The 288,358-nt window shown below is 38.0% G+C and overlaps 2 protein-coding genes, 1 long non-coding RNA gene and 1 pseudogene across 4 annotated transcripts in view; 3 read left to right on the forward strand and 1 right to left on the reverse strand.

Moving 5' to 3' along the window:
* The window catches only part of LOC110915468 (oligopeptide transporter 5), a 3,748-nt gene extending 1,606 nt beyond the window's left edge, over positions 1–2,142 (reverse strand). Inside the window, exons 1-5 of one of the 2 annotated variants that reach the window (XM_035985162.1) lie at positions 2,008–2,142; positions 1,818–1,932; positions 1,283–1,722; positions 1,010–1,107; positions 1–443 (exon numbers count right to left, since the gene is read on the reverse strand). The exon at positions 1–443 is cut by the window's left edge and continues 130 nt beyond it. In XM_035985162.1, coding sequence (XP_035841055.1) covers positions 1–443; positions 1,010–1,107; positions 1,283–1,722; positions 1,818–1,836 — 1,000 coding nt within the window. In that variant the 5' untranslated portion in view covers positions 1,837–1,932; positions 2,008–2,142. Of the gene's footprint in view, positions 444–1,009; positions 1,108–1,282; positions 1,726–1,817; positions 1,933–2,007 lie in introns of both variants that reach the window. The other variant, XM_022160173.2, reaches the window with a different exon arrangement.
* Positions 2,143–215,885: 213,743 nt separating this feature from the next.
* On the forward strand, positions 215,886–216,329 carry LOC110919612. The gene has a single exon (XM_022163882.1). The coding sequence runs from the start codon at positions 215,886–215,888 to the stop codon at positions 216,327–216,329; it is 444 nt and encodes a 147-aa protein (XP_022019574.1).
* A 2,922-nt stretch (positions 216,330–219,251) lies between these two features.
* LOC110917787 lies at positions 219,252–220,130 on the forward strand. The gene is made up of 3 exons (XR_002580855.2): positions 219,252–219,291; positions 219,570–219,630; positions 219,963–220,130. It is a non-coding gene; the product is annotated as an uncharacterized LOC110917787 (long non-coding RNA).
* A 622-nt stretch (positions 220,131–220,752) lies between these two features.
* Positions 220,753–225,212, forward strand: LOC110919613 (annotated as a pseudogene).
* Positions 225,213–288,358: the final 63,146 nt, after the last annotated feature.

The following is a 288,358-nucleotide window of genomic DNA, read 5'->3' on the forward strand; positions in this document are numbered from 1 at the left end:
AGGTTGCAGAGTCTAAGACTCTTGAAACGTTGTACCGTCCTCCAAATTCATCAAACACGTGAGAAGAGTAAATTGGGAAACGCTTGGCTTCATACCAATTATTCCAATAAGCAATGGGGATAACTATGTAGACGACGATTATATAACCAGCCAAAATGTTCATAATGGCGAATCCAGGGGTGGCCAAAGGACTTCCAAGAAAAGCCGAAACAGTCGCCCAATCAAGCCCAATTGCTCCAACTCCAAGGCCGCGGAGACCCGAACCTATTTGCTGAGCTGTCACCGAGTCCTTCCATATCCAACAAACAAAGGAGATGGCTGTTATGGATTGAAAGAGATAATTGGGAATGATGTAGTATGAGAAGCTTGATATGAGAACTATGAGGAAAAATTGTAGCCTTGAGAGGCCTCTTTTTGGCCTCTTCTCTTCCTCATGCAATGCCCTGGAAACCATTAAAAGATGTATAACAACTTTACAGCAAAACATGGTAGCAAAATACACCCACAGTGATACCATAGTTAGCAAACTCTTACTTGGACTAGCTAGAATGCTAGATAGGGGGAAACACGTAGAAAAAAACGCAAATTTAAAAAGAGTGTAACTTAGGCTCTAGGTGGAATCATGGGCCCATAACCAACGGATGGAAAGGTCTCGACGAGCAGGACCATGTGGCAAATGGCATAGGCGGTTTGGTCCGGCCGCTGGACCCAAATTCCATCGATTAGGGATCCGATTTCATCACTCAAGACTCTCCCTTAATTTTAGATAAATTCAGTTCTTTCCTTTTTTTTTTTTTCCTAAAAATGTGCAAGTCCCGGATTGCCTTAAGTGACGCGTTTATATATGGTCTTAATTTCCAATTGTAACTTCGAAATTTTGGTGATACCTCTTAAATTTAAATATCTGTTTCCCTCATGTAATGCTTTTTAGTATTGAATAATATATCACTTTTTCTTTGAGAATTCTATCTATGTTATTTTCTTGCATGTGAGAAAGGGAGAGGGGAACCTGAAAAGGGAAACTTGAACCAGGTTGGCAGGCCACCACATATATGGTGAATCAACTAAAAACTTTCTGAAAAGGCCAGCCCATCCATATCCAAGCATCTACACAATACCATCATTATCATCATCATATAATATATATATTTATATATATATATATAATTAACCAAGAGATCAATGAAGAACTCTGATATTTCCCTTTTACACACAAACACATATATAAAAGGCATTTAAGTATAGACTAGACTAGAAGATGGAAGGTGGCTAGAGAAGAAACCTGGGTAGTTTGTGCTAGCAACATGGCTGCAATGGGGTTAAGTTTACGATGATAAAACGCCTTGACTATGGTGATGATGCTAACCGCGTAAACAGAATTCGAACCCGAATTTGCAAATATTGTGATGAGAACATGCTCCTTCAAGTTAAAGGGTCCAGGGTTAAGTGAAAAGGTCCATCTTGTTAAAGGAACACGTATTGGTTCTGTGGGTAGAGTTGCAGCCATCAGCCTCCCCAATGGAAGAACAACAATCTGAGCCGAAACCGACGATATGTATAGTGGATTTTGGCGATAACCGAAGAACTGGTTTAAGAAAGCCAGAACACTACATGATATTATCCCTAGAAACCATGTCCTGAATGTCAAGCAAGGCAGCGTTGGATCATCCGTGATTGGGACCGTTAGTCTCACTTGTTCAATTGGTGAATCATTCAACTCTTCTGCTGAATTATCATCACTACTAAATTAGATCTTTAAACAAATTAACCATGTTAAACATTAAACATTAAACATGAACATACATATATAAACCTACCAATAGTTTGATTCTCCATGGTTGTGTAATGAATTCAAGAATATTCTTTTCTGTGTAGACTTGCTAAAGGTATGTCACAAAATGTGCAGTTGCTTTACCTATTGGTTTCTGCATCCTGACAAAAAGAAGATCTGAAATGGATCATGAGTTAAGTAAGAGGGTGGTGAGAGTTAGGAACATATAAACTCACACTAAGTTAAGGTTAGTTTGATATAATTCTTCTGTGAACTGCAGCCTCACCCTTGTTATGGTGTACTAAACAATGCAAATTGAGTGCATGTGGGTGTACCTATCTATTGTCTTGTAGTCTAAATAGACAGTGGCACGTTACAAACACCATTATCTTTTCTATAATTGTTTATATGAACCTACCACCATATTACATACCAGATACAATACAGTAACGTATATTTTGTTATTTATGTCAACTTGGAAAAAAAGTCTATCTTATCATGTGAAAGCAATAACATGGCATTAAGGAGTATAAAATCATCATAAATGGAAAAAATTAATTGTAATTATGTGTATGTAAGGATATTATTATTGTTAGTTATAACCGATTTAATGTTGTAAAATTAATTTACTATATTACTATATTTAAGATTAGACAACTGGATTGTTCATAGTCATGTTGGGCCGGTTTTGACGAAGTTTTTGGGTAGAATCGCCAAATACTGTTCATAGTTCACGCATCTAAGTAAGCAGTGGCGGACCCAGGAATTTTTCCATGGGGGTGCGGACCATATTTAAAAATTTTAGGCCCCAAGGTATATAAGTAAAAAATCGGTTCGTATCGGGTCGGGTCGGGTCATGTAAAACAAAAGAACATCGAACTAAATTTATATAATCATCAAAAATATGTCAAACCATGTTACAAACATAACTAAAACGTCACCCTACGGGTTTTCATTTTTTGAAATCTATCCAAAACATGGCTCCATAACATATTACATAATATATCAACTATTCAAGCCCTAGAAATCATAATGTAAATAACCCTAAAAATCATCTAAACAACATATACACCATAAAAAGAAAAATCCAAACATTCTTCTCTAACAAATATAACCCACCAGATCTACTGTATGGTGTATGCGGCTATAAAAAAAAGGCAAAATATCATCACTAACAAAATATAACCCACCATATAACATAATGAAAAACAAAACGAAGCACGTGTCTACTGTCATGGTTAGTATGCGGCTAATATCAACCAAAAAATCAACCAAAATTCATCAAAAATAACAAAGAAATTTACCCGTGTTCGATCGTCGGTGGTATGGTGGCTGATTACGGTGGTACAGAGAGAGCGGGAGAGAATATGTAAGGGTTTTGGGCTTGTTTATTTTATTTTAGTTTGAAATATTGTTGATTTGTTGGGTTTGTTTATTGGGCTAAGACTTAGTAGTGGCCTAGATAAAAGTATTGGGTATTTGGGTTTAGTTATTTAGGTATTAAAAGTCATATAATTTAGGTAGTATTTAAAAAAAATAAGAGTTTACTAAAAAAATTTAAAATATAAATTGATAACACTTTTTACCTAAGGGGTGCAGACGAAAAATTCCAAGAGGTGCGGACGGAAAATTCCAAGGGGTGCGGACGGAAAATTCCAAGGGATGCGAACGGGATTTTCGACGGAACTTAACACTAAATTTTTTTTTCCCGGGGGTGCGCCCGCCCACCCTACCTTTGTCTTAAGTCCGCCCTTGTAAGTAAGAAAGCTAAGACTCTCATTCAAGGATTGGTGCTTATCTCGTGTTGGTGTATTTGGAAGGTATAAATGAATTGGTATTCAAAAAGATTAGAGAAAGTCCACATGATATTTCAGGGGAGGTAAAATCGAGGGGTTTTGGGTGGGTTAAGAATAAACTGTCATGTAAATATATTAGGTGGGTGGATTGGTGTAAATACCTGTTGTATATGTTGTAATTGTTTGCCATTTACCCGTTTGGGTTGGGGTTGGTTGTTGTTTGGCCTTTTGCCCGTTTGGTCGGAGATGTATTTTTAATGAAGTTTACTTAAAAAAAAAAAATGGGTTGGGTGGGTCGGCCGGATAAGTCGTGTTGGCGGTTTAATGGTTTGAGCCAATTATTTATTTCTCTTTTTCAAATTTAATTACGAGCTAGTTTGTGATCTATATTCTATTCTATAATCTATATCTATAATATAACAAAAGTTGAAGCTTCTTAGGAACAGTAAAACTATTGGACAATAATTGGATGCTAATACAATTCTACCCTCTTTTATATTGTTTGTGCTCTGTCTCCTCATATTTACCAAACTAAATTAAGTGAAGTGAAGATGTACTACACTTTATTTTATCTAAATCTCAAAGTTACTAATATTTTTTTTTATTTAAATCCAGATAAAGCCAATGATTTCTACATCAAGTAGTGGAAGACTTGAATTTTTTTTGGGAGATACGTGTTCAACTCTCACTTGGTGCATAACAAGGCAATGGTGGGCAATGATAGGGGACCCGGGGAAACTTGGGTTCGATCCTTGAGTCAAACGGGTTTTACCGGTAATTTCACCGTTGTGCCTACGGGGTATGGGTTACCGGGTTTTTCTCGAAATTGGTGGTGGACACGGGTTACTCTCGGAGTACTCCGCTTGGTCCAGTGGGTAGCCCGAGAGTGCTTGAAATTAATTTTGTTGGCTATTCAAAAAAAAATCTAGAAAAATTTTATTAGGAAAGATTTATATTTAGTTATATGAATTTGTGTTTGATTTATATGTTAATTTTTTTTAGTCTTTTGATTTAAAAATACCCTAGCTTTAGGTTTTTTTCAGATTGTTATACTGAGTGCCGGTACCTTAAAAGAAGCGAAAGGTTACCAATCAACTTTCCGCCGCGAAGCGCGGAGTACCCCAACTAGTTTTAAGATAATTAAAAGTAGAACGTTATTGGATTTTATCACTTCTAACTATTGGGTATTGGCCGTTGTCACTTCCAACTATCACTTTGACTCTCACCATTCCCAACTTAACACTTTGTGTGTTATGTCACTCCGGTTGAGTGGATTTTGGCTCCCCTTTTGTCTTTTAGGAGCAGATTCACAAGGTGTTAGCCTAAGACCACCAATAACACAAGTCAAACACTAAGAAATGTTCACCTATGGAGTGACACAACACACAAAGTGTTAAGTTGGGAGTGGTGGGAGTCAAAGTAATAGTTGAAAGTGGCAACGGCCAATATTCAATAGTTCGGAGTGATAAAATCCAATAACCTAAAAGTAAAACATATCTTCCTATACTAATAAATGAAAAAAAAATTAGACACGTGTCACACTCTCTAGTGGATCCTCACCCTTAAATAATAATAATAATAATAATAATAATAATAATAATAATAATAATAATAATAATAATAATAATAATAATAATAATAATAATAATAATAATAATAATAATATTAACACTTCCAAATAATAACTTTTTCTCCAAACGTTTGTTATTAAGATAGTAAAAAAATAACCGGAGCAAAAAAGTATGGACAATTACTAATAAATTGTACAAGTTCTTTAAACACATAAGGGTAGAGAGTATAATCGTCAGGGACTTGTGCGGGGAGGGTATGTGAAAGAAATGGATCAGGCTTCAATCATAACAGAAAATGAAAGGTTAGTTACAATAACAACAAGCTCCTCTATATATAGAGGCTAACCGACTCAACTAACTCTAGCCAACTCAACTAACTCTAACCAACACAACTAACTTTAACAAACACAACTAACTCATAACCAATACATATAGACTCAAATATATCTCTAATATGCCCCCTCAAGCTAAACGGGGAGAATCCACGTGAAGCTTGGACCGAAGAAAACTAAACCGATCTGCTGAAAGACCCTTGGTCAAAATATCAGCAATCTGTGAAACAGTAGGCACATAACAAATCCGTAATATCTGAGACAAAACCATATCTCTAATAAAATGCAAATCAATCTCAAGATGTTTGGTCCGCTGATGAAATACCGGATTTGCTGCAAGATAAGTGGCCCCAATGTTGTCACACCAAACTGTTGGTGAACAACTCAAAACAACATGTAACTCCCGTAATATAGACATAACCCATCTCAACTCAGCAGCTGTATGTGCAAGAGCACGATACTCAGCCTCAGTACTCGACCGAGCAACAACATGTTGTTTCTTGGAACTCCAACTAATCAAGTTGGAACCAAGAAACACACAATAACCAGTAGTAGACCGTCGATCATCAGGGCATCCAGCCCAGTCTGCATCAGAATAAGCATGAATATCCATACTAGAAGATCGTCTAATACTCAAGCCACAAGTCAAGGTACCTTTAAGGTACCGTAAAATCCTCTTGACTGCCTCCCAATGTATGTCAGTAGGAGTCTGAAGAAACTGAGACACCTTACTAACAGCATATGCAATCTCAGGACGAGTCAAGACCAAATACTGAAGAGCACCAACAGTACTACGATACATAGTGGCATCAGGTAAAGATATACCCGTGTGCCGAGAAAGCTGTCTACCAGAAGCAACAGGAGTAGATAAAGGACGACACTGAGCAAGACCAGTGCGCTGAAGAAGATCAAGCAAATAACGCTGCTGAGAAAGATGAAGAACATCATCAGAGAAGGTAGCCTGAACTCCCAAGAAATAAGAAAGCTGACCAAGATCTTTGAGCGCAAATCGAGAATGTAAGCGCTCAATCAAATGAGTAACAAAATCTGAAGAACTCCCAGTAATGATGATATCATCGACATAAACCAATACATAACACATCACTGAATCTCTACTATAGACAAATAGAGAAGTGTCAGAAACACACTGAGAGAAACCATCAGCAATAAGAGCAGAAGAGAGCTTGGAGAACCAAGCTCTGGGAGCCTGCTTCAGACCATAAAGTGCCTTCTGCAGAAGACAGACATGATGTGGTCTAGAAGCGTCAACAAAACCCTGAGGCTGTGACATGTACACCGTCTCAGATAAGTCACCATGAAGAAAGGCATTGTTGACGTCAACCTGCCGAATAGACCACCCACGAGAGAAAGCAATAGAGAGAACAATCCGAATAGTGGTAGGTTTGACCACTGGACTAAATGTCTCAGTATAGTCAATACCCTCAGTCTGGTGAAAACCCTTTGCTACAAGCCGTGCCTTGTAGCGACTCACAGAACCATCAGGATTTCTTTTAATCCTGTAGACCCACTTGCAACCAACAATGTTGGCACCAGTGGGAGCCGGAACCAAACTCCACGTTTGGTTGGCATACAAAGCATCCATCTCAACACGCATCGCATCCCACCAAACAGACCACTGCTGAGCCTGACGAAAAGAACTAGGCTCTGTGGTGGGAGCAGTAGTGGCATGAAACACCACATGATCAGGAAACTGTCTAGGCTGGCGAGTATGGTCACGAGAACGAGTAACCATAGGATGCATAATAGGAGGGGAAGAAGAAGAAGAAGAAGGAGAAGAAGAGGGAGGAGGAGGAGGGGGGAGGTGGAAGAGGAGGAGATGATGATGAATCAGAAAAAGAAGTCGAATGAGAAGAAGAAGAAGGTATAGGAGAAGGAGAAGCAAAAGATGAAGGAGGAGGAATGAAAAACGGAAGTGAGTCAGAAGAAACATGAGAAGGAGAAGAGGAAGAAACAGAAGAAGTACGAGGAATCTCAAAGATCGTCTCAAAAAATCGAACATATCGAGACGTATATGTGCGAGACGTGTGAGGATCATAACAAAGATATCCAAGATGAGATGGAGCATATCCAACAAAGATGCAAGGAATGGATTTAGGTGAAAGCTTATCCATTCTAGTATCACCAAGAAATGGATAACACAAACACCCAAATGTGCGAAGAAAAGAATAATCGGGTGAAGAACCGAACAATGTCTCAAAAGGTGAAGAATAGTGAATAACCGGTGAAGGCAACCGGTTAATGAGATAAGCTGCGGTAGCATAAGCATCATACCAAAATTTCTTTGGTAGATGAGAATGAAACAACAAAGCACGAGCAACCTCAGAAAGGTGACGATTTTTACGCTCGGCTACCCCATTTTGTGGGGGTGTGTAGGGACACGAGATACGATAAGCAATACCAGACTCGGAAAGAAATCGAGCCATGGGTCCATGAATGAGCTCAGGAGCACCATCACACTGAAGGTGTTTGATGGTGCATGAGAAAAGGTTCTCAACAAGCGGTTTGAAGTGACGAAACGAATCAACCGCCTGAGAACGATGTGTAAGTGGATAAATCCATGTGAATCTACTAAAATCATCAATAAACGTAATGAAATATCGATAACCATCACGAGACAAAACAGGAGAGGGTCCCCAAATATCACAATGAATCACATGTAATGGTACTATAGAGTGAGATACAATCGAATCAAACGGTAAACGTGTAGATTTCGATGTACTACAAGCAACACAATGAGAACACATGGATTTATCTAAAGTACGTAAGAATGAAAAACGAGCCATAACTCCATCAGATGGATGTCCTAAGCGAGAGTGCCACGTCTCTCGAGACACAGCTGCAACAGCAGTCAACGAATACAGCTGATAAGGACTACCACGCGTGTGGTGGATGAGCTGTCCTGTGAGACTCTGAATAATCAAACCAACATGAGAAAAAGTAATAGTAAGTGGATGATCAATCACAAGCTGAGTAATAGATAGTAAGTTCTTGGCTAGGCCAGGAACTACTAAGACATGTCTAAGTGTGATGGTACTACTAGATAAGCGCAAATGGGCAAAACCAATGTGAGATATAGCAAGAGATGTACCGTCACCAATAACAACCCGCTCAGTACCGGTATAAGGAACCGAATCAAAAACAAGTGATAGCTCACCAGTCATATGTGCGGAAGCTCCTGAATCTGGAATCCACGAGTCAACCAAATCGCATGCGGATGACAAGTCGGCTACAAGCCCAAAATGACCAGCAACACCAGAATTTGTTGATCCTGTAGAAACATTTGAATTCGCTGGTCCAGAATTCAAAACACTAGAAGGTCTAGCTCCTGACACAGTAGCAGAATGGGTCCAGTTTACAAAATGATTTGGGCCAAAGCCTGATCCAATATTACTATCACTGTTGTTTGGGCCAGGAACACTAGTAACACACGGACCCGGACCAAGAATACCACTACCGTTTGGATAACCCGAAATATTTCCCCCAAAATTATAACCTGGTAAAGATTCTCCAAATATGCGTGAGTCAATTTGACCTGGAATATTTCCCCCAAAATTAGGAACCCTAACTCCAAAATTAGAGTCCCCAGAACCATAACAAGCAGCAATATTCGCACTGTAGCCTCTAATCCCTTCAGTCGACCACCGATTTGTTGATTGTTGATTGAAGCCTCCTCGATGATTGCCATATCTACCACCACTTCGACCACCGCGTGGCCTCCATCGTCCACCACGTCCACCAGAGTTCGAAGTAAATCGATGGTAACAATTATTAGCACGGTGTCCAGGTTTGTCACAGATTTGACACACAACTGTTGTTTGAGAAGAAACATCAGTGTGTGGAGTAGGTCGAACAGTCATGGCTGCCATAGCAGCGATTGGAACAGAGTGTGAGCTTTGATCTTGTTTTAGACGAGATTCAAAGGTTAACAACTTGGCTCTGAGTTGAGAGAATGTAGGTTTTGAATCAGAATTTTCAATATTGGTAACAAACATTCGAAAATCAGAGTGTAAACCATTTAGGATTTGTAATATCAGACTTTGCTCTGTAATTGGATCACCCAGAGCAATCAACTGATCAAACAAATTCTTTGTCTCATCACAAAACTGAATCACTGACTTATCTCCTTGTTTTAAGCAATGAAACTGTGTTCGAATATAATTCTGATTAGCGAATACCTGTTGTGTAAACAGTTCTTCAAGCTTCTGCCACAACTCTGCAGATCTAGAAGTATCTCGAGCCAAATGAATCATTGATGAAGACAGATTTGCAGAGATAAAAGCTGATACATATGCATCTGATTTGTCCCAAGCAGTTCTCGCTTCTTCAGACTCTGGTGGATTACAATTGATGTTAAGATGTTGAAGAAGCCCTAACGTCTTCAAAATCAGTGTTGTTTGGTGCTTCCAGTTCAGGTAATTCGTTTCATCAAGCTTAATTGGCATTAAATTCATAACATTCTGAAATGGATTAGGATTTGTTGTAGCAATCATTGAAGATTGAGTTTGAGAAACTGACATAGTGACAACAGAACAAAGGAGAAGAACCAGAGAAAGGAAGAAAGAGAATGAAAAATGGCTGGAAAAGTGATCGGAATCTGATCGGAAAAAGAGGATGAAGAAGGATTTGGAATCTAGAGCTCTGATACCATGAAAGAAATGGATCAGGCTTCAATCATAACAGAAAATGAAAGGTTAGTTACAATAACAACAAGCTCCTCTATATATAGAGGCTAACCGACTCAACTAACTCTAGCCAACTCAACTAACTCTAACCAACACAACTAACTTTAACAAACACAACTAACTCATAACCAATACATATAGACTCAAATATATCTCTAATAGTATGTCACCGATCGGTGACTATACCGTGTGTTTGTGGGTATTCGGTGAGGAGGAGGGAGGGTGAATATTTCGGTGAGTGTTTACCGAAAATGGGTGAGAGAGAGTGATTGAGAAAATGGTGGATCCCAACCCCTTTTAACCAATCATATTTTTTTTTTTAACCTACTCAAACACCCTATGGTGATTGACTATACCCCCTGATTGAGTGCAAAATGGGGAGTGGAATGAGGAGTTGACATGACATAATATTATTGGGTAGGATTTCACTCAAACACCATAGGGTGATTGACTATACCCTCCACCCTAACTTTTTTGTTACTAAATTTATAACACTATATTTACTCAAATCATATAATACATGAGATTTTAATCTTGTGTATGTGTGGGCGCGTGTGTAAGTAAAGGTTAAACGGTTGGTCAGTTTACAAAGGCGATTTCAAGTTTCAACCCGAACCAATCGTCAACCCATAAAAGCCAAACCGCTAATCAAACTGTTTGGATTTCAAACCATGCAAATTGCTTCAGTTTGAAGGCTTCGATCGGTTTCAATACTTTTTGAACAACACCCATTGTCCATGTTTAGGCCTTGCTACTTATTTAATTTGCATTTGGGAGGCCACATGTCTATTACTGTTTCCTTTTGTGGATAGTTAGGTCATTTTCTTTTTTGTTAGGTTTGTTTGGCTTTTGTTTTTGTTCCTTATATGCATGTCTTTGTATTTTGGGCAGTGGCGGATCTTGTCCGTTAAACGTCCCAGGGGCGAAAGACACAGGCACTAAAAAATGCCCGGGCCAAACATAGTATATATAAAAAATTTCAGTCGAAGTGCGTAAAATTAGCACTACGGCCGAAAAACTTGCCAGGGCCGTGACCCTGGCACAGGCCTTCTAAGATCCGCCCATGATTTTGGGTGTCTAGTAGCTTCTAGCTAAACCCTTTGATTTTATTGGTGTTTCTTAGTTAAAAAAAAAAACTAGTGCTTTTAGGCCATGTGTAGTCATAAAGCCCTTTTGTGGACGTTATGCGACACGTGTCGTGCCACGTCACACAGGGGCTTTATGGGGCGTTATGTCACTAGAGCCCGTAGTCATAAAGCCCCTACCTCATCATAACCAAAGTGTAAAATGCAGGGACCAAAGTGTAAAATGCAGGGACCAAAGTGTTTTAATGCAGGGACCAAAGTGTAAAATGAGGGACCAAAGTGGAAAATGCAGAAGTCATCACCACCATCTCGCGCCGCTATACACATCGCGCCTCCCCCATTTTTCCGACTGATGGCGCCCTCCGTGGCGGTGTGCCCGGCGCTATGCCGGCGCTATGGTTGGGCATACCGCCCCACTACACATAACCTTAGCGTATCGATATTAAAGTGTAGTGTAAAGAAAATATGTCCTTTTGAATTAAACTAGTAAAATATACACTTAGACTAGAAGGTATGGTTTGGATGGGCTTGGAGGGGATGAGCCGCCACATAAGCGCCACGTAGGAGTGGCTTGGAGGGGATGGACCTAGGGGGGTGGGGGATGAACCCCTTTATGTATATATATGTATGTATGTATAGGTATATGTGAGAGGAAAAGGAAAAGGGAGGCACGGCACACCCGGCGGTGGGTGGCCGGGTTTGATGAAAGCCGGAAGAGGGGGGCGGTGTGGGGGTCCGGCGCCGGGCCAAGCCGGGCCAAGCCGGCCCCCATACCTTCTAGTCTTAGATAATAGTTTTATGTATATTTCAGCACTTGAGGAATCTACGGCACAAAGACAGGAGTAAGGAGTTTTAGGTGAATCTGCATTTTAATATTGCTGCCTGTCTGTCTCTCTGCTCCCTTATTTTGGCCAGGAATCCATAACTTAGACGTCATATGTAGGTATGAATTTCAATATAGTTTGATTTTTAAGAAAACGATTTTAAATAATGGCACCCAGAAGGCAGAAATCCATAACTTAGACGTCATATGTAGGTATGATTTTCAATATAATTTGATTTTTTAAGAAAGCGACTTTAATTTATGGCACCAACTTGAGGCATAAGTCGTACCAGAAATCATGCTAACACCATAAATTCTTGACCGGATAACACTAAAATTAAAATTAAAACCTGACCGGATAACACTAAAATTAAAATTAAAATTAAAACCCAACATCCATGTGACAGTTGTCGTGCCCATTTTTGCCAAACAGCACCTAATCGATTAATGCGGCTGTCTATATCCAATAGTGTGCCATTTCATCATATCACGATTATTTTGTTGAATTCAGAAAAGATAGATTTTCCATATCTGAGACTAAACGGTATGGGGTCGGCCCTACCCCGGCGAGCCCTGGCGCCGCACCCCCACACCCCCCCCCTCTGCCCCGTCCCGTCTTCTCCGTCGGCCCAAGGACGCCTGCGAGGGGCCACTCCACACACATAACTATACATACATACATACATACACAAGGGCGTAGCTTTCAAGGAGCCGGGAGGGGCGCCCGACCCCCCGAACTTTTCGCTCAGTAGTGTTATGTATGTACGTTTCGTGTAGAATTTTTTAAGTATATACGTTTTCGACCCCCTAGTTTTATATAAAAATTTTTTTACTTATATAGAATTTTTTGGTTCGGTGATTTCCGACCCCGGAGGAAATTTTCAATCTTCGCCACTGTACATACATACATACATACATACATACATACATACATACATACATACATACATTTAGCCCCATCCTCCACCCCCTTGGTCCATCCCCTTTAGGACTATCCTCACTTCCAGTGACGTGGCGGCACATCTCCTTGGGGATGAGGCTCACCATATCGGATAGTCTAAACAGATTTTTTTTTTAACTGTAAGCTTTTTCTGAACAGATATCATTAATTCATCATTGATCATCCAAGTGTGAATGTCCTTTATTATTTTTTTAAAGATAAAATATTTTTCAAAGTGAAGCATGGGAGATATTATTCATCTTCTATCTTGTCTATCGTGAGAATGAATCATTTTCAAAACAGAAATATGGTCCATGGACATCTTTGACATTTTGTATGTGTACAGATTTATGTGGAGAGAATCATATAGACATTTTCTGCAAAAGATATGACAATGACGTAACCCTTTATTTTCATGTTTGTTTATGTTATTCATTAAAGATTTTTGTTTTATTTTATCAAACTTAACAAACACTGCTATTGTTTAGGCTATAAAAGAACCAAACGTTCAACGAACAGTTTGTGAACTGTTTGGCAGGAAGTTCGTTTACGTTCATTCGTTTAATAAATGAACGAACATGAACAAGAAATTATGTTCGATTAGTTAAATGAACGAATACGAACAGAGGTCTCGTTCGTTCAAATATATTCGTGAACGTATTCATTTTCATGTTTGTTTATGTTATTCATTAAAGATTTTTGTATATTTATTTATTAATTTATTTTATCGAACTTTTAATATTCTTTGATTCTTATTTATTTATTACCCTTAAATAAAAAAAGAAACCTATTCCCACAATTATTCACCATTCCCTCTTCTTCTCATTATTTACGTCGACAAATACTATTGTTTTGGTCAAAAATCACACAATGATAATGTAACCAAACTTTATGTAATCGGGGTATGATGCTTGGTTAATTATAAAAGTAAAGGATCACTTTTGTGAGAAATATGCAAAGACACAATGATTTATACGAGGAAAAAGCCCTTGATCAATGTATGATCTCCGGCATAAAAAACCTCGGGTGATGGCAACTACCGATCACCAACTTCAATATAAGAAAAATATAGTTACAACTTCGGATGATAATGAGCTGAGTACAAGGATCACTATAGTTTCGAGTGTCTAAGCGTGTGAGAATTGTGTTGTGTGTCGTCGTCGTGTGTTCTTCCAAATGAGGAAGAGTGGTATTTATACAAGTGTAGGTGACCTATTTTAGGTAAAAAGACTAATAATCAGCTCATTACCCCTTTAGAAATAAAAGACAATCTAGCCTAAATTGCCGCCCATAAATCAAGCTAAGTTTCCATATCCTTTGCAACGTCTATCTTCGATTAAGCTCATGCTATAATTGTGAAGACGCGTCCCTTGATTATGATGCTAAGAGCGTATCCTGCAAGATGTTCCTGCAAAAATAACATTGTTTTAAACGAAGGTAACTGTTAGCATGAGGATCCTTTGATGGTCCATGATCCTGATCCTGAAGTCCTGCTGAGGATCACTGTCTGCCAAAGAAACAAGGATCACTGGTTAGGATCACGTATAATAAAAATCCAGCCCTAACAATTGCCCCCAAAATATAAGGAGTTTATTGTAAATTAATGAGTTATATTTTGCTCTGATCTTATCTTCAACGGACTACTCGGATAACTAGCCGTTATAAGCGGACTAGCCGTTGTGATCATTACGTCAATGAAGTGACATCCCTGCAAATCATGATTATAAATAGGAGATAGGGTTGGGATCACTCTGCATTTAAATTCGATATAACTTCCCTTTATAATTTCTACCGAAGATCGATCAGGTATTCTCTTTTCTTTTTCATTCTTCCTCCTCTTACTCTGTTTTTCTGCTCCCTGTTTTTATTTTGCTGTGAGGATGTTGCTCTGAAACTTTCCCCATAAGGATCACGAGAAGAGCAGTCCCCTGAAAGGCCAAGGGATCATTAAGGACTCTCCTACGGAGAGATGTTGCTTTACCGATGCTCATGTTGATAGGATCCGTCACTGTTTTCCGGCGGATACCGTCTTCAAGTCTTTTACTCCCACCGCTCTGAGTGATTTCGTTTCCGATGCCTGGGTGGCCTTTCCTGCAACTCCGTTTACCATAGGATATTCATACCCTTTTCCAGCCTTCACCCAGTCCTTCTTTTCTCTGACCGGTATGTCCTATATCCAGGCCATGCCGATGATCTGGAGGGTTCTGTGTACCCTTGAGAGGATCATCGAGCAGGAGGGGATTGACTTAGGGATGCCGGAGCTGGCCGAGTTATATGATCTTACCACATTTGGTTCCTGTCGATACTTGTTGAAACGGAAAGCTGGAGAGGATCACCCTGTTTTTAAGGTCACAAAAAATGATACCAACTGGAAGCGACGATTCTTCTTTGTTAGGAGAGATACCATCCCTAACGGGGAGGATCTGCCCAAGGAGTGGGCTACTCATGGTAGGATAGAGGATCCTCGAAGGATCACCATCAGACTTGTCTCTTATGATGAGGATCACTAATGTCTTTTTTGTCTTTTGTGTTTTTTCAGCTATATCCGTTACTCATCTCAAGTTAACTCCTGCTGCAAGAGAGAGAGTTTTAGCTTTCAAGAAGCTTGATCCTGAGACCAGAAGTTTTCAAGTCATCATCCAAGATTCACAAGAAGTATCCTCCGCATCTGCCACAATGTCAAGTAAGTATCCTTACCAAAAAGTAAGTTCTATGCAAAAGTATTAAATTAGTTAGGAGACTTATCTTGTTTTGATTGTGTAGGTGCCGGGAAATCTGCTAAGTCCGCCAAGTCTGCCTCCTTGTTTGGGGTTGATGATCTTGCCAACGTCAAGTCTTCGAAGAAGAAGACTCCTGCTGCTAGTCCCTCTGCTTCAGCCCCTAAATTACCCATTAGGGGTAAAAAGAAGAGGAAGACTTCTGAGGATCTCCAAGGATTTCCCCTGATTCGTCAGCAGTTTCTTGATTCTGTCAACGAGGTTAGGATCACTGCCCCTGTTGGTTATCCTGATGGTTTTTGAGGATCACCTGTGTCTGACGTCATATCTTGTTGTTTTTGCAGAGACTTACTGAAATAGAGACTTATGTTAATCACGTTGAAGATCAGGATCGCCAAATTGCCGACCTCCAACAGATGGGTGTGCTGAAGGATCTCAAGATAGCCGATCTTGAGAAGGAGCTCCGGGCTACCAGGGATGAAGCTGTCAAAGCATTGATCAAGTTTGACTACGAGAAGCATGATATCACCCAGGATGCTAAGGTCTCTGCTGCGATAACCATGTATAAGATCCAGCTGCAAATGGCTGCAGAGGCTCAGGATCCTTCCTTTGACAAAGGTACATGGGACGTGGAAGGTTGGAAGGCAAGGCTGGCAGAGTTGGAGGATGATGATGATGCTGAGGATATCCCTATGCTTGAAGGTGGAGATGCTGGTAAGGATCAGGGTGAAGCAAGTGGAGCTGGTGGTGATGGTGCAGCGAAGGTTTGAGCTGCAAGATTGGGCAATGATGGAAATTTCGAGACTAGGCCGGAGCCCAATTTTTTGAGTTTTGGTAGTGGTTTGTTTGTGGTTTGAAACAATTATGGTTTGTAATCTTTGAACAATAGTTTTAGGATTAAGGATCCAGGATCCTTCAGACAATGGGTAGGATTGCAAATGGTGGAGGGATCCTCTGTTTGGGGGATGAAGCCTTTGTGATCCTGCCGCCTTTAATTTCCTGCACCTGCTAAGACCGCATAGACAATGGACACCCTTTGCCAACCCATGTGGACGGGCCACGTTTTGCTGGTAGAAATGTGGGTTGGCAATTTTGACAACTTTTGAAGGGTCAATCCTTTCGTTAATAAATAAAATCTTAAACTTTTGTCGCTTATCTTGTGTTATTATCCTTTTTAATTTCAATTGTTTTGACACATGTTTGTTTGAGTAAGAAAAGTTTGAGCAAATTATGTTTAAGAAGTTTAGGATATGATCCTGGATCAAATATCCTATAATCGAAAATTTTCAAGGATCACAGTTTTAGTTGTCAAAGTGTAGGGGTTGTTTAGTATAATCAAAAGAGTCAAGGATCATACCTGAGGATCCAAGTTAGGATCCTAACCTTTAATCAAGATAACCATAAGTGAAATTTTAATGGATGATAAGGATTAAGGATCCTTATTTGTTTAACTTCGAGAACCTGAAAAATGGAACATATCTTGGGACTAAGCCAATGTAAAAGATAAATTAGTAGCTGGGGACATGCCCAAAGGATAACTGAGGATGATCCCGGAGGATCACTGGGGACAAGCCCAAAGGATAACTGGGGACAAGCCCAAAGGATAACTGGGGACAAGCCCAAAGGATCGTATGTAAACTGGAGTATGGCCCTTACTGGCGACTATCCAAACTTAGTGACATGAAAATGTCAAAACCTTAGCTAACGTGAAAACGTTAGAAACCTTAGGAACGGATGTATGGTACGTCTACCATTATACGGAGGATCCTGGGTATAGCCAGTACGATGAGGTTGTCAGCCCCGGAAGTGGGTACTGGTCCCAAAGACGTGAACTATATCAGGATCATCGTGTGCTGCTGGCGGAAACTGGGGATAATCCCAAGGATAACTGGGGACAAGCCCAAGGATCTGCGTTGCTTTTGAAGATCTTTGACGATTTGCTGTAGATACCTGAACTATCATAACTCAAATGGTTCGTGAGAAGAGGATGAAGGATACATGATCCTTATCCTTTGGTAAAAAGTAAGGAAACGTAAATGTTTTAAGAGAAGGATATTACCAGAGTAAGGATCACTGACATCACCGGGATCCTTCGAGGATACTTCAGTGTAAGGATCACATGCTTGAAGGATCATGTTCACATAAAGTATCTCTTTAAGTGAACAGCATTCCAGGCTCTTGGTAACAAGTTTCCTTCCATAGTTAGCAATCTGTATGCCCCCTTTCCTGCTTCAGCTTCAATCAAGTAAGGGCCTTCCCACTTTGGTGCTAATTTCCCGTCAGCAGGATTAATAGTGTTTTGGAATGTTTTTCTCAACACCATATCTCCGACTTGGAACTTCCTTATCCTAACATTTTTGTTGTAAGCACCAGCCATTCTTTGTTGGTAGCTTGCCATCCTTATCCTAGCCAGGTCCCTGATTTCCTCAATAGTATCCAAATCCTGAGCCAGGATTGTAGCATTTTCTTCAGGATTACGAGTACTTGTTCTAGCAGTTGGGATCACCATCTCTGTTGGGATCACTGCTTCTGCCCCAAATACCAAAGAAAAAGGTGTTTGACCAGTGGCATTCTTGGGAGTTGTTCTATCAGCCCATAGCACATAAGGTAACTCCTCTGCCCATTTTCCCTTCTTGGATCCTAGTTTCTTCTTCAGATTGTTGATGATGATCTTGTTGGATGATTCTGCTTGGCCATTGGCCTGTGGATGAACTGGTGTTGATGTTATCATCTTGATTCCCCAACTGTCACAAAAGTTAGTAGTTCTGCTTCCAATGAATTGGGAACCATTATCACATACAATTTCAGAGGGAATGCCAAATCTAGTTATAATGTTTCTTTTGATAAAGGATATAACTTCTTTTTCTCTGACTTTAGCAAAAGCTTCAGCTTCTATCCACTTAGAGAAGTAGTCAGTCATGGCAAGCATAAATACTTTTCCACCAGGTGCTTTAGGGAGCTTGCCAACTATATCCATTCCCCATCTCATGAATGGCCAAGAGGATGGTATAGGGTGTAGCAATTCAGCTGGTTGATGAAGGATATTGTTGTGTCTTTGACAAGGATCACATTTCCTAGCATATTCTACAGCATCCCTTTTCATGGTTGGCCAGTAGTATCCTGTTCTAAGGATCCTTGAGAATAATGCCCTGCCCCCAGTGTGGTTTCCACAATCTCCTTCATGGAACTCTCTCAACACTTCTTCAATTTCAGGATCCTCAATACACCTTAAATATGGTCCTGCAAGGGATCGTTTATATAGCACATTATTTAAGATTGTAAATTGAGATATCTTAATCCTGAAAGCTCTAGGATTTTCTCCCATCGGAATCTCCCCGTGTTGCAAGTATTTCATGATTGGTGAGACCCATGATCCTGCATAAGATTGAGCTTCTTCACTAGGGATTACTGCAGTATCCTCTTCTATTTCCATGGCCACTTGATTTTCAATAGCAGGAGCCAGGATATGGATGATAGGGATACTTATGTCTTCTGGAATTTTTAAGGATGATCCTAAGTTGGCCAATGCATCAGCTTCCGTGTTATCCTCCCTTGGTACCTGTGTTAAGCTGAAAGAAACAAAAGAGAGTGCCAATTCCTTGACTATCTCTAAATATTTGGTTAGTTTTTCACCTTTAACAGCATAGGATCCCTTAAAGTGATTGGTGATCAATAATGAGTCTACGTATACTTTAAGATACTTTACCCCCATATCCTTAGCAATTTGCAAGCCAGCAATTAAGGCTTCATATTCAGCCTCATTGTTAGTTGCTTGGAACTCACAGGCTATGGAGTGGGGTATTATGTCCCCCTGTGGCGATTTTAGTAGTATCCCGAGCCCTGTGCCCTTGACATTTGAGGATCCATCAGTGTGTAGTATCCAAGGATCCTTGGTCTCATCCAGCTGTTGGACCTCCAATTCTGCTTCTTTTTGTAGATCACTACTGAAATCAGCCACAAAGTCAGCTAGTGCTTGGGATTTAATGGCTGTTCTTGGCTCATATCTTATATCATGGGCACTAAGCTTTACTGCCCACTTAGCCATTCTTCCTGACATCTCTGGTTTCCTGAGGACATTCTTAATTGGAAAGTTAGTTCTAACAACAATAGTATGAGTTTCAAAATAATGCCTTAACTTAGTTGATGCCATGATTAATGCAAGAATAAGTTTTTCGAGGTGTGAGTACCTGGATTCGGCATCAAGTAAACTCTTACTTACATAGTAGATAGGATATTGTGTACCTTCGTGATCCTTAACAAGGACAACACTTACAGCGGTTGAGGATACCGCCAAATATAAGGATAACACATCTCCTTTTTCGGGCTTTGATAATGCTAGTGCTGAGGACATATATTCTTTAAGGGCTTGTAAAGCATTCTCATGTTTCTCAGTCCATTCAAACTTCTTGTTCTTCCTTAGGATATCGTAAAATTCTTTACATTTTTCTGAGGATTTTGATATGAACCTGTTCAGAGCTGCTATCCTGCCTGTTAGCCTTTGCACATCCTTAGCATTGGCAGGAGACTTGATGTTTACTAGTGCTTTAATTTGCTCCGGACTTGCCTCAATGCCCCTCTGAGTTACCATATATCCTAGGAATTTACCTGCCTTAACACCAAAGTGGCACTTTGAAGGATTAAGCTTCATGTTATAATTATCAAGGATATCAAATGCTTCATCCAAATCCCTTAGGTGATCCTCAGCTTTCTTTGATTTGACTACCATATCGTCTATGTATACTTCCATAGTTTGTCCAATTTGATCTTTGAACATCATATTCACCAGCCTTTGATATGTTGCACCTGCATTTCTTAATCCAAAAGGCATGGCAATATAACAATACAAACCTGTTGGGGTCATAAAGGCTGTATCCTCTTGGTCAGATGGTTCCATCTGAATTTGTTGGAATCCAGATGATGCATCCATAAAGGTTAACAGTTCATGCCCCGCTGTTGCATCCACCATGGAGTCAATGTGGGGTAATGGGAAAGGATCCTTGGGACATGCCTTATTTAAATCAGTGAAATCGACACATACCCTCCACTTTCCGTTTTTCTTTTGGACAACGACCACATTGGCTAACCATTTTGGATACTTTACCTCTCTGATCATACCTGCTCGAAGTAGTCTCTCTACTTCTTCTTGGATAATGGCATTCCTTTCCGGTGCAAACTTCCTCCTTTTTTGGTGGATTGGTTTGATAGACCTGTCAATGCCAAGTTTGTGAGTAATAATATCGTTAGATATACCTGTCATATCTTCATGTTTCCAAGCAAAGGTAGATTTTCTTCTTTTGAGGAAGGATATTAAGTCTTCTTTCATCTTGCCAAGGATCCCTGATCCGATATAGATTTTTGATTCAGGATCATTAGGATCCAAGAGGATTTCGTCCACATCTTGTTCCCTTGCCTCCAAGACATTCCTCGGAGGATACTGTAATTGCTATTGCTCCCTTGGCTTCGAGGTTGGCTTCATGGATGAGGTATAACAATCCTTAGCCTCCTGCTGATCACTGTCGATCTTGATTATCCCCCATGGGCTAGGGAGTTTCACACATTGATGATAGGTGGATGGGACTGCTTTCATATCATGTATCCAGGGCCTGCCAAGGATAACATTGCAACAAGATAAACAGTCAATAACACAAAATTTTTGATAATTATGTAGTCCTTCCACGTAGATTGGGAGTTTGATGTCCCCCAGAGTTTTCTTCGTTTCTCCACTGAATCCTACAAGCATGGAGGATCTTGGTGTGATGTTTGACTCTGGAATACCCATTTTCTTCAGAACATCAAGCTGGATAATGTTCACTGAGCTTCCTCCATCGATAAGGATCCTGCGGACAAAGTGGTTAGAGATAAATAGAGTAATAACCAAACTATCATGATGAGGATCCTGAATGTTAATGCGATCATCCTCATCAAACGTTATCATCTTCCCCTCCGAGACACTTGATGTTCTAATAGGTCTTTCTCCATTATCCATTTTTGACTCCTTTGCATGCCTTTTGGCCGCCGAGAAGGATGTACCACAGATGTCTGATCCTCCGGAAATAAAGTTGATCACTTGTGCATTTGCCGGAGGTGCTGGAGCCTTTTCAGGGATCCTTTCAGGATCCTGAGTCCTTTGCCTTTTTCTTCCCAACAGTTCTTTTAGGTGCCCCTTGCTTAGCAGATATCCAATCTCTTTTCTTAAAGCTATGCATTCTTCAGTTAGATGCCCGAAATCCTCATGGTATGCACACCATTTTGACTTGTCTTTAGTCCCGGATGGTTTATCGTTCTTCCTGGGCCACCTAGCTTTTTCACCTAGACTCTGCATTGCAAGGATTAGTTCATGATTATCAACGGAAAAACAATATTATGAGATTGGAGGATAATCTTCATCATCCTCTTCTTGGTCAACAGCATGCACACTCTGGTTCTCATTTCTATGGTAGGATTTGAATTTGTTGTTCTTGAAGGAGGATCCTTGCTTCTCTTGTTTTGAGGATCCTACTTGTCTCTCCTGGATCCTCTTGTCATCCTCTAGCCGGATGAACCTGAGTGCCCGAGTTCTTACTTCATCTAGGTTCCTGCATGGTGTCATAACAAGATCATCATAGAATAATGAATCCTTAAGCAGTCCCATTTTGAAGGCTTCAACAGCCGTAGCCATATCCATGTTGGGAATGTCCAAGGATTCTTTACTAAATTTAGTTATATAATCCCTTAATGATTCATTATGACCTTGAGTTACCCTATATAAATCACTGGTTAATCTTTCAAATTTTCTACTACAAGAGAATTGGTTATGTTTTGGTCAAAAATCACACAAGGATAATGTAACCAAACTTTATGTAAACGGGGTATGATGCTTGGTTAGCTATGAAGGTAAAGGATCACTTCTGTGATAAAGATACAAAGACACAATGATTTATACGAGGAAAAAGCCCTTGATCAATGTATGATCTCCGGCATAAAAAACCTCGGGTGATGGCAACTACCGATCACCAACTTCAATATAATAAAAATGTAGTTACAACTTCGGATGATAATGAGCTGAGTACAAGGATCACTGAGTGTCTAAGTGTTCGAGAGTTGTGTCGTATGTTGTGTGTGTGTTCTTCCGAATGAGGAAGATGGGTATTTATACATGTGTAGGTGACCTATTTTAGGTAAAATGACTAAATATCAGCTCATTACCCCTTTAGAAATAAAGATAATCTAGCCTAAATTGTTGCCCTTAGATCAAGCCATGTTTCCATATCCGGCACAACGTTCATCTTCAATTCAGCTCTTGCCATATTTGTAAAAGCGCGTCCCTGGATCATGATATGTAGGGCATATCCTGCTAGATGTTCCTGCAAAATAATATTGTAGTAATCGAAAGTGACCGTTAGTATAAGGATCACCTCAATGTCCCGTGATCCTGATCCTGAGGTCCGGCTGAGGATCACTGCCTGCCAAAGAAATAAGGATCACTGGTTAGGATCACGTATAAGGATCATTCATAGTAAAAATCCAGCCCTAACAATTGCCCCCAAAATATAAGGAGTTAATTGTAAATAGATGAGTTATATTTTGTTTTGAGCTTATCTCTAACGGGCGACTCCGGGTTACTAGCCGTTACATATGGACTAGCCGTTACGTCACTGATGTGACGATCCCTGCAAATCATCATTATAAATAGGAGATAGGGTTAGGATCATTTTGTATTTAAATTCGAAGTATCTCCCTTTATAACCATCATTGAGGACTCTTGATCAGGTATCATCTTCTTCTTTCTCTTCTTTGCTCTGTTCTTTCGTGCTTTTACTCTGTTTTTTGTTCAAAATATGCTGCTCCGTAATTCTCCGCACAAGAGTCCCAAGAAGGAGAGTCCCTTAAAGAGCCAGGGAATTATCAAGGATTCTCCCGTGGAGAGATGCTGCTTTACTGATGTCCACATAGACAAGATTCGCCATTGTTTCCCAGCGAATGTTGTTTTCAAACCCTTTGATCCTACTGCTTTGAGCGATCTTGTCTCAGATGTCTGGGTGGCTTTTCCTGCTACTCCCTTCCTCATTGGGTATTCATATCCTTTTCCGATGTTCACCCAATCTTTCTTTTCTCTTACCGGCATCTCATATATCCAAGCTATGCCGATGATCTGGAGGGTTCTATATACCTTCGAGAGGATCATCGAGCAAGAAGGGATTGATCTGGGGATGGCAGAGCTGGCCGAGCTCTATGATCTTACTACGTTTGGATCACATCGTTATCTGCTGAAACGGAAAGCTGGAGAGGATCACCCTATCTTCAAAGTTACCAAGAATGATATAAACTGGAAACGTCGGTTTTTCTTTGTTAAGAGGGATTCCATCCCGGATGGGAAGGATCTGCCCAAGGAATGGGCCACTCATGGTAGGATAGAGGATCCTCGAAGGATCACTATCAGTTCTGTCTCATATGATGAGGATCACTGATGTCTTTTCTTTTTTTGCAGCTATCTCTGTTGCTCACTTAAAGTTGACCCCTGCTGCCAAAGAAAGAGTGTTAGCTTTCAAGAAGCTTGATCCTGAAGTTCGAAGCTTCCAGATTATTATCCAAGATTCTCAAGAGATATCCTCTGCGTCTGCCACAATGTCAAGTAAGTATCCTCATAAAAAATAAGTTTTATGTGAAAGTATTTAATTTAACAAGGGAACTTATCTTGTTTTTGAATTGTGTAGGTGCCGGAAAATCTGCCAGGTCTGTTAAATCTGCCTCCAAGTTTGGGATCAGTGATCTTGCCAATGTCACGTCCTCGAAGAAGAAGGCTCCTACTGCCAGCCCTTCAGTCTCAGCCCCTAAAGCACCTGCCCGAGGCAAAGGGAAAAAGAGGAAGGCTTCAGATGACCTTCAGGGCTTTCCTCTTCTCCGTCAGCAATTCCTTGACTATTTTGATGAGGTTAGGATCACTGCCCCTGTTAATTGTCTTCGACAAGTCCGAGGATCACATGTGTCTGATGTTGCTTTCCTGTTGTCTTCTTTAGAAATTCTCCGAAATGGAGACTTACGTCAATCAGGTTGAGGATCAGGATCGTCAAATTGCTGACCTTCAACAGACGTGTAGGCTGAAGGATCTTAAGATTGCCGATCTGGAGAAGGAGATCCGGGCAGTCAAAGATGAGGCTGTTAAAGCGTTGATCAAGTTTGATTATGAGAAGCATGACATTACCCAAGACGCTAAGGTCTCTGCCGCGGTAACCATGTACAAGATACAACTGCAGATGGCTACGGAGGCTCAGGATCCTTCCTTTGACAGGAGCACATGGGATGTTGAGGGTTGGAAGGCAAGGCTAGCAGAATTGGAAGATGATGATGATGCTGAGGACATCCCAATGTTGGAGGGAGGTGATGCTGACAAGGATCAGGGTGGAGAAGCTGGTGGTGATGGAGCAGCGAAGAAGTAAGCTGCATGATTGGGCGATGATGGATATTTCGAGACTAGGCCGGAGCCCAATTTTTTAGGATTGGTAGTGGTTTTTTGTGGTTGTTGATGTTTGAAACAATTATGGTCTGTAATCTCTGAACAATAGTTTCTTAGGATTAAGGATCCTGGATCCTTTGAACAATAGGTAGGATTACACATGGTGGAGGGATCCTCTGTTTGGGGGATGAAGCCGTTGTGATCCTGCCGCCTTTTAATTTCTCTGCAATACTTTTGAACCTATTATCATGGACACCCTTTACCTACCCCAGCGGACGGGCCACGTATTGCTGGTAGATGCTTTGGGTAGGTAATTTTGACAACTTTTTGAGAGGGTTAAAGATCCTTTTGTTTAATAAAATCTTAAACTTTTGTCGCTTATCTTGTGTTATTATCCTTTTTGATTTTCAATTGTTTTGACACATGTTTGTTTGAAAAGTTGAGCAAATTATGTTTAAAAAATTTAGGATATGATTCTGGATCAAATATCCTATAATCGAAAGTTTTCAAGATAGTTTATTTTAATGATCATAGGTTCAGTTGTCAAGGTCTAAAGGTTATTCAAATGAATAATGAAATTAAAAGTAGTTAAGGATCATACCTGAGGATCCAAGTTAGGATCCTAACCTTTAATCAGGATAACCATAAGTAAAAATCTTAATGAACAATAAGGATTAAGGATCCTTAATTGTTTAACTTCGAAAACCTGAAAAATGGAGTATAACTTGGGACTAAGCCAATATAAAAGATAAGTTAGTAACTAGGGACAAGCCCAAAGAATAACTGGGGAGAAGCCCAAAGGGTAACTGGGGACAATCCCAAAGGATCACTGGGGACAAGCCCATAGGATAACTGAGAATGATCCCGGAAGATCACTGGGGACAAGCCCATAGGATAACTGAGAATGATCCCGGAAGATCACTGGGGACAAGCCCATAGGATAACTGGGGACAAGCCCAAAGGATCGTATGTAAACTGGGGTATGGCCCTTTCTGGCAACTATCCAAACTTAGTGACATGAAAATGTCAAAACCTTAGCTAACGTGAAAACGTTAGAAACCTTAGGAACGGATGTATGGTGCGTCCACCATTATACGTAGGATCCCAAGTATAGCCAGTACGATGAGGTCGCCAGCCCCGAAAATGGGTACTGATCCCAAAGACATGAACTATATCAGGATCATCGTGCGCTGCTGGCGGAAACTGGGGATAATCCCAAGGATAACTGGGGTTGTACCCAAGGATCTGTGGTGCTTTTGGAGATCTTTGACGATTTGCTGAAGATACCTGAACTATCATAACTCAAATGGTTTGTGAGTAGAGGATGAAGGATATATGATCCTTATCCTTAGGCAAAAAGTAAGAAAATGCAATAGTTTTAGGATAAGCATATTACCAGAATGAGGATCATCAATGGCACCGGGATCCTTCAAGGATACTCCAATGTAAGGATCACATGCATGAAGGATCATGTTCACATGAAATATTTCTTTAAGTGAACAGCATTCCATGCTCTTGGCAACAAGTTCCCTTCCATGGTTAGCAGCCTGTATGCCCCCTTTCCTGCTTCGGCTTCAATTAAGTAGGGACCTTCCCATTTTGGTGCTAGCTTCCCGTCAGCAGGATTAATAGTATTTTGAAATGCTTTTCTTAATACCGTATCTCCGACTTGGAACTTCCTTATCCTGACATTTTTGTTGTAGGCACCAGCCATTCTTTGTTGGTAGCTTGCCATCCTTATTCTGGCTAGATCCCTGATTTCCTCAATAGTATCCAAATCCTGAGCTAGAGTTGCAGCATTTTCTTCAGGATCACGAGCACTTGTTCTAGCAGTTGGGATCACCATTTCTGTTGGGATCACTGCTTCTGCCCCAAATACTAAAGAGAAAGGTGTTTGACCAGTGGCGTTTTTGGGAGTTGTCCTATCAGCCCATAGCACATAAGGCAATTCTTCTGCCCATTTCCCTTTCTTGGATCCTAGCTTTTTCTTCAGATTGTTGATGATGATCTTATTGGATGATTCTGCTTGACCATTGGCTTGTGGATGAACTGGTGTTGATGTTATCATCTTGATTCCCCAACTGTCACAAAAGTTAGTGGTTCTCCTTCCAATGAATTGAGAACCATTATCACATATAATTTCAGAGGGAATGCCAAATCTGGTTATAATGTTTCTTTTGATAAAGGATATAACTTCCTTCTCTCTGACTTGAGCAAAGGCTTCAGCTTCTATCCACTTGGAAAAATAGTCAGTCATGGCAAGCATAAATACTTTTCCACCAGGTGCTTTAGGGAGCTTGCCAACTATATCCATTCCCCATCTCATGAATGGCCAAGAGGATGGTATGGGGTGTAGTAATTCAGCTGGTTGGTGAAGGATATTGCTATGTCTTTGGCAAGGATCACATCTCTTAGCATACTCTACAGCATCCCTTTTCATGGTTGGCCAGTAGTATCCTGTTCTAAGGATCCTTGAGAATAATGCCCTGCCCCCAGTGTGGTTTCCACAGTCTCCTTCATGGAAATCCTTCAACACCTCTTCAATTTCAGGATCCTCGATACATCTCAAATATGGTCCTGCAAGAGATCGCTTATATAATACATTATTCAGAATTGTGAATTGAGATACCTTAATCCTGAAAGCTCTAGGATTTTCTCCCATCGGGATCTCCCCATGTTGCAAGTATCTCATGATTGGTGAGATCCATGATCCTGAATAAGATTGGGCTTCTTCACTAGGGATCATTGCAGTATCCTCTTCTATTTCCATGGCCACCTGATTTTCAATAGCAGGAGCCAGGATATGGATGATAGGGATACTTATATCTTCTGGAATCTTCAAGGATGATCCTAGGTTGGCCAATGCATCAGCTTCCGTGTTATCCTCCCTTGGTACCCCCATATCCTTAGCAATCTGTAAGCCAGCAATTAAGGCTTCATATTCAGCCTCATTGTTAGTTGCTTGGAACTCACAGGCTATGGAGTGGGGTATTATGTCCCCCTGTGGCGATTTTAGTAGGATCCCTAGCCCTGTGCCTTTGATATTTGAGGATCCGTCGGTGTGTAGTATCCAAGGATCCTTGGTCTCATCCAACTGCTGGACCTCCAATTCTGCTTCCTTTTGTAGATCACTACTGAAATCAGCCACAAAGTCAGCTAGTGCTTGAGATTTAATGGCTGTTCTTGGTTCGTATCTTATATCGTGGGCACTAAGCTTCACTGCCCACTTAGCCATTCTCCCTGACATATCCGGTTTCCTGAGGACATTCTTAATTGGAAAATTAGTTTTAACAACAATAGTATGGGTTTCAAAATAATGCCTTAACTTAGTGGATGCCATGATTAATGCAAGGATAAGTTTTTCGAGGTGTGAGTACCTGGATTCGGCATCAAGTAGACTTTTACTTACATAGTAGATAGGATATTGTGTACCTTCGTGATCCTTAACAAGGACAGCACTTACCGCGGTTGAGGATACCGCCAGATATAAGGATAACACATCTCCTTTTTCCGGTTTTGCTAATGCTGGTGCTGAGGACATATACTCTTTTAGGGCTTGTAAAGCATTCTCATGTTTCTCAGTCCATTCAAACTTCTTGTTCTTCCTTAGGATATCGTAGAATTCTTTGCATTTTTCTGAGGATTTCGATATGAACCTGTTCAAAGCTGCTATCCTGCCTGTCAGTCTTTGGACATCCTTGGCATTGGCAGGAGATTTGATATTTATCAATGCTTTGATTTGTTCCGGGCTTGCTTCAATGCCCCTCTGGGTTACCATGTATCCTAAGAACTTTCCTGCCTTAACACCAAAATGGCATTTTGAAGGATTAAGTTTCATGTTATAATTATCAAGGATATCGAATGCTTCTTCCAAGTCCCTTAGGTGATCCTCAGCTTTCTTTGACTTGACCACCATATCATCTATGTACACCTCCATAGTTTTTCCAATTTGATCCTTGAACATCATATTTACCAGCCTTTGATATGTTGCACCTGCATTTCTTAGTCCAAAAGGCATGGCAATATAACAATATAAACCGGTTGGGGTCATAAAGGCTGTATCCTCTTGGTCAGATGGTTCCATCTGGATTTGTTGGAACCCAGATGATGCATCCATAAAGGTTAACAGTTCATGCCCCGCTGTTGCATCCACCATGGAGTCAATGTGGGGTAATGGGAAAGGATCCTTGGGACATGCCTTATTCAAATCAGTGAAATCGACACATACCCTCCACTTTCCGTTTTTCTTTTGGACAACAACCACATTGGCTAACCATTTAGGATACTTTACCTCTCTGATCATACCTGCTCGAAGTAGTCTCTCTACTTCTTCTTGGATAATGGCATTCCTTTCTGGTGCAAACTTCCTCCTTTTTTGATGGATTGGCTTGATAGACCTGTCAATGCCAAGTTTGTGAGTAATAATATCCTTAGATATACCTGTCATATCTTCATGTTTCCATGCAAAGGTTGATTTTCTTCTTTTGAGGAAGGATATCATGTCTTCTTTCATCTTGCCAAGGATCCCTGATCCGATATAGATTTTTGATTCAGGATCACTGGGATCCAAGAGGATTTCATCTACATCTTGTTCCCTTGCCTCCAAGACATTCCTTGGAGGATACTGTAATTGCTATTGCTCCCTTGGCTTCGAGGTTGGCTTCATAGATGAGGTATAACAATATTTAGCCTCCTGCTGGTCACTATCGATCTTGATTATTCCCCATGGGCTAGGGAGCTTCACACATTGATGGTAGGTAGATGGGACTGCTTTCATATCATGTATCCAAGGCCTGCCAAGGATAACGTTGCAACAAGATAAACAGTCAATAACACAAAATTTTTGGTAATTATGTAATCCTTCCACGTAGATTGGGAGTTTGATGTCCCCCAGAGTTTTCTTCGTTTCCCCACTGAATCCTACAAGCACGGAGGATCTTGGTGTGATGTCTGATTCTGGGATACCCATTTTCTTCAGTACATCAAGCTGGATAATGTTCACTGAGCTTCCTCCATCGATAAGGATCCTGCGGACAAAATGGTTAGAAATAAAGAGAGTAATAACTAAACTATCATGATGAGGATCCTGGATGTTAATGCGATCATCCTCATCAAATGTTATCATCTTCCCTTCTGAGACACTTGAGGTTCTAATAGGCCTTTCTCCATTATCCATTTTCGATTCTTTTGCATATCTTTTGGCCGCTGAGAAGGATGTACCACAGATGTCTGATCCTCCGGATATAAAGTTGATCACTTGTGCATTTGCCGGAGGTGCTGGGGCTTTTTCGGGGATCCTTTCAGGATCCTGGGTCCTTTGCTTTTTTCTCCCCAGCAATTCTTTTAGATGCCCCTTGCTTAGCAGGTATCCAATTTCCTTTCTTAAGGCTATGCAATCTTCAGTCAGATGGCCGAAATCCTCATGGTATGCACACCATTTGGACTTGTCTTTAGTCCCGGATGGTTTATCATTCTTCCTGGGCCACCTGGCCTTTTCACCTAGATTCTGCATTGCAAGGATTAGTTCATGATTATCAACGGAAAAACAATATTCTGAGATTGGAGGATATTCTTCATCATCCTCTTCTTGGTCGACAGCATGCACATTCTTGTTCTCGTTTCTATGGTAGGATTTGAACTTGTTGTTTTTGAAGGAGGATCCTTGCTTATCTTGTTTTGAGGATCCTACTTGTCTCTCCTGGATCCTCTTGTCATCCTCTAGCCGGATAAACCTGAGTGCTCGAGTTCTTACTTCATCTAAATTCCTGCAAGGTGTCATAACAAGATCATCATAAAATAATGAATCCTTAAGAAGTCCCATTTTGAAGGCTTCAACAGCCGTAGCCATATCCAAGTTGGGAATATCCAAGGATTCTTTACTAAATTTAGTTATATAATCCCTTAATGATTCATTATTATTTTGAGTTATCCTGTACAAATCACTAGTTAATTTTTCAAATTTTCTACTACAAGAGAATTGGTTATTGAATAAATTAACTAAATTAGCAAATGAAGTAATAGAGTAAGGGGGAAGACTTAGCAGCCACTTAAGAGCTGATCCAGTTAGAGTGGATCCAAATCCTTTACATAGGCATGCTTCCTTCAACTTTTCTGGGATAGGATTGATTTCCATCCTTTCCCTGTATTGTGCTATATGCTCCTCTGGATCCGTTGTGCCATCATACAGCTTCATGGTAGGGATATGGAACCTTTTGGGCACCTCTGCATCACAAATTGGTGGTGCAAAGCGAGATACCTTGTGGCTTCCATCTGCAATCTCTGGGATAGGCTTGACTACCCCTGGAACACTTGAGATCATGTCCTTTAGTTTCTGTAATTCCCTGGCCATAGCGTGATTGGTACCTGTATCCTGCATGAATCCATGGTTAGTGGTAGGATAATTATTTAAAGTGTTACCTCCCATTGGGTTCAAGTTAGGGAATCCATATTGCTGGGATTCTGGAACAACGGAGGGACCAGTGGAAGCAATGGTCTGCATTGGAATGAAGTCTCCTTGATGGACATCTAGACTCCCTGTTTGCAAACTTTTTAGGGATCCTGGCATCTGTAAGGATCCTGGTACGAAGGAGGATCCTTGAACCTGGGATGATCCTGGAACAAAGGAGGATCCTTGGCCCTGGAATGATCCTGGAATAAAGTAGGATCCTTGAAACTGCTGTGCCCCCGGATAGGCTCCCGGATTCATGAAGGATCCCATGTACTGAGGATAGGATCCTATTGGCTGAAAATGTGAATCTGATGTCTGAGTCATTGCTGCCGAGTTGAGACGTGATCCTCTTGACTTCCCTGTGATCTGTACGTCTGGGATCCCTGATGGCTGAGAGGTAACCATTGGAGTCTCAAAACTCAAGGATTTTGGCATCAGTGGGGAATGATCCTCTGCCGCTTTCTTTTGTCTTTTGAGATCTCCAATCTCCCTGAGGATCCTGTCATTAGTTTCATCCTGCCGCTGCATACGATCCTTCATCTGCAAAATTAAAGCAAATACATCACTAGTACTGGGAATAGAAGAATTCATAGCAGAAGAAGATAGAGGTTTAGAGAAAGTGGGAGTTGATCTCTTCTCAGTATTTTTCTGAGATCCTGCCGGTGGAGGAGGCAAGGTGATCTGTGATGAGGTGACCGCAGACATCGCCGTGGACGTGTTCTTCAATGATGAAGCCATGTAATTCTTTGAAATGATTTCGAACAAAAGATTTTCTTATGAATGAAGCACCAATTGCCCCACGGTGGGCGCCAAACTGTTTTGGTCAAAAATCACACAAGGATAATGTAACCAAACTTTATGTAAACGGGGTATGATGCTTGGTTAGCTATGAAGGTAAAGGATCACTTCTGTGATAAAGATACAAAGACACAATGATTTATACGAGGAAAAAGCCCTTGATCAATGTATGATCTCCGGCATAAAAAACCTCGGGTGATGGCAACTACCGATCACCAACTTCAATATAATAAAAATGTAGTTACAACTTCGGATGATAATGAGCTGAGTACAAGGATCACTGAGTGTCTAAGTGTTCGAGAGTTGTGTCGTATGTTGTGTGTGTGTTCTTCCGAATGAGGAAGATGGGTATTTATACATGTGTAGGTGACCTATTTTAGGTAAAATGACTAAATATCAGCTCATTACCCCTTTAGAAATAAAGATAATCTAGCCTAAATTGTTGCCCTTAGATCAAGCCATGTTTCCATATCCGGCACAACGTTCATCTTCAATTCAGCTCTTGCCATATTTGTAAAAGCGCGTCCCTGGATCATGATATGTAGGGCATATCCTGCTAGATGTTCCTGCAAAATAATATTGTAGTAATCGAAAGTGACCGTTAGTATAAGGATCACCTCAATGTCCCGTGATCCTGATCCTGAGGTCCGGCTGAGGATCACTGCCTGCCAAAGAAATAAGGATCACTGGTTAGGATCACGTATAAGGATCATTCATAGTAAAAATCCAGCCCTAACAGGTTATTGAATAAATTAACTAAATTAGCAAATGAAGTAATAGAGTAAGGGGGAAGACTTAGCAGCCACTTAAGAGCTGATCCAGTGAGAGTGGATCTAAATCCTTTACATAGGCATGCTTCCTTCAACTTTTCTGGGATAGGATTGATCTCCATCCTCTCCCTGTATTGTGCTATGTGTTCCTCTAGATCCGTTGTACCATCATACAGCTTCATAGTAGGGATATGGAACCTTTTGGGTACCTCTGCATCACAAATTGGTGGTGCAAAGCGAGATACCTTGTGGCTTCCATCTGCAATCTCAGGGATAGGCTTGACTACCCCTGGAACACTTGAGATCATATCTTTTAGCTTCTGCAATTCCCTGGCCATAGCATGATTGATACCTGTATCCTGCATGAATCCATGGTTAGTGGTAAGATAATTATTTAAAGTGTTACCTCCTATTGGGTTCAAGTTAGTGAATCCATATTGCTGGGATTCTGGAATAACGGAGGGACCAGTGGAAGCAATGGTCTGCATTGGAATGAAGTCCCCTTGATGGACGTCTAGATTTCCTGTTTGCAAACTTTTTAGGGATCCTGGCATCTGGAAGGATCCTGGTATCTGGAAGGATCCTGGTATCTGAGATGATCCTGGAACGAAGGAGGATCCTTGAACCTGGGATGATCCTGGAACAAAGTAGGATCCTTGAAACTGCTGCGCTCCCGGGTAGGCTCCTGATTTCATGAAGGATCCCATATGCTGGGGATAGGATCCTGCCGGCTGAAAGTGTGAGCCTGATGTCTGAGTCATTGTTGTTGATCCGAGGTGCAATCCTCTTGATTCTCCCATAATTTGCACGTCTGGAATTTCCGATGGCTGAGAAGTGATCATTGGAGTATCAAAGCTCAAGGATTTGGGCATCAGTGGGGAATGATCCTCTGCCGTTCTCCTTTGTCTTTTGAGATCTCCAATTTCCCTGAGGATCCTTTCATTAGTTTCATCCTGCCGCTGCATACGATCCTTCATCTGCAAAATCAAAGTAAATACATCACTAGTACTGGGAATATAAGAATTCATAGCAGAAGAAGATGGAGGTTTAGAGTTAGTAGGAGTTTGTCTCTTCTCAGCATTCTTCTGGGATCCTGCCGGTGGAGGAGGCAGAGTGTTCTGAGACGAGGTGACTGCAGACATCGCCGTGGACACGTTTTTCAATGATGAAGCCATGTAATTCTCTGAAATGATTTCAAACAACAGGTTTTCTTATGAATGAAGCACCAATTGCCCCACGGTGGGCGCCAAACTGTTTTGGTCAAAAATCACACAAGGATAATGTAACCAAACTTTATGTAATCGGAGTATGATGCTTGGTTAATTATAAAAGTAAAGGATCACTTTTGTGAGAAATATGCAAAGACACAATGATTTATACGAGGAAAAAGCCCTTGATCAATGTATGATCTCCGGCATAAAAAACCTCGGGTGATGGCAACTACCGATCACCAACTTCAATATAAGAAAAATATAGTTACAACTTCGGATGATAATGAGCTGAGTACAAGGATCACTATAGTTTCGAGTGTCTAAGCGTGTGAGAATTGTGTTGTGTGTCGTCGTCGTGTGTTCTTCCAAATGAGGAAGAGTGGTATTTATACAAGTGTAGGTGACCTATTTTAGGTAAAAAGACTAATAATCAGCTCATTACCCCTTTAGAAATAAAAGACAATCTAGCCTAAATTGCCGCCCATAAATCAAGCTAAGTTTCCATATCCTTTGCAACGTCTATCTTCGATTAAGCTCATGCTATAATTGTGAAGACGCGTCCCTTGATTATGATGCTAAGAGCGTATCCTGCAAGATGTTCCTGCAAAAATAACATTGTTTTAAACGAAGGTAACTGTTAGCATGAGGATCCTTTGATGGTCCATGATCCTGATCCTGAAGTCCTGCTGAGGATCACTGTCTGCCAAAGAAACAAGGATCACTGGTTAGGATCACGTATAATAAAAATCCAGCCCTAACAACTATGGACCTCCATTTCACAATTCGGCTTCACGTTCCAGTGCAGCTTCCTCCACCATCCACTCTGGCCTCCGCTGATTTTATTTTTGTTTGTTTATGTTCGTGGACACGTTATTTCCTTAATGAACAAACACGAACAAACATTCTCGTTCGATAAGTGTTCATAAACCATTCGTAAACACCTTATTTTCTTAACGAATGAACACAAACAAGGCCTTGTTCATGTCCGTTCTACCATTTGTAGCAATAGCTATTGCTATATCTAGACATGTCTAATAACAATAGAAGGATTCAACGAATTTTGATATGATGTGTTAGACAATGGACAGACAATTAAGGGATTTAAATCGTATAAATATATTTCTATCTATGCGATATAACATGAACCGGCTCAATCACATGAAGAATACTTAGGAATTTGTAAACACAAAGTTGAGATTAAAAAAGTTTTGAGGTTAAATTGAAAAGATGGAAACTTTTGGGTTAAAAACTCAAATAGTTTTGGATTAAAAATAATTCATCAAATACTTTTGGATTAAAAATAAAAAATGTTTTTTTTTTTTTTGAAAAATTCCCTAAACATGATGTACAACACCTTATGCACAAATAAGTTAAAATTTATAGTATTTAAAATAAAATTTAAAATATGTTATTTTCCTTCAAACATAATTTAGGTTATACGATGACGGATTAAGGTTGGTGTTGAGGCATTAGGTGTGATCCAAGAAACACCAAAGTAATAATAAGAAGACTAATTAATAAATTGATACAATATGAAGAATGAATACAAAGTGGTTGGCTAGATCGATTTGATCGGGTTAAATCCACGGCCAAGTTTTGAAGAGATTTTATATGAAATCAAGATCAAGAGTTGCATAGCAAAGTTTACAATTATGTGGAACAGTTATCACCACGAAACAAATGGGTATTACTGCGGCTAGGGGTGCAAACGAGTCGAGTCGAGTCCGAGTTCAAGCTCGTTTAACTCATGAAAGCTCGACTTCGAGCTCGGCTCAATTCAAGCTTTGTTTCTAAAGATCGAGTTCAGCTCGTAAGTAGTTTTTCAAGCTCGAGCTCGACTCGGGCTCGGCTCGTTTATTATTTATTGATTAATTTATATTAATTATAACTATTATTTTATATATAATTCAGTTTTTTTTTCATAATTTTATAGATAGTAATTAATATTATTTAGATATATATTTAATATATTAATTAAAAAATTATATAAAAAGTGGGCTCGTTAAGGCTCGCGAGCTCGATAATCGTAGCTCGTAGTCGGGCCTGTCTACTAAACGAGCTTGTTTTTACGCTTGGGCTTGAACTCATTTAAGCTCAGCTCGTTTTGAGTTTTTTGAAACCAAGCTAGCTGGACCCTTTTGCACCCCTAAGTGCGGCCAATTACCGACCATATTGTTCAATCGATAATTACCGACAAAAATATAATCAACGGTTACAACCAAGCTTACAGCCATATAAGACATTTATCACTATTAAACAAATGAGTATCACTGACGGCCAATTTCCAACGAAACTATTTCGTTGGTAATTACCTGCAGAAAATCCATAATGATTACCTACGGAATATCTCTCGTTAATCCCTCAGTAACATTATACATACCCATTTCCTTGATATGTATTTTATAGTCGAATTAAGATTAACTTGTTCGGCAAAATTACGCACCAGACTAAGAACTGGGCTAATTAGGATTCATTAGATGGCAGATGACGTAAAGCAAAACCACGAAAATGGCAAAGATTAAATTCTAAAGAAATTTTGATATTTGGCGAAGACTAAATTCTAAGAGAAATTTGATATATTCGTGAATGAATGAAACACTAAATGAGGTCCTGATTTCTAAAATTGGTAGGTATTTATTACCAAATTTTCAAAATTATAAACTGGCAATTAAATAGGGGTGTGTAATAATCGAACCATTAACCGAAACCGAACCGAAAACCGACAAAACCGAACCGAAATTAACCGAAACCGAATTAACCGAAAGTCGATTAACGGATATTTTTTTTTACCATCGGTTAACCGAAATTAACCGAAGCGAACTGAATCATTTATTTTTTTTATATATTTCTAACTTTTATACCTCTATTTCATTTCATGTATTTCATGTTTTATACTTTCATTTCATGTAATAATACCTTTATTTTATTTATTCATGCCTTCATTTCATTTATTTATACCTTCATTTCATTTATTTAAACATATATTTATACATCCATTTCATTTATTTATACATCCAATTTCATGTATTTATACCTCCATTACATGTATTTCGAAACAAAAAATGTAGCCCTTGTTTGAATTGGTTATTAACCGAAATTTAACCGAACCGAAACGAAACCCGACAAATTAACCGAATTAACCGAACTGATTAACCGATGACTTCGGTTCCGGTTACAGATAATGCTAATAACCGAATCGAACCGTGCACACCCCTACAATTAAATACTGAAACTAATCAATGCCATATAGGATTATTAATGTATTGCTACATCACTCCTTTGCCTCATTCATTATGGTTGGTATGGATTAAACCATGACAACCATGAGTCTTTTTTTCTTTTTCAATATTTCATTTTCTTTTTTACAAAAACAAATTAAAATAAGAGAATAGTGGTTTAGATCAGGATCATGTATTAGAAGTGGCTGACATGACGCTGTGGAGGGTCATGATGACCATGAAGATCATGACCACAAATCAGTGTGATTGTCCACTAGTATTAATGCATATGTCTTTCTCTTACGGTACATTTTTCTAAATCTTTCTACTTTTTACCACGTTACTCTTTCACGTCTTTTTAATTAGTAGCTTTTTATTTATTTGTTTTTAGTTTGTTTTTTCGTTTGTCGTTTGTTATAGAGTTGGGAGTCTCCTCAAAATAGTATTAGTATCTGAGGGATAGAGGAAATGTTGGTCTACATCTAACCCTCCTAGTCCTACCGGGTATGTTTATTGTTGTAGTAGTCATGGGTGAAGGATAGTGGGGACGGGATGGGGCGGCCGACCCCCCGAACATTGCGCTCAGTAGTGAAGAGTATGTAGTTTTCGTATAGAAATTTTTGGGTGTATACGTTTTCGACCCCCCGTTTTATAGATTTTTTTTGGATATATACGTTTTTGACCTCTTGGTCGGAAATCTCAAGCTTCACAACTGATAGCAGTGATTTACGTGGTTCAGAGTAAAAAGGAAAGAATTGGAAATTGCAAAAATTCATGGAAAGTTTTCAATAATGAAATCGGAGCCTTAATGATGGAATTTGGATTTGGAAACTAGATCAAACCCTCTACACCGGCGCGTACCTATAATCATAGCCTAAGTTATGTTCTTTATAAAAAGATTTTATATTTTTTTTATGTTTCCCACCATCAAACTAGTCTTAGTAAAACTCTCTAAACCCATGGACTAGCTCCTTAGGCTATAGGGTGTGGTCATGACCCTAATGGTCACCATGATCCTTCACATCGACGTCATGTCATTCACTTCTCATCCATCATTCAAAACCACTACCCTAAGGGTGTGGTCATAACCCAAACCACTATCTTCCTATTTTAATTTATTTTTGTAGAAAAGGAAAATGAATCATTGAAAAATGAAACTAGGCTCATGGTTGTCATGGTTTAATCCATGCCAACCATGGTGGATGAAAGAAGGGGATAGTGTAACAATCCATTAATGATTCTATGTGGCATTAATGACCCAACTCATGCTCCCCATACCCTTTAGACTACATGGTATGGTGATGGACCATCCTTGGAGGATGATCCGCCGCGTAGGCGACACGTCACAATCCTCTCTAAGATGGTCCATCCTCCAAAACTAGAAGGCATGGTAGGATGATCCTAGTCATAGTCCTTCACCACTTTTTATGTTTTTTTATTATTTTATTTTTTTAACATTTGACAAATATACTAATAAAATATTTTCATTAATATTAAACCCACATTACATAAATATTAAAAAAAAACATAAACTTAAAAAAAAAGACTTAATAAAAATAAACATAAAGTTAAATAATTTGATGCTTTTTCATGATGTCGTGTTGTAGTTTTTTCAACATCGAACGTTTCGGCTCGGGTTCGTCCTCGACATTCATCGTCATTATTTCCCATTCCTTAAGCCGAATTTTTTCATCGGAGATTCGGATTTTCTCATTCGACAATCGGACCTTCTCTTTTAACTTTTCGTCCGATGCACGACTTTTTTCTTCGACGGCCCGCTCCTTCGCCTTCGTCTTTTGGGCCGAGATGTCGTTGTACACTTTTAGGTGTTCCATAAACTCAACCATGTTCGGGTCCACCTTTTCCTTTCCTTTTCCCTTGGCCCGCTCCTTCTTTGTTTTGTCTCGACCCGGTGGACGCTCGGGTTCACGTACGTTATACTCGTCTTCGTCATAGTCGGCGTCATCATTTAAGTTAATGTGACACCTCGCGTCCGATCCACCGGCGCTTAAACTACCCGTTTCCGAGGTTTTTTGGCGTTTCGCCATCGCCACCTCGTTAGGAATGGGCGCCCATTTTGGGTCGTTTTTTAGAACCATCCACGCGCGAACGTGAGGAAAGTTGGAACCATGATTATTTTGCTTATACTTTTCCAATGCCATTTTGAACACATCTTCGTCGTTCCACCCGCTACGACGGTCACTTGTATATAATTTGTTATACTCCTCGCAAAACCGATTAACGGTCGAGTTCAATTTTCGCCACTTCGAGGAAACCGAGTCGATATCTCTATACGGGCCTTGGTCCATCATGGCGAGAAACTTGGTCAATACCTTGGACCAAAACCCGTCACCTGGTTGGTTATTACCTATAAAAAAACAAACAAATAAAATTAAAAAAACAAAACAAACCTTAAAACAAACAAAATAATAAACAAAACTTACTGTTAAGAAAAAAAAAAAAATTAAAACTGTTAAACCTAACTAAAAACTAAACTTAAAAACTAATAAATTTAAACCAAAAATAAACTATAAAACTTAAATATAAACCTACTGTGAAGAAAAAAAAAATTTAAAAATTTAAACTTTAAAAATTTAAACTTTAAAAAATGTAAACTTTAAAAAGATGTAAACTTTAAAAAAGTACGAACCTTTTACCGGGTTGTCGGAAGTGCCAATGAAAGCCTTGGCTAAGGCTTCTTCTTCGATTGGGGTCCACTTAATCGCCTTCGGTTTCGACGTTTGATCACCCACTACTTGTTTCCCTTTGTTTCGTTTTCCTTTCCCTTTAGGCGGTTGGGTTTCGGGCACAATCTCCACATCGTCTTCGGGTTCGGATTGAACGGGGGGTGTGGGGATCGGTTGGGGTTGAACGGGGGGTGTGGGGATCGGTTGAGGTTGAACGGGTGGGAAGTTCCAAGCACCCCGCATCATCATTTGTTGAAGAGCTTGATTTTGGGAGATTTGAGTGAATTGGTTGGGCGATTGTTGGAATGAAGCAAACGCGTTCGATGAATATTGGGAGAATTGGTTCGGTTCTAGCGTTGGATAATATCCCGGAACCGAAAAAACATTTGGTTGGGTCGGATTGGTGGGAGTATTCGGGTTGTTCGAAGTGTTCGGATTCTCCGGGTTGTTGAACGGATCCATGAAAATTATGTGGAAGAAGGTTGAGAGTATAGTGGAAGGAGTGTAAAAATTATATGAGAAAGAGGTGAATTGTTGAGGTTAATTTGGTGTTTGATAGTGAAAATGGAAGTAAAATTTATATAATTTATTAATATAGCCGTTTGGCTTTATTCAAAATTTGGAAATTTTCTTTTTTTTAATTACAACGGTCATATTCAGGGGGGGCCCACAAAAAATGCATCGTCGCCAACGTCTAACTTTGGACGGAGAGGACGGAGACGGTAGGGGGCGGCACGGTGTTTGGACCGTCGCCGACCCGCGACGGGCCGGGGCCGACCCCCATACCATGTAGCCTTAGCCTTATAAGTTGCCAAAATTCTAGTATTTATATCTCATGATTTAATCATTATTGCTTATCTATGAACCTAGACAATGTCACCTCCCATAAACATTGTACCGACTCAACCATGCTAGTCTTAACGCCTACCTAAACAGAACCCAAATTAGATTTCAAATTTTTTCAACGGCAAATTTGAATCACTGACAGACTACTGGAGTGTCACCGTATCACCAACGGAACCATCCGATCATATCAATCTCCAGTAGGCAATAATGCCTACACCAATTTAGCAGGAAATTCAATAAATCTAAAAAAAACCCTCTTATAAAAATCGAACACATGACCTGATAATGTTAAAAGTATATAGTAAATAATTCATCAGTTTTATATTTTCTTTACTTTTGTATTTTATATTATTTGTTCTAATACGTGTCCTTTGTACATTTGAGGTGTGGGCTGCTTATTGGATACCTACAACAAATTGTTGTGTTGGGCTTGATGATGGACAAGGCTTACTATAGGGTTGCTGATGGGCCAGGTTTCAAGATCTCAAGACCTCGTATATAAATTGCAGTTCATCTCCTTTTGTGCAGTGATAGAGAGAGAAAAAGAGCTTGATATTTTCTAGGGTTTATTTTGTATGTTCTTAAAAAGAATCGCACGTCTGATTCAAGTTCACTTTCACATTCTTTTGTTTCTCTATCTCCCTTTAGAAGTCTCTGGAGTCATAGGAGATCTAGGGTTTTTTCTTTGTAGTGTAAATCCGTTAGATCTCGTTTGTATGGTTGTGAGATCGTCTCGTTGGTGAAGATGATCTGATCTTTCGAGTTCTGTAAAGGTTGTAAGTTTGTGAGTTTTGTTGATATAATAAAAGTCTTGAGTCATTTTGTTGTTATCAAAAGTCTCTGTAATACCAAATTTGACATGGTATCAGAGCTTTAATGCTCCGATCTACGTGTTCTTCCGCTGTTATTGGGTTTCAAGGTTACCGTTATGTGTATTCTTGGTGTTTTCGGTTCGGATCACGGGTTTTTTAAAGTTCCGATTTGAAGTGATTTGGGGTGAAGACATACAGATCTGGTGATTTACGGTTAGATCAAGATTGAACAAGTTAATATCAGATTTGAAGGTGCAGGTCTATCCAATTGGATTCGGCACTGTCGGTTAGGGTTTCATATAAAGCCACTGCTACTTGTTTGGGTGCTGGTCTGTATGAATTGGCGTGCTAAATTGAAAGGTTGCTTGTTCGTTCGATTGTCTATATTCAAACCCGTTAAGGCTGCTAGAAGCCGTAACGTGGTCTGTTCCGTTCCATAGATTCTTGCACTGTAAGTGTTTCTACGACTCTTATGACTGTCAGAGTAACCTGTAAGAATCCCTTTCCCTTTTTTTTCTGAAATTTATGTGATGTACAAGAAGTTATTATGTTAGTCATTTTCTGACTAGGCTAGTTGGACCAGTTTGTCTATCCATGAGAGACATACAATCGTTTTATGTTGCATATAAACTGTTGCGTGTTTGTTATGTGTCTTGCATTTGTGGTTCCCTTGTGCAATCTGTGTAAACTGTTGCGTGTTTACTAAAGTGTCGATTGAACTGTCAAGGTTATTGATCATATTGATAAACGAAAAAGATTGGCCTTGTTTTAATTAAATAAAAGAGTTGAGTATTTTATTGTGCTCACTTTTCTCTCGTCAGTTGAAATATGATTTAGGGATTCTTGATCTTGTTGCAGTTTTGTTAGATCAGTTCTAAGTCTTTTAAATCGTTTGTAAGAGTCTCAGATCATAGTATTGATGATATGTAGGGAGGATTTGAGTGTTCATTTTGTTCAGTTTGTCTCTGTATAAAAGCTTTATGTAGAGTTCAGTTGAATTTGGTGAATTTGTTATTTTTGGGTTCTAGTTGCTTGATAAATCGTAACTTTGAATAGCGGTTTCGGTTAATAAGAAACTATTGCAGTATATTTAGTTTTTTTTTAAATGTGAGTATATTGTTGTGAACTTGATACTTAACTAATAAGTGAAATTGTTGTTAAGAAAGTTCTGTCAACATGTTTGTGTTTGTCGGTTGTGTAAATTTGGTTACCTACAAGTGTTATGTTGTGTCAAAAAGATGGTAGTAACAATGCCTTCTTGGATTTGGTTTAAGGTATTGTTATTACTGGTGTGTAAAAGTTATTTGTTCAAAGAGTCAGGTTAATTTGAAAAAATAGTTTACTTCACAAATATAGTAATTTTTTGGTCGATTCGACATGTCTTCAGTTGGTGACATTGTTTTTTGTTATTGTCTTGTATGAATATGTGATGTAGCACATTTGGTCTTCATTATTATTGTCTTGGCTCTTGTGTGTTGGTTTTATTTTGGTTTCACAATTTAGTAAGTTCTTAATTCAAAATCTTTCGTTTATATCACTATTGTTCAAAATCTTTCGTTTATATCACTATTGTTCAAGTATTAAAAGGCGGTTTTTAGACGTGCCATATTTTTCTAAATTTTGTGGTGTTCTTTCATCAAAGATCAAAAAGAAAAAGGAGTTCAGCACTTTCAGTTTTTTTTTTCAAAAAAATAAAAAATAAATATATCTTTCATTGTTCTAGGGTTTTTTATGATCTTGAGTAGTTCAGATCGAACCTGTTAGTTCATGATGATTAGGTTTGTAGATCTTCGTGTTGTCTCAACCTAACGTTTTCTTGATTTAAGTTGTAACAGATCTTCAAGGTTTTTGATATAAAAAAGTTTTTGATTATCATGTTTTTTTGTATAAAAGTTGATCAGAAAATTGTATCAATGCTGGTAATTCTCTTCATAGCCCGGTATTAGACATTGTCTTGTTGATGAGTTTAATTTAGTCTTTGATATGGGAAAGTTTTTCTTGTCAGATTCGTTTGTATAGTGTATCCGATTCGTCACATAGGTGAATCTTGGCTTGTTCGTTAGATTTCATCGTTTTGAATTCTGGATTTTATTAAAATCTGACATGATTTTTTTTTTGTATTATTAGATTAAGATTGATGTGGTTATTTCTTGCAATCTTAATTTTGTAATCTGGATGAGTTGAATCATAAAGTTGTTTCAATATCTGTAAATTTTCTCGTGGGTTGACGCAATGTCTTTGTGTAGGAGATTGTCTTTACATTTCATCTTCTGCGTCAAATATTGTCTTTGCATTTCATCTTCTGTGTAGAAGATTGTCTTTGTATTCAGAGAGGTTTCTGATTCGACGTTTTTTCTTTGCATTTCATCTTCTGTGTAGAAGATTGTCTTTGTATTCAGAGAGGTTTCTGATTCGAAGTTTTTGTTCAAGATTGTTTCTTGAATGTTGTTGCAGCCTTATGTGTTTTTCGCTTGTGTGAGAGATGTTTGTTCTTTATATTATAATCATGTGATTATATGCGTTATGACAATTTGTTTAGGCTGTAACTTTGTTTGCTGGTGTAGAATCATGTGATTCGGTATGCTAGTCTTGAATCTTGTGATTCGTTGTTTCTAAAAGTCATGTGACTTTTGTCTTATCATAAATGTTTGTGATAGTCTCTTATTGAATCGTGTGATTCATGTTGTTGTGAGGTTGTAAAAGTTTTTTTCTTGAGTCAAATTAGTTTTTATGCTTTTCACAAGTTCTTTTCTGATATATTTTTGTGGAGTTGTAAAAGTTATTGGTCAAGTCAAATTAGTCTTTATGTTCCTCTCAAGTATTGTTTTTCAGACTTGGTTCTGAATTCTTAAAGTCGTGTGACTTTATATGTTATCAGATGTGTATCTGATTCTGTTATGCCATCCGTCTGGTATTGTTTCCAGAAAGTCTACCATCTTCTGTTAGGGTTTCACTCATATGTTTCTGCAGTCTCTTTCTCATATCGATCTAGGGTTTGGCGTATATTGGTTCGTAAACATGTTAGTTCGAGTGTTGTGTGAGAGTAGATCGTCTTGTTGATGATCAAAGTGTGTGCTGTGTGTTTTTGTTGAGTGTTTTAGATGGTTTTGCTAAGATTTGATCTTGTAAGTTAGGTTTGATTGTGTAAACCTACCATATTTTTGACATGCACTAATATGATTCTGTATTGGATATGTGAGGATTACATCAAGTTGTGATGTGACTTATGGCATTTCTTGAGTTTACTCTTTGTCAATGGTGAATATAAAGTTTACTGTTTGATTAAGCATGCGTTTGGGATAAATGTGTGGGAGAAAGTTATCATTAAAGGCCTTTTATATAGCTAGTGTTGGGTCTTGGTTGTGTTATTTGTGGTTTCTTTACTAACGTTTAGCTTTAATCTAATCTTATCTTGATATGTTGATTAAAGTTTTCTCTCAATTATTGTTCTTCGTCTCCTGTGTGCTTGAAAGTTGTATTGTTAAATAAACAACATAACATATGAAGTGTTATATCTTCAAGGTTTATTTTTTTGAATGGTTGATTCGAAAGAATTATAAGGTTTAGTTCCTTGGATAAACTCAACTGCTAAATGTTGTCAAAAAGAGGAAAAACCTTAATGGTGACTTTAACTTTCAGTTTATTGTAAAGGGAAAAGGCATAATGGTTTGTTTTGTAAATAAAGACAAGTGTTTTAACAGAGTTTTTTCTTAATCTCTGTTAGTAAAGGTTTTGACTTAAACATACAAAGTTGTTGAGGAAAAAAAATGTTTGTTTTGATACTGGTCTACAACAAGCATTTTTCTGGGCAGAATTGACAAAATTATTATGTTCTGCCATCAGTCTTGGGTAAATATGGAGTTTTTTTATGTATCTTAAGGCTTTGATGGCAATGTATTTTAAGGACAACATGGAAGGAATGTTTGCATAATTGAAGTTCTGGAAAAAGGCAAATGTATTTTTGAGCCCATATATTTCGCTGCAAACGAGGTTAATTTTTATGATTGCTGCATTCGCATTAACCAGATTTATATTTCTTGTGCTTAAAGTGGAAAAGGTGTTTTCCAATCATGCTTCATAGGATGATTTGGGCATTCCAATGAGTTTTTTAAAAGATGTGGAGTAAATGTTTGGAGAAGTATTGAAATCTGAGGCCGTCATGTTTGTGGTGTTTCGTTGTCATCATCTCACAAGTGTTCAGGGAAGTTCCTTGAACTTACTTTGTTATTTTTTTTTTTGAGAAGAAAAATTGCAAATCAACTTGTGGATGTCTATACTAAAGGTCTACCGCCACAACATGATGATTATATGTGTAAGTCTCGTATTCTTATAAACATGTTTGAAATATAAAACTGAGGTGGGGTGTTAAAAGTATATAGTAAATAATTCATCAGTTTTATATTTTCTTTACTTTTGTATTTTATATTATTTGTTCTAATACGTGTCCTTTGTACATTTGAGGTGTGGGCTGCTTATTGGATACCTACAACAAATTGTTGTGTTGGGCTTGATGATGGACAAGGCTTACTATAGGGTTGCTGATGGGCCAGGTTTCAAGATCTCAAGACCTCGTATATAAATTGCAGTTCATCTCCTTTTGTGCAGTGATAGAGAGAGAAAAAGAGCTTGATATTTTCTAGGGTTTATTTTGTATGTTCTTAAAAAGAATCGCACGTCTGATTCAAGTTCACTTTCACATTCTTTTGTTTCTCTATCTCCCTTTAGAAGTCTCTGGAGTCATAGGAGATCTAGGGTTTTTTCTTTGTAGTGTAAATCCGTTAGATCTCGTTTGTATGGTTGTGAGATCGTCTCGTTGGTGAAGATGATCTGATCTTTCGAGTTCTGTAAAGGTTGTAAGTTTGTGAGTTTTGTTGATATAATAAAAGTCTTGAGTCATTTTGTTGTTATCAAAAGTCTCTGTAATACCAAATTTGACAATCTCAAAGCCTTATTTCATCGCAGATGAAGATAAAGCGACAAATGAATTTTTAATAAAGTCAAGGGATATACATCAGAACCTTCGAGCTGATTTGGTGGAACACGTTTCAACAATTCCTGGGTTCGAAACCGACGAAGAATGACTGTCTTTTATTTTGATAATTATTATGTATGTTTATGTATTTTTTTATTAAAAAATATTAAAAAAATAAATTTGTGTTTATTGGGTCTGCCCAGCGGGTCAGCCCACAAGCCCACCAAACCCACGCCCCAAACCCCCGCCCCACCATACCGTGTTCAATATGGGTTTACCCATCTTTGCCACCTTATTTTACGTGTCAACCAATGCCCAACCCAAACCCCAACCCAAACCCCACTATACCATGGTCTTAGGGGCTCAAATTAAATTTGAAACCCAAGATGGCCTAGTGAGAATGTGAGATGACGATAACACGTCTCCCAACGTTGAGGATAAGATGCAAGAAATTGGAAGGTGGACTTGTTAACTTATATACGCAAGTGGTCAGTGTTTGAATAGTGAATTATTGGCAGGAGCATCAAATGCTGACATGCACCGCAGCTATCGTTTACTTTGTCCCTTTATGCATCATATGAAGACAAGGCAGCAATCAACAAACTTTGAATTCCCACCATCATACAAATTGGGCTTAAATAAGGGCCCAAATGTTCGAAATTTTACATCTTTGGTCTAGCCCAAATGCCCAATTCTATTTCAAGCCCAACAACAAAATAAAGGATATATCTATTGTGATCTTGTGTCATCTTCCTTAAATATTTCATTTGGTGGGATTGGTAACTACACTTGGATTGAATAAGTAAGCCCAAACCCACCAAGAACACCCCAAGCCCTTAATCCAGCTATTGGTCCAAGAAAAACAACTGATCCACACATGTATAACTGGACTCTTTAACATGTAATGATTCAATCTGACATAACAAACATGTGTCTATAGTTCTTTTATCATCCCCAACTTAGGATTCTATACACAAAGAAATGAGATTTAGCATTAGTTTATTATATGTCATAGGTGGTTTTTCATATTTTTGTACTTTAATGATACTAGGGGTATCCTTGGGAACATCAAAGTGGTTTTTGTGTGTATTATATACACAGTTATTGAACTCCCAAGGTAGAAAGTAACTAAGCAAGGTGGGGAATATATTCTTTTGATTCCTAAATTAGAGTGTATATGATATACATCCAAACTCAATCAAGCTCAAGTGAAGTTCAAATATTAATTAAATTAATGAAAAAGGGTGTGGACCCCAAACAATAAACCCTCTCTGCCTGCCACGTGTCAGATGACATGTGGGCAATAAATTTATAGATAGAAAGAGATAAACTAAGATGAAGTGAGGACCACTAATAGAAAGATTGCCAACCTTTTCTTTGAGGTTACAAGATACTGATGGACTGCATAACCCTTTAAACTTTTTCTTTACAACATTCACTTAAATACATACATACATATTCGCCTATATGTGTGTGTAATTCTTATGTGGTATATTATTGTAACTAGGGCTGCAAACGAACCAAACGAACACAAACAAGACCTTGTTTGTGTTCGTTTGTTAAAAAATATGTGTTCGCGAACCGTTCATAAACACTTATCGAACGAAATTTTATTTCGTGTTCGTTTGTTAAGGAAATGAACTTGTTCGTGTTCGTTTGTTAATTTTAGGCAACGAACAAAAACGAACGTTGATGAACACAAATGAGCACAAACTAATGTTCATGAACAAAAATGGAAACAAACGTACATAAACAATCGTTCATGAACATAATATATAATACACGGACACTTATTAGATATTTAATTAGTCGGAATTTTGAAGTATTTAAATAAATGTAAAAACTAATAATAGTAATGAATTATTGAACACAAACGAACACGTTACCGAACATTCACGAACATAAACGAACGAACGCGACCTCTGTTCGTGTTTGTTCATTTAACTAAACGAATGAAATTTATTGTTCGTATTCGTTTGTTTAATAAACAAACGAACACAAATGAACTTTCCGTCGAACGGTTCACACAAAAAAAAAAAAAAAAAACTGTTCGCCGAACATTTGATTCGTTTGCAGCTCTAATTGTAATGAATAATTATCAAGTGACAAAAGAAAGTTATACACTTATACCAGCTTTATGACCTGAAAATGATATTTATTAGTGTATTTAAATGGAAGCTACTACTATTGGTGACATAAATTCAACCTCTATTAATAATTTAGCGGTGGCTATGGCAACTACGTGGAGAATTTGGGAGGCTAGGAACATGAAGGTTTTCGACGGGACCTTCATGCCGATTGCGAAGTCTGTTGATCTCGTCAAAGAAGATGCGTTTATTTGGCTCAAGCATCGGTCGAAACTCTCCTCGCTTAATTGGGATAAATGGGTAATGTTTGATGTAGTTGATTTGCTGTAACGTTTTTGTTGTTTGTTTGGGGTTGTACTCTGTTTTCCCAGCTTCTTGCTGGGGCTATATATTCACATATATAGAGTTTTGGCCGTTCAAAAAAAAAAAAAAAAAAAGTTCAACTAGCTAGCCAACCAAAGCCTATGGACCAAGGGTGATAAGGTGAGGTGTTGCAGGTCCCACCCTACACACACACAAGGGGCACAACTCTTAAATTATTGTTTACTCTTGACCACCAGAAGGGACGATAGTGACATGAAGATGTCTTGGACAACTATGTGGTGACAAAACAATGGCCACAATAATTAAACATCTCCCCTAAACTTAACCATAGGTTTTTTGGCTACTTCTGTTTGGATTATGATATGAGAGTAACTGGTTTGGAAAACGTATTTGTGTATTGAAACATTCGCCCAACGCTAATTGATTGCTCGTTTAGGTGTGTCAAAGTTGGTTATGGAATAGTGTTGATTAGTTTTTGTATGCGTAGATTCCAATATGGTTGTTTTTTTTTTCTCAAACCTAACATGTTTTTAATATATTTGTCAGAACATGTCACATCATCATCCAATAAACAATTTCCGTAATAAACTTTTCTTCTTTAACAATAGATTTTTAAGTCCTCTTATTTGTACAAGAAATTTACTTTATTGATATTTCGGGGATTTGAGTTTGAGAAATTTTGGGATTCTAGTAAATTTGAGATGGACCACGTTCCGGCCAAATGGGAGATTAAGAGGTGTGGTTAGCATGTGGGATCTAAGCATCATCAAGGGGAGTGATAAAGCGATTAATATTTTGAACATTTACGCACCCCAAAAAGTCACTCTTAAAAAGGCGTTGTGGGATAACATTGGGGAGGTCATGAATGGGGTCCAGGGTTGGTGGGTTATTATGGGGGATTTCAATGCGGTTAGGTTTAAGGAGGAAAGATGGAACTCGAAATTTAATAACGCTTGCTCCAACAATTTTAATGATTTCATTAATGAAAACGACTTGAAAGAATACAGTATGAAAGGGAGAAAATTCACATTTCACATAGATAAGGGCAACAAACAAAGCAAAATTGATAGATTTTTGGTCTGCCAAGATTTTCTTAATGGATGGCCGGATGCGTATCTAAGAGCTCTCCCCAAATTGCACTCGGATCACTGCCCTTTAATTTTGACGTGCACGCAAAAAAACTTTGGACCAAAACCTTTTAGAATATTCAATTCGTGGATGGATAGAAAAGAGTTTGATGAGGTGGTTGTAAAGGCGACGAAGATCTCTGACAGCCCCCTCATGCTTAATGAAATCCTAGCATGGATTAACAAAGAGAAAAATAAGGCTTTTCTTTTAAAATTAGATTTCGAAAACGCCTACGACAACGTAAGTTGGAGTTTTCTTTTCGATATAATGGATCAAATGGGTTTTCCTGTGGTGTGGTGTAAGTGGGTGGAAGGGGTTTTAGCTTCGGCTAGGTCTTCGGTTTTGGTTAACGGGTCACCTACATTTGAATTTAAATGTTCTAAAGGCATTAGGAAAGGAGACCCTTTATCTTCTTTCCTTTTCCTCATGGTTATGGAGGCATTGTCTTGTATTTTTTGCAAGGCGGGAGTAGCAGCCCTTTTTAAAGGAATTCAAACGCCAAATAATGGCCCGATCCCCTCGCATTTATTATATGCGGAAGATGCCTTAATTCTCGGAGATGGTCTAATGAAAACGTGATAAATGTCTCGAGAATTCAGAGGGTTTTTTATCTGTGTTCGCGGTTAAAGATTAATTTGCACAAATTAAATTTGTTCGGGATGGGGGTGGAGAATCAAGAGGCCACTGATATGGCAGAGGTGATTGGGTGCAACACAGATGATATTCTGCTAGCTTACTTGGGGATTACGGTTGGGGCTAACATGAATAGGCTTGAAAATTGGAAACCGGTTACTGATGTCTTTGATAAATGGTTAACGATTTGGAAAGCTAAAACTCTTTTGATTGGGGGAGGTTAACTCTGATCAACGCAGTGCTCGAAAGCTTACCAATCTAGTTTTTCTCCTTATATAAAGCTCCGTTTCGTATAATAAAATGTCTAGAAGCAAAAATGAGAAAATTTTTGTGGGGCGGAACGAATGAGATCAACAAAATTAATTGGGTGGTGTGGGATTGGGTAAATTGTTCTAAAAAGAAAGGGGGTTTGGGGTTTAATAAGCTCAACAAGGTTAATGAAGCACTTCTTACGAAATGGGGTTGGAGGTTTAGGGTGGAGAACCAAAGTTTATGGAGTAAGGTGGTGGAAGCTTGTCATTTAAAACCAATCAGCGGGACTTTCTTCCTTTAAACGTAAAATTCCGGGTTGTTAGAGAAACATAGCTTTTATGATATCGAAAATGAAACTAAATAGGAAAGGATTAAATTATTGGGATAAGGGCAAGGTAGGGAATGGGGGACATCCGTTTTTTGGATAGACACTTGGATGGGCGATCAACCGCTCATGGTTAGATGGCCACATCTCTTTGGTCTAGAATTGTTTAAATCGTGCAGGGTAGTGGACAGGATCACAGCGGAACAGAGTAGTGGGAATGTTAACTGGAGTTGGGCTAGAGACCCGAAGTCGAAAGATGAGCTGAGAGAATGGCAAGATTGCCAAGGGGCTCTCGAGCTGGTGGTTCTTTCCGAAGTATATACTCTTGGAAATGGTTGGGAGACGATGCAGGGATTTTTTCGGTAAAATCGGTTAAATTATTGAAGGAAGCTGACAGAAGTGGAATTCATCTTCCGCATTTTTATGGTGCAAATGGGTACCCCTTAAGTGCAACATTATGGCTTAGAAAGGGAACCTTGACAGACTTGCCACGAGGACAAATCTAAGAAGAAGAAACGTTAATGTTCCGTCGGTTCTTTGCCCGTTCTATGAGGAACATGAAGAAACGGGGGAGCATCTCTTCACGACATGCATGTTTTCTAATAGAGTCTGGGCGAGTTTTAGTGATTGGTGCAACATTCCACCTTTTTTCATATTCAGCTTCAAAGATCTTCCGGAAGTACACAACTTCCTTAACTTAAAGAAAGCTAAAAAGATTATACATGGTATTATGATTATCACATGTTGTTGCATATGGATGGATAAGAATGAGGCTATTTTCAATAACATCAAGCGGGGTTGGCAAGGGATTTTGGGAGAGGTAAAGTCTAAAGGTTATGGGTGGTTAATTAATAGGTCGTCATTTAAGTTTATTAGATGGGAGGATTGGTGTAAATATCCGTCGTATATGTTGTAATTTGTTTGAATGTCTTTTGCATGTTTGGGTCGGAGACGTGTTTTCGTTGGCCTTTTGCCCTTTTGGGTCGGAGGTTGTTTTAATGAAGTTTACTTCTCAAAAAAAATTGTGGTAAGCCGACTCGAGACGAAAAAAGTTTAAATCTTGCAAGATTCAGGCATAGATGGCTGGTTAACAGGAGTAGATTAGAATATGGGTGATAATTCTATACGAAAAAAATAGGTTTTGGGTTGACTAACATGAGCCGTTTAAAAACAGTTTGGGTTGACCCATATTAAAAACAAGGTGGGTTCTAGTTGACCCGTTAACCCGTTAAGTATTAAAAAAGAAACATTTGTGTTTTTTGTTTTTTTTCATTTTCCGTTTTCCATTTTAAGTGGTTAGCCATAATAATGTTGGTTTTGGCATACCATGTTATCTACTTTTCCCACTTATACTCATCGTTAAACACATTATTGATAACCCGCTTACAACCCAACAACACACTTATAGCTTGTCAACATGTATGACTTATTTAAAAAAAACGGGTTAAATAGGTCGTGTTTGGGTTGACCCGAATTTATGTGTGTGCGGGTTAGGGTTGAATCTTTTACACAAATAATGATATGAGTCGGGTTTGGGTTGCACATTTTAACCACCAACCCGCTAATCCAAACCTGTTAACCTGACACAATTAACACTCCTAAATTGGTAATAGGAGGAGTTCTATAAAAAAATAAGGGAAATTGGCCTGTAATAATCCCACCTAGATCTTATTGGCCATTAATAATCCCACCTCAGAATATTCCCCCCACCAGTCCCACCCTTCACCTATTTTTTCCTACCATGGTCCCCCGTTAAAAAACTTAACGGAGTTAGTGTTAAGTTTTTTTCCAAATTACAAACAGATTTTTTAGGGCTTTTGATTAGAACGACGATATGAGTCCATTGATGTAAAACTTGCCTCGAAACGGCGCTCCAAACAATGAAAAGGGTGCTTCAATTCAGGTGTTTAAATTTCCAATTAACCAAAATCAAGTCACTTGGAGCATGTCACACCCCCAAAATCCACACGCGGAGTATCACCGCTTGGGAGCGTGACTGACCAGGATCAAGCCACCAATCATATTGAACATGTAATAAATAGTAATAAATATCCTTCAATACGAAAGGTGTTTATCAAAACCAACATAGTTAAGTATAGCGGAAGCATAAATGTAAAAACCCAATCATAAGTTTTAATGTATGAAATATCATAAATGTTCAAATAGCATTCACGATCCTTTGCCCACAACGACCTGCTCCTCCTTGTGCAAGCTCCATAATGTACCTAAGGCCCTGCAAGGCATGCAACAAATAATCAACAAACTAGTTGAGCGAGTTCACAGAAAGTATGTTCGTATTAATAATGCGTATATTCATCTAGTGGGGGCTTCCCATACAAGTATATACTATTGGTGAGGGATTCTCACATTTATTCTATAATGGGGGATTCCCATTATGGTACTTACTAGACTAATTGCAACCATGTGTTCTTCTTAATCCGAGAACAGGTATACGTACTAGGTCACTCAGGATTTACGTGAGTGCCCTTCCCCGAGGACAGTGGTACGCGTGGGGTTTACGTAGGATTTACGTAGGTGTCCTTCCGACCCGGAGGACAGTAGTGGGTATTAGGTTACGTAGGATTTACGTAAGTGTCCTCCCGACCCGGGAGACAATGGTAGATACTAGTTTACGTAGGTTTTACGTAAGTGTCCTGACTATCCTGAGGACGATGGTCTATAGTCTAGTGATTGCGTAAGTACAAGTAATCAGTCTATATCAAACATTCCAACCCAATTCCCAACCCGGGAATCCCATGCCTTGGCTGTGTGAACTCACCTTGGTTTGCTCGGCAGATACACAAAGAGAAAGGGTTCTTGAACTAACAGTGGTCAACCACGTCCTAACAGGGTTACCACACAAGTCAGGTTTTGACTTCAATTAATGCACGTATAAATCATACAAGTCTACACGTTACTAACATGTATTAATCATGGCGACAACTTAGCAGTCAAGTAATATCAAGAAGCCCAAATAATAACTGGCCCAACATGTTGTGCGATCCACAACATGTTGTGCGATCCAAAACCCCGGCCCATCAATAATATAACAATCCAACAACATATCGGCCCAACACATTAATCACATAACAGCCTTGTGCGATCCAAGATCATCTTGTGCGAACCCTTTGGGTTGTGCGATCCAAACTAGCCCAACCCAACATAACACCCTGCCCAACAGTTAAGCAATTTATAATACTTGTACGGTCCAGCTCCTTACCCAGCCCAAAGCTACGGCCCAATAATTTCCCTTAGGCCTTGTGCGATCGTCATTGGGCTTGTGCGACTGAACATTTGGGCTGTCCGGCCCAACAGCCTTAACAACATCTACATATGTGTGTGGCCCAACACCTTGTGCGATCCACACTAGCTTGTGCGATCCTCAAGGTGTTGTGCGATCAGGCAAGACTACTTGTGCGTTCGGATCAGTTGTGCGATTGGTCTGCTTGTACGTGTGGGCATCTTGTGCGAACAAGATGCCTTGTGCGATCGGTTTAATTTATCCGAGATTCATGCTATCAGTTACAAATCATATAACAGTTTCCTTTTTACCAAGTCAATCAATTAACACAATCCCCAAAACAGTTAACCCAAATATCGATCAAACATGGCAATTTCATCAAGAACTCTTATGAACCCTAATCCACATCAACATGAACAACATATAGCATTCATTCGGATCAACCCTATCATCTAAGCATATCATTCGAGTTCAACATATATCAGCCGATTGCTTATCTATTCGGTACTTATAATCAAAACCATCAATTAGTGTAATCATATATATAGCATACATGAGGCGATTAAAAAAAAAACTAAATCAATTATCATCATAATCAATCATGTTAACAAGGATCCTCGATATCAAGCAAACATCTCCGGTAACATCGACATACAAACAATAACACACAACCAACAACATTAATCACTAACCGGATTAGAGAAGGAGAAGAGGGTGATCCGTATGAAGATCTTGTGCCGTCGGGTTCCAAGCAAACGAGAGAGAGAAGGAGTCTAGGGTTCTTGTGTGTGTGTTGAGATTTTTGTAACAAATGAAATCATAAACCCCATAGGGATGTTTACACGGTTGGAAGGAGTGGGCCGAGTGGGCCGACTCTACCTTGGGCCGCCTTATAAGTCTAATTACAAGTGTACAAGTGGTGTAGCCCAAATGGCTTGTGCGGTCCGAAAGGTGTTGCGCGATTCGGGTTGTCTAGTGTTGTGCGGTTCAATACATACATGCACACATAATACACATAAAACAAAACATTCATTAAATCATATAATTCAGTTCTTATAAGCACGTAACGGTACATCAAAGTAAGTCTAAAGTTCGAGTTGTCACATTATCCCCAACTAAACAGAAATTTCGTCCCGAAATTTGGTATGCACTCACTGAGGAAGCTAGGTAAGCTGTATTGTTCACTGATTTTCCTGGGGTGTCACATCCTCCCCCCGTTGATCTGGAATTTCGTCCCGAAATTCCGAAGTAGTAGCTTCAGCCTCAGTAGTGGTTGCATTGGTTTCGAATAACTGGGGGTACTTTTCTGTCATCCTATCTTCGCGTTCCCAGGTGTACTCTGGGCCACGTTTGGAGTTCCAACGTACTCGAACAAGAGGGATTCTCTTGTTTTTGAGGACCTTCACATCCCGGTCCGTGATTTCAACTGGTTCCTCGACGAACTGCAACCGCTCGTCGATAGCGAGTTCCTTAAAAGGAATGATGAGGGTTTCATCTGATAGGCACTTCTTTAGGTTCGACACATGAAAGACATTGTGAACTGCCCCGAGTTCAGCTGGTAGGTTCAATCTGTAGGCTACCTTGCCGATTTTCTCTACGATCTCGAATGGTCCGACATATCGCGGGTTTAGTTTGCCCCGTTTGCCAAAACGAACCACACCCTTCCAGGGTGAGACTTTAAGTAAAACCCGGTCCCCGACCTGAAATTCCAAAGGCTTTCTACGCTTATCCGCGTAGGCTTTCTGACGGTCGCGTGCTGCCGCCATGCGTTGTCGTATCTGTGCAATCTTTTCTGTGGCGTCCACTACAATCTCTGGACCCGTAATCTGACTATCCCCCACCTCTGCCCAACAGAGAGGTGACCGGCATTTACGCCCGTACAATGCCTCGAATGGAGCGGCTTGAATGCTGGTGTGATAACTATTATTGTATGAGAACTCCACCAAAGGGAGATGCTTTTCCCAGCCGTTGCCGAAATCAATAACGCATGCCCGAAGCATGTCTTCAAGAGTTTGAATTGTTCGCTCAGACTGCCCATCCGTCTGGGGATGATATGCTGTGCTCATGTCTAATCGCGAGCCGAAAGATTTATGCATCGCTTGCCATAGCTCTGACGTGAATCGTGCATCCCGATCCGAAATGATGGAGGTGGGCACCCCGTGCCTCGAAACAACTTCTTTAAGATAGACGTCTGCGAGAGTGGAGAACTTATCCGTTTCCTTTATAGCTAGGAAGTGTGCGGACTTGGTGAGTCGATCCACGATCACCCATATGGTATCATTCCCACGCTGGGATCTAGGTAGGCCTGTAACGAAGTCCATGGAAATTTCTTCCCATTTCCATTGCGGTATCTTAGGTTGCTGAAGCAGACCCGCTGGTTTCTGGTATTCAACCTTGACTCTCGCACAGGTCAAGCACTTGCCGACATAAGTAGCGATGTGGGCCTTCATGCTAGGCCACCAATAAGTAGTTCTGATGTCGTGGTACATCTTGTCCGACCCTGGATGTACCGAGTAGCGAGACTTGTGAGCTTCATCCATTACGAGTTCGCGTAGATCGCCATAAAGTGGGACCCAAATACGCCCCGATACATAGTAGGCACCGTCTGCCTTCTGTTCCATTCGTTGTCGTGAGCCGCGTAAGGCTTCAGCTTTGACATTTTCAGGTTTCAATGCTTCTACCTGAGCATTTCGTATCTGTGCTGGAAGACTAGACTGAATCGTAAGCTGTAGCGCTCGCACGCGCCGAGGTAAAGTGTCTTTCCGACTGAGGGCATCAGCCACAACGTTGGCTTTGCCTGGATGGTACTTGATAGCGCATTCGTAGTCGTTTAGTAACTCGACCCATCGCCGTTGACGCATGTTCAAATCCTTCTGCTTAAGGATATGCTCGAGACTCCTGGGATCGGTGTAAATCGTGCACCTGGTACCGTACAGGTAGTGTCGCCATATCTTAAGCGCGAAAACAACAACTCCCAGCTCTAAATCGTGCGTCGTGTAGTTCCGTTCATGAATCTTAAGTTGGCGTGAAGCGTAAGCAATAACCTTGTCACGCTGCATTAACACACATCCAAGTCCCCGAATGGATGCATCACAATAAACCACGAAGTCATCTGTGCCCTCTGGCAAGGAGAGGATAGGTGCACTGCAAAGTCTATCCTTTAGGTGTTGAAAAGCAGTCTCCTGGGGTTCTCCCCAGCGATAGGTGACACCCTTCTGTGTCAGTAGAGTAAGCGGTTGAGCAATCTTTGAAAAGTCTTTTATAAATCGTCTGTAATATCCCGCCAAACCCAAGAATTGGCGTATTTCCGTTGGAGTACGCGGTGCAGGCCGGTTCTTGATCGAATCTACCTTGGATGGATCGACATGGATCCCATCCTTGTTCACTACGTGGCCTAGAAAGTGGACTTCACGAAGCCAGAAGTCGCATTTCGAAAACTTAGCGTATAGCTGTTCCTTCCGTAGGAGTTCCAAAATAAGGCGTAGGTGCTGCTCGTGTTCCTCCTGACTCTTGGAGTAGATCAGAATGTCGTCGATGAATACTATGACGAACTTGTCAAGGTAGGGTTTGCACACCCTGTTCATAAGATCCATAAATACGGCAGGCGCGTTCGTTAACCCGAACGGCATGACAAGAAACTCGTAGTGGCCATAACGAGTTCTGAATGCAGTTTTGGAGATATCCTCGTCCCGGACTCTCAGCTGATGATAACCAGACCTCAAGTCTATCTTCGAATAGTAACACGACCCTTGCAACTGGTCGAATAAGTCGTCTATGCGTGGAAGAGGATAACGGTTCTTCACCGTCACCTTGTTGAGTTCCCTGTAGTCGATACACATCCTGAAGGTACCGTCTTTCTTTTTCACGAATAGTACTGGAGCTCCCCAAGGCGAAGAGCTTGGACGAATGAAGCCCTTTTCCAAGAGCTCTTGTAGCTGCTTTGACAGTTCCTCCAATTCTGATGGAGCTAGACGATATGGTGCGCGAGCTATGGGTGCTGCTCCTGGAGCGAGCTCGATCTGAAATTCGACCTGACGATGAGGCGGTAAGCCTGGTAAGTCTTCAGGAAACACCTGAGGGTAGTCGCGTACAATTGGAATATCCTCCAATTTCTTTTCCCTTGCTGATGCATCTGAAACGAGTGCCAAGATTGCGGTGTGACCCTTCCGCAGACACTTCTGAGCTTTCAAGAAAGAGATGATGCCAACCACTGCACCACTCTTGTCGCCTTGGACTTCGAGAGGTTCTTGACCAGAACGTGGAATACGAATGATCTTCTCACTGCATAAGATCTCCGCCTGGTGTTGGGATAGCCAATCTATCCCAATCACGACGTCGAAGCTACCCAAAACTATGGGAATGAGATCGATAGAGAAAGCTTGACCAGCTAGGATAAGATTACAACTCTGAACTACGTGCGTGGCTTCTAGACTTTTACCGTTAGCTAACTCTACTACATGTTTGGTGGGTAAAAGTGTTGGTGTACGTTTTAGCAGTTGACACATTTTCACAGACATATAGCTTGTATCCGCACCCGAATCAAACAAAACAGTAACGTAAATATTGTCGAGGAGAAACTTACCCATAACCACATTGGGATCGTTCACTGCGTCACCTCGACCTAGCACAAAAGCGCGTCCCCTAGCCTCGTTGCCATTATTGTCGTTGTTCCCACCGTTGTTGTTCCCGTTGCCCTGGTTATTGTTGTTACGATTCTGGTTCAGCTGAGGACAGTCGCATTTGAAATGACCCTCAGCCCCACACTGGAAACATCCCCGGTTTCCACGCTGTGGCTGCTGCTGCTGTGGGTTCTGTGGAGCTGTTTGTTGCGGTTGCTGGTTCTGATTTGCAGGCCGTGGGCTCCTACAGTCTTTGGCCTCGTGACCCATCTTGAGACATCTTTGACAACGACCCTTGTTGCACTGGCCGCTGTGATGCCTGTTGCAGTTGTGACACTTAGGGTGGAACCCTTGATACCTTCTCTGTCTATGACCACCAGAGGATTGCTGACTGGGACTCTGGTAGTGGTCAGTCTTTTGCTGCTGAGCTTGAGATTGAACGGATGCTGAACCTTTGCTAGAATCCCCATCCTACTTTCTTTTGCTGTCACTGGGTGTAGTGGGAGTAGCGGCTGAAGTGGTAGCACCGATGCGTTGGGCAACTTGTTCTGATCCACCGCCTGATCCGTGAGGCGATGAGCAAGACGCTGGATGTCTTGGATGTTATCGAGGTTAGCCGACGTAACGTGGCTCTGAATTTCTGAGGCTAGACCCTTGAGGTACAACTCGATGCGCTTGATCGGAGGGTCTACCATGGTAGGACACAAAATAGCCAGTTCATTCGATCGCTTCGTGTATGCTTCTATCTCTGACCCCGTCATCTTCAAATGATAAAACTCATTCTCCAACTTGTGGATATCATCCCTTGTGCAGTACTCACGCTTGATGAGTTCCTTGAAATCGTTCCATGGGGTGGCGTTAGCAGCTGCCAACCCTAAGATCTGAACTTGGGCGTTCCACCAAGTTAGTGCTATTCCTTCTAGCGTGCCAGTGGCGTATTTCACCCTGCGAGCCTCAGGGCATTCGCACATCTCGAAAACTGACTCTAGCTTCTCGAACCAGTGGAGGAGTCCCACTGCCCCCTCTGTGCCGCTGAAAGTGCTTGGACGACAGTCCATGAAGTTCTTAAAGGTGCAAACTTGCTGCGCTGGTTGACCTATTGTATACGAATAGGGCAAAGTTTAAATACAAAGGCCAGTTTAGGAGTGTAGGATCTAAAGATCCTAGTATAAGCTATGACTACAGGATATACTACCTGCTTGAGCAGTTGCAAGTGCCGCAGCAACTTGAGCTTGAACGAGAGCCTCTAGCTGGGCTTGAGTCATGTTAATTCGTCCAGACATGATCTTCATAGTAAAAGTAACGTAAGTGAGAGTGGTTCGCGAGTAGGGCGATGACAGAAAAGTCTAAGCACGTAGGTATTCTCATGTAATAGCATCATGTATATCTAAGCGTAATGCGAGCAAAGTTCTAAGCAGTTCTAGCAAACAGGCAATAAACATAAACCTTATTACCTAGGATGTCGAGTCTTGCACGTGGAGCGAAGCGTCGTTGTGGATCGTTGAGAACACTGTGTCTGGTTATAGTCTGGTTTAATAAAAACGTTTTCCCATATTAAAACCAAGTTCTCTATAACCAATGGCTCTGATACCAATCTGTCACACCCCCAAAATCCACACGCGGAGTATCACCGCTTGGGAGCGTGACTGACCAGGAACAAGCCACCAATCATATTGAACATGTAATAAATAGTAATAAATATCCTTCAATACGAAAGGTGTTTATCAAAACCAACATAGTTAAGTATAGCGGAAGCATAAATGTAAAAACCCAATCATAAGTTTTAATGTATGAAATATCATAAATGTTCAAATAGCATTCACGATCCTTTGCCCACAACGACCTGCTCCACCTTGTGCAAGCTCCATAATGTACCTAAGGCCCTGCAAGGCATGCAGCAAATAATCAACAAACTAGTTGAGCGAGTTCACAGAAAGTATGTTCGTATTAATAATGCGTATATTCATCTAGTGGGGGCTTCCCATACAAGTATATACTATTGGTGAGGGATTCTCACATTTATTCTATAATGGGGGATTCCCATTATGGTACTTACTAGACTAATTGCAACCATGTGTTCTTCTTAATCCGAGAACAGGTATACGTATTAGGTCACGCAGGATTTACGTGAGTGCCCTTCCCCGAGGACAGTGGTACGCGTGGGGTTTACGTAGGATTTACGTAGGTGTCCTTCCGACCCGGAGGACAGTAGTGGGTATTAGGTTACGTAGGATTTACGTAAGTGTCCTCCCGACCCGGGAGACAATGGTAGATACTAGTTTACGTAGGTTTTACGTAAGTGTCCTGACTATCCTGAGGACGATGGTCTATAGTCTAGTGATTGCGTAAGTACGAGTAATCAGTCTATATCAAACATTCCAACCCAATTCCCAACCCGGGAATCCCATGCCTTGGCTGTGTGAACTCACCTTGGTTTGCTCGGCAGATACACAAAGAGAAAGGGTTCTTGAACTAACAGTGGTCAACCACGTCCTAACAGGGTTACCACACAAGTCAGGTTTTGACTTCAATTAATGCACGTATAAATCATACAAGTCTACACGTTACTAACATGTATTAATCATGGCGACAACTTAGCAGTCAAGTAATATCAAGAAGCCCAAATAATAACTGGCCCAACATGTTGTGCGATCCACAACATGTTGTGCGATCCAAAACCCCGGCCCATCAATAATATAACAATCCAACAACATATCGGCCCAACACATTAATCACATAACAGCCTTGTGCGATCCAAGATCATCTTGTGCGAACCCTTTGGGTTGTGCGATCCAAACTAGCCCAACCCAACATAACACCCGGCCCAACAGTTAAGCAATTTATAATACTTGTACGGTCCAGCTCCTTACCCAGCCCAAAGCTGCGGCCCAATAATTTCCCTTAGGCCTTGTGCGATCGTCATTGGGCTTGTGCGACTGAACATTTGGGCTGTCCGGCCCAACAGCCTTAACAACATCTACATATGTGTGTGGCCCAACACCTTGTGCGATCCACACTAGCTTGTGCGATCCTCAAGGTGTTGTGCGATCAGGCAAGACTACTTGTGCGTTCGGATCAGTTGTGCGATTGGTCTGCTTGTACGTGTGGGCATCTTGTGCGAACAAGATGCCTTGTGCGATCGGTTTAATTTATCCGAGATTCATGCTATCAGTTACAAATCATATAACAGTTTCCTTTTTACCAAGTCAATCAATTAACACAATCCCCAAAACAGTTAACCCAAATATCGATCAAACATGGCAATTTCATCAAGAACTCTTATGAACCCTAATCCACATCAACATGAACAACATATAGCATTCATTCGGATCAACCCTATCATCTAAGCATATCATTCGAGTTCAACATATATCAGCCGATTGCTTATCTATTCGGTACTTATAATCAAAACCATCAATTAGTGTAATCATATATATAGCATACATGAGCCGATTAAAGAAAAACTAAATCAATTATCATCATAATCAATCATGTTAACAAGGATCCTCGATATCAAGCAAACATCTCCGGTAACATCGACATACAAACAATAACACACAACCAACAACATTAATCACTAACCGGATTAGAGAAGGAGAAGAGGGTGATCCGTATAAAGATCTTGTGCCGTCGGGTTCCAAGCAAACGAGAGAGAGAAGGAGTCTAGGGTTCTTGTGTGTGTGTTGAGATTTTTGTAACAAATGAAATCATAAACCCCATAGGGATGTTTACACGGTTGGAAGGAGTGGGCCGAGTGGGCCGACTCTACCTTGGGCCGCCTTATAAGTCTAATTACAAGTGTACAAGTGGTGTAGCCCAAATGGCTTGTGCGGTCCGAAAGGTGTTGTGCGATTCGGGTTGTCTAGTGTTGTGCGGTTCAATACATACATGCACACATAATACACATAAAACAAAACATTCATTAAATCATATAATTCAGTTCTCATAAGCACGTAACGGTACATCAAAGTAAGTTTTACATCAATGGACTCGTATCATCGTTCTGATCAAAAGCCCTAAAAAATATGTTTGTAATTTGGAAAACAACTTAACTCTACTAAGTTTTTTTAACCAGGGACCATTGTAGGAAAAATAGGTGAAAGGTGGAACTGGAGGGAATATTTTGAGATGGGATTATTAATGGCCAATAAGATCTAGGTGGGATTATTACAGACTAATTTCCCTTATTTTTGAGGTGGGATTGTTAATGGCCAATAACCGGGGACTTAGATATGAGTTATTTAACTGATGACTACAAGTTTACATTTCATAGAGCTTCGCAACAAGTTATAATTTAACAATAAAACATCGATGTAAAAAATAAGGTGCTTGAAATAGAACTTGAAATAAGGATGCACGGTGTGGGCTTCGGCCTTGGACTGTCCCCCACCGGCGCCGAACCTCCTCCCATTTCGCCCCTAGCTGCGGCGTCCTCTCCGGCTACATGCGGACGATGGCGACGGCCCTCCCCCTCTCTCACACACCTATACATACAGCATATACATATACATTTTAGGTCCATCCCCCATTTCCTTAGATCCATCATCTTTACCCCATCCTCACACTCATCCTACATGGCGCTTACGTGACAAATCATCCTTCAAGGAATGACTATTACCATACCGCATAGCCTAAAATGAATGTGTATAAGCGAACAAACACTGAATGCAAAGATATACATTTACATTAATACTGTTAAAAGTGCCTTTGACTTTTTGTTTTATTTTTAATTTCAGTTTTATACATTATACTACAAATAATAGTTATATCTAATACTATTATTTTTCTCATATAACTTTCATTGGATACTTTTTTTTATAAGAATTAAATATGTGGCTGTGTTATATTTTTTTCTTGGCATTCCGTTATAATTTTTACTGAAAACAAAGTTGGATTTGAAATATCGGTACAGTGATATCAGTATCGGTAATCGCGTTTATGGCTTTTGATTGATACATAATTTTATTTCTTGGGTTACATCATACAACTTTTGTGTAATAATACCATTATAACTAAAATAAATTTTTTAGTCACTGATATCTAACCTTACAAATTTTAATCTCTGCTATAACGCGTGGTTTCATCCACTGGTTGATCACTTGATCAAGCCATTTACAAGAAGCCTAAGATTCTTAGCAAGCTCGTTCTCTTGGATTTTACTCAATCCTACCCACACGCAGAGAGATGCAAATTTGATCCGAATGACTTGGAAAATCTGAATTCGTACATGTTTGCGACTCGATCAAAACTCTTGGGCTCGTGCAAGTGAAAATAGACAATTTTTCTAACAAATAACTAGAGGTACCAAGTAAGATAGGCTTTAGTTTTATTTTTACTCTATTTTTTCAACCTACCATAGTAGACAGTTAGACACACTCTCAGATGTTAATTGCAAACTCACAGTGATATTCAGACCGTTGTAACTGTTGTTTGATCTGTAAAGTTTATTATTATTGTGCATTAATGTTAGGTCCCTCACTCCCCATCATTTAATGACTGCCTTGCACTTGGTTGGCATAGCCATAGTTCACACCAAGAACACCATACTTCACGGACCACCAAGGGCCAAAGTCCCCACTTTTGGTCATGTCGACTACATGATGTCTTAAATCCCAGCCAAAGCAACCTTATACAAGAATAAACATTACTATAAAAAATCGTGATTGTGATTTAAATTACTGTAATAAAATATTAGCTCACCAAAGACTATGAATAATATTTAAAGATGATTAGTGTAACAAAATTTATTAATCCGAAAACAAAAGGTATAAGTTGGATTAAACAAAGATCATTAACAAAACGAACAGAAGAAGACGAATGAAAAGGGACGTACACTTTGATTGTGATGATACAACAAATTATCAAGGACAATTTACTTGTTATTTTATTCAGTTTTCATACACAATACGTACGTTGATCTAATAATGCAAACAACTTATTAACTTATTAGTTTATTGTGTTTACTAAATAGTTTTAGAAAGCTTGTAAAGTTTCCCTATCGAACTAGTTTATTAACCTAATATATATATATATATATATATATATATATAGTAGGGTTCGCACGGAAAGTGTGTTTTTCCTAGAAAGTCTAGGAAGCGATCTGGTCTATCCGATTGGTGTGTTTAAGGGTTGAGATTAAATCAATGGCAATCTTGTAATATTTGAGTTTAATTAATTGATTGTTTTAAATGAGTAGGGGCAATTTTGTCAATGGCCGTGTTTTAAATCAATTAGATAACCGCCCAGTTCCTAAATTCAAGCAATTTTCCCTCTCTCTCTCTCCAAACCCATCTTGGAAACCCCAATCCCTACCAAAAATAACTACAATCATGGAAGAAGATAACTTTAGAAACGATGGAGAGCACCGGATCAAATTAAAACACTTCTCCATCTCCACCATCTCCGAGTTCATCATCACCATTCAAATATTGTTCTTATCATCTCCGTTTTCTTGACGATGTGTTTTAACAGCAAGCAAATTAATACAGTTGTGTTTTAGCAGCAAGCAGATTCATACAGTTGTGGTTTAGCATCCAGATTCATACAAATGAGTTTTAACAGCAAGCAGATTCATACAGTTGTGTTTTAGCATTCAGATTCATACAGATGTGTTTTAACAACAAACAGATTCATACAGTTGTGTTTTAACAGCAAGCAGATTCATACAGTTGTGTTTTAGCATTCAGATTCATACAATTGTGTTTTAGCATCCAGATTCATACAGATGTGTTTTAACAGCAAGCAGATTCATACAGTTGTGTTTTAGCATTCAGATTCATACAATTGTGTTTTAACAGCAAACAGATTCATACAGTTGTGTTTTAACAGCAAGCAAATTCATACACTTGTGTTTTAGCATTCAGATTCATACAGTTGTGTTTTAACAGCAATCAGATTCATACAGTTGTGTTTTAGCATTCAGATTCATACAGTTGTGTTTTAACAGCAATCAGATTCATACCCTATGTTTTACCATCTTTATATTGTGGGATCTATAAAAAAAATTGGCTTTAGCCCTGTAAACTGTTAAAACACAGCACCAAGAACATGCTGATAAATTCCAGTAATCTTCTGAACAATTGAATATGCGATGTAATGTGACATAGAATTTTAGTTAATGAACACATTGACTTCCAGATTTGAATTCGAAAATAATAAAAATTGCAAAAATCATGGAATTTTAATTAATGAAGATACATTCCAAAAATAAAATTAAAATGTAAAATTACATGATAGCCCTTCTACTTAAAATCACTCAATGACACATGTCAAATTCTTATTCCTTCCTAGACTTTCTAGGAAAAATAGACTTTCCACCCAACTCCTACTCTCTCTCTCTCTCTCTCTCTATATATATATATATATATATATATATAGGGGAAGGTTCTATGCAGAACGCTAAATATTGCGAGAACACGCAGAACAAAATGAATTACCCATTTTTTCAATCCTAAAAACCTAAAAAGTAAAGGAAAATGTTACAAATGGAAGATTTATTGTTTCTCACGCTAGAATTTAAAACAAAATATGAAAAAAAAATTCATTTTTTATATAACCTACACATATGTGCATTCTATGTAGGTTAAATTACCTACATGTATGTAGGCTAAGTATAGATAAAAAATATAAGGTTTTCCATGCATATACAATATACATACGAATGTAGGAAATATAAAATTTAAAAAATATGAACTTTAAATCATAAAATCTAGTGATTTAGAGTTGTTCTTTTTGTTCTCGCAATAATTAGTGTTCTGTAATGATCCTCATCATATATATATATATATATATATATATATATATATATATATATATATATATATATATATATATATATATATATATATGGGAGCCGCTAGAATGAGAACCACCTCGAGTTGTAAGAACCGCGAGAACTACACCCCACGGAGCGTCGTTCGCCATGATTTTTTTTTTACAAGTAGATGTGTATATTATAAACACAGCCGTAAAAAATCATGGCGAACGGCGCTCCGTGGGGTGTAGTTTTTTACACCACAAGTTTGGTGAAAAAAAAAAAGAAAAAAGAAAAAAAATTAAAAAACACCAAACTTGTGGTGTAAAAAACTACACCCCACGGAGCGCCGTTCACCATGATTTTTTACGGCTGTGTTTATAATACACACATCTACTTGTAAAAAAAATCATGGCGAACGGCGCTCCGTGGGGTGTAGTTCTCGCGGTTCTTACAACTCGGGGTGGTTCTCATTCTAGCAGCCCCCATATATATATATATATATATATATATATATATATATATATATATATATATAGAGAGAGAGAGAGAGAGAGAGAGAGAGAGAGATTGCAATTTAAGTCTGTTAATTTTGACACAAAATGCCACTATAGTCTATAGTAAAATAGTTTTTTTTTCCTCACCTGGGTCCCTTACGTTCCCCTTTTTTTCATTTTCGTTTAACCCACTAACTATATCCAAAAAGGATAGTTAATTTAGAGGTATTTCCGTCCTTTTATATATTTGTTTTTCTTTTTTGTTATTCAAACCCTATTATTATAACTAGTGGGATCCACCCTCCACCATATCCACCGGATCTGCTATAACTAGGTCTACCAAAATCACCATGATATCCGTATCCATCTCATGAACCAAAACCACCATATCGACTACTAAATCTTGAATCATCGTTTCTACAGACCCGCCACCCTGCATTCACAGCAATTTGAGGAAGCTTTGATAAATCAGAAAAGAAATTAGTTAGCACCCAAATAAATTAGATTCATCAATCAGAAAAAACGACATCACAACCCCGACCCCCATACTTCAGTTTTCATACACAATACGTACGTTGATCTAATAACGCAAACTTATTAGCTTATTAGTTTATTAACCTAATATATATATAGGAGAAGGATCCGTTAGAAACCACCTTTTATTGCGAGAATCGCGAGAACCAATGTGAACACAAGCAAAAATACCTAAAAAAAAAATCTAAAAAACACACAAATTTTTTAATGGTAAAATCGCTACTTTTCGTTATTAAAAAAAATTTGGCTACTAAAAGTAGCGATTTTACCATAAAAAATATAAAAAAAAAATTTGTGTGTTTTTTTAGATTTTTTAAGATTTTCTTAGGTTTTTGGGGGGTTTAGTTTTTAGCATTTAGCTTAGGGGGGTGGGGGGTTTAGTTTTTTAGGTTTTTGGTGGTGTAGTGGGTTTATTTTGTTGTTTTCACATTGGTTCTCGCGGTTCTCGCAATAAAGGTGGTTCTCGCATGAACTCTACCCTATATATATATATATATATATATATATATATATATATATATATATATATATATATGGTGAGAATTGGCTACAAAGTGTAGAAAGTCATAAAACACCATAATGTGAACCATAAAACACACTCAAATCACACAAATAACAAACTGAAGATTACTAAAACGTCATATTTGTGAGTTTTGTGTGGTGTTTTGGATGATAAGGCATTGATTATCGAATAACTAACATTAGTGTGTTTTATTTTGATTACCATGTTGTGTTTTATATTCATAGTTATACGATGGTGTGTTTGAAGTTTTTATGTACTCTTAGGGCTTGGATATTGTGTTTTAGTGATCTTCACTCTGTTATTTGTGAGTTTTGAGTGTGTTTTATGGTTGAAATTGTGGTGTTTTATGGCTTTGTACACTTTGTAGGAAAATTGGACTTTGTAGTTGAACGCCACCCTATATATATATATATATATATATATATATATATATGGTTCATGCGAGAACCACCTTTATGGCGAGATCCGCGAGAACCAATGTGAACACAACAAAATAAACCCATTACACCACCCAAAACTATAACTATATATATATATATATATATATATATATATATATATATAGAGAGAGAGAGAGAGAGAGAGAGAGAGAGTGAGAGAGAGAGAGTAGGGTTCATACGAGAACCACCTTTATTGCGAGAAGCGCGAGAATCAATGTGAACACAACAAAATAAACCCACTACACCACCAAAAACCTAAAAAAAACCTAACCCCTCACCCCCACCCCACCCCCAAAAAAACCTAACACCCCCAAGCTAAATGTTAAAAACTAACCCCCCCCCCCAAAAAAACCTAACCCCCCCACCCTACCCAAGATAAATGTTAAAAACTATACCATAAAGTTAAACCCCAAAAAACCTAAAAAAACCTTTAAAAATCTAAAAAACACACAATTTTTTTTTAAATCACTTCTTTTAATATCCAAAATTTTTTTAATCTTTTTTAATAACGAAAAGTATTAATTTTTTCAAAAAAAATATTTATGTGTTTTTTAGGTATTTTTGGTTGTGTTCACATTGGTTCTCGCAATAAAGGGTAGTTTCTAACAGATTTTTCTCATATATATATATATATATATATATATATATATATATATATATATATATATAGAGAGAGAGAGAGAGAAAATCGCTATTTAAGTCCGTGAATTTTGACACAAAATGCCACTATAGTCAAATAGTTTTTTTTCCACTTGGTCCCTTACGTTCCCAATTTTTTTTTTCATTTTCGTCCAACCCACTAACTCCATCCAAAAAAGTTAGTTAATTTAGAGGTATTTTCGTCCTTTTATATATTTGTTTTTCTTTTTTATATTCTTCAAACCCTAGTATTATAAATAGTGGGATCCATCATATCCACCTGATCTGCTATAACTACGTCCACCAAAACCACCATGATATCCATATCCATCTCATGAACCAAAACTACCATATCGACTACCAAATCTTGAATCACCGAGTCTACAGACTCGCCACCCTGCATCCACACCAATTTGAGGAAGCTTTGATAAATCAGAAAAGAAAATAGTCAGCACCCAAATAACTTAGATGCATTAATCAGAAAAAACGACATCACAACCCCGACCCCGTACTTCCGGCCACTCCAAAACCACCATCGCCAAAAAAATATGGACTCACTCCAAGTTAAGAACACCGGCGACCCCCCCCCCCCCGGCGTCTCCGTCAATGTCCACCACCACGACACCACTAGTCCACCTCCACCTCCGTCTCTGTCAACATTAACCACCACAATAACACCACTAGTCCACCACACTCAATCAAATCGACTCACTAAACTCTCCAATGAAAGTGTTCATTTCAGACAATGGCGTTCCGAACCCAAATCACTACCCAACACGACAAATCATGTTTGAAGCCATCTGAGTAATGCGGAAACCGAAATCGTTTGAACCATCCTATGAAATTGTTGATTCAATTTTGATGATTGTCACCCAAAATCAGACGTTTCACATCTTGAATCGATTAAGTCAAAACAAAGGGTTTTATGTGACTTGTACGAAATTTGGGTCCTTAGTGATTTGTTAGATATTAGGGTCTGAGAGATGAAGACAAGAGAGTGGGGGGGGGGGGGGGAGGTTACTGGTGGTGGTAGTGGGGTGGGTATGGCTGGAAAAGGCAGAGGTGGTGGAAGGCTGTGATGATGGTCCGGGTGGTGGCATGGTGGTGGTTGTGATAGTGGTGGCGTGGGTGGTGGAAGGTTGTGAAGGTGGTGACGGTGGGTTGGATATATATATATATATATATATATATATATATATATATATATATATATGTAGAGATAAAATGAGAAGAAAATAAATTTAAGAGAAAGTATAATGGTATAACATTACATAGTTTATAAATACTTACATTAATTATTTTTCTCTCTAATTAATTAGTCAATTTCATTTTATCCTACGCACATAAAATTTTATCCAACATATATCCTACATCTAATCGAAATTTATACTACACATATCGAAAATTATACTACATTTATCTTACACAACGTGTAAATCAAGGATTCTTGTTGGTTGAGAATTCTTATTTTTTTTTCTTTTTAAAACGGATTTCTTCTTATTTGAACCTTCCTTCCACTATACAGGATGGAGATAAGATATATATATATATATATATATATAGGGGGCTGCTAGAATGAGAACCACCCCGAGTTGTAAGAACCGCGAGAACTACACCCCACGGAGCGCCGTTCGCCATGATTTTATTTTACAAGTAGATGTGTGTATTATAAACACAGCCGTAAAAAATCATGGCGAACGGCGCTCCGTGGGGTGTAGTTTTTTACACCACAAGTTTGGTGTTTTTTAATTTTTTTTCTTTTTTCTTTTTTTTTTTTCACCAAACTTGTGGTGTAAAAAACTACACCCCACGGAGCGCCGTTCGCCATGATTTTTTACGACTGTGTTTATAATATACACATCTACTTGTAAAAAAAAATCATGGCGAACGACGCTCCGTGGGGTGTAGTTCTCGCGGTTCTTACAACTCGAGGTGGTTCTCATTCTAGCGGCTCCCTATATATATATATATATATATATATATATATATATATATATATAGTGGAGAGTTCAAATGAGAAGAAATTTTTTGTAAGAATAAAAAAGAATAAATTTCAACCAATAAGAATGCTTTATTTTACTTCATTTAATATAAGTATTTAATGTTACTATAAGGGTACAATGGTAAATCTACATTGGTTCATTAATTTGTAGTCTTCCTCTTTAATAGCTAATACATTAATTTTTTTGTAAATTATCTTCAAAATATATATTTTTTCAAAAAAATAAAATAAAATAATTTAAAGTGTAAGATAAATTACGAGTTGTGTAGGATAAATTCCGAGTTGTGTAGGATAAATTTCAACGTGTAGGATGAATTTCGAAATATGTAGGATAACTTTTGATGTGTGTAGGCAAAAAAAGTTAATGTGAAGGATAATAGTCTTTATGACTAATTAATTAGTCAAAAATGATAATAAATGAGATAAGTGAAAAAACTATTTAATGTTTGACAAAATTACCCTCTGTTCTTTTTGTTCTCAATTAAATTTTCTTCTCAAATGAACCTTCCCTTATATATATATATATATATATATATATATATATATATATATATATATATATATATATATATATATATATATATATATATATATATACCACCTCCAGTTGTAAGAACCGAGAGAACCACTTTCTAGCCACTAGATCAATAAGATGGATGGATGAGATTAAAAGTAACTAAAATTAATATTAAATACATTTTGTCTTATTATGTCTTTAATATTTTAATCCAAAAGGTTAGTTTAGTAAAATTACACTTTTTTGTCTTTTTGTCTTTATTATTTTTTTATTACTTTTTTGTTTTATTATATTACTTTTTTATACAAATTTTTTTTTATTAAAAGCATTTTTAAATTCAAATTTTTTTAAGAAAACAATTTTTTTAACGCGCCGTTTTTTACGTCCCGTTTTAACGCGGCGTTTTTTACGTCCTGTTTTTTTCGCGGCGTTTTTATGTCCCATATTCACGCCCATTGTTTAGGAACCGTTTTATCACACGGTTTTTTACATTTTACCATTTACGTAGAAAAAGTTTTACGTTTAACGTTAAATAGTTTTTACATAAAAGTTTACGTTTTACGTTAAAGAGTTTACGTTTTACGTTAAACTTTTTAAACTTATTACGTTTTACGTTTTACGTTAAACTTTTTACGTTTTACGTTAAACTTTTTACGTTTTACGTTAAACTTTTTACGTTTTACGTTTTATGTTAAACTATTTATGTTTTTACGTTAAACTTTTTACGTTTTTACGTTAAAAAATTTAGGTTTTACGTTAAAAACTTTACGTTTTACGTTAAAAAGTTTACGGTTTACGTTAAAAAGTTTACGGTTTTAACTTTTTTTTTACAAAACCTTTTTTTACCCAAAACGAACGCACTCACAAATCGCAACTTGGTAGGTGTCTCAGATAGATTGTTATCATCGTCGACTGAGGAAAAAAATAAAAAACCAACAAACAAAAATCAAAACAAATGAGTGGATTCTTGAAAAAAACGGGGTTTGGCTCAAATTTTCTGATAATCAGAGCCTGCAAAGTGGGGTTGCACGTTCAAAAACCTACCCTCCACCATCCTTGCCGCACCATCGTCATCAAAATATGCGGGTTTTTTTTGCATCATCACCGCCACAAATCCAACACATCAAACCCACATAGTTCACTGTTCAAAATCACCATAGAATCAAGAACACAGATCAAACACCCACCATTTTTCATAGAGAGAGAAACACATATCAACTGCCAAAAAATCAAAAACCTATCACTGCCAAAAAATATCATAATTTGTGTTCAAAAAAACGCAAATCAAAAAACTATCAGAATCAAAGAAAACACATATCATAATTTGTTTCAAGAACATCTTACACAATCAGAATCAAAGGAACACCATCGCCGCCGTAAAAAACCCACCACTGTCGCCATTAATCCTCACCGGCAACCTTCACCACCGTCGCCTGAGAAACGTGGGGGCCGCCATCACATGTGTGGGTGACCCACCACCACCGTCACAGGTGTGGGTGACCCACCACCACCGCCTTCGTCCACCGTCACCGACACACCGCCGCCACCGTTCACCCACCATTCACCAGCACACCGCCGCAAAAAAACACAACCAGCGAGAGAGAGAGAGAGAGAGAGAGAGAGAGAGAGAGCATATCTGCAGGATCGTTTTCACGACCGAAACGAGTCGTTCAGAGGTGTTCTTCTCAATACGAGAGGCGGAAACTAACGTATCGAGTTCGAAACAGCTAGATATTCACTTTAATTGTCTTGTTTATTGATTTGACAGATTTACAGCGAGTAGACACTTCGGCAGCAGTTCGGCACTGAAACCGGAAAGTTACAAATGACAAGTCATCATGGGTATTTATAGGAGATGGTATTTTGTGTGAAACAGTTCGTGCGAAATAGACAATGCTATTTCGTACGAAATGACATTGTCATTTCGTGAGAAATAGACACTGGTCTATTTCGTGCGAAATACCCTTTACACCTATATTTGACATTTTTCTCATATAACATGCCCTGTCCTATCTATTCAAAAACAAGACTCGATACAAGACGAAGTCGATAGACGTATGCACCAACAGACTCCCCTCGGATGTTGACGAAGTCTTCAGTGTCGATGTAACGCCCGGCTCTTTTATACTTTCCATTTATAGAAAGCTTTGTTCGTATTTCTATCTTTGGAAACTTTGTAGTCTTGTAATCGTTCCTTCTTTGTAATCATTATCAAACCGAGACTTGGATCATTAATGAAACTCGTATTATGTTACAAACATGTTATACACACTATATATATGCTCATACATTCAACTTTGTGGAACGATTGAAACTTATTCGTGATTCTTGGTAACTACGTGCTAAACTTGTAAATACATGAAACTGGTGCATTAAACGTATTTTGAACGTAAACGATACTCGATTGTGATACTTATACGCTTAATTATACTTTGGTTAGGATTATCGTGCTTGATTACATCTTATACTATGCTTTTATGTCAAAACAAGTCCCTAAACCCTCAACTTTGCACCAAATAGGATCAAATACAAACTTCAGGGACTAAAGTGTAATAAAACGAAAGATCAGGCAAGCCTACCCGCCGCGTGACGCGAGGGGGCTTGGCGTCACGCGAGCCCCTGTTTTCGGCAGACTTGTGTTTCTTTCAAATTTTGCACGAAATCCCAAGTTCTAATCTCACCCAATCACCTTTAATCCACCTCTAATCACCTCCAATCACCTTCTAACTCATTCATTATAAATACCCACCTTCCCCAACCCATTTGACACTTTCACAACTCTCTAATCTTCACAAAATCACTCTCAATCTGCAGTAAATCTGAGTTTTTGGACAGATTCTTGTACCTTCACTAAAGTGAGTGTAACTTGCTTATTTCTTAGCTAAATCACTTGATTCTTCTTCCTAATGCTTCATTATGTCCTTGGGTTTGAATCCTTGGTTTTTCCTTGGAAGAATCATGCTTGGATTTGCCCTAAAATGGACTAAAACTTTCTGTTTGTTATTTATTAATCAACAACTTGTTACTTCTTATCCAACTTGTGTCTAACACATCTCACACCAATGTCCTAATGCTTACAACCTCTCCTATGGTTGGGTAAGCTTAAAAACATGGTTGAGACATTCAAATATCAGAGGATTAAACCTCATAACATTGTGTTTTGTCTAGGGTTTCAACCCACAAATCGTGTCAAACATAGTTTTGATATATGGGTGATTATGGAACAACTTGGGTTGTTCCAAACATAAAATCCTCACATGGTTTGATGATTTCTAATAGATAGTTTACTTTACTTACTTGTAATGACCTTAGTTCATGAACCTCCTTGGTTGTTTTTACATCAAGTGTAGTGGTGAACATCTAAGGGGTCCCTAAACGGAAGCATGTTCTTCCTACCCCGTACATGACATTCATGAATGACTCGAGGTGCCTAAACGAAGATCTTAATCTTCTACCTCCTACTTGAATTATTGGACTTAATAATATGTAATACTTAAATATATATACACACCCATTCGAACCTTTAATATTAAACTTGTGTTTATATGTTAAAGTAGTAGGATGACATCTAAGACTTAACACTCCAAGTATGATTCTAATGGGCTTACTACCCATGAAATACAATATAACCCTAGTGGTTACGTAGTGTCATATAAGAGTATAAGTCAAGGATGATTATTTTGATACCCTACTTTATGCTATTTTAAACTCCAATTTATAATCTTCCGTAAACGCCAAACTCACACACCTACGTTTCCTCGTGTAGAAGGACTAGGTGCTCCAAGCTAAATCATCCACCAAACTTACTCTCGGAACTTCCAAGTCAAGACTTGTAAACCGTGAGTATACTCGTATTTCCCCCTTTTTACTTTTACCACTTTTGGGGTGTAACATGTTTACCTATTGAAAACTTACACATGAACACTTTGTTAAACACATGAACGTTCCTATAACATGCTTGTATACGTGATGGCTTGATACTTTAAACTTGGGTTATTCTTATGTGTTGAACTTATCATTAACTTCGTACGAGCCAAACCTTGACATATGTAGCGCTATAGGATTAACGACCCGCCCGTAAACTTGAGGTTATGTCTTGAGCATATTGCGTTTTCTTGGTTTGATATGTTAGACACATGCCATATTTAATGTTTATCTTGAATCATATGCTTGCCATGAGGAATTGTTCACACTTTTATTCTTATGCTATGTACGTACCAAACTTGTATACTCGCCTTTGCTTTTGCATTGAATTGTATTTTTAAACATGTTACAGGATGATGATGATGAAATGAAAACGGATAGCAAAGATGCCTAGATACTCACTTAGACGTTTAGGTTTAAAGTGTTGTATCAATTTTGTTTATGTTATGTTGAACAATGTTGTTATTTGCTTTTCTTGTAATGTTTTGACAATTTATTTTGGAAATGAAATTTGGATTATTAAATTATTGTCACAAATAGCGTTATGATGTCTCGAGCAATCTTCACACTTCGTCTCATCCCGATGTTTCCGCCATTGGTTGGGGTGTGACAGATTGGTATCAGAGCCATAACTATAGGGAATTAGGAAAATTGCCATGCTTTTGCCCTAGTCTATAGTTTTAGGAACTTTGTCTCTTATTTGTTGTTTAAAACATTTGTGCTCTATCTTACATGCTTCCTAGCTACAATTCTTGTTATTAAACTTATGCGCCTTTCCTAAGGCTAACACGAATACACTTATCCTATTTTATACTCTTGTAACATCAACGAGACAACTTTACCAAAATAGGCGTGAAACCCACAATTTGGTAAACGACTCTCACTCTACCTTTAATCTATTTTTGCACGAAATTTCACCATTAAGCTAGGAGTGACATCCACAACTTAATGGTAATTTCCATTTCAACTCTAGTGGACCCTTGTCAAAGTGTCAAAATTTTATTTTGGCCGACAAGTACCAACCACCTTTAGGGTACGAAATCGTCAAGTTAGGGGTGAAACCCGCATCTTGTCGATTAAGTCCCATTCCTTGATTTTCATTCTCGCCAAAGTCCCGAATGTTCCAATCATTTAGAGATGTGTAGTGACCGGAAGGGTAAGATACCGTTAATCGCTTCTCGACGAGAGTATCTTACTTATAGGCCAAAGCACAATATCTCTAAATCGAAAGGACTTTCGACCCACTTTGGAATTGTCGACGTTTCTCTACCCGAAACAATCCTATGTTTTATTGAGCCTCTCTTTTATGTAACTCAATTTATATGTGCTTTTATACTTGAACGTTCTTTCATTTCGAAATGTCGTTTTAATCATTTCGCACGTTACCGCAATCATAAACAATAATAATCCTCGTGAACAAACTAAATTTACAATGCTTTCATTTGTTCATGTTATGTTATGTGGAATCCATGATTATGCTATGTGAGACGTTTAAACTTTTATACTATGGAAATCAACTTGAATCTTTACGTTATGTGACCCTTTATGCTATGTGATCAATTTCATTTTCTTAAACAAACATTATGACCAAGTCTCATCTACTCCCTTTTTCGAATTCGAATTATTTTTTTTTATTTCATTTTCTACGCATATATCGTATAAATACTTTATCATACATTTATATATTATTTGCATGCATGATTCCACATAATCTTATTTATACCCCTTGTAACAATAAAAGGAGACATATCATCAAGGTGGGAGTGATTTCCTTACCTTGAAGACTAACTCCGTTTCTTTTCTCATCTTACAACGACCTCGCCAATGAATTAGGGGTGATTCCCTTACCTAGGTGATCGTTACCGATATTTTCCTTAATAGACTATATTACGTAAACATGATCACGTTTATATCTAAATCCTTTATCATTAGCCAAATCCCTATTTATTTCAACATGCATTGTTTATATGAACGAATTTCTTATTCTACAATCTATTTTTATATAGCTCATACACACAAAATTCTTAACCTATACCATAAACGCTCATTCCTCGATTTTCAAAATTTACGAAATGCTACTTATCAACCTAGTTGGTTTAATAAATCCATTGCCCACGAAATTTTGTATTCAACGTAACTATTGAAAAAAAAAAGCTCATTTTATGTCCTTAAACTAGAGATTTTCTATTTTCAATTGGGAATCAACCAACTTCAACGTATGTAAATTTTCTTTTTTTAAAACAAGAGTAGCATTTCCTTTCTTTCACAAAGTATAACACGCATAACCAATAAATATTTTATGCTCTCTTTACATTTAGACTTTATATTTCATGTCAACTCGATCTATTCTGATTTTTAATTAAACGTCACGTTTTGCTCAAAACAACTATATATGTATATCATTTTATGTGCTTTAGTTTATATCTCGTGACAATTACACTTATACCCTCATTTTTACCTTCATACTCAAAACTTCTTGGCCTTTCTTTTCATGTTTAAATTCGTATATTACGATTCATATCATAAACAAAATCATTACGTATTACACTCATATCCATATTCATATTTCTACATCTTATGTCTACACCTATATTTATATTTACACATTTATGTTAATTTTCATAATCATATACATATTCATACGTTTTATATTATACTCGTGTTCCCAAGTTATACATTTACACTATACTTATATCCAAGTTTATATTCATGTAATACAATTATACTTACACTCACAATTACGTTGCGCTAATATTCATATTCGTGTTTATACTCATATATCCTACTTGTACCTGTACCTATACAACTATGCTTAAACTTATATTCACATCCATATATTTTTCTCATACCAATACAATTATGTTTGTACTTAAATTCATAGTTATACTTGCATTTATACAATTTATGATAGACTCATACTTATATATATACTCTCATTTATACGATTTACGTTTATGCTCAAAATTGTACTCACATATATACTCATACTTTTACTCATACTCCTGGCATGCGCTCTCGTGCGTGTTCATATTTAAACTTATCCTAGACTCATGCTTTTTACACAAAATTTATACTTGCGCACTATACACGGGCGAAACCCGAGAGATTCGCTTACGTTGTTATACTATTTGGAACACAAGCATGCTTATATGCTATGCCTCTATGCACGCAACCTTATTTTTTAGAATTTATTTATACCTTAATTCCTACGCAACTAGTACAAGTTATGCGGATCATGTGACGATCAATGTAATCGCGGGTGCACACGGGATTATAGTGATAGTCGTATGAGAACCATAGAGTGTACTATTGTGTATGGTAAGACACGGAACGCAACATGACACCGGATACGAAACGGACGTCACATGGTCAAAACATGGTGGATACGCCGCTGGTACTTCCTATATATAAGTGTTTTCACCATGTACCAAACTCTCGTAAAACATGCCATGAGAAATTCAGTGTTTTACAGACCATTTAGACCTGTTACAACCTTAGACAACTCACAAACGCATTATATTCGATTATCCTTGACGAGACCTCATCTTTTCCCTACGTCTTCCTAAATTTCGGGACGAAATTTCCTAAAGGAGGGGAGACTGTAACGCCCGGCTCTTTTATACTTTCCATTTATAGAAAGCTTTGTTCGTATTTCTATCTTTGGAAACTTTGTAGTCTTGTAATCGTTCCTTCTTTGTAATCATTATCAAACCGAGACTTGGATCATTAATGAAACTCGTATTATGTTACAAACATGTTATACACACTATATATATGCTCATACATTCAACTTTGTGGAACGATTGAAACTTATTCGTGATTCTTGGTAACTACGTGCTAAACTTGTAAATACATGAAACTGGTGCATTAAACGTATTTTGAACGTAAACAATACTCGATTGTGATACTTATACGCTTAATTATACTTCAGTTAGGATTATCGTGCTTGATTACATCTTATACTATGCTTTTATGTCAAAACAAGTCCCTAAACCCTCAACTTTGCACCAAATAGGATCAAATACAAACTTCAGGGACTAAAGTGTAATAAAACAAAAGATCAGGCAAGCCTACCCGCCGCGTGACGCGAGGGGGCTTGGCATCACGCGAGCCCCTGTTTTCGGCAGACTTGTGTTTCTTTCAAATTTTGCACGAAATCCCAAGTTCTAATCTCACCCAATCACCTTTAATCCACCTCTAATCACCTCCAATCACCTTCTAACTCATTCATTATAAATACCCACCTTCCCCAACCCATTTGACACTTTCACAACTCTCTAATCTTCACAAAATCACTCTCAATCTGCAGTAAATCTGAGTTTTTGGACAGATTCTTGTACCTTCACTAAAGTGAGTGTAACTTGCTTATTTCTTAGCTAAATCACTTGATTCTTCTTCCTAATGCTTCATTATGTCCTTGGGTTTGAATCCTTGGTTTTTCCTTGGAAGAATCATGCTTGGATTTGCCCTAAAATGGACTAAAACTTTCTGTTTGTTATTTATTAATCAACAACTTGTTACTTCTTATCCAACTTGTGTCTAACACATCTCACACCAATGTCCTAATGCTTACAACCTCTCCTATGGTTGGGTAAGCTTAAAAACATGGTTGAGACATTCAAATATCAGAGGATTAAACCTCATAACATTGTGTTTTGTCTAGGGTTTCAACCCACAAATCGTGTCAAACATAGTTTTGATATATGGGTGATTATGGAACAACTTGGGTTGTTCCAAACATAAAATCCTCACATGGTTTGATGATTTCTAATAGATAGTTTACTTTACTTACTTGTAATGACCTTAGTTCATGACCCTCCTTGGTTGTTTTTACATCAAGTGTAGTGGTGAACATCTAAGGGGTCCCTAAACGGAAGCATGTTCTTCCTACCCCGTACATGACATTCATGAATGACTCGAGGTGCCTAAACGAAGATCTTAATCTTCTACCTCCTACTTGAATTATTGGACTTAATAATATGTAATACTTAAATATATATACACACCCATTCGAACCTTTAATATTAAACTTGTGTTTATATGTTAAAGTAGTAGGATGACATCTAAGACTTAACACTCCAAGTATGATTCTAATGGGCTTACTACCCATGAAATACAATATAACCCTAGTGGTTACGTAGTGTCATATAAGAGTATAAGTCAAGGATGATTATTTTGATACCCTACTTTATGCTATTTTAAACTCCAATTTATAATCTTCCGTAAACGCCAAACTCACACACCTACGTTTCCTCGTGTAGAAGGACTAGGTGCTCCAAGCTAAATCATCCACCAAACTTACTCTCGGAACTTCCAAGTCAAGACTTGTAAACCGTGAGTATACTCGTATTTCCCCCTTTTTACTTTTACCACTTTTGGGGTGTAACATGTTTACCTATTGAAAACTTACACATGAACACTTTGTTAAACACATGAACGTTCCTATAACATGCTTGTATACGTGATGGCTTGATACTTTAAACTTGGGTTATTCTTATGTGTTGAACTTATCATTAACTTCGTACGAGCCAAACCTTGACATATGTAGCGCTATAGGATTAACGACCCGCCCGTAAACTTGAGGTTATGTCTTGAGCATATTGCGTTTTCTTGGTTTGATATGTTAGACACATGCCATATTTAATGTTTATCTTGAATCATATGCTTGCCATGAGGAATTGTTCACACTTTTATTCTTATGCTATGTACGTACCAAACTTGTATACTCGCCTTTGCTTTTGCATTGAATTGTATTTTTAAACATGTTACAGGATGATGATGATGAAATGAAAACGGATAGCAAAGATGCCTAGATACTCACTTAGACGTTTAGGTTTAAAGTGTTGTATCAATTTTGTTTATGTTATGTTGAACAATGTTGTTATTTGCTTTTCTTGTAATGTTTTGACAATTTATTTTGGAAATGAAATTTGGATTATTAAATTATTGTCACAAATAGCGTTATGATGTCTCGAGCAATCTTCACACTTCGTCTCATCCCGATGTTTCCGCCATTGGTTGGGGTGTGACAGTCGAGTCTTCAACGCCTTCAGTCTTTATCAGTCTTCTCTGCTCTTTTTGAAGTATCTAACAGTATAAAACATCCTCAGTCTTCTCTCTTCTTCTCTTTACCAGGATCTCAATCTGACTCCATCTTTTCTTGATCAGATCTCTTGATTCCTTAAGTTCATCAGCATCAGCATCTTGCATGCATCTCAGGATTCGAACCTAGCTCTTTACCATTTAAACTCTCCCTTGAATGCTGATCTTATCTTTAACAGCTCTATCATTTTTATCCTCAATATCTGAGACTAACTCATGTTCAAGGATCATGACCTGGCTTTCACTCTGCTCAGGTTTAGCCATGAAGACCTGCACAAATCTCTACCTAACAATAAATTTCACAAATTTCAAATTTGACAAATTTATAATTCATTTGCAAGAATAGAATGTCTTAATATTTAAAATTTTCTAATGACCACTTGAAGGCAAAACATTCAAAACTTTTCTCATTATGCACAGACTCCCCTTCACGAAATGTTCATCATGTTTAGCACTCAGAATTTTGAAAATCAGCTTTTCATCATCAGTTGTCGAAAATCTTTTTGTATTTTTCAAAATTTTATGCTAAAACACACTGAAAATCTTTTTTGGAATTTTGTTTTTAATGAAATGCTGTAAAGAAATATTTACAGACAATATTTTTGTGAGTTTGTGTAAGAGGATGATATCAGTTTATGAAACAAATCACTAACACCATTAAGCTTTAAGCATTTTAAGTTCTAAACGTTTCACTTAGATTGTCAGTATACTGATCCTCTTAAATTTTCACACAAAGTTCAACTGTTCTGAGATACGAGCTTAGTGTTTTAAGCACTTAAACTTATTCGTGTGTTCCACCTCAGAATTTACTCCCGTATCCAGATTTCTATATTCAGTCTTACAGGTGAGTGTACACTAATGATATCTGTAAACGGGTAAATGCGAGACCGTGAGAGCTCAGGCTAGAACTTCCGTTCGTACAAAGAGATGACGGCTCGTCTTTCGGTGTGTCCCGTTTGGGGATCTTTTCTTCAACAGCACATGATTAGCATTTTGCAATGTTTCATCATTTTTTGTACTGAGGGCTGGCTTTAATATTAAAGCTATGCAAAGTATTATACGAGGACTAGGCTATTGCTCCCGCAAAATCAGAAGTCCTGGTATAATACCCCAGATATCACCACACACAAAGACCTAGTATGTCAGAAATAGAATCTTTCAAACAAGATTTCGGGGGTTACCCATATATCCGAGAGATGTTCCCCACGAGATAAGTAAGTAATCGTATTTAGGTTTATATCTCGAAAACACTCTACTAAATGTATAAAAACCTATTGACACATCCGCAGTGAGACCGTTTATCACATTTTTGACTTTACAATTCTTTAGCGTGTTGTGATAGTCCACTGATGTACTATCATTTCCTCTTTTTCACAACAAACTCTTTTTCATTTTTCGATGTTTTTGGCTTTTTGAATTTTATCATGTTTTTGAATTTTTCAAATTTTCAAAATTCTAAATTTTTACTCCCCCTAAAATCAAAATATGTTTCAATTTTTATTTTTTAGAAAATTTGAAAACACACTGTACAATAAAATGACAACTGTTGTGAATTGCTTCAATTCGCCATTCACTCGGCATAAACAATCAGAACTCCCCCTTACAACAAACTATTTTCCCATTATGATTTAAAAACACTTAAGTTTGTTTTAATCAAAATGGTTTTTTCTGGAAAATAAGTTTTGTTGATTTTACCACTTGTAAGATTGGGGATTCATTCCATCACTTTGTTTTCTCAAACATTTGAATGAAAGTTAAATCAAGTTCAATATAATGACCTTGATTAACCACTTGTAGGAAAAACCCACTTTTCTATCACATGTAGGTTCACTTAAACAAACATTTTCAAGAATGATGCCGATTCCTGCTCCACGATTACCAACTTGGGAGCTCCGGCAAGTCAGAATTTTAAGTATGAAAAACTGACATCCAAGCCTGACTAAACTTGGATGTGACCTCCTCAACTTCTCCCGGGGTTCCAACATTTCTTTTTTCTTCATAAAAATCTTTTACCCCTTTTGCCTTTCACTCAACCGTTTTTCCAAAAATCCTTTTCACATTCCCATTAAATGCTTTCTCGACATCAAATTCTTTCTTCTCAGAATAGAATTGATTCGAGATCTCAACTTTTCCAACCTTTTGTTTAAAATTTTCAGTCCTCAATGGTGGAAAGTTCACATCATCCATTGGCGGTACTGAATTTTCAGTCTTAAGTTCAACTTGTGGCTCCTCTGACTTTGTGGAATCAGATTCATCGCCAGACTTCACATCAGATTTCTTAACAGCCCATGTTTGGTTGTCAATATTTCCCCTTCGTTTGTAAAACCTTTTTGAACACTCTCCAACTTCATATGTTAAGTTTTTGAAAATTTTGAATTTTTCAGTTGGTGGTTCGGTTTTATCAACAACTTTTTCTTTCAGTTTAGAAACAACTTCCTGTTTTGTGTTGGTTGCCTTTGGACAGTTCCAGGCTATGTGACCAATTTCTTGACATCGATAACAGGTTCTTGTTTCCTTCCTCTGATAAGCTCCATTCTTCCTTCCCTCTTGCCTTTTCGCAAGGAATTCTTTGTTCGATTGCTTCCAAAATGAGCTTTTTTCTTCTTCTTAAGAACTTGACCCTGAAACAAATACAGTTTTTGATTTAAAATTTTTCATATTTTTATGATTTTCTGCATCAAAACCCAATCCTTTCTTTTTAAAATTACCGTTATGGTTTGGTTTCTTTTGAAAACCAGAAACAGAACTGTAACCCTTTTTCTTGTTCAATCTCTGTTGAACTCTTGAAGGGTATTTTTTAGGTTATTCATGAAGATTTAAATCGTTTATTTCAGAAATATTAATTTCTGTTAATTTGAAAACCTTTTTGATCATTTCAATTTTAACACTTCTTATTGGAAATTCCTCATCAGAATATAATTTGTCTGAATGATTCAAAGTATATGCTACTTTGATTGGTTCGTCATTCAAATTAGATTTTGATAGCAAGAATTCTTTATTGTAAACTCGTTTGACCGATGACTTTGGACTGTCAACTGATGATGATCCCGAACTTTCAGACTCAGATTTTGACTCCAACTCCTCATCTTTATCCAACACCTGATCGACCACCTTTTTTGTTAACTCAGTCTCATGATCAGTGTCAGACGATGTGAATGTGACGTCAATGTTTTCTGGTAACTCATCAGTTGTTTCAGACTTCAAGTTTATATTGACTGCTTTTTTGACTTGCCCCTCATTCGGTTTTCTGGGAGAATAACCTTCCCAGATCGGAGGCGGACACTTGTTATAACTAACACTCTGCTTTTTACCAGTATCCTTCTTTTTCGGCTTCTCATCCTGAAAGGCTTCAAGACCTGCAACGGTTAGATAAATTCTATCAATCAAATAATCAGAACTAGAATAACTTTGTAACAACCGTCTAATTCTTTCATTTTCGATCTTTTCTGTCTCCAACTCTTGCTTCAGCTTTGCACATTCTTCAATGTAATAATTGATAGCCTTTTGCTTTGTCATCATCACTGCATTCATCATTGTTAATGCATCCTCTCTTTCAGAATTTGTCTTTTGTAGACCAGTTACCGTTCTATTCAACACATCATATGATTCCTTCACATAATTGACATCAAACAATAATTTTTCTTTCATCTTTTCATGCTCACTCAACTTCTCATCTTTCTCTTCACACTGCTTGCAGGATTCCAAACACTTTAGACACGGTTTGATGACCTCAACAATCTTTTCAACTTCAATCACTTTCTCAACTTCAACTACTTTCTCAACTTCAACCACCTTTTCAGCAACTTTAACTTCTTCATTTTGTTCAGTCTTTTCTTTTCGAGCAACACTTTCACATTTCATCTTCTTCTGTTCTTTTGCTGCTTGTCTCTCCTTCAGCTTCTTCAATCGATCTGCAAAATAAAATTGAAAACTTTCAGGAGATAAAGAAGTTTTTCCAATGTTTATTTGTGTTTCTTCTTCATCATCACTGTCATCAGATAATGACTGATCAAAAACTGTTGTCTTTTCTGAACTATCATCAGAAGAAACTGACTCTCCATCTTGAACTTTCTCACTGTTATCAAACACACTCATCCACTCTTTCATTAAATCAGGTTCTTGAACTATTTGTGCAATGAATGCTCCAAGCTTTGTATCAGGTGGAACGTATTTGTCCCAGCTAAAGCCTTCTGCCACTTTTTCATCATCTTGATCAATTATACCAAAATAATCTTTCTTATTTGCTTCTTCGATCATTTTAGCATGGGCACTTTGTGGTTCTTTTTGTTGATACGGTTGATGAGCAACTTGTTGATACATGGCTTTCCGATAATAATCATTATTTCCAAATGGATTCTGTGCTCCACTTGCTTCTCGATTTTTACATTCCCTCTTGAAATGTCCTTTCTCCCTGCATCGAAAACAAGTAACTTTAGATTTATCAAAACCCAAACTAGAAACATTTGCATCTCTGAAATCATCTCTTCCTATAAACATCTTAAACTTCTCAGCTCTCCTCAACACACTTGCTAAACACCATTTAATATCCATGATCTCCATTTCTTCTGCATCTATCTGATCGTAATCCTCTTTCGTCAGCATAGGATTTCCGATCCTTCCTGCAACCAATCCCTCATAGGATTCTAACACTGTAGCAAGCAATGACATGTGACTTTTGGTGACCTCTTCAGAGAAATTTTGACCATTCTGAAGATGCAACGCAATGTTGCAGTTTAAAACATGATCATTACTGCTATTTGAGCTTTGAAACTGATGACTTGAGGTTGAAATTTTCGGATTAACACTCGGGTATGAAGAAAATCCACTGCTGCTGTTTGGAATTTGATTTGCTGATCCAGAGGAATTTTCAGCACTGAAAGCAGTTTGAACTTTTGGACTTGCTTCAACCTCTTGAACACTTCCTTTATAGTACATCTTGATATCTTGTTGGCCACTTGGACTGTTCATTCTTGCAATCTTTTGTTGCTCCAAATCTTGTCCTTCAATCTTTTCAATGAACTGAGAAATTGTCAAGTTATCATTCTCTCCAGTATTTTTCAAGATCATCAAATATGTACCCCATTCTTTGTGAGGTAAAGCATCAGCTAACTTATCGACCCATTCTTCTTGATCTTTGTTAATATCCAACAATGACATTGATCGCACTAAATGGCAATATCTTTCAATCAGCTTCTTTGAAGATTCACCTGGAAGGCTCGAAAACAAGTAAAATTCTTTCTTAAGCAATGCTTTCTTACTCATAATCATCTTCTCACTACCCTCAAACTTAATTTTAAGTGCATCCCAGATCGATCGTGAAGTACCATCATGTTGAAGTAATATAAAGATATCTTCTTTTATAGCCTGCTGAAGTAAACTAATCATCATCTTTTCTGTACGAGGTTTAACCCAATTTTCAAATCTTTTTGATAACTTGCAAATCTGTACGAGGTTTAACATACTTTTTCTCAATACATTCCCACGACCTCAAATGGTTTGCTTGAACCCAATTTTCAAATCTGTCTTTCCAACCATAATACTCCTCAATTCCCATTAGCTTCAGGGGTTTTTGCAAAGTTCCAGTTTCGTTTTCCATGTTCATGCTTTGAGCAATGGCAGCAGGAGTAGTCGGGGCTGTAGCAAATGCGTTATAGAATTCCTCTTCCATGATTCGATAACAAGTTTTTCCAAATCAGACACTTTCAAGCGAAGTCAATCTAAAAACACACACTCAAACGAAATGATGAGTTCAAACGATATGAGACTTCACACGAAATACCCTCTTGGTGCGAAATAAATGCTTTCGTACGAAATGACTTTCTTTGGTGCAAATGAGAGGTTTCGCACGAAATGAAGATAGTTTCACACGAAATACGCTATTTCGTGCGAAATGAAACAATTTTTCAAACGAAATAGTGATTTCGTACGAAATAGTTCACACGAAATGGTGATTTCATGCGAAATCAACCAACTTTCACACGAAATACTGATTTCGTGCGAAATGAACTGCAATTTCAAGCGAAATGAATAACAAAAGTGATTTCGTGCGAAATCAAGAAGCTATTTCGTGCGAAATCAAGAAGCTATTTCGTGCGAAATATTGCTGATGTCATCATCTCGGCCATATTTTTGTCAATTTGATCAGGTTTTAATCCGATTTTAGGTCCAAATCTCTCAAGGCTTTGTTAAAACAGTAATTTGCTTTTAATGTGTGAAAATTAGCCCATTTTAACCGTAAACACTTGTTTAATTTTGAAAAGAAGGTGTAGAAGTCAGAAAATTTGATGAAATCAAGTTGGATTCGGTAGAAATCCTCCTCCTGAGCTCTGATACCACTTGTAGGATCGTTTTCACGACCGAAACGAGTCGTTCAGAGGTGTTCTTCTCAATACGAGAGGCGGAAACTAACGTATCGAGTTCGAAACAGCTAGATATTCACTTTAATTGTCTTGTTTATTGATTTGACAAATATTTACAGCGAGTAGACACTTCGGCAGCAGTTCGGCACTGAAACCGGAAAGTTACAAATGACAAGACATCATGGGTATTTATAGAAGATGGTATTTCGTGCGAAACAGTTCGTGCGAAATAGACAATGCTATTTCGTACGAAATGACATTGTAATTTCGTGCGAAGTAGACACTGGTCTATTTCGTGCGAAATACCCTTTACACCTATATTTGACATTTTTCTCGTATAACGTGCCCTGTCCTATCTATTCAAATACAAGACTCGATACAAGACGAAGTCGACAGACGTATGCACTAACAATATCTGAGTTCTGTGTGCATGTGACGATGGAGGTGGGGTGTGTGGCGGCGGTTGTCACATCCTCAAAATCCACACGCGGAGTATTACCGCAAGGCGTGTGACGACCAGGATCTTAGCCACTAATTATATTGAACGGATTAGATTGTGTTTATAAACATTAGCATAATTAGTGACCTAACTTAAATTTTTCAAAACATAGTTTTAAGTTCACAGCGGAAAGGGGAAGAAAACGCATCATAATCGAAACCACAAGTTTATTATCATGTTACTTACGAACCACGCACTCCATCCGATTGCAATGTCCGTCCAGAGCTGTATCGAGCAACCTGCAAAGCATGCAGTAGAGTGTCAACATAACGTTGGCGAGTTCACGTGTTTGCAGTTTTCCAGTTTTAATTCCAAAAACTTGTTTTAACCAGTTAATTTATCCGTTTATACATGCCTTGGGGAGCTACCCCATAAGTAAGCGACTAAACTGTTTTTCCAATACCGAATACTAATTAACCCCACGTTTCCGCAGTGCCCCGTTTGTCAATGTTCTATCATCATTGACGGTTGCCAGAGTCTATTAGTTCACGCCCGTTCCTAGTAATAAGGGTCGGTGTGAGGCTGGTCGAACCTAAATAGCACTATCAACTAATAACCCGTTCTCCTGGCCCCGGAGACTAATCGGTATTAAGTAGTAGGGACTTGAGTGATAGAGTTTCGTTTAGTGTTGCTCGTTGCATTTCCATATAAACAGTAATTAACTAAGAGTCCCGCACAAGGGGAGAAAAGTAGGTTTGTATCCCTCACAGGGGATAGTGTTGTTACCCGTATCCCACACAAGGAGATAGAAATACCGCATCCCGCACAAGGAGATAGTAAGCAATTCCAAACCAGGAAAAGTTGTTTCGTTCCGTTTCCCAACCACCGGGAACGCATGCTTTAAGTAAAAAGTAGTGAACTCACCTTTGCTTTGCTCGGTAGTCAATTTACTTGTGTTACGTTGGTCAACCATACCCTATTATGGTTATTAAATATTTATTAGGTTCGTATGCAAGTAGTGTCACGTAGTCACGCATAGTCCTACACGTATCTAACACGTAGCACGTAAATCCACATTTCATATAATACACACACGTTGCATAATGTACAGAAATGGTAACGGTAACACGTATCATACCAGCATACATGTTATTGGGCCTATCCTAGCATATAACAGATAATCAGTAACAGTAAAACATTAACAGTAACACACGGTCCAACATCAGTTTGTGCGGCCCACTAACTAAGCAAGGCGGTCCAGTCGAAACCGTGTGGTCTCGACTCGAGAGCAAGGGGTCTCGAGTCATAACCATGAGTTCCTGAGTCGAAATCAGATGGTCTCGGGTTGGGCATAATCGAGTCGCAACCTCTAGGGTCTCGAATCAGGTCTCGAGTCGGGATTAGGGGGTCTCGAGTCGCAAACAAGCTAGTCTTGACTCTTGGAGCACGTTGTCTGGTTTCGAGTTGTAATTTAATGGTTTCGAGTCGCAACCATAAGGTCTCGACTCGCACCTATGCAGATGCCTCTAGAATCCTCCGAGTGGTACTATCCAATCAAATTTCATTAACATGTTTTATTCTACCGTACACTACCAAATTGGATCAAAACAGCATTATTCAAATATTCATGGTATCTTCAAATAGTTCATCATTAGGGTTTTCATATTCAACTAGCATACTCTTCTTAAACGTTATAACCCTATCACTAGTCTATCAATCTCATGAACATTATGTTCCTAGGCTCATCTTCAAACTCCACTCAATAAACTCATTCATGCCAAAACAGTCACCATATTAACAGTCAACTTCTAAACCTTTGAACAAACAAAATGCACTTTATTTTCTTATTTACAAACCACCGAGAGTTTAGGACAATTAGCAATAATCGACCAACAACCTTCATGTATCAATTTGATTTCATGACAAGTTTCCTTCAACACATTTATGCTACTTTAAATTTTCATATACACAAAACGGATTAGCAGCCATAAGAGTTAACATCAGTTTACCTATTCCATTCTTCATAAATGCCAAACATGTTCTAGCCATTCCCAACACCATCGATGTATACCGATCAGTTGACATATATATAAACAAAACTCACAAAGTTCACACTAACATTCACAAACAGGGGGGGGGGGTATCAACTGACCAAAGGTTCCGAGACAAGGAGAAATGCCTGCTGCCACGACCACTGCTCACGAGCCGGAGCTCCAAGGTTCAAACTCGAGTCTGAAGAGGGCCTGTTCCGCCGCCGTACTCGGTGGTATTGTCACCGAAAATCACGATCGCCACCACGGGACTACTCGTTGGACCGAGTTGCTGAGCCGCCGCATTCCGAGAGCCGGAGCCCTCGGGTCGCCGGAGTTCTCTATTTCTTCGAGTTTTCTGCTATCGCCGCACCACCAAGGAGTGGTGGTCGGCTCCCGCTCCTCAGCAGCTCTCACTCCCTCTCTTTCTCTTGCAATAGTTTGCGTAGAAGAATGGGAAAAGGGGAAAGGTTGAGTGTTGTCGGCTGATGTGTGTGAGTGAGGTGTTGACAGAAGGATAAGGGGGCGTTCTGATGGGGTGATTGGCCGGAGAAGACAGCCGAAAAAGCTCCGGTCGCCGGAGTAACAGAAGAATGAGGGGTGTGGTCTCGAGTGTATGCGGCTGCCATAATTTTGTAGGGTTTTAAAAATGGGTGAGGTGTGAGTAGTGTTTGTTTATATATGCTAGGGTGTAGGTTTAGGGAGTTGGGTTGGGCTTGGCTCGCGTGTATGGATCCGCATACCTTAAATGCCTAGCTAAGCCTAAACGCTTGATTTAAGTCACGAACAAAAATACAGTCGACAATCATTCAAGCTTTCGATAAGTTATTTACTTTCGATTCCGGTTACCCGTTAAACAAATCGCTTTTCTTGTCGCGGATCGCTAATATCAATAATAATAACAATAATAATAATAGTAATAATAATAATAATAATAATAATAATAATAATAATAATAATAATAATAATAATAATATGTTCGTCTGTCGACGATCAGGGTAAAGGGTCCGAGTTGTCACATTCTCCCCATGTTACAGGAATTTCGTCCTCGAAATTTAAGCAAGGGTCATGCTTTTTACTCTATATATATATATATACACTTGGATTACCATTTGCAGATACAAGCGTTTCCACAGAAACCTACAAAACGAACATGTAAGTCACATAACACATAAAATCACATAACACGAAAAATCACGTAGCACAAGATCCACAGAGTTTGTACGTATTTCACATAGTATAGAATTTCACAAATTTAATTATAACATCCACGAAACGTACAGAAAGACTCGAGTTGTTACATTATCCCCAAGTTCAAGAAATTTTGTCCCGAAATTTAGCACGCAGCCACTGACAAGCTAGTGTGTTTAAACGTTTTCGTAGGGCGTCAGATCACCCCCTGTTGGTTTGAAATTTCTTCCCGAAATTTAGCGGTAGCCTCAGTGCTGGAAGTAATGTTTGTAACAACTGGGGATACATGCGCATCATCTGGTTTTCCCGTTCCCAGGTAAGCTCTGTGTCACGACCCCCGACCCACCCTGGACGGAATCGAGTGCCGTGAGCAGCCCAGTGGTACCGATGATTATTTTGAAAAAAACATTGCAGTGGAAACTTCATCAGGACCGTGAGTTAGGAAAAATATCAGAGTTTAGAAAACACCGGATTTTTATTTATTAAATAGATGGGATAAACCCATGTTTAATAGTGGTATCGTTAATAAAGATAAATTTGATTTACATAAAACAATATTTCTTAATTTGATTTAATTACTAAAATAAGCCACTTCTTGAAGTCCTTCAGTGTCGGATCCAATTCTTACTCCAATCTACTGTAATTACCTGAAACGCGTTTTAAAAAGGTTTTGTCAGCGGAAAATACTGAGTGAATCATTCATTTTACTGAAAACAACACATTTGTTATAATTCACAGTATTAAGAGCGATTACAATGTCTCTAATATCAAACCAACTACCCACGGTACTTTATCACTCGACCCATTGGCCCACCTGTCCAGTGGTGTCTGTGATTATGGTCATATCACCCATTGGCTGCCCCAATGTTGAAGATTATCAAGTAATGTATACAAAACCCCACATACCGGCTGTAACTTGATGATTACAAAGACTTAATCCCTGTAATTATAACTTTGAAAATAACTTGGAGTTTTGTAAAACAGTTGATAAAAAGAGAATGACTCACATTATAAGCATGCAGTATTGAACTAACAAGCTTCATGATTCAGATTCTTCTGAGAACTAGCATCTACTTTGATTGTAAGTGTATGGGGTAGAGTTTAGTCTACTGATAAGCCTGATAACCTAATTTAAGCGATAATGCACATGAACTAGGTAAATAACTAACACAACATTTACGATAAACTCACTAGATTAAAACCTTCACAACTAATGACAAAGTGCGATACTTAAACATCCAGCGGATTCGCAACGAATGACAGAGTATAGTCCGAATTTGGACAGCACTCAAACATTCAAGTCGAAATCACGACGAATGACAAAGTATAACCCTAATGTGGGCAGCACTTAAACATCTGTTGGATAGTTTCAATCGATCGGACATTAAATCGTAATAGCGATCGAGTTATTACCCTGTATCGTAGCAGTACTTCGAGAATTGTGTGTGTTGTGAAGTATTCGGACTATAACTTGGCGTGTATTTGGAATTTGAGTGTCGTTTCAACTCCAGAATTCAAGTCCCAAAGCCTACTATTTATAGCTGGAAAATCGTCCCTTTCGCGTGTCGCGAGGGGTTGCGTCGCGTGGCGCGACGGGTTATCTTTCACCATAGGGTTGCCACGTTCCTGGGTAGGCTTGCTGCGTCGACGGAAATTGAGAATTATATTTTGACAACGAACTGTGATGATAATCATCAATGGGGAATACCCCCCTCTGAGTTTTAGGGGCCCTGATCCTTATTCTGATTGTTATGAAAATTTTAAGGATTGTGCAGGATTAGTTGGGTGTCTCAACTAGGGTTTCCTATTGGGTAAATAAAATAATAGATATGATTTTTGATGAGAGTTGTTTACAAAATAGAATAATAAATAATAGTTTTGGGTAAATCACTAAAAGAGAATAAAACAGTGAGAAAAGAGAGTGGACCCACTGTGTAACTTTAGGGTTCAACTAGAAAGACTCCTGGTATAAATTTTGGGTATAACTTTTGGGCTATTAAAATATATAATGCACTCGTATTAAGTATAGTACCCCTAATTCAACCTTGTCCCGAAGTCCCGAGATAGAATCCCAACAACTTAGTCGAGCAGAGCCCTGACATATGTTATGAGACTCAGATCAATCGGAAAGGGTAGCGGTGATCGGGAGTTAAAAACACTTAAAACGAGGCAGGGCTTTATTATTACTACATATGAAAAATAAAATAACTAAGTATAATTCTAGAGAGGGGGCGACGAAAGGAAAGAAGGCATGGAAAGCTTGTCATGAAGCCCTCTTATTTATACTATTCCATAAAGATCATGCATACCTCCACGTATATTTTCAAAAAGACACATAAGGGTTGGCATTTAATGTAGAATTATTTTATTCCTTTATGTTAAAGCCACGTAACTTTCAAGATAGGAAAGTTTAGATTTTTCTTATTTTAATGTTATTTTATTATTTTATTCTTATAATTAATTCACCTGCTTCACTTATTTGGCTCGTATAACTTCTAAAATATGACGTTTTATAAGACAATAAATATGTTCTTTGAACGTGATTATTTTTGTCTACATTTTGAACTAAGTTTTATTAAAAACAGAGTAGGTTCAAATATAATGTTATTTTTATAATTTAGTTATTTAGACGGTTTCTAGGACCCGTCTAGTTACTTTATATTTCTAATAGTTAGCTTACCCGTAATCTACTTGTCTAATAATATAAGTTTTTATATACTTTTATTTTATTTAGAAAAGTCACCCATATATAGGCCAATTGATTAATATAATATTTCTACCAACTATATAAAATAGAGTTTAAAACTATTTGGGTTGAATATTTATATTAAAAAGAAACTAGTTACTAGTTACTAGTGGTTAATAAATTTAACTAAACCTATAATTATTATATATAAAAATAGGAATGTTACATCCTCCCCACCTTGTTTTAAATCTCGTCCTCGAGATTTGGGTTACGATATTTCTTTTTGACTTATGTCATATTTTAGTTAATAAAAACAAATATTAAGGTAGATGACACAGAATTAAAATATCAAATTTTGTGAATACGAGTTGTATAAGTAGGAGTGAATTTCAAGTTTTGTCCTTTATCTTTAGGCCACTTTGCAAGTTTTGTCCTTTATGTTTAAATTTGACGAGTTTTGTCCTTTATGTTTAAAAATCAAGCATGTTTTACCCTTTATGTTTAAAAATCAAACACGTTTTGTCCTTTATGTTTAAAAAATCAAGCACGTTTTGTCCTTAAAAATCAAGCATAAAGGACAAAACGTGCTTGATTTTTAAACATAAAGGACAAAACTCGTCAAATTTAAACATAAAGGACAAAACTTGCAAAGTGGCCTAAAGATAAAGGACAAAACTTGAAATTCACTCTAATAAGTAGTATTTAATGGTTCAACTGAATTAGTTCAAGAAATTGATGACAAATGAATGAGATGAAATGATATAATTTCCAAAGTGACTAGGTTCAAGCCAGAAGATATATGATCAAAAGATATTAGAAAAATAAATGTGAAGGACTTTTAGAGTCAATAAAATTCTTTGTCAAAAGAAAACTTACTTTGATTGATAACTGAGAAAGACTAAGAATTGATAGGTTCAAATGAAATGAAATGAAAGCATGAAAAATGATTTGTCAAATATTTGAAGCATGAAAAATCAATGTGCTGAGATGAGTGAATTTGCAAAGATACACCTGAAGACGATAAAGTTAGTGTATTTTAGAGTTCCAAGTTGTTTTGGCATGACTAACCATTATAGTATATTTGTAAAGCAAATATATATTATTTGTGTTTTTGTCTGAACCGTATCTTACATATTAAATATAAATACTATGTAATATATATTATTTGTTTCACATTTTTACTATATATAAATAGTTACTACTTCAAAATATTATTTTAGTATTTTACTATACTATGTAAAATAACTTATATTTACTATAGATTACAAAATACCATGGTGAAATTATTACCTTTAGTATTATGATTTTGTAAAAGAACCGCTATTATTTATAACGTTAAATGAAAGTTGTAAATAAAGGTGTAAAAATATTTATTGTACAGAAGTATTTGTAAAATATTTTGGATATATATAACAATTAATGGGTTGATTCTATGTGATTACTTATGTTGGACCGTTCTATGACCCGAAAAGTCAGTCAAGGTAGTTCATCTTCATGTATGAAGGCGGAATCAACATATATGAAGTTACAACAACATATCCTTTCAATTCCGATCGTTTCTATTGCTTCCTGATAAAAATTTGGCAGAGTTTCAGCACCGTAGCACACACATACATTGTTACAACTAATGAACCGCTCCACCTATTTATAGAGATCCAGGGTCGCTTATGTGACATGCCATATAAGCGATCCAGATCCTTTGTCACATAAGCGATCCAGATTAATGACTCAAAAGCGGTCCACTAAGTTTAATGACAAATAAGCGATCCTGACTATGTTTAACCTAATATTTACACTTTGACCCCCTATAGACCAATATTGAATTCAGACTCTTTGTAAACGCAGTCAACAGACATTCCGTGCATCAACAGACTCCCCCTTGGATGTTGACGTAGTCTTTATCAGTCTTCAGTTCCATAGTCTTCAGTCTTTGTCTTTTTCACAAACTCTGTCTTCTCCTCATAAGCATTCTTCACAGGTTCCAGGACTATCTCCTAGCTTTATCTACAAGCTTCCCATTAGCTGTTGATCCAGACTCCCCCTTTCACAGACTCCCCCTCTCAGTATGCTGGAATCTTGAAATATCTGGTTCAAGCTTTTACAATTTGCCTCCGTTGGGAAATAATGTCCAAACCTGTTACTCAACCAATAACATTACAATCTATCTTTTCAAACAATAAACACAAATTCAATCAGCTTTAGAAATCCACTCAAGTTTTCAAGTTCAAGTTAATGACCCTGAATACTTGATTAATCTACCAAGTTCAAATTAATGACCCTGGTTGATCTATTGACAAAACAAACTGATTTAGTAAAACAATTTTCCAATTTTCTTAAAAATAACAAGTATCAACTTAATGAACTTGTTTGTGACTTTGAAAACAAACACATTTTCAACAATGTAAGCTCTCCTCGATCTTCAGCTCAGAATCTCCTGCATCTGCTTCATCTTGCTAGAATCCGGCAATCAACTTTCCACTCTGGTTTGTCTAAAATAAAGCAGAAATAAAATCTTTTTGGATTTTAAAATGATCTAAACTAAGAAATGAAATAACAGAAAACTTAAATTGCGGAAAATAAACTATTTACAAAAATTATTTTTGGTGAGCGTATCAGGGAATCATATCAGCTTTTCAGACATATTACAAGTACCGTTAAGCTACATTACATACTCAGACTTAAACAATTCACCTCGATTGTCGATATACCAATCCATCTTAAATTTTCACACAAACTTCAATCTATTCAGGATATCATTTAAGTGTTTTAAGAACTTAGATCAATTCATGTGTCCCACCTCTTGAATATACTCCCGTATCTAGAATCCCAATATTCAGTCTTACAGGCAAGAATACTACAATGATGTCTGTACATAAATTAGGGGTTAAATGCGAGAACTAAGGGATCTCAGGTCAGAACTTCCGTTCAGCAGAGAGATATCAGCTTCGACTTAGCAGTGTGTCCCCTTTAGAGGATCTTTTCAGCTACAACAGATGATTATCAATTTTATTGTCTAATCAGCTGAGGGCTTTATGCTATGTTTCAAGCATTTTTGGATAAAGTATTAGCCAAGGACTAGGTCAGAACTACCGTTCAGCAGAAGTCCCGGAATAATACCCCAGACATCATAGAGTATAACCACCTAGTATATCAGAATACGAGACCTTTCAAACGAGATTTCAGGGGTTACCTATATATCCAAGTAGTGTTCCCCACGAATTTCACCAGTTTGAAATTTTAGGTTTATATCCCGAATAAATCTACTAAATGTACGAAAACCTATCGACACATCGTTAGTGAGACTGTTTAACTCATTTTGTCTTTCCAAATCTTTAGCATACTGTAATTGTCTAGCTGATGTACTATCATTTTCCCTATATACACAAGCTCTTTTTCAATTTTATCATGTTTTTGTATTTTTGCATTTTTTACTGTTTTTGCATTTTTCTGAAAATAAACTATGTACAACTATCTATCTCCCCCTAAATACCAAAACACGTAAAAAATCGACAAACCATCGCAGATTGTTTCTCATCTTCATCCGCAACAGTACTCTCATCAACGCTCACAACCCCATCCGACACCGAAAGCAATTTCATACCATTAAGTTTTAACAAATATTGAAACCGATTTTTATCAAAAGCTTTGGTATGCATATCAGCTTTTTGTTCGTCAGTGTGGATTTTCTCAATTCGTATCAACTTTTTCTCGAAGCAATCGCGAATAAAGTGATGACGAATCTCGATATGTTTAGTTTTAGCGTGATGTACTGGATTTTTAGTTATATTAATTGCGGCCTCATTATCAACAAACAGAGGTGTGTTAAGAAACTACAAACCGTAGTCGCGCATCTGTTGCTGTATCCACAGGATCTGAGAGCAGCAACTGCTAGCAGAAACATACTCCACTTCACATGTAGATAATGCCACAGATGTTTGCTTCTTACACTGCCAAGTGACCAATCTCGGACCAAAGAACTGGCATCCTGCAGTTGTTGATTTCGCGTTGATTTTGCAGCATCCGAAATCTGAATCGGAAAACCCTTCGAGTGTAAAATCGCCTTTGCGAGGATACCACAACCCCAATGTGGGTGTGCCTTTCAAGTAACGTAAAATCCTCTTCACAATAATCATGTGCGATTCTCTCGGGTTAGACTGAAATCTTGCTGCGAGGCACGTTGGGTACATGATGTCAGGACGTGAAGCAGTTAGGTACATCAAAGAACCTATCATGGATCGATAAAGTGTCTCGTCAACCCTGTCTCCGGTGAGATCTGGGTGAATCCCATGATTAGTCGCAAGTGGGGTAGCAGCTGGAGTAGAACTTGACATTCCAAATTTCTCCAGAATATCATGCACGTACTTCGTTTGATGAATGAAAATTCCTTCAGGAAGTTGTTCAACTTGTAATCCCAAAAAGAATTTCATCTCCCCCATTGAAGACATTTCGAATTTCTGCTTCATCACCTGTTCGAAATCTTTGCATAATTTCTCATTCGTTGACCCAAAAATTATATCGTCTACATAGATTTGTACTATCAGAAAATGACCATCAACGACTTTAGTGAAGAGAGTGGCATCCACTTTTCCACGTATGAACTGGTTAGCGAGTAGGTGTTGAGACAAAGTCTCGTACCAGGCTCTCGGCGCCTGATGTAGACCATACAACGCTTTGTCCAGCAGATAAACTTTGTTCTTGTGGATTGGGTCAGTAAAGCCCGGCGGCTGACCAACATAAACCTCCTCTTTGACCTTCCCATAAAGAAACGCTGATTTAACATCTAACTGAAATACTTTGAAATTCTTCCAAGACGCAAATGCTAGGAAAATTCTGATAGCCTCTAGTCGTGCGACAGGAGCATAAACTTCAGTAAAATAAATCCCCTCTTGTTGACTAAAGCCCTGAACAACGAGTCGAGCTTTGTTCCTTACAACCACTCCTCTGTCGTCCCTCTTACATTTGAAAACCCATTTTGTATTGATCTTTCGTTGACCATCCGGCAAATCAACTAACTTCCACACACCTAACTTCTCAAACTGTCCTAACTCTTCTTGCATCGCGATGACCCAAGAGTCTTCAGTAAGCGCCTCTTTGTAAGTCCTCGGTTCGACCTGCGAGATAAAACAACTTAATGAAAATTCAGTTTGTAAAGGTGCTACTGTAGAATAAAAACATGTTAAGCCCTGGTCAATTTGACGTCTCGTTCGAACGCCCGATTGCAATTCTCCTATTATCAACTCCTCTGGATGATACGAAAGAGTTCGCGGCATCACTTCGCTTGGAACTTCTACATTTCCTTCCAGATTAGTAACATTCTGCTCTGCATCTTGTTCACCAACTTGGTTTGTTTGACTTGACAACTGGATCTGCTCCCCCTCAAGGTCTGAATCACCATGGTAAAAAACTGGCATATTTTCAGCTTCTTGATCATCATTCACCTCCGACTGATTACCAGGAGCAACTTCATCATCATGTTCACCAGCGTTACTAGGACCTACTTCATCATCATTTGAAGTTTCCCGAGGTCTTCTAGAATACTCTGCTGGAAACCTGAGCGACGATTCATACTCTCGTAAAATATCCAGCTCATCAAAGAAATCTTCCTCTTCCTCTGATTCTTCTCTCATGTCAAATGATTCCCAAAGTTTGTCATAATGATAACGCCATGAATCACCAGGATTCTGTGGCGGCATAGTGTACCCCTGACATTCAACATTCGCTGCATCAATAATACGCTTTTCACTTGGAACAAAGACACGCCGTGTAGGACCTGAATATCCAACAAATATGCCTTCAAAGCTCTTTGAACCAAACTTGCCATTAGGCTCTATCACCGTACAGGGTGACCCAAACGGTTCTAGATACTTCAAATTCGGCTTGCGTTTATTGATTAGCTCAAAACACGTCTTGTTGAACTTCTTTACAGTAAGAATCTCCTGTTATACTTTTGACGTTCACTGGACCAAATAAATCCATATGAAGTCTTTTCAAAGGTCTTGAAACTGAATTGACTTGTTTTGTAGGGTGTGACTTTTTCTTTTGTTTGCCTTTTACACAACTTATGCACTCCCCTTCCAGATGAAAACCTTTAATATTCACTCCAGTGACCAAGTCGTTATGCACTAAGTGATTCATTTTCCTTAGGTGAATATGCCCCATCTTTCGGTGCCATAACCTTGACTCTTTTTCCGGTGCTCTGGACACAAAACAATGAGCTTGACCCGTGGTTGTAGTAGCAACGCTCATGTCCAACACGTACAGATCGTTGACTCTTGGTGCCCTCATGATGATCCACTCTTCAGGTATCACAAATCCCGGTTTCAAGATCAAACATTCTTTGTCGGCGAAATGAGTAGTATACATCCAGTCACAGATCTGGGAGATACTCAGTAGGTTGTTCTCCAACTCAGCGATGTAGTTAACTCTCTCAAACGTTATAACGCCATTTGACAACGTTCCTTCACCTATGATCCTGCCTCCTTGATTACCCGCAAAACCCACATAACCACCATTAATGTTATTCACATCATACAACAATGCGGTCTTCCCTGTCATATGCCTTGACGCTCCACTATCCATTATCCATCTGGATACAAGTTTTGGAAGATCCTGCACATAACAAATCATCATTTAAAACAACTTCAAGAAAGATGTCGATTCATGCTTCGCGAACTAGGAAGCTCCGGCAATTCAAACTGTTTAGTCAAACATGGTGTCCACCCAGGCCTCATCAGCCTTAGGTGTAACCGTGACTTTAGCAATTTGAATTTTGAAATTCTTAGACTTAAGAGGTGGAAATTGTGCATCATAATCAACCGTAATTGATTCTTCAGCCTTTTTCACCTCAGAAGTTGAAACTTTCTTCTCAACTTTGGGTTCAATTTTAGGTTTCCACACTTGTTGAGCTACTGCAACCCTCTTATAAAATTTATCATTTTGATTTACCAACTTCTTTACGGGTTCAGTTTTTACTTTCAAGTTGTCAATTTGAACATTTTTCTTCCCAACAACTTTCTTCTCAACATACATCGATGTTTTACCCTTCACATCAACTTTCTTTTGTTGAACCTTCACAGCTTCAGTCTTAGGCTTCACATATGTACACTTTCGTGCAATATGACCAACCTGTTCACATCTAAAACAAGTACGAGTATCAGATACCCTACTCGTGCCTTCAAACTGAGCCTGTGAAGCTCTCTTCTCAAAAAATTCTTTGTTTGATTTTGTAAAAATTTCCTTTTCTTCATCAGCAAGTGAACTTGAACTGTTCACAAACTTTTTCTTTTCGACAAACCTCTTGTTTGAAACATTTCTTTTCTGATATGGTTTACCCCCCTGATAACCACCCGACCAGTTGTTTCTGTTGTTATTGTAAAAACGTGGTGGATAAACAGTTTTCTTGTTGTAAACCCTCTCTTTCTTTCGACTCATATCGTTCACTGCTGACAACTCGACTTCGACCAGTTTGAAAACATTTGTCAATTTGTTCAAATTAACATTCTCTAATGGAAACTCAGAGTCCGAAAACAACTTATCCGATCCCGACATCTTGTACATGACAAGATCAGATTCATCATGTAAGTTGTTTTTGGACTTTTGCTTCGGAATGTATTTATCTAGAAAACACCCATCCTCATCAGAAGTGTCACAATCCGGTTTAAGCACTTTGTCTACCACACTTTTCACCACATCATTTTGGACACCCTCTTCATTGGAAGACGTGAACGTGACATCAATGTTCTCAGGAAGTGTAACATCACTTTCTTCCTCGATTTCCACCAAACTAGACTGCTTTTTCGTGTAGTTGTCTAAAATTGGCGGTGGAACTTTGTGAAACCCTACACCCGTTCCATCAGAAAACACATCCTCACCAGCTTTGTTTTTCCCTATAGGTTTGGGAACAATATGCTGCAAAACAAAGCTAGCTGAGCTATAGCTGTTTAATTTTAACTGAATTCTTTCATTTTCAATTTCAATTTCTTGAACTTTAATTTTTAGTTTAGCAATTTCATCCAGTTGTTTGTTAATTGATTCTTCTTTTAATCTCAAAACAGCTCTTAGATGTTCATTTTCTTTAGTTGTTTTTCCATTTCGATCATCACTATCTTTGACAACGCTTTTCAATTTTTCAAATTTTTCAGAAGTTTGTCGATTCTCAAGAAATACCTTGTCATTTTCAGCTTTAATTTTCTTACATTCAGTCGTTAATTCATTTACTTGTTCAGTTGAAGCTTTTAATTTTGTGTCACGTTCAAGAATCTGATCCTCAAGCTTTCCAACTTTAGTTGTTAGATTCTTGATTTTCTCACCGTTTAGGTACGTGACAGTGCCACAAAAATTGCATTGTTTGTTGCAACTTTTGCAATCAGCATTACCCCCAACTTTGTTACCTGACACATTCGTTGACTTGTTTTGACTGACCTGATCCTTTGACTCAGTAACAGAAACAGGATCTACCTCAAGTGCTTTTGCAGCTAGCACTTTGTCAGCCATATTTCCCAGGTTCTCAGCTGTCAACTCCTGTGTAGTATCGATCAACCCGGTATCAACTTGCTTTACTTTCTCAAGTTCTTCTTTCTCTTTCATTTCTTTCACTTCTTTCTCCTTTCTCTCTTTCTCTTCTTTCTCCTTTCTCTCTTTCTCTTCTTCAATCATCTTTGATGTTGGTGTTCCCCACCACTTGTGCTGCCAATATTCATCATCTTCTTTGTACTCCTGAATGATGGCTTCGATATCTATCTTTTTGTCATCAACCGCGATGTTCCCATATCTATCAAGATAACATTCTCTGTCTGGATCCCATCTGTTTGCTCTTCTAGCTTCCAGAAAGACACTAGAAAGTCTGATGATTTTGGCTTCAGCAACCATCTTCCGATATTTATACTTCTGTTCCTCCGTACGATCATCCTTCCATGGAATGGGTTCATCATGACTTGCCATGAATGCGTAACCCACCGCATCATCTTCTGGTAGAACTTCTTTACTCCAATCGTACCCCTCATCGTCATAAATCACAGCTAATGCCCTCGATTTGTCTCTGTTCTCTTCCTGCTGCTTCAATCTGGACGGCTCAGATTTATTCTGATGGTAAATTGACTTCTTGTAATAGTCATCTCGAAACGGATTCTCTGAGTCATCAACGTACGCGTTTCTACATTCACGCTTGAAGTGACCCTTCTGCTTACATTTGAAGCACGTCACTTTGGATTTATCGAACCCCAACTTTGTAGATGGACCACCGATCGTTTTTCTCCCAGTAATCTCCATAAAGCGTTGTGCACGTCGAACTGCACTTGCCATTGCCCAACGGATGTCGATCAGCTCCATTTCTTCAGGGTCTATCTGATCGTAATCTTCTTTCGTCAGATTTGTGTTCCCTATCTTTCCGGCTACCAAACCTTCATAGGACTCCAACACAGACGCCAGAAAAACCATTTGTTGCTTGGCCGACTCTTCATCAAAATTCTGTGCGTTCTTCAGATCTATCGCAATGTTGCACGAAAACTTTGCATCAGAACGTTTGTCAGAAGATGAAGATCCACCGTGATAACCACTGTGGCTTCCAATGTTTGAACTGCTTTGACTTTCTTTGTTTGCTGAAGAAACATTCTCAGCAGAAAATGCAGTTTTCGGAGAAGTAGCTTTCGGCATCAAGCTTTTCGGATAATAAAGATCCAAGTTTTGCTGATAGGATGAGTGATTGACTTTGTAAGTTTTCTTCAATTCAAGCTCATGACTTTCAAGTTTTTCAATCACCAAATCTAGAGTCAACTTTTCAGGAGAAATAGTGTTCTTCAACATTAATGCGTAATATCTCCAATCCACTTCATCTGGTAAGGAATCAAACAGTTTATCAACAAGTTCTTCCGGAGAATACTTAATATCATGTCGTGCCAGTTCCAGCTTCAGATGACCAAATCGTTCAATCATTTTACAAACCGATTCATTTTTTAGACAACCAAACATGTCAAATTCTTTCCTAAGCAACTTTGTTTTGTTCTTTACAATCTCTTTACTTCCAAGACACTTCTTTTCGAGTTTTTCCCATAAGTCTTTAGCATTGGTATAATCTATTAATGAGATAATATCCTCCCGAACTGATTGAAACAACAAAGCTACACACTTTTGTTCTGCTACAAAGAGATCAATTTCTTCAGAATTTCTTAAAGCTTCACCATTTTTCTTTCCCTCAGCATAACCGTTTTTCATACTCTTCAAACTGGGGAAAGCGAATGCCATTAGCCAATCTTCGAACTTTGTTGCCCACCTGCTGTAGTCCTCTATAGCCATCAACTTAGGAGGTTTGTTGAACGTTCCAAATGCGCTTTCAGACTCCCAAGCTTCTTTCCTTTTCTCTTTTGGTTGATTCTCGTTCGTATTGTTCGATGTCGAATCGTTGTTTCCTGAACTTCCCGTGAATGCGTACATGTCGCTAAATGGATTCAAGAACATATCATCCATCTTGAACGTACCTGCAAAATCAGACAACACTTAGAAAAGTTTTGATTTTGAAAAATAACAAATCCACAAAAGCGATCCTGTCTTAATCAGCTTGACAGAAAAGCGGACCAATAGATGTCCGAATACACGGTCCAGACAACAATGTCCTTTGGAGCGGACCACAAAGTGTCAGAAAAGCGAGTCACAAGAATCTGTTCGAGCGGTTCAGACTGTAATCGTTCGAGCGGTCCTAATATGATCGTTCGAGCGGTCCTAATATGATCGTTCGAGCGGTTCAGTCAATTTTGTATAAGCGGTCCAGAAGATAATCGTTCGAGCGGGCCAAGAAACGTCCGTTCGAGCGATCCTGGTGGTAAAATTGTCCAAAAGAGCGATTCAAAAACTAAATTTCGAGCGATCCAAATATATTATGTCCAGATAAGCGATCCGAATGTCCGAAAAGGCGATCCATTGTTTTTAGCCTGTTTTTACCAATTTTAGTCCGTATTTTCACCTGATTCTTTCTAGGGTTTGTTAATAGTGTGTTTTACACGTTATACTCGAATTTCAGACAATTTTGACCGTTGGAACCACTAGAAACCGAAAAAGTATGAGAGAAAGTGAGTAGAAAAGAGAGATTTCTGCAGATCTATGCTGTAGTAGTATGAACTCCTCATCCGGAGCTCTGATACCACTTGTTGGACCGTTCTATGACCCGAAAAGTCAGTAAAGGTAGTTCATCTTCATGTATGAAGGCGGAATCAACATATATGAAGTTACAACAGCATATCCTTTCAATTCCAATCGTTTCTATTGCTTCCTGATAAAAATTTGGCAGAGTTTCAGCACCGTAGCACACACATACATTGTTACAACTAATGAACCGCTCCACCTATTTATAGAGATCCAGGGTCGCTTATGTGACATGCCATATAAGCGATCCAGATCCTTTGTCACATAAGCGATCCAGATTAATGACTCAAAAGCGGTCCACTAAGTTTAATGACAAATAAGCGATCCTGACTATGTTTAACCTAATATTTACACTTTGACCCCCTATAGACCAATATTGAATTCAGACTCTTCGTAAACGCAGTCAACAGACATTCCGTGCATCAACAACTTATTTTCATTTTGAAACTATATAACGTTGTGAAATGTATTTACAAATGTGAAAACGGGGACTATTCTTTAGATATTACAAGGTTCTCCTAATCCAACGTAGTTGATGACTACTATATTATTCTTATATGGTTATTTTCTTATCAGAGTGTTATGGTACATAATTACCACAAAATAGGTGATACATAATTATTTATATAATTTTATTCGTCCCTCTAATTCTGGTTTTGTTTTATGAAAATATGTTTTCTCTTTACAGTACAAAGTATATTTATAATTAAAATTTACTAAATAAGTATGATGACTTTAATTTATATATATCAACTAGTCATTATCATGGGTGGATATTGGTTAGTGCTGCCTTGTTTAAGCATAGGTGGCCAGTCCATGCCTAACTAAGGCTAGGCTACTCAATACATGCCCCTGATAATAACTCTAGTATCTAAAATAATACTAACACTTCTGTTATTTATTAAATAATAAAATTATTAATAATAATAAATAACTTAAATATAAACTTAAATGAGAGTCTAATTTTTATATATAAAATATAAATTCTTTACCTCAATGGTTTAACAAAATTTATTGACTCAATATCAAAGAGTTATCTTTTTGCAATAATGCAGTTCATAGTGCAAAAAGCTGAATGATATTTGAATTTGGATAAAATAATAAATCGGAATGAAGTCCTCCAGTGGTCTTCATAAAGCAAGCGAATCATAGGCGCAACAAACATAGCATGTGTAACGTGTGGATTTACCAAGAAATGAAATAGATCAATATTCGCTACTGTGGAAGAAATCCTTATGATATGATGACTATTAGAGGAAATAGAAACACGAAAGTCAACTTATTATATGTAGAATTCAGAATTTCAACGAAAGGAAATATAAAACTTTATCTGGAATTTCGTGTGATAACTGTTGTTAATTGACATTACTAAGGAATGTCGAATGAAATAAAATAGGGAATTTGCAAAGGTATATGACTCCTTTTGCAGTGATAATAATTATGACTCTGTGCACTGATAATTGTGAAATCTTGTTACAACGTACCTTAGCGAGTTTTATGTCGGTTGTAGGATCATATGGCAAAGTGCTTCTTTTTGATTAGTAGCTTTTCTACTGACGGAATTAGCATTGGTGTCATCGTGCCTAATTTATATTTTTCAAAGGTCTTGCTTTGGAAATCGTATGTGATATACTTTGACCTTTGTGGACGTATAATTTAAGTTTCATGTGTTTTCTTGTGTATTAGCGCAACTTTATATGCTTCTTACTTGCGTTAATAGTTTATGGTAATGTATTGGAAATTCTCATACTTTTGATGATATCCCAATTTTAAAGGGTTCTCATTGTACGAGTTACGAGATAAATGATCAAACAAAATAATGTTTGATATTAGGAAAGAGATTCCTGATAAAGAAATCTAGACACAGATGCTTGTGCTTTATTTCAAATTGTTAATTCTTATGGTTTTTGGATTTCCTTATAGATATACCTATCTATATAATCACATATTTCACATGCTGAAATAAACATACCATTTATCAGGTCAATGTATTTAACAGATTCATATTTCCAAAAAACAAATCGGGTATCAAATCATGATATTATTTAGGGAAATATTGTCACTTGTTTGACATACTATATACCCCATTTATCCGATTCGCGCCGAAGAGGTAATCTCAGTATATTCGGACAAGCTGGAGAGTCTGCTACTCTATACCCAGTTTTGCCGGAGAAAATTTTCTATTCCCATAAATAGTATCTTTTCAAGATTTTAAAAGTGCCTCTTTTATTTGGGCTTTTATCCAGAATCAAGGAAATTTGTATTTCCATACATATCTTATTCTAGACCAAGTAATATCAACAAGCAATAATTAATAGTAATTAAGTGTTATTGCTTTATTTATCATATCTTGCAATATTCTAATTACCATTCTTATGTTATATCAAGATTCATTACATTATACTTATATAAGTAATTTGTGACAACTCGAAATCTAGAACCTTTCATTGTAACTTGCTTGTACGATATGTGACTAGTTAAAATGATAACGTGAACCTTTTTATGTGATAGGTGCTTTGTTATGTGTGTATTGTATACATTTGTGTACGTGTTATAGGTGAACCGAGAACCCGACACGAAACAACAAAGAACCCGAACTCGAGACCAAGAGGTCTCGAGTGACTAGTAATCGGTTTTGGGCTTTGGGCCGAGAACCTTTGGCCGGTTGGGCCTTTGGGCCGTAACCCCCACTCGAAACCCACTAAGGGTGCACACATTTGGAACTTGACTATAAATACACCACCCCTAGTTACTTGTTACCACTTTGTTGAACATTAGAACACACACACACTTTTATCTTCTCTCCCACTAGAACTCTAGCACACAAACACATCTCCAAGACTCTCGGATCCACTCGGTTGACACAAGAAACTCTCGGATTTGGACTTTGGATCAGCACACACACACACATCACCAACCGGTTAGTATTTTTATGGTTAATCTTGTTGTGCTTGTGATGTATGATAAAATGCATGAAATGATGTTTATTGTTAGTATTTCTTGATGATCATTGTTGAATGCTTAGTGATAGTATGTTCATATTATGCTTGTGCTTAAATAGATGCATGAATGAGATGATGTCTTATGTATGTTAAAAAGTTTAGTGTTGGAATGTGTTCATGTGCTAAATAGAGTTTAAACTACTAGAATTGATGATTCATGAAATCGGTTTACATATGTCATGAAATCGGCTAAGGAGTATGTTTGTCATGTTAGGATGCATGCTAGTAAATTGCATCTTGATGGTTGTTCATAGTTTTGATTGAATAAAGGTTGAATACTTGATGAATATGGGTTTGAATGTGTGAAGAACACTTTAAATGATAGTTGAAGATTGAAAACCCTTGTGATTTTGATCCATCTTTGACCAATAACCTGATTAGGAAAACTGTTAGTGGAATGCTATTGGTTATTTCCGGATTTGGGCCTGATTATATTGTACCACTAATCTGACTACATCTGCATCAACACGTGAACTTGAAAACGACTGCTACCGACTCGCAATCACCTGGTTGCGACTCGCAACCACAGCGTGATGACTCGAGACCACGCGGTTGCGACTCGCAACCATAGCAGGACAAGCCGAAACCACAGGTTACGAGTCCCGTTGCGACTCGAGACCTCAGCATGATGAACCGAAACCATGGTTGCGACACCGGTTGCGACTCGCAACCATCCATGATCAACACACAGCATGACTCGAGACCATGCTTGCGAGTCCGGTGGCGACTCGAGACCACACTTTGGGCCTAAGTTAGTGGGCCGGACTTATGAACTTCTGTGCTACTGTTGATGAGTTATTTGGGCCTGTTATCACGAGCCCAACTGTTTGGACTTTGTACTTGTGATTGACTATTACCTGTGAACTGTTACTGCTAAACGTGCTTGCCAAACGTGTTGAACATTTGTGCACTACTTGGTTCGAATCTGATTATACGTAATAACCGTGTTAGGACGTTATTGACTACTTGCGACTTGATTGACTTTCTGTGATTAACTGCCGAGCAAACCAAGGTGAGTTCACACCCCTTACAAAGCATGGGATTCCCTGGGTTGGGAACGGGATTCAGGAACGTGGGTTCCTCGTCTACCTTGGGTAGGACGTCAGTGGTTCAGGAATGTGATTCCTCGTCCGGATGGACGGATAAACGTACTAGACTAAAACTCTATCACGAAGTCCCTCCTTTTTGTATCGACTAATCGCCGGGCCAATGGCGAGCGGGTCATTAGTTAGATAGCGCTATTTAGGTCTGACAAGCCTCACACCGTGCCGCAGAGGGCGGGCGTGAACTAATGGATCTGGGGCACGTCAATGATGATAGACATTGATGTTTTTCAGGGAACATAAACATGACTACAGTCAGCAATCGATACGGTAACGAGTCTAGTATACACATGGGGTAGCCCCCACGGCTGGAGAGCCAGATGATGTACATGGGGTAGCCCCCACGGCCGAAATGCCTGATAACTACATGGGGTAGCCCCCACGGCCGGAGTGCCGGAGTAACTGGGAACGAACATGTCACGTTTTTTTTTTTAAATTATGGGGTAACCCCCACGGCAGGATGCCAGATAAAGTAAACTGTTTTCGAAACAACTAAAACGAACGCCCACCCGTGAACTCACTCAACTAGTTGTTGACTCGTTACTACATGCTTTGCAGGACCATAGGTACTCATCTGGAGCTTGCATGGAGGAGGATCGTTGTGGGACAGGGATTGCTACAAGACTATGTTAAACTTGAAACTTTTGGAACTTATGTTATAACTTTAAACTTATGCTTCCGCTTGCAACTTAACTTGTTTATTTTGAAACACCAATCGTGATGGTTAAACTTTTATAACTACTTATATGCTTGTTCAGTATGATTGGTGGCTGGATCCTGGTCAGTCACGCCTCCAAGCGGTAGTACTCCGCAGGTGGGATTTTGGGGGTGTGACAGATTGGTATCAGAGCCATTGGTTATAGTGAACTTGGTTTTGATAAAGGAGAAACGTTTTTGTTAAAACCAGACTATAACCGGTTTAGTGCTCAACGGTCCACAACGACTCTTCGCTCCTCATGCAAGGCTCGACGTTCTAGGTAATATGATGTATGTATATTGCCTACTTGGTAGTTACGTAGTACATTGCTCACGGTATGCTTGATTAGTATAACAACTGTTATTTGAACACGTGCGTGCTTACTTTGTCCTACTATCGTACTTTCGCGAACCTCTCTCACACGTATTACTCTTGTTATGAAGAACCATGTCTGGACGCGTTAACATGACACAAGCCCAGTTGACGGCTTTGATCAACGAGCGAGTTGCCGCAGCGCTTGCAGCTGCACACACAGGAGGTATATCCTGCAGTCCGAAATTGTTCTAGGATCATTTGGATCCTACTCTCGTGAACCAACCTTTGTGTTAAACTCTGTCTTTTCTTTCACCTACCTTAGGTCAGTATGCTCAGGCACCGGTGTGCACTTTTAAGACCTTTATGGACTGTCGACCCACTACTTTTAGCGGCACTGAAGGAGCAGTAGGTCTCCTACACTGGTTTGAGAAACTAGAGTCTGTGTTCGAAATGTGTGAATGCCCTGAAGCGCGCAGGGTGAAGTATGCTACTGGTACTCTTGAGGGTTTGGCTCTCACATGGTGGAATGCTCAAGTGCAGATGTTAGGGTTGGTTGCTGCCAACGCCACCCCATGGGAAAACTTCAAGGAAATGATCAGGGAGGAATACTGCAGTCGTGACGACATTCACAAACTGGAAGATGAGTTCTACAATCTTAAGATGTCGGGATCAGAAATTGAGGCATACACCAAGAGATCGCATGAGCTTGCCTTGTTGTGTCCTACTATGGTGGATCCTCCCTACAAGCGGATTGAACTCTATCTCAAGGGCTTAGTGCCAGAGATCCAAAGTCATGTGACTTCAGCAAGGTTGACTACTATCCAGCAGGTTGTACAGTTGGCTCACCGTCTCACTGACCAAGCGGTGGAGCAAAACAAGTTACCGAAGCGTATAGGTGCTGCAACTACTTCTGGTGCATCTAGTGGGGATAAACGGAAATGGGATGGAACTTCAAGCAGGGGTTCAACTTCAGTGCAAACTCAGTCTCAGCAGAGAAAGACGGATGATCACAAGAGCCCCGGTCAGCAGTCATCTAGTGGTCAAAGTCATGGTGGATACAAGGGGAATCACCCCAAGTGCAATCGTTGTAGCCTACACCACAGTGGGCCATGCACCAGGGGCAACTGTCATCGATGCAACAAGCCTGGTCATGTTGCAAAGGATTGCAGGAGCGCATATCCTGCCAATCAGAATCGTCAGCAACCTCAGCAAAACCAGCGACAGCAGCAGGGTAACAACAAAGGGTGCTTTCAGTGTGGAGCTGAAGGCCACTTCAAGAAAGATTGTCCCCAACTGAACCAGAACAACAACAATCAGGGGAATGGTAACAATGGGAACAACAACAACAATGGTGCTAGGGGACGAGTGTTCGTGATTGGTCAAGGTGAAGCAAGGAATGATCCCAACGTGGTGACGGGTAAGTTCCTTCTCGACGACTTTTATGTTACAGTCTTATTTGATTCGGGTGCCGATACTAGCTATGTGTCACTAGAAGTTAGTAAGATGCTTAAGCGTATTCCTACACCCCTGAGCGACAAGCACACTGTAGAGCTAGCTAATGGTAAGAGTTTGGAAGCCTCACACGTAGTCAAGGGTTGTCAGCTTATTCTCGCTAACCAGACCTTCTCTATCGATCTTATTCCTATTGTCTTGGGTAGTTTCGACGTTGTCATTGGGATGGATTGGTTATCCCAACACCGAGCAGAGATTCTTTGCAACGAGAAGATCGTTCGTATTCCTGGTTTAGGTAGTGAACCTCTCATGATTCGTGGCGACAAGAGAAGTGCTGTTGAGAACATCATCTCTCTTCTTAAGGCCCAGAAATGCTTACGAAAGGGCCACACTGCGATTTTGGCTCTAGTTACTGACACCACAGAGAAGGAGAAGAAGTTAGAAGATTTTCCGGTTGTGCGCGACTATCCTGAGGTATTCCCTGAGGAATTACCTGGTCTTCCGCCCCATCGCCAAGTCGAGTTTCAGATTGATCTAGCTCCTGGAGCCGCGCCTGTAGCCCGTGCACCTTATCGTTTAGCGCCATCAGAGTTGGAAGAACTCTCCACGCAACTACAAGAACTCTTGGATAAAGGTTTTATTCGTCCTAGCTCATCGCCTTGGGGAGCTCCAGTGTTATTTGTGAAGAAGAAGGATGGTACCTTCAGAATGTGTATCGACTATCGCGAACTCAACAAGGTGACTGTGAAGAATCGTTATCCTCTACCGCGTATTGACGACTTGTTCGACCAGTTGCAGGGATCGAACTACTATTCGAAGATCGATCTGAGATCGGGATATCACCAGCTGAGAGTTCGGGAAGAGGATGTCTCTAAGACGGCCTTTAGGACTCGATATGGGCACTATGAGTTTTTGGTCATGCCGTTTGGGCTGACGAACGCACCGGCAGTTTTTATGGATTTGATGAATCGAGTGTGCAAACCGTACCTGGACAAGTTTGTTATAGTCTTCATCGACGACATCCTGATCTATTCTAAGAGTAAAGAAGAGCACGAACAACATCTACGACTTATTTTGGAACTCCTTCGGAAGGAACAGCTCTACGCAAAGTTCTCGAAGTGCGACTTCTGGCTTCGAGAGGTCCATTTCCTAGGGCATGTGGTGAACAAGGATGGGATTCATGTTGATCCATCCAAAGTGGACTCTATTAAGAACTGGCCTGCACCTCGTACACCAAAGGAAATTCGCCAATTTTTGGGATTGGCAGGTTACTACAGGAGATTCATTAAGGATTTTTCTAAGATCGCGCAGCCTCTCACCTTACTAACGCAGAAAGGCGTTGTTTATCATTGGGGAAATGCACAAGAGTTAGCTTTTCAGCATCTAAAGGATAGACTTTGTAGTGCACCTATCCTTTCACTGCCAGAGGGCACAGAAGATTTTGTGGTTTACTGTGATGCATCAATTCAAGGTCTTGGTTGTGTATTGATGCAACGAGATAAAGTCATAGCTTACGCCTCACGACAACTTAAAGTTCACGAGAAGAACTACACGACACATGATTTAGAGTTGGGAGCTGTTGTTTTCGCACTTAAGTTATGGCGGCATTACCTGTACGGAACCAAGTGCGCCATCTACACCGACCACAGAAGTTTAGAACACATATTCAAGCAGAAGGAACTGAATATGCGGCAGCGACGATGGGTCGAGCTGCTGAATGATTACGAGTGCTCTATCAGGTATCACCCGGGCAAGGCCAATGTAGTGGCGGACGCCCTCAGTCGGAAGGACACTACGCCTAAGCGTGTAAGAGCTTTACAACTCACGATACATTCTAGTCTACCTTCGCAAATACGAGCTGCTCAGATAGAAGCACTGAAACCAGAGAACATTAGAGCTGAAGCTCTACGCGGGTCAAGGCAACGTTTAGAACAGAAGGAAGACGGTGCTTATTATGTAACAGGACGCATTTGGGTCCCGCACTATGGCGATTTACGAGAACTTGTGATGGATGAAGCACACAAATCTCGCTACTCGGTACACCCTGGTTCGGACAAGATGTACCACGATATTAAAACCACGTATTGGTGGCCTAGCATGAAGGCCCACATAGCAACTTACGTCAGCAAGTGTTTGACTTGTGCGCGAGTCAAGACAGAATATCAGAAACCTTCAGGCCTACTTCAGCAACCAGAGATACCACAATGGAAATGGGAGCAAATTTCCATGGATTTCGTTACTGGCCTACCTAGATCACAGCGCGGAAACGATACTATATGGGTGATCGTGGACCGACTCACGAAATCCGCGCATTTCTTGGCAATCAAGGAAACGGATAAGTTCTCCACTCTGGCAGAAATATACCTCAAGGAAGTTGTTTCGAGGCACGGGGTGCCCACTTCTATTATCTCTGATCGAGATGCACGTTTTACTTCGGAACTGTGGCAGGCAATGCACAAGTCTTTTGGCTCACGTCTAGATATGAGCACAGCGTATCACCCACAGACGGACGGGCAGTCCGAGCGCACTATCCAGACATTAGAAGACATGCTTCGCGCTTGTGTAATCGACTTTGGCAACAGCTGGGAAAGGCATCTGCCACTCGTGGAATTTTCGTATAATAACAGCTACCACACCAGCATTAAAGCTGCTCCGTTTGAGGCATTGTACGGACGTAAATGCCGGTCACCCCTCTGTTGGGCAGAGGTGGGGGATAGTCAGATCACTGGTCCAGAACACGTGGTAGACACTACTGAGCGGATTGCTCAAATACGACAACGCATGGCGGCCGCTCGTGACCGTCAGAAGGCATACGCCGATAAGGGCAGGAAACCACTTGAGCTCCAGGTTGGGGAGCGAGTATTACTCAAAGTTTCACCCTGGAAGGGTGTGGTTCGTTTTGGTAAACGCGGCAAACTCCACCCACGATACGTTGGACCTTTCGAAATTCTTGAGAAAATAGGCAAGGTGGCCTACAGACTGAAATTACCAGCAGAACTCGGTGCAGTTCACAACGTTTTCCATGTGTCAAATCTGAAGAAGTGTCTGTCAGATGAGACGCACGTAGTTCCTCTGAAGGAACTCACGATCGACGAACAGTTGAAATTCGTCGAAGAACCTGTCGAGATCACGGACCGGGATGTTAAGGTCCTCAAGAGCACTAGAATACCTCTTGTTCGAGTTCGTTGGAACTCACGTCGCGGCCCAGAGTTTACCTGGGAGCGCGAAGATCGGATGAAACAAAAGTATCCCCAACTGTTTGAGAACAGTACAAACGCTACTGAGGCTGAAGCTACGGAATTTCGGGACGAAATTCCAGATCAACGGGGGGTGGATGTGACACCCCAGGAAAACCGGGAAAACCTTGCAACTTGACTAGCTTCCTCAGTGAGTGCCATCAAATTTCGGGACGAAATTTCTTTCAACTTGGGGATGATGTGACAACTCGAAATCTAGAACCTTTCATTGTAACTTGCTTGTACGATATGTGACTAGTTAAAATGATAACGTGAACCTTTTTATGTGATAGGTGCTTTGTTATGTGTGTATTGTATACATTTGTGTACGTGTTATAGGTGAACCGAGAACCCGACACGAAACAACAAAGAACCCGAACTCGAGACCAAGAGGTCTCGAGTGACTAGTAATCGGTTTTGGGCTTTGGGCCGAGAACCTTTGGCCGGTTGGGCCTTTGGGCCGTAACCCCCACTCGAAACCCACTAAGGGTGCACACATTTGGAACTTGACTATAAATACACCACCCCTAGTTACTTGTTACCACTTTGTTGAACATTAGAACACACACACACTTTTATCTTCTCTCCCACTAGAACTCTAGCACACAAACACATCTCCAAGACTCTCGGATCCACTCGGTTGACACAAGAAACTCTCGGATTTGGACTTTGGATCAGCACACACACACACATCACCAACCGGTTAGTATTTTTATGGTTAATCTTGTTGTGCTTGTGATGTATGATAAAATGCATGAAATGATGTTTATTGTTAGTATTTCTTGATGATCATTGTTGAATGCTTAGTGATAGTATGTTCATATTATGCTTGTGCTTAAATAGATGCATGAATGAGATGATGTCTTATGTATGTTAAAAAGTTTAGTGTTGGAATGTGTTCATGTGCTAAATAGAGTTTAAACTACTAGAATTGATGATTCATGAAATCGGTTTACATATGTCATGAAATCGGCTAAGGAGTATGTTTGTCATGTTAGGATGCATGCTAGTAAATTGCATCTTGATGGTTGTTCATAGTTTTGATTGAATAAAGGTTGAATACTTGATGAATATGGGTTTGAATGTGTGAAGAACACTTTAAATGATAGTTGAAGATTGAAAACCCTTGTGATTTTGATCCATCTTTGACCAATAACCTGATTAGGAAAACTGTTAGTGGAATGCTATTGGTTATTTCCGGATTTGGGCCTGATTATATTGTACCACTAATCTGACTACATCTGCATCAACACGTGAACTTGAAAACGACTGCTACCGACTCGCAATCACCTGGTTGCGACTCGCAACCACAGCGTGATGACTCGAGACCACGCGGTTGCGACTCGCAACCATAGCAGGACAAGCCGAAACCACAGGTTACGAGTCCCGTTGCGACTCGAGACCTCAGCATGATGAACCGAAACCATGGTTGCGACACCGGTTGCGACTCGCAACCATCCATGATCAACACACAGCATGACTCGAGACCATGCTTGCGAGTCCGGTGGCGACTCGAGACCACACTTTGGGCCTAAGTTAGTGGGCCGGACTTATGAACTTCTGTGCTACTGTTGATGAGTTATTTGGGCCTGTTATCACGAGCCCAACTGTTTGGACTTTGAACTTGTGATTGACTATTACCTGTGAACTGTTACTGCTAAACGTGCTTGCCAAACGTGTCGAACATTTGTGCACTACTTGGTTCGAATCTGATTATACGTAATAACCGTGTTAGGACGTTATTGACTACTTGCGACTTGATTGACTTTCTGTGATTAACTGCCGAGCAAACCAAGGTGAGTTCACACCCCTTACAAAGCATGGGATTCCCTGGGTTGGGAACGGGATTCAGGAACGTGGGTTCCTCGTCTACCTTGGGTAGGACGTCAGTGGTTCAGGAATGTGATTCCTCGTCCGGATGGACGGATAAACGTACTAGACTAAAACTCTATCACGAAGTCCCTCCTTTTTGTATCGACTAATCGCCGGGCCAATGGCGAGCGGGTCATTAGTTAGATAGCGCTATTTAGGTCTGACAAGCCTCACACCGTGCCGCAGAGGGCGGGCGTGAACTAATGGATCTGGGGCACGTCAATGATGATAGACATTGATGTTTTTCAGGGCACATAAACATGACTACAGTCAGCAATCGATACGGTAACGAGTCTAGTATACACATGGGGTAGCCCCCACGGCTGGAGAGCCAGATGATGTACATGGGGTAGCCCCCACGGCCGAAATGCCTGATAACTACATGGGGTAGCCCCCACGGCCGGAGTGCCGGAGTAACTGGGAACGAACATGTCACGTTTTTTTTTTAAATTATGGGGTAACCCCCACGGCAGGATGCTAGATAAAGTAAACTGTTTTCGAAACAACTAAAACGAACGCCCACCCGTGAACTCACTCAACTAGTTGTTGACTCGTTACTACATGCTTTGCAGGACCATAGGTACTCATCTGGAGCTTGCATGGAGGAGGATCGTTGTGGGATAGGGATTGCTACAAGACTATGTTAAACTTGAAACTTTTGGAACTTATGTTATAACTTTAAACTTATGCTTCCGCTTGCAACTTAACTTGTTTATTTTGAAACACCAATCGTGATGGTTAAACTTTTATAACTACTTATATGCTTGTTCAGTATGATTGGTGGCTGGATCCTGGTCAGTCACGCCTCCAAGCGGTAGTACTCCGCAGGTGGGATTTTGGGGGTGTGACATAATTTATCTTGAAGCTTATATTAAGACAAAATTCTTAAGTTCAAGTCTAAATATCATCCTAAGTGCTACCAGATAATATTAAGTTCCTAACTCTCCGTTTAAACTTAGGTATCATTACAACATCTAATTGTTTAAATAAGTGGCTTAGCTTATACTAAGGCATCTTTTCTTATGTTCAAGTCTAAATGCTATCAGATGTGCTACCAGTTAATAGCAGTCTCCTAACTCTTTTATTTAAGCTTAAGTATTATTATCACAACACTTACAGGCTTAAAGTAACGGCTCTGATACCACCTTTACTGTCACGACCCCCGACCCACCCTGGACGGAATCGAGTGCCGTGAGCAGTCCAGTGGTACCGGTGGTTATTTTGAAAAAACATTGCAGCGGAACCTTCATCAGGACCGTGAGTTAGGAAAAATATCAGAGTTTAAAAAACACCGGATTTTTATTTATTAAATAGATGGGATAAACCCATGTTTTATAGTGGTAGCTTTAATAAAGATAAATTTGATTTACATAAAACAATATTTTTTAATTTGATTTAATTACTAAAATAAGCCACTTCTTGAAGTCCTTCAGTGCCGGATCCAATTCTTACTCCAATCTACTGTAATTACCTGAAACGCGTTTTAAAAAGGTTTTGTCAGCGGAAAATACTGAGTGAATCATTCATTTTACTGAAAACGACACATTTGTTATAATTCACAGTATTAAGAGCGATTACAATGTCTCTAATATCAAACCAACTACCCACAGTACTTTATCACTCGACCCATTGGCCCACCTGTCCAGTGGTGTCTGTGATTATGGTCATATCACCCATTGGCTGCCCCAATGTTGAAGATTATCAAGTAATGTATACAAAACCCCACATACCGGCTGTAACTTGGTGATTACAAAGACTTAATCCCTGTAATTATAACTTTGAAAATAACTTGGAGTTTTGTAAAACAGTTGATAAAAAGAGAATGACTCACATTATAAGCATGCAGTATTGAATTAACAAGCTTCATGATTCAGATTCTTCTGAGAACTAGCATCTGCTTTGATTGTAAGTGTATGGGGTAGAGTTTAGTCTACTGATAAGCCTGATAACCTAATTTAAGCGATAATGCACACGAACTAGGTAAATAACTAACACAACATTTACGATAAACTCACTAGATTAAAACCTTCACAACTAATGACAAAGTGCGATACTTAAACATCCAGCGGATTCGCAACGAATGACAGAGTATAGTCCGAATTTGGACAGCACTCAAACATTCAAGTCGAAATCACGACGAATGACAAAGTATAACCCTAATGTGGGCAGCACTTAAACATCTGTTGGATAGTTTCAATCGATCGGACATTAAATCGTAATAGCGATCGAGTTATTACCCTGTATCGTAGCAGTACTTCGAGAATTGTGTGTGTTGTGAAGTATTCGGACTATAACTTGGCGTGTATTTGGAATTTGAGTGTCGTTTCAACTCCAGAATTCAAGTCCCAAAGCCTACTATTTATAGCTGGAAAATCGTCCCTTTCGCGTGTCGCGAGGGGTTGCGTCGCGTGGCGCGACAGGTTATCTTTCACCATAGGGTTGCCACGTTCCTGGGTAGGCTTGCTGCGTCGACGGAAATTGAGAATTATATTTTGGCAACGAACTGTGATGATAATCATCAATGGGGAATACCCCCCTCTGAGTTTTAGGGGCCCTGATCCTTATTCTGATTGTTATGAAAATTTTAGGGATTGTGCAGGATTACTTGGGTGTCTCAACTAGGGTTTCCTATTGGGTAAATAAAATAATAGATATGATTTTTGATGAGAGTTGTTTACAAAATAGAATAATAAATAATAGTTTTGGGTAAATCACAAAAAGAGAATAAAACAGTGAGAAAAGAGAGTGGACCCACTGTGTAACTTTAGGGTTCAACTAGAAAGACTCCTGGTATAAATTTTGGGTATAACTTTTGGGCTATTAAAATATATAATGCACTCGTGTTAAGTATAGTACCCCTAATTCAACCTTGTCCCGAAGTCCCGAGATAGAATCCCAACAACTTAGTCGAGCAGAGCCCTGACATATGTTATGAGACTCAGATCAATCGGAAAGGGTAGCGGTGATCGGGAGTTAAAACACTTAAAACGAGGCAGGGCTTTATTATTACTACATATGAAAAATAAAATAACTAAGTATAATTCTAGAGAGGGGGCGACGAAAGGAAAGAAGGCATGGAAAGCTTGTCATGAAGCCCTCTTATTTATACTATTCCATAAAGATCATGCATACCTCCACGTATATTTTCAAAAAGACACATAAGGGTTGGCATTTAATGTAGAATTATTTTATTCCTTTATGTTAAAGCCACATAACTTTCAAGATAGGAAAGTTTAGATTTTTCTTATTTTAATGTTATTTTATTATTTTATTATTTTATTCTTATAATTAATTCACCTGCTTCACTTATTTGGCTCGTATAACTTCTAAAATATGACGTTTTATAAGACAATAAATATGTTCTTTGAACGTGAATATTTTTGTCTACATTTTGAACTAAGTTTTATTAAAAACAGAGTAGGTTCAAATATAATGTTATTTTTATAATTTAGTTATTTAGACGGTTTCTGGGATCCGTCTAGTTACTTTATATTTCTAATAGTTAGCTTACCCGTAATCTACTTGTCTAATAATATAAGTTTTTATATACTTTTATTTTATTTAGAAATGTCACCCATATATAGGCCAATTGATTAATATAATATTTCAACCAACTATATAAAACAGGGTTTAAAACTATTTGGGTTGAATATTTATATTAAAAAGAAACTAGTTACTAGTTACTAGTGGTTACTAAATTTAACTAAACCTATAATTATTATATATAAAAATAGGAATGTTACACTCTGGGCCACAACGCGAGACCCAACGAACTTGGTCTGTTGGCATATTATACCACGTATGAGAGTTTTGATTTCTTGATCCTTGGTCTCAACTGGTTTCTCAACGATGCGTAGTTTGTTGCTGATCACGAGTTCCTATAAAGGACGATGAATGTTTCATTTGACAGGCACTTCTTTGGATTAGGCACGTGAAAAAAAAAGTTGCGTCCGCATTCAGCTCTTCAGGCAGGCTTAGCCAGTATGCTACCTTACCGATCCTCACAGTAATTTCGAATGGTCCGATATATCGTGGATCAAGCTTGCCTTATTTACCAAAACAAACCGCACCCTTCCAGGGTGAGACTTTAAGTAGAACCCAGTCTCCGACTAGGAATTCTAGAGGTTTCTTACGCCTATCCGCGTAGCCTTTCTGACGGTCTGGAGCTGCCGCCATGCGTTGTCTATTCTGGGCAATCCTTCCCGTTGAGTCAAGTGCAAGTTTTTGGACCGGTAATTTGGCTTTCGCCTAACACAGAGGTGACCGCCATCTGCGTCCGTGCAATGCCTCAAATGGTGTTGCCTGAATGCTAGTGTGGTAGCAGTTGTTGGAAGAGAATTCTACAAAAGGGAAGTGTCACTCGTATCCAAGGACGATAACACATGTTCTCAGCATGCCTTTGAGTATTCGGATGGTGCGTTTGGCCTGACCATCAGTTTGTGGGCGATAAGTGATGCTCATGCCTAACTGTGAGCCAAGGGTTTTTGTGCACAGCCTGTGATGAATCGGATGCAAAACGTGGGTTTCGATCAAAAGTGATAGAAGTTGGCACTCTGTGCCCCACAGCTACTTCTATTAAGTAGATGGTTGTAGGTTCGAAAACTTACCGGTTTCTTTGGTTGCGTGCCGTTACTAGCAGACATTTCATCAATGCCTTGGATAGGATAAAATTAGATGGAAGCATCTCATAGATCATCTTCCATTTGCTGGAGTTTCGGACTATCGAGCATCTCCCTAATGTCAGGTGATACTCTTTCGAGTTTAAATCATGAGGGGTTGCTTATACGGTCTAGAAATGCGGGCGTTGCAACGTTTAAAAGTCGTGTGGGAAACTTAACGCAGGCGGTTTTAGTTGTGGAGGTGCCAGGGTAGCGCAGAGGAGTCGTTCGGACTACCTCGGGTTTTTGGAGTAGGTGCAGATGTCGTCAAAAGAAACAACCGTCAAATTTTTGACAGGATGGAATAAATTAGAGTGTCGTGACTAGGTGTTAATCATATCAAGTTCGAAGACCAATGCTTGTGGTACCTTTACCCCCGGGGTACCCTTGGCTCGCTACTCCAACGAGTAAAATTCGAAGGAGTAATTCGTTCAAACGGAGATTTGTGCAGAGTAGAGTAGGACAAGGATCATGGAATCTGTGAATCATAACACGAGTAGCGAGATAATGCAAGAAGGGTAGTCATAACTGATGCGTTCAACTTAAGACAAAACAAGAAGGCTTTGGGATCGGTAATAGGGGTTTATCTGACGTCGATGAGGTAGCTGGTCGTACACAAGTTATGGGTGTTTAGAACAAAGAACGTCGCTTGCTGATAAGGGGTGCTACGTCGATGTGGTTAGCGCAAAATGAAGTAGCTAGAGAGGGATGGTCGTCGCGCGGGTCCATAGATTTCAGGGTCTACTGAGACGTCTGGCAGGATGTGATTCCTCAAATCGGTAAGAGACCAAGTTCGAGTGGATTGTTCTAAGTTGCAAATGAGTTTGGAGTAGCGTTTGCGTCGTCAAGGGGTTCGATGTGAACTGTGAAAACGGTCATCGAGAAAGCACGATAGAAGTAATACATTGCTGAATTTCAAGGGCTAAAAAGTTTGTTGGCTAAAGGTCGAGTTTGTTGAATTCACCAAACTAAAGAGAGATCTGGTCAAGGTTTCTATACGAAGAAACATGGATGTCGGGATAAAGAAAGGATAGAAACGGGGATACCATCTGAGCAATAAATGCGGATTCGTACGAATGTCGTTGGTGGGTTGACTGGCTCGTGTCTTCGTCTTGCCACGCTTTCAAATACGCTGGTTTGTAAGAAAGACATCACTTTACTGGGTTTTGGGGCGTGCTAAGGTATAAGGTTCAACTTGAATAAGGATTAACCATGTATCGAGGATTCAGGGGAAAAACAGTTCTGTGATCGATAGGATAATGTGATACGATTGCTGGCACTGTAATCAGAAGCATACACCACAAATGCTTCTTGTGTTCGAGACGTGCGAGCAGAAATCCGAAAAGTGTAAACTTGCCAAAATGCTTCGAAAATCCAAGTGATCGGTCGGATGAGAGAACAAGCCACGCCACTGGAGTCGGGAAAAAGAAATGCGTGACCAAAGAGGGATGCGAAATGACGTCGTCGTTCCTTCTAATATCCCATGATATAGGGGTGGCTCCCCTTTGGCGATTCGTTCGCGTAACTTCTCTATGTGTTTCGTAGCAGGCCTCTCCTAAGCAAGTATATCGAGTAATCGTTCATCGTGTCGATTCGTTCCAATCCAGGGGCGATATCAGGAAGTACATGGACGAGGGCTTGGAATAAGTTGTTCCTTGCCCTTAGTGCATCGTGGGTTCGAACCAGGTTTAGGAGGACTCGCTCCTGTTTAACACGTAACACGCTAGCCTAGCCTTCATATGACCCAGTGTGTTAAATATTAAATATACGCATACATACTAACACATATATGTTAATCATACACATATACACATGCGTGTTTACACACATAAGTTATGCACAAGTAAATGTCGTTAGCCTACCATTACCAGGTGAGCATCTGATGTTGACGAACCTTGCAATCCGGAGTGTGGTGTCGTTGTGGTTTTCATTAAAGAACGGTTATAGTCTGGTTTTCATATAAAAATATTTTATTTCCCAAACCAAAAAAATATTTTATATTTAAAACCTAGTTCGCTATAACCAATGGCTCTGATACCAATCTGTCACACCCTCAAAATCCACACGCGGAGTATTACCGCAAGGCGTGTGACGACCAGGATCTTAGCCACTAATTATATTGAACGAATTAGATTGTGTTTATAAACATTAGCATAATTAGTGACCTAACTTAAATTTTTCAAAACATAGTTTTAAGTTCACAGCGGAAAGGGGAAGAAAACGCATCATAATCGAAACCACAAGTTTATTATCATGTTACTTACGAACCACGCACTCCATCCGATTGCAACGTCCGTCCAGAGCTGTATCGAGCAACCTGCAAAGCATGCAGTAGAGTGTCAACATAACGTTGGCGAGTTCACGTGTTTGCAGTTTTCCAGTTTTAATTCCAAAAACTTGTTTTAACCAGTTAATTTATCCGTTTATACATGCCATGGGGAGCTACCCCATAAGTAAGCGACTAAACTGTTTTTCCAATACCGAATACTAATTAACCCCACGTTTCCGTAGTGCCCCATTTGTCAATGTTCTATCATCATTAACGGTTGCCAGAGTCTATTAGTTCACGCCCGTTCCCAGTAACAAGGGTCGATGTGAGGATGGTCGAACCTAAATAGCGCTATCAACTAATAACCCGTTCGCCTGGCCCCGGCGACTAATCGGTATTAAGTAGTAGGGACTTGAGTGATAGAGTTTCGTTTAGTGTTGCTTGTTGCATTTCCGTATAAACAGTAATTAACTAAGAGTCCCGCACAAGGGGAGAAAAGTAGGTTTGTATCCCTCACAGGGGAGAGTGTTGTTACCCGTATCCCACACAAGGAGATAGAAATACCGCATCCCGCACAAGGAGATAGTAAGCAATTCCAAACCAGGAAAAGTTGTTTCGTTCCGTTTCCCAACCACCGGGAACACATGCTTTAAGTAAAAAGTAGTGAACTCACCTTTGCTTTGCTCGGTAGTCAATTTACTTGTGTTACGTTGGTCAACCATACCCTATTATGGTTATTAAATATTTATTAGGTTCGTATGCAAGTAGTGTCACGTAGTCATGTATAGTCCTACACGTATCTAACACGTAGCACGTAAATCCACATTTCATATAATACACACACGTTGCATAATGTACAGAAATGGTAACGGTAACACGTATCATACCAGCATACATGTTATCGGGCCTATCCTAGCATATAACAGATAATCAGTAACAGTTAAACATTAACAGTAACACACGGTCCAACATCAGTTTGTGCGGCCCACTAACTAAGCAAGGCGGTCCAGTCGAAACCGTGTGGTCTTGACTCGAGAGCAAGGGGTCTCGAGTCGCAACCATGAGTTCCTGAGTCGAAATCAGATGGTCTCGGGTTGGGCATAATCGAGTCGCAACCTCTAGGGTCTCGAATCAGGTCTCGAGTCGGGATTAGGGGGTCTCGAGTCGCAAACAAGCTAGTCTCGACTCTTGGAGCACGTTGTCTGGTTTCGAGTTGTAATTTAATGGTTTCGAGTCGCAACCATAAGGTCTCGACTCGCACCTATGCAGATGCCTCTAGAATCCTCCGAGTGGTACTATCCAATCAAATTTCATTAACATGTTTTATTCTACCGTACACTACCAAATTGGATCAAAACAACATTATTCAAATATTCATGGTATCTTCAAATAGTTCAGCATTAGGGTTTTCATATTCAACTAGCATACTCTTCCTAAACGTTATAACCCTATCACTAGTCTATCAATCTCATGAACATTATGTTCCTAGGCTCATCTTCAAACTCCACTCAATAAACTCATTCATGCCAAAACAATCACCATATTAACAGTCAACTTCTAAACCTTTGAACAAACAAAATGCACTTTATTTTCTTATTTACAAACCACCGAGAGTTTAGGACAATTAGCAATAATCGACCAACAACCTTCATGTATCAATTTGATTTCATGACAAGTTTCCTTCAACACATTTATGCTACTTTAAATTTTCATATACACAAAACGGATTAGCAGCCATAAGAGTTAACATCAGTTTACCTATTCCATTCTTCATAAATGCCAAACATGTTCTAGCCATTCCTAACACCATCGATGTATACCGATCAGTTGACATATATATAAACAAAACTCACAAAGTTCACACTAACATTCACAAACAGGGGGGGGGGGTATCAACTGACCGAAGGTTCCGAGACAAGGAGAAATGCCTGCTGCCACGGCCACTGCTCACGAGCCGGAGCTCCAAGGTTCAAACTCGGTGGTATTGTCGCCGGAAATCACGATCGCCACCACGGGACTACTCGTTGGACTGAGTTGCTGAGCCGCCGCATTCCGAGAGCCGGAGCCCTCGGGTCGCCGGAGTTCTCTATTTCTTTGAGTTTTCTGCTATCGCCGCACCACCAAGGAGTGGTGGTCGGCTCCCGCTCCTCAGCAGCTCTCACTCCCTCTCTTTCTCTTGCAATAGTTTGCGTAGAAGAATGGGAAAAGGGGAAAGGTTGAGTGTTGTCGGCTGATGTGTGTGGGTGAGGTGTTGACAGAAGGATAAGGGGGCGTTCTGATGAGGTGACTGGCCGGAGAAGACAGCCGAAAAGCTCCGGTCGCCGGAGTAACAGAAGAATGAGGGGTGTGGTCTCGAGTGTATGCGGCTGCCATAATTTTGTAGGGTTTTAAAAATGGGTGAGGTGTGAGTAGTGTTTGTTTATATATGCTAGGGTGTAGGTTTAGGGAGTTGGGTTGGGCTTGGCCCGCGTGTATGGATCCGCATACCTTAAATGCCTAGCTAAGCCCAAACGCTCGATTTAAGTCACGAACAAAAATACAGTCGACAATCATTCAAGATTTCGATAAGTTATTTACTTTCGATTCCGGTTACCCGTTAAACAAATCGCTTTTCTTGTCGCGGATCGCTGATATTAATAATAATAACAACAATAATAATAGTAATAATAATAATAATAATAATAATAATAATAATAATAATAATAATAATAATAATAATAATAATAATAATAATAATAATAATAATAATAATAATAATAATATGTTCGTCTGTCGACGATCAGGGTCAAGGGTCCGAGTTGTCACAACGGTATTCTGTGTGGCGGAGTGACAACGGAGGTGGGGTGTGTGGCAGCGACGGTGGAGGTGGCATCAACATAGATCCAAAAGGTGGAAAAGAAGAAGAGTAGGGGATTCAAAAATGGTGGAAAAGAAGATATGTGATTCTAATTAAAGAGAGAGAGAGTTGAAGATAGAAGTAGATGAGAGATGAGAGAGGTATTTAAAGTCAGGTGACTTTAATGAAGAGAGAGGGAAGATTTGACATTTGGGGTAAATGACTAAAATACCCTTTAGGTTGGCATAATCTGATTAGTTAAGAGTGGTTCTCATGGTTCTTACAACTGGGGGTGGTTTTCATTTTAGTGCTCCCCTATATATATATATATATATATATATATATATATATATATATATATATATATATATATATATATATATATATATATATATATATATATATATATATATATATATATATATATATATATATATATATATATATATATATATATATATATATATATAGGGTAAGGTTCATTTGAGAACCACCCTTATTGCGAGAACTGCGAGAACCAATGTGAACACAAAAAAATACCTAAAAAATCCAAAAACCCACAATTTTTTTCTTTTTTTTTTTAATATTTTTCTAATAAAAATCGCTATATTTTGTTACAAAAAAATGTTTTTTTTGGAGTAATTTCTTGGACAAATTCCATAATATATTACCAGCAGTAGAAAAATGCACTTTCATTTACAATACCATATGTAATACACTACTTTTTACATTACCAATATTAGAAATGCACATGTGCATCTATATGTATCAACATGAAATAAGGTGTTTTGGTACAAAAAGTTTGTGATTTTAAATGATGTAGGCCCATATACATGTGTTTTGATTAGTTATATATAGTGGTTGATGGTTTGATTATATTTGTCACTTTATGATATAATATGTTGTTTGGATGGTATAAAGGGTGTTGATGTACATATAATAAAGTGAAATATTCTTAATAATATTGTATTATGGATGGTAAAAAGCAATGTTATTGTATTACGGATGGTAGGAGGTAATGGTAGTGTAGTATGTATGAATGGTATGATAGATGAAAGGAATGTGTATTCAAAGTGGTGTACTAAAACACCTTATAACATGTTCATATATATAGATGCACATGTGCATTTTTAATGTTTTTGGTGTTATAACAATTTCATACATATAGATGCACATGTGCATTTCTATTATTGTTAATGTAAAAAGTAGTGTATTATGAAGGGTAGTGTAAATGAAAGTGCAATTGTCTGATATTTGTAATGAATTACGGAATTTGTCAAAGAAACGATACAAATGTACATGTACATGGATAACTGTTACTCGAATTTTTTTTTTTGAAATTTTTTTTATTATTGACGAAATATAGCGATTTTCCAAAAAATAATAAAAAAAAATTGGGTGTTTTTTAGATGTTTTTAGGTATTTTTTGGTTGTGTTCACATTGGTTCTTGCGGTTCTCGAAATAAAGGGTGGTTTTATATATATATATATATATATATATATATATATATATATATATATATATATATATATATATATATATATATATAGGGGGCTGCTAGTATGAGAACCACCCCGAGTTGTAAGAACCGCGAGAACCACACTATCCGGGTCGCCGTTTACCACGATTTTTTTTACAACTAGATGTGTAAATTATAAACACATCCGTAAAAAAAAAATTTAAACGCCCCCCCCCCCCCCCCCGAGGGGGTAGTTTTTTACACCACAAGTTTGGTGTTTTTATTTTTTTTCTTTTTTTTTTCACCAAACTTGTGGTGTAAAAAACTACCCCCTCGGGGGGGGGGGGGCGTTTAAATTTTATTTTTTACGGATGTGTTTATAATTTACACATCTAGTTGTAAAAAAAAAATCATGGTAAACGGCGACCCGGATGGTGTGGTTCTCGCGGTTCTTACAACTCGGGGTGGTTCTCATTCTAGCGGCTCCCTATATATATATATATATATATATATATATATATATATATATATATATATATATATATATATATATATATATATATATATATATATATATATATATATATATATATAAGGGACCGCTAAAATGAAAACCACATCCATTTGTAAGAACCGCGAGAACCACTTTCTAGCCATTAGATTTTCAAAATGGATGGATGAGATTAAAAGTAGTTGAAAGTAATATTAAATTATTTTTGTCTTATTATGTCTTTAATATTTTAATTTAAAAGGGTATTTAAGTAATTTTGTTTTTTTATCTTATTAATTTTATTGTTTTTTATTACATTTTTGTCCTATTGCATTAATTATTTTTTCTAAATCATATTTTTTTTATCAAACAACATTTTTGAAATCAGATTTTTTGATAAAAAATTTTACGCGCGCTTTTTTACGACCCGCTTTTTACGCGCGTTTTTTTACGACCCGTTTTGCGCTCCGTTTTTTCACGCCGTTTTTGCGATCGGGTTTTTAAGTGCCGTTTTTTATACCCGTTTTTACGCACCGTTTTTTGCCGCACCGTTTTTTACGTCACGTTTTTACAAGCCGTTTTTACGCCCCATTTTTTACGTCCCGTTTTAGCGTCCCTTTTTATGTCCCGTTTTACGCGCCGTTTATATGAAAACGTTTTACGCGCCGTTTTTTACGCCTCGTTTTTTTTCACGACGTTTTTGCGACCGGGTTTTTACATGCGGTTTTTTATTCCCGGTTTTAGGCACCGTTTTTAGCGCACCGTTTTTTACGTCCCGTTTTTACGCGCCATTTTTACGACCCGTTTTACACGCCCTTTTTTTACACCCCCATTTTTTTCGTGCGTTTTTTACGACCCGTTTTACGCCCCATTTTCTTCACGCTGTTTTTGCGACCGTGTTTTTACGCGCTGTTTTTTATGCCCGATTTTACGCGCCGTTTTATACCGCGCCGTTTTTTACGTCCGTTTTTTTACGCACCGTTTTTACGCCCCTTATTTACGCGCCGTTTTTCACCCGGTTTTTAAGAGCCATTTTTTTGCGCCTCATTGTCACGCATCGTTTTTTGCGCGTCGTTTTTTGCGCCCCCTTTCTTACACATCCGTTTTTAAACTTTTTTTTACGGTTTTAAACTTTTTCTTTTACGAAAACTTTTTTTTACGGTTTTAAATTTTTTTTTACTAAAACTTTTTTGACATTTTACGTTTTACAATTTACATAACACAATGTTTTACGTTTTACATAATAAGGTTTTACGTTTTACAATTTACATAAAAAAGTTTACATTTTACAATTGACATAAAAAGGTTTTACGTGTTACATAGAAGTTTACGTTTTACGTTTTACGTTTAAAGTTTACGTTTTACGTTTAAAGTTTACGTTTTACGTTAAAAAGTGTTTACATAAAAACGTTTTACGTTTTACGTTAAAAAGTTTTTACATAAAAGTTTTCGTTTTACGTTAAAAAGTTTACGTTTTACGTTTTATGTTAAAAAGGGTACGTTTTACGTTAAAAAGTTTACGTTTTACGGTTTATGTTTTACGTTAAAAAGTTTACGTTTTACGTATTTAGTTTACGTTTTACATTAAAAAGTTTTTACATAAAAGTTTCTAGACAACCACCACCTCCAACACCACCGCCGCGAACACCGTCGGGCCACCCCCAAAACCGATGTTGGAAGTATAAATGTTTCGTATAACAGATTTTTCGAAAATCGGGCAGAGTTTCCTCTGTTTTTGGACAATCCCGACAACTAAGTGTCGATTTATTTTTTTAAAATACAACAATAAACCATTCACAATTATCAATATATATAGTTTTCGTCGAAATGTTAAAACATAACAAATTTCTAATCCGGTCGGTTCGAGCTCGGGTCGCGTATAACTAAAAATCTATAACTATATAAACAAGATTTTCGCATTGTTTAAATTGTTACCGGGTCTGGTTTTGACCGTGGTTGACTGCTGTTGACCGGCGGTGAAGTGAGACTAGCTTTGACCGAGACCCGAAACCACACCCGACCAGCTTTGACCAGCTTTGACCGAGACCCGAACCACACCCGAACCGCGGCTGACCAGCTTTGATCGAGACCCGAAACCGAGCCAAAAACCCGACAAAATCTGAAGTGAACCCGAACCAAAACTCAAACCACATCAGAATATGAGCACGAAATCTAAGCCGAACTTGAACCAAACACACTCACCTCTACTGCAGTCGTCACCGGTGCAGCTCTGGCACCGGCCGGCTGCCGTCGTCACCTTCAACATTGTCATCTTCAAGATTAACACCCTTTTTCATCATACCCTCCATCCCAAACAAAAAGGGTCAACTAAAATTCAACAAAAGACATCAACTTTATCACAAAATATATGAAAAGATGTAGAGAAATTGATCTAGTGGGTTAAAAGATAGGTGGGTGTTGAAAAGAATTTGTGGGTATGGTGGATTTTGATCAAAGATCATGGCCAGGCCACCTATGAGCATGTCGTCATGTTCAAGATGCGTGCTTGTTCTTCAACACCTTTTTCAATTTCTTAATTTTAATTTCTTCACCCTTTATAAAGAATATTTTGTGTTTTGTATTGCGGGTTGGGGTTTGATTCAGAATGGCAGTGGTGGTGATGTCGCCGGAATTTGATGAAGATGATGAAGAGTTCTTTGAAGATGAAGATTTGAGTGAGGGGTGAGTTTCGAATGAGGAGAGAGAGACAAAAGAGGGTTTTAAATAAATCTGACAATTTTAAAAAGCTGATGGTTTTAAATGTGGAGAGAGGTAGAGATTTGACATTTGGGGTAAATGACTAAACTACTCTTTTTGTTGGAAGAATATGATTGGTGGAGAGTGGTTCTTATGGTTCTTACAACTGGAGGTGGTTTTCATTTTAACGCTCCCTTATATATATATATATATACATATATATATATATATATATATATATATATATATATATATATAGGGGATGGATCATGAGAAAACTAGTTTAAATGAGAAAACCAAAAAACTAACTAAAAAAACCTAAAAAAATACCAATTTTTTTTTTTTTACAATTTTTAAAGAAAAATCGCTACTTTTTATGTATGGAAAAAAATTTTCAAAAAAAAAAAAAAATTTGTTGTACCGCACATGTGCACTAATACGGAAAGCCTAAACCACTTAACACACCCCTACCGACACCCCCCAAAAACCTAAATTCACCCTCCCACCAAAAGCCTAACCAATCCCCCCCCCCCAAAAAAAAAAAAACCCTAAACCCCCCCACCCCCCACCCCCACCCCCCAAAAACCTAAAACTAAACCCTAAACATAAACCCGAAAAAAACCTAAACCCCCCACCCCACCCCCCCAAAAACCTAAACCCCCCTCCCCCTCCCCCACACCCAAAAACCTAATCCTAATCCTAAACCTCCAAAAAAACTAATGATGTGCGTGAAGTGTGTTATATTTTTGATGTATATTTAAGCCCCTTTTTACACTTTTAGCCAAGTTTTAAATTTATAAAACACGATATTCACTAACACTAAACACACATATGGGCAAGTGCACCCATCGTGGACGTAGTATAGTGTTGGTAAGATACCGAGGTCGTCCAAGGACACAAGAGCTTTTAATACCGGTTTATCCTCAACGTCTAATCAAATCAAAAAGTTAGAAAAATGTTTTAAACTAAGAAAAATAAAAACTAACTAAATGCTGAAAATAAAAATAAAATAAAAACAGATAGACAAGATGAATCACTTGGATCCGACACGTGTATTAGTATAACCTTTGATTATTTTCGCACTTTTGCACTTGTTTAAGAGATTATCTTAGTTATTGTAGTAGGCCCCTCTTTTGAAGGCGACGTTACCCTCAACCCAGTAGTTTGAGTCAGCAAGGATACAATCCTAAAGGGTCGGATTATTGAAAGATAATGAATTAAGTTATTAATGCAAATTGTGGTAGGCCCCGCTTTTGGCGGTGACGTTACCCTCGGCTAAGTAGTCTGAGTCAGCAAGGATACAGTCCTAATAGCCGGGTTATAGTATTAATAGTAGTTAACTTATGAGGGGGTCAAAGAGTTTGGATCCCCGCCATCCAATACCTATGGGCATTGAAGGAGATCCTACTAAATTTGACCCAGGTCCCAAGCAGGACCTCTAAACGCTGAACAAGGGCAAGAACCTTACCAAACCGTTCCCTTAACCCCCGACCAGGTAGCCAACATACCTCCATATAGACCGTGGAGATATGAATGGTGAAAATCTTTTATTTTATATAGACAGTAAAATAATGCCAAGACACCACGGACAAACGATAAGGAAAGATCACCTTCAACATAAGTAACTAGTTATTAAAGTCATTAATACAAAACCAAATAAAAAGTGCAAAAGATTAAAAATAAAAAGTATTATACTAAACACTTGTCTTCACCAAGTGATGTAAGAGACTTAGGCAAACATGGCCTTGATTGTCAAGAACTCTTACGATCAATCTTGGATCCCGAGACGACTCACACACTCTACGATGGACAATGGATGATGGTGGTGGATGATGGTGTTATGGTGGTGGTGGGTGGTGGATGAGGTGTGAGAGAGGTGGTGTGCCAAGGGATGAGAGAGAATGAAGCCAAGCTCCTCTATTTATAGGCTGAACAGAAGGCTGGACACGGCCCCGTGTCCGCTGGACACGGCCCCGTGCCCGTCTGACATTCTCTCACTTCATTAATTGTAATTGCGAATTACAATTAATGCGCCTGCTGTACTTTCACCACGCCCCCGTGCTCGCTGGACACGGCCCCGTGGTGGGCAATGGAAGCTTCTACTGGTTTGTCTTTTCTGCTGCTTCCTGGGCACGCCCCCGTGTTCGCTGGACACGGGGCGTGTTCAGACTCTGTTTCTTCTCCTTTGCCTTGGGAAGTGCCGTTGAGGGTCCGGGCAGTCCACTTTTTGTTCCTTTTCTTGTATTTATGATAGAATTAGTTGTCTTTTTGCTTCTTTTGTGATTTTGAGCTCATTTCATCCTGAAAATACAAAAGGAAGACAAAAACACTCTTTTTCCAACATTAGTACTTAAAAAGGGTTAGTTTTATGCCTTAATTGATGTGATTTATATGTTGCATTTTACACACATCAAATACCCCCACACTTGAACTTTTGCTTGTCCTCAAGCAAAACTCTTTAAATGTGGCTTACACTCCCAAATGGAATAGGTAGAAGAGAAGTTTTTAGCTTGTCCTAGAGTGTCGGGAATCCAAGGTTTTTGGAGGTTTTATTTTTATTTATTTACAATCCTATTCGTTATGATTTATTTTGAACGTTTCATAAGATAAATTACTTATTTGGGCATAGCATGCCTTATTAAAATTCCATTTATATACAAGTTCACATACCTCACGGGAGATCACTCAACACTCGGCCGAAGGTGTATATTTTAGTGAATCACTCGAGAGCGGCATGGAACTTACGTCTTCCATAGGCTTGCCAAGCAATCAATCCTCCTCCTTTTTAACTTTTTACCTTTGTGAATATCAAGAGGACTTTTTGGGTGAAGGCTTGGGTTTAAAGGTGGGTGGTTGGTTAGTGGTTAGTAAAAAGGGCGAAAAGCTTAACAAGCGTCGGTTTTCGTAAAGTACCTTGTTTTTAGTGACTTTTTATTTTGAAGTATTTCTCCAAACAAGCTTTTATAGCTTTTGTTTGTTTTTGACTTCATCATTATCATCATTTTTTTTTGATCGTCACATAAAAAGGTGAGTTTACGAAAAAGCGAACTTGTTACTTAAAAATAAAAAGGTTTTTGGTGGGTAAAAAGGGTTTTGGGGTAATGAAATGAAAGGTTTAGGCTCAAAGGGGCTATCTAGGGGATTTTGGGTAGGTAAAAAAAAAAATGAAAAATAATGGTTTTGAAGGAAAAATGGTTAGTCCTAATGCCTCCATCATTTACTTACTTGGGTTTAAGTTGGTAAGGACCGGGAATGTATCGTCGTGGCAAGTTCTAGATTTGTAAGGACCAAGCGGCTATTCACACAAGAAACGGAAAATGAGCATTTAATCTAAATGTGTATTTTTGTGGTTAATAAAGGCTCAAAACTCACTTTTGTGGGAATGTGTTTTTAATGTGACCAAGCATATATAATCGAATTTTTAACTAGACTTGTTATACCGTTTCATAATTTTCTTATGTTGGTTCCTTTTTTTTTTTATCACGACGCTATCGGTTGTAAACTTGTAAAAATATAACCTTTTTAGAACTTGTTATTCCCAACTTAAACTAAGACAAGTAAAAAAAATGAAAAAGTAAGTTTTTGAAAAAAATTTGGTGTGTTTAGTGGTTCCAATAGAGTTTTGTGTAAGGCTTGTGTTTAGGATTTTGCAAAATTTCAAGGGTTTTAGCATCCCCCCACACTTAAATTACACATTGTCCTCAATGTGTCCAAAAATAATGTTTTTGGTTGATTAGAATGTATAAAAGTGGGTTAAAAAGCAAAGATTTATGTTACTGGCATCCTGGACACAGCCCCGTGTTGACCGGGCACGGCCCCGTGGTCAAGTGCCAGTAACAAAAATTTCAGAATTGAAACAGAAGCCTGGACACGGGGGCGTGTCTGCTGAACACGGCTCGTGTCCAGTTACCTGAACTGGGTGATTTTCTGCAGGGGGCTCAGCACGGGGCCGTGTTGGTTGAGCACGGCCCGTGTTGAGCCTTCTGTGATGGAGATTTTTGTCGGGTTGCTCTGTTCTTCGTGCATGGTTCCATTTTTCTCGTTCCCTTTTTCATCCATTACCACCATGAGTGTGTTTTATTCTCAAAACAACCATCAATCTTAAAAACCATCATAACATTGCTAATAGAGAGACATTACATAAAGATATAAATATTAAACTTAAGGAGTTCTAGCCCTATGTTTTATTTTAATTTAGCAAAATTTCCAAGAAGCTACTAATCTTGGTTAGATAAGGCTTTGTAGAACTCCTCCTTTCGGGTGCGGTTCTCCTCATATGTCGGCAAGCCACTCCTCTACCTCCCTTGGAAGGAGAAAAGAGGGCTCGTTTGCATTGGTTTGAGGAGTTTCAACTTCCGCTGGAACTTCTTGTGGGTTTTCCATAGGAGGTTCTGCGGGAAAGTCTCCCCACCCGGTAGGGTTGTTAACACCGAGTGCCAAGTTCCAGTCTTGTTGTGGAAGGACTGGTTCCATAGGGGGTGCTACCAAAATGTTTAACCTTTGGTGCAAAAGGTTAATCTCTTGGAAGTTGCTTTCAAGTCCCATTGTAAGATCGTTAATACGGTCAATGAGGACCTCCTCTACTGACGTCATTTCGTCGAGAGCTTCCCTTAGCGCTATCACGTAGTGCACAAGTGTAGCTTCAACGGAGGGCCTCCTTCCCCTTCGGCTGTTTGAGGAATGAACGGATGATGTTTCGCTGTTTTCACTCGCCATTCTACGAAAAATAAACCAAAAGCAGTTTATATGACGAAACAGTTTCTGGACACGGCCCCGTGCTCGTTGAGCACGGCCCCGTGTTCATCTTTCTGCAGAATTTTGGAGCAAGGAATCTTGGGTTTTTAAGTTATTTTCTGAGTTTATGCAAGCTTTTTTTTGACAGTAAATAACTTTAAACAATGTTACATAACATGTTTTTACCAAGATTCTATGATCAAAACTCATTGTTCCCTACCACAAAGATTGAAGATTCAAACTTTTCATGGTAGTTCTTGAAGAAAGATGAAGAAGAAGGAAATGTCTAGAAGAGGAAAGGATAAGATGGGTTGTTGGAAACTTCTTTTAGACTTACCTAGGATTGTTTGAGAGAAGATTCCTTCAAATCTCTGTCCCAAGTTGGTCCAAATGTGCAGGATTTTTGGCTGCATTTATAGAAAACGACAGCCTGCTGGACACGGCCCCGTGTGCAGATGAAATTCTGACACAGTTTGTCCGTATTCTGACGTTCTGATCAGAGGGGAATCTTCTGGTGGACACGGGGGCGTGTTGGCCGGGCACGGCCCCGTGTCGGAAAGCTGTTTTATGAAGTTTTGTCTTTACTAAGGAGCTAATCTATATCGGGTGGCTCTTGATTTGTTGGAACAACCCCAAAGTGCCTAAGATACCTTAATTGTCCTATACTAAGGTGAGAACGCAAGAGGTTGTCGGTGAGGCTAATTCCTATTTTTATTCTAGGTGGACAAGTCCAACCCTTTCCCGGGCTCTCGTTAAAGAAGGTGTATGCCGAATCGCTCAGGTCTATGTATGCATCGAACGAAGTCGATGGGGAGTCCTTCACGGCACAATCGGCACAGGGACGACTATCGTCCGCGTCTTTTCTAGGTAAGAAGGTATTTTCGGGAGCAACGAGGTTGTCGGAATGCGGTTCCAACATTTCCTCATGGTCATCATCTTGGGATGGATCTAAAAAATCCTTCCTAAGTTCTTTTGACCAATTGAGAAGTAGTTCTTCTAGTTGAAATAGCTCGTCAAGGAGCATTTCTCCTAGAATATCTGGCTGGGCGCATTCGAGGGAGAAATAGTGCTTATTTTTACTTTCGCCCCTCTTAAGGTTACAAGGAATCGGTGGGTCTATATAGTGGGGCCTATAAGTGAGGAAAAAACATTTTAATTCCTCATGTTCGCCTCCACATATTCGACACCACAAACCATAAGAGTGCCGAAAGTAAAAAGAATTACTATTACTCATGTTTGTGTCAGAAATTACCAACCGCCGGGATCGAACGGTTCTGTTTTCAGCAACTGAATCTTGGGCACGGGGGCGTGTTGAGTGGACACGACCCCGTGTTCAGCCTACTGTCTGACTTAAAACAGGATTGCCAGTTCCAATGATTGAGCACGGGGCGTGTTCAGCGGGCACGGCCCCGTGTTGAGCTCTGCAGAAGCTAAAAATCTAAGAAAAATCCTAAAAAATTTAAAGAAAAATAAAAATATGATTAGGCCGTTGATTCCTAACTTTCTTAAAATCCTTGTGTCCCCGGCAACGGCGCCAAAAACTTGATGTGCGTGAAGTGTGTTATATTTTTGATGTATATTTAAGCCCCTTTTTACACTTTTAGCCAAGTTTTAAATTTATAAAACACGATATTCACTAACACTAAACACACATATGGGCAAGTGCACCCATCGTGGACGTAGTATAGTGTTGGTAAGATACCGAGGTCGTCCAAGGACACAAGAGCTTTTAATACCGGTTTATCCTCAACGTCTAATAAAATCAAAAAGTTAGAAAAATGTTTTAAATTAAGAAAAATAAAAACTAACTAAATACTGAAAATAAAAATAAAATAAAAACAGATAGACAAGATGAATCACTTGGATCCGACACGTGTATTAGTATAACCTTTGATTATTTTCGCACTTTTGCACTTGTTTAAGAGATTATCTTAGTTATTGTAGTAGGCCCCTCTTTTGAAGGCGACGTTACCCTCAACCCAGTAGTTTGAGTCAGCAAGGATACAATCCTAAAGGGTCGGATTATTGAAAGATAATGAATTAAGTTATTAATGCAAATTGTGGTAGGCCCCGCTTTTGGCGGTGACGTTACCCTCGGCTAAGTAGTCTGAGTCAGCAAGGATACAGTCCTAAATAGCCGGGTTATAGTATTAATAGTAGTTAACTTATGAGGGGGTCAAAGAGTTTGGATCCCCGCCATCCAATACCTATGGGCATTGAAGGAGATCCTACTAAATTTGACCCAGGTCCCAAGCAGGACCTCTAAACGCTGAACAAGGGCAAGACCCTTACCAAACCGTTCCCTTAACCCCCGACCAGGTAGCCAACATACCTCCATATAGACCGTGGAGATATGAATGGTGAAAATCTTTTATTTTATATAGACAGTAAAATAATGCCAAGACACCACGGACAAACGATAAGGAAAGATCACCTTCAACATAAGTAACTAGTTATTAAAGTCATTAATACAAAACCAAATAAAAAGTGCAAAAGATTAAAAATAAAAAGTATTATACTAAACACTTGTCTTCACCAAGTGATGTAAGAGACTTAGGCAAACATGGCCTTGATTGTCAAGAACTCTTACGATCAATCTTGGATCCCGAGACGACTCACACACTCTACGATGGACAATGGATGATGGTGGTGGATGATGGTGTTATGGTGGTGGTGGGTGGTGGATGAGGTGTGAGAGAGGTGGTGTGCCAAGGGATGAGAGAGAATGAAGCCAAGCTCCTCTATTTATAGGCTGAACAGAAGGCTGGACACGGCCCCGTGTCCGCTGGACACGGCCCCGTGCCCGTCTGACATTCTCTCACTTCATTAATTGTAATTGCGAATTACAATTAATGCGCCTGCTGTACTTTCACCACGCCCCCGTGCTCGCTGGACACGGCCCCGTGGTGGGCAATGGAAGCTTCTACTGGTTTGTCTTTTCTGCTGCTTCCTGGGCACGCCCCCGTGTTCGCTGGACACGGGGCGTGTTCAGACTCTGTTTCTTCTCCTTTGCCTTGGGAAGTGCCGTTGAGGGTCCGGGCAGTCCACTTTTTGTTCCTTTTCTTGTATTTATGGTAGAATTAGTTGTCTTTTTGCTTCTTTTGTGATTTTGAGCTCATTTCATCCTGAAAATACAAAAGGAAGACAAAAACACTCTTTTTCCAACATTAGTACTTAAAAAGGGTTAGTTTTATGCCTTAATTGATGTGATTTATATGTTGCATTTTACACACATCAACTAACCCTAAAAGCTAAACTAGACTCAAAAAGCTAATTTTAAGCATGTAATGCAATTGTAGTACATGTTATATTGCACATGTGCACTACTATAATAATAGTGTTGAAAACAAGACGACACCATAAATCTTTTTTATGTCATAAAAAATATGCTCGAATATACTTGAATGAAAGATAAGAAAATTTGTGATCTTATGGTGCCATTTTTGTTTTAAAATTATAACGTATGGAGAAATGGGAAATGTTTGAAAAGTTATATATTTTTTTTTCCAATTTTACCCCTCTTTCATTAAAAGTCCCCCCCTCCTTCTTTAAAAGACTCCCTCCCCCTCCTTTTTAGTGGACTTTAGTTAGTTTTCTAGTTTTCTCATTTATATCTAGTTTTCTCATGATCCTCTTCCTATATATATATATATATATATATAGAGTAGGAGTTGGGTGGAAAGTCTATTTTTCCTAGAAAGTCTAGGAAGGAATAAGAATTGGACATGTGTCATTGAGGGATTTTAAGTAGAAGGGCTATCATGTAATTTCACATTTTAATTTTATTTTTGGAATGTATCTTCATTAACTAAAATTCCATGATTTTCGGAATTTTTATTATTTTTGAATTCAAATCTGGAAGTCAATGTGTTCATTAACTAAAATTCCATGTCACATTACATCGCATATTCCATTGTTCAGAAGATTACTGGAATTTATCAGCATGTTCTTGGTGCTGTGTTTTAACAGTTTACAGGGCTAAAGTCAATTTTTTTTTATAGATCCCACAATATAAAAATGGTAAAACACAGTGTATAAATCTGATTGCTGTTAAAACACAACTGTATGAATCTGATTGCTGTTAAAACACAATATTATGAATCTGAATGCTAAAACACAAGTGTATGAATCTACTTGCTGTTAAAACACAACTGTATGAATCTGAATGCTAAAACACAACTGTATGAATCTGCTTGCTGTTAAAACACATCTGTATGAATCTGGATGCTAAAACACAACTGTATGAATCTGAATGCTAAAACACAACTGTATGAATCTGCTTGCTGTTAAAACACATCTGTATGAATCTGTTTGCTGTTAAAACACATTTGTATGAATCTGAATGCTAAAACATAACTGTATGAATCTGCTTGCTGTTAAAACACATCCGTATGAATCTGAATGCTAAAACACAACTGTATGAATCTGCTTGCTGTTAAAACACAACTGTATGAATCTGTTTGCTGTTAAAACACATCTGTATGAATCTGAATGCTAAAACACAACTGTATGAATCTGCTTGCTATTAAAACACATCGTCAAGAAAACGGAGATGATAAGAACAATATTTGAATGGTGATGATGAACTCGAAGATGGTGGAGATGGAGAAGTGTTTTAATTTGATCCGGTGCTCTCCATCGTTTCTAAAGTTATCTTTTCCATGATTGTAGTTATTTTTGGTAGGGATTGGGGTTCCAAGATGTGTTTGGAGAGAGAGAGAGGGAAAATCGCTTGAATTTAGGATCTAGGCGGTTATCTAATTGATTTAAAACACGACCACACTCATTTAAAACAATCAATTAATTAAACTCAAATATTACAAGATTGCCATTGATTTAATCTCAACCCTTAAACACACCAATCGGATGGACCAGATCACTTCCTAGACTTTCTAGGAAAAACACACTTTCCGTGCGAACCCTACTCTATATATATATAGGGAGCGCTAAAATGAAAACCACCTCCAGTTGTAAGAACCATGAGAACTTTTTGATCCGGGGCGAGTTGGACCAAAATTTTTTTTAATAAACGTAGATGCGTGCATCATAAACACATTTGTAAAAAAAAATTAAAAAAAAATGTCGTGAGTGTAGTTTTGAGCACCACAAGTTTGTTTTTACGGGTACCGTAAATTTTATTTAAAATTTATGGTACCCGTAAACACAAACTTGTGGTGCTCAAAACTACACACACGGCATTTTTTTTGAATTTTTTTACAAATGTGTTTATAATACACGCATCTACGTTTATGAAAAAAAAAATTTGGTCCAACTCGCCATGTACGGTGTAGTTCTCATGGTTCTTACAACTGGAGGTGGTTTTCATTTTAGCGGTCATATATATATATATATATATATATATATATATATAGAGAGAGAGAGAGAGAGAGAAAGGTTAACGTACAAAACTGCTTAACGTACATAACGTACGCGACGGCTTAACAACATGCGTGATTAAGTTTATAACGTGCGTGATTATATATTGAACAAATCACCATGTGTGAGTACATACATGTATGCGTAATAATACACAAAAACTACTCCCATGCATGATTAGGTTTCCATTTATAACTTGCGTGATTTTCAAATGCACTTGCGTAATTTGGTCGCGTACGTTTTGTAGGTTAAGCCGTAATGTACATTATACTTTCTATATATATATATATATATATATATATATATATATATATGATTAGGTTCAAAAGTGAATAACATCTTGAGAGTGAACTAAGTGAACTAATCTTAGTCATTAATCATTTTTTAGATTAAAAGGGTAAGATTGGCATTAGACAAATATGTTTAATTAAAATCCTTTAATTTTCTCATCTCTTAACTCTCTTTCTCTCTCTCTTTCTTATTTTTAACTATTTCTCCATTATTTTAATTATAAGAGATTGAATGACTTTAAATTTTGGTAGACCATCATGGATTACGATATTATCATTTTACATATTCAGCTCATATGTTGAAGTTGATTAATGAATATTGCATGTTTTCTTATCACTTAAGAAGCTTAAGATGACAAAGACAAAACTATTATTTTTTTCAAATGTGTTTCTTTGGAAAAATTTTGTTTACAAATTATTTAATTTCCAAATATTCGTATCACTCATTTCTTTATCCATATAATTTGTTTTAATTTTAACTTGAATATTGTTTTTCTTTTATTATCCGAATATATAGATATCATAATATATTGTTTTTAACCTTTTATAATTTTCAATAAATATTGAAAATTTTCTCTGTGATTGAAATTGCAATTATATTTTTGGGCATTAACTTTCTTTTTTGAATATGTGATGAATTATTTATTTTTGCATTCATGTGACTTGTTTCATTTTCATTAATTTCATAATTTTTATATGAATCTATTCGTGTGCATGCATAATATATTATATGTTGTTAATATACACATGTGTAACCATTTATGAATATAATACACATATGTATAAAAGTCTGTACATATGTGTATAAACTAACGGCTGTGTATCTTATATAAACAGATAGTCAGTGAGACTGTACACATATGTATAAACTAACAGCTGTGTATCTTGTATAAACTGATAATTAGTGAGACTGTACACATTCGTATAAACTAACATCTGTGTATATTATATAAACTGATAATAGCGAGACTGTACACATGTGTATACACTTACAGCTGTGTATCTTGTATATACGGAAACTAGCGAGATTTTAGGGATTTTGATTATATTGTGTAATAAATGCAATTTACAAAAGACGAAAATACCCTTACGTCAATTATTTTAAAGGGAAGTTACAACATTATAATTACAATCTTGTCATTATTTAAAAATCTCTAGATGATGTAATCCAATAGCCCAGATTAGTTCAAACAGTTCACTCTCAACCTAGTGTTCACTCTATAACCCTACCCTATATATATATATATATATATATATATATATATATATATATATATATATATATATATATATATAGGGAGAGGATCATGAGAAAACTAGATATAAATGAGAAAACTAGAAAACTAACTAAAATCCACTAAAAGGGAGAGGGAGGGAGACTTTTAATGAAGGAGGGGGGACTTTTAATGAAGGAGGGGTAAAATTGGAACAAAAAATATATAAATTTTCAAACATTTCCCATTTCTCCATACGTTATCATTTTAAAACAAAAATGGCACCATAAGATCACAAATTTTCTTATCTTTTATTCAAGTATATTCGAGCATATTTTTTATGACATAAAAAAAGATTTATGGTGTCGTCTTGTTTTCTACACTATTATTATAGTAGTGCACATGTGCAATGTAACATGTACTACAATTGCATTACATGCTTAAAATTAGCTTTTTGAGTCTAGTTTAGCTTTTAGGGTTAGTTTTTTTGGAGGTTTAGGATTAGGATTAGGTTTTTGGGTGTGGGGGGAGGGGGGTTTAGGTTTTTTTTGGGGGTGGGGGGGGGTGGGGGGTTTAGGTTTTTTTTCGGGTTTATGTTTAGGGTTTAGTTTTAGGTTTTTGGGGGGTGGGGGGTGGGGGTGGGGGGGGTTTAGGTTTTTGGGGGTGGGGGAGGGGGTTTAGGTTTTTTTTTGGGGGGGGGGGTGGGGGGTTTAGGTTTTTTTCGGGTTTATGTTTAGGGTTTAGTTTTAGGTTTTTGGGGGGTGGGGGGGGTTTAGGTTTTTGGGGGGTGGGGGTGGGGGGTTAGGCTTTTGGTGGGAGGGTGAATTTAGGTTTTGGGGGGTGGGGGTGGGGGGGGGGGTTTAGGTTTTGGGGGGTGTCGGTGGGTGGTGGGTTAAGTGGTTTAGGCTTTCCGTATTAGTGCACATGTGCAGTACAACAAAATTTTTTTTTTTTTTTTTTTTTGAAAATTTTTTTCCATACATATAAAGTAGCGATTTTTTATTAAAAAATTGTAAAAAAAAAAAAAAATTTTGGTATTTTTTTTGGTTTTTTTTATGTTTTTTTAGTTAGTTTTTTGGTTTTCTCATTTAAACTAGTTTTCTCATGATCCATCCCCTATATATATATATATATATATAGGAACTCTATCTTTTTTAGAAAACTATGCAAACCCATTGTCATCCATTGATTACCTTTCATCTAACTTGATCAATGACTCTCATAATTTTGGTAAGAATTATATTTAAAAGAAATCTTATAATACATATTAGTAAAGGAGAAGGGAATTTAAGGCATTCAAAAATCTGACTTTTCTCTTTCACACATCAACTTTATTTCTCTTACACACATGTTATCTCTCTCTCCTCTCTCCTCTCTCCTCTCTCTTCAATCAAGATCATGATGAACACTAAACACAAGTTTTGATCTTCAAGTTCAGATCTACATCGTGTGAAAGAAAAAATGTTTGAAGATTGTTGTTTTAGAGAGAGAATGGCGGCAGGATGAAGGTTTTTAGAGAGATGAATTTTTTTTTTTGTTTTAGAGAGAGAAACAACAATCTTCATCATGTTCATCTATAACACCAAGAACACACATACAAGTGTGTGAGAGAGAAGAAGTTTGAAGTATGTTGTTTTAGAGAGAGAACGATGACACACGCACGAGTGTGTGCGTGAGAAGAAGGTTTGAAGATCTTCTTCGTGTTCATCAGACGGTTATAGATCCGGTAAGTGTTCTTGAAATATCATTCCACACTTGATTTTTTGTTGAAATGGTTATTAATATGTTTTTGTGTGCTGAAAGTGTTTTAGTAATGGTCGTTAATATGATTTTGTATTTTAAATAAATCAAAAACTTTAGGATGAGATTTTGAACGGGTTTTTTTGTTGGTTTGGTTGCTTGTTAGGGGCTTTTGATCTTAACAGTAGCTGTTTTTTTGTTGGTTTGGGTTGCTTGTTTGGGCTTTTGATCTGAACAGTAGCTGTTTGGTTGCTTGATTCACAGACTCAGGCCCATAACATGTGTTAAGCCCCTAAGCCCCCCTGTTAGAATGTTATATAACGTGTGTTAATTTATAGAAACAAACCCATAAAGATATTCAATTGACAAGCTGGATAGATGTAGGCGAAGTTAATGCGTGTTCTAGTAATGGTTAATGTTCATGTATTTTAAATAAATCCAAAACTTTAGGATGAGATTTTGAACGGGTTTTTTTGTTGGTTTGGTTGCTTGTTTGGGCTTTTGATCTTAACAATAATTGTTTTTTTGTTGGGTTGCTTGATTTACAGAGACAGACCCATAACATGTGTTAAGCACCTGTTAGAATGATATATAACGTGTGTTGATTTACAGAAACAGATCCATAAAAGATATTCAAATGACAAGCTGGATGGATGTAGGCGACGTTAATGCGAGGACATTGAATAATTCACATCCTTTGGAAAGAAGTCTTCGTTCATTTATAACATGTGTTGGTGGTTCATGCTGTAACAGAACACCATGATGTAACCTGACATGTGTTCATGTATAACATGTGTTAAGCCCCTGTTAGAATGATATATAATGTGTGTTAACCTTTTATTAATTAAAAAAAACAAGTAATATCTATTTTATTTTTGTTATTGTTTAAAATATATGATAATGTGGATACTGAGCGTAAAACTTGTACAAGTAATAAATGTATAAGTTAGTATGTAACGTGTAATATGAAACGAGCCATTTATGGTAACACATGTAGCGGTAATTTTGGAATATATAATATGAAACGGGTCATTTGTTTTGCACGTTTTGGAATGTGTAACATGTGTTAAGCCACTGTTATAATCTTTTTGTAACCTGACATGTATTCATGTATAAGATAGTGGTTTACAAAACACCATGATGTGTATATAACGTGTGTTTCCAGAATGTGTTAAGTCCATACCGTTTTAACATCATGTACTAGACAAAACAATAAGAGTCTCACATTACATATTACTAGTAAACGAAAATACGTAGCACTAAGAAAAATGGGGGGCCGTTTACTATACCCATAACCGTATAACTGATATAACGTGTGTCAAGCCTCTATTATAACATGTGTTAAGACTTTCAGAATGGATGCATAAACTCCAATAGTAACTTAATAACAGCAAAGTATACCTGCTATAACGTGTGTTAAGCCTCTATTATAACATGTGTTAAGACTTCAGAATGGATGCATAAACTCCAATAGTAACTTAGTAACAGCAGAAGTACAAACACGGGCAACTCCAACACAAAATGTTTTAAGTCCATACCGTTTTAACATCATGTACTAGACAAAACAATAAGAGTCACACATTACATATTACTAGTAAACGAAAATACATAGCACTAAGAAAATGGTGGAGCTTCCTTTGACAGTCTGCCTTAGCTTTTCAGCGGCTACCCTTGCTTTATTGTTTGGGTCGGTCTTGAATCGGTTTGTAAACATGTGGGTGTGCGTATGCCAAGGAAGTTATAAAAAATGTGTTTTCATGTCACACGTAACACGTGTTACATTGTACATGGGTTTCATGTCACATGTAACACATGCATGTCCGATAAGTTCAAACTATAACACGTGTTAGTTGTGTTGTGCTGTAACATAAACATGGTCATGATCCTTGAGCATCTAATCCACGTTTGACGAAACCAACGGTCTTGAGAATTGGATCTTATTTCCCTTGTATCCATCACCGTCCTAATAACAAAAAGATAAGATAACCGTTAAGTCGTTAACCAGACATAAATATTAACACATTCATAGCCAGAAAATCTTTTTTCTCAAATTACAAAAAAAAACAGTTACTATTCAGATCAAAAGCCCTAAACAAAGCAACCAAACCAATAAAAAATAGTTACTATTCAGATCAAAAGCCCAAACAAGCAACCAAACCAAGCACAACTTTTTAACACAAAAATAAAAACCTGCAAATTACACAAACATTTACCCCTTTTAAGAACCATTTTAACAAAAAAAAAAAAATCATGTTTCATCTCTAAAATAGCCATTACACAAAAACCTATTAACAACCATTTTAACAAAAACATCAAGTGTGAAATGATTTTTTAAAATAAAATACTCAAGAGATTGTTGTTTCTCTCTCTAAAACAGCAACTTTCTCTCTCTAAAACACTTACCGGATCTAGAACCATACGATAAACACGATGAAGATCTTCAAACTTGCTTCTCTCTGTGTGTTCTTGGTGTTCTTGATAAACATGATGAAGATTGTTGTTTCTTACTCTAGAAATCAGCTTTCAACAAGCATGAGCACAACTGAGATGAAGATGACGATGAGATGAAGCATGAACACACCCGAAAATCAACTTCGAAATAAGCATGAACACACCCGAGATGAACAAGATGAAAATTGTTGTTTCTCTCTCCAAAACATTAGCTTTCTCTCTCTATAACACCAAGAACAAGCTTCATCATGTTTGGGATCAGACGATCTGGTGACATTAACTCATGTGTTGTTGGTGGAGTCTCCATGGACATTAATGGTGGAAGGAATATATGTTCCAGAGATGAAGTTCATGGACTCTACTCAAATGTCTTTATTATAAGGTAAAAGATAAAGATGGAGGTTTTGAAAGTACACTGGGAAGTGAGTTGTATAATTATGGTTGTCAAATCAAAGGTAGCAAGTAATCTTCTTGGGTAAAGTAAGTTAGAAGTAAAAATACAATTACGCCCTTCTCTACAAATGAAAGATGATTTTTTTTATGTACACGTGGATAAATGTGGACCATGCATTGGGTTTGCAAAGTTTTCTCAAATTCAAGGGTTTTTCATATAACATTATCCTATATATATATATATATATGTACATATATATAGGGACAGGGATAGATAGAGTGAGAGAATGAACGTGTGTATATGTAAATATATATTTATATTTTGTTTATGTTTTTTAGTTAAAAGATTTTTTAATTAAAAAAAGAAAAACTAAATAATTGTGTAAAGTGATCAATGTAAGTGCATTTGTCTATCGCTTCCGTCAATCACGTATCGTAGCAGGAAATTAATCAAGACAAGGTTTGAGAATGATAATTATAGGGGAAGGTCCACTCGGACGAATGGGGGTCATATGTTATAAGGAGTCCATCCTTAGTAGAACCCTATAAATAGGATAGTCTTGTTTCATTTAATAACTTTTGAACCTTAGAGATTATAGGGGAAGGTCCACTCGGACGAATGGGGGTCATATGTTATAAGGAGTCCATCCTTAGTACAACCCAATAAATAGGATAGTCTTGTTTCATTTAATAACTTTTGAACCTTAGAGAACTTTTGGTGCTTTAGAGATCTAGAGAGAGAAAGTACTACTCAAGGTGATTCAAGGTGTTGTACTTGTTAGATCTTCAATAGAATCATCATTATATTACGTTCTTGTGTATGATCCACACACGTACACGGATTCTGCACGTGATACGTGTTCTTCGCAATCATCGGAAAGTACGATTCCATCCGAAAACGCATGTTCAAGTGGTATCAGAGCGGGAGATCGATTGCATGGATTAGAGATACAAGAATTCGAGTGATTTCATCAGATTCGGAGCTAAAATTTGTCAAATTTGTCACATTTCTTCATCTACTCATATTCTTCATTTTTTGAACTTAAAACTCAGATTTGAGGAGATTTCATGGATAGAATCAGCTGAATTTTGGTTATAGTGTGCGAAAAGTATTGATAAACAATCCTCCAAAGTTTCAAGTTAAAATTCAATGGATTTCTTGGTTAATTCAGCGGAAAAGTGAGTCGAACTGAAGCTGTGACCAGTACCAAGCTGCGTTCATCCGTCTGATTGGAAGTTTCTTCCGGCCAAATGGTGCTCATCCGGACCAACTAGGTGTTCATCCGGTCCAAAACATAGTCCATTCAGGTCGAACAACAAGCCCATCTAGTCGATGTCAGTCTATCCGGACCAAAACGTTCCCATCCGGTCGAAACCATAGTGCATTCGTTTGAGATTATGTACATCCGGGCCAAATAGGTTCTACCCGTCTGAATTGAAGTTTGTTAGGCTGAGTTTATTGTCTATCCGTCCGGAAGCAGACATATCTGGCCGAACTGAGTTCAGTTTAGTATCCATCCGGTAAAAAGTGTCCATCCGTCCTGAATTGTCCATTCGTTAAAATAGGTACAGGTTCAGTTGTGAAAACAGTTCTTGTTAGCTCCGTCTGCTGTTTTTGCCTTGTTGTCGGGTGCCTTCGTCAGTTTTTGGCAATATCAATGGATATGGCCTATTTCTCCATAGTTAAAACAGACTGGGTTTTTCCTCTTGCATTGTTCCTCCTGATGGCCAGGTGATTTGTAGAATTTACAATAAGGTGTTTTCCTAAAATAACATTTTCCTAAATGCTTCTTATTACAGTTTCTATAGGTAGGTTGCTCAAATAACTGTCTAATTCCTTTCTTCATATAGGAATTATCAGAGCGCAATTCTTGGGTAATTTTCTGGGCTAACTTCTTCTTCTTGTTTTCTTCTCTTGTGCGGATCAATCCGTCAGTTAGAGTATTAGCCTGTTCGACTGTTTCCTCAATAGTCTGAGGTCTAGCAACCTTGACTATGTCACGGATCTCACTAATTAACCCCAAATATAGCGAGAAATCAGTACAGAATCTGGCGAATCCAGAGTTGGTACCATTCTTGCATATTTAGAGAATTTTGTCGTATACTCACGACAATTCACGTCGACTATTTTGTGATTCAGGAACTTGTTAGCCATTTGTTCCTTTTCATAAGGAGGACAGAATTTCCTCTCTGACATTTCCTTAAATTCCTTCCAGCTCATGGCATAGGCCATGTCGCTTCCCTTTGCCTGAAGAATCGTATTCCACCATTCTAAGGCTTCTTCCTGATTAGAGGCATACATTACTTTATCTTCTTCGGCATATTTACTGATCTTAAGAACAACTTCCGTCTTTTCTAACCATCGCAGAGCAGCTGTAGCTCCTTCACTGCCTGCGAACTCAGTTGGCTTACAAGCTAGAAATTCCTTGTAACTACATCCGAACGCCATTGCTTTCATCTTCTTAGGGAATGGGGCTTTGATAATATCACCAATGCCTCCATTGACGTTGTGGCTAAAGTCGTTACTACGAGTACGCTTGCTAATCACAACTTTAGTGTTTTCTATGGGTTTTCTAACTGCTTCAATAATTAAAGTTATAGCGTCGGCTATTCCTTGAGCGATTATATTTTCTGTGGCACTTTTATCCAAAGGATTATCATTATTAGCATGAATTTCTTGATTAGGTGGTACTTCATTCGATATCTGAATTGCAAACATTCTCAGGTATTAATATCACAGAATAATTAAAACAAAACAATACTTTCAAGAATCATATATATATATATATATATATATATATATATATATATATATATATTTACATTCACAGAAATAACACATAGGTTACTTTGTATTAACTTCTTAACCTTATTGTTTAAGTTTAGGTATTAAAATAACAACTAAATGGCTTAAACTATTGGCTCTAATACCATCTTCTGTCACAGCCCCCGACCCCACCCTAGGTAGGAGCCGTGAGCAGTCAGGAGGTACCGGTGTTTATTAAATTCACAGCTGAAAATTTTATCAGGACCGTAGTTTGGAAATTTTCAGAGTTGTAAAACATCGAAGTTTTATTATTAAACAACTTGGATGAAACCCATATTATAAGCAAAGATTATAAAATACATTTTCTTTTCTTTATTCTGATAACATGGCCACTTTATTTAAGCCTTGAGTGATTCATAGCATGTTCCTTTACTTTCACAGTAAGTTACCTGAAACGCGCTTAAAAACATTTGAGCAGCAGGAAATACTGTTGAGTTCATTCATTTGTATAAAGCATATTCTTATAATTACAACATTTAGAGTTTTTACATTTGTTTATCTTACCAAACTACTATTGGCTAACTCATTGTCCACTAGTAAAAAAACTATTTTAAATAGTATTGTCCCTTGGTGGCAGTTCCTGTGACTGTGGTCATATTACTCATTGGCTAACCCATTGTCCAATAGTGAAGATTATCAAGTAATGTGTACAAAACCCCACATACTGAAAATAGTTTCACAGTAAGAATACAAAGACTTAATCACCGAAAATGCAACTATAAAACATTTAGGGTTTTGAAAGCATTTGATAAAAGAGAATGACTCGCATTGCAGATTTAGGGTTTATTATTATAGCTCCCTGGTATTAAGCTTGGGTTCCTAATAAACACAATGCAACATGTACCAGTGCATTAACGCAATTCAAACTTTAACGATAAATCACGAGATAAAACCCACAACGAATAACAAAGTATAGCCGTATACAGGCAACACTTAAACATCCATTGATCGGTTTCAATGGATCGGACAAAGTACTTGTTAGTGCATGCATCTGTCGACTTCGTCTTGTATCGAGTCTTGTACTAGATAGGTTAGATCAGGGCACATTGTACGAGAAAATACAAGTTTTAGGATTGTTAAATGCTGATTTCGCTTGAATGAGGTTATTCTGCTTGAAATGACAATTGTCATGTTCAAGCGGAATCACAACAATGGTATTCCGCTCCAACTGTTTTTGTCTTCTTCAAGCGGAATCAAGACTCCTATATATACCTTTCAAGCGTAATCATTTGTATCTTTTCTGATTTCGGATACCGAGGTGCTGCCGGTTTTCCTTTTGATTATACAAGTTGTTAGATCAATATAAAAGCTGTTTAAAGTGAATTACTAGCTGTTTCTACATCAGTTTCTTAGTTTCCGCCTCTGAAACTGATAAAAACTCCTCTGATAGACTCGTTCGGGTCCGTACACGATCCTACAAGTGGTATCAGAGCTCAGGAGGAGGAGTTCTGCCTAATTCAGCTGGATTTCATTGAATTTTCTGTCTTCTACATCTTCTTTCTTTATTAGGACAAAATTTCACGGTTAAAATTAGTTCTATTTTTCACAGTTTGTGTAAAAGTGCATACTAACAAACCCTTGAAAGTTTGAGAGCAAAATTCGGACTAAAAAGCGGTAAAATGGACCTTAGACTTGATTCCGCTTGAACGAGTGTTTTTGTGATTCCGCTTGAGACTGCTTATTTCGCTTGAAATTTTCAAGCGAAACCACTGATTCCGCTTGAGATTGTCTGCTCCAAATCTGTGATTTCGCTCGAAATAGTAGTTCCGCTTCAAAGTAAGTGCTGATTCCGCTCCAAATCATAGTGCTTATTCCGCTCCAAATCACAGTGCTTATTCCGCTCCAAAAGTGACATTTGGGTATTCCGCTTGAAACTGAGAGTTGAGTAATCCCGCTCCAAAGTATACTGTTGGTATTTCGCTTGAAACTGTTAAAGTGTTATCCCGCTTGAACTGTGTATTTTGCTTGAAATTGATTGATTTTGAAAAACGTGTTGCCGAAACATGGATTCTGAATTTTACAATGCATTTGCTACAACCCCGACTACTCCGGCTGACATTGCTAATAATATGAACATTGAAAATGAAACAGGAACAATGCAAAAGCCCCCGAAACTTATGGGAATTGAGGAATACCATGGATGGGAGAATCGATTTGAGAACTGGGTTCAGGCAAATCATCTGAGAGCTTGGGAAAGTATTGAAACCAAGTATGTTAGACCACAGTCTGCATTGAATGTTGACAAAATCATCTCAGAATTTTCAGAAAAAGAGAGAGATAGTTATAAAGGAGAGAAAATGATGATTAGTCTCCTACAACAAGCTGTCAAAGAAGACATCTTTATTTTGCTTCAGCATGATGGGAGTGCGTTTTCAATCTGGGAAGCACTTGAAAAGAAATTTGAAGGAAGCACAGAAATGCTCAAGAGTAAAGCATCGTTGCTGAAAAAGGAGTTTGAATTGTTTACTAATATGCCTGGTGAAACTACAAAGACTCTCATTGAGAGATATTGTCATCTTGTGCTTACCATGTCTCAGCTGAAAATCACTAAAACTCCGGCAGAATGGGTTGAAAAGCTAGCTGACGCTTTACCACAGAAAGAATGGGGTACTTATCTCATGATCTTAAAGAATTCTGGAGAGTTTAGCAGATTGTCGATTGGTCAGTTCATTGAAAAGCTTGAGGCACAGGATCTTGAACAGCAGAAGATTGCCAGAATGAACAGCTCAAGCAATCAACAAGATATCAAACTATACTACAAAGGAAATGTTCAAACTGTTGAAGCAAGTCCAAAGATTCAAACCGCGTTTAGTGCAGGGAATCAATCTGGGACAGGGAGTCAAAGTTCAGTCAACACTAGTGGATTTTCAAATGTTAATCCTCCAAGTGTTCAAAGTGCGAGTGTTGGTAATGGGCATATGATTCAGTGTAATGTGGCATTGCATCTTTAAAATGGACAGAATTTTTCGGAAGAAGTTGTGAATGTTAGTGCATGCATCTGTCGACTTCGTCTTGTATCAAGTCTTAGACTAGGATTGTTAGATCAGGGCACATTGTACGAGAAAATGTCAAAGTTTAGGTTGTTTAGATGCTGATTTCGCTCGAAACATCACCTGTAAGTGATTCCGCCCGAAATCACATTTGTGTTGATTTCGCTCCAGATGACCTGTGCTGATTTCGCTCCAGATGACCTCATGCTATTTCGAGCGGAATCAAGGCCATTATAAATAGCCTCTGAGCGAAATCAGTTGTAACAGTTCTTGAATTCCATACCGAAGTGCTGCCGGTGTGACGTTTGCGTGTAAACTGTTAAAATCAATACAAAAGGTGTTAAAAGTGAATTGCTAGCTGTTTCTACGTCAGTTTCTTGTTTTCCGCACCTGAAACTGATCAAAACTCCTCTGATAGACTCATTCGGGTCAGCTAACGATCCTACAAGTGGCATCAGAGCTCAGGAGGAGGAGTTCTGCAGAGATTAGCTGGATTTTATTGAGATTTCTTATTTCTACACCTTCTTTCTTCATTAGAACGAGATTTAACGGTCAAAACCTGTTCAAATTTTCACAGACTGTGTATAAGTGACTATTAACAAATCCCTGAAAATTTGAGGTTAAAATTCGGACTAAAAATGGACAAAATGGACCCCTGAGTTGATTCCGCTCGAACAGACTAAATCTGATTTCGCTCCAAACTCTTGATTCCGCTCCAAAAGACTTGTTAATTTCGCTCTAAAGATTCATCTGATTTCGCTCCAGAAGTGCTATATCAGTGATTTCGCTCCAAAGTATCAACTGATTCCGAACCAGGGTGCATAACTGTTGATTTCGCTTCAACTATACTTCTGATTTCGCTCTAGAGATCTTTCTGATTCCGCTCCTGTGTAACTAATCAGTAATTCCGCTCCAACAATAATTGTGATTTCGCTCCAGATTACAAAACCAGATTTCGCTCGAAAGTTATTTGTTGTGATTTCGCTCCAATTGCTTTCTTGTAATTTCGCTCCAAAGATCGTATTTGGGATTTCGCTCGAATCTGTTATTTGTTAATTCCGCTCGAAAGCTACTGTTTTGAAAAACGTGATAAGTAAGCATGGATTCTGAATTTTACAACGCATTTGCAACAACCCCGACTACTCCGGCTGACATTGCTAAGAACATGAACATGGAGAATGAAGCAGGAACAATGCAAAAACCCCCGAAACTTATGGGAATTGAAGATTATCATGGATGGAAGAAACGTTTCGAGAATTGGGTTTAGGCAAACCATTTAAAAGCTTGGGGAAGCATTGAAACTGTATATGAGAGGCCACAAAACTCAGTGGGAGTTAATAAAATCATTTCAGAATTCACAAAGCAAGAGAGAGAAAGTTATAAAGGAGAGAAAATGATGATCAATCTATTACAACAAGCTGTTAAAGAGGATATATTTGTGTTACTTCAACATGATGACAGTGCTTATACTATCTGGGAAGCTCTTAAAAAGAAATTTGAAGGAAGTACAGAAATGCTACACAGTAAAGCAGCTTTGTTGAAAAAGGAGTTTGAATTGTTTACTTGTATGCCTGGTGAGACAACAAAGACTCTCATTGAGAGATATTGTCATCTTGTACGCACCATGTCACAGTTGAAGATTACAAAAACTCCAGCAGAATGGGTAGAAAAGCTTGCTGATGCATTACCACAAATGGAATGGGGAACATATCTAATGATTCTGAAAAATTCTGGACAGTTTAGCAGATTATCAATTGCTCAGTTTATTGAGAAGCTGGAGGCACAGGATCTTGAACAACAGAAAATTGCCAGAATGAACAATTCAAGCAATCAGCAAGATATCAAACTGTACTATAAAGGAAATGTTCAGACAGTTGAAGCGAGTCCAAAAATCCAAACAGCATTTAGTGCAGGAAATTCATTCGGAACAAGAAGTCAAAGCTCAATCAATACTAGTGGATTTTCAAATGTGAATCTTCCAAGTGTTCAAAGTGCATCTGTTGGAAATGGGCATCTAATTCAGTGTAATGTGGCTTTACATCTTCAAAATGGACAAAATTATTCTGAAGAAGTTGTGAAAAGTCATATGGGATTACTGGTCACTGCATTAGAATCTTGTGAAGGGTTGATTGCCGGAAAAATTGGTAATCCGATGCTCACAAAGGAAGATTATGACCAGATTGATGCAGAGGGGTTGGAACTGATGGACATTAAATGGGCCTTAGCTAGTGTTTTGAGGAGAGCAGAAAAATTTAGAATGATTACAGGAAGAAGTGATTTCTTGGATGCAAATCTTTCTAATTTAGGTTTTGATAAATCTAAAGTTGTCTGTTTTCGTTGCAGGGAAAAAGGTCATTTTAAAAGAGAGTGCAAGAGTCAGGAGCCGAGAGGTGCAAAGGATTCTTTTGGAAAAGATGATTATTATAAGAAGTCCATATATCAACAAATCACTTACCAACCGCATCAGCAAAAGGAGTCACAAACTGCTCATGGAAAAATGATCGAAGATGCAAACAAGAAGGCTTACTATGGCATCATTGATCAAGAAGATGAGAAAATGGCTGAAGGATTTAGCTGGGACAAGTACATTCCAGCTGATTCAAATGTTCGAGCTTTTATTGCTCAGATTGTGCAAAAGCCAGAGTTGATGAAGGAATGGATGGCTGTGATGTCAGATGATGAGGAGAGTCAAGATGGAAAATCTATGTCTTCTGAAAGTAGTGATGATGAGGAAATTGAATAGATAAATCTTGGGAAAACTCATTTATCTTCTGACAGATTTGAATTCTATTTTGCAGAAAAATTGAAGAAACTGAAAGAGAGGAAAGCTGCAAAAGAATTGAAAGAAGTCAAAGTGATTGAGAAGATTGTGGAAGTGGAAAAGATAGTTGAAGTTGAAAAGATTGTGGAGGTCAAGAAGATTGTTGAAGTTACGAAACCATGTCATAAATGTTCAGAATCTTGCAAAGAATATAAAGTAAAAGACGAGAGGTTTAGTGAATCAGAAAAGTTGAAAGAAAAATTGTTGTTTGATGTAAAGAATTTGAAAGAATCATATGATGTTTTGAACAGAAAAGTGAATAGTTTGCAAACGACAAACACTGAAAGAGAAAAAGCGTTGAAAATGTTGAATGCAACGATGATGTCGAAGCAAAAAGAGATAAACTTTTATATTGAAGAATGCGCGAAATGGAAGCAAGAGCTGGATACTGAAAAGACTGAAAATGAAAGAATCAGACGGTTACTGAAAAGTTATACATGTTCTGATTACTTAATTGACAGAATTTAGCCTACTGTTGCAGGTTTTGAGGCATTTAAAGATGAACAGCCAAAGAAGAAGAAGGATACTGGTAAGAAACCGTGTGTTAGCTATAACAAGTGTCCGCCTCCGATTTGGGAAGGGTACTCGCCTAGAAAACCTAACGAGGAACAACTAAAAAAGGCGGTCAATATAAAGTTAGAGTCCGAGATAACTGATGTATTACCCGACAACATTGACATTACGTTCACAGCGTCCGACACAGATCATGAGTCCGTATTAATTAAAAAAATGGTTGATCAGGTGTTGGATAAGGATGAGGAGCCAGAGTCTAAGTCCGAGTCCGAAAGATCATGTTTGTCAGTCGGGAGTTCGAGTTCGTCCGGAAAAAGTTCTAAGTCGTCGGGAAAATGGGTGTACAGTAAAGAGTTTTTGTTGTCAAAATCTAATTTGAATGATGAGACATTTGAAGTTGCATATACTTTGAATGATTCTGACAAATTATATTTTGATAAAGGGTTTCCAATAAGAAGTGTTCGATTTGAAATGATCAAAAAGGTTTTCAAAATGACAAAAATTAATATTTCTGAAATAAAAGATTTAAATCTTACTGAAAAACCTAAAAAATACACTTCAAGAGTTCAACAGCGGCTAGACAAGAAAAAGAATTGCAGTTATGGTTTAGATTTTCAAAAGAAACTAAACCATAAGTGTAATTTCAAAAAGAAAGGATTAGGTTTTATTCCACCTGAAAACTATAAAAATGAAAAATTATCTAAAAATACAAAATTTGTTTCAGGTCCGTCTGCTGAAGAAGAGAAGAATAGCTCATTCTGGAAACAATCAAGTCAAGAATTTCTTGCTGAGAAAAAGAAGAATGAAGTTCAGAGAAAAGAAACTAGAACCTGTATTAGATGCAATGAAGTTGGTCACATTGCATGGAATTGTCCTAAAGCAACCAACACAAAACAGGGAGTTTCTGGAAAATTGAAAGAAGTTGTTGTTGATAAAACAGAACCACCAACTGAGAAGTTTAAAATGTTTAAAAACTCTACATATGAAGTTGGTGAATGTTCGAAAAGATTTTACAGGCGAAGTGTGAAACTTGACAACCAGAAGTGGGTTGTTAAGAAATCTGGTGATGAATTTGATTCCACAAAATCAGAGGAGCCACAATTTAATGAGAGTGATGAAAACTCAGTTCCTTCAATGGATGATGAGAACTTTCCACCATTGAGAACTGAAAATTTTGATGTTGAAAAAACTTTTAATGGAAATGTGAAGAAAATTTTTGGAAAGATGGTCGATGGGAAGGTTAAAGGGGTTAAAGACTTTTATGCTAAAAAGAAAGCAACTTATGCCCCAACTAAATCTAAATTGAAATCACCCAAGGCTGGTCAGGCTTGGGTGGACATTTTCTTTGAGTAAAACACCTGACTCGCTGGATATCCCAATTTTGTAATCGTGGATCAGGAATCGGCATCATTCTAGTTTTTGAATAGATTGTTTGAAAGATTTTGAATGAGTTTAGATTTTACAGGTTAAAGGACTACGCCGGAGCTTCCAGGTTGGTAAGTACGAAACAGGAATCGACATCTTTGATTGGTAAAATGACGTGTGTAGATGTTTGTTTCCTACACATGGTACAGGTGTTTGTGTTTTACAATTGGTACAGAGGGTGCATACTTGCATATGGTAATTCGGGGACATTGTTGGGATTGGACCCTACCAGAGGAACAGATAATGTAAAGCCAAAACCTAATCACAACAGTGGATTCACAATAAGCAGATGTTTACACTAAGCTCTCCCCTTGACAGTGGTTACCTATCTGCTGATACACTCTAAACACTGCTCAGAAGAACAATTGATGAACCAAACACTGATGAAACAACTAAAGACCGCTGAAGACAAACACTGAGCTCTATCTACTGCTATCTCGTAAGTACTGCTGAAGATTCAAGCACTGCTCATTCAAAGACTGATCACCTTTTGAAGAAAGCACTGATGTTCAAGTAATCAGTGCTTAGGCTACAACAGTGGAACGTGAACAGTGTTAGACTTGTTTTGTATTGTATTGTATTATCTATCAGTTGTTAGACATCAGTAGTTTTGTATAGATCAGTGTTTATAGGTTGTTAGGCTGTTAGAAGTCACTATCATGGTGACGTCAGCTGAGGTACATCAGTAGTTTGGTTTGCCTATAAATATGACAGTACTCTGTACTGTTATATTTGATTCGTTTTGAGTGAGCTCTTCTCCTCAATTCAATCCTTTCATCTTGTGCAACCAACCTTGGAGTATCAGGCTGAGGGGGAGTTTAGTCTGTAAGCTTGCATTGTAACCTTTTGCTTTTAATGTAATCTTTCGACTCTATGAAAAAGCAATTGTTTATCAAACTATATTCTCCTTTGATTGTGTTTAACAAAGTTTGTATTCATTTCCGCTGCACTTTACATCATTTCATATACTCTGAGTATTCAATTCATACAAACAAGCACAATCATGAGAGCCTCGGATCCTTACAATTGGTATCAGAGCTTGGACAGTCAAATTCGATCTAACAGTCAATTTGACATAACAGTTCGGCTCAAAATTCATTGATACTAAGGATGGTTGTATTCAGTTGAAAAACAGAGTAACGAGTGAATCATGATCAAAATGGTTATTCAGAAACTCTGTAAAACAACCAAGATGTCATATGATTCACAAATCTCATACAACTGGTGTTATCATGCACAAATCATTCATAGTCTCCAGATCTGGAAACTTATCTGGTAACTATGGTAGGTTGATCTTCATTCAAAAGTGATTTCAACTGTTGTTATGAAATTTGTGATGTTTTCATCATATTTTTCACTAAAGTATGCACCTCGGATTAGCAAAACCTATGTTCATCTAAACACAGGTGCTCTGCTAACATAGAAAAGAGGGAAATAAAGCTTTAGTCAAAATTTCTTATGTGCTCAAAGGCAGGTTGAGAATCCTCAAAAGGACCAAAACAACCTTGTCAAAACACATTAAGAAAATAAGAGGTCAAAACAGTCCAAATCATACGTAATGTGAGATCTGGTAATAAAACATGTACAAATGTGTCTAGATCTCCCAAAACATTACTTCAAAATGATTCTGAACTAATCTTCTTCAAAATAAAATCTCCCAGTGAGTATTTCTGAACATGTGAATAAAAAGGGTAAAAAGGGAAAAAGAAAACGAATAAATCTCAAAGTGTGGTTATCTCAAAACTTTTGAAATCAAAAGGAAAGAGTATAAGCATCAAAAACTCTTGAGGTTAAAGTTGGGTTAAACAATGGGATCATGCCACTGTGTGCATTCATCAATGCAGGAATTGTTCAGGTATCTATGACATTCCCAGTGATTGACCTTAAAAGAAGAATTTACAATCAATTGACAAGAAAATGACTCCAAACAATGGTCAAAGTAACTTGAGAATGATATGATCATAAACTTATTGGAAAGCTGTCAGATCCTTTTGATAATTTTCAAAACTCCTTTTATTTTTGTAAGGGGTTTTTCTCAAATAAAACCAGATATATATTACTTCTTGTAAAATATACTTTGTACTTTTACTCATTTTCGTTAGTAAAGTTCATCTCTGGTCAGGATGCAATTTCCTTATTTTTGTGTGAAATTACTATCCTTAAATCTGATCAAAAGGAAATGGCACACATACCAAGGTCATGTTAAGCTCAAGTTTAGTTGTCACAGATCAAAAATTGATTGCAAATTGATTTTGAACTACTGAGATACTAATGTTCTAGTTCAAGTAATTAGACACAAAATGAGTTGTTTTAGTAGAAAAAAGTTTTCATCTGGGATGTTAAACCACTGTCTGGAATAATGGACATTTGGCAAAACTTTGAACAAAAATATCTGTAGATAACTGCTGGCAATTTAATCTTGATAATATACATCTAAAATGTATTTTGTTAAGAATAGCAATTCTGGTGTTCAACAGATGCTAGATAAGATATTGTGCTTTCACAAGACAAAATCAATTCCTATATCTGGACAAGCAGATTCTAAAATTATTTGTCAAAAGTCAAAACACTGCTGCAGAAACAGTTGTTACACAAATGATCCTCATTATTGTTTTCAACCACTGCTGTTCCTTAAATGTTGTTGTGCTCAACATCGGCCCTCTAAAGTCTGTCCACTGCTGATAGTCAATCTCTGTTTCTTGCAAAAACACTGATGTTTAAAATCATTGTTCCATCCACTGATACACCCACTGTTTCATTTCATTACCGTTGTAACTACTGATGATTGATCCATCAGTGGTTGTCAAAACAACTGTCCTCCATTATTTACCATTTCATCAGGGGTTGGCACGTGGTCAGTTTTTAGCCGTCAGATCATTATAACCGCTGCCACATCAGCGTTCACTTTTTCCCTGAATAAAACCCCGATTAAACCCAAATAGGGGCTCACGCTGTCGAATTGAATTCCAAACATTCTCTTCACAAAGCAGTTTCCCTCTCATAACTCCAAAAACCTTCTTCGATCTTCTTCATAAAAAATGACGAAACCAAAATCGAAGTCAAAATCAAAACCATCTTTTTCCTCCACCCCATCAGACGCCACTCAAATGGCCGCCGAAACTATGGAGATTCGCTACAAATCTCCTCACAACTATGTGGGTATACTCACAAAACCCACAACTGACAACACCTTCGACTCCATCATTGACATCTTATCTGCATCAAAGTACAAAACTTTGATAACAGCAGACGCTCCTATTTATCTTCTGACCAGAGAGATTTCTGGAAGAATGCCACCCTAGAAAAACAAGGAGACATCATCACAACCATCAACTCCTCGATACAGGGTAAGAAGGTTCAAATCTCTCCACAACCCATTTCTGAAATCTTTAAACTCGATGATTTGAAAGGAAAAACCTCATTTTCTAAAGACGAGTTGAAAAAGTATTTCATAAACAGGGGCTACGCAGAGCAACCTAAAAAGGATACCTTACAAAAAGGTTATTTTCCTTCTGCACCCAGATTTTTATTTCACACACTGTTAATGTGTGTTTCTAATAAAACAACGTCTTTTAATGAAATACCAACAAAAATTCAATGCCTGGGGTATGCAATTTTAAACAATAAAAACTTTAATTACTCCCAGGAAATATTTGATGATTTGGTAAAAAAATGTTGATAATAAGGCATTTCTGCTCTTTCCACGATTTCTAAGCTACTATTTTGAACAAAAATTTGTAAAGGGAAGATGCAGAATTGCCCAAACAAGGTGCCTCTTTTAAAATAAACTGCTTAACACCTGAAACATTCTCTAGAATGTTGGCACCAATAAAAACAAAAGCAGAGGTGCCTGAACAGAATTTAGCAGATGAAACTGCTCCTCAGGTATCTGTTGCTGAGCCCACTGCTCCAGGTGATCAACGCAGCACACCTACTGCTTTGAAACCCACACCTGCCACCACAAAAAGAACCAAAAAGAAAATATCCAGAAAGCCCACCATACCCAAAACAAAGGCATCTCTGGAAGATGAGATCCCAGAGACAATGCCAGTGACAACACAAAAGTCACCAATAACCACTGCTGCTACTTCCTCACAGCAGGTGGAAGAAAGATCTTAACCCCAGCCTCAAACTCCTCCTGCATCCTCACAAAAGCATCAGGTTGTAATCACAGGGACACCAAATTATGAAGCTCTGGATCCACTTGGATCTATCTTCCACAGTCCTGATCCCAAGGACATGTCTCTTTCAACACCCATACCCTCACCAATCATAATGCCACAATCAATAATACCCCTGTTGCATGCAGTTGATATTGCACAGACACAAACCAGTTCCTCTCTATCACCCATTACTGAGAGTATACCTCCACAAGTGACTGGGTCTGATGCTTATACTTCTGCTATCCCAGCAACAACTGAGGAGGTTACACCCCCTGAGTTACAAGTAACTCTCGGTGGTAGTTCAAGTGGAGCAGCAACTACAACTGATGGATCAACAGATCTTTAGTTGGACAGTTGTTTCATTAATAAGACTCCCTTGAAGGCAATTTCTTCCATGGCAACATCGGTAACCACCAGTGAGTTGATTTTAACCACCGGTACCATCAAAGGTTTATCGAGTGCTGAAGAAAGAAGTCCCCAGTACCAATAACAAGGGGCATCAATGGATGATTTTTGGGACTCAGTTCCTAAGTCACACATTGGTACAACCACTACTGGTGGGGATTCAGATGATCCTACTAATGTAGGTGATGATTCAAAATATCAGGAATTGACAAAAAGAGTTGAAAAACTTGAAGATTCAGTTACTGAAATTAAAGATATGGTGCAAGAGATTTTAAAAGCTCAAAAAGCACAAGCTACAGATGTTCCTGCTCAAGCACCTGCACAACATGCATTTGCTGCAAATGAGCTTTGGAATATTTTTCAACCCATGCTTGAAAAACAGCAACATATGGCTGATCAAGAGCATGCTATTCAAGTACAAATGCTGACCAACAAGGTGGAATCAAGGTTTAAAGACACTCAAGCAGATATCAAGGCTATAAAGGCCAGCATACAAAAGACGGCCCATAGTGAAAAAGTTCCATCTTCCATCCTCTTCATGGATACACCCCTTGCAGATTATGCCAAAAAGGGGGAGAAAATCAAGTTGAGAAAGAAAGGAATAGAAGATGGGCTGTATATTGAACCAGAAGAAGAAAAACAGTCATCACCTCAAACCACAAAATCCAAAACTACAATTCAAACAACTGATACATCAGTAGTTACAAAAACTGCTGTCAGTAGCCAAACAGCTGCCATGACAACAACACACACACCTCCAACACACACCACTCTATCACATACCATCACAACCACTGTTCCACCACCATTACCATCACAAACAGCCAAACCATTATCACCCCCTGCCAAAAAGCAGAAGACAACAGATGTTACAACATCTGTTGTAATGGCAACAGTGGTTGAAACACCAGTTGTTTCAACTACTGTTAGTCTACCACTGGTCACCACTCAAACAACTGCCATCATAACCCCTGCTCAAAAGCAGAAGACATCTGCTGATACATCAGTAGTTGACAACAGCAGTTGAGACACCAGTTGTTTCAGCAGCTGTTAGTCAATCATCCACCACTGCTATCACCTTTCTTATATCACAACCAAAGCTCTTCAGTAGAAAAAGAAAGCCAATCCCTGCCAATGAGGAAATACATGATCCTAATGCTGCAAAATATTCACTGGAAATTGAAGCTCTCAAAAATGAGATGAGGCAATTCTATACAAAAGAAGATCCTTCAAAAAGAAGATTCTCCTCACTCATAGGCTACATGCCACCAGAGGATATGGATGATTACCTTAAGATCAAGGCAAGGCAAGCTAAAGTAAAGCTAAGGTTGAGAGTGAAAGTGAAGGTCTAAGCGACGAAGGCATTACTAAAAGACTGGAGTTCTACTTCACAAAAGTAAAGCAGATAGAAGAATTTGCATAAGAGCTAATCAAAGAAAAGGTTGATCGAAAGAAAAAGTTAAGGAAACAGTATCTAGCCTACATCATGAAAGAGAAATTCTATCCTGCTGAAGAACAACAGTTTGAAGAATGGCCATTAGTTGCATTAAAGCATGAAGCTGAGAGGATTGACAGAATCAAAAATGATCCTACAAAGAAGAAAAATGCTCCAAACTGGAGCAAATACAAAAAGCTCATTGCTGACCTCACTGCTGAGTACAAAGGAAAGAAAAAGGAGCTGGTGGATGCAAACATGGATACTGCTGAAGCCATATCAAAATGGTCTAGGCAACAGACTGATGAAGCCTATAAAAGGCTGAAGAAAAGAAAGATAACTGCTTCAAGTGCTTCAAAGAAACGAGAACATATGATGAAACTTGAATAACAGATTGAAAACCTCAGAACAATGTTCAAATCAGCATACAATCCTATCTTTGTGTCAAACCAAAAAGAAGGTAAACAGCTGACTGAGGAAGAGGTCAAAGAAAAAGAAGCAGAGTACTTCAAGGACGCCATCATGAAAATGGGTCTGAAAGAAGATAGCTCAACAAAGCTTCAGAACCTTTTTGAGAAGGTGTTAAACAAGCCTGCATCACCAAACACTGCAACAGACATATCAGAAATTGAAAGGCAAGAGCTTATTGAACAAGAAACTGCAGAAGACATAGCTGCAGCAAACAAAGTCATTGAAGAAGCCTTCAAAAGAACGTCTGAGAGCTTGCAAGTGTTTACAAGGCCATTATCCCCCAACTCATCAAAGAATAAATCTCTCCCAAGAAACCCATTAGGATTTAAAATACTAAAGTGGATGTCTGATCAAAATACCCACGTATTGACCTTGGTCAGACCCAGTGGCGAAATAAAGTACATATCAAGTAAAGAAGCACTTGGCCTTGGTGTTGAAGATCTGCAGGATCTCCTTGAACTTACATTGTGTAGGGATGAGGATGACTAGAGTTCCAAGGAATTTGAAGCTGAATTTAAGAAACAAGCTAAGGAACTCTTGATGAGGAATAAAAATCCAGAATAATGACAGGTTTTGGCATTATCTGTTCCAGGGGGAGATTGTTGGAATTGAACCCTACCAGAGGAACAGATAATGTAAAGCCAAAACCTGATCACAACAGTGGATTCACAATAAGCAGATGTTTACACTAAGCTCTCCCCTTGACAGTGGTTACCTATCTGCTGATACACTCTAAACACTGCTCAGAAGAACAATTAATGAACCAAACACTGATGAAACAACTAAAGACTGCTGAAGACAAACACTGAGCTCTATCTACTGCTGTCTCGTAAGTACAGCTAAAGATTCAAGCACTGCTCATTCAAAGACTGATCACCTTTTGAAGAAAGCATTGATGTTCAAGTAATCAGTGCTTAGGTTACAACAGTGGAACGTGAACAATGTTAGACTTGTTTTGTATTGTATTATCTATCAGTTGTTAGACATCAGTAGTTTTGTATAGATCAGTGTTTATAGGTTGTTAGGCTGTTAGAAGTCACTATCATGGTGACGTCAGCTGAGGTACATCAGTAGTTTGGTTTGCCTATAAATATGACAGTACTCTGTACTGTTATATTTGATTCGTTTTGAGTGAGCTCTTCTCCTCAATTCAATCCTTTCATCTTGTGCAACCAACCCTGGAGTATCAGGCTGAGGGGGAGTTTAGTCTGTAAGCTTGCATTGTAACCTTTTGCTTTTAATGTAATCTTTCGACTCTATGAAAAAAGCAATTGTTTATCAAACTGTATTCTCCTTTGATTGTGTTTAACAAAGTTTATATTCATTTCCGCTGCACTTTACATCATTTCATATACTCTGAATGTTCAATTCATACAAACAAGCACAATCATGAGAGCCTCGGATCCTAACAGACATTAATTTGTACTTGATTTACTACGAGTGATTGATGAACAATATGATGAACCATACCCCTAACTTACAAGTGAATCTATAAGTGGTTATAACAAACTTATTTTCCGGAAAAATCATTTTGATTAAAACAAAATTAAGTGTTTTGAAATCATAATGAGAAAATAGTTTGTTGAAAGGGGAGTTCTGATTGTTTATGCCAAATGGATGGCGAATTGAGGGGATTTGATATCGGTTGCCATGTTTCTGTACAGTTTGTTTTCAATTTTCTTTAATGTGTTTGCATTTTAGGGGGAGTAGAAAATTTCAGAAAATCCAAAAACATTAGAAAATTTGAAAAATACAAAAACATGATAAAATAAAAAATGAGTTTTGTTGTGAAAAGAGGAAATGATAGTACATCAGTGGACTGTCACAACATGCTAAAGAAATGGAAAGTTAAAATGTGATAAACAATCTCACTGTGGATATGCCAGTAGGTTTTTACACATTTAGTAAATTGTGACGAGATATAAACCTAAAAATTCAAACTTGCTTATTCTGTGGGTAACAACTTCTTGGATATATGGGTAACCCCCGAAATCTTGTTTGAAAGGTCCCTTATTCTGAGATACTAGGTCTTTATGCTCAGTGATATCTGGGGTATTATCCCGGGACTTCTGCTGTATGGAAATACTGACCTCATCCCCAGATAATACTTTTCGCAAATGCTTTGAAATATAAGTGCAACCCCCAGCAAATTGATGAAACAATAAAATTGATAATCATTGCTGTTGAAGAAAAGATCCTCTAAAGGGGACACACCAAAAGTCGAAGCTGTCATCTCTCTGCGTATACGGAAGTATCGACCTGAGCTCTTACGGCCCTCGCAATTAACCCCTGACAGATATCATCTGTGGTATACTCACCTGTAAGACTGAATATTGGGATCTGGATTGTAAGATCGTTTTCGGCCCTGATTGAGTCGATCAGAAGAATTCCTATCCAAAACAAGAGGCGGAAACTAATGCTTTGGTGCGATTACAGCTGTATTCACTTTAAACTGTTGTTGTATTGATCATGAATGCGATTACAAGCTCTAACAACACTTCGGCAGCACTTCGTGGCTTACCGGAAGAGAACACCTACAACTATGACTGAGATTTCGCTCATACAACCTATTTATAGGTGAGCAGGTTTCGCTCTTACGTGCATGACATATGAGCGAACCTCTCTATTGACATATAAGCGAAACCCTAGCACTTGACATATAAGCGAAACCCTATCTTGACACATGAGCGAAATCACTAACTAACACATGTTTCTTGGATTTCGTGCCCTGTTCTAACCTATACACCACAAGACTCGATACAAGACGTAGTCGACAGATGTAGTGCACCAACATGGATACAAGAGTATATCCAAGTAGTGGGACACGCGAATAAGTTTAAGTTTTTAAGACATTAATATCATATCTCGGATCAGTTGAAATTTGTGTGAGAATTTAAGTGGACCAGTATACTGATAATCTAGGTGAATTGTTTAGAACTTAAAATGAAATAAAGCTTAACGGTGTTGGTGACTTGTCTCAAAAACTGATATGATCCTCTTACATGAACTCACAAAAAAAATATTGTTTGTAAATATTTCTTTACTGCATTACATTTTTCTTTATTTCAAAATCCAAAAAGATTTTCAGTGTGTTTTAGCTTAAAGTTTCAAAAATTCAAAAAAGATTTTCGACAACTGGTATTGAAAAGCTGATTTTCAAAATTCTGAGTGCTAAACATGATGAGTATAATTTGAGGGGGAGTTTGTTTTTAAAACTGATTATTTTTTGATCAAATCTTCAAGTGGTTCATCAGATTGATATGAAAAATCATTTTGTTTGGTTTTGAAGGAGAGTCTGAGTTAATGCATGTTTTTATTTTTGAAATGTGTAAGTGAGAGAAATTTACTGTGAGGTAGAGTTTATGCAGGTTTAAGTTTGAGCTAGGTGATGATCCTGAGCAGAAAGAAAGTCTGAAGAGCCAGGTCATTCGATCCTGACAAGCTTATGGTTTAGAAAGCAAGGTTACAATACCTGAGAACTCAGATTGTGAAAGTCAGACAACGATCCTAAAGCTGATGATGCTGATGAACTGAAGAAATCTCGGCATATCGCAAGGGGGAGTCTGAAGACCTGCAAGAAAAGATTGAGAGAGTGAAGCCCAGAGACAGATCAAGACTGAAGATGCGAAGACTCGACACTAAAGACTCGTCAACATCTGAGGGGGAGTCTGTTAGTGCATGCATCTGTCGACTTCGTCTTGTATCGAGTCTTAGACTAGGATTGTTAGATCAGGGCACGTTGTACGAGAAAATGTCAAAGTTTAGGTTGTTTAGATGCTGATTTCGCTCGAAACATCACTTGTAAGTGATTCTGCCCGAAATCACATTTGTGCTGATTTCACTCCAGATGACCTGTGCTGATTTCGCTCCAAATGACCTCATGCTATTTCGAGCGGAATCAAGGCCATTATAAATAGCCTCTGAGCGAAATCAGTTGTAACAGTTCTCGAATTCCATACCGAAGTGCTGCCGGTGTGACGTTTGCGTGTAAACTGTTAAAATCAATACAAAAGGTGTTAAAAGTGAATTGCTAGCTGTTTCTATGTCAGTTTCTTGTTTTCCGCACCTGAAACTGATAAAAACTCCTCTGATAGACTCATTCGGGTCAGCTAACGATCCTACAGTGAAAAGCCATATGGCATTGCTAGTTACTGCGTTAGAATCTTACGAAGGATTGAATGCTGGGAAAATTGGTAATCCGATGCTCACAAAGGAAGATTATGACCAGATTGATGTAGAAGAATTGGAACTTATGGATATAAAATGGGCTTTAGCTAGTGTTCTCAGAAGCGCTGAAAAGTTCAAAATGATTACAGGAAGAAATGACTTTTTGGATGCTCATCTTTCATCTTTAGGTTTTGATAAATCTAAAGTTACTTGTTTTAAATGCAGGGAGAAAGTTCACTTTAAAAGAGAGTGCAAAAATCAGGAGTGTAGTGGAGCAAAGAATCCTTTTGGAAAAGATGATTACTATCGAAAGGCTATATATCAACAAATCACCAATCTACCGCATCAACAAAAGGATTCACAAACTGCACATGGAAAAATGATCGAAGATGCCAACAAGAAAGCTTATTACGACATTATAGATCAAGATGACGAGAAAGTGGCTGAAGGTTTTAGCTGGGACAAGTATATTCCAGCTGACCCAAATGTTAAAGCTTTTATTGCTCAGATCGTTCAAAAGCCGGAGTTGATGAAGGAATGGATGGCTGTGTTATCTGATGAAGATGAAAAATCGTTTTCTTCATAATATAGTTCAACAGAAAGCAGTGATGATGTAAAGAAATTGAACAGATAAATGTTGGAAAAATTCATTTATCTTCTGACAGTTTTGAATTTAATTTTGCAAATAAATTGAAGAAACTCAAAGAGAGAAAAGCTGCAAAAGAAATGAAAGAAATCAAGATTGTGGAAAAGATAGTTGAAGTGGAGAAGATAGTTGAAGTCGAGAAGATTGTGGAGGTCGAAAAGATTATTGAAGTCACAAAACCCTGTCTTACATGTTCAGAATCCTGCAAACAATGTGAAGAAAAAGATAAGAGGTTTAATGAATCAGAAAAGTTAAAAGAAAAGTTGTTGTTCGATGTCAAGAATTTAAAAGAATCATACGATGTGTTGAACAGAACAGTAAACAGTTTGCAAAAGACAAATACAGAAAGAGAAAATGCTTTGAAAATGATGAATGCAACTATGATGTCGAAGCAGAAAGAGATAAATTTTTATATTGAAGAATGTGCGAAATGGAAGCAAGAGTTGGATGGTGAAAAAGTTGAAAACGAACGAATCAGACGTTTACTGAGAAGTTATACAAGTTCTGATTACTTAATTGACAGAATTTATCCTACTGTTGCAGGTTTTGAGGCGTTTAAAGATGAAGATATGAAGCAAAAGAAGAAAAAGGATACTGGTAAGAAACAGAGTGTCTGTTATAACAAGTGTCCGCCTCCGATATGGGAAGGGTACTCGCCTAGAAAACCGAATGAGGAACAAGTTAAAAAGGCAGTCAATTTAAAGTTAGAGTCCGAGTTAACCGATGTGTTGCCAGACAATATTGACATCACGTTCACAACGTCCGACACAGATCATGAGTCCGAATTAATAAAAAGAATGGTCGATCAGGTGTTGGATAAGGATGAGGAGTCAGAGTCAAAGTCCGAGTACGAAAGTTCGTGTTTGTTAGTTGGGAGTTCGAGTTCGTCCGTAAAGAGTTCAAAATTGTCGGGAAAACGGGTTTATAGTAAAGAATTTTTGTTGTCGAAATCTAATTTGAATGAAGAAACATTTGAAGTTGCATATACTTTGAATGATTCTGACAAATTATATTTTGATAAAGAGTTTCCAATAAGAAGTGTTCGTTTATAAAAGATCAAAAAGGTTTTCAAAATGACAGAAATTAATATTTCTGAAATAAAAGATTTAAATCTTACTGAAAAACCTAAAAAATACACTTCAAGAATTACACAACGGTTAAACAAGAAAAAAAGGTTATAGTTCTAGTTCTGGTTTTCAAAAGAAACCAAACCATAACGGTAATTTCAAAAAGAAAGGTCTTGGTTTTATTCCACCAGAAAACTATAAAAATGAGAAAATATCTAAAAATACAAAATTTGTTCCAGGCCCTTCTGCTGAGGAGGAAAAGAAGAATTCATTCTGGAGACAATCGAATCAAGAATTTCGTGCTGCAAAGAAGAAGAATGAATTTCAAAGAAAAGAAACCAGAACCTGTTTTAGATGCAACGAAATTGGTCACATTGCATGGAATTGTCCTAAAGCAACTAATACAAAACAGGGAGTTTCTGGAAAACTGAAAGTAGTTGTTGTTGATAAAACTGAACCACCAACTGAGAAATTTAAAGTGTTCAAAAATTCGACATATGAAGTTGGTGAATGTTCAAAAAGATTTTACAGGAGAAGTGTGAAACTTGACAACCAAAAATGGGTTGTTAAGAAATCTGATGTGAAAACTAGCAATGAATCTGATTCCACAAAATCAGAGGAGCCACATGTTGTTAAAAAGAGAGAAAACTCAGTTCCTCAAATGGATGATGAGAACTTTCCACCATCGAGGACTGAAAATTTTAAAAGAAAAGTTGGAAAAGTTGAGATCTCGAATCAATTTTATTCTGAGAAGAATGAATTTGATGTTGAGAAAACTTTTAACAGAAATGTGAAGAAATTTTTTGGAAAGATGATCGATGAGAAGGTAAAAGGGGTAAAAGACTTTTATGCTACAAAGAAAGCAACTTACACCCCGACTGCAGATGAGTTGGTATCACCCAAGGCTGGTCAGGCTTGGGTGGACATTCTCTTTCACCAAAAACCTGACTTGCCGGAGATCCCAAGTTTGTAATCGCGGATCAGGAATCGACATCTTTCTTAAAATCTGTTTGACATGAAAGAATTCAAAAATTTTTATATTTTACAGGTTATGCAGGAATTGCCAGAGCTTCCAGGTTATATGATTTGGATATACTTACAAGTGGTAAGAGGTTGGATATTTCAAATGATTCGTCAAGGTCATTAAATTGAACTTGATGTAATCTTCATACAAAATGATTAAATTGAACAAGATGATGAACCAGTCCCTACATGTGGTAAAAACAAACTTATTTTCCGGAAAAATCATTTTGATTAAAACAAACTTAAGTGTTTTGAAATCTTAATGAGAAAATAGTTTGTTGAAAGGGGGAGTTCTGATTGTTTATGCCAAGTGGATGGAGAATTGATGTGATTTGATATCAGTTGTCAAGTTTCTGTATAGTTTGTTTTCAAATTTTTTTAAATGTGTTTGCATTTTAGGGGGAGTAAAAATTTCAGAAAATTCAAAAACATTTGAAAATTTGAAAAAGCCAAAAACATGAGAAATCAAAAATGAGTTTTGTTGTGAAAAGAGGAAATGATAGTACATCAGTGGACTGTCACAACATGCTAAAGAAATGGAAAGTTAAAAATGTGATAAACAATCTCACTGCGGATATGCTAGTAGGTTTTTGCACATTTAGTAGATTGTGATGAGATATAAACCTAAATATTCAAACTTGCTTATATCATGGGGAAAAATTTCTTGGATATATGGGTAACCCCCGAAATCTTGTTTGAAAGGTCCCTCTTTCTGAGAAACTAGGTCTTTATACTTAGTGATATCTGGGGTATTATCCCAAGACTTCTGCTGAATGGAAATATTGACCTAGTCCCCGGATAATACTTTCCGCAAATGCTTTGAAATATAAGCTCGCCCTCAGCAAAATGATGAAACAATAAAATTGATAATCATTGTTGTTGAAGAAAAGATCCTCTAAAGGGGACACGCCAAAAGTCGAGCCGTCATCTCTCTACTGAACGGAAGTTCTGACCTGAGCTCTCACGGTTTCGCATCTACCCTTTTACAGATATCATCTGTGGTATACTCACCTGTAAGACTGAATATTGGGATCTGGATACGGGAGTATATTCAAGTAGTGGGACACGCGAATAAGTTTAAGTTGTTAAGACATTAATCTCGTATCTCAGATCAGTTGAACTTTGTGTGAAAATTTAAGTGGACCAGTATACTGACAATCTAGGTGAATTATTTAGAACTTAAAATGAAATGAAGCTTAACGGTGTTGGTGATTTGTCTCATAAACTGATATGATCCTCTTACACAAACTCACAAAAATAATGTCGGTAAATATTTCTTTACTGCATTATATTTCTCTTATTAAAAAAAATCCAATAAGATTTTTAGTGTGTTTTAGCATAAAATTTTGAAAAAATCCAAAAAGATTTTCGACAACTGGTGTTGGAGAGCTGATTTTCAAAATTCAAAGTGCTAAACACGATGACCATTTTGTGAGGGGGAGCATATTTTTAATCAAATGTGTTTTAATCAAATTTACAAGTGATTCATCAGGATTTTAATTGATAAATCATTGTGTTTGATTTGAGGGAGAGTTTGAGTTAGTGTATATATTTTTGATATTAAATTGTTATGAAATATACTTCGAGGTAGAGATTGTGTAGATATCCTGAGCTGGATGAGAGCCAGGTCACGATCTTGGAACAACCTATTGAAGAGCCAGGTTCTAATACCTGAGGATTGTGTGGATAATGTGTGAGTCAGACTACGATCCAGTAGCAGATGATGCTGATGAACTTAAGGAATGCTAGCACATCATTAAGGGGAGTCTGTTGATGCTGATAGTAAGAGTGAAGCCTAGAGACTGATAAAGACTGAAGTTGCAAAGACTCGACACCGTAAGACTCGTCAACATCTGAGGGGGATCAGGGCACGTTGTACGAGAAAATACAAGTTTTAGGATTGTTAAATGCTGATTTCGCTTGAATGAGATTATTCTGCTTGAAATGACAATTGTCATGTTCAAGCGGAATCACAACAATGGTATTCCGCTCCAACTGTTTTTGTCTTCTTCAAGCGGAATCAAGACTCCTATATATACCTTTCAAGCGTAATCATTTGTATCTTTTCTGATTTCGGATACCGAGGTGCTGCCGGTTTTCCTTTTGATTGTACAAGCTGTTAGATCAATATAAAAGCTGTTTAAAGTGAATTACTAGCTGTTTCTACATCAGTTTCTTAGTTTCCGCCTCTGAAACTGATAAAAACTCCTCTGATAGACTCGTTCGGGTCCGTACACGATCCTACAGTACTGTACCAGTGATTAGAGTTATTACTCTGATAACGAGGTAGAGTTTCGGGGTTTAGGGGCTCTGGGTAAAGAAACAGTAGAACGAGAGAGTATGAGAATCGTTTTGTAAGCGAAAAGGTGCAACTGAACTTCTCCCAGACTGGCCTTTATATAGCCAAAACTGGACTCTCTCGCGCATTGCGGAAGAATCCATGTCCTCTTTCGAGTGTCGCCGGGAGGTTCAACCTGGCATAGGTTTGCCACGTGTCTAGGTAGGTTGGACACGTGTCGGGCCGTGGAGACACGTGTCCTCAGCCGCCTTTTTCGCCCAATCATGCCTTTTTTCTCGATTTTCATGTTGATACTTTCACCGTGTTCGTAATCGAATGAAAGGTTCAATGAAGTAAATTAGGATATTCATTTCAAATAGATCTCATAGGATTTTAAATTAATGATGAAAGAACGAATGCATATCATAGAATTGTCGATCAACGATGAAAGAATCATGAGAGGTACACTGGAATATAACATGAATTTGTGTACTCTTATGTCACACCCCTATTCTCCACGTGTCACCGGTGGGCCCGATGTGGAGTATCGTGACGTAATTGATATCATTATAGTCAAACAACACAACATATAAATGCACAGCGGAAGCAAAAGAGATAGATTCATTTCAACTGAATAAATTGTAATGTTTAAGTATCACAAAACAGTCGAAACGGATCCACAGGCGGATCAAATAAAAAGGAAAACTGTTCAATAGACTTTGACATCTAAAGCTTGCGAGACTTGAGTAATGATGCCTGGAGTAGCCAGCCTATTTCGTCTAGTACCTGCACTTAGCCTTTTTGGAAAATACGTCAGTTTCCACTCGTAAATACAACTTAACTGACTAATTTTGAAAAGAGTTTGAAAATTGATTTGAATGCACTTCAGCAAAAATATTTTTATAACTTGGGACCATTAAAATAATCTTGTATACAGTTTTACTCATTTGTCGTCCATTAGGGCCGGTTTGTAAGGCCGGACTTAAGTTAACTGACATGCCACAGGTATAATGCCCACAAGGTCGATTCCTTATAGTGGGATACCAGTTTTTACATAATGCATCTGTCAGGTGTACGCCTACACCCCGTGCTTAGGTCGTGGCCATTTCTTTGAATGATGCTAAGGATATCCGGGACATGGTCATTTAACCCCCAAGGGCCATACACCAAATAATACATATCAAACAGGTTATGTAAATACATCAATCACAATACGATTTAAATGACTACATACACCCGACCAAGCGGTACTTTTATAGTACCGTATCCCAAGCCCGTATAGGGAAAATAAGTTAAGGGTATTTACCTGAGCAAAGTATAAATCAAATACAGCAAGTGCACGTAGCTTTTACTGGGCTCCTAATCTGGAACGAAGGTTTTTAATAACCTATTAGAATCCTAACGGGTCTTTAATTAAGCTTAGACTTAGACCGGTTAGTTTTCAAAAGGAAGACACGGTTCAAGCGCATGATAAAGCGAAGACCGGTTTAGAATGTGGTTTTGACCCGACAAGCTTGAATACCGGTTTAATATGGATAACTTAATCACATTCTTGTTTTTGAGACAAAAACGATATGGTTTGACCCGTTTCGGCTATTATATGCAAACTAGTTACATAGACCGATCCGAACGCGGAACATGCGTAACGGGTAACCATAAGAGTCATATGCAAGTTTTCCTAAGTTAATATGCCTTAAATATGTTGTGACATCAGAAAGATATCTTCTATTATGCCCCAAATGAATTTAAACTAAATTTACACCTTGTAAGGGCATTTTGGTCATTTAAAAAGGTTATAAAAGGGTTTAAATATGATTCTGAGTTTCGGATCTGATGTAATCAGTAGAAATACTCAATTTACTAAGATATATCAGTAAGGTATAACTTATATGTGAAATCTATCCTTTATAACCAAACTATGCATCTTAAGGGCATTTTGGTAATTTCACTTAAGTCTAAAAGGTCAAAATTGGAAATCTGAGTTTAAAAACTTTTGCTTACTGTTAAAATATAAAAAATCATTAAAAATATCAGTAAGCATCAAACCTTATATTTATAAAATGGTTTTAATACATACTATGCGTTAAAAACGCTTAAAAAGGCGATTTGGAGCCATTTCCGGGTTTTCAATGGAAAGCTGATAATATTATTATTCCAGAAGGCTCAAAATACTTTATTTATCATATTAGATCAGTAGAAAAAGGTTTGGGGTCAAAAGGATTTGTAAAACTCATTTTATAGCCCAAAAGGGCAAAACCGGCAATTACCGAATTAAGCTTAGAATTATATGTTATGCTCAGCCTAAGAATAAATAAAAATCTTAAAAAATCCCAAAATATTATATAACATCAGTGAGTAAAAAGTTTGGTATCAAAAAATTAGGTTTAGATAGGCTATATGCTAATTATTCGGTTTAATTACTAAAAAGCTTTCTAATTACGCTAATGAGCATAACTCCTAATCTAGACCTCAAACTGATGTCAAATTTTTAGGGACAAGTTTATAAATCAGTAGTGAAGGTTTCTATTCTTTCACTTTTTCAAAAATCACATTTTAAGGTGATAAGGGCATAATAGTCAACATTTAAGCATTTAACGGAATCATGCATATGAATTGGATAACTAATGAACCAAGTTGTATAATCTCAGAGGGTTATACTTATAGGTAACTTGGTCTTAATAAGGCTCTAAGGCATTCCTAAATCATGCTCAAATGGGTCAGAACTGAAAGTCAAAGCATAAGTCAAATTATGCGACTTTCGGTCCCGAACCGAGCCTAAACTGAAAATTGTCGAGTTGAACATGTTTAGACATGTTCTTACATTAATTACCAAGTTATATTAATGTCAAAACAGGTTGCATAGCTTCTACATTGCTATTTATGCATTTATTTGAAAATTAGCTTTCTGTTGACTTTTTAGAATCAAGTTTGACTCGACAATTGACCTAATTAAAGTGGGAATCAGAGGGTGACCTTTTAAGGGTTTAATGCCCACATAATTACCAACTCATAGGTACTTTCAAAATGAAATTTTACTGGAGCAATTAAGATTAATGACGAAGTCAAACCTTAATTACGACGGTTTGACTAAATGCTAATAAACTAAGCAAAACTGAATTAATGGAGGTTAATGACACTTACAATAGTCCTAAGCACGACTAATGATCACTATGGATGAGTCTTGAGCTCCAGGAATCTCCAAAATTTGGGTTATGAAGGTTTCCAAGTGCAAGTCCAAGTGTTGCAACTTAGAACTCCTTATATAGCACTTTAGATGCAACAAGATCATTCCACAATAGTCTATAGATGTTCCTTAATCATTTACAAGTGTCCCTAAGCTTGAAAAACCATCAAACAAGCCCCTAGAATCGAATACAAGGCTTCTAAGTCGGTTTAACCTGATGAACTTGCAGGTGTACATGATTTCTGCCCAGCTAAGGCCCTCGCGTAGCGCTACGACAAAAGGGGTAGGTGCTCGCGCTACGCTAGCAAGTGGGTAACCAGCCAAACAAGTTTCAAACTTGGCAGAATTGACCCATGGACTTTAAATAGTGGTTTTAACTTATTATTTTGCACTTTTAACCCTCCAACTTTATTTATAAGGACCCTAAGTTATAAACAAACTTGGTTAAGTCCTTGGTTAACTTTGTGATCACCCGCAAAGCCTTAAATTCTAACGTTGACGCTTTTAACCCTTCGTATACGAATATTGTCATAACTTTCTCATACTTTATCGAAACCTTGTGAAATTTTTATCACACATATCATTATGTGACAATGCTTCTCGACTTATTGATGAAACATATCCTTAAATCATTAGTGTGTAATACATGGCAATCTCCGCCAAGCTCTTTAAGTAGGTTTTAGCTTATAAGCTATTTAATCTTGATACATTCGATTCCTTCGAATGATTATATATATTCAGAGCTTAACTAGCCTGATAATTAACAAATTGGCACACCCTTCCAGGGTGATATCTTTTGTTGAACCTTATTCCTTAACAAGAACTCAGGAGGTTCGCGGCTTTCATTAGTCCTTGATTTTCTGCCGAATACTGGCAAATTTACAGATGATTATGGATTTGTTTGATCCTATTCGTTGTTTCCAAGACAACTTTCAGATCCAGATTATTGCACTTAGCCAGGTCACGATCTTGGAACAACCTATTGAAGAGCCAGGTTCTAATACCTGAGGATTGTGTGGATAATGTGTGAGTCAGACTACGATCCAGTAGCAGATGATGCTGATGAACTTAAGGAATGCCAGTACATCGTTAAGGGGAGTTTGTTGATGCTGATAGTAAGAGTGAAGCCCAGAGACTGATAAAGACTGAAGTTGCAAAGACTCGACACCGTAAGACTCGTCAACATCTGAGGGGGAGTCTGTTAGTGCATGCATCTGTCGACTTCATCTTGTATCGAGTCTTGTACTAGATAGGTTAGATCAGGGCACGTTGTACAAGAAAATACAAGTTTTAGGATTGTTAAATGCTGATTTCGCTTGAATGAGGTTATTCCGCTTGAAATGACAATTGTCATGTTCAAGCGGAATCACAACAATGGTATTCCGCTCCAACTGTTTTTGTCTTCTTCAAGCGGAATCAAGACTCCTATATATACCTTTCAAGCGTAATCATTTGTATCTTTTCTGATTTCGGATACCGAGGTGCTGCCGGTTTTCCTTTTGATTGTACAAGCTGTTAGATCAATATAAAAGTTGTTTAAAGTGAATTACTAGCTGTTTCTACATCAGTTTCTTAGTTTCCGCCTCTGAAACTGATAAAAACTCCTCTGATAGACTCGTTCGGGTCCGTACACGATCCAACAGTACTATACCAGTGATTAGAGTTATTACTCTGATAACGAGGTGGAGTTTCGGGGTTTAGGGGCTCTGGGTAAAGAAACAGTAGAACGAGAGAGTATGAGAATCGTTTTGGGAGCGAAAAGGTGCAACTGAACTTCTCCCAGACTGGCCTTTATATAGCCAAAACTGGACTCTCTCGCGCATTGCGGAAGAATCCATGTCCTCTTTCGCGTGTCGCCGGGAGGTTCAACCTGGCATAGGCCTGCCACGTGTCTAGGTAGGTTGGACACGTGTCGGGCCGTGGAGACACGTGTCCTCGGCCACCTTTTTCGCCCAATCATGCCTTTTTCTCGATTTTCATGTTGATACTTATCGCGTTTGCTCGGGTCTTGATCCTAAATAGTTCGGTTTTTAATTGCGAGTCTAATAAAGGTACTTTTTGTGTGGTTTGGTTCATCAATCATCAAGTTTCGTCGCATACACTTCTGGTTTTGTTTATGGGTCTTTTCAAGGGTTGTTACATTCTCCCTAACTTGTTTTAAATCTCGTCTTTGAGATTTAGGTTATGATGAATTTTAGAGTTATGTCACGCATTGGTCAATACTAATAGTATTAAGGTAGATGACACTATAATTGAATAAAGACATGTTCAAATTTTGTGAATACGAGTTTTACAATAAATATAACTTGTGACAACCCGTAACTTCAGGTTAATGCTTTAACTTAACACAATTAAGTTGGTCACACAATCTTTAGCATTTCATGGAACTATGTACTACTTTATGCATTATTTGACTTACATGATAACTTTGTGCCTTAACTGTAAATTATATGTGGTGTGTGTGTGTTTTATGTAAAAGATGATACTTGGGGGTGAGTAGGGTAGTTAGTGAAACCTTAATAACCCCTAACCCTAACCTCTCTCACAAATCATTATACGTACTTTCAATCTTTCTCTACAATCATCTCCTGCAATCATCTTTTCATCATTCTTGGGGCACAAGCTCTCAATCATCACTTTTGATCTCTCTCTTCATCTAGAATCAATCTAAGGTAAACGTTTAATGATTATTTGTTGTTAATCATTGGTTATTTGATTCATGCAAACCCTAGTTCTCCAAACAATGGTTCTGTGTTTATTGATCATTCTGATTATTATGAAATGGTTTATGTTTAGTTGTGTAATCACTTGCCTGACACTAAGATGCCTGATATGATAGAGATGTTTGATTGTTGATTAGATTACAGCATTGCCAATGTATGAAAATTAGGGTTTTGATCGTGATCTGCAATGTAACTGTTTCATTGGAAACTGTGATTAGGTTTCGAATATTTCGTATGATTGATTGTTAGTCCAGAGATTTGTGTCAGGGCTTTGTGAAGTCACAAGTCCGAGTTTTTATTAAAGGGCACATAGTCCGAATTTTTGATTAAGGAAACTAACGTCCGAATTTTACAAGGACTCCTAGAGTCCGAGTTTTATTAATGCACAAGGTCCGAATTTTATATGAGATGCATGGTCTGAGTTTTTATTAATGCTTACATGGTCTGAATTTCATCTAGTGGTATTTGGTCCGAGTTTTAAGAGGTGATGTTGGTCTGAGTTTTATGGGGGGGGGGGGGGTGTTCGGGTCCGAGCTTTTGATTGTTGTAGGGTCCGAATTTTAGTGATGCTTGCATGATCCGAGTTTTGTAATGATTGAATGATCCGAGTTTTGCAATGCTTGAATGATCCAAGTTTTGTAATGCTTGAATGATCCGAGTTTTGTTAATGCTTGAAAGGTCCGAGTTTATTGTAAACACCAGTATTAGACTTAATGTTAACACTAGGGATCTGAGTTTACTTATAATGCTAAGTTCAAAACCCTGTATGAAGAACACCTTGCATGTTACTGTATGTTACTGTATATGTTACTGTATGTATGTGCAATCTAAGTCATGTCAATCTGTAAACAATTATCACACGGAACATAGTTGTTTGGACACCAAGGAATCGTAAACCTTATTTGAACGTAAACACTTACATTGAGTTTATGTGCAATGTACCTTAGGTCGTGTGTAACGGACCTAACCATTAATTAACACTAGAAGCACCATAACAAACCGAGCAAACCAAGGTGAGTTCACACTCTTACCAAGGCATGGGATTCCCGGGGTAGGGAATGGGATTGGATGATTGTCTGTATTTACGTTGTTGTTGGGAATTATGAGATACTGACCTCGGTTAGGGAAGGTCACTTATAGATACTGCTAGACTAGTGATACATAGGGAAGCCCCCACTACTCTTCGCACACATGCCTGTAATGGCCACGATACTGATACTGATCTTCGCACACATGCCTGGAATGGCCGCGATACTGATACTAAACTTCCCACACATGCCTGGAGGGCCGCGATACAAATAAAACTAGTCTACAATACATGGGAAACCCCCACTAATCTTCGCAAACATGCCTGGAGGGCCGCGATGTAATTATAAACGATACATGGGTTACTAAACAAATAAACGTTTTATGAAATGAACACTATTACTAAACAACCCACTGTGAACTCGCTCAACTAGTTGTTGACTCTCTGTTACATGCCTTGCAGGTCGTTAGGTATACATGGAGCTTACACTGGGAGGCGCAGTCGTTGTGGACAAGGATCGTGAATGCTTTGATTAAACATTTTGACATTACATACTTATACTTATGTTGGGCTTTTACTTATATGCTTCCGCTAAACATTGATATTTCACTTATGTTTTGAACACCTTTCATATTGTTTTGGTTGAATTACCTTTACTTTTACTTATTACTTACATGTTCAATATGATTGGTGGCTTGATCCTAGTCAGTCACGCTCCCAAGTGGTGATACTCCGAGGGTGGATTTTGGGGGTGTGACATAACTCAATGGTTCAGTTGAATTATTTCCAGAAATCGATGTCAAACGAATGAGGTGTAATAACATAACCATCAGGGTGACTAAGTTTACATGGTTCAAATCAAAAGAGCGATTTATGACCAATAGATGTCTAAATCGAATGTTTACAATTTGTGAATGGCTTTTAGAAACAATAGAATTCACTGTCAAAGGAAAACTTACTTTGGTCGTCCATTAAGAAAGACTTAGAATCAACAAGCTCATATGAAATAGGATCATGAAAATGATTTGTCAATTATCGAATCTTGACGTGAGGAAATAACAGTGTTTTAACTATTGAATTGCAAGGATACACTGAAATACAACAGAGTTTAGTTTATCATTGTCTTAATACATAATTGCATTAAGATTACTTTTAATGATGAGTCAAGTGAAAGGTATACTTAGTTTTGCATGATCCGTAAGGCTATGATTAGCCCAAGCTACAAATTTATACTGACGCCGCAAGGTGTTGTAATGATCGAAATAGTTCATTAATTACGGTGACCGAACATGTTCACCGTGTTCGTAATCGAATGAAAGGTTCAATGAAGTAAATTAGGATATTCATTTCAAATAGATCTCATAGAATTTTAAATTAATGATGAAAGAACGAATGCATATCATAGAATTGTCGATCAACGATGAAAGAATCATGAGAGGTACACTGGAATATAACATGAATTTGTGTACTCTTATGTCACACCCCTATTCTCCACGTGTCACCGGTGGGCCCGGTGGGGAGTATCGTGACGTAATTGATATCATCATAGTCAAACAACACAACATATAAATGCACAGCGGAAGCAAAAGAGATAGATTCATTTCAACTGAATAAATTGTAATGTTTAAGTATCACAAAACAGTCGAAACGGATCCACAGGCGGATCAAATAAAAAGGAAAACTGTTCAACAGACTTTGACATCTAAAGCTTGCGAGACTTGAGTAATAATGCCTGGAGTAGCCAGCCTATTTCGTCTAGTACCTGCACTTAGCCTTTTTGAAAAATACGTCAGTTTCCACTGGTAAATACAACTTAACTGACTCATTTTGAAAAGAGTTTGAAAATTGATTTGAATGCACTTCGGCAAAAATATTTTTATAACTTGGGACAATTAAAATAATCTTGTATACAGTTTTACTCATTTGTCGTCCATTAGGGCCGGTTTGTAAGGCCGGACTTAAGTTAACTGACACGCCACAGGTATAATGCCCACAAGGTCGATTCCTTATAGTGGGATACCAATTTTTACATAATGCATCTGTCAGGTGTACGCCTACACCCCGTGCTTAGGTCGCGGCCATTTCTTTGAATGATGCCAAGGATATCCGGGACATGGTCATTTAACCCCCAAGGATCATACACCAAATAATACATATCAAATAGGTTATGTAAATACATCAATCACAATAAGATTTAAATAACTACATACACCCGACCAAGCGGTACTTTTATAGTACCGTATCCCAAGCCCGTACAGGGAAAATAAGTTAAGGGTATTTACCCGAGCAAAGTATAAATCAAATACAGCAAGTGCACGTAGCTTTTACTGGGCTCCTAATCTGGAATGAAGGTTTTTAATAACCTATTAGAATCCTAACGGGTCTTTAATTAAGCTTAGACTTAGACCGGTTAGTTTTCAAAAGGAAGACACGGTTCAAACGCATGATAAAGCGAAGACCGGTTTAGAATGTGGTTTTGACCCGACAAGCTTGAATACCTGTTTAATATGGGTAACTTAATCACATTCTTGATTTTGAGACAAAAACGATATGGTTTGACCCGTTTCGGCTATTATATGCAAACTAGTTACATAGACCGATCCGAACGCGGAACATGCTTAACGGGTAACCATAAGAGTCATATGCAAGTTTTCCTAAGTTAATATGCCTTAAATATGTTGTGACATCAGAAAGATATCTTCTATTATGCCCCAAATAAATTTAAACTCAATTTACGCCTTGTAAGGGCATTTTGGTCATTTAAAAAGGTTATAAAAGGGTTTAAATATGATTCTGAGTTTCGGGTCTGATGAAATCAGTAGAAATACTCAATTTACTAAGTTATATCAGTAGGGTATAACTTATATGTGAAATCTATCCTTTATAACCAAACTATGCATCTTAAGGGCATTTTGGTAATTTCACTTAAGCCTAAAAGGTCAAAATTAGAAATCTGAGTTTAAAAACTTTTGCTTACTGTTAAAATATAAAAAAATCATTAAAAATATCAGTAAGCATCAAACCTTATATTTATAAAATGGTTTTGATACATACTATGCGTTAAAAACGCTTAAAAAGGCGATTTGGAGCCATTTCTGGGTTTTCAAAGGAAAGCTGATAATTTTATTATTCCAGAAGGCTCAAAATACTTTATTTATCATATTAGATCAGTAGAAAATGGTTTGGGGTCAAAAGGATTTGTAAAACTCATTTTATAGCCCAAAAGGGCAAAACCGACAATTACCGAATTAAGCTTAGAATTCTATGTTATGCTCAGCCTAAGAATAAATAAAAATCTTCAAAAATCCCAAAATATTATATAACATCAGTGGGTAAAAAGTTTGGTATCAAAAATTAGGTTTAGATAGGCTATATGCTAATTATTCGGTTTAATTACTAAAAAGCTTTCTAATTACGCTATTGAGCATAACTCCTAATCTAAACCTCAAACTGATGTCAAATTTTTAGGGACAAGTTTAGAAATCAGTAGTGAAGGTTTTTATTCTTTCACTTTTTCAAAAATCACATTTTAAGGTGATAAGGGCATAATAGTCAACATTTAAGCATTTAACGGAATCATGCATATGAATCGGATAACTAATGAACCAAGTTGTATAATCTCAGAGGGTTATACTTATAGGTAACTTGGTCCTAGTAAGGCTCTAAGGCATTCCTAAATCATGCTCAAATGGGTCAGAACTGAGAGTCAAAGCATAAGTCAAATTATGCGACTTTCGGTCCCGAACCGAGCCTAAACTGAAAATTGTCGAGTTGAACATGTTTAGACATGTTCTTACATTAATTACCAAGTTATATTAATGTCAAAACAGGTTGCATAGCTTCTACATTGCTATTTATGCATTTATTTGAAAATTAGCTTTCTGTTGACTTTTTAGAATCAAGTTTGACTCGACAATTGACCTAATTAGAGTGGGAATCAGAGGGTGACCTTTTAAGGGTTTAATGCCCACATAATTACCAACTCATAGGTACTTTCAAAATGAAATTTTACTGGAGCAATTAGGATTAATGACGAAGTCAAACCTTAATTACGACGGTTTGACTAAATGCTAATAAACTAAGCAAAACTGAATTAAAGGAGGTTAATGACACTTACAATAGTCCTAAGCACGACTAATGATCACTATGGATGAGTCTTGAGCTCCAGGAATCTCCTAAATTTGGGTTATGAAGGTTTCCAAGTGCAAGTCCAAGTGTTGCAACTTAGAACTTCTTATATAGCACTTTAGATGCAACAAGATCATTCCACAATAGTCTATAGATGTTCCTTGATCATTTACAAGTGTCCCTAAGCTTGAAAAACCATCAAACAAGCCCCTAGAATCGAATACAAGGCTTCTAAGTCGGTTTAACCTGCTGAACTTGCAGGTGTACATGATTTCTGCCCAGCTAAGTCCCTCGCGTAGCACTACGACAAAAGGAGTAGGTGCTCGCGCTACGCTAGCAAGTGGGTAACCAGCCAAACAAGTTTCAAACTTGGCAGAATTGACCCCTAGACTTTAAATAGTGATTTTAACTTATTATTTTGCACTTTTAACCCTCCAACTTGATTTCTAAGGACCCTAAGTTATAAACAAACTTGGTTAAGTCCTTGGTTAACTTTGTGATCACCCGCAAAGCCTTAAATTCCAACGTTGACGCTTTTAACCCTTCGTATACGAATATCGGTACCAAAATCGGTACTTTTACACTTTCAGGTCTTAAACAGAGTATAATGGAAAAATCTGGTGAAAACGGAAAAAATCTGATGCATTTCTGATGAAAATGGCAAAAATCTGATGGACTGCCAGGTGTGGCACGACCGTGCCACCGGCGGCACTACCGTGCTACTGCTACGATCTCGGAAGCACTGCTAGTGCAACCAGGAGTGCCAACTATTTCTCGGACCGCACTACCGTGCCACCAGCGGCACTACCGTGCCATTGCCAAACCAAGCCTTCTGACCAACATCTCCGAGGACGGCAGTACCGTGCCAAATCGGCACTACCGTGTCGATCTGCTGACTCAGGCAACTTGTCCAGTAGTCCACTTGGCTGACTCGGGATCGCTGAAACTGACGTCACCCGACTAGACCTGACCGCACGACCGTGCCAAATCCGCACGGTCGTGCCAATCTTGAAATCGCCTATAAATAGCAGCATTCGCTACTGGTTCAAGTGTTGGGTTTTTCTCCATGTTTCTGGGCGATTTCTGGGTTACGAAGCAGTCCTGATCAGACCCATTTGAAGCCTCAAGATCGAGTAGAAGCATAACCGATCCAACCCATCAATTCCTTGCTTGTTTATGGTTCGATTCTTTGTTCTTGAACATGTATTTTGATCATTTTGCAAGTTATGAGCTGATGTTAGTTTATGTTTAATGTAGTTTATGTAATAATAGTTATAAACTTGTTTCTTGAATAATCGTTACATTGTAATCTTATTTGTATGAAGCTTTAGTACTTTTTCATGTTTGAATCTTCATGATTATATAATGAATGTTTCATTGATGTTGAGTTCTTGATTATGTTTGATTATCTTGGATAATGAATCTGTGGTTAGTGGGATGGTAACTATTTCTTGATTAATCACTTATTTGTAGACTTTGTTTACACCATGAAACCAGACCAGGGTATTGGTTTTATACAAGATATATCTTATTTTGATTAGGAATACTTTCTTGCACGTAAGGGTTCTAACAAATTATATGGTGTTGATTGCATGTTCTTAGATGCGGTTTATGATCCTTGTTTAGTAGTTTTGGTCTGAAATTGCTGACATGGTAGATTTGTGTTTAAGACGTGTAAAGATGAAATTATTTGTTATATGATCTACATAATTGCTTATCCTCGTGGCTATATTGTGACCATCGGTATTGCTTTCTTTGATAAGTGAGGTTAGGAATCCAGACCCGGTAAATAACCTATCTTTAAAGATTCGCATGAATAAATATCAATAGCTCGCTAATGAATGATTTTAGGTGGTTAACGTGTGACCATCGCGTTAACTTTCTGAAGAATTATAATGCTAGAAATCCAGACCCGGTAACTAGCTGTCTCGAAATTGGAAAATTGATTAAGTGCTTTTGTGACATATCTGATAAATAACATGTTTAGGTTGTTTGTGAAACAAGATAATAGTATATTTATGTTTTAGTTGTAATTTAGATAATTTAGTTAAACAACCATTCACTTATCTTTTTATCTGGTAATCTAATGACAAAGATTTAGTACATTATAACGCCCGTGTTCCATCGATCGATATCTGGCTCTTACCAAAACTTTGCTGCATATATGACGGGATACACTTGTCCTTTGTTGTGTGTGTTTTAATGTTAAGGTATAAACCATTTTTATAAATATAAAACACATTTCATTGCATGTGAAAATACTGTAAATAAATATGTGTGTTCGCATGCGCGTCATCCGCACTGCAACGGCCGCGACAACTCCGTAACACTCTGTCGTGACCGCATCGCCGCACAACCTTACCGCCAAGAGTCGTTCGCCGCCGTAGCACCACCATCGGCCGCCGCGAATCAGCTATCGTCACCACCGCACTCCAGCCATACACCACTCTAACCACCGCCATGCTTTGATTATACTAGTCGCACCCGTGAAGCGTCGCTACCTCGGTACAACCATCGTAGTCGCCACCGCCGCAACCTTTGTTGCGTCACCAACCACTACCGCCGCAATCGCTGGTGCTTTGAACCACCGTGAGGACCACTCGAGTCACCTACGTCTTCCGGTACCATGGGGCTAGTTGTTTCGATTTAAGAGGTAGTCAAACAAATCACCCTTGTTAATATGTTTTAGCTAAAGACTTTTTTTTGGATTAAGGGTGGGTTATTTCCGGTGATCGATGGTCTAGGGTTTGTGTAGGTTGTTTACCGGTGAGTTATGAATTAAGAGAGGGTTCCGAAATCTGATTCAATATGTATGTGTGTTCTGTTGTGTGAGTTGTTTTATATATGTGCGTATGTAGTATGTGTGTGCATGATCAAGGTTATCCACGTGTGTATGTAGGGTGTGTGTGGGTGCTATTGAATTGTATGCAGTGTGTCGTGTGTGTGCAGTGTATGATTAAATGTATATGGTGTGTATGTTGTGCATGAATGTGTGAGTATGGTTATGGGTGGATGAATGTGTGTTGTGTGTGTTAACGGGTCTGTGTGTTATGGATGTTTGCATGTGGGGATATAGATAAATGTGGGTAATGGTAAGTTAGAATACATGTTTGAATTAAAGGACATTAGATGTTTATGTTTTATGGTTAAAAAAAACTAATTATTAATGGTTAAAGTCCATAATTTTATTGTGTATAATGAGTTGGGTATCTATTCATATTTTTAAATAAGTTGTAAACCATGTTTTTTTTAAAAACACGTATGTATATATTTCTTGTTACAAACATGATAACATATAGAACACTTGTTGCGAGGGTTAACCAAATGTGTACTTTGATAAACTATATTACGAGTAAGTTCAGTCCGCGGTCGCCGGGAAAAAATTAACGAGAGATCTTCTAGTTAATTAAGTAATCAAAACTAATATCATCAATGCGGAATTTAGGTTCGCATCTTTTTAGAACGACTCGATTGGTGGATTTCGTTTTTGATTGCTAATTAAGGTACGGATTCTGTTTTCTTTTCATCATAGTATATTTATTCAAGTCCGTTACTTTGTAGTACGGATGTTTTCACTACTTGTCTCTGTTTCGTATTGTTATATGATTAGTCTTTATTGTAGCATGCAATAGACCTTAGATTTTGTGCTCATTATTGCATGGTCCCTTTTAGACTTATGTCATGATACATTTATTTCTGATATGGCTTTGTACTCTGTCACCCGAGCAATTATAAGACTTGTCGTTGGGGCGTCAACGGCATGGCACTCATCGTGACGGTGCGTAACTAAAGTTCACGGCGTTTCTAGTTTGTGCTTGTGTAGCACATGGCCCCTAGAGGCGAATAGATCGATCTTAGCTCTGACTCCTGACTCCTGACTCCTGACTCCTGTTGAGATGGAATAATGTGTGTGGACTATAGTTATGCATGCCTCTGTTTAGGCTCGTGGGTGCTTCTATATTACGTGACTTGTTTTACTGTTATATGTTGTCACGTATGTCTTGTCTCTGTTATGTTATCTTTATATGCATCAGATTATGTTCGGTATCTGTTATCTGTTTAGTATAAGGTTTGGGATTAAAGTTATAAAAGTATTTGTTTCAGTGCCATCTTTCGGATTTGTTAGTGTCAGTACCGATCTGTTTTGCTTCCGTATGCCTGCCTTACTTTTACTGTTGATTTCTCCGTTACTGAGCAACTTTTTGGCTCAGCTGTAGTTTCTTTCTTGTGTTTGTCTTATTTGTTTGACACGTAATTTGGGAAACGTGGGGAATAAGTGAAGAGTGTCATGAAGATAAAGATTTATTTTATTTTGGTAATGTAATGAAAATGTAATTAGGATCTTTTGTTTTCAACGTTATGGATTGGTTTTAGTTTTGATATCTGTATGAGTGACATGCCAGCCTGTTCCGGGTTGGGGTGTTACAATTATGGTATCAGAGCCAAGGCTCTTTCCTGTAGAAAAATTAAACCTTAAAAACAACCTGTGAGTTAATGGGTAGACATTGGGTTAGGATTTCGACTTCCAATCAATCTTCATACTCGTCAGTTTGTCGTCTTTGTGTCTATCTGCTTGAGGCTTTTCTTTTGTCAATCGCTACTAAATGTGCTTATGATCATGTTCAATATATGAATCTGTTTTAGTATCAGCTGTATCGCTTTGAGGTAGTATCCGCATCGGTATTGTATCGAAATTTGTCTTAGCACCAGGTTTGTTTTAGATTTAGATGTAGATTGTGTGTTTAGCTTTATATTTGTCAACACATGTTTTAAGTGTCTGTATTAGTATTTGTTTTGTTTGCTTTTGTCTCCTGTTCCACATCAGTTTTACTTTTAAAAAGATAAACACTTCTACGTTTGTTATCTTTTCGTTATGTCTTAAAATTATAACAATTGACCATGCTTCTTTTGTCGTTAGTATCCCTTTCCTTACAATTTGAATAGGTCATTGAGATGCATGGCGGGAGGACAATTAGGGCACGGTTGTAAGATAATTGACAATTACGGTCATGAACGTAATCGTGAATTATAGGTACATATGTGCACTTTTAGATTCTTGTTATGTAGATTGATGTCTATCCGAATCTACTTAAGTCTTTGTACTCTTATATTTCATATGTTTGATATCTTTGTTGGATCTCATATGAATTTCAATCCGATTTAGTCCTTGTTTACTTGTCACCTTAAAAGTTCAGTATATGTAAAGTACCATATTTTGTATCTGAATCTTTTATGTTTGTTATGTATCCGTTATGTTGATATATGTGTGTCTTTCATGCTTAGCAATTTTGAGGACAAAATTTTGTTTAGGAGAGTAGAATTGTAATATACATAACTACATAATAAATTGATTAATAATAGTAATAGTAATATTGGATAAAAATCTTTAAATTTTGTTTATTATTATATTATATTTTTTATGTTATACATGTGCATGTTTTTTTTTTGTTACGTAAAAGAAAAGAAAGTCAAAAGAAAAGTATATGCTTATATTAATACACTAAGCATTTTCAAATCTTGTTTCCAACGTCCAAAATTTGCGTCAATCAGTTCTTATATTTGTGATTTTTTTGTTTCCGTGTCGCTTCCCTTTGCCTGAAGAATCGTATTCTACCATTCTAAGGCTTCTTCCTTAAAGAGACTAAAGACATACATTACTTTATCTTCTTCGACACATTTACTGATCTTAAGAACAACTTCCGTCTTTTTTAACCATCACAGAGCAGCTGTAGCTCCTTCACTTGAAACGCCAAATTTTTAAACATGGAAAAATTTCAAGTCGAAAACTCAACTTTTTAAAAACTTTCTTATCATAATTAAAAAAAATGACTACATTATCCTTAACACCGACATACTTAGACGTGAGACATTAAAACCAAAATAAATTTTACATAATCCTAAGAAATCTTTGGCCACACTTCTAGTGTTAACCATATAAACTACTTACAAGTACCCAACATTTACAAAACATAATTCTAAGCGTAAGTCACTAGAAAAGACTTTTAAAAGCATCTAGACATAAACTATGTTATAACCAAAACTTTTAACCCATTTGCATACACGAGTGCAGAAGCGTAATGATGGCGTTGTGGATGGTGTTCCTTTCGAGCAAGGCGTGGCATCTATGTAGGAGCTTTACCTAACATCACAATAACGAAAGTCGTTAATAGATTTTGTACATTATGTAACACTAGCATCTAGTAGACATAACATTCGACTTACTAAAATACATTCTTGGATGAATAACATATCACAATTCATCAACCCCTATTTAAACGGGTCAATATAATTCAAGACTTTCTTTCTCATTATTTTTCCTTCCGGTCGACCCGTTCATATCGAATCGACATACATCATTCTTTCTTATTTTCATCCTATATTTCAAGTAACCCGTACGCAACGGATTATCGTGAAACCTTACCTTATACATACTCATTCTAAACTCGATTGACCTGTTCATCACGAATCAATGTGAAACCTTACTTTTGCTTTCTCATTCTAATTACATCATGTCCCTTACTCCATAAATGGCTAGTAGCCAAGGAAATATGCAATTAACAACTTTCATATATTTTGAATAAAAATCTAAAACTATTAACAATACTAGATTTGTAAGTAAACAAACTTACCTCGTTCTTGAGTCTTTTGTTGAAACCCGGAACTTGCTCATTCTTCTTTCAATCCTACACATAATCCATTCTTATTTAGATTATGTCATTCGTTTACATAACACTTATATTTCACATATCATTCGTATTTCACATCACAATTCACATTATATCAAGTTTCGTATATTCCTTATGCAAGGCATTATTTCACAATCCATTTATAACTACTTAGATTATCATTGAGGCATTTCATCGAACACATAGTGTGCGTACAACATTTTATGCATCATGTACATGTGTCCTATGCACAAATTTACTAGTAAACCACACAACTCATTAAATAAACTAACTTCACATAATTCATTCATCCTACAATATGGTTTTCTAACAATATTTTGGTACATATGCATTCATCCATCAAAATCATTCAAGTTATACAATTACAAGATCATCATACTACTAGAAAGAGTGGGTTTCTACTCAAATCTTCAATACAACTAATTTCAACCCTAATTCATCTTCTATATGATGTTTCTAACTCATACACAAGTTCAATTTCATACAATTTCACGGATTGAATAAACCCACTTCATCAAAAAGCATCAAAACACAAAATTTAACTTACCTTATGTTCAAAGCACTTAGGTTAGAGAGTAATTAAGCTCATGCATTCAATTTGTGTCCAAAACCATCTCTAATTTGTTGAATTCTTGTGTTCAATTGAAGGAGAAGGGTTTTCTTACTTCTCCTGCCCTCTTCTTGCGACACACACACACCCACAAACACTGGGTTTTTTTTTTGTTTGTTTAATTATCACATTTTTACATATTCAGCCCTCATAGTTACTTTTGTTGTCATTCTTTCATATTTTTAAAAGTTTATAAACTTCCATCATATTTATAAAACTTAACTATAGATTAAACATTTAAACACAAGATAATCTATTATGCATTTTTGGGGTGTTACAAGTCTACCCCCTTAAAGTAGATTTCGTCCTCCAAACCTAAATACGTAATAAATAAAGCCGGCTAGTACTTCCGCATTTCATCCTCCGATTCACACGTTAGATCTGATCCTTTTCGTTGTTGCCATTGAACTAGAACTTGTCGAATGGCCTTATTGCGAAGATGCATTTTTTTGGAATCCTTGATAGCCACCGGCCTTTCAACATAGTTCATCTTCTCATCTAGTTCGATACCGTCGAGTGGCAAGTAAGTTGTTTCATCTGCAAGACATTTTCTTAATTGTGACACGTGAAAAGTATTATGAATTCCATCCAAAGCTGGAGGTAATTCCAACTGGTATGCCACTTTTCCAATACGGGCTAAAATTTTAAACGGCCCAATGTACCGAGGGCCCAACTTCCCACGTTAATTATGCCCTTCCACGGTGAGACCTTTAATAGTACTCGATCCCCTTCTTGAAATTCGATAGGACGCTGGTGTGTGCGAAGCGTGATATATTTTTAATGATATTTTAAGCCCATTTCACGCATTAGTCAAGTTTTAAATTTATAAAACACGATATTATACTAACATTAAACACACACTTGGGCAAGTACACTATAACAACAGCCACTAAAATCAATAATTAGGACAATAATTAGTCAATAAGGAAACCCTAATTGAGACACCCACTTAATTCTGCATAAGCCCTAAAATTTTCAGAACAATCAGAATTAGGATCAGGACCCCTAAAACTCGAGGGGGGCAAACCCTAGTTGAATAGTTATCTAAATAAAACGATGTTTAGTTCTGATTGGCCAATTTTATTGATTCACCTAAGCTATACCCGAGCTAGGCAGCCTATGAATTAGACTGCTAAGCTAACGGACCGTAAGGGTCAGGGCATACGGTCCGTAAGGGAGACCCAAAAATTACTATAAATAGCAGACATTGGGACTTGAACAGGGAAATGAAAACGACGTAAGAATTCTGTCTGTACGTCGAGGTTTACTCAAAACAGTTCACAACACACACACACACGATCACGAGGTGCTGCCGCAATCAGGGTAATAACTCGATCGCTATTACGATTCAACATCCGATCGATTATAACTATCCAACAATTGTCCGAGTGCTGCTCAAATTGAGCTTGTACTTTGATATTCATTGTGATTTCAACTTGAATGTTTGAGTGCTGTTCGAATTCGGACTATGCTCTGTCATTCGTTGTGAATCCATTGGATTATTAAGTATCGCACTTGATAATAGTTGTGAGGGTTTAATCTCGTGAATTGACGTAACTGCTGAATTAGTTACTAATCCCATTTGTGTGTGCATTGTTATTTAAATTAGGTTAGCAGGCTACTCAGTAAAGCTTATACCCTGCTCGTAAAATCTGCAATGTGAGTCATTCTCTTTTTATCAACTGTTTTACAAAACTCCAAATTATTTTCAAAGTTATAGTTACAGTGATTAAGTCTTTGTAATCACCAAGTTACAGCCGGTATGTGGGGTTTTGTATACATTACTTGATAATCTTCAACATTGGGGCAGCCAATGGGTGATATGACCATAATCACAGACACCACTGGACAGGTGGGCCAGTGGGTCGAGTGATAAAGTACCGTGGGTAGTTGGTTTGATAATCAGAAACATTGTAATCGCTCTTAATACTGTGAATTATAACTAATGTGTCATTTTAGTAAAATGAATGATTCACTCAGTATTTCCCCGCTGACAAAACATTTTTCAAACATGTTTCAGGTGATATGATGTGAGCAAAGAAAGAGAAGTGCCGTGAAGCACTCCCAGCTTAGAAAAGTGGCTCATTGTAAATAAATAAAAGAAACATGTTTTGAAAATAAAGATTTCCCGGAGAAATCATATTATTGTAAATTATGGGATTTTATCCCTCAGTTATAAAACGAGCAGTTTAAATTATTGAAAGATCCTGTTTTTAAAAGACTTCCGCTGTCGCTTAAATTAAATACCACGGGATTCCTGTCCCGCGGCTCCTGAAACGGGTCAAACCGGGTCGGGGGCCGTGACAGGAAAAGGTGGTATCAGAGCCACTGTTTTAAGCTTACTGATTAAGCTCACTGTTCTAATTAATTTAAGACTATTGAAAAACAATTAGGAAAATTTTATTTGTCATTCTGTGAATATATGCTTATTAACTGACTAATTGTTAAAATTACAGTATGGGCAAACAAAAGATTTCTGCTATCTACCGTAAATTAGATAGTACACCTAAAGAACAGGGAACCTCTTCCTCCAAATTTCCTGTCAAGTTAGAGGAAGGAATCTTTGTCCGTAAGGCAAATTATGAAAACCCACTTACACCGGAGAAAAGGAATTTGATTATTAGGAAGGGCCAAGAGAAAAAGAAACCCCAAACCAAGAGAGTGAGGTTTAACCCGGAAATTCAGGAAATTAACAGTAATCCACCAGGGGAAAATAACTTAGGAGAAAAATGGGCAAATCTGTATCTGCTCGCTACTGTAGCAGAAAATGCAAATCTTTAAACTCTAAATCTAGGAATAAGTACTTCCCAGTAAATAAATAAATAAATCTGAGTATGTTCCGTTTGCTGTTATGTTGTACAAATTGGTGTGCAATAAAAATGTTTATTTGTTAAGCTTTGTTCCAAAGTTTTAACTTGGCATTTTTGTGCATTTTGCATATATGCTACACAGCATGAGTGAGCTATCCGAGGCATTTCAGAACCTCAACCTCTATCCTGTGCCAATTGAAGTCTCCCACAACTTCACTGGTTACATTGCTGACATAGAGGAACCTCTGGAATTCCAAGCTCCACCGCTGGAAAAAGCAAAACCTAAAAAGAGGAGAAGATATGTAGGGTGGCGAAAGGTGCGCAGAAGGAAACCTAGGAGACTCCCTAAAATAGAAAATCCTGTGAGTGCGAGCAAGGGAAAAGAAATAGAAATCGGAGAAAGTTCCAAACCAGCAGAAATAGGGATAGACCTAAAGCAAAAGGGAATAGAGATCGGAGAAAGCTCTAAACAGCCTGAAGAAATCACATTCCAGGACGAAATAGACCGCCTACTGGATAATTGTGATATACTAGAGCCTATCAACGATAAGCTCTTCTCTTATCCTGCTACAACCCAATTCCCAATAAACCTAGGACCAGCTATTCCAGACCCACTAGTTCACACCCGACCATTAGGCCAAATGGAGGAATGGTGGACCAATGACTGGCAATTCCAAAATGTAGTCAATAGTCCCTATAGTTTTCTCCCACAGTTTGATCCAGAACCTATCCCTAATCCGCCAATGAGCTATGAAAATTTAGCTGAACTACGTCAGTTTGGTGAAGAACTGATAGGCACCGGGAATAGGATCCGGGAAATGGGGGAGCAGATCTCTTGGAAGTATGATGAGAGGGAGCGTCGTTACTAAAACTGCCAGTGAACCAAAAGATAGGATGGGTTTGGAAAAGTTTGTTTGTATTATAACTAATATAGTAAAAAACTGACTTTGTAAAATGGGCAATAAAACAATGTAAGATAACCAGTGTGTATCGAAGCAGGTATAATATATAAAACAAAACAGAAGTCGAGGCATCGACAATTTTGGCTATGCTTGCATGTTATACTGATCTATGTGTTTATCTGTGATTTTGGTATCAATAATTAGACACTAATAAATCCTATTAATGCTAACTAGCAGATGGAAAACGCTAATAGTGAACCAATTAATGAAGTAAATCAGTCCGAGCAAAATCAGGAAAATCAATATATAACTAGACAAGATATTGAGCACTTTATTGCTCAAGGGATAGCCAATGCTATTCCAGAAATTGTGGCTGCTGTTCAGAAACCTGCCGAGACACAATTAATTCCTAGTAAACGTACTCCGGAAGATAACGGCAGTAACAGCATAAATGGAGGTGGCAATCATGACGATCATGATCCGCAACAGGCCCCACTCCTTAAGAAAATGAAAGCTGCAACGCCTGGTTGCACTTACAAAGAATTTCTTGCCTGTAAACCCGCAGAATTTGCAGGTAATGAAGGGGCAACTGCCACACTGCGTTGGTTAGAGAAAACCGAAGCGGTAATTGCAATAAGTAAATGTGCTGAGGAAGATCAAGTGATGTATGCGTCAAACTTGTTCAAAGAAGGGGCGCTAGAATGGTGGAACACAGTGCTACAAGCAAAAGGAAGAAGGGTGGCCTATGCGATGAATTGGGAAGAATTTAAGAGTCTTGTCGAAAGAAAATTCTGTCCCGAATACGAGAAGGAACAAATGGCAAACAAGTTCCTGAGTCATCGTATGATAGGAGTAGACTGTCGAGGGTATACTTCGACATTCTTCGAATATGCGAGAGGGGTACCTTCCCTGGCTTCGCCAGAACCGGTACTCATTTCCCGTTATATTTGGGGATTAATCGGAGAAATCCGTAACATCGTTAAAGCTGCGAGACCACGCACGATTGACGATGCTGTGGAATTAGCTAATACCTTAACCGATGAACTAGTCCGCACAAGAGAAGAAGACCGTAAGAAGGAATTGGCTCAGAAGATTACCCAAGGATTTCGTACGGGTAATAATAACCGCTTTAAAAGAAGAGGAACAGGGCAATCCTCAACCCCGCCATTCTGCAGAAATTGCAAGAGAAAGCATTTTGGAAGATGCTATATAACCTACAATTTTTGCAAATCGGTAGGACATAATAAAGATAACTGCAAAAAGAAAGCCATAGTATGCTATAACTGTGGAGAAACCGGACATTACAAAACAGAATGCCCTAAATTGGTTAAAGCCGCAGATAATAAAGGCCAGCAAGCTGAAGGGGCAACTAAGAAAAATGCGCGTGCATTCCAATTTACCACTCAAGAAGCCGAACTCATTCCAGACGTGATAACGGGTACGTTCTTAGTACATAACGTCCATGCAAAAGTATTATTTGACTCTGGTGCAAACCAAAGTTTCATTAATACTGCATTCTGCCAAGCTCTTAACCTACCTCTAACTACCCTTAGGCAGATCTTTACTGTTGAAACGGCAGATGGAAATTCTGTCAATATAGACAAGGTTTTGCAAGAAGGAAAGATAGAATTGATAGGTCATAAGTTTTCTGCAAACCTATTACCTATGAATTTAGCTGAATTCGATGTGGTATTAGGAATGGACTGGTTAGTCGCCAACCATGCTCGAATCATGTGTGATAAGAATTCCGTAGAAATCCGTACCCCCACAGGAGAAGTAATATCAATTTCAGGATATAGACCTCGAAAGCCACTGAAATTCATTTCAGTAATGAAATTGGCTAGTTATTCAAGGAAACAAGAAATGGTGTATATGATTTCTGTAATCATTAACACTAAAAGTAAGGAACTCCAGGACATCCCTATAGTTTCAGAATACCCAGATGTTTTCCTGGTTTACCACCTGATAGGGAAGTAGAGTTTAGAATTCATTTAATTCCAGGTACTACACCAATAGCTAAGACACCTTATCGATTAGCACCTACCGAAATGCTAGAATTGAAAAAGCAATTAGATGAATTACTAAGCAAAGGATTCATACAACCTAGTTCATCCCCTTGGGGTGTACCAGTGTCGTTTGTGAAAAAGAAAGATGGATCAATGAGAATGTGTATCGATTATAGGGAATTGAATAAAGTTACAATTAAGAACCGATACCCATTACCTAGGATTGATGATCTTTTTGATCAATTGCAAGGAGCTAGGTATTTCTCTAAGATAGACTTAAGATCAGGATATCACCAGTTGAAAGTGCAAGAAGAGGACATACCTAAAACTGCTTTCAGAACCAAGTATGGTCATTATGAGTTTACAGTCATGCCCTTCGGATTAACCAATGCTCCAGCCGCATTTATGGACATGATGAATAGGATCTGTAAACCCTATTTGGATAAATTTGTGATCGTTTTCATTGACGATATACTTATTTATTCCAAAAGTCAGGAAGAACATTGTGAGCACTTGCATGCACTCTTAACTTTGTTAAGAAAGAAAAAGCTTTATGCCAAATTCTCGAAGTGTGAATTCTGGCTACAAGAAGTGCAATTTTTAGGTCATATGGTGAATCGCGAAGGAATTCACGTAGATCCTTCTAAAATAGAAGCAATCACAAATTGGAAGGTTCCGCAAACAGTTATGGAAGTTAGAAGTTTTCTAGGCTTAGCTGGATACTATAGACGATTTATTAAGGATTTCTCTAAGATAGTTGTACCTTTGACTAAGCTAACCTGTAAGGCAGTTAAGTTCGAATGGGGAACTAGACAAGAAGAAGCCTTTAGGATTCTAAAGCACAAATTGACAAATGCTCCAATTTTAGCTTTACCCAAAGGAACCGATGATTTTGAAGTATACTGTGATGCTTCAAAATTAGGATATGGATGTGTGTTGATGCAACGCAAAAAGGTAATTGCGTATGCCTCTAGGCAATTGAAAAAGCACGAAGAGAATTACACAACTCATGACCTAGAGTTAGGAGCCCTAATTTTTGCCCTTAAAATTTGGAGACATTATCTGTATGGAAGTAAGTTTACTATCTATACGGACCATAAGAGTTTAAGGTATATATTTGGGCAAAAAGAGTTAAACATGAGGCAAAGAAGGTGGATGGAAATCCTAAGTGATTACGACTGTGATATTCAATATCACGAAGGAAAGGCAAACGTAGTCGCAGACGCCTTAAGTCGTAAGTATCATGAAAAGCAAAAGCGAGTCCGTGCTCTTAGGTTAAATCTACAATTAAATTTAATGGAACAAATAAAGGAAGTTCAAGGAACGGCAATCAAGGACGATGCCGAAGGAATGAAAGGTTACCTAAAGGAATTAGAACAAGGAAAAGATGGAATTTGGAGATTCCACAAGAAACGAATTTGGGTACCTAAGCAAGGAGAATTAAGAAATAAGATTTTAGAAGAATCTCATAAATCTAGGTATACTGTACATCCAGGAAATAATAAGATGTACCAAGATTTAAGAAATAATTTTTGGTGGATAGGAATGAAAAAGGATATAGCCGAATACGTATCTAAGTGTCTAACCTGTTCACAAGTTAAAGCCGAACATCAGAAACCTTCAGGACTACTACAACAGTTAGAAATGCCTGTATGGAAATGGGAACTCATAACAATGGATTTTGTTACTAAGTTACCCAAAACCAGACAAGGTAATGATGCTATTTGGGTAATTGTGGATCGATTAACCAAATCAGCTCATTTTCTACCAATGAAGGAAACCTTTAGCATGGAAAGGTTAGCCAAGTTGTATGTAGATGAAGTAGTATCCTTACATGGAGTCCCACTCTCCATTGTATCGGATAGAGATAGTCGTTTCACTTCCCGTTTCTGGACAAGTTTCCAAGAGGCAATGGGAACTCGACTTAACTTAAGTACCGCATATCATCCTCAAACGGACGGACAAAGTGAAAGGACGATACAAACAATGGAAGACATGCTCCGAGCATGTGTAATTGACTTTGGTGGTAATTGGGATAGCCATTTACCATTAATTGAATTCTCCTATAACAATAGTTATCATTCGAGCATCGAAGCTGCTCCATTCGAAGCACTGTATGGACGCAAGTGCAGAACTCCCGTTTGTTGGGCGGAAATAGGAGAAAGTCAATTATCAGGTCCAGAGATTGTGCAAGAAACTACTGACAAGATATCGCAAATCAAGGAAAGACTGAAGACTGCTAGAGATCGTCAGAAGAGCTATGCAGACAATCGCCGCAAGCCGTTAGAATTCCAAGTCGGGGACAAAGTACTATTAAAAGTATCTCCTTGGAAAGGAGTAGTACGATTTGGTAAGAAAGGAAAACTAAGTCCCAGATATGTTGGACCATTCCCAGTGATCCAACGAATAGGACCAGTAGCTTATCGATTACAACTACCAGAAGAATTAGCTGGAGTACATGATGTGTTTCATGTATCCAATCTCAAGAAATGTTTATCAGACGAATCCCTGGTAGTACCTCTTCAAGATATAGAGGTAAATGAAAAGCTGAAATTCGTAGAGAAACCCTTACAAATAGAAGACCGGAAGATCAAGTTTCTCAAACACAAACGACTAGTGCTAGTAAAAGTCAAATGGGAATCCAGGAGAGGACCAGAGTACACCTGGGAACTGGAATCAGAGATGAAGCGAAAGTACCCTCATCTATTTCAGTAAATCTCGAGGACGAGATTTTTCTCAAGGTGGAGAGGATGTAACAACTGCCACTAAAATCAATAATTAGGACAATAATTAGTCAATAAGGAAACCCTAATTGAGACACCCACTTAATTCTGCATAAGCCCTAAAATTTTCAGAACAATCAGAATTAGGATCAGGACCCCTAAAACTCGAGGGGGGCAAACCCTAGTTGAATAGTTATCTAAATAAAACGATGTTTAGTTCTGATTGGCCAATTTTATTGATTCACCTAAGCTATACCCGAGCTAGGCAGCCTATGAATTAGATTGCTTAGCTTACGGACCGTAAGGGTCAGGGCATACGGTCCCTAAGGGAGACCCAAAAATTACTATAAATAGCAGACATTGGGACTTGAACAGGGAAATGAAAACGACGTAAGAATTCTGTCTGTACGTCGAGTTTTACTCAAAACAGTTCACAACACACACACACGATCACGAGGTGCTGCCGCAATCAGGGTAATAACTCGATCGCTATTACGATTCAACATCCAATCGATTATAACTATCCAACAATTGTCCGAGTGCTGCTCAAATTGAGCTTGTACTTTGATATTCATTGTGATTTCAACTTGAATGTTTGAGTGCTGTTCGAATTCGGACTATGCTCTGTCATTCGTTGTGAATCCATTGGATTATTAAGTATCGCACTTGATAATATTTGTGAGGGTTTAATCTCGTGAATTGACGTAACTGTTGAATTAGTTACTAATCCCGTTTGTGTGTGCATTGTTATTTAAATTAGGTTAGCAGGCTAATCAGTAAAGCTTATACTCTGCTCGTAAAATCTGCAATGTGAGTCATTCTCTTTTTATCAACTGTTTTACAAAACTCCAAATTATTTTCAAAGTTATAGTTACAGTGATTAAGTCTTTGTAATCACCAAGTTACAGCCGGTATGTGGGGTTTTGTATACATTACTTGATAATCTTCAACATTGGGTCAGCCAATGGGTGATATGACCATAATCACAGACACCACTGGACAGGTGGGCCAGTGGGTCGAGTGATAAAGTACCGTGGGTAGTTGGTTTGATAATCAGAAACATTGTAATCGCTCTTAATACTGTGAATTATAACAAATGTGTCGTTTTAGTAAAATGAATGATTCACTCAGTATTTCCCCGCTGACAAAACCTTTTTCAAACATGTTTCAGGTGATATGATGTGAGCAAAGAAAGAGAAGTGCCGTGAAGCACTCCCAGCTTAGAAAAGTGGCTCATTGTAAATAAATAAAAGAAACATGTTTTGAAAATAAAGATTTCCCGGAGAAATCATATTATTGTAAATTATGGGATTTTATCCCTCAGTTATAAAACGAGCAGTTTAAATTATTGAAAGATCCTGTTTTTAAAAGACTTCCGCTGTCGCTTAAATTAAATACCATGGGATTCCTGTCCTGCGGCTCCTGAAACGGGTCAAACCGGGTCGGGGGCCGTGACATACACCCATCGTGAGCGTAGTATAGTGTTGGTAAGATACCGAGGTCGTCCAAGGACACAAGAGCTTTTAATACCGACTTATCCTCAACGTCTAATCAATTTAAATTTTTGAGAAATAAAGATAAAACTAAAAATGAAAAGATAAATAAAATAAAAACAGATAGACAAGATAGAATCACTTGGATCCAACTCGTCCTTAATGTATCCTTTGATGATTTTCGTACTTTCGAAATTTTTAAGAGATTATCTTAGTTATAGTAGTAGGTCTCTCTTTTGAAGGTAACGTTACCCTCAACCCAGTGGTTTGAGTCAGTAGGGACACAATCCCAAAGGGTCGGAATATTGAAAAACAATTAAGTTAGTTATTAATGCGAAAAGTAGTAGGCCCCTCTTTTGAAGGTGACGTTACCCTCGGCTAAGTGGTTTGAGTCAGCAAGGATACAATCCCAAGAAGCCAGTTTAAAGTATTAATAGTAGTTTACATATGAGGGGTTCAAGCTATTCGCACCCCCGCCATCTAATACCATTGGGTATTGAAGGAGGTCCTAGTAAGCTTGAACCAGGTCCTTGCAGGATCTATACACTGAACGAGACAAGAACTTTACCAAAGCATTCCCCTAACCCCCGACCAGGTAGTCAACACGCTTTATATAGACCATAAAGACACGAATGATGACATCATTTACTTTATATAGATAGTAAAGTAACCTGAAGACACCATGATAAAATGATAAAGAATATTCACCTTCAACATAAGAAACTAGTTATTAAAGTCATTAATACAAACCCAAATAACAAGTGCCGAAAGATTAAAAATCAAAGGTAATACATAAAAGATTTATCTTCACCAAGTGATGTAAAAGGCTTAGCCAAACATGGCCTTTGATTGGCAAGAACTCTTACAATCAATCTTGGATCCCGAGACTACTACACAGTCTAAAGATGGATGATGGTGGTGGGTGTTGGTGTTGTAGTTGTAGTGGTGGTGGAGTGGTGGCAAAGTGGGAGAGTAGTGGTTTACCAAGGGATGCCTTTCAGGAGCACCGCCTTTTATAGCCAGAATAGAGCTCTGGCCACGGCCCCGTGTCCAGCCAACACGGCCCGTGGCCAACCTTTTCTCTTCCTTCATTAATTGCAAGTGTCAGCAGAGGGCCCCACACGACCCCGTGTCTCCTGGGCACAACCCCATGGTCAACTCTTTGTTGTACTATCAAGATTCTGCGTATCTTAGCGTTGACCATGCCCCGTGTTGAGCTAGGTACGCCCCCGTGGTGGGCGTAGAAGCTTCTACAGGTTTGTCGTGTTGTGCAGGCTCCAGACCACGCCCCATGCCCAGCTGGGCACGGCCCTGTGGTCAGGCTCTGTTGCCTTGTTTTTGCTTTGGGGATGCTGTTGGGGGGTCAGGCATGTCACGTTTATTCCTTCTTTTTGTATTTATGTTGGTTTTGGCTACTTATTCGCTCCTTTTGTTCTTTTAAGCTCGTTTGGTCCTCTAAATTCAAAAGGAAGAAAGAAACACTCTTTTTTCCAACATTAGTACTAAAAAAGGGTTAGTTTTATGACTCATTAGATGTAATTTATATGTTGCATTTTGCACAAATCAAATACCCCCACACTTGAATCTTTGCTTGTCCTCAAGGAAAACTCTTTAATATGTGGCTTACACACCCAAATGGAAGAGGTAGATAAGAAGTTTTGGGCTTATCTTGAGTGTCGGGAATCCAAGATCTTTATTAAGTTTTATTTTTATTTTATTTATAATCCTATTCGTCATGATTTATTTAGAACATTTTATAAGAAAAATTATTTATTTGGGCATAATATGCCTCTTTAAAATTCCATTTATATACAAGTTCACATACCTCACGGGAGATCACTCAACACTCGGCCGATTTGTGTATTTTGTGAAACACTCGAGACCGGCGTGGAACTTACTTCTACCATATGCTTGCCAAGCGATCAAACCTCCTCTTTTTTAACTATAAACCTTTGTAAATATCAAGAGGACTTGGGGAAGGGTTAAGCTTGTGCTAAGGGTAAGTGGTTTTTGGTTAGTGGTTAAAAATGGCGAAAAGCGTAAAAAGCGTCAGTTGTCGTAAAACTTTTTGTTTTTTTTTTACTTTTATTCAAACTAAACATATTCAAACAAGATTTCTTTGAGGAACTTGCTTTTTTTATTGCAAGACTTTCATTTTTTTTATTTTTTTTGTTCATGTTACAAGATAACCGAGCTTTTTACTAAAACAAAGGGGTTGGAAAGAAAAAAGGTTTTGGTGGGTAATGTGTGTTTGTTTTTCGGGTTTTGAAACGAAAAGGTTTAGGCTCATAGGGGTTAACTAGGGGGGTTTTGGGTAGGTGATAAAAAATGAAAAATAATGGTTTTGAAAGGAAAATGGGTTAGTCCTAATGCCTCCATCATTTACTTACTTGGGTTCAAGTTGGTAAGGACTGGGAATGTATCGTCTTGGCAAGTTCTAGAGTCGCAAGAACCAAGTGGCTATTCACACAAGAAACGAAAAATGAGCATTTAGTTTAAAGATATATGCATGTATGCTAAATAAAGGCTCAAAAACTCAATTGTTGCGGGGATGGGTTTATAATGTGATCAGGTATATATAATCAAATTTTAAATAGATTTGTTATGCCTTTTCATAATCTTCTTATTTGGTTCTTTTTATCACAACGCTATCGGTTGTAAATTTGTAAAAATATAACCATTTTAGAACTTGTTATTCCCGAATTAAACCAAGACAAGTAAAAAAATGAAAATTTTTGAAAATTTTTTTGGGGTGATTAGCGGTTCCAATAGAATTTTGGGTAAGGCTTGTTATTAGGACTTACATGATTCAAGGCTTTAGCATCCCCACCCCCCCCACACACACTTAAATTACACATTGTCGTAAATGCTCCCAAAAATAAGTTTTTAGGTTGATTTGAATGTGTAAAAGTTTGGAAAAACAAGGATTTGTGTTAATGGGCACCTGGCCATGGCCACGTGCTGGCTGAGCACGACCCCATGGTCAGGGTGCCAGTAACAAAACTTACAGAAAGTTGGCCACGGGGCGTGCCTGGTGGCCACAACCTGCGGTGGGCAGGGTTCAGACAAACAGCAAGTCAGGGGTGTAGGCACGGGGGCGTAGTCACTAACTACGGCCCCGTGGTGGCAATCTGCAATTGATGATTCACAGGTTTCTGTCTTTTGGTTCGGGTTTCTGGGCTTATGTAGGACTAATGCTTAGTGCATCCAAGTCTTCTGTGTATCTGTTTTGCTAAACACTACACCATACATAACATAACAACATCCTAATTTACCAAACTTTAACATCCATTACCACAAACATAAAAAAGAAAATAAAATGCAGAAAATAAAAATTGTCTAGGAAAGTAAATTGTTTAACCATGGCATGCAGGCCATAAATTGTTCGTAGGGTAGAAAGGGTTAACCTGGAATACCGCATCCGTCACCACACCACATCACCTCCATCGCCCCCGCTCAGTACATATCCTCATCATCATCGCCCTCCTCATCTCGATACGCCATATGGTCCCACATGTATGTGATGTCATCCTGCATAGCGGAGACGGTGCGCTTCACTGATCCAATCCGGGTAAAGGCGTTGCTAGCCATATTGTATGTGTTCCAGGTGCATAGTAGGTTTTCTTGCAAAAGATCGTTTAAACTTTGAAAATTAGGAAAACCACCTCCTTGAGAGGAGGAACCCGTATGGTAGCCGTGATGTTGAGGAGGAGGACGGTCGGGTCGGCATGTAGGACTAGGGCTTCTTTCGGGTTCCACACGTTTCCTTGGGTGTTTTGGAAGCGGACCGACCCGTCACCCATCTCGTGGATGATTCCCATTGAGCGGCATTGGGCGAGATCTACCTTTCCTGACCTTAGACCCCTATGGAATGACTTTGGCATGCGTTGGACATAGGTCTTGAAGAGGCGGTAGATCCATCCCCCGAAAAAGATTGGTGTTAGGGAGGAGGCCAACTGGTTTAGATGCATGTTCCTTAGGAGTAGGTGAGTGACATCGAGAGGAATGCGGTTATGGATGGAATAAAGGACAGTGAGATCACATAGGTTTACAACACCCGTACTATCACGCCTTTGACATAGGGAGTTGCTAAGGAACAGGTGAATGTAGTAGTAGAGGGGGTCCCGCAACTGAGAGCTCTTTGTGACGCTTGGATCATACGGCCCTTCTCCAATTTGAGCCCGTGTTGTTTGGCGCATGTTGTTTGGGAGGTCACGGAGACCACCCGTGTTCTCCTCTTCAACAGACTCTTCTTCGGTGAATAGACCCATAGCCACCCCAAATTGTGCTATGGAGATTGAAAGTAGCTCCCCAGCACATCTGAACTGAACCCCTTCTTCGTCAAATGGCTCGTCTTTGGCTTTAAACTTGACAGAACTGTAAAACTCCATGTTATATTCATGAACTGAATGGAGTTTTGTGCCAAGAGCCATCCTGAGTGGTCCTGTGACTAGCATGTTGTATCGGTCATGTTGCCCCACGGCTTCCAAAGTTTCGAGACATGCAAGTTTCGGTGTTTCTTCTGGCCTAGTTTGGAGTATGTCGTAGCGAGCTTGGTACTCCCATTCTGATAGTTTGAACTTGAGGAACTTGCTAGCCATTTCCGCAAAAGAAAACCATAAAACAAACAGCATGTTACGATAAAATTTCGGAAAAAACTGAAAACAGGGAGCTGGACACAGCCCCGTGGCCACTGGCCATGCACCGTGTTCAGTATGTTTCCCTGGCCACGCCCCGTGCTCGCTGGCCACGCCCCGTGCTCGCTGACCACGCCCCCGTGGTCAGGCTTCTGTTTCCTCAAACTTTCATTTTTCGCCCCGGTTTTGAAAACTTGAAAATTTTTGGTTGAGTAGGGGCAGTTTTCCCCGAAAATGAAACCCCAAGTTCCGTTTTCCAAAAACAAACCGTTTACCCCATCAATTTTTAACTTTTTCGGTTCAAAAACAAGGGTTTATGGTTTATGCTTGAAATCAGTCAAATCTACGAGCAATAATGGTTGATTTACTTCCTATAACATGCATTTATACTAATACTACTAGATCTAAACAAAAATTTGGGGTTTGGTTTGGTTCAAGTTTAAGAACCCTATATTTTTCCCCAAATTTTTGATGTTAAACTGCATGCAAATTGTTAAACTAACTACAGAAGATGTTAGAATTATACCTTGTTGATGTTGAACGAAAGAAAAACGTAAAAATCTGCAGAGAATCGTGAAGGAACCAGAGAGTTTTCGAGGAAACGGGTCGTGGTGAAATGAGAAAATGAGAAGAAAAGGGGTTTTATCCTGGTCAGTTTGCCGAACACGCCCCCGTGGCCAGCGGCCACGGCCCCGTGGACGGCTACTTTTTCTCGATTATTGTGCCGATACTTATCGCATATGCTCGGGTCTTGATACTAAATAGTTCAGTTTTTAATTGCGAGTCTAATAAACGTACTTTTTGTGTGGGTGATATTTACCAAATTACCTATGTTTTATTCCCCCATTTTACGCGTTTTTGACCGTAAAACCGTGAATCGGATACTTAATCAGGTATATTTTTGTTTACAGGCCTAAAACAGCGTGCCAAACAAGAAGATGATGAAAACGAGGATTTTCCAGGCGAAACGGCTGAGCTGCGAGGATTCTGTGGAAAAAACTGACCTGGGCGAATTGCATGACCGTGCAATCATGGGCACCCCCGTGCGGATCCGACAATAGGGCTCGGCTCGGCATTGCACAGCCACTGCGATCAGGAGTGCAAGGCATCTTCGGCAATGCACGGCCGTTCATCTGGTGGCACTCCCGTGCATATGCGATGATCAACCCTGGCCCGGAGATGCACCACCAGTGCAGATGCTCGTGCCAGCTACTACTCGGTGATGCACGCTCGTGCGACCCAATGCACGACCGTGCCAATATGAAGAATCGGTCAAGACTTGCTGATGTCACACAATATGCTGAACAGTCCAATAAAGTGCACGACAGTGCACTTTAATCGCACGACCGTGCAATCTGAAAAAGTTATAAAAAACAGAAGGCAACATTCATTTCGACATTCTGGACTTTTGGGAGCTTCACAGACGATTATTCAGGCTCTGGAGGCACTAGCTTTCACCCGGAATCAAGCCACATCGTGCCGTTTAGCTCCGTTATTATCCGGATTCTCAATCTTGTGCTTGTTTATGGTATGATTCTTGAATCTTTCCATGTTTTTGTTCATGTTTCAAGCATTTAGGTTGATGATTATGTATTATTGTAAGCCTAAGGGCAAAAACACTAGTATCCCTTGCTTAATAACAACCATTAGTATGTTAATTATGTTTGTAATGACACTTTAAAGCATTTTCTATGTTAATCCTTGATGATTAGTTTGCAACCTTGTTTATTGATGTTGATTTCTTGATTATAGTTAATTATCTTGGATGATTAGTATGTGGTTAGTTGAGATATTTGCAAGAAGAAGCTTAAATAATCATGTATTTGTAGACTTTAAACTTGTTTAACTAGTTTAACTTGTTTAAAATGTGTGCACCATGATACTAGAAATGGTTAGTGGTTTAATAAGGGGTAATTAATATTAATCAAGAAAGCTTTCCCTCACGTAAGGACCTTAACGGGTTAAATGGTGTTGTTATGAATTCTTGACATGAATTGTTAGCTTAGTTAGTAGTTTAGGCCAAAATTGCTATCTTGGTGAATTTATGTTCAAGATTTGTAAAATGAACTCGGTTGTGATTTAATCTAGTTTATGCTTGTCTTGGTGGTTGCATAGTGTTTATCGGTGTCACTTTCCTTGATTAAGTGAAGTTAGAAAACTCCTAATGGATGACTAAGTTTTCTTTAAGGGATTTTCATAGACATTTGTCATTTGAGCATTAAAGAACAATTTTAGGTGGTTAAAGTGTGTTTATCGTTTTAGCTTTCCAAAGATTGTCATGTTAGGATTCCCGAAAGGGATACTAATTGTCTTGAAAATGAGGATTTGACCAAATGTTTCAAGTGCCAAAACGGACTTAGTTCACATACTTTGGTTGTGCATAAAGCAAGGCTATATATTAATTTTCTTATTTGGAGTCTATTATGTTTATGAAAATTTATGTTTTAGTCTTATTCCTAGTTTAAACAAATCACTCACTTATTTTCCTACCGGTAATTTAATGACAACGGTTTAGTATTATTCCTCCGCCCACGTCCTTGGATCGACACTTGGGTCTTACCGATACTTTACTACATATATGACGGGGTACACTTGCCCTTTCGTGTGTGTTTTAATGTTCAAGTATAAATCACTTTTATAAATTTAAAACCGAATCGTGTGTAAAATCCATTGTAAAAACATGTATATACGCGCACACGTCAAGTTTTTGGCGCCGTTGCCAGGGAGGTGGCGAGCTTTAGGAACGACCCGAGTCATTATTTTATCGGTGTACATACTTGTGAATATTTGTGAATATTTTCTTTATTATTTATTTGTTAATATTTCTTGTTTTTGATTTAATTTATTCGTTTTCAAGCTTATTTTAAACTGTTGTAAATTTTCATTTCATTTATTTGTTCGAATTCGGACTAATTATGCATTTATTCTTTGAATTTTTGGCTCCGTAAAATTATTTTTACACTAGCCGATTTGATTATTTTGATTGTTTTGATTCTTATAAAATTACGGGCCCATTTTTGAATTTTTATAAAATTTTCAGCCCATTTAAATAGAAAATCTGTTTTATTTCAGCAAAAAAAAGCTTTATTATAATAATAAAATATTCATGTGTGTCAATTTTTCATTTGCAGGTTGATGTCCTCAACCCCCGCTCCCGACCCTGTTGAGCCGTCAGACGAACCCGAGCGCGATCTGAGGAGACGTCTTCGTGAGAGATCTCGAGCGGTTGCCCTGCAACTCGCAGCTGGTGAGCCAGAGCAGGTGGTACCCGCTGAAGCCGAGGGCTTAGGGGACGTAGGAAACACAATCATGGCAGACGACGAGCGACCACTGAACGAGTCGAATCAGCCCGGAGGAACAGGCCTGGAGCCGAGCATTATTCGACCTACTATAGATGCGCCTACTTTTGAAATTAAATCTAATATTATAAATATGGTGCAAAATTCGGTGCAGTTTGACGGACGCGAGCATGACGATCCCGGACGACATACCGCTGCTTTTCTCGAAGTATGTTCGACGTTCAAGATTAGCGATGTTTTGGAAGACGTTGTTCGGTTGAGGTTGTTTCCATTCTCGCTGCGTGACAATGCTAGGGCTTGGCTTATGTCACTTCCTGCCGGGTCAATCAGGACGTGGAATGAGCTGGCGGAGCTATTTTTGCAGAAATACTTCCCGCCTGAGAAAACAACCAAGTTAAGAAACCGGATTATGACTTTTCGCCAAGACGAAGGAGAGTCGTTTTACGTGGCCTGGGAGCGGTTTAAGGATTTGTTACTTGATGTTCCACACCATGGTTTCTCCAAAAGACAGTTGGTCTTGACGTTCTACCTGGGGCTTAATTATGACACGCAAGAGAGATTAGATGTGAATGCAGGAGGCGATCTGGGAACAAAGACGCCGAATGAAGCTTATGCTATCATAGAAAAGGCTGCATTGAAGTCTAGCTCGTGTCGAGAAGGAAAGAGAGGCCGGACATCATCATCATCATCTCGCCCAGGGTTAACACTGTAGACGACTACACAGCTATTAGTGCACAAATCTCGGCTCTTTTGGCGAAGTTTGATATGTCCCAGATGGCTGCACAGGCTAGTTCTGGATGTGACCAGTGCGGAGTGTCACACAAGCTTGGTGCATGCTTTCAGGGGGTGATGTATGAGGGCCAAGAAGAGGTGGATTTTGTGAGTAATCAGGTGAGGCCGTAGAACAACCCTTACAGCAATACATACAACCTGGGTTGGAGGAATCACCCAAATTTTGGGTGGCGAGCAAATGTAGGTAACCAAAACCCATGAGGATTTGCCCAGCGGGCTCCAGCACTGCAGCAGCCTCACGGTCAACAATTCCAGCCTTATAATCAGTCTTTCTAGCCACGTCCATACTCATACCAGAATCAGGGCGCCGGGAGTAGTTCCCAGCAGCAAGCCCCTCAGTCAAGTTCTAAGCTGGAAGAAATGATGGCTCAGCTGCTTAGCAGCTCCACGAGTGCAAATTAATTAGCTGAAAAACGATTTCAACAAAGCGAAGATCGTTTTCTAGCTCACAGGGGAGAAATGCGGAGTCAAAAAGCCTCGATTCAGAATATCGAGAACCAGGTTGGTCAGCTGGCGAAGATGAGGTTGGAGAGACCCCCAGGCGGTCTTCCAGGCAACACAGAGCCAAATCCGCGAGGGCATGTAAACGCGGTTATGACCAGGAGTGGCAAGACTACTGGACCCAACATATCTGACTCACCATCGATCACTGAAGCGGTCCTGACTGATACACCAGACGAGGTGCAAGCCAGGCGAGTCCCAGCAAGTACAGCACAAGTCCAAGAGCTAGTTAAAGAATACACTCCTCTAGTTCCATACCCGGGCAGGCTGAAGAAACAGAAAAATGAAGAACAATACGGTAAGTTCCTTGAAATGTTTAAGCAACTGCATATAAACATACTGTTTCTTGAAGCCCTGGCCTAGATGATGAAATATGCGAAGTTCTTAAAAGATATCCTCTCGAATAAGCAGAAGCTTGAGGATATGTCCTGTGTGGTGATGAATGAAAGCTGCTTTGCCATTCTTCAAAATCGTCTGCCCACGAAGATGGGAGTTCCAGGTAGTTTCACGCTTCCTTGCCTGATTGAAAATATGTCTGTTAGCCATGGCTTGGCTGATTTGGGAGCGAGTATCAACCTTATGCCCTATAAGGTTTTTACAAAGTTGGATCTAGGTGAGCTGTCGCCTACAAGGATGAGCATTCGACTAGCTGATCATTATATCAAGTATCCACGTGGATTTGTTGAGAATATGCTTGTTAAGATTGACAAGTTTGTGTTTCCCGTAGACTTTGTTATCCTGGATATGGATGAGGACTCCAGGGTGCCTTTGATTCTCGGACGTCCATTCTTGAATACCACCCGCACCATTGTAGATGTAGCTGTGGGTCGGATTACACTCCGAGTAAATGATGAGCATGTGACCTTTGACATAAAGCGGTCAATGCAGCACCCGCAGAGTCAGGATGATGCGCTCTACTATGTTGACATTGTTGACATGTTTGTGAGCACACATTTCCAGGGCACGATTGAGGAGATTGATTTGGACACACATCTGTTGTGTGGGGACCTAGATGGCATTACGCAAGAGGGCCACGATTTTGAGCAGCCAGTCTATCAGATTGGTGATGATGGTTCCCAGAGTCTGAATCGGTTTACAGAGATTGATCGTGGGGATGAAGAAAAGTCAAAGCCTTCGGTTGAAGATCCCCCGTCTTTGGAGCTTAAGGAGCTTCCGCCCCATTTGGAGTACGCATTTCTAGACGAGGAGCGCCGTCTGCCGGTCATCATCTCATCATCTTTGACGGACAAGGAAAAGAGCAGACTTCTCAGTGTCTTACGACTTCATAAGAAAGCAATCACGTGGAAGATAATGGATATCAAAGGAATCAATCCCTCCTTTTGTACTCATAAAATTCTCATGGAGGACCATTACAAGCCGTGTGCACAGCCACAGAGACGATTGAACTCGAACATGCAAGAAGTTGTCAAAAAGGAGGTGATAAAGTTGCTGGATGCAGGTTTGATCTACCCCATTTCCGACTCAGTTTGGGTTAGTCCTGTTCAGGTAGTGCCCAAAAAGGGAGGCATGACTGTAGTCACGAATGATAGGAATGAGCTCATTCCAGCCCGTACGGTCACAGGATGACGTGTTTGCATCGACTATCGCAAACTCAATTATGCCACCCGCAAGGATCACTTCCCGCTTCCATTCATCGACCAGATGTTGGAACCTCTGTCGGGGAAGTCTTACTACTGTTTTCTGGATGGGTTTTTCGGCTACTTTCAGATTCCTATTGCTCCTGAGGATCAGGAGAAGACTACCTTTACCTGCCCCTTTGGCACATTCGCCTACCAGCGTATGCCTTTCGGGTTGTGTAATGCACCGGCTACCTTCCAGCGATGCATGGTTGCAATTTTCCATGACATAATCGAGGATTCTATAGAAGTATTCATGGATGACTTTTCAGTATTGTCCTAAACTGGGAAAAATGCCACTTCATGGTACGAGAGGTCATAGTTCTGGGACATAAGATTTCGCAAGCTAGTATGGAGGTCGACCCAGCTAAAGTTATCATTTCACGACTTCTGCCTCTCACCTCTGTGAGAGCGATACGGAGCTTTCTCGGTCATGCGGGGTTTTACAGGCGATTCATCAAGGATTTTTCAAAAATCGCTAGGCCCCTGACCCGTCTGTTGGAGAAAGACGCTCCGTTTATCTTTGGGGATGATTGCTTGAAGGCTTTTGACCTTCTCAAGCAAAAGTTGATTGAGGCCCCTATTTTAGTCGCGCCTGACTGGAGTCTGCCATTTGAAATTATGTGTGATGCGAGCGATTTCGCTATAGGGGCTGTTCTGGGACAAAGGAAGGAAAAGCACTTTCACCCGATCTATTATGCCACGACGCTCAGGAGAATTATACCACGACAGAAAAAGAGCTCTTAGCGGTTGTATTCGCATTTAACAAATTTAGATCGTATTTAGTGCTTTCAAAAACAATTGTGTATACTGATCACGCAGCCATCAGATATCTTTTCAGCAAACAGGACGCCAAACCGCGTCTCATCAGATGGATCTTATTGCTGCAGGAGTTTGATATCGAAATTCAGGACAAAAAGGGTGCGTTGAATATAGCGGCTGACCATCTATCTCGGTTGTAGCATGGAGACATCAAGGACACGCATTGGGATTCAATCAGTGATAACTTCCCACATGAGTCGTTGATGAGTGTTGAGGTATGCGATGAGTCGCCATGGTTCGCCGACTTTGCGAACTATCTTGCTTGCGGGATTCTGATTAAAGGATTTACTCACCAACAAAAGAGAAAATTCTTTGCGGATGTCAAGCACTAAATTTGGGATGACCCTTTCTTGTTTAGCGTTGGTGCTGATCAGGTGATTAGGAGGTGTGTTTCGGGAAAGGAGGCAACTAACATTCTGCGCCACTGTCACAAGGGACCTACCGGAGGCCACCATGGAGCCAATTTCACCGCTAAGAAGGTTCTTGATTCTGGGTTTTATTAGCCGACAATATTTCGTGATGCGCAGAAGTGGGTCAGTGTGTGCGATGCTTGCCAGAGGGCAGCAAATATATCGGCAAGCGACGAAATGCCTCAAAATTGGATCCAAGTTTCTGAAGTCTTTGATATCTGGGGGATAGGCTTCATGGGACCATTTCCCCCCTCACGAGGAAACAAATATATCCTGGTTGCTGTTGACTATGTATCAAAGTGGGCCGAGGCACAGGCTTTGCCCACCAATGATGCCAGGGTAGTCGTGAGGTTTCTGAAGAGTTTGTTTGCCCGATTTGGTGCACCAAAGGCGCTTATTAGTGACAGAGGGACCCACTTTTGCAACACTCAGCTTGAGAGAGCTCTGTCCTGATATGGTGTGCATCACCGTTTATCCACGCCCTATCATCCACAAACAAGCAGGCAAGTGGAGGTCACGAACCGGGGGTTGAAAAGAATACTTGAGCGGTCGGTGGGTGCAAACCGCAAGGATTGGTCAGACAAACTGGATGAAGCATTGTGGGCTTTCCGTACGGCTTACAATACGCCTATTGGGACTACTCCCTTTAGGCTTGTTTACGGAAAGGCATGCCATTTACCTGTGGAGTTGGAGCACAAGGCGATGTGGGCTCTAAAAACTGCAAATTTGGATCTAAAACCGGAGGTGAAGCCCGGTTCCTTCAGATTCACGAATTGGAAGAGCTACGACAACACGCCTATGAAAACTCCGTGTTATACAAAGAGCGCACCAAGAGATTGCATGATAAACGCTTGAAGGACCATAAACAATTCCAAGCGGGAGATCTTGTTTTACTCTACAACTCGAGGTTGCGTCTATTTCCTGGGAAGTTGCATTCGCGTTGGACGGGTCCGTATACGGTAAAGGAGGTATTTCCTTATGGGACCATCATGATTGAGAATGCTGACGGAGTAATTTTCAAGGTAAATGGTCATCGCTTAAAGCTCTATGTTGTCGGGCCGATCGAGTCGGCGGTGGAGGTTATCGAACTCCTCGCCCCGCACACATTATAAGTGTGGGGAGGAGAGTCTACGCTACTGACTCGAGGATCAAAATGTAGCAAGAGCATCTTTGGCGCTTTAGGGGTAAAATTGTCCACTTTTTTGTTTTTGCCGTTTTTTCGTATTTTTGGCGTGTTTGGTAGATTTCGTAGTCCTGTACAGTTTTTAATCATGCCGAACGAAGGATCTATGTTAGAATAATGTTAAAACAGTTTGCGGAGTGCAAAAATGGCGGAAAATGGTCAAAACGGCTGCTGAAAATGGTTTCTGCAGAAAACAGGCTGATCTGCAGATATGGCACGACCGTGCGTTTGGTCGCACGACCGTACCACTGCAAGCCGCACCTCGAGTCGCACCCCCAGTGCATTGCTGAGATCAGTGTGCCAGGGTCAGCCAACGTCGGAGACGCACGACCGTGCGTCTGGTCGCACGACCGTGCGTCTGGTCGCACGACCGTGCGACTGGCCAAGGGCAGTTTTGTCATTTGCACTATATATTGCCCTTATCAGCACTCATTCTCACATTCGCGAACCCTAACCGCACCAGCCGTTCTAGACCGACTTTTCCCCCAAAATCGCACCACTTTTTGCATGGTTTCTCAGATCCTTCAAGCATAGTATGTATTTCTTCATGTTTTTCAGTCTTAATCTTGTTCTAGGTTAGATTTGTCAGATTTCTTCAAGGCTTTTTAGGGTTCCCTTCATAAACACAATTGAAACCCTAACCCTTGTTAGAATTAGGCGATTCGTGAACAACCGGTCGACTTCCTAACCCCATTTGCCAAAAATTTGTTGGTTTTCGGAAAAATCTGGCTGTTCTGAATCGGGGGTTACAAATCTGTAGAAAACCGTGTCACACGGTCGTTCCGTGGTCACACAGTCCGTGCGATTGCGGCTGTTCACGAAGTTTGCTATCATGTCAAAGTCGAACGGTCGTTCCAAGTTAGCACGGTCCATGCATTGCCGACAGATTCCGATCATCAACACTTGTCTCGGAGACGCACGACCGTGCTTCTGGTCGCATGCCCGTGCGATATGCCCAGATCAGTTAGACAGAACCTTCATAATTGTGTGATTAGGCTGTTTTGTTTGGAATTTTTCCTGCTCCTCTTGTTCTAACAATAATCCTCATGCAGATGAACCATCCTTTTTCCCCAATTCAACCCAAACAACGCACGGGACGAACTTTGCATTGCAAAACTCAATGCGCTTTGGCAAAGACGGGACCAATTCGGCATCTCTAGAAGATTGGATTGGGATGTGATGACGGAGTTGAACCAACGCGAATGGATTGAAAATATGTTAACACTTCCGTTTTCGTGTTTGGTCAACATTGACCGGCCAATTTATCTGGAGCTCACGTTGGAGTTCTTCGCTACCTACTCATATGACGAGCTGAAAACGACTAGAAATCCAGACTTCCGCCACAAGAAACGCATCAATTTCAGGTTGGGAGGTAGGTGTCACAACTGGACTGTAGGGAGGTTGGGTCGAAGACTTGGTATTTACACTGACGAAGAAATGGACTCCAAGTTCTTCACCAATTAATCCACCTTCCCTAGCGAAGAGGAGCGAGGTGATTTCTGGGCACGGGTTGCGGTTGGTCAGCCATATGATCCTCGGGTATCCAAAGCATCGAGATTGCGAGACCCTTTGCATAGGGTTATGCACCACATCTTCAGCCACACCATCACAGGGCGCATGGACAGTTTGAGAAACTGTTCCACACCGGATATCATATTTTTGTATGCGCTCGCGGAAGGGGTCCACATCAACCTCGCTGCACGAAAGGCTGAATACGTCATGCATAGTTCGGGCAGGACCGCTAGCAGTCAGATACATGGTGGTCAATACGTTACCCAAATCGCCTACGCCATGGGTATTATGACTGACGAAGTGGTTGAGGGTCTAAATTTTGTTACTGAAGGTACGTACGTGGATATTCGTTCTTTGAAGGCCATGGGGATTATCGCGGAGACCGACCACGGAGATAGGTTGAAGGGGTTGGATAACGAGGTTTGGGACCCGTTGCCCCCGAGCCAGCGGATGATGATGAGGTTATGCATGACGAGGACGAGGAGGAGCAGCATCAGCAGCCACCACACACACCACCACATCAGGAGCCAGAGCCCCAGCAGTTCCAGCATTGGCCTCCTGGCATCCCGCCATATCCTGAGTTTTATGGCCAATTCCAGCAGATGCAGATTAGCCAAGAGCAGCAGCGGGTCAATATAGAGCAGTTGAGAGCTAATCAAGAGCAGTTAAGAGCCAACCAGGATGCGATGCGGGCGAATCAGGATTTCATGCGCCAAGAGGTGCATGCTGGCTTTTCGTACATCTTTGGGGGTCTTCATAATGCCTTCCCCAACTACTTTTTGTAACATCCTGTTTTGTGAACCAATAAAATTATATTTAAAATTTATAATTTATATATTGTTGAACGACTAAGTAACGAGTAAAATGGTTAGTTGAAATATTTAGTTGAAATATGAGACATTTGTACAAGCCCTGGCTATTATAAGAGACCGTTTAATATTAATAATTAAATATATTATTTTATTTACCTTACTCCGTTTTTAATGAAACTTAGGTTAAAACGTAGATAAAAATATGCTCGTTCTAATGACATATTCGTCGTTTTATAAAACGTCATATTTTAAAAGTTATACAAGAAAAACGAGTGAAGCAGCTGAATTAATATAACTAAGCTAGCTAGCTAGCACGTCAAGCTAGCTAGCAAGCACGTCAATGTCCCACATCGCCCAGAAAGGAATTGAGGCGCCTGCTTGCTTCACATATATATAGGAGTTAAATGGTAGGATTTTAGATACACCAAAATTTTAACGGGAACGCTCTAGTATTGAGAATCCCGCGTATACGATACCCCGTTGGGTGTTGTTAGTAGTCGTTTTTGGAGCACGAGTAGGAGCAGGAGTAGGGAAACTCTACATCAACGTGCCGTAGATAGTCTTGAGGTATACTCTCGTTTAAGTTTATGTTTAGTTATTTATTATTTATTTTTAGTAGTTAATATTAGTTTTATTATTAGTAATAATATATTAGTGGTAGTAGTGTTAGTATTATTTTTAGGTACTAGGGTTATTGTCAGGGGCGGGTATTGGGTAGCCTAGCCTTAGTTAGGCATGGACTGATCAACCATGCTTAAACAAGGTAGGGTTAACCAATATCCAACCATGATAATGACTAGTTAGGTGTACCATTACCTAACTTAGGATTATGTAAATTGTGTCAGGACCTTGAGATAGTACCTGATCATACTAGCAATTGTATCAACGGTTAGCTACTAGCAAGAGGTGAGTTTTATGAATGCTTTTCAAATGTGAACATGCTTGTCCTAAACTGTAATAATATGGCATGACTGTTGTACGCATGTATATAACCTGAGCATGACATGCACATGATATTTGTGGTCCCTTATACGTGCCGCTACGGCGGGATTTGTCGGTACTACACCTGTGGTGTAGTGGGCATTAACTGTATGGTTATGTAAGTTACGTGGTAACGTTGGGTTATGATAACATGGGCGGGTACAAGTCATGATTAAATAATGTGAATTGTAAATTGTGTATATTCATAAACTCACCAGTGTAATATATATCTGACGTCTTTTACGCATGTGTCACAGGAAATGATGGTTAGTCTTGGGCGGGTTGTTTATCTCGGATAGGCGTGACTAGTGAAATAAAGTATCTCAAACTTTCTTATCTGGTGGAAATTTTGCGTGATCAGCTAATAGTAGTTTGATCAAACTTTGTACCTTTAAGTTTCCAACTTTTGTACATTACCGTTTGTATCAATAACGTAAGTGTTTACTGGTAAGTTGGTATCAATTGTGTATGGTGCATCCTTATCTGGGTGTGGTGTCACAGTTGGTATCAGAGCCAAAGGTTTTAGCGAATTAGGTATTTGGTATGGATACCTAGGCTTCAACCTAAGAGAACACGCCAGCTTAAGTAATTTTTAGGATACTCTGGCTGACTTTGAAATACGAATAATAGATAAATCCGGGTATGAACTTACTAAGGATATAGAGTCATTAGAAAATACCCATAGTAATAATTACAACCTATAAATCCTCATTTTGTTACCACTTTGTACACACTGCCCTTAACAATAATTACTCGTAAATCTTGTCTTCTTTACTCATTAGGAGAAAATAATAGTAATAATAATAATAATAATAAAATCTAAAAGATAAAATGTAATACGTATATGTTGTATACATGAAGTGCATATATATAATGATACTTGGGTATTATTTGAGTAAGTAATATTTCTTCTCAATCAAGTATCATAGAGTAAAAAAAAATGAAGGCGGCCAATAGCGTAGTTCATTGTTAATATAAATAGATGCCAACCTCCTTCATACAAATCATACACAACCTTCTCTCGCACATAAAGCACATGAGCAGAAAATGTCGGCAGAACCTTCGGTTAACAACAATCGTCAACCTAACCCATCAGTTAATCCTGCTCGTCATAGCGAACCTGTAAACTTAGGAGATGACATGATCGATCGGATTGTCGTCCGAGTTGCGCAAATCCTTGCCAACGCATAGGGACGCGAACGTCAGAATACAGAACGATCAGGGCAATCTGAGGGAAGCACTGCACCTACACCTACACCAACCCCACGAGAAGAACCTCGCCCGGAAAAGAAGGTAGATGATACGAAAGTATCTAAAGCTATAGAAACAGAAATCTCTAAAGAATGTAATTACAAGACTTTCATTTCATGTAATCCTCCTTCATTCGACGGGAAGAAAGGTGCTATTGAGGCACATGAATGGCTAAGTGAGGTAGAAGCCATTCTAGACGTCAGTGATTGCCATGAAAGAAATAAAGTTAGGTTTGCTGTTCATTTGTTTAAATCCGAAGCCTTATTTTGGTGGAGGATACAAAAGCAAACTAGAGGTGATGATCTGGCACATCGCCTGAGTTGGAAGGAGTTTTCAGAACTGTTTACAAATTACTTCTGTCCACCAAGCGAAACTGATAGAATAGAAAAGGAATTTTTGCATCTTGAACTCGGGAATAAGACATACTGGGAATATGTCACCAAATTCAATGAAATGTCTCGAATAGTGTCTTACTTGGTGAACCCTGAAGAAAATCGTATTCGAAGATTCCTGTGGGGACTCCCCACAGAATATCGCACGTTTATCAAGTCTACCAAACCAACTACCTATCATGATGCGGTAGAGGCTGGGGCAACTATCGCCACTGAGATCCAACAAAAGAAAACCCCAGAAACTATCCCGAAAAGGAAATGGGAAAACTACCAAGAACAAAAGAAACCCAATTACAGAGATTTCAAGAGGCAACGAGGACCCCCACCTAGGTGCCCAACTTGTGGAAAAGGACATTCCGGTCCATGTAACCAGTTAGTCTGTAGAAACTGTAAGAAACCTGGACACAACTATCATGATTGTAGAGAGCCACGTAAGTGTTTTAAATGTGGAGAGACGGGCCACTATAGTGATAGCTGTCCTAAGAGGAATGAGGAACCTAATAAAGCAAGAGGGAGAGCTTTTGTTCTGAATACTGAAGAGGCTCGTAGGAACCCTGATGTCATAACAAGTACATTTCTCCTTAACAACTTTTATGCTAAAATACTATTTGATACTGGTGCTGATAGAAGTTTTATATCTGAGCACTTTAGAGTTTTGATTAATCAGACTCCTCGTAAGCTAGATAAGCCATTTATAGTAGAACTAGCAGATGGGAGGGAAGAAGAAATTGTGAGCGTGGTAAAGGATTGTACCATCCAGATTAGTAAGACCCCAATATCCATAGACTTACTACCACTGAAACTTGGAGAGTTCGACGTAGTAATAGGAATGGATTGGTTATCTAGTCACCAAGCTCAAATATTGTGTGATAAGAAGCAAATTCAAATTAAGGACCCAAAAGGGGGAACTGTAACAATTGATGGGGAAAGACCTAGTAAACCCATAAGTTTTATTTCCATGATAAAAGTATCCAAGTGTATTCAAAAGGGTCATTTAGCTTACCTAGTATATGCACTAGAGGCAAAGGAAGAAAAAAAACTAGAAGAGGTAGCAGTACTGGCTGAATTCCCTGAAGTATTCCCTGAAGATCTTCCCGGATTACCACCTGACAGACAAATTGAGTTTAGAATCGACTTGATCCCAGGAGCAACCCCTATGGTCAAAGCCCCGTACCGCCTTGCCCCGCCTGAAATGAAAGAGTTGAGAAACCAACTCCAGGAGTTACTGGACAAAGGATTCATACGTCCTAGCACGTCACCATGGGGAGCGCCGATTCTCTTTGTCAAGAAGAAAGATGGCTCAATGAGGATGTGTATTGATTATAGAGACCTGAATAAGATCACTATAAAGAATCGATACCCACTCCCAAGAATCGATGATCTTTTTGATCAATTACAAGGCGCAAGCTACTTCTCGAAGATAGACCTAAGATCTGGGTATCATCAATTAAAGGTTAGAGAAGAAGATATACCCAAGACTGCCTTTAGGACAAGGTATGGTCACTACGAGTTCCTAGTGATGCCTTTCGGCCTCACTAATGCACCAGCTGCCTTCATGGACCTTATGAACCAAGTCTGCAAACCATACTTGGATCAATTTGTAATCGTCTTCATAGATGATATCCTAATCTACTCTAAGAGTAGAGAAACACACGAGGGTCATCTCCGTGCCATTCTTAAGTTACTAAAACAAGAAAAACTTTATGCCAAGTTCAGTAAGTGTGAATTCTGGACTAGGGAAGTCCAATTTTTAGAGCATGTTGTTAATGAAAAAGGCATACAAGTGGACCCTACAAAGATTGAAGTAGTTAAGAATTGGGAGGCACCAAGAAATCCCACAGAAATTCGACGTTTCCTAGGGCTAGCAGGGTATTATAGAAGGTTCATTCAAGATTTCTCTAAGATAGCGATGCCTCTAACGACACTGACTCAGAAAAATACCCCATTTGTCTGGGGCAGCCAACAAGAAGAACCTTTTAATCTTTTGAAAACAAAGTTATCCAGTGCCCCAGTACTTGCATTACCCGAGGGTACCGAAGATTTTGTAGTATATTGTGATGCTTCTCATTATGGACTAGGGTGTGTGTTGATGCAAAGAGGCAAAGTTATCGCCTATGCATCTCGACAGTTAAAGATACATGAAAGAAATTACACCACCCATGATCTAGAACTCGGAGCAGTAGTATTTGCCCTCAAGATATGGAGGCATTACTTATATGGAACTAAGTGTGTGATCTACACTGATCACCAAAGCCTAAAGTATATATTTGAGCAAAAGATGTTGAACATGAGACAGAGGAGATGGATGGAGTTGTTGAATGACTATGATTGTGAAATTCGTTACCATCCAGGAAAAGCTAATGTAGTAGCAGATGCCCTTAGTCGGAAGGACAAAGTTAAACCTTTAAGAATACGTGCATCTAGAATTGAAGTGAAAATAGGTTTACTAGAACGAATTAAGGATGCACAGACACATGCCCTGAAAGTTGAGCAGATTAACAAAGAAAGAATGGTGGGAAAACAAGAACTACTTGTTAAAGGAGAAGATGGAATACTAAGACTCCACAATAGGATTTGGATACCTATTGTGGGAGGACTCAGGGATATGGTGATGGAAGAAGCACATAGATCAAAGTATACAATGCATCCTGGCAGTACGAAGATGTACAAGAATATTCGAGATGAATATTGGTGGCCAGGGATGAAGCAATCAATCAATGAATATGTGGAAAAATGCATGACGTGTTCACAGGTCAAAACAGAACATCAAAAGCTTGCAGGATGTTTAATCCAACCTGAGATCCCTGAATGGAAATGGGAGATGATAACCATGGATTTCATTACTAAACTTCCACGAACTAAGAATGGTCACGATACTATTTGGGTTATAGTAGATCGTTTAACTAAGTCTGCTCATTTCTTGCCAATACGAGAAGATTATAAAATGGATAAATTAGCAAGAATTTATGTCAAAGAAATTGTCACCCGTCATGGAGTACCTATCTCCATTAAATCAGATAGAGATAGCCGTTTTACGTCCAGATTTTGGCAAAGCTTCCAAAAGGAATTGGGAACAAAAGTAAATTTAAGTACGGCTTATCACCCACAGACAGATGGCCAAAGTGAAAGAACCATACAAACACTGGAAGACATGCTTAGGGCATGTGCGATAGACTTTGGAGGAAACTGGGATGAGCATTTACCTCTAATAGAGTTTGCATACAATAACAGTTATCACGCAAGCATCAAGGCGGCTCCTTTGAAGCGCTATATGGAAGGAAGTGTCGTACCCCAGTTTGTTGGACTGAGATTGGTAGAAATCCATTAGCTAGACCCGAAATTATTGAAGAAACTACCAATAAAATCATACAAATCCGAGAAAGAATGAAGACTGCTAGAGATAGACAGAAAAGTTATGCCGACAGACGAAGAAGACCCTTAGAATTTCAAGTTGGCGACAAGGTATTACTTAAGGTCTCGCCTTGGAAAGGTATCATTCGTTTCAGGAAGAAAGGAAAACTAAGTCCGCGCTATATTGGACCATTTGAGATAATCGAAAGAGTTGGTCCTGTAGCATATAGGTTAAAATTGCCAACAGAATTACAAGGAATTCATGACACATTTCACGTGTCAAATTTAAGAAAGTGTCTAGCGGACGAGTCACTTAAGATACCCTGGCAGGAGATCCAGATCAATGACAAGTTGAACTTCATAGAGCGCCCCATTCAGATCATAGATCGACGCATAAAGAAATTAAGAAACAGGGAGTTTCCTCTAGTCAAATGGGATGCAAGGAGAGGACCTGAAGAGACATGGGAAAAAGATGACGAGATGAAACAAAAATATCCACATCTCTTTGCTTAAATTTCGCGGACGAAATTTCTATAAGGTGGGGAGAGTTGTAACATCCTGTTTTGTGAACCAATAAAATTATATTTAAAATTTATAATTTATATATTGTTGAACGATTAAGTAACGAGTAAAACGGTTAGTTGAAATATTTAGTTGAAATATGAGACATCTGTACAAGCCCTGGCTATTATAAGAGACCGTTTAATATTAATAATTAAATATATTATTTTATTTACCTTACTCCGTTTTTAATGAAACTTAGGTTAAAACGTAGATAAAAATATGCTCGTTCTAATGACATATTCGTCGTTTTATAAAACGTCATATTTTAAAAGTTATACAAGAAAAACGAGTGAAGCAGCTGAATTAATATAACTAAGCTAGCTAGCTAGCACGTCAAGCTAGCTAGCAAGCACGTCAATGTCCCACATCGCCCAGAAAGGAATTGAGGTGCCTGCTTGCTTCACATATATATAGGAGTTAAATGGTAGGATTTTAGATACACCAAAATTTTAACGGGAACGCTCTAGTATTGAGAATCCCGCGTATACGATACCCCGTTGGGTGTTGTTAGTAGTCGTTTGTGGAGCACGAGTAGGAGCACGAGTAGGGAAACTCTACATCAACATGCTGTAGATAGTCTTGAGGTATACTCTCGTTTAAGTTTATGTTTAGTTATTTGTTATTTATTTTTAGTAGTTAATATTAGTTTTATTATTAGTAATAATATATTAGTGGTAGTAGTGTTAGTATTATTTTTAGGTACTAGGGTTATTGTCAGGGGCGGGTATTGGGTAGCCTAGCCATAGTTAGGCATGGACTGATCAACCATGCTTAAACAAGGTAGGGTTAACCAATATCCAACCATGATAATGACTAGTTAGGTGTACCATTACCTAACTTAGGATTATGTAAATTGTGTCAGGACCTTGAGATAGTACCTGATCATACTAGCAATTGTATTAACGGTTAGCTACTAGCAAGAGGTGAGTTTTATGAATGCTTTTCAAATGTGAACATGCTTGTCCTAAACTGTAATAATATGGCATGACTGTTGTACGCATGTATATAACCTGAGCATGACATGCACATGATATTTGTGGTCCCTTATACGTGCCGCTACGGCGGGATTTTTCGGTACTACACCTGTGGTGTAGTGGGCATTAACTGTATGGTTATGTAAGTTACGTGGTAACGTTGGGTTATGATAACATGGGCTGGTACAAGTCATGATTAAATAATGTGAATTGTAAATTGTGTATATTCATAAACTCACCAGTGTAATATCTGACGTCTTTTAAGCATGTGTCACAGGAAATGATGGTTAGTCTTGGGCGGGTTGTTTATCTCGGATAGGCGTGACTAGTGAAATAAAGTATCTCAAACTTTCTTATCTGGTGGAAATTTTGCGTGATCAGCTAATAGTAGTTTGACCAAACTTTGTACCTTTAAGTTTCCAACTTTTGTACATTACCGTTTGTATCAATAACGTAAGTGTTTACTGGTAAGTTGGTATCAATTGTGTATGGTGCATCCTTATCTGGGTGTGGTGTCACACTTTGGCGAGCCCCCACAGTTCCCATTCGGGAACACAGGTGATTATGGCGGGGCTGGCCCATCCGGCACAGGCGGAGATGCCGGTGATGAGTAGTGGTGGAGGTTTGAGCTGGTGGTTATGGTAGTATTTTAGTAGTTTATTCTGGGTGTCATTTTGGTTCTTATGGTACACACCCGCGGCTATGTATTTTGTTTTTCAGACATTATGGTTTATTTCCTTTGTTTATGTATGGATACTTAGTACCCTTTTTATTTATGTAGATTATGGTTTGTTTGCGTTTAGATTGTCTCTGCCTTATTTTTTGTTTTGCTTTGCTTTGTACATCCATACAGATCTTTAAAGCAAATCTTGGACCGAAAAGACATGGCAGAATCAGCTTTGGAGCCTCATTTCATCTAAATCATCTTCACGGGAGTGTTATTCTCCTTTTTCTCTATATTTCGGGTTTCGCATTGGGGACAATGCGAAGTTCAAGTGTAGGGAGGGGGTTTAACATATTGACTTTGTTTGTCCTATATATATATATATATATATATATATATATATATATATATATATATATATATATCAGTAAATTGTATATATTTTTAGTAAATAACCAGTTATTTGTGTTTTACAAAGCTTCAGATATGATAAAAACCCGACAAGCCAAATAAATTTTGAAAAAAAAAAGATAACTAAAAAACGTGACAAACAAAGAAAGACTTGCATGATAATTTTCACACTTTTACCCATTCCTTCCGTTAGGTGACCATATTTGAGCCTTAAATTTGTTATATGTTTGTTCATTTCGGAGTAGGAGTGAGCCGTCTGTCACGTGTAGTTTAGAAATTGTCACTACCATGCTTGTTAAGACCATAAATGTGTGAGATTGTGTAGAAGTGATAGAGGCACCTAGAAAACCCCTTTGTTTGTAGCCTTTTCCTTTGTGTTATGTTTCCCTAAACCCTACATTACCCATTAGGATTAACCATGTCGGGCCTTTCCCGTGTTTTTCTTTCGTTTACCCAACAAATTAACCCATTTAGCCAAATTTAGCCCTTTTATTTTTAAACCTTTTGTGTTAAAACTCGGTTAAAAGTCGTTTAACTAGCGTTTCTTGTAGTTAGTTGTTCATTGTACAAAGCTATTAGATTATATATAAAAAAATTAAGAAAATAAAACACCCTAAAATAGGGTGTAGTCGACAAAATTCGAGCAATTTTAAATGCTAAAATGATGAAATCTCGTTGATGAGCTCGATATCACAAAAGTTGCCTTTTTAAGGCATTAGTATGTATAGCTTTATTGTTTTACGCTTGTTAAACGTAACTACCGAGTTTTAACCGTTTAGTCACTTTAAAATTCCCATTCCATACCCTTCACCCAAGCCTTTCGTTACAACCTGTAAAGACCTCTTGATTTACACTTTTTCGCATGTTAGTTGGTGGAGATAAGATCTTGTGACAAGCTTATGATATTACACGTTTCATTGTCGAGGCATTGAGTGTTTACACATACACATTTTATGTATGTTTCACAAATATAACCGAGTGTGTGTGAACATTGTGAGGCATGTGAAGATTAGCGTGCTAAGTCAATCGGAAGTGAAGTCACGGCTTTTTGGTTATCTATACGTATATTTCCATGTGCTTGTTTTATTTGAATCACTTGATGTTGCGTTTTGAAAAACCGGCTAACCGTTTGTTTGTTTATTAGTAGGTAATTTGTAAATACTCCTTCTTGTTAGAAACTATCTTTTATTACATTTTAATTTTAACTTGCTTGAGGACAAGCAACGTTTAAGTGTGGGGAGGTTTGATATTCACCAAATTACCTATGTTTTATTCCCCCATTTTACCCCCATTTTACGCGTTTTTGGCCGTAAAACCATGAATCGGATACTTAATCAGGTATATTTTTGTTTACAGGCCTAAAACAGCGTGCCAAACAAGAAGATGATGAAAACGAGGATTTTCCAGGCGAAACGGCTGAGCTGCGAGGATTCTGTGGAAAAAACTGACCTGGGCGAATTGCACGACCGTGCAATCATGGGCACCCCCGAGCGGATCCGACAATAGGGCTTGGCTCGGCATTGCACAGCCAGTGCGATCAGGAGTGCAAGGCATCTTCGACAATGCACGACCGTTCATCTGGAGGCACTCCCATGCGGATGCGATGATCAACCCCAGCCTGGAGATGCACCACCAGTGCAGATGCTTGTGCCAGCTACTACTCGGTGATGCACGCTCGTGCTACCCAATGCACGACCGTGCCAATACGAAGAATCGGTCAAGACTTGCCGATGTCACACACTATGGTGAACAGTCCAATAAAGTGCACGACCTTGCACTTTAATCTCACGATCGTGCGATGTGAAAAAGTTATAAAAAACAGAAGGCAGCATTCATTTCGACATTCTGGACTTTTGGGAGCTTCACAGGCGATTATTCAGGCTCCGGAGGCACTAGCTTTCACCCGGAATCAATCCACATCGTGCCGTTTAGCTCCGTTACTATCCGGATTCTCAATCTTGTGCTTGTTTAGGGTTTGATTCTTGAATCTTTCCATGTTTTTGTTCATGTTTCAAGCATTTAGGTTGATGATTATGTATTATTGTAAGCCTAAGGGCAAAAACACTAGTATCCCTTGCTTAATAACAACCATTAGTATGTTAATTATGTTTGTAATGACACTTTGAAGCATTTTCTATGTTAATCCTTGATGATTAGTTTACAACCTTGTTTATTGATGTTGATTTCTTGATTATAGTTAATTATCTTGGATGATTAGTATGTGGTTAGTTGAGATATTTGCAAGAAGAAGCTTAATTAATCATGTATTATTAGACTTTAAACTTGTTTAACTAGTTTAACTTGTTTAAAATGTGTGCACCATGATACTAGAACTGGTTAGTGGTTTAATAAGGGGTAATTAATATTAATCAAGAAAGCTTTCCCTCACGTAAGGACCTTAACAGGTTAAATGGTGTTGTTATGAATTCTTGACATAAATTGTTAGCTTAGTTACTAGTTTAGGCCAAAATTGCTATCTTGGTGAATTTATGTTCAAGATTTGTAAAATGAACTCGGTTGTGATTTAATCTAGTTTATGCTTGTCTTGGTGGTTGCATTATGTTTATCGGTGTCACTTTCCTTGATTAAGTGAAGTTAGAAAACTCCTAACGGATGACTAAGTTTTCTTTAGGGGATTTTCATAGACATTTGTCATTTGAGCATTAAAGAACAATTTTAGGTGGTTAAAGTGTGTTTATCGTTTTAGCTTTCCAAATAATTGTCATGTTAGGATTCCCGAAAGGGATACTAATTGTCTTGAAAATGGAGATTTGACCAAATGTTTCAAGTGCCAAAACCGACTTAGTTCACATACTTTGGTTGTGCATAAAGCAAGGCTATATATTTATTTTCTTATTTGGAGTCGATTATGTTTATGAAAATTTATGTTTTAGTCTTATTCTTCGTTTAAACTGTAACACCCCGAAAATATAAATTCTTATATTAGAAAGTTCAAAGAGTTAATAAACAAGAATTTACAAACTAGGAACTTAACCTAGTTAAATTCAGATCTTGAAATAAATCACAAAAGGAATAAAACACATAAACTTTAGGAATAAATCAAGTTGGGGGACTAAACTTGACAAAGAACGAAAGTTAAATGCTGAATTGTGACTAACTCACCAAACACACCATTTTGGTGTGTCTGGTCGACAGGAGCAAGAAAGGGGCGACCCCCATCCTCCAAAACCCTAAAATCCACAATTTCCTTCAATTGGAGGTGCAAATCCTAACCAAAACGAAATCTGAGCTTAGAACTGTGATCCTCATCGCAAGAGGATTAAGAGGTATGTAAAATTTGATGAGAATTCTCTACTTGAAATCCTCATGAATTTAAGCAATCTGAAATTTGTTGATGCATGACAGTAATTTAGTTAGATTAATGATGATATAGTGTCTAGGAGTAAAACCTAGACAACTATATGTGAAATTATGCTCAAATTCAGGAAATTCCATGAATCAATGGAAGCTAGGTTATGGGTTTTATATGTTGATGATGAACACTAGGATTTTGAATGTTAATCCTAGTATAAATTTCATTATAGGAGGTAATTCCTGTGATATTGATACTAAGATGTGTGCAAGGTTTACTAATTAAAGTGAAATTCGAGGTTTAAATTGCAAGTCATGAACTTGAAGATGACGGTAGGAAAATCTGACCCATTAGGTGTTTGTTGAAATGCCTAAGTGAGGATTTTTATGTTAAATTTGATAGAAACGCAGATTTTGATCATGTCTCATAATTGATGTGAAAATGGTCATGAAAAGGATTCTAAACAAGTTAAAAACTGAATTTTCTAGGCAAAGAGTCCGGTTCATCTAGCGGACAAGCCGGAGGGAATTCACGAGGAAAAGGCATGCTCTAAAGGTATGAAATTTATCGTTTCATTACATTATATATATTGTTAGCTTTATGCCATTATTTAAAAAAAAACATGATGATCGAGAATTACCATTATGTCATGAATTCGACTATTGCCTTAAACAAGTAATAAACATGAATTTGAACGTCCGTAAGGTGCTTAATTTCAGCACCTAAACGGGTCGAAACAAGATTGTGAATAATGTAAAGTTATACATCACTACCTAAAGCATGGTTATAATCATTGCGTAAGTTGTAAATTTGACATGCTATGTTAGTTGCGAAGTTTAAACTCCTAGTATAGGAGTTATGATCTTGATTTGGTAAACATGACTAGTAGTATAGATGACAAACACGAAGTCTTGGAATTAATTATGTAGATTAATACGTAAGCGATCCCTTATGGGAAAGCGAGTCATGATAACGAGTAATAGTTCCAAACATGGGTAATTAGCCTTGGGTGGGTGATAAACCTGTTCAAGGTCATTTCCCTGCAAAACGGAACTAGGATGCCCAAGATCACAAAGCAAGAAAACAAGTGCAGGGTCCACCGTAAGTTACGGTGACACCGTAAGTTACGGTGGCCAATAAAATGCTACGGTGGGAATCTCCTGCTTTACGGCAGGCAATAAACTTCCAGGTGCCACCGTAATTTACGGTGACTACCGTAAATTACGGTGGCCCCCAGTTCCAAATGCTGAATTTCATAGTTTGTGATTTCTCTAATGGGTTTTAACACACCTTTTCTCTTATATTATTGGTCAAGGACCATAATACTAACATTGGATTAAAATGCTCGGTTTTCAGGTAAACTAGTAGAAGGGTGATGATCAAGCACATGCATCTGAACCGAACACACTAACAAACGCTTCCGCACATGATCTTTAGTTTTAAAAAACTATGTAAACAATTGCAGTTATCCTTTTGATTACGGTTTCGTAAGAATAATACATGTTGTTGTGTCTAGTTATGGTTTAAACTATTGAAAGTTTTTGTAAGTCGTCATTGTGGCGTTAAATGCAAGGTTCTATGTTGTTAAATCTAGTAATATAAACTGGGTCTTACAAGTTGGTATCAGAGCTCAAGGTTGTCTATAAGTGTTCGGTTCAAGCTTGATCAAGTACCCGGTAAGAATTATTGTGTAAGTAAATTTTGATAAAATAGAAATAAATCACGAACAAGTATGCATGGAAAAGAGTGTGTAAACACACTCAAACACAAGAAAAGCATGAAACAAGAACGATAGAAAAGAGTGTGTAAACACACTCAAACACAAGAAAAGCATGAAACAAGAACGATAGAAAAGAGTGTGTAAACACACTCAAACACAAGAAAAGCATGAAACAAGAACGATAGAATTAAGAGTGTGTAAACACACTCAAACACAAGAAAGGCGTGAAACAAGAATGATTGAGTCAAGTCACGAACTTGATTAAATCAAAACAAGTAAAACATGTGTTACAAATGAAATGTTTAACAATGTGTGTAAACATTTCAGTATTAAAGATGGCGGATGGAGATGATGATACGGTGCCGAGAGTCACCGAACAAATGAGGATAGTGATTGCCGAAGAGGTTGGAAAGGCGATCGAAAACAGTTTGTCAAACTTCATTGATAAAATTCAAAACACGGTTTTATCAGTGGTAGAAGAGAGAATCAAGAAGCTAGAGGATAATTCGAATTTAGCAAAGGAAAAATCAGGAGGACGAAAGCCTTGTTCATACAAGGAATTCATGGCTTGTAAACCACCCATATATAATGGGGAGGTTGATCCCATTGTGTGTCAACGATGGATAGGCGATATCGAGGGAGTATTCGAGAGAACTCATTGCGATGAGAATGACTACGTAGCTTATGGTACGGGTCAATTAAGAGGTCAAGCGAAAGACTGGTGGGATAATAAAAAGAAGGAGATTGGAAGCGAAGCGGCTAAGGCCATGACATGGGAGGAGTTTAAGACGCCATTTCTTAAACACCATAGTCCCAAAGCGGTTATAAACAAGATCAAGGAAGAGTTCATGCAACTCAGACACAAAGGTGAATCCATAGACAAGATCACGGGGATGTTTATGGACAAGATGAAGTTCTGTGACGATCTGATAACGAATGAAGAACAAAAGGTTTATTACTACCATAACATGCTAAGCGCAGAATATAGGGAGTTCATAACCCCTTCGAAGTACGAGACCCTTACCGAGATTGTCAATGCCGCTCGGGAAAGGGAGATCGAGCTGAAAAAGAGTATAGAGCGGGGTGAACGAAGGGCACAAGACGTAAATCCAAGCCCTACCAAGAAAGCAAGAACGAATGAAACTGGGAAGAAATCGGATACAAAGGGCAGTACACCCAGTTGCAAAATCTGTGGCAAGAATCATAAGGGTGAATGTCGCTTCAAAGATAAGCCCTGTCCCATATGTCGAAAAACAGGACATATGGCTATATCATGCCCGGAGAAAGTGACCGTTTGATACAACTGTTACCGAACGGGTCACAAAAGATCGGAGTGCCCGGAACTGGTGGGAAAGAAAGAAGGGCAAGACTCGAAAGGTGAAGCCTCAAAAGCCAAAGCAAGATCTTTCCAATTGACCGCTGCTGAAGCAAAGGTCGAACCTGACGTGGTCTCAGGTATATTCACTGTAAATTCAATTCCCGCACGTGTGTTATTTGATACTGGTGCGAATAAATCCTTTGTTTCATATGGGTTTATTCGGCACCCTTCATTTGTTCTAACAAAATTACCTATGCCTTTAGAAGTAGAGATAGGTAATAACAAAAGCTTTATTGTTTGCGATGTATGTGAAAACTGTACGATGAACATTAATGACGAGGAATACGCAATAGATTTGATTCCGATGTCGATGGGAGAATTCCAAGTGATAGTGGGAATGGATTGGCTATCCCGTTACCACGCGAAAGTGGTTTGTTTCCGAAAGGAAATAAAACTAACGTCTCCTAGTGGAAAACAAGTTACGATATATGGTGAAAAAGGAGGTAACCCGGTGATATGCACAATGCTAGAAGCCCATAAACTCATGAAACATGGATGCAAGGCCTATATGGTATATGCAAGTGAAACGGAAAAAGAACCCCTCAAAATTGAGAATGTACCGGTGGTGCGTGATTATGAAGATGTATTTCCGGAAGAACTACCGGGGATACCACCAGAACGGGAGGTAGAGTTCGGAATCGAGTTGATTCCGGGCGCGAAACCCGTGGCCAAGGCGCCATACCGACTTGCACCGTCGGAGTTACAAGAATTGATGTCTCAAATTCAGGAATTTCTTGACAAGGGGTTTATCCGACCGAGTGTGTCTCCGTGGGGCGCACCAGTCTTATTCGTGAAAAAGAAGGATGGCAGTATGCGCATGTGTATCGATTACCGAGAGTTAAACAAACTCACGGTGAAGAATCGATACCCACTTCCAAGAATTGATGATTTATTTGACCAATTACAAGGAGCAAGTTGGTTCTCCAAAATTGATCTCCGATCTGGTTATCACCAATTGAAGGTCAAGGAGGAAGACGTTCCGAAGACGGCTTTTCGTACACGGTACGGGCATTATGAGTTCCTTGTAATGCCTTTTGGATTGACAAATGCACCCGCGGCTTTCATGGACCTCATGAACCGGGTTTGCAAACTCATGCTAGACAAGTCGGTAATCGTATTTATCGATGACATTTTGGTATATTCGAAGAATGAAGCTGAGCATGTGTGTCATTTGCGGGAAGTATTAGACACCCTCAGACGAGAAAAGCTATATGCAAAATTTTCTAAGTGCGCTTTTTGGCTAAGAGAGGTGCAATTTCTTGGACATATCATTAGTACCGATGGAGTACTAGTGGATCCGTCCAAGGTGGAAGCGGTGTCAAAATGGAACCCTCCAAGAAACCCCTCAGAAATTCGAAGCTTTTTAGGGCTTGCGGGGTATTATCGGAAATTCATACAGGATTTCTCCAAAATTGCCTTGCCATTGACCAAATTGACTCGCAAGGAGGAAAAGTTTGTATGGGGCGTTAAGCAAGAGGAAGCTTTCCAAACGCTCAAAGAAAGGTTGACCCACGCTCCGGTATTGACATTACCGGAAGGGACTGACGACATGGAAGTTTACTCGGATGCTTCCTATTTAGGGCTCGGGTGTGTTTTGATGCAACGAGGTAAGGTCATCGCCTACGCCTCGAGGCAATTGAAGGTTCATGAAAAGAAATACCCGGTTCACGACTTGGAATTGGCGGCAGTAGTGTTTGCCTTAAAGATATGGAGGCATTATTTGTACGGGGTAAAATATACAATTTTTACCGACCATAAAAGCTTGAAATATTTCTTCGACCAGAAGGAATTAAACATGAGACAAAGGCGGTGGTTGGAAACAGTCAAAGATTTCGATTGTGAAATACATTACCACCCTGGGAAGGCCAATGTAGTGGCCGATGCGCTGAGTCGCAAAGCAGATTATACCCCGATACGGGTAAGATCAATGCAACTTGTTGTGACTTCAAGCTTACTAGAACGAATTCGAGAAGCGCAGGATGAAGCTGTAAAGGCGGAAAACTGGAAAAAGGAAAGAATTATCGGCCAAGTTAAAGACCTTGAGATAGGCAGTCACGGTCTAAAGACTCGTTTTAATAGAATCTGGGTCCCTAACACATGTGAAGTTAAGAAGCTTCTACTTGATGAAGCTCATAAATCCCGCTATTCCATTCATCCGGGAGCGACCAAGATGTATAACGACTTGAAGCAAAACTATTGGTGGCCCGGAATGAAGCGTGACACCGTGAAATACGTGGAAAAGTGTTTGACTTGCCTACAAGTTAAGGCGGAACACCAAAAGCCATATGGTAAACTTCAACCGTTAGAAATCCCGGTTTGGAAATGGGAGCAAATTACGATGGACCTATTGACCATACTACCTAAAACAAGTCGTGGTTTTGATGCTATATGGGTAGTCGTGGATAGGTTAACTAAAAGTGCTCACTTTATTCCGATTCGTGAGACTTATACATCTGAGAAAATGTCGGAGGTATACACCAATGAAATCATAGCAAGGCATGGAGTACCGATATCCATTGTGTCAGACAGAGATACTCGGTTTACTTCGAAATTCTGGCGTGAATTCCAAGAACAAATGGGAACTAAATTGTTCCTTAGCACTGCTTACCATCCACAAACGGATGGGCAGAGCGAAAGAACAATACAAACGTTGGGAGATATGCTGCGTGCTTGCATTATTGACTTTGGAGGTAGTTGGGATGTCCATTTACCCTTGGTCGAATTTGCATATAACAATAGCTATCACGCGAGTATTAAAATAGCCCCGTATGAGCTATTATATGGCAGAAAATGTCGGACTCCGGTATGTTGGGGAGAAGTGGGTCCGCGGGGGCTAGCACCTGCTGATATAATCCGAACTACAAATGCGAAAATCGACATAGTTCGGGCACACTTAAAAGCAGCTCAAGACCGGCAAAAGGCATATGCAGATAAAAGAAATAGGCCAATTGAATTTCAGGTTGGCGATATGGTTATGCTAAAAGTTTCCCCATGGAAGGGTATTATTAGATTCAGAAAAAGGGGAAAACTAAGCCCAAGATTTATTGGGCCATTTAGAATCACTGAACGGGTTGGTAAAGTAGCTTATCGACTTGAATTACCCGAAGAGTTGAGTGGAATTCATAGCACATTCCACGTGTCACATCTCCGAAAATGTTTGGCCGACGAAACTGCTCATATCCACTACGATGATATCGAGGTGGATAACAGCCTCAACTATGCAGTAAAACCAATTGCGATTTTAGATCGTAAGGAGAAAAGTTTGAGGAACAAGATAATAAACCAAGTCAAAGTCAAATGGGAGCACAGAAAAGGGTCAGACACTACATGGAAGTCCGAAGAAGAGATGCGACGACTCCACCCTACATTATTTGGTACGTAATTCGGTTTCGGGGACGAAACCCTTTTTAAGGGGGGTGGACTTGTAACACCCCGAAAATATAAATTCTTATATTAGAAAGTTCAAAGAGTTAATAAACAAGAATTTACAGACTAGGAACTTAACCTAGTTAAATTCAGATCTTGAAATAAATCACAAAAGGAATAAAACACATAAACTTTAGGAATAAATCAAGTTGGGGGACTAAATTGACAAAGAACGAAAGTTAAATGCTGAATTGTGACTAACTCACCAAACACACCATTTTGGTGTGTCTGGTCGACAGGAGCAAGAAAGGGGCGACCCCCATCCTCCAAAACCCTAAAATCCACAATTTCCTTCAATTGGAGGTGCAAATCCTAACCAAAACGAAATCCGAGCTTAGAACTGTGATCCTCATCGCAAGAGGATTAAGAGGTATGTAAAATTTGATGAGAATTCTCTACTTGAAATCCTCATGAATTTAAGCAATCTGAAATTTGTTGATGCATGACAGTAATTTAGTTAGATTAATGATGATATAGTGTCTAGGAGTAAAACCTAGACAACTATATGTGAAATTATGCTCAAATTCAGGAAATTCCATGAATCAATGGAAGCTAGGTTATGGGTTTTATATGTTGATGATGAACACTAGGATTTTGAATGTTAATCCTAGTATAAATTTCATTATAGGAGGTAATTCCTGTGATATTGATACTAAGAGGTGTGCAAGGTTTACTAATTAAAGTGAAATTCGAGGTTTAAATTGCAAGTCATGAACTTGAAGATGATGGTAGGAAAATCTGACCCGTTAGGTGTTTGTTGAAATGCCTAAGTGAGGATTTTTATGTTAAATTTGATAGAAACGCAGATTTGATCATGTCTCATAATTGATGTGAAAATGGTCATGAAAAGGATTCTAAACAAGTTAAAAACTGAATTTTCTAGGCAAAGAGTCCGGTTCATCTAGCGGACAAGCCGGAGGGAATTCACGAGGAAAAGGCGCGCTCTAAAGGTATGAAATTTATCGTTTCATTACATTATATATATTGTTAACTTTATGCCATTATTTAAAAAAAACATGATGATCGAGAATTACCATTGTGTCATGAATTCGACTATTGCCTTAAACAAGTAATAAACATGAATTTGAACGTCCGTAAGGTGCTTAATTTCAGCACCTAAACGGGTCGAAACAAGATTGTGAATAATGTAAAGTTAGACATCACTACCTAAAGCATGGTTATAATCATTGCGTAAGTTGTAAATTTGACATGCTATGTTAGTTGCGAAGTTTAAACTCCTAGTATAGGAGTTATGATCTTGATTTGGTAAACATGACTAGTAGTATAGATGACAAACACGAAGTCTTGGAATTAATTATGTAGATTAATACGTAAGCGATCCCTTATGGGAAAGCGAGTCATGATAACGAGTAATAGTTCCAAACATGGGTAATTAGCCTTGGGTGGGTGATAAACTTGTTCAAGGTCATTTCCCTGCAAAACGGAACTAGGATGCCCAAGATCACAAAGCAAGAAAACAAGTGTAGGGTCCACCGTAAGTTACGGTGACACCGTAACTTACGGTGGCCAATAAAATGCTACGGTGGGAATCTCCTGCTTTACGGCAGGCAATAAACTTCCAGGTGCCACCGTAATTTACGGTGACTACCGTAAATTACGGTGGCCCCCAGTTCCAAATGCTGAATTTCATAGTTTGTGATTTCTCTAATGGGTTTTAACACACCTTTTCTCTTATATTATTGGTCAAGGACCATAATACTAACATTGGATTAAAATGCTCGGTTTTCAGGTAAACTAGTAGAAGGGTGATGATCAAGCACATGCATCTGAACCGAACACACTAACAAACGCTTCCGCACATGATCTTTAGTTTTAAAAAAACTATGTAAACAATTGTAGTTATCCTTTTGATTACGGTTTCGTAAGAATAATACATGTTGTTGTGTCTAGTTACGGTTTAAACTATTGAAAGTTTTTGTAAGTCGTCATTTTGGCGTTAAATGCAAGGTTCTATGTTGTTAAATCTAGTAATATAAACTGGGTCTTACATAAACAAATCACTCACTTATTTTCCTACCGATAATTTAATGACAACGGTTTAGTATTATTCCTCTGCCCACATCCTTGGATCGACACTTGGTTCTTACCGATGCTTTACTACATATATGACGGGGTACACTTGCCCTTTCGTGTGTGTTTTAATTTTGAAGTATAAATCACTTTTATAAATTTAAAACCGAATCGTGTGTAAAATCCATTGTAAAAACATGTATATACGCGCACACGTCAGTGGGTTGGTTCATCAATCGTCAAGTTTCGTTGCGCACACTTATGGTTTTGTTTATGGGTCTTTTCAAGGGTTGTTACAGCGAGCATACAAGTTTGGTGTGACATAGCATATAATGAAAGGTTCTCAAATCCAATATGGCAATTCGTATACTAAGTTAACATACTAGCATGCACAACCTAAGTGTCTAACCAAATATTCCACGAGCGTAATCATGTCAACAAGTGAACAAGACCGTTTACGATTGAATACTTAACATAAACCATGAAAACCGGTGGTGTGCAACTCCTATAGCACTATACATGTTAAGGTATGCTAGCAAAGTGAATGACAAGTAGTTGCATGATTGAATATCTAGCATGAATAACCTAAGCATAACAAATAGCATGTTTGATGGATTGAGTGAATTCATAAGCTTGATTATATGCATAAGTGTGTTTGGTTAATTTATACATGTTACACCCCTCAAAAGTGATTAAAACGTAAAAGAGGGGTTTCGAGTATACTCAAAGTTTGCGAAGCTTCTACAAACATGAGTTGAAGAGACTTGAGGATTGAACACCGGCGTTACCCTACAATGGGGAAACGAAGGTGTGTGAGTTTATGGGATTGTTTTTGGATTCAGATTCGTAATTTTTTTATTACTAAAAAGTATGTATTCAAGGGAACTTACATCTTGTCTAGACACTTAATTTGGACACTATGTTTAGTATGTTTTCATGGGTACCAAATCATCCATTAGAATCCAAAATGAGGAATCAATAACTAAGATGATGAAGACCATAACTCATAACTTTTAATCATGAATAGGTTGAAGTTAGAGTTCGCTTGTTAGAAGGTGTTTTGAATGTAAAAGTGTAGATGATGCTACCATTTTAATTCGTTGTCATCCAAATTGGAGACATGAAAGACTATGGATGATGAGATTAACCAATATGAGAAAAGGATAGTTGCAAAACGAAAAATCTAACATCCTGAGTTAGCTATTAAAACACATTGAACAAATAAACGCTTACAAACATTCCATAAAAACAAAAATTTACATTAATGAATGATATCCTCTATGAAAAGATTAACAAATAGTATAGAAGATTAAGTTAGCTAAAAATATAGTTCAACTAAACCAAGTTCAACTCACCATAACAGAACTCATTCAGATGTCACCTCTTGATAGTGCAGACTCATTCAAATCACTAAAGCAAAACAACCCCCCCCCCCACGCAAAAAAAAGGAAAAAAAAAAAGAAAACAATACAAGTCATTATGGCCATCTCAAATAATGGTATGTTGAAACTCACCCAGCCCACAATCAAGGATTGTATCATGAACATTGATGAAAATTAAGGAAAGTGAAAGTGTCTTTTTTGTCCAGAATGTTGATCTTGATCTTCTATTAAAAGTTAGCTTTTTAGAAGCAATTGTGGTTGCTAGTGCATCCCTATTTGCAAATCCTTGCATCAAGATTCACATTTTAGGCTATAGCTACAACCAAACCCTTTTCATTTCATTACACACTTTCTAATGCCAAATTAATCTGTAATTCATTTTATTTTTTAATTTATTATTATACACCTAAAGTTGGAAAAAAAACACAACATAAACGAAGTTGTCATGATTATATATCCTACTTATTCGTCACTCGTTTTAAGAAGTAAACAATTTGAATTATTATCTATACTATCTATAATAAGAGATTATGAGCTGATGTAAAACTGCCTATGTGTCAATTTCTAAGGTATGCCACATGTAATCGCTGATGTCATAATTCCTTTTTCAATATTTAGATATGTATAAATCTTTCTAAAATATATAATCAGATTTTATTATTAGTAAATAAGAGATTTCTTTAGAAGGGAAGTTTAAAATTGCATGGGGAGAAGAAATCAGCAATTAATGCACTGTAAGAAGTAATCATATCTATTAATTAATAATCTATCTAAAATATATAATCAGTATCTAAATGGGCAAAAGGGCAAACACTGATGATCATCCAAACCACTGGCCAACTCCAAAAGTCACGAACTGGTGATTCAAAATCAACCACTGATGATTCAAAATCAAAATTATGGCTCCAAATTCAAAATTCAAAATTATGGCTCTAGATGTATAACCTGTCATCTTCTTCAATCAATTACCCTCTCTAATCAATTTCTCTATCAACTCTCTCTCTCTCTAAAATTCACAGTCTTTTGAAAGATAAATCATTCGGTTCACAGTAGCAGGCCCCTCTTTTGAAAGATAAATCTTTCTTCTTTGGCAAGAATCTGGAATTATTTCAATTTCTTCTTCATATCGAAATCTTCTGCCGTCCTTCAGCCTTACGAAATCTTCATCACAAAGGTACAATTCCATCTCTTTGGTAACATTCAATCTTGGTTTTCTTGCCTTTTCTTTCGATTTCTTACTTTTTATTTACTAGAACCATATTAGGGTTTTTAGAGTCATCGGGGCACAGGTAGTTGAATATTACACCGAATCTTGACCCTCATGTACTGTTTATTCATCATCTTTACCATCAATTTGAATATTATTGTATTTGTATGACCTGTTGTTAATCGTTACCTGACCCTCGATGTGTAGATTATGAGCCCATAAACAAACCTATATCATTAATAACCTAGGGGATAAAAAGCATTTATGTTTGGAAGAGTATTATGAGCTAATTTCACTAGGTTAAAAAGCATTTATGTTTGGCAGAGTTTTATGAGCTGATATTTGTGCAGTATAATCTTATACAGAGTTAAAAAATATGAATACCCCAATCTTACAAATGGTGATGAACGACTTTTTTATTGAAATTACTAATTACTATGGTTGTGAGTAACAAGTTGATTGTTAATTTAGGTAATGGGGATTTCCGTGTCATCAGTATGTATCTGTGGTAGAAGAAGAAAGAGTTTCAGGTATGAGAACCAACTTAAGAGTTATTAGTTATTAGGTATTATAAAGGAAGATATGTTCTTGCTTATAAAGGTGAAGTTAGAATTGATGACAACGTTATCGGAGAAAGGTCTGGTGGCAAGAAGAAAGACTTTCAGGTATGAGTTTCAGTTTTATATATAGATATATAGATCATTATAGTGTCGGTGTATAACGTTTCAATATGCTAAGCGTAATGGTTATTAACGTTTTGGTTGAATTTTATAGGCGTAGAGCGGAAACTGCTGGAGAGGTGGAGGCTTGCAAGCGATGTAACTGTAAGAAATCCAAGTTTTTGAGGCTGTATGTAACTTTGTTGAAGAAGCAACCAGTGAGAGTGTTTTGGTGGAAAACTTGGAGGGGTCAGTGATGTTGTCGAGGTTGTCAGGAAATGCAAAGTGATAGCATTTCCTGACAACCCTCGACAATGTCACTGACCTCCTAATCTGAGCGTGACCCTCTGAAAATATAAATGTTTTGTAACTTCACCATGAATAGAGAAGAAAGAGACAGTTGGGTTTCTAGCTCCAGTTGTGTTGCAGCCGAATCAACGACAAATTAAGCAGGAGTAGTTGTTGATGCATGAATATGAAGATTGAATTTGTGAGATTCAGTTAATAATCGACTGATTGAAATTATATTATTTATTGTATTCACCATTGTTAAACCAAAATGATTGAATTTGTGAGGTTCAGGAATATGAAGATTGAATTTGTGAGGTTCAGCAGCAGCAGTTGTTGATTCAGCAGTAGTAGCAGTAGTTGTTGATGTAGGTGAGTTTTGCAAAGGTTTGCGGGTTGAAATAAAATTATTTATTGTATTCACAATTGTTAAACCGATTGTGCTTTATGTTTATGATTTGAACTTGTGATAATTTGTGCCTAATAATCGACTGATTGAACGGATTTTGATTTTTAATTAAGTTTATTAATGTGAACCAAAAGTTTTGGTAAACCAAGGTATGTGCTCTCACATATTCTTGGTTCAAATTAATTTCATGGGATGATAACATCTTCATTTTTATTATTTAGTTTAGGGATTGAATTTTGTGTAGAGATGGATGGATGAATTAGGCACCTGTTTCATCGAACGAGTTTTGGTTTAATCGAATTGAATGGAATGTTGGATCCTTATGCTAATCTCAATGGAACTGTTAGCAGCGAAGAATCTTATTGGTGCTAATCTGAATGGAATGTTGGATCCTTATGCAATCATCACTTGTGGTTCAGAAAAGCAACATAGTATAAATTAAGTTTGTTGTAAAACATGTATTTGGTAAAGGTCTGTTTTATGTTTGAAACCTCTGTTTGTTGTGAACAGATGTTAGAATATAAAACAGATGTTTCAAACGATTGTTGGGTTAAACAGTGTTTTGTGTAGAAAATAGTGGTTGAAACCGCTGTTGGGTTAAAACGGTGGTTGAAACCACTGCTGGGGTTAAAACAGTGGTTCAAACCACTGTTTTGTTCAAACCACTGCTTGAAACTACCGTTCGGTTAAAACGGAGGTTTGAAACCATTGTTGGGTTAAAACAGTGGTTGGAACCACTGTTTGGATGTGTGTTGAAAGTGTTTGGATGTGTTGAAAGTGTGGAAGCGAAGGGTAATAAAGTGGTTTTGTGATTTGGTGGTTTCTGATGCGTGTGTAGTGTAATATATTTTTGATATATATTTTAGCCCCTTTTTACACTTTTAGCCAAGTTTTAAATTTATAAAACACGATATTTACTAACACTAAACACACATATGGGCAAGTGCACCCATCGTGGACGTAGTATAGTGTTGGTAAGATACCGAGGTCGTCCAAGGACACAAGAGCTTTTAGTACCGGTTTATCCTCAACGTCTAATCAAATCAAAAAGTTAGAAAAATGTTTTAAACTAAGAAAAATAAAAACTAACTAAATGCTGAAAATAAAAATAAAATAAAAAACAGATAGACAAGATGAATCACTTGGATCCGACACGTGTATTAGTATAACCTTTGATTATTTTCGCACTTTTGCACTTGTTTAAGAGATTATCTTAGTTATTGTAGTAGGCCCCTCTTTTGAAGGCGACGTTACCCTCAACCCAGTAGTTTGAGTCAGCAAGGATACAATCCTAAAGGGTCGGATTATTGAAAGATAATGAATTAAGTTATTAATGCAAATTGTGGTAGGCCCCGCTTTTGGCGGTGACGTTACCCTCGGCTAAGTAGTCTGAGTCAGCAGGGATACAGTCCTAAATAGCCGGGTTATAGTATTAATAGTAGTTAACTTATGAGGGGGTCAAAGAGTTTGGATCCCCGCCATCCAATACCTATGGGCATTGAAGGAGATCCTACTAAAATTGACCCAGGTCCCAAGCAGGACCTCTAAACGCTGAACAAGGGCAAGACCCTTACCAAACCGTTCCCTTAACCCCCGACCAGGTAGCCAACATACCTCCATATAGACCGTGGAGATATGAATGGTGAAAATCTTTTATTTTATATAGACAGTAAAATAATGCCAAGACACCACGGACAAACGATAAGGAAAGATCACCTTCAACATAAGTAACTAGCTATTAAAGTCATTAATACAAAACCAAATAAAAAGTGCGAAAGATTAAAAATAAAAAGTATTATACTAAACACTTGTCTTCACCAAGTGATGTAAGAGACTTAGGCAAACATGGCCTTGATTGTCAAGAACTCTTACGATCAATCTTGGATCCCGAGACGACTCACACACTCTACGATGGACAATGGATGATGGTGGTGGATGATGGTGTTATGGTGGTGGTGGGTGGTGGATGAAGTGTGAGAGAGGTGGTGTGCCAAGGGATGAGAGAGAATGAAGCCAAGCTCCTCTATTTATAGGCTGAACAGAAGGCTGGACACGGCCCTGTGTCCGCTGGACACGGCCCCGTGCCCGTCTGACATTCTCTCTCTTCATTAATTGTAATTGCGAATTACAATTAATGCGCCTGCTGTACTTTCACCACGCCCCCGTGCCCGCTGGACACGGCCCCGTGGTGGGCAATGGAAGCTTCTACTGGTTTGTCTTTTCTGCTGCTTCCTGGGCACGCCCCCGTGTTCGCTGGACACGGGGCGTGTTCAGACTCTGTTTCTTCTCCTTTGCCTTGGGAGGTGCCGTTGAGGGTCCGGGCAGTCTACTTTTGTTCCTTTTCTTGTATTTATGCTAGAATTAGTTGTCTTTTTGCTTCTTTTGTGATTTTGAGCTCATTTAATCCTGAAAATGCAAAAGGAAGACAAAAGCACTATTTTTCCAACATTAGTACTCAAAAAGGGTTAGTTTTATGCCTTAATTGATGTGATTTATATGTTGCATTTTACACACATCAAATACCCCCACACTTGAACTTTTGCTTGTCCTCAAGCAAAACTCTTTAAATGTGGCTTACACTCCCAAATGGAATAGGTAGAAGAGAAGTTTTTTAGCTTGTCCTAGAGTGTCGGGAATCCAAGGTCTTTATAAGTTTTATTTTTATTTATTTACAATCCTATTCGTTATGATTTATTTTGAACGTCTCATAAGATAAATTACTTATTTGGGCATAGCATGCCTTATTAAAATTCCATTTATATACAAGTTCACATACCTCACGGGAGATCACTCAACACTCGGCCGAAGGTGTATATTTTAGTGAATCACTCGAGAGCGGCATGAAACTTACGCCTTCCATAGGCTTGCCAAGCAATCAATCCTCCTCCTTTTTAACTTTTTACCTTTGTAAATATCAAGAGGACTTTTTGGGGTAAAGGGTTAGGCTTGGGTTAAAGGTGGGTGGTTGGTTAGTGGTTAGTAAAAAGGGCGAAAATCGTAAAAAGCGTCGGTTTTCATAAAATGCCTTGTCTTTAGCGACTTTTTTTTTTGAAGTATTTCTCCAAACAAGCTTTTATATAGCTTTTGTTTGTTTTTAACTTCATCATATATATTTTTTTTTCATATAAAAAGGGGAGTTTACGAAAAACCGAGCTTGTTACTAAAATAAAGGGTGAAAAATAAAAAGGTTTTTGGTGGGTAAAAAGGGTTTTTTGGGGTAATGAAATGAAAGGTTTAGGCTCAAAGGGGCTATCTAGGGGGATTTTGGGTAGGTGATAAAAAAAAATTGAAAAATAATGGTTTTGAAAGAAAAATGGTTAGTCCTAATGCCTCCATCATTTACTTACTTGGGTTTAAGTTGGTAAGGACCGGGAATGAATCGTCGTGGCAAGTTCTAGATTTGTAAGAACCAAGCGGCTATTCACACAAGAAACGAAAAATGAGCATTTAATCTAAATATGTATATTTTTATGCTCAATAAAGGCTCAAAACTCACTTTTGTGGGAATGGGTTTTTAATGTGATCAAGTATATATAATCGAATTTTTAACTAGACTTGTTATGCCGTTTCATAATTTTCTTATGTTGGTTCTTTTTCTCACGACGCTATCGGTTGTAAACTTGTAAAAATATAACCTTTTTAGAACTTGTTATTCCCAACTTAAACTTAAGACAAGTAAATAAAAAAAATGAAAAAGTTTTTGAAAAAAAAATTTGGGGTGTTTAGCGGTTCCAATAGAGTTTTGTGTAAGGCTTGTGTTTAGGATTTGCAAAATTCAAGGTTTTAGCATCCCCCCCCCCCACACTTAAATTACACATTGTCCTCAATGTGTCCAAAAATAATGTTTTTGGTTGATTAGAATGTGTAAAAGCATGTTAAAAAGCAAAGATTTTTGTTACTGGCAGTCTGGGCACGGCCCCGTGTCCATTGGACACGGCCCCGTGGTGAACTGGCAGTACTGAAAACTTACAGAAGGTGAGCACGGGGGCGTGTTGGGTGAACACGGCCACGTGTCTGGCAAAAATTTGCAGGTCAGTAATCAAACAGCAGGTCTGGGAGATGAACACGGGGGCGTGTCGGCTGGACACGTCCCCGTGTGGACAGTCTGTGAGCCTGAAAAATAGGTTTTCTCTCCCGGTTTCTCCATTTCGGGGCTGCAAGTGCTAATGTTTAGCACTCTAATCCTTGCATTGCACCTGTTTAATCACTCAATACCAACCAAACAAGCACAAACCATCCTAAATTACCATCGTCAAGCATCATCCAAACATAAAGTAAAAATAAAACAAAGATAAAAAGTAGTTAGAGAAAGTAAATTGTTCGACAAATGGCACGCAGGCCATGAATTGTTTGATAGATAGAAGGGCACTTAAACCTGTGGGCTCATCACCAACTAGCCCCTTGTTCCTTCAAGCCTCCTACTCCATGTCTTCATCACTACCATCACCTCCACCCCCATGCCTCGCCATGTACTCCCGGATGCTACCGATATCATCTTGTATATCGTTAATGTTGCGTTCGATAGCTCCAACCCGGTGGTGTGTGTTGTTGGCGAGATTGTAGGTGTTCCTTGTGCACATGAGGTTTTCCTGCAAAAGATCATGTAAACTTTGAAAGTTAGGAAAACCACCTCCTTGAGAGGAGGATTGGCTCGGATCGCCTTGGGGTGGGTACTGAAAATGGGGATGTGGTGCATGAAGAACTAGAGCCTCCTGCGGGTTCCATGCATAGCCTTGCGTCCTCTGAAAGCTCACCGTCCCGTCCTCCGCTTCATAAAGCAAGTTCATGGATCGGCAAATGTGGTAATCGACCCGTCCCGACCATGGACTCTTTTCGAAGGACCTTGGGATATTCGTGAAGTGCTTGAAAAGACGGTACACCCATCCTCCGAAGAAGATCGGTGTAGGAGCATGAGCAAGGCGGTTTAGGTGCATGTTTCGCAGTAGGAGGTATGGAACATCGAGAGGCTTCTGGTTGTGGATGCAGTGAAGGACAACCAAATCTTTCAACCCAACAACGCCACTACTGTCGTGGCGTTGGTTCAGCGAGTAGGAGAGGAGCCTGTGAATGTAGCGGTAAAGCGGGTCCCTCAGTTTGGTGCTTTTGGTGCTGCTTGGGTTGTAGATTCCTTCACCTATTTGAGCCCATGCGGCTTGACGTTCAGTTGTATCCAAGTCTCGTAATCCCCCAGTATTCTCTTCATTCCCCGCTTCCTCTTCACTATATAGCCCAATGATGGCTCCAAACTGTGCCATGGAGGTTGTGAATGTGGTCCCTCCACATCGGAATGTGACTGCATCATGGTCAAACGGGTCACATCTCGAGTTGAAAAGGAAGGTGCTGTAGAACTCCATCGTGCATTGATGCACCGACCGTAGTCGGGTGGTCAATGCGACATGCAGTGGACCCCTCACAATGTTGTTGAAGCGGTCAAGTTGATTCACCATGGTTAGCAAGTCGGTACACGCCCGCCTTGGGTACTCTTCCGGTCTTGTTTGTAGAACCTCGTATCGTGCCCTAGCGTCCAGTTCACTTGCGTTAAACCTTGTGAATTTAGACATCTGAAAAGAATACATAAAAAGTTAGTAGGAAACAAGGAAAATCAGAGTGAAACTGCAAACAGTGGGCTGGACACGGCCCGTGTTCGGCGGACACGGCCCCGTGTCCAGGCGTCTGTAACTCAAAAATTCCATTTTTCGTCCCGGTTTCGAAAACCTGAAAATTTTTAGCCTAATAGTAGCGGTTTCCCCCGAAAATGAAACCCTAAGTGTCGTTTTTCCCAAAACAAACCGTTTACCCTTTCGATTTAGTGTTTTTCGGTTCAAGAACAAGGGTTTGGGGTTTTAGTTGGAAATCGAACAAATCTATCAACAATACTTGTCTATTTACTTCCTAGTATACTAGTCTAAACTACTACTAACAAATTTCATCAAAAATTTTGAGTTTGATCCGGATGAACATGAAGAACCCTAGATTTTTCCCCAATTTTTGATGTTTTAACTACATGCAAGTAACTAATCTAACTACTAAAGAGGATAGAATCATACCTTGACGTTGTTAGATTCGGTGGTGACGTTGAAAAACTGCAGAAAATCGCCGTAAACCAGAGCGTTTTTGGCTATACGGGGCGTGTGGAATGGTGTAACTGATAGGAAAAGAGGGTTTTATCCCGACAGTTGCCTCGACACGGCCCCGTGTCCAGCGGACACGGCCCCGTGCCGAGCAAAGTTTTAAAAAATTTATTTATTTATTTATTTTATTTTTTTTATTTTTATATGTGCTCGTGTGCATGCCCCTTATTTCCGAAAAATGGTTAGAAGATTTACCGGTTTTTAAACGTACACTTACCTGTAACATGTCGGGTATGAGTTTATTCGTTAATCGTTTGAAGTGAGATCTCCTCTTCCTCATCCTCAATGGATCCTCGGTAGAGTTTCAGCCGTTGGCCATTGACTTTAAATGGTGTCCCATTTCGAGTTTTAATTTCTACTGCACCGTGTGGAAAAACATGGGTGACGGAAAAAGGTCCTGACCACCTAGATTTTAGCTTACCAGGAAATAACCGAAGTCGTGAATTAAACAATAGAACTTGATCTCCAACCCGAAATTCATTAGATTTAATATATTTATCATGTAAATTTTTCATTCTTTCTTTATAAATTTCGGAGTTAGAATATGCATAATTCCTTAGCTCGTCTAATTCATTTATTTGACAAAATCGATTTTTACCTGCATTTTCTAAATCTAAGTTTACGTTTTTTATTGCCCAGTAGGCCTTGTGAGCTATTTCTACTGGCAAGTGACAACTTTTTCCATAGACGAGTTTATATGGGGTTGTGCCTATAGTGGTTTTATAAGCAGTTCGAAAAGCCCATAAAGCGTCGTCTAACTTGTCGGCCCATTCTTTTTTATTTATTCCTACGTTTTTTTCAAGTATTCGTTTTAAACCTCGATTAGTCACTTCGGCTTGCCCATTTGTTTGAGGGTGATATGCTGTTGAGACCCGGTGATAGACCCCATACCTTGTTAATATTTTTTCGAGTTGATGATTGCAAAAATGGGTACCTCTATCACTTATTAAAGCCTTTGGTGTCCCGAAGCGAGAAAACAGTTTTTTCAGAAATTTTACCACTACTCTTCCATCATTTGTTGGAAGAGCCTCGGCCTCCGCCCATTTAGACAAGTAATCGACTGCCACAAGTATATATTTGTTTCCCTTTGAAGGTGGGAAAGGCCCCATGAAATCGAGTCCCCACACATCAAAGATTTCACAGACGAGAATGCCATTTTGAGGCATTTTGTTTTTGGAAGAAATATTACCTGATCTCTGGCAGGCATCACATGTCTTTACAAGGTTTTGTGCATCCTTGTAAATGGTTGGCCAGTAAAATCCCGAATCAAATACCTTTCGTGCGGTACTTGCGGCACCATGATGTCCTCCATATGGACCTTCATGACAATGACGGAGAATTCTTCGTGCTTCATTACCATGGACGCATCTTCGGATGAGCTGGTCAGCACACATTTTGAAAAGATAGGGGTCTTCCCAAAAGTAATGCTTTACATCAGCAAAGAATTTCTTTCTTTGATGATGTGGCCATCCTTTGGTGACTATACCGCTAGCTAGGAAATTAGCGTAGTCGGCATACCATGGCTCTTGTCTACTCTCCATCATTTCCAAGGATTCCGTGGGAAATTTCTCGTTGATTTGCTCATCTCTGGTTGTCTCCAAAGCTGGGTCTTCTAAGCGCGAGAGATGATCTGCAGCAGTGTTTTCTGCTCCTCTTTTGTCCTTGATTTCGATGTCGAATTCTTGGAGGAGTAGAATCCATCTGATCAAATGGGGTTTTGCGTCTTGCTTCTTGAAGAGGTACCTGATGGCTGCATGGTCTGTATAGACTATTGTTTTATAAAGAACAAGATAAGAACGAAATTTATCAAAAGCAAATACCACTGCTAGTAATTCTTTTTATGTAGTTGTATAATTTTCTTGTGCGTCATTAAGAGTTTTACTAGCATAATAAATTGGGTGGAAATGCTTTTCTTTTCTTTGTTCCAAGACTGCTCCAACAGCAAAGTCGCTTGCATCGCACATGATTTCGAAAGGAAATTTCCAATCTGGCGCTATCATGATAGGTGCATTGACTAGCATTTCCTTGAGGGTTAGAAATGCTTGATTGCATTCCTTGTCAAAGATGAAGGGTGCATCTTTTTCAAATAATTTTGTTAGAGGCCTTGAGATTTTCGAAAAGTCTTTGATAAACCTTCTATAAAATCCGGCATGTCCTAGGAAACTTCTGATTGCTCGCACGGAGGATGGAGGAGGTAATCGAGAAATAGTCTCTATTTTTGCTCGATCAACTTCCATTCCTTCGCTTGAGATTTTGTGACCGAGTACTATTCCCTCTGTTACCATGAAATGGCATTTTTCCCAGTTAAGGGCGAGGTTAGTTTCCTCACATCGGGATAGCATTCGTTCAAGATTATCGAGGCATTGGTCATATGAGTCTCCAAAGATGGAAAAGTCATCCATGAAGATTTCCATTGTCTTTTCGATCATATCATGGAAAATGGCTACCATACAACGTTGGAATGTTGCAGGCGCATTACATAGACCGAATGGCATGCGTCGATATGCGAAAGTTCCGTAGGGACATGTGAAAGTTGTTTTCTCTTGGTCTTCTGGTGCTATCGGTATCTGAAAGTAACCTGAAAAACCATCTAAGAAACAATAAAATTTATGACCGGATAATCTTTCTAACATTTGATCAATGAAGGGTAAAGGGAAGTGGTCTTTCCTTGTTGCTTCATTTAATCGCCTATAATCTATACAAACTCTCCATCCTGTGACGGTTCTTGTCGGTATTAATTCATTTTTCTCGTTAGTTATTACCGTCATACCTCCTTTCTTTGGGACTACTTGAACGGGACTTACCCACGGGCTATCGGAGATAGGGTAGATTAGTCCGGCGTCGAGTAGTTTGATGACTTCATTCTTAACCACTTCTTGAACATTGGGGTTTACTCTTCGTTGTGGTTGAATTACCATTTTGTAGTCATCGTTCATTAAAATTTTGTGCGTGCACATGGAAGGGCTTATTCCTTTAATATCTACAAGCTTCCAAGCGATCGCGTTTTTGTGTTTTTTAAGTAGGTTAACTAATTTTTCTTTTTCTATGTTATTTAATTTAGATGAAATAATTACAGGTAAACTACCATCTTTGCCTAGAAAAGCATATTCCAAACCTTTAGGAAGTTCTTTGAGCTCAACGGGTGGGTCTTTAGAAGACACCTTATTTTGTGGCTCATCTAGATTAAGAACCTTAAAGGTTTGTTCTATGGCTATCTCTTCTTCGACAAAGTGGTCTTCTTCGTTAGTCGTATCGGGTAGTTCAGCTTCATCTTCAATTAGGGGGTCATTATTGCCAAAAGGATATTTCATTGAACGCTCAAGATCTATGCTCCTTTTGAATGCCCCTAATTGAAGAGATAGATTGTTGAATTTCCGGTTTTTCAAAGCTTTATGAGTTTGTACAAAAGGTTTTCCCAAGACTAAGGGGGCGTCATCAAGGATGACGAAGTCGGTTGGGATTACCATTTGATTTGTTTGAACCAAAACATCTTCAACTACACCGATTGATTTCATTACTTTCCGATCGGATAGAAAAATGGGAATTTGAAGCGGAGTAAAATCACTAACACTTAATTTTTCAAAAATGTAGTTAGGCATTATGTTAACACAAAGATCTTTATCAATGGTGATATTACTAATAAAGGAATTTTGAAAGAAACATGGAACCGGTGTAATGTTAATTTCAAAGGGATCTTCTTTTATTAGCGAGGTTTGATCATTAGTTAACTTAACACTTACTAAGTCTTTGATTTTAGCACTAGTGTTTAACTCTTTTAAAAACTTAGCATGAGGGGTTACTAAACAATGATTTTCGAAAGTAGGTGACAAGAGATTAATTTCTTCAAAATTAGACTCTTCTTGAATTTTAGCATTATCAGACTCACCTTTTTCATTGTTTAACTCATGTGTCGGTTTTTCACTTTCTTGTTCTTCCATTTTTATACTTTCAACTATCTCTACGTTATTATTATTTTTTAACTCTTCTCTTGCGCGGGATTCCTCTTCCCTTGCGCGAGATTCTTTTATATAACGTTCGATAGTTTTAAGTTGTTCCAATATCCTATTAGTTACTTCGGTGAGAGAAAAAGAATTTGGATCCTCAAAGCTTGAATCCGGTTGTTCGATCCTTGGTTCCTCATAATTCTCATATGAAGTAGATGGTTCACACCATTGTTCTTCATTATAAGTATATGATGGATAAGGGTCAAAACTTTGTTCTTCATAGTACTCATATGAGGTGGGTTGTTCACGCCATGGTTCCTCATAATAAGAGTATGAAGGTGGTGGCTCATATCTTGAGTCTTCAAAGTATGTGTATGAAGGCTCATACCTTGGTTCATCAAAATATGAGTATGAGGGAGGAGGTTCATACCTTTGGTCTTCATAGGATGTGTATGAAGTTGATGGCTCGTACCTGGGCTCCTCATAATGGTTGTATGAATTGGATGGTTGATATGAGTTATTATATTGAACCGAGCGTGCGTTACGACAATTAGTGCAATAATTACCTCTATAATCATCCTCATCATAGGTGTAGTTGTAACCTCTTGAGTATTGATCCATAAGAATCACTCAATAGACCACAACTGAGTCTCGGGACCAGAAAACAAAAATAAGACGGAAACAGAAGCTGGACACGGCCCCGTGTTGAGTGAACACGGCCCCGTGTTCAGGGTCTGTATCTGGGCGTTTTAATTAAAGTTACTGGTCACGTTGAGCACGGGGGTGTGTTCAGTGAGCACGGCCCCGTGTTCAGACTCTGTATCTGGGTATCTACTCTAAAAATATGCAGCACGGGGGCGTGTTCAGCGAGCACGGCCCCGTGTTCAGGCTACTGTAAATGCAAACTAAACTAAAATGCAGAAAAATGTGCGCGCGTTTTGAAAAGGTTTTGAAAAACTGATTAGGCCGTCGATTTTAAGCTTTCTTAAAATCCTTGTGTCCCCGGCAACGGCGCCAAAAACTTGATGCGTGTGTAGTGTAATATATTTTTGATATATATTTTAGCCCCTTTTTACACTTTTAGCCAAGTTTTAAATTTATAAAATACGATATTTACTAACACTAAACACACATATGGGCAAGTGCACCCATCGTGGACGTAGTATAGTGTTGGTAAGATACCGAGGTCGTCCAAGGACACAAGAGCTTTTAGTACCGGTTTATCCTCAACGTCTAATCAAATCAAAAAGTTAGAAAAATGTTTTAAACTAAGAAAAATAAAAACTAACTAAATGCTGAAAATAAAAATAAAATAAAAAACAGATAGACAAGATGAATCACTTGGATCCGACACGTGTATTAGTATAACCTTTGATTATTTTCGCACTTTTGCACTTGTTTAAGAGATTATCTTAGTTATTGTAGTAGGCCCCTCTTTTGAAGGCGACGTTACCCTCAACCCAGTAGTTTGAGTCAGCAAGGATACAATCCTAAAGGGTCGGATTATTGAAAGATAATGAATTAAGTTATTAATGCAAATTGTGGTAGGCCCCGCTTTTGGCGGTGACGTTACCCTCGGCTAAGTAGTCTGAGTCAGCAGGGATACAGTCCTAAATAGCCGGGTTATAGTATTAATAGTAGTTAACTTATGAGGGGGTCAAAGAGTTTGGATCCCCGCCATCCAATACCTATGGGCATTGAAGGAGATCCTACTAAAATTGACCCAGGTCCCAAGCAGGACCTCTAAACGCTGAACAAGGGCAAGACCCTTACCAAACCGTTCCCTTAACCCCCGACCAGGTAGCCAACATACCTCCATATAGACCGTGGAGATATGAATGGTGAAAATCTTTTATTTTATATAGACAGTAAAATAATGCCAAGACACCACAGACAAACGATAAGGAAAGATCACCTTCAACATAAGTAACTAGTTATTAAAGTCATTAATACAAAACCAAATAAAAAGTGCGAAAGATTAAAAATAAAAAGTATTATACTAAACACTTGTCTTCACCAAGTGATGTAAGAGACTTAGGCAAACATGGCCTTGATTGTCAAGAACTCTTATGATCAATCTTGGATCCCGAGACGACTCACACACTCTACGATGGACAATGGATGATGGTGGTGGATGATGGTGTTATGGTGGTGGTGGGTGGTGGATGAAGTGTGAGAGAGGTGGTGTGCCAAGGGATGAGAGAGAATGAAGCCAAGCTCCTCTATTTATAGGCTGAACAGAAGGCTGGACACGGCCCCGTGTCCGCTGGACACGGCCCCGTGCCCGTCTGACATTCTCTCTCTTCATTAATTGTAATTGCGAATTACAATTAATGCGCCTGCTGTACTTTCACCACGCCCCCGTGCCCGCTGGACACGGCCCCGTGGTGGGCAATGGAAGCTTCTACTGGTTTATCTTTTCTGCTGCTTCCTGGGCACGCCCCCGTGTTCGCTGGACACGGGGCGTGTTCAGACTCTGTTTCTTCTCCTTTGCCTTGGGAGGTGCCGTTGAGGGTCCGGGCAGTCTACTTTTGTTCCTTTTCTTGTATTTATGCTAGAATTAGTTGTCTTTTTGCTTCTTTTGTGATTTTGAGCTCATTTAATCCTGAAAATGCAAAAGGAAGACAAAAGCACTATTTTTCCAACATTAGTACACAAAAAGGGTTAGTTTTATGCCTTAATTGATGTGATTTATATGTTGCATTTTACACACATCAGTTTCATATCAATGTAGTTCTTTCCATTTACGTTTTTTTCTATTTGTATGTAGTGAAATTGGCTGAATTTATGAAATGTTTTTAGAGCTTTATTGGAAGAACTGAGACGAGAGGGTTTTTGAACTAAAGTATATGGATACATCAACACATCTCCTGGAAAGTATAAAGGCAGAATGAAATCATACCGGTGGATGGTTAAAAGGAGAAAAATTGCAGATCTCACCTTAGATAGCTGGAACAATTTTGTAAAACTTGGATTTTGTATAGGCTTCTCTGTAGTTTGTTTGTTGTTTTTGTTCTATTTGGGGTGTATTTGTTCTTATGTTATGGCTAATATAGCAGTTATCAGATAGAAGCATTAGCTCAGGCAATTAATGAGAACACTATAGTGTTCTTTAAGACGGGATCAGGCAAGACATTGATCGCGATTATGCTTTTATGTCACTATGCTTATCTGCTGAAAAAACCCTCCCCGTGTATTGCTGTGTTCTTGGTAGTTGGTACCCACTGTTGTATTGGTCAAACAGGTATGTCGGTTGACTTAGTTGTTTCTTGAACATGTTTTCAACATGTGGTTAAAGCATACTAATGGAAGCTTTGTCTGTCTTATTAGCAAGCGGAGTATGTGAGAAAGCACCTTGATTTGAAAGTGGAGGAGTATTGGGGTGAAAAAGGTGTTGATTTTTGGAATGCTGCTGATTGGAAGAAACAACGATATCAGAATCAGGTATGACAAGTCAACATTTGACTTTTTTGTTGACCGCATACAATCTCATCAGAATTTTGACTAATGATCAAATACGTAAGTACCCCTGAGGCAGACAAATGCAGTCTTGAGTAATAAACTTTTATTGTGTTACTCTTTACCTTTGTTGTATCATGTAGTTTTTATTTTTCAATTTAAACTGAACACACGTATATGTTATACATCATTCTTACAGCTATTGGTCATGACCCCTGACATTTTAAGGAATGCATTGAGGCATAGATTCTTAACGTTGGATATTATCAAGGTGTTAATATTTGATGAATGCCACAACGCAAAGAAAAATCATGCGTATGCTATCATCATGAAGGTATATCAATGATCGTAATTTTTAACGTTATTAATTTGTTTTAGTTGAGTTTAAAAATTGAAATAATATTTGTTTAAACCACTGCTTGAAACTACTGTTCGGTTAAAACGGAGGTTTGAAACCATTGTTGGGTTAAAACAGTGGTTGAAACCACTGTTTGGATGTGTGTTGAAAGTGTTTGGATGTGTTGAAAGTGTGGAAGCGAAGGGTAATAAAGTGGTTTTGTGATTTGGTGGTTTCATATCAACGTAGTTCTTTCCATTTACGTTTTTTTCTATTTGTATGTAGTGAAATTGGCTGAATTTATGAAATGTTTTTAGAGCTTTATTGGAAGAACCGAGACGAGAGGGTTTTTGAACTAAAGTATATGGATACATCAACACATCTCCTGGAAAGTATAAAGGCAGAATGAAATCATACCGGTGGATGATTAAAAGGAGAAAAATTGCGGATCTCACCTTAGATAGCTGGAACAATTTTGTAAAACTTGGATTTTGTATAGGCTTCTGTGTAGTTTGTTTATTGCTTTTGTTCTATTTGGGGTGTATTTGCTCTTATATTATGGCTAATATAGCAGTTTTATATTAATTATGCAAAAGAATAACTTTATCAACATTTCAATATTAAAGTTTTCAAATTAGAAGAAGAGGTACCACCATCTTATTTTTCAATATCATAATATTTTTATTAACCATCGAGATAGTGTTGTTAATGATGTTTTTTTATAGATTGTTAGATGTATTTTGATCTTATCCACTAAAGAAAATCCGTTTGTTACACTTAACTAAGAACAAGTTTTGTTTGGGCCAAATAAGACTGCTTTTAATGAAAGTTTGTGCGAATGTCAATTCATCAAATATTTGTTCACATGATAGTTTACATAGACAAAAACTTTTATCATTATGGTTATTATAATACTAATACATACTGTATTTAACATTATTTTATAAAGATATAGAACTAAAGACCACAATTTAAATGATATATTATAATCTGAATTTGATGTGCCTCTTTTGTACACGCCTCTTTTGTTGGGATTGAACCCTATCAGAGGAACAGATAATAAGAGCCAAAACTGGTTCACATCAGTGGATTCATCATAAGCAGTTGTTTGCATTAGACTATCCCCTTGAAAGTGGTTATAACATCTGATGGTCCTCATCCATTGTTTGTATACTACAACTACTGTCCATTATGTACTGCTTGTGTACAACAACTGCTGAAGACAAGGTGCTGCTACTTAATCTACTGTCCTAACTCAAGTGCTGCTAAAGAGCAAAGCCCTGCTTGGAATGAAGCAGTGGAATGTAAAAACTGCTGACAAATTAACACGATTAAAATATGAAGTATTAAGAAAGTAGCAATTACATACAAAAAAAGAAAACTAATCAGACACGTCTAACTCTAATAACAAGAATCAAGAAACTTTAACTTCAACTCCATGGAACGCTGAACCTCTCGATGTATCTCATTGATCTTTCTCATGAACTCCAGGTCTCTTTCTCCACATTCTATATTACTCGCAACACACAGGTCACGAACGGAAGTAGTCGGCATCGCCCTCAAGTCCCTCGAAACCTGGTCTCTTGTCAGCAGACCAACTTCCAGACCGTTAAAACACCTCTTCAACTCTTGAAGAGTATACCTATCAGCCAAAACTTGGTCTTCGATTTTTTTAATAAAACGTTGCTTGAAATCGTCATATTTTGCAGAAGTATATGACTCCATTTTAGTATATTTATAAGAATTAAGGCAAAATAATAATAGTTGCTCTTCTGTTTCACTGAATGAATCTGTTTTGATGAAAAAACTTTTTATTAGCAATGCTATTATATAGAATATATGTAAACAGGCCAAAGGTCAGATTTAAATGCAATCATTAAATAAACATTTATACTTAAAAACCATGTACATTTAATGATTTAACAGTCAAAAACGTGTATATGGGAGATGCCTGTTCAGTCACCCTATCAAACATTTTAATGCAAAACCTTTGAAAAATGAGTTTTCATGGGAAAACAAGTAAAATTAAATATCTAGAAAACCAAAGAAAAAAATTGAAACCTTCAAAAAAAGGTTATCATAATTAGGAGACGTCTCTTCAGTTATCATATCAAACATTTTAAACACTATAAAGGATCATTATTAGTTTACTTGAAAACATCAACACTTCAATTTAAAAAAAAAACGTTCATCCTAAAGCAAACCGTCCAAAAACACTCACATTCTTCGTAAATGGCAAGGAAAACCTTCTACCACTGGTCGGATACTACTGATCTTAAAATCGAATTTTCAACATGGTCACTCCAAGAACAGAGAAACGCTGAAGAACTCAACAAAAAAGTTGGTATGGTTAGTGATAAATATTATAAGCAAACCTGGAGTAGCATTGCACTACTGGATGAATGTCACACCCCGATTTCCACGTGTATCACCGGTGGGCCCGGTGGGGGATTACCGTGACGTAGTTGGCAACAATATAGTTAAACCACACAATTATATGAATGCACAGCGGAAGCATAAAGATAAATATAATTCAACCTTTTGAATGTAATATCAAGTGTATTACAGAAGTCGAATTGTATCCACAGGGGATCATAAATAAAATAAAGTATTGTTCAGTCAGATACAGCATCAGGTTTGCGAGACTATTCGTGATGCAAGGAAGCTATTACCAGCTAAATTTCGTGTAGTACCTGCACTTAATCTTTTGGGGAAAATACGTCAGTTTACACTGGTAAATACGTTCAACTGACACATTTGAAAATGTTTATTAAAATTGATTTGAATGCACAAGGCACAAACTCTTTTATAACTTGGGAAAATTATTAAAATCTTGTGAACGAATTACATGTCCTTTTATGCGTTCAGTAGCCCGGATCCTGTCCGGGTTAAAGATTAATAGACACACCACATTGCGTAAAACCGTAGTGTAAAAACCAACGGCTACGTCTTTTAATAATAATAATGTCGACATAATATACCGGGTGTACGCCTACACCGGGATGTCGAGGTCGTGGCCATTTCGTAAAATGATGCCAAGGATATCCGGGACAACGGTCATTAACCCCCCAAAGGCTTTTAAGTAACAAGACTGTTTAAATGAGCCGATCACATTATTCAATTAACCACCTAAGCGATGGAAGATATGATGCTCAATCAAGCGGTATTAATATACCGTATCCCAAGCCCGTATAAGGGAAAATAAGTTAAAGTATTTACCTTTGCAAGTATATTCCTTAATGGATTACGTCACAGGTAGCTTTTACTGGGGCTCCTATTCTGGAACGAAGGTTTTAATTAACCTATTAGAATCCTAACGGGTCTTTATATTGGTCGTAGCCTAGACCGGTTGGTTCCGAAATATAAATATGGTTTAATCGCGCGAAAAGGCGAAAACCGAGAATGGAGTGTGATTCTGACCCGACAAGTTCAGAGACTTGTTTTATATGGGTTTAAAGTTCACACTCTGGATTTTAGGGTCAAAATAATATGGTTTGACCTATATCGGCTAATTTATGAAAACTAGTTCCATAAGCCGAGTCGTGCGCGCAATAGGCGAAACGGTTAACCATGAGAGTCCTACGCTTGTTTCCTAGGTCAATATGCCTTAAAGAGGTTGTGGTATCAGTAGGATACCTTCCGTGATGCCTGTAACGAGTTTTAGTTAATATATCGCCCCGTAAGGGTTTTTCGGTCATTTTAAAGACTTTTAAAGAGCTTTTCGAGTTCTACAGGAAATCTGAGTTTCCCGAACAGTTCATAAAGTCTAAAATACTTTATTTATTATTTAAAATCAGTAGCAACTGGAATCGGGTCAAAAGACCTTGTAGAACTCAAGTTTTGGCCGAAAAGGGCATATTCGGTATTTACCGAACCGTAGCCATAACCGCAGGTTATGAGCAAGGTAAAAATCATTAAAAATCTTTAAAATTCCAAAAATATTATTTTAAAACAGTGGGTAAAAGTTTTGGTGACGAAATCTTGGTTTAGATAGGCGTTATGCTAATTGCGCCGTTTATTACTAAAGTTTACTTTAATTGCGCTTTTTAGCATAACTCTCATTCTAAACCTCGGATTGACGTGAAACTTTAAGGACATGCTTATAATTTAGTAAGCAAGGTTATAGTCCGTTCACGCATCTGAAATACTCGTTTTATTTTAAAAAGGCCGTTACGGTCAACTTTTAGGCGATTAACGGAAATGCGTAAAAGACTCGGACAAACAATGAACCGGTCACAGAGGGTTATACCATCATGTAACCTGGTCCTAAGAGAGTCCTAAGGCATATCTATACCTCACTAAAACGGGTCAGAACTGAAGTCAAAACAAAAGTCAAACTTTTGCGACATTCGGCTCCGAACCGGGTCAATATAGCAAATGGTTGATTCAAACGAGCTTAGACAAGTTTATATGCTTAATATCATGTTTTATAAGTGTCAAAACAGGTTTCATATCATCTGCATTACAATTTATACAAGAATCGTTAAAATAGCTTTCTGTTGACTTTTTAAGCATTCGTTTGACTCGACATTTGAACTAGTTAGAGTGGTGATCAGAGGGACCCCTTTTAGAGGTTTAATACCCACATGAATACCAACTCATAACTACCTTTGATCCGTCATAAGACTGAGCCATTACGGATTTATTTAGAAGTCAAACCGTAGTTACGACGGTTTGATTTTTAGCTATATTACTAAGTAAAATTGAACCACAAAGGATCTAAACGACTTACAGAAGCTTAGGCTTGCTTAGAGAACAAAGAAGAAGCTTGAGAGCTCTTAGAATGATCAGTAGTTGAGTGTTTGAGGTGTGTGTTGGTTATGAACCAAACATGCCTATTTATAGTGTTCAAAATGCCTTAAGATCATTACACATTGGTCTACAGCTGGTCATGGATGATGGGCAGGTGGCCTAGAGTGTTATGGGTCGTGTAGGGGGCGCCCATGCCTCATTTATTGATGGTTTGATCGTTCACTAGCTCAAAAGGCATAAAAATCCAAGGTTTCTGCATCTGGGCGTCCCACGCGGCCCGCCTGGAGGTTTAGGCACATTTTAACGCGGGCCGCCTGATGTTTAAAAATCAGACGCGAATAAGAGGTGGCTCGCGGCCCGCCTCAACTTAACCCAAAACATAACGCGGGTCGCGAGAGGTTAGATTTTCAGGGTTTTTAAATCTTTTGTAATTATGACAAAATCCTGGTAATTAATAACGAAATCTTTTGTAATTATTAACCTGACCTTTCGGGTTTGAAGGGGTAACTTTGCGATTTGGCCCTCGATTATTTGCAACTAAGGGCCTCGAGTTATTTACCCGCATTGTTAAGTCCCCGGTTAGTTTATTAATTACTCGGAAAGCCTTAACTTTCATTGTTGACGCTTTTAACCCTTCTCATACGAATTCGATCATAACTTTCTCGTTTTAAAACGGAACTTCGCGGAATTTATACAGTATATTCTAGTGAGCGTATAATACTGTTACAAAGCCTCGGGAGCGTTAAAGGGTCACTCAGAGGTATAATTAAACATGTTGACACAGTTAACCCCTGTAGCTAGTAATCTCTCACTTTCTTCCGCGTTTCGCTTCCGTACGATCCATGATTTATTCGTTTGAAGGTACAAGCACCACTTAGGGTTACTATACAGTATATTTACCCTTGTTTGACATTTATAACCCTCGAGTTTATCTACTTTCAAGGTTTGTCAATATTAGTCCTTTATTTAATATCAATGCCACGTGTAAACAAATGACACGTGTTAACACATCATTGGACACAAAAATTCGAGGTGTTACAATGAAGTTGCCTCTTCTACTCCAACATAATTTAAAGAAAAAGCGGAAGAGTTTATCACAAATTTGCTGAAACAGGATCAGAAGACCTGTGATATGCTAGCTGATCTGCAAATTAAAACAAAAAATGAAATTGGATGGAAGAAGGCAAGAGAACGAGATATTCTAAGAAGTGTTAATTGTAATGTTTAATTTTTAATTTTTATTATTTTTCAAAATCATAATTTTGTAATACTATGGTTTATTATTGAATGAATGAAGAAAATTTAAACTTTGATAAGTTTTACAGTACTGAAAAATAATATAAAGAGTTTTGGGATTGAACCCTATCAGAGGAACAAATAATTAAAGCCAAAACTGGTTCACAACAGTGGATTTATCATAAGCAGTAGTTTACACCAGGCTTTCCCCTTGAAAGTGTTTATAACATCTGATGTCCTCTATCCACTGTCTCTATACAACAGTTGTTGTCCTTCAAACAGCTGATGAAGTCCTGAAGACTGTTAAGGATTAAACACTGGTGGTTCAATCTACTGATGCTATCTAAGTACTGCTGTTGATTAAAGTACTGCCCACTTAAAGACTGATCAACTTTGAAGAAACCACTGGGTGTCAAACATCAGTGCTTGACATGCAACAATGGAAGGAAGAAGCAGTAGTTTAGTTTGTCACTTATATTGTATAGAATCAGTGGTTAAGGTTAGCAGTGTTTGAAACCACTGTTCGGCTAAAAATAGTGTTGTTAATGATATTTTTTGGCGCTGTCGTGGAAACCTTCTCAGGTGGATTTGATAACTTGTGCCTAAATTCAGTAACTGTATGGTGTATAGAGTTTTCTTATTAATATTAATCATCCATCATAAGCAGTAGTTTAAACCAGGCTTTCCCCTTGAAAGTGTTTATAACATCTGATGTCCTCTATCCACTGTCTCTATACAACAGTTGATGTCCTTCAAACTGCTGATGAAGCCCTGAAGACTGTTAAGGATTAAGCACTGCTGGTTCAATCTACTGATGCTATATAAGTACTGCTGTTGATTAAAGTAGTGCCCACTCAAGGACTGATCAACTTTGAAGAAACCACTGAATGTCAAACATCAGTGCTTGACATGCAACAATGGAAGGAAGAAGCAGTAGTTTAGTTGTCACTGTTCGGTTAAAATAGTGTTGTTAATGATATGTTTTGAAACCATTTTTGGGTTAACACTGTTTGAAACTACTGTTGATTTAAGGACAGTGTTTGAAACCAATGTTTTAAGCCAAAAGTGTTTCCAAAACAGTTTTTTAACAACACTAAGTATAATTCACCAATCTATCATTGTTTGTATCTTCAATGGTCACACAACTTGAATCGTCAAATCATAACATTAAGAGCAGGCCATTAACAAATATTATAAATTGTATTCTCTATAAAGTTTTCTTATAACTATTAATCATTCATTGAATGTTGATTTATCTATTGTAACTGATGAAAGAAGGACATCTTCTAGAAGAGTTGTGTATTACAGAAAAAGTTGATCCAGTTGGTTCTCTCATATCATTCACATAACCTGATATTTAAGGAGAGTTGTTGATGAAAGTTGTATTGGCATTGTTAATATTTTTTATAACAAATTATTAAAACCTAAATTGTATATTAAATGTAAAGTTTTAATACATACAATACAGAGACAAAACGTCATACCAACTTCGTAAACTTGACAGAACTTACAGACTAGATAACAAAAGATTGTAACATACAACACAGAGACAAAACGTCATACCACCACAAGCAATTGTGGATCTTTACTGACGGTGCACTTCGGAATGTAGCAGATATGAATGAAAATAACCCCAGTGTAGCTAATTACATATCTGCCACTTGGGTTATATTCATTCATATGAATGAATATAATGCCAGTGTAGCTCTTAGATTTTCCTTGAAATTCCAGAGTTCGCTAATTACATATCTACCACTGGGGTTGTATTCATTCATATGCAATTGATTGTTTTGATCAGTCACTTCCTTATGTGCACCGTACTATCTTCTAGGAGGTTGTCAAGTGTACTCGCCTTCGTAGTTTGTGTTTTGCGTATCTTTACATCCACAGCCATTCTGTACAAAATTTTCACAAAAAACATCACAAACAAACCTGAACAAAGCAAAACAAATCAACCCTCTGTTTTTTCAAAGCAAAAAAAACAAACATAACAAAGCAGAACAAAAACAAAACAAACAAACAGAACAAAACAAAACAGAACAAAACAGAACCAAAACAGAACAAAAACATAACAAACAAACCTGAAAAACTGAAAGCAAAATACCCAAATCAACCCATTCACAAATAAGTGATTATCATCATCATACGGCATTCAGATTATCAAAGAACTGATTATCAAAAACTGATTATCAAAGAACTGATTATAAAAAAACTGATTATCAAAAACTGATTCACAAATAACTGATTATCATCATCTGTTGGTGCATTACATCTGCTGATTACGTCTTGTATCGAGTCAGAGACATCGAATGATAGATCTTAGATTGAAATATAGAAAATAGTGAGATTGTATAGGTTGGGCCGCTTATTAGTCCATTAGATATTGTGGATCGCTCGAGTGGTAGTTAGATGGATCGCTCATGTGACATTCAATCTGGGCCGCTCATATGTCAATAGGTTGGACCGTTTATGTGTCAACAAGTAGGACCGCTAATGTGACATATGTATGGACCGCTTATTGGGCCTGTCCAATAAGCGGTTCCAGATCTCTATAAATACCCTAAGAGCGAATTCATTTGTAACGGTTCCTGATTTTCGTACCGAAGGGCTGCCGGATCGAAAACAGGTTGTACTCATCGTCAAATCAATAGAAAAGGAGTTTAAAGTGATATACTAGCTATTCCTACGTCATTTATTTGTTTTCCGCACCTGTACTTGACGAAAACACCTCTGAACGACTCGTTCGGGTCAGAAAACGATCCTACAAGTGGTATCAGAGCTTCAGGAGGAGGAGTTCTACAGGAAATAGCTGGAAATTGTTGAAAATTCTGTCTTCTACTCATTATTTTTCAGTTTCAGATACTTTTCACGGTCGAAACTTGCTCAAAATCTCAGGAATTGTGCGCGATGGTATAAAGACAAACCCTTGAAAGTTTGGGGTTGAAATTCAAAGAATTAGTGGGTCAAATCATTGTCCGAAGTTGGATCGTTGTTCTGGAACATTCTGGATCGCTTATTGGACCTAGTATAAACCGCTTATCCGTACAAGTCTGAACCGCTTATTCGGTCGAACAACAAATTTTTGAACCGCTTATTTGAACATATCTTGGATCGCTGATTCGGTCGAGTGACTTGGACCGCTCCAAAATCAGTTGTGAACCGCTCGAACAACACTTGTGAACTGCTCGAACAACAACACTTGAACCGCTCGTATAGCATTTTATTTGAATCGCTTATTTTGGATTATCGGGGATCGCTTTTTCGGACAAAGTGTGGATCGCGTATTTGACATTTTGTTTGGATCGTCTTTGTGACACATTATTCATTTGGACCGCTTTTCTGTCAGCTGCATTGAATTTTGTGTTAAGTCAACATGAGTTCTGAATTCTTCAACGCGTTTGCTACACCGAGCACTCCAGTCGCGATTGTTCAAGCCATGAATCTTGAAAATGAGACGGGAACCACCCAGAAACCCCCTAAACTGATGAGTATTGAAGAATACTACGGGTGGCAGGATAGATTTGAAAACTGGGTTCAAGCAAATCATCTTAGATCATGGGAATGTATCTTGAAGAAATATATGTTACCGAGAACAGAGATGAATGTTATCAAAGAGATATCTGAATTCACAGATCAAGAACGTGCAATGTACAGAGCAGAGAAAATGATGATTAGTTTATTGCAACAAGCGATTAAAGAAGATATATTCATTCTGTTGGAACACGACAAAACTGCTAAGTCAATATGGGAAGCTCTTAAAACCAAATTCGAGGGAAGTACGAGTATGGTTAAAAGCAAAAATGCATTGCTTAATAAAGAGTTTGATCTTTTTAGCAGTCTACCAGGAGAGGATACTAAGAAGCTGATTGAGAGATACTGTCACTTAGTGAGATCATTAACAATGATTGGTGTTGATAAAAAATCTGAAGAGTATGTGGATAAATTGGCTGACGCGTTACCTCAGAAAGAGTGGGGAACGTATTTGATGATATTGAAAAACACGGGTGTTTATGATGGACTGACAATTGGGCAATTTATTGAAAAATTAGAGGCTCAGAATCTTGAACAGCAAAAGATCGCTAGAATGAACAATCCTAGTGGTCAACAGGATGTTAAAATGTACTATAAAGGTAGTGTTCCAGTTTCTGAAGCTGAAAGAAGTCCAAAGATTCAAACCGCCTTCAGTGCTGGAGATTCATCAGAAAAAGCTGATCAGAGTTCAAACAAGATTAGCAGCGGGTTTTCATCATTTCCGAGTGTGAATCCAAAAGAGACTAATACAAGCTTTCAGTCTCAGAGTACGAAAACCGGAAATGGATACATAATTCAGTGCAACATAGCTCTCAACCTTCCAGAAGGTCAAAGCTTCTCTGAAGACACTACTAAAGACCACATGGCACTTCTGGGTTCAGTTCTGTTATCTTATGAAGGTCTAGTTGCTGGTCGGATCGGAAATCCTATGCTCACCAAAGAGGATTACGACCAAATAGACGCCGAGGAAATGGAACTTATGGATATCAAATGGTGTCTTGCTAGTGTTCTTCGTCGGGCTGAGAAATTCAAAACCATTACCGGGAGAAATGACTTTCTTGATGCACATGTTTCTACTTTAGGTTTTGATAAATCTAAAGTTACTTGTTTTCGATGCAGGGAGAAGGGCCATTTCAAACGGGAGTGCAAAGGAAGAGAAGCTAGCGGAGCACAGAATCCATTCGGGAAAGATGACTACTACCGCAAAGCTATCTATCAGCAAGTTGGTCAATCCCAGGAACCTCAGACAGCTCATGGAAGAAGGATTGAAGATCCGAAAAGAGCATGCTTGGTAGATTTCAGCTGGAGTGATTATATATCATCTAAAGACACTGCAGCACGAGTTATCGATCAAGATGACGAGAAACTACCAGAAGGTTTCAGTTGGGATATGTTTATGGATGAGAAGGGAGAATACAAAGCTTTCATTGCCAAGATTGTCCGAGAGCCAGATTTGTTTGCTACTTGGATGAAATCAATTGGTGTGAATGTGTCTAGTGAGATTGAAAAGTCTGTATCATCTGATGAAAATTCAGAAAATACCGATGAACTTTCAGAAAGATCTGGAGAAATTTCAGACGGTTCAGATGAGAGTTTATCGGGTTCTGATGAGAGTGTACAGAATGAAATTGTTTCAGAAAAACCAGTTGTATTTGATAAAACATCGTCTGATTCTGGTGTTTTGACGGGTGGTCCATGGGACAACCCTTAAGTGTGTTAAAAGACGAGTGAATCCCTCATTTGATCATGTAATTGTCTTGAATTAGATAACTACGGTTGCTTGTGTTTCAGGTACATTTAGAGCTTAAAAGTATGGAAATAAAGCTTCGAATAGACACGACTGGATTGTAGATTGAAAGACGGAGAATAAATGAAAAAAAATAAAATTTTGGAATTGAATAATTAAGAAGATAACATGATAGAGGATGAAATTACGAGAACGTAGGCGAAAACGGTGAAGAAAACGGAGTTGAAACGAGAAAGTTATGAAGAAAACAAAAATTGATTGCTGAAGCCTACCGTAACTTACGGTGGTACCGTAATTTACGGTAGACTCTGACAAAAATTGATGCCGTAACTCAGTTTAACTCCACCGTAAACCATTTTAAGCCACCGTAACTTACGGTGGTACCGTAATTTACGGTGGAGGCCAGCGTGAAACTTGTAACTCCCTCATTTAAGGTTGTTTATGGTGCATTTTCATCATCTAATCATTCCCATTCGTTTTGTAACTCCTAAGGGGCGAATTTGGGGTGTTCTAAGGTGTTCTTGAGTGATCTAAACATGAAGACTTTGTTTTTGATTCCAATAGACAAAGGTTCGATTGTGATGATGGTTCATAACACTATGAGCGGCTAGGTTTGCTTGGTGATCGTCTCGGATGTAAGGTTTTATTTGTGACAATTATGTTTGTTCTTTAATTTCTGGAATATTAGACTGTGCATGTGTTGTTAGTTTATTATGGTGTTTGATTGGTTGTTTGTAAATTGTTGATGTATGTTTGATCATAGTTCTAAACCATACGTTCTTGGTGCCGTTGGCAATCGAGATATCATGGGAGGGATTAGGGTTGGATATGTGTTGATTGGTCATCGGGTAACAACCTCGCGTTCTAGGAATCCGAGTACTTAGTTCCCTTTCATCACAAACAATTGATCTTACATGAGCCATGTCTATGTGGTTCTTTCCAGTTGAACATGAACGTTAGTTGTCCCTTAAAACCTGAAACTCGGGATGATCACTATCCTCTTATCTTGTTACAAAACTTAACCTTGATTTGTAATCTAATTTAGTTTAATTTAGTTAATTAAAACCAATCAATCCAAACATTGAAATTTATTTTTCTTTCAATTTAGTTTACTTTAGTGAAGTTAGACATACATCGAGATAACACATATTCCACAAACTCCCTGTGTTCGATACCCACTTACCGCTAGCTAATTAGTTGTAATTGGATTAAATTTGATTGTGACCGCGACATCACGTCAAATTTTGGCGTCGTTGCCGGGGAGTAGTGCGCAACGTGTGTTATCTTGTGTGTTAGTTTGAAAAAAAACCAAAAAGATTTCTTTTATGTTCATGATTTACACTTGGTAGTTGAGTTGTGTTGTGCAGGATGACAGGGCATTACACAAATTTCAGCTTATTTACGTGTAGATTGTGCGGGGGTCCACGACATCCATGTATTGGTTGCCACGAGGCTCACTACAGGAGGGCACATGGAAAACCGGTGTCTTATGTTTCACAGCTTCCACCTCCATCATACGTTGACGATTATGAATCAGAAATGGAGGATGATTATTATTCATATGGATACGATCGGGATGAGGAAGTTTATTATGAGGCAAGGATGGATGGTCTATGTTTTTGTTGCGGTCGCGATCACACTTATGATTATGATGTGTGCCCGGTGTATTCACAAAACCCGAAGTATTGGAATAAAAAGATGATGGAAGCGCGCATCTATAGACCGTATCAGGGATATCGACAATATCATCCCGAAGAATATTCTGAGCCCGAGGGTGTTTATGTTTATAAGACCGAGGAGGAAAAAGAGCTTGCTGTATTGGAAGTAACTTTATCCAAACTCGAGAAATATTTAGCAACACCCAACCTGTCCGATGTAGACCGAATCAGCTGCTTGGTTTCTAAGTGTCATACTTTAAAATTGAAGATAGAGATAGAAGAACACCTCTCACCATTACCTGATGATATTAGAGATTATTCTCACATGAAGGAGGAGGTTGTGGAGGATAATACCACACCAATGAGTCCTTTATCTGATGAAGAGTCACTTGTAGATCAGATGATGTGTGCAGATTATGAGGTAGAGCAGGCTGATGGGATGGATATGTGCACCGAACCTCTTCCCATATCAATGATTCAAATTAACAAGTGTGGGGAAGAGGGTTCGAGGAACAAGATGAGAAGGGTGAAACTACCAGACATTAAGGTATATGTCATGAAGTGGACTAGCAAAGCCCGTAGGAGCAGCTTTAACATGCCAAAAATACTGACAAATCTATGGAGATGGCATGTAAATTTCCGGGCATTTGTTGGAAATGATGCGGGTAAGTGTGCACTAAGACCACCATAACGCATATCAGGTATGGTCTGGCTGAAGACCTTTAAACTTAGCGCTCTTGGGAGGCAGCCCGAGGTTGTAGAGTATTGTATTTGTGTTTTGTTTAGTTTTGTTTTGCTTTTTTTGGTTTTGTTGTGGTGTTGTGTTTGTGTTTTGGCAGGTTATTACGTTTCAATCCTCGTGGATGCAATGATTCAAGTGTGGGGATGTTTGGCAACATCCCCATTGAGATATCGGCGAATCCAAGAGATGTTTATGAACCGGTCCGATTACCGCAGCTGCATCACTACCAACACTGCTGATTTACTAATCAGGTTGTGTCTTGTTCTCATTTTGTGCACCTTTGTATATATTCATGTTTAACTTTACGGTTGGGCGGATGGGTGGTGTTTAATGTGTTTGATGTGTTTATGGATTGTGAAAGTTGGTGGTGTTTTTAGTTATATATAAAAAAAAAACCAAAAAGAAATTTGTGGTTTGAGTTGAACAGCTTTTGGGTGATGTTAAAGAGTTAAGCGATCAAATCTTCCCAAAACCGTACATTGGGGTCAATGTATCCCAAGTGTGGGGATGGGGAGAAATTTTGAGGTTTTTGAAAATTTTTAATTCAAGCTAAACAATGTGAGAATTTGAACACCGTGGATTAACCCCAAATGATGCACCGGCAACCCTTAATACCCTTTGTTCTTGGTGAGAGTTGAAGCCACACATGTAAATAAATAATACTTGTCTTGATGAGAGTGGCAACGGGTGGGGGTGCATAAGAACTTGTGGCTTAATACGGTTTGAGTCCTTAGTTGAATGTGAATGTAAAAAGGATAAGGGCAACTAGGTAGCCTCGTCTTGGTGATTTCGAGTGTGGGATTTGGGGGGGTTGGACCTCATTAATTATATATATGAGCATCGTTGCGAGAGGGGCGGGGGTTTGGACATTTAGTTGCCCATTTTGTGCCTAAAAGCCGATCATTTGTTACCCCTTAGCTAGTTTCCCAAAAATTTACCCGACTTAACCCGGTCTTATAGTGTTAGTAGTTGTTTTAGTAGTGTGTAGATATGTTATAGTGTTATGTTGAATATTTGATTGAAAAAAAAAGAAAAAAAAGAAAAAAAAAGAGAAAAAAAAGCAATGAAAAAAAAAAGAAAAAAAAAGTGAAAAAGCAATGAAAAAGAAAAAAAAGTGATGTTGAGTTGTCTTGTATATAGAAGTTATGTCATGTTTATTGTTTGTTTCATTGTGTAATAAAAGACCGGGTTAAGTCCTTCGCTACTACATGTATATTCCATTTCCTACCCATACACCTAGCCACGTTACAACCTTAAAACCCTTTGATTTGCATTCATGTTTGGCACTTGTTAGGAGAAGGACCGATTTAGGTACAAGCCTATAGTTGTAAACCACCCGTTTGCCTTTTGTGTGTCTAGCTCATAGTTGCTAGTGCTTACTTGTTGCCGAGATGAGAGACATAGCGAGGGGTGCATTGGTTGGGTGTTAAAAAGGGGTTAGTAAAAGGATTGTTTGTTTTTGCTTGGTTTACATTGATCGCTTGTTTTGAAAATGATTTGTGGGTTGCTTGGGGCAAGCAACGGTTAAGTGTGGGGATGTGACGGGTGGTCCATGGGACAACCCTTAAGTGTGTTAAAAGACGAGTGAATCCCTCATTTGATCATGTAATTGTCTTGAATTAGATAACTACGGTTGCTTGTGTTTCAGGTACATTTAGAGCTTAAAAGTATGGAAATAAAGCTTCGAATAGACACGACTGGATTGTAGATTGAAAGACGGAGAATAAATGAAAAAAAATAAAATTTTGGAATTGAATAATTAAGAAGATAACATGATAGAGGATGAAATTACGAGAACGTAGGCGAAAACGGTGAAGAAAACGGAGTTGAAACGAGAAAGTTATGAAGAAAACAAAAATTGATTGCTGAAGCCTACCGTAACTTACGGTGGTACCGTAATTTACGGTAGACTCTGACAAAAATTGATGCCGTAACTCAGTTTAACTCCACCGTAAACCATTTTAAGCCACCGTAACTTACGGTGGTACCGTAATTTACGGTGGAGGCCAGCGTGAAACTTGTAACTCCCTCATTTAAGGTTGTTTATGGTGCATTTTCATCATCTAATCATTCCCATTCGTTTTGTAACTCCTAAGGGGCGAATTTGGGGTGTTCTAAGGTGTTCTTGAGTGATCTAAACATGAAGACTTTGTTTTTGATTCCAATGGACAAAGGTTCGATTGTGATGATGGTTCATAACACTATGAGCGGCTAGGTTTGCTTGGTGATCGTCTCGGATGTAAGGTTTTATTTGTGACAATTATGTTTGTTCTTTAATTTCTGGAATATTAGACTGTGCATGTGTTGTTAGTTTATTATGGTGTTTGATTGGTTGTTTGTAAATTGTTGATGTATGTTTGATCATAGTTCTAAACCATACGTTCTTGGTGCCGTTGGCAATCGAGATATCATGGGAGGGATTAGGGTTGGATATGTGTTGATTGGTCATCGGGTAACAACCTCGCGTTCTAGGAATCCGAGTACTTAGTTCCCTTTTATCACAAACAATTGATCTTACATGAGCCATGTCTATGTGGTTCTTTCCAGTTGAACATGAACGTTAGTTGTCCCTTAAAACCTGAAACTCGGGATGATCACTATCCTCTTATCTTGTTACAAAACTTAACCTTGATTTGTAATCTAATTTAGTTTAATTTAGTTAATTAAAACCAATCAATCCAAACATTGAAATTTATTTTTCTTTCAATTTAGTTTACTTTAGTGAAGTTAGACATACATCGAGATAACACATATTCCACAAACTCCCTGTGTTCGATACCCACTTACCGCTAGCTAATTAGTTGTAATTGGATTAAATTTGATTGTGACCGCGACATCACGTCATGTTTCTGATGGTGATTCTGAAAAATCTGTTCAGTTTGATCAGTCACCTGATCACAGCAGTAGTGATGATGAGGAAAAACATATAAATATTGATAAATCTCATCTTTCTCCTGATAGTTTTCATTTATATTTTGCAGAACGGATGGAGAAACTAAAAGAGAAACAAGCTGCTAAAGAACAACAATCTGAATCTGAAAGTGATGGTCAGAATTCTGAAAATGTGGCTGAGAAGATTACCGAGATTGTGAAAGAAGAAAAGGTGATTGAAGTAGAGAAAGTGATTGAAGTTGTTAAGACAATCGAAGTGGAAAAGATTGTTGAAGTTGTCAAGCCATGTGAGAAGTGTTTAGAAGCATGCAAGAATTGTGCAGCTAAAGATGACATCATTGCTGAGTATGAAAAGAAGAAAGAGCAGTTATTGTTCAATCTCAACTATGTGAAGGAATCGTACGACGTATTGAACAAAACAGTAACTGGTCTACAAACAACAAACACTGAGAGAGAACAGGCGCTGACAATGATGAATGCAACTTTAATGTCGAAGCAAAAAGCGATAAATTTCTAAATTGAAGAGAGTGCGAAATGGAAACAAGAGTTGGAAACGGAGAAGATAGAGAATGAGAGAATTAGAAGGTTATTGTTAAGCTACACTACTTCTGATTATCTCATTGATCGTGTTTATCCAACTGTTGCAGGTTTGGAAGTTTTTCAAGACGAGAAGCTAAAGAAGAAGAAAGACTGTGGTAAGAAACCAACTGTTAGCTATAACAAGTGTCCACCTCCAATTTGGGATGGGTATTCTCCTAGGAAACCAAATGAGGAGCAACTTGAGAAAGCAGTCAATATAAAGTTAAAAACCGACACAACTGACGTTTTACCAGACAACATCGATGTCACGTTTACCTCGTCCGATACTGATCATGAGTCTGAATTAATCAAAAAGGTGGTCGATCAAGTGTTGGATACTGATGAGGAGTCCGAGTCGAAACCTAAGTCTGGAGGGTCAAAGTCGTCTGTTAACAGTCAAAATTCGTCGGTCAAACGATGTTACAGTAAAGAATTTTTGTTATCGAAAGCAAATTTGGATGATGAAACATTCGAAGTTGTTTATACTTTGAATGGTTCTGACAAATTATATTACAACAAAGAGTTTCCGATAATAAATATCAAAACGGAAGTAATCAACAAAATTTTTAAACTAGTTGAGGTTAATATTTCTGAATTAAAAGCTTTGAACAATTTTGAAAAATCTAAAAAATATACTTCTAGATTTCAACAACGTTTAAACAAGAAAAAATGTTACAATTCTGGTTCTAGTTTTCAAAAGAAACCTAACCAAAATCGTAGCTACAAAAAGAAAGGTTTAGGTTTTATTCCACCAGAAAATGATAAAAATATGAAAAATTCTAAAACGAAATCTGAATTTGTGTCAGGTGGAAGCTCAGACGAGGAACAGAAGAAACCGTTCTGGAGACAATCAAACCAGGAGTTTCTTGCTGAAAGAAAGAAGAATGGAGTTGAGATTAGTTATCTAAGAAAGACTCGTACCTGTTACAGATGCAATGAAGTCGGTCACATTGCATGGAACTGTACACGGAATGCCAAAGCAAAACAGGGAGTTTCTCAGAAGTTGAAAGAGAAAATTGTTGATGTTGAACCACCGACTGAAAAACTTAGAATGTTTGAGAATTCAAAATTCGAGGTTGGTGAATGTTCACAAAAGAACAAGTATGAGAAGAAAGGAAAAGACAACCAGGTGTGGGTTGCGAAGAAAGATGATGTGATCGTTGGCGATGAATCTGGTTCCACAAAGCCAGAAGAGCCACAGGTTGAGAAGAAAATTTTAGTAAATAATGAGGAGTTTCCATCATTGAAGTTTGAGGAAGTAAAGAAGAAAGTGGGAAAAACTGAGATTTCGAATCAGTTCTACAAAGAAAAGAACGATTTTGATGTCGAAAAAACATTCAACGGGAATGTTAAAAGGATATTTGGGAAAATGTTGAGTGGAAGAGCAAAGGGGGTCAAAGATTTTTACGCCACAAAAAAGGCTACATACAACCCAACTGCTCAGGAGTCGAAATCCATCAAGTCTGAGAAGACTTGGATGGATGTTTGTTTTCCATGATAGTCTTAGGACTACGCCGGAGATCCCAAGTTTATATCGTGGATCAGGAATCGGCATCATTCTAGTTTTTGATGTATTTGTTTGAATGATTTTGATTAATGTTTGAATGTTTTGCAGGTAAAAGGACTATGCCGGAGCTTCCAGGATGGTTAGTGTGAAGCAGGAATCGGCATTCTAGTTGAAAAATGGTAATGTAGAGGTCACATTCCTACAAGTGGTAACCACTGTATCTACAAGTGGTAATCTTGATCCCACAAGTGGTATTTGTGGTTAAATTTTGAGATGTTTGTATACTTTGAAGAGGTTACATTTACAAGTGGTACATAAGGTTTTTAGATGCAAATGGTAAATCAGGGACATTAATTTGTACTTGATTTACTATTCATGACAAAATATAGACAAGATGATGAATCACATCCCCGTTTTAAAATTGATAAACCTACAAGTGGTTGATATCTACACAACTTCATTTTCCGGAAAAATCATTTCGATTAAAACAAACTTAAGTGTTTTGAAATCTAAATGAGAAAATGATTTGTGATAGGGGGAGTTCAGATTGTTTATGCCTAGTGAATGGCGATTTGATGTGATTCAGTGTCAGTTGTCAAGTTTCTGTATAGTTTGTTTTACTTTTTATGTTTCTAGTAGGTAAAAATTTAGAAGTTTTCAATTTTTTCTTTAAAATGTGTTTGCATTTTAGGGGGAGTAGGGAAATTTCAGAAAATCCAAAAACATTTGAAAATTTGAAAAAGCCAAAAACATGATAAATTTCAAAAATGAGTTTTGTTGCGAAAAAGAGGAGATGATAGTACATCAGTGGACTATCACGGCACGCTAAAGAAATGAAAAGTTAAAAGGTGTTAAACAATCTTACTGCGGATGTGTCAGTAGATTTTCACACATTTAGTAAATCGAAACGAGATATAAACCTAAATCAAACTTGCTTAATTCGTGGGTAACTATTCTTGGATATATGGGTAACCCCCGAAATCTTGTTTGAAAGGTCCCGTATTCTGAGATACTAGGTCTTTATACTCAGTGATATCTGGGGTATTATCCCGGGACTTCTGCTGTATGGAAGTACTGACCTAGTCCCCAGATAATACTTTCTGCTAAAGCTTTGAAACATAAGCTTCGCCCTCAGCATGCTGATGAAACAATAAAATTGATAGTCGCTGCTGTTGAAATGCAAAAAGATCCTCTAAAGGGGACCCACCAAAAGTCGAGCCGTCATCTCTCTGCTGAACGGAAGTTCTGACCTGAGCTCTCACGGTTTCGCATCTAACCCCTTTACAGATATCATCTGTGGTATACTCACCTGTAAGACTGAATATTTGGGATCTGGATACGGGAGTATATTCAAGTGGAGTGATACACAATTAAGTTTAAGTTTCTAAAACATTAAATATCGTATCTCGAATCGATTGAAATTTGTGTTGAGAATTTAAGAGGACAAACATACTGACAATCTAGGTAAATTGTTTAAAGCTTATAATGAAATCAAGCTTAACGGTGTTGGTGATTTGTCTCATAAACTGATATGATCCTCTTGCACGAACTCACAAAAATATTGTTTGTAAATAGTTTAATTCTGCATTTTATTTTCTCTCATTGAAAAATTCAAAAAGATTTTGTGTGTGTTTTAGCATAATTTTGAAAATGTCAAAAAGATTTTCGACAACTGATATTGGAAAACTGATTTTCAAAATTCCGTGTGCTAAACATGATGAGCAGTATTTGAGGAGGAGTGTTTGTGTAAATCTAACTGTTTTTGATAAATCTAACCTTCTTCAAGTGATTCATCATAGATTGGTGAGAAAGAATCATGGGTTGATGCACAGGTTGTTGATATGTGATAAATCTAGGAAATTTATTTCCGGGTTAAGATTGTGCAGGAATCAAGAGATCTGATCAAGAGAATTAAAGTGTTTTTCAAGCCAGGTTATTTGATTTCGAAGGTCTGTGAAGATCAGACAACGATCCTGAAGATGTTGCTGAAGATGCGAATACCAGCAAATCGAGAGGGGGAGTCTGTAGATAGAGAGAGAAAAGCTCGAAGACTGATCAAGACTGAATATGTGAAGATACAGCATGGTGTGACTCGATAGTCGACTCCATCAACATCTGAGGGGGAGTCTGTTGGTGCATTACATCTGCTGATTACGTCTTGTATCGAGTCAGAGACATCGAATGATAGATCTTAGATTGAAATATAGAAAATAGTGAGATTGTATAGGTTGGGCCGCTTATTAGTCCATTAGATATTGTGGATCGCTCGAGTGGTAGTTAGATGGATCGCTCATGTGACATTCAATCTGGGCCGCTCATATGTCAATAGGTTGGACCGTTTATGTGTCAACAAGTAGGACCGCTAATGTGACATATGTATGGACCGCTTATTGGGCCTGTCCAATAAGCGGTTCCAGATCTCTATAAATACCCTAAGAGCGAATTCATTTGTAACGGTTCCTGATTTTCGTACCGAAGGGCTGCCGGATCGAAAACAGGTTGTACTCATCGTCAAATCAATAGAAAAGGAGTTTAAAGTGATATACTAGCTATTCCTACGTCATTTATTTGTTTTCCGCACCTGTACTTGACGAAAACACCTCTGAACGACTCGTTCGGGTCATCATACGATCCTACAATCATCATCATGCGGCATTCAGATTATCATTATCAAAAACTGAAACCTAAATACCCTAATCAACCCTCTGTTTTTTAAAAAAAAAAACATTCACAAAAAACTGATTATCATCATCATCATGCGGCATTCAGATTATCATTATCAAAAACTGAAACAAAATACCCAAATCAACCCTCTGTTTTTTACAAAAACATCACAAATATCAAAAATATATATAGATAAGATGATGATTCAAACCTCTGTTTTCAAGATGAAGATGGATGAAGATGATGAAGCTGGATGAAGATGATGAAGATCTGTGTTGACTGTTGAGAGTTGAGAGAGATATTTGGAGATTTTTGGAGAAGTGTGATGATGATAATGATCGGTGATGATGTTAGTCATTTCATACAACTTATAACAGTCAAGTTGCATTTTTTGGAGAAGTGTGATGATGACAAGGAGATTAAACTAAAAAATAATTATCCATAAGAAATTAAACTAATAATATTTAGTAGGAGGATTATATATAAATTAATTAGAAAAGATTAAACTAAAATAATACTTATCTATAAAACATGGTCTAATATAGTATAAATAGAACTAAAGACCAAAATTTAAATGATATATTATAATCTGATGTAAATCTGCCTATGTTACGGGTATTAAGGGATAAGGGTATTAAGGAATATTAAGGGATAAGGGTATTAAGGACATTTCATACATGTCTTTAACAAATCTAATCCATATTTGATAGAAGGGTTTTAACGGGCCTACAAAATCTAATCCATTAGTAAGCGTAATTGGATCAAATATAAGGGGCTTTATTGAACTGTTTAATAACATTTGGTTATTTGAATTAGGTCAGGCTTTAATTATTAGACAATATAAAATTAGGTCATGCTTTCAGTTTAGACAAGAAATTTTGAGTTGGTTAGCTAATTTCTATATCAAACATGAACTAAATACAAACAATTTAAATGATGTATTATAATCTATTTCGATGGTTATTAAAACTACCCGTGTGGTCACACATACTGTCTTCAACATTACTTTATAAAGATATAGAAATAAAGACCAAAATTAAATGATATATTATAATCTGTTTTTTAGTATTTGATTTCGATCATTACTAAACCTACCCATGTGGTTACACGGGTACTACACCTAGTTATTATTATTATATAACTTTGTAAATTATCTATATAAAAAAATTACACCGTTGGTCCTTTTGGTTTCTACCAAATTTCAATGCCGGGTACTAATAGTTTTTTGTTGCAAAATCAGGTATTAACGTTCTATGTTGAGTACTAAGGCCAAAGCGTACGGCGCCGCCACAACGCACGGCGTGTAAAAAAACTAGTTTGAATATATTATCAACTAGATTATAACCCCGTGTATTACACGGGTTGAATAAATAAATTTTATATACTAAATAATAAAACAATATATCTTTAAGAACCTTCTTTATTGCACAAGTTGAATAAATATAATTTATATATTAAATAACAAAAAGTTATATCTATAAGAATAATATTGTACAAGTTGAATAAATGTAATTTTATATACAAAATAAAAAAGTTATATCTTTAAAACCACGTGTATTACACGAGTTAAATAAATGTAATACTGTTTACCAAATAATAAAATAATACATCTTTAAAAAACCTCATTTATTACACGGGTTGAATAAATGTAATTTTATATACCTAATAATAAAAAAATACATCTTTAAAAATATGCGTATTACACGGTTTGAATAAATGTAATTTTCTGTACTAAATAATAAAAAATATATATCCTTAAAAAATCTCGTGTATTGTACGAATTGAATAAATCTAATTTCATACATCAAATAATAAAATTACGATTTTGGCCCCTTGATTATATCACTTTTACCCTTTTAGCCCAAAAAAGAATTTTTTAACATCTAAGACTCCAACGTCTTTTTTTCTAACCTTTTTGGCCCCTAACGTCCTTTTTAACCCTTTTGGCCCCTAACATTTAATGAATAAGGTTAGTGTTAGGGGCCAAAAGGGTTACAAAAGAAGACGTTGGGGGCTCAGATGTTAAAAAATTGTTTTTTGGGCTAAAAGGGTAAAAGTGATATAACTACAGAGGCCAAAATCGTAATTTTCTCTAAAGAATTTTTTAACATCTAAGCCCCCAACGTCTACCTTTTTGGCCCCTAACGTCTTTTTTTTAACCCTTTTGGCCCCTAACATTTAATGGATGAGGTTAGTGTTATGGGCCAAAAGGGTTAGAAAAGAAGATGTTGGAGACTCAGATGTTAAAAATTCTTGGGCTAAAAGGGTAAAAATGATATATAACTTTAAAATAATAATTATCTACAAGAGATAATTTGTATAAGTAAATATTAAATGATTACTAATAATTAAATAAATATTATGTTTTCTAATACCATGAAAACATAATATTTATTATTTATATCCGCATATAATTTGTGTGTTTAGGGTTTTGAAGTGGAAAGATAAAAACAACGAATGATGGCTAAATTTTAGTGATTGAATTAAATTTAAATCCGGGTCATAAAAGAATCTGGAGCACCACGTGTACAACCCAAGGGATATTAATCGAGGTTAATGGGTTTTGCGGGAAAACTCATCCAAGAACTCCTAAGCAAAAGGGTAAAAGTGATATAACTACAGAGGCCAAAATCGTAATTTTCTCTAAAGAATTTTTTAACATCTAAGTCTCCAACGTCTACCTTTTTTGCCCCTAACGTCTTTTTTTTAACCCTTTTGGCCCCTAACATTTAATGGATGAGGTTAGTGTTATGGGCCAAAAGGGTTAGAAAAGAAGATGTTGGAGACTCGGATGTTAAAAATTCTTGGGCTAAAAGGGTAAAAGTGATATATCACTTTAAAATAATAATTATCTACAAAAGATAATTTGTATAAGTAAATATTAAATGATTACTAATAATTAAATAAATATTATGTTTTCTAATACCATGGAAACATAATATTTATTATTTATATCCGTATATAATTTGTGTGTTTAGGGTTTTGGAGTGGAAAGATAAAAACAACGAATGATGGCTAAATTTTAGTGATTGAACGGCCAACAAACTCAGGTTAATGGGTTTAGCGGGAAAACTCATCCAAGAACTCCTAAGCAATCGACACGTGTCATCATTTAGTTTACTTTATTATATATAGATGTAATTGAAATACCAAAAAAAAAAAAAAAGAAAGAAAGAAGTTAAAGTTTAAATTATTATCGCTTAGTATATTATTAATAAAAGATTTTTATTTTGATTTTCTGCTACATATCAAAATATGAAGGCGTTTAGATTTAATAAAGTAATTTTTTTTTGGAAGGCATTTAATAAAGTAATTGGAACGAGTATTGTGTAGCATAACAGTTATGGATATGTAATAAAAATAAAGCACTTTTCAAAAACAAAAGCAACATTGTATATTGTAAAATTTTGAAAAAAAAAAAACACTATAAAATGTATCAACATACAAAAACCATAAAATTTCTAGGAAATGTGAGTAAGCACAAAGTTTAGATAACAATTAACACATAAACCACTCTTTTCTTTTTCTCGGAATTTACTTATCAAACAATTATGACAGTAACAACATACTTTGTTTTTCATGAACCTGAAGTCGCATAAGTCACAATGCATATTCTATTCCTTCAATAAAATCACGTCATCTATGATTCAACTCGTGTTGTACGAATGAATAATGACAAAAGAGATAAATTGAATTCCAATTAAGAATACAAAAGTTTACATAATAATTAGCAAAAATGTAAACTATATTTTTTAAATGAGAAGATTTTTAATATTTTATTTAAATTTAAAACAATTAGACAACACTAAGCTTAAAATTTCGAAATTTAAATAGCTTCCTATTTTGATTTTATATATATATATATATATTTAGCAAATTTAGTTTCTAGTTACCACATAAATTTTCATTATCATTCAAATTAAACAATTAAAAATCACAAAAGAAGATAACACTTTAATTAAAATTATGACTTGATAAACTATTCATAAATGAAATCAAATTTCAAATTTCAATTTTATTTATGAAAATAAACATAATAATGTGTTGCCATATAATTTATATTATCGAAATGAAATTTAAATGAGTTTATTTTTGAAATGTGAGAATATAAGATAACAGTTTTTAAATTATATCTAAATTTTGAAATTCAAAAACCTTCTCATTATGATAACTAATAGTAGATCAAAAATAAAAAGTCACTGCTGTATTAGATTTTAAAAATATATATTTACAAAAACTGATAAGAAGTTACAAATAAATTAGCAGTATAATTGAAATACCAAAAAACAACGAAAGAAGTTAAAGTTTAAATTATTATTATCATTTTCTAAATTATTGATAAATGATTTTTTATTGTGATTTTCTACTACATATCAAAATAGGAAGGCATTTAAATATAAAAAAAAATGAAATGAGTATTGTATTGTGTAGCATAACAGTCATGGATTTGTAATAAAAATAAAGAACTTTTCAAAAACAAAAGCAACATTGTATATTGTAAAAGTTTGAAAAAACAAAACACTACAAAATGTATCAACACACAAAAACTATGAAAATATTAGGAAGTGTGAGTAAGCATGAAGTTTAGATAACAATCAACACATATACCACCATTCTTTTTCTCGGAATTTACTTATCGAACAACTTTGACAGTAAAAAGTTGTTTTTCAAGAATCTGAAGCCACATAGGTCACAATGCATATTCCATTTCTTCAATAAAATCACATCATCCATGATTGGACTCGGGTTGTATGAATGAATATTGACAAAAGGGAGAAATTGAATTCCAATTAAAAATACAAAAGTTTACATAATAAGTAGTAAAAATGTGAAATATAATTTTTAAATAAGAAGATTTTAAATATTTTAAAATTTAAAACAATTAACAACACTGAGATTAATATTTCAAAATTTAAATAGCATCATATTTTGATTTTAAATATATATATCAAAATTTAAATAGCATCCTATTTTGATTTTATATATATATATATATATATATATATATATATATATATATATATATATATATATATATATATATATATAGCAAATTTAGTTCCTAGTTACCACATAAATTATCATTATCATTCAAATCAAACATTTAAAAATCACAAAAGAAGATAATACTTGAATAAAAATTATGACTTGATAAACTACCCATAAATGAAATGAAATCAAATTTCAAATTTTAATTTTTTTATGAAAATTAACATCATAATATGTTGCCATATAATTTATATCATCGAAATGAAAATTTAAATGAGTTGATTTTCGAAATGTGAGAATATAAAAACAATTTCTGAATTATAGTTAACTTTTGAAATTTAAAGACCATCCTGTTATGATAAGTAACAAAAGATCAAAAATAAAAAGTCACAACTGTATTGGATTTTAAAAATGTATATTTACAAAAAACTGAAAATAAATTACAAATAAAGTAGCATTGTAATTGAAATACCAAAAATAAAGAAAGAAGTTAAAGTTTCAATTATTATTATTATTATTATTATTATTATTATTATTATTATTACTTTCTAAATTATTAATAAATGATTTTTTATTGTAATTTTTTACTACATATCAAAATAGAAAGGCATTTAAAAAAAAATAAATGAAATGAGTATTGTATTGTGTAGCATAAGAGTCATGGGTTTGTAAATAAAAATAAATCACTTTTCAAAAACAAAAGCAACATTGTATATTGTAAAAGTATATGTAAAAACAATAAAGCATTTCTCAAAACTAGAAGCAACACTGTATAACATAAAAGTTTGAAAAAAAAGACAAAACAAAACAAAAATGTATCAACACACAAAAACTTTAAAAAGCTTAAAAAATGTGAATAAGCATGAAACCGCCCCCCCCCCCCCCCCCCAAATTTACTTATTGAACAACCATTGTAGTAACAACGTACCTTTATTTTTTCATAAATCTGAAGACACATAAGTCACAATGCATATTCCATTTTCTTCAATAAAATTATGTTATCCATGACGAATGAGTAATGACAAAATTGAGAAATTGTATTCCAATAAAGAATACAAAAATTAACATAATAATTAGTATAAATGAGAACTATAAATTTTAAAAAGTATTTAACAAAAAAAATTGGGTAAATATTCTAAATGAGATGATTTAGAGTGTTTTAAAATTTGAAACAATTAGACAACAATAAGATTGACATTTTAAATTTTTAATAGCTTCCTATTTTGATTTTCAATATATATATTTAGCGAATTTAGTTCAAAGTTACCATATATATTTTCATTCGCATAAACATTTAAAAATATCAAAAGAAGATAATATTTAAATTAAAATCATGACTTGCTAAAGTATGCATGAAAATGAAATCTAATTTCAAATATTTTTAATAATAGTTAATATAATATTGTGTTGCCATATAATTTTTTTTTTCAAATGAAAATTTAAATGAGGTGATTTTTGAAATGTGAAAATATAAGATAACAAATGTGAATTATAGTTAATTTTGAAATTTAAATACCTTCCTATTAGGATAAGTAACAAAAGATCAATATAAAAATTACAACTTTATTGGCTTTTTAAATTTATATTTACAAAAACTGAAACGAAGTTATAAATAAATTAGCAGTATAATTAAAATACCCAAAAATAAGGATAAAGGTTAAAGTTTGTATTATTATTATCGCTTTGTAAATTATTAATGAATGATTTTTATGTAATTTTATGCTATATATTAAATTAGATAGGAATTTAAACTTAAAAAAAAAAAATGAAATGAGTATTATATAGCATAACAAACATTAATTTGTTAAAATAATAAAGCATTTTTCAAAACCAGAAGCAATATCATATAACATAGAAAACTAAATAAAATAATATGTACAGTGGCGGATCCAGGGGTGTTTTGGGGGTTCCCAGGAACCCCCTCGGTTTGGAAAAAATGAAAAAAATAGTGGAAATTTTATATAATTTAGAAAAAAATAGTGAGAATTAGTGAAAATCTAGCAAAAGGAACCCGGTGAAAAAAATCCTGGATCCGACACTAAATATGTATCAACACACAAAAACCATAAAAAATGTTAAAAGTGTGGGTAAGCATGAAGTTTTTATAACACTCAATAAAATTACGCCAACCATGACCGGCCTCGAGTTGTATGAATGAATAACGACAAAAATGAGAAATTGTATTCCAATATAAAGAATACAAAAATTAACATAGTAATTAGTAAAAGTGTGAACTATAAATTTTAAATTTTATAAGGATTTAAACAAAAGTTTGCATAAATATTTTAAACAACGTGATTTGAAATATTTTAATATTTAAAACAATTAAACAACACTAAGGTTGACATTTCAAAATTTTAATAGCTTCATATTTTGATTTAAAATTATATTTAGCGAATCTAGTTCTAATTTACAGTATAAATTACCATATTACCATTCGAATTAAATAGTTAAATATCACAAAAGAAGATAATATTTAAATTAAAATTATGACTTGATAAAAATGAAATCTAATATCAAATGTTAAAATTTTAATAAAAGTTAAAATTATAATGTGTTGCCATATAATTTATTTTTTCAATATGAAAATTTAAATGAGATGATTCGAAATGTGAAAGATAAGATAACAAATCTTAATCATAGTTGATTTTTGAAATTTAAATACCTTCGTATTATGATAAATAACAGAATATCAAAATAAAAAATCACAAATTTATTGGCTTTTTAAAAGTATATTAACAAGAATTGAAAAGAAGTTACAAATAAATTAGCAGTTATAACTAAATTGCCAAAAATAAGGATAGAAGTTTAAATTATTATTATCACTTTGTAAATTGTTGATAAATGATTTTTTTACAGTAAAATCTCTATAAATTAATAATATTGGGATCAAGATTTTTTTATTAATTTAGCGAGATATTATTATATCAATCTAACTTATAATAAAAGACTCTAAATAATGTCACATGGCATTCTATCCTTCAACCTCATAAATTTTATTTATATTTGTTTAATAAATTTCTTTTAATATTAATACTAATTAATAACCAATATATAGATATCACTTATTTCCTTATCTTCATCTAAAATTAATAAAGAGAAAAATGCAATTTGCGTCCCTGTGGTATGTCCCAAACATCAACCTGAGCCCCTAAATTAAATTTTTGGTTTTTTGAGCCCCTGACTTTATGAATTCATAACACTTTGAGTCCTTCTGTCACACTGCCGTCAGTTTGACCGTTTGAGCCAGGGGTAAAACCGTCTTTTGTCATCTCTTCCCTTCTAAAAACCCCAAATAACTTTATTAAGCCCTGATGTAGATGCTGGGCAGCAGTGGTTGGCCATGAACTATATGAATATAATTAAGGAAAAATTCACAGCACCAACATTGAATATATTCATAATTAAGGATGGTGGTGATGGTTAAAATTGAAGATACCATCTGTATCAAGAAGCTGAATCCTTCTATCTCTTAACCGTTGTTTGAGAGAATTGACAGTTTCAGTTCCAGCTTTGTGGTTCTTTTTTAGCTCTGCAACAGACATATCTGAAACAAAGTTTAAGGAGCTTCAATTTGAGACCTAACCTAACAGATGTTCATCTTTGTTTTGTTTGTAAGTTGAGAACAAAAGAGTTGTGGATTTAGGGGCTTGTGAACAGAGAGGAAGGTGAGAGGGTTTTGGCTTCAGGATGAATGGAAGAGCTGTGGAAGCTACAGTTGCAACTTGAACCAAACATTGTCACTACAGAAAAAAATCAACCTTGAACCAAACCCATCAGAAAAAAATTCAATCTTGAAGCAAACCCACCAAAAAAATTCAATCTTGAACCAAACCCATCAAAAAAATTCAATCTTGAAGCAAACCCATCAAAAAGATTCAATCTTTATCTGATATTCATTGATTTACAATGCAAAACTCACTGCCATCATCATCCACCACCACCACAACCACCACTGTGTACACCATCTTAATCATCACCACCACCAACAAAAACACAAACCAATCTCCACCATCCATTGCCTATTTCATCTCCGGATCCTCCAACGACCCAGGTCGGATCATCCGACTTTTGTTCTCCATCTACCATCCAAGAAACCAATATCTTCTTCATCTTGACAGTTCTGCCCCTCAAAAAGAAAGAGACTTTTTAGCCCTAACTGTTCAGTCGATGAAGTTGAAGATGATGAAGATGAAGATGATGAAGATGAAGAAAAAGACTTTTTAGCCCTAACTGTTCAGTCGATGAAGTTGAAGATGATGAAGATGAAGATGAAGCTGATGAAGATGAAGAAAGAGACTTTTTAGCCCTAACTGATGAAGTTGAAGATGATGAAGATGAAGCTGATGATGATGATGATGATGATGATGATGATGATGATGATGATGATGATGATGATGATCTGTTCTGAAGATGAAGATGATGATGATGATAATCGATGATGATGATCTGTTCTTGTTGAGAATGAGAAGTGTGATGAAACTGATCTGATCATTCATATATGCTATTAAGTGTAGATATCAAGGGTTAAGGGTATAAAGGACTTTTCACAATTGTCAAACAGTGAAACTGACGGAAGGACTCATACTGTTATGAATTTATAAAATCAGGGGCTCAAAAAACCAAAAATTTAATTTAGGGGGCAGGTTGATATTTGGGACATACCACAGGGACGCAAATTGCATTTTTCTCATTAATAAATAACTTCAATTTTGCAACTTAGACCATTTGTTTTTTTTTACTTTTAATCCAAAGTTTTTCATCTTTTGCAATTTAATTCCAACTCTTTTTTATTTTCAATTTTGGTCCACCATACTTTTCATCTTTCCCAAGTTTTTCGTTTCGTTCTAAATTTTGTGAGTTAACACACCACAACGTGCGGTGGGGTTCAACATTTTTTCGTATATTTTTTCCCGTTTGACTAACCCGTCACGTCACATCTATTTTTCTGCGTTTGACAAGTTCGTCCAGCACGCAGGTCCTGGATGGACTTAGTTATTTTTTTCTATGTTTTACGTTTCGGTTTAATTTCTGAGCAACGAGCGTGCGTGATTCAAAGATTTTA

This window comes from Helianthus annuus, chromosome 16, assembly GCF_002127325.2.
Source record: "Helianthus annuus cultivar XRQ/B chromosome 16, HanXRQr2.0-SUNRISE, whole genome shotgun sequence".
Taxonomy (NCBI): Eukaryota; Viridiplantae; Streptophyta; class Magnoliopsida; order Asterales; family Asteraceae; genus Helianthus; species Helianthus annuus.

What these genes read in the sequence shown, in the direction of transcription:
- LOC110919612 (XM_022163882.1), top strand. Translation starts at nt 215,886, where the DNA reads ATGCCATTTACCTGTGGAGTTGGAGCACAAGGCGATGTGGGCTCTAAA.